Source organism: Eublepharis macularius, chromosome 1 (genome assembly GCF_028583425.1).
Source record: "Eublepharis macularius isolate TG4126 chromosome 1, MPM_Emac_v1.0, whole genome shotgun sequence".
Lineage (NCBI taxonomy): Eukaryota > Metazoa > Chordata > Lepidosauria > Squamata > Eublepharidae > Eublepharis > Eublepharis macularius.
Genome location: NC_072790.1, coordinates 37041397 through 37289430, shown reverse-complemented (window position 1 = coordinate 37289430; position 248034 = coordinate 37041397). Strand labels below are relative to the sequence as shown.

Below are 248034 nucleotides of genomic sequence, written 5' to 3'. Positions count from 1 at the left end.
TTGTTACACACATTGGCAGCACGTGAGTGTGAAGCCTTCGGATGCAACAGTCTCAAGGTAAGTCACTATTCCCTAACCTTCAGCTCTCCCCACCCAAACCATTCACAAAATCTGAATAATAAAAGAAGCCCACCTAACAGGGGTGTTATAAAGATTACCAGCTGGTTTTCTCTATGTACGCACAAGCCGGTGAGTAATGTTGCGTTTGTCCTTATCCTCTCCGTCTCCCCAGCTATTTTTGTGTCTCTTCATCATGCATTTGTTTAAAATAAAATGATACATGCATATGTATAAAATCTGAATTTTCACTCGTGCACCTGTTCAATATTTGATGCCCTGCTGATTTTGCCAGCTGATTTCACTTTTCAGAAGTTAAGCCTGGATATTGTGTGTGTGAAAAAGCACTTGTGGCCATAGGTGTAAACTACGGGGGGGGGGGGGGGCTGAGGGGCTTGAGCCCCCCCGGATTTGGCCAGGGGGGGCTGAGCCCCCCCGGGCAACTGGTGAACTACATGGGGGCTGAGGGGCTCAAGCCCCCTTGAATTTGGCCAGGGGGGCAAGCAATGACAAACTCATATGAGGGACTCAGTTATAATGGCAGATGAAGCACAGGACTGTCCACCCCTCCTATTTATATTACAATTTCCATGATTCTTTGAGGCTTTGTTCCTGTTTTTTGCTCTTACATATTTCTGTGTTTATTAAGAATTTATAATTTAAAAAAGGAGTTGCAGTTTATATAAACAATTTACAAATAAATGCTACAGAAGAATTAAGAGACTCTGACAGAAGATATATGATTTTGAAAATCAGACTCCCTGGAAGGCAAGATTTACAAACTAGCAACAATATATGCGCCAAACAATGCAGGAGAAAATTTTTATGAAAATGTTTTCCAATCCTTTTTCGATTTTCAATCAGGTAATGATCTTTGGAGATATGAATGGGGTAATGGATCTAAAAAAATTGTAGATGAAAAAAACAAAGAAGGCAAACTTCCCAAAAATGTGTTTAATTATATGGAAATGTTACAATTGGAAGATGCCTGGAGGATCAAAAATCTGAATACTGGAGACTATACTTTCTTTTCTGACAGATGCCAAACACATTCAAGGATTGATATATACTGGATATTAAAAAAACCCCGAGTTGTTTATATTGTTTATTATATGTTTACTCTTTCATTTTTTTATTTTGATGTAATTATAATTGTGCTATCATTTTTATTTTATTTTCTCTGTTCTGCTTATATTTATAAAAATAAATTTTATATAAAAAAGAATTTATACACTGCCTTAAAATGCCTACGGCTATGGCCAACACTAAGTAGCTGAGGCCTTAACCCTGGCTGGCTCCACCCACTTTCAATGTAGCAGCAGTCAGATTGCAAGGCCTCTGTTGGACATAATTGCTTGGCTCCAATTTACATTTTTTTAAAAAAATGGCCCACAGACTGGAAACAGTCTACATTATAATTCCCCAAAAAGGGGATGCCAAAGAATGCAGCAACTATTGAACTATCGTGTTAATTTCCCATGCAAGCAAAGTGATGCTCAAAATTCTGAACCAAAGACTCTTACCATATATGGAACAAGAAATGCCAGATTTCAAGCTGGATTCAGAAAAGGAAGAGGCACCAGAGATCATGCTGCAAATTTTCGATGGCTAATGGAACATATCAGGGAATTTCAGAACTTCAGCTTGTGTTTTATAGATTACAGCAAAGCTTTTGGCCAATTCCACACCACCTTCCTCCCGCGTTTTTTCCGATATTATTGCGTCATGTGCGAGGGCGCAATAATCACCCGCATGTTCACATCACCTTGCGACTTCCGTCTTTCTTGCGTGACACCACAATCACATCCCCTCAATAAAACCTGCAATGAACGCGCGGGGGGCGTGGTTTTGCTGTGAAAAGTCTTGTGCCTTTTTTTTTTTTAAATCAAGCGGTCGGTATACCGACACGATACTATCCTGTCCTGTCGAAACCACACCCCGTTAATTGGCGCTGATTGGCTCTTTTTCCTACCACCATCGATAGTCTGCAGTGATTGGCCCCCTGTTTGGGCGGGCAATTTTGAAATGTTTTTTAATGCTGGGTCCATGGAGTTTTTATCTCTGTTGGTAGTAGGTGGATTTTTGGATTGCTCATCATGGCTCCTCGTGAAACCATTTGATTAAGGCGGGTGATCACCTGTGATCGGGGAGGTGTCACCCACTGTGGACCCCTGTTGCCCCACTACATGACACGGGTCCCGTGATGGGCAATCAACATCCTGGTCCGTCCTATGCAGCATTCTCCCCAGCTTTCATCTGGAGATCCACTCTTGCAACATGACGGAGCAGTCGAGCTGAAAGCTGACATGACAGCTGGCACAGAAAAATGTTACGATGCGGTCCGTTCTTATTCCGGGTAGATACATGGTGGTTGACTGAATAGCGGTGTCAGCATACCGATGAATTGCCCTTCCTTTTTTCCCTTTAAGTGTGGGGGCGGGGCCGCGGAGATGAGGGGTGCGGATTGATTGGGTGATGCTTTAGGGGATGGATGATTTAATGAGCTAATAGCGTGATGAAATCGCGGTGGTCTGCTGCGACGCTGTAGCGGTACCATTACGATTTTTTTTAAAAAAACGTGTGAACAGAGGAACGGCAGCAGCGAAAAACTAGTGCTAAAACTAGGTAGTGTGGAATCGGCCTTTGTCTCTGTGGATCATGAAAAGCTATGGAGACTGTTAAAAGGAATGGGGGTGCCATAACATCTGATTGCTTTGATGCGGAACCTGTACTTGACAAGAGGCTACTGGAAGGAAAGAACATGGGGAAACAGAATGGTTTCCAGTTGGCAAGGATTCGTATTATCTCCCTACTTGTTCAATCTCTATGCAGAACATATCATAAAGAAAGCTGGATTAGATCTAGAAGAAGGTGGAGTGAAAACTGGAGGAAGGAACATTAACAGTTTGAGATATGCAGAAGACACCATGTTACTGGCAGAAAATAGTGAAGACTTGAAACAACTACTGATGAACGTTAAAGGAGAAAGAATTAAAGCAGGATTACAACTGAATATCAAGAAGACAAAAGTACTGACTACTGAGGAATTACACAATTTTAAAGTTGAGAATGAGGAAATTGAAATTGTCCACGTTTTTCTATTCCTTGGCTCAATCATCAACCAAAAGGGAGACTACAATGAAGAAATCAGAAGAAGATTGAGACTTGGAGGAGCAGCTGTGAGGGAGCTAGAGAAGATCCCTAAAAATAAAGATGTCTCTCTGGGAACCAACATTAACATAATCCAAACTGTGATATTCCACATTACTATATATGGATGTGAAAGTTGGAGAGTGAAGAAAACTGACAGGAAGAAAATGGATTAATTTGAAATGTGGTGCTGGAGGAGAGATTGCAGATACCATGGACAGCCAGAAAGACAAAAAGGTGGATACTAGATCAAATCAAGCCTGAATTCTCCCTAGAAGCTAAAATGACAAAACTGAGGCTATTGTACTTTGGTCACATTATGAGAAGATAAGACTCTCTGGAAAAGTCAATAATGCTAGGAAAAGTAGAAGGCAGTAGGAAAAGAGGAAGACCTAAAATGAGATGGCTTGACTCAATCAAAGAAGCCGCATCCTCCAGTTTGCAAGATCTGAGCAAGTCTGTTAATGATAGGACTTTTTGGAGGTCTTTCATTCATAGGGTCGCCATAGGTCAGAGGCAATTTGATGGCACATAACAACAACAACAAGACTTCACTTCTAACACTGTCCCTTTCTTCAAGTTTCAGAAGAGGAGAAACCAGAGAGTTAGAAAGATAGACAGGTCAGGGCATCTGTTTACTCCTTTACTGCCCTGGACTATCCTTTGATGTGTAGATTGTTAATCTCAGAACTTCCTCCTCAGGAATAGATCGGTAGATAGGAATTTTCTCTCCACTTTCCTATCAAAGTATGGAAATCCTATAATAAAGAATTCTTACTTCTTTTCTAAAACTAATGCAAGTATAATTTTGTTATTTTCTCTTTCTCTTTTACACTGACACCAGCCAGCATGCTCCAACCACCCATCATCACATTTTCTCTGCAATCAATGCTACTCTGTTAAGGAATAGTTTCTGTTCTTTTTAATAGGGAAAATGAGTTATTTTACTTTTCAGTTACTTTATCATTACATTGTATTTTGAAAATGGAACACTGGGGAGGGGTATACCCAGGGCTTTTTTTCAGGGGGAACGCGGGGGAACAGAGTTCCGGAACCTCTTGAAAATGGTCACATGGCTGGTGGCCCCACCCCCTGATCTCCAGCCAGAGGGGAGTTTAGATTGCCCTCCACGCCGCTGGAGCAGCACAGAGGGCAATCTAAACTCCCCTCTGGCTGGAGATCAGGGGGCGGGGCCACCAGCCATGTGACCATTTTCTCTGAGGGCAACCCACTGAGTTCCACCACCTCTTTTCCCAGAAAAAAGCCCTGCGTATACTTTCTGTTTCCTTGCTGAAATAGCTTTGTTTGCTTGCTTGCTTGCTGTTTTTTTTTGTGGGGGTGCTGGGTGTGGGAGAACAGTTAGTTTTATCATGGTAGTGTGTGGGGCTGCTTCAGCCACTCCTAAGCTCCTCTTTCAATTTCCATTCCATTTTTAAAAGGAGAGGTGGTATCTATTGCCGAAAAGGACAATTCCTAAAATGGCAGCCTGAGTACTCTCTCTCTGAAACAACGAAAAAGCCCATCTGCATGAACAAGATTTGGGGGGGGGGATGCAGATCAGAGACCTTTTAAAAATTTCCTTCTGCCCTGTGTGCAGCCTGGAGAGAACATTGGCAAGGAATGTGCACTTAATTATGTGATTTTGTTAATAATGTGTTCTGAATATCTGTGTTTTAAGGTGGAGTTTTTAAGCAGTGTGCTAAGAAAGCAAGGTATATACAATCCTAGGTAGTACAACTGTGAGTTTTCTTTGGGATCGTGACTAGCACTGTTCTGAATTGCCTCAAAATGTGCTTGTACTCACTTAGCGGATATGAGTTTGAAATGAGAAGAAGGAGATTGCTAATACTCTGAGCTCTGTACATTGCTCAGAAATCGAATGCACAGCAACTGTTTTGTATTCTGCCCTGGTTCAAACTTCAACCACACATTTACCAAGTGAAGGCACCTGCAATGCCACAATTTAGTAAATTTCAGTACTAAGTCACGCTTATGAATAAGGCAGAATCAAGACTCCTGTAAATGAACGTCCGGAAAAACTTTAAAAATTTTCCCCTACAGGCTTTTTTTCTGTGTTGACTTTCTTAGTGTCAAATTTGTGAGCATTAGCTTGTCCTATACACATGGCATGTATATTTGTAGATCTTAAAGTGACTATCCTAAAAGTGAATTTCAAAAACATGACACAGCAGGAGATTGCTGAGATAGCACTATAACCACTGACCAACTCCCAGCTTTTCCTAGGTTTGGCCCAGCCAAGGGGGATTCTTAGGAGGGTCCTCATAGGTGCCTGTGTCCCCCTAAATTTGTGGGGAGCCCCTCCCTAAATCCTCCATGGCCCCACCCCCATAGATGGTGGCAATGGAAGCCCCTCCCTGTGATGTCATTGGCTCCTCCCTATGATGTCACTGGACCCCTGGTTCTTTTAAGGACTGGATATAGCAGTGCCTCTGGCCCAGCCCCAGCCCTCCCCCCCCTGGGAAATTGAAAAGTCTACACCTGGGAAATGAAATGCTTCTTATTAATATCACACCATCATCTTTTTAAATGAGGTACCTTTTTTTTTGGCAAGAAAAATACTGGAAGAGGAGATGAGAGGTGCAACACTTTCTGACTTGATTTCCTTTAACGGGTTAAAGAAAGAAGCCCTGGGCTGCCGTGAAAGGGCATGTACATAAGCTGAACAAGAACAGCCTGCATGTGAATTGAGGACCACACATAAAATCCTGCACTTGAGCATCCCTAGGTGCTTAGTAATATGCATTTCCATCCACTGCCTAGGTCAATGGGTGGGATTAGTCCAAAGAGTCTGGAGGGATAACGAAGGGATTAATTACCAAAGAAAATTTAACATATAAAGGATATTTATGATGAGTTTCTGCAGTCTCTTAGATTCAAAATAGGACTACGCTATAGAAAGTGTATAGGGAAGTAAGAAGTGCTAGAACAGAATGTCCGGGGTCTGAGCCCCAGCCCCCAGACTTAACAAGAGGGAACAGCAGGGGACAAAAGGGTGGCAGCAACTCCACCCCCCAAGCTGGCAACCAGGGCCAGAACCTACCTACTCCATGGGGAAGGGGCAAAAGGCCAGTACCTCAGAGGGGTGGAGGGGGCAAGGAGAAACCAGCCAGCCCCACCCTCCAGGGGGAAGAGAGGGGGCTAAGCAGGCCGGAGGGAAAGGGACACAGCAGGGAGAAGGTGAGTCCAGCAGCAGCAGCAGCAGGAACCCAAGCAGAGCCCTTACCTGGCAGGGAGAGGATGCCGCTGCTGCAGCCCAGAGCCACACCATGGCTAGAAGACAGCAGCCTGGCTCAGGAGTTGCTAGAAGCCAAGCCTCTCCAGGGGGGTTTGCCACAGGCATTCTGGGGTAGGAGATGGGTAACCCCGCCCAGCATTGCTGAGCAGGCAGCGCAGAAGCTGGCTAAGGCAGCTCCTCGTGAGCAAGGCCAGGCAAGCTCAATAGCACAAGGGCTGGCTGGGGCAGCTCCTCGTGAGCAAGGCCAGGCAAGCTCAATAGCACAAGGGCTGGCTGGGGCAGCTCCTCGTGAGCAAGGCCAAGGAGCCCTCAGCTGGGGATGGCTCGCACTCAACCCCACCCTGCCAGCATGGCAAAAGGGCCCAGGAGGGATTAGTGGTTGGAGGGAAACACCTGGAGGAATGCACAGCTGGGCCCAGTCAGGAGAGGGAACAAGCCTGGAAGGAGGGCGGGGTGGAGAAAGGAAACCCTATAAAGGGTGGCTGGGAAGAGCTCTGCGGTGGTGGGTGTGAGTGAGGAGTGATGATGTGGAGTGAGAGCAGTAGGATGCAAGGGTGGAGGCTTGGAGGAGAGTTCTGGAAGGAGGAGATGGAGGACCCAGAGGGTAAGCAGGCCAGGTTGAGCAGGCCAGCGAGTGGACTGAGAGGGAGTCTGGGTGAGGTATACCGCCCCTCCTTCCACAGAGCAGGGTCCTGCAGAGTCCCTGGCCCCCCTGTGATGTCAGGAGCAGACCGCCCAGTGCCACGCCCAGCGGCAGCTGCGGCAAGCCCTGACAAGTTGGTGGCCCGTACGGGGAGAGACGTTCCGACGCAGGCGCCAGTCAAGGGGCGGCCTCCCAAGGCCGCCACCCCAGCGGAGCTCGGACTGTGGCTGGAGGAATGCCAGGATAGGATGTGGGGAAGGCTGGAGGCAGCCTACCCAGCTGCTCCAGCAGAACTAGCACTGACAGCAGAGCCGCGGATGCAAGCTGGCGCGCTCACAGAGGCCTTGCCAAGGGTTTGCGCCTCCGTTTGGGAAAATAACCCACCGCCTGGCAAGCAGGTGCAGAGTCTATGCGCCACCGTGAGGATAGGCCGGCTGATCCTACAAGCCCTATTGGACTCCGGGAGTGCAGTCTCAGCAATTCAACCCCAGCTTCTCCCAGCTGCCACCCCAGTGCACCGCTGGATCCCGGTGACGGACGTGATGGGCCGCACCCAGCCGTACCCTACGGCCCTAATCACAATAGAGTACCTAGGGGTCTGCCACCAAATGGAAGTTGCCCGGGTAGCCCACCTACCTGTGCCAGTTCTGCTGGGAAGAGACGCCCCAGGGTTCTTCAGGCTCCTCAAGCAGGCAACGGAGAAATTGGGAAGAGACGCCCCCGGGAATGCCGGGCTGCTGCTGGAGGCGGCAGGGGAATTGGCAGGCCCTCAAGTTGCCACCGCTCTGCAAGTGGAGGAGGCCAACGACCCGGGCGAGGGTCCCTCTGTCAGACCAGGGGCAGAACCACAGGTTGAAGACCCAGCGGGACCCCCGGCAGACCGCCCATTCCGCAATGCCCAAGGGGCAGATGAGTCCTTGCAGCGCTTGCGAGAGACAGCCGCTCGTGAGGAGGAGCAGGTGCGGGATGAACGGAGGTCCCAGCGGCTCCCTCGCATTGAGAAGCAAGGAGGGGTTTGGGTTCGCCTAGCTCGTGCCCCAAGTGGCCAGGGGGAGGTCCGCCAGCTATTGGTGCCGGCGGCCTACCGGGCCGAAGTCCTCCGCACGGCCCATGAGCATGCGTGGGCCGGGCATCTGGGGCACCACAAGACCCTGAAGAAGATCCTTGAACAGTTCTTCTGGCCCTCCGTGAATGCAGATGTGAAGGCCCACTGCCGCTCGTGTCCCACCTGCCAGCGGGTGGCAGCCCGCCGCCCACCGAAGGCCCCCCTCTCCCCGCTACCCGTCATGGAGACACCCTTCCAACGGATCGCGATGGACTTCATTGGACCGCTGCCACGCACACCCCGGGGCCATCGCTTTGCCCTGGTGATTGTGGACTATGCCACGCGGTTCCCCGAGGTCATCCCGCTGAAAACCATGCAGACCCCGGGGGTGGTTCGAGCCCTGTCCAAGTTTTTCGCGATGGTGGGGCTGCCAGATGAAATCCTGACGGATCGAGGGGGCCCGTTCCGTGCCACAGCCATGCGCCAACTCTGCCGGAATTTGGGGATCCGGCAGGTGTTCACCTCGGCTTACCACCCTCAAACAGATGGTTTGGCAGAGCGGCTGAACCAGACTGTCAAGGAGGCCCTGAAGAAGATGACACGGGATAAGCCTCACCAGTGGGACCTGTACATCGACCCGCTCATGTTTGCCCTCAGGGAGACCCCGCAGGCCTCCACTGGCTTCAGCCCATTCGAGCTGCTATATGGGCGCAAGCCACGAGGGATGCTCTCCCGGCTGACAGAACGCTGGGGGCCCCAGGCCAGCAACCCTGCGCCCACCCCACAGGAGTACGTGAGCCAGCTCCGTGATCGGGTGCAACAGTCCCAAACCGAGGCGAACCGCAGACTGACTCGCACCCAGGCGAAGCAGAAAGCCGCCTATGACCGGGGTGCACGGATGAGGACTTTCCAGGCTGGAGAGAAGGTCCTGGTGCACCACTCGGTATTTCCTAGAGAGGGAGGGGACGCTTGGAGGGGCCCCTACCTGATTCGAAGGGTGCTGGGCCCCACTACCTATGAAGTCCAGTGCGGGGTCGGCCGACGTCGGCGGAAGACCCTGCATGTGAACCTCCTGAAGCAGTGGCACGAGCGCCCCGAAGAGGAGTGTGGCATGGCTGAGGACCCATTGGAGCTTCCTGACAGTGAGCTGCCGTGGACCTCTGAAGCCCCAGAGTTTGAGGCGCCCAAGGTGGACCCCCAGCTTGATCCAGCTCAACGGGCCCAGCTACGAGACCTCTGCGCACGGGTTCCCGGGGTCTTCTCCCGCAGGCCAGGCAGCACCAGCCTGATTCAACATGCCATCCCAACCAGCCCGGGGCAGACAGCCCGGGCTACCTGGCGCCCCATCCCCAGGAAGCGGTGGGAGGCCGTGGAGAAGGAGACAAATGAGATGCTCCGGCTGGGTGTAATCGAACCCTCACGGAGTGCCTGGAGGAGCCCGATAGTCCTGGTACCCAAGCCAGATGGGACCACCCGGTTTTGCATTGACTATCGTGAACTGAATAAGGTGGCCCAGTTCGACGCCTACCCCATGCCCCGAGCAGACGTGCTGGTGGACCACCTGGGGTCCGCCCGCTACCTGTCAGCCCTGGACTTAACAAAGGGCTACTGGCAGGTGCCCGTACGGCCGGAGGACCGGGAGAAGACGGCCTTTGCCACCCCCCAAGGCCTCTTCCAATTCAAGAAGATGCCGTTTGGCCTGCATGGGGCGGCGGCCACCTTTCAGCGGCTGGTGGACCAGGTGCTGGGAGAGTGCCGGGCATACGCCATGGCGTACATTGATGATATTATTATCTTCAGCCCCGACTGGCCCACCCACCTCCAACACCTGGAAGCCGTCTTAAGGGCCCTCCAACGAGCTGGGCTAAGGGCGAACCCAAAAAAGAGCCACCTGGGGTTCCAGGAACTCCAATACCTGGGCTTTGTGGTCGGGGGAGGACAAGTCAGGCCACCACCGGACAAGGTGGCCTCAATAGCCGACGCCCCACAGCCCAAGACCAAGAAGCAGGTTCGGAGATTCCTAGGACTGCTGGGGTATTATGGGCGGTTCATCCCCCACTTTGCCTCCCGAGCGGCGCCCCTGACGGACAGCTTAAGGAAGGGGCTGCCCAACCGAGTCCGGTGGACCCCAGAACTAGAGGCAGCTTTCAAAGACCTGCGGTCCGCCCTCTCTAACGCCACTGCCCTGTGGAACCCGGACTTTGACCGGCCCTTCACACTGGCCACAGACGCTTCGGACACCGGCCTCGGGGCTGTGCTGACCCAGGAACGTGACGGAGCAGACGTCCCGATTCTCTTCCTGAGTCGGAAGCTACAGCCCGCCGAGAAGCGCTATGCCACGGTGGAGCGGGAGGCCCTAGCGGTCAAGTGGGCGGTGGGGGCCCTGCAGTACTACCTGGCCAACAACCCCTTTATACTGCTGACGGACCATGCACCCCTGCAGTGGCTTCATCACATGAAGGCGCACAACCCCAGGGTGCTACGCTGGTACCTCTCCCTTCTACCCTTCCAATTTACCATCAAATACCGCCGGGGGGCACGGCATGTGGACGCGGACTATATGTCCCACATGTTTGAGACTGAGCCGGACCCCCACAACTCAAAGCCAAGCGGGGGTGTGTGTCCGGGGTCTGAGCCCCAGCCCCCAGACTTAACAAGAGGGAACAGCAGGGGACAAAAGGGTGGCAGCAACTCCACCCCCCAAGCTGGCAACCAGGGCCAGAACCTACCTACTCCATGGGGAAGGGGCAAAAGGCCAGTACCTCAGAGGGGTGGAGGGGGCAAGGAGAAACCAGCCAGCCCCACCCTCCAGTGGGAAGAGAGGGGGCTAAGCAGGCCGGAGGGAAAGGGACACAGCAGGGAGAAGGTGAGTCCAGCAGCAGCAGCAGCAGCAACCCAAGCAGAGCCCTTACCTGGCAGGGAGAGGATGCCGCTGCTGCAGCCCAGAGCCACACCATGGCTAGAAGACAGCAGCCTGGCTCAGGAGTTGCTAGAAGCCAAGCCTCTCCAGGGGGGTTTGCCACAGGCATTCTGGGGTAGGAGATGGGTAACCCCGCCCAGCATTGCTGAGCAGGCAGCGCAGAAGCTGGCTAAGGCAGCTCCTCGTGAGCAAGGCCAGGCAAGCTCAATAGCACAAGGGCTGGCTGGGGCAGCTCCTCGTGAGCAAGGCCAGGCAAGCTCAATAGCACAAGGGCTGGCTGGGGCAGCTCCTCGTGAGCAAGGCCAAGGAGCCCTCAGCTGGGGATGGCTCGCACTCAACCCCACCCTGCCAGCATGGCAAAAGGGCCCAGGAGGGATTAGTGGTTGGAGGGAAACACCTGGAGGAATGCACAGCTGGGCCCAGTCAGGAGAGGGAACAAGCCTGGAAGGAGGGCGGGGTGGAGAAAGGAAACCCTATAAAGGGTGGCTGGGAAGAGCTCTGCGGTGGTGGGTGTGAGTGAGGAGTGATGATGTGGAGTGAGAGCAGTAGGATGCAAGGGTGGAGGCTTGGAGGAGAGTTCTGGAAGGAGGAGATGGAGGACCCAGAGGGTAAGCAGGCCAGGTTGAGCAGGCCAGCGAGTGGACTGAGAGGGAGTCTGGGTGAGGTATACCGCCCCTCCTTCCACAGAGCAGGGTCCTGCAGAGTCCCTGGCCCCCCTGTGATGTCAGGAGCAGACCGCCCAGTGCCACGCCCAGCGGCAGCTGCGGCAAGCCCTGACACAGAAATCCAGATGGAATTAGATATTTTGTAGAGTATACAAATAGGGTTGCCAGCTCCAGGTTGGGAAATTCTTAGGGGAGGGGTGGAGCCTGCAGAGAGCAGGGTTGGGGGTGGGAAGGGGTCTCAACAGGGTATAATGCCACAGAGAGCCAGTTTGGTGTAGTGGTTAGGAGCACAGGACTCTAATCTGGAGAACCGGGTGTGATTCCCCACTCCTCCACTTGAAGCCAGCTGGGTGACCTTGGGTCAGTCACAGCTTCTAGTTCTCTCAGCCCCACCCACCTCACAGGGTATTTTGTTGTGGGGATAATAATAACATACTTTGTAAACTGCTCTCTTAGTGGGTGTTAAGTCATCCTGAAGGGCGGTATATAAATTGAATGTTATTGTTGTTGTTGTTGTTAGAGTCCAACCTCCAAAGTAGCCATTTTCTCCAGGGGAACTGATCTCAATGTGTTGCACCAATATAGATAAAAGCATATGACAATAATCAATACTGAGCAATACTAGGCCAAGCTCTTGTATTCTAGATGAATTTCCAGACTTTGCATGAATCGTCTGTGTGTTTTTTCTATGTGTTAGGTAATTCTAACAGGTGTGCTTTAATCTTTTGACAGTTAATTAAAATAGTGGACTCTATCGAGATTAATGTTCCTCTATCAGAGATTCAACCAATGGTGATCTCTCAACTTAACTTTTTCTGACACTTCTCAGAGATTTATAGTTTTGTTTTGTAAGTTTGAGTATAACGTAATTTTTTACTAATTGAAAGGTTGTACAATAGAAACTATGAATATTCAATGAAGCATCAGACCAATCATCGTTTGTTTGTGCTATCATGTGAATAGGCCTTAAATATTTGCATATGATGATGTATAAAATTGCAAACGCAGATAGAATGGCAGAGCTCTGATGGAAGAAATCTCTTGAGAGAATTTAGGTGAGAACTTATTTTTACCTATGCATTTCATAGAAACTTTGATTATGTTAAACTTGGAATTTATTAAGAAATGTTAGCAAACTTATTTCTTATTGCCTTTCTGTGTTCTGTTTTTATAGGATTTATATTAATAACCATTTATATTTTGATTACTTGCTTCATTAAAAAACTAGGGTGTATTTTCAATAAAGTGAAATAAACTCTAGACAGGTGTCTGTGTGTTTGATGAAGAGTTGCAAAGCAAGATTGAACCCTATATAAATAAATGTACTGATAAACAGGTGGTTCAAATAACTTATCTGTTTGATAGGTCTGAGAACTAATTGCTGAAAGCTTTCCAGGAGAAAGATACATCTTTCTTTTGGCTAGTAGAAGCTTAGTTTCAGACACGGGCAAAAGCTCGTTACAATTGGCCTGGAGATCAATTGTAGTTCCAGGAGATCTCCAGCCACCACCTGGAGATTAGCAGCCTTCCTCCAAGCAGCTCAGAGCATTGTTCATGGTTTTCCCTTCTTCAATTTATATTCACCCTATGAAGTAGGTTAGCTGAAAGAGGGTAACTGCTCAAGATCACCCACTGAGCTTCACGATGCTTTCACCAGCAAGAGATGTTATACTTAACATAGCTACAGAGAAAATAATATGGGGGCAGGGGGGCTCAGAATATTAAGGATGGGCCCTAAGTTCACTTTGCCTCAGCTTTAAGGAAAGATTTCGACAAGCGAACACATCAAGGCCTAGACAGGTGCTTAGGAAATGAATATAGTTCTAGGGAAGAAGTTTAAATTTATTCAGCATTGGATAATAGCCTTTCAGCTATATTCAAAGAATTGGGGCATGTAATAATTTGCTTTGGAAGAATTGTCAAATGCTAGCAGGAGGAGAGAATATATGATAGAGAATGACAAACCTACGCTATATTAAAGAAAGAGAATAAAATCAACCAAGCTGTCTTTGGCTCATTGCCTAAGTGGTGCAGGGATGGTGTTGGACTTACACAGGGGAGATCTTCTTGCTCATTTATGTGTGCGCAGTGTGATATAGTGGTTAGTGTCAGACGAGGCTCTGAGAGATCCAGGTTCGAATCCCCATGCTGCCATAGAAGCTTTGCTGAATGGCCTTGGACTAATCATATACTCTTTGCCTAATTTACTTCACAAGGTTGTTGTGAGGATGAAACAGAGAAGACAATGATGTAAGATCCTTTGGGTTCCCACTGAGGAGAAAGGTGGAGCGTTCATGAGGTAATAAACAAATACATAATGTGCTTTTCCAACCCTTTCTCTAAGAAGCTCAGGGCAGCATATATTGTTTACTGTCCTCCATTTTTCTCCTCACTACATTACATCCCTGTGGTGGAATAGCTTAAGCTCATAGAAAGAAAATGGCCCAAGTCACTTGGGGAACGGGGATTTGAACCTGGGCCTTGCAAATCCTAGTCTAGTACTCTCTAACCACTATGTAATACTGGTTCATTCATGAAACTTACTGGGTACCCTTGGCAGAGTTACAGTGCCATCCTAAGCAGAGTTACAGCCAGGGCTTTTTTTGAGCTGGAACGCCCTGGAATGGCGTTCTGGCACCTCTAAAAATACCCACATCACATGGGTATTTTTTTAAACGCCCTGGCCATTTTGGGCCTATTTGGGCCCGGATCGGGCCCGAAATGACCAGGATCAGGCTGCTGCTGGGAGTGGCCCATTCCAGGCCAATTTGGTCCTGATCCAGGCCATTTTGGACTCGTTTTGCCCATTTTGGGCCCAAAACAGCCAGGATCAGACCTCTGCCGGGCCCAAAATGTCCAGGATCGGGCCTAAATTGGCCCAGATCAGGCCACTTCCGGGTGGGGGAGTTTTTTCCCGTGTGGCAGCAGCCCATTCCAGGCCAATTGGGAGCCAATCTGGGCCAAGTTTGTCTTGATCCAGGCCAAAATGGGCCCTTCATGGAGCACAGGAGCGCTTCCATTGCAGCCATGGCCTGCGTGGTGACATCACTTCCAGGAAGTGATGTCATCATGCAGTCCCAGCAGCGCGCGTGCCTGCACTGCAAGTGTGCGCATGTATTGACAGGGGCAGCACCTCCTTCCAGGAGCTGCCCCAGGTGAAAGTTCCCCCACCTCTTTCCCCAGAAAAAATGCCCTGCCCCCATCTAAGCCCATGGATTTAGAAGGCTGTGACTCTACTTAGGATGGCACTGTTATTCACCTTGACCTACTTTACAGGGTTGTTGTGAGGATAAATGATGAGGGAGAGGGGAAGGCGAGGGGAAGTAGGGCCACTTGGTACATGATATAGGCCTTCTCAGCCACTGCATTTAAATTGTGGGACTACCTCCCCCTGCTGGCAAGGTGGCCACTGTCCCTGAGATCTTTCTGGATTAAAGATGTTTCTTTTCTGGTAGGCCTGTGAATCAGATTGATATCGGGACGGTGCTTTCTGTGTCATTCTGTATTAATTTTATAATGTCAGTATGTTTGTTTTAACTTGTAGTGAACTGACTTGCAGATCTTTGAATGGAAAGGTGACCTACAAATATGCTAAACAACAGAAAATAAACGAACAGTGCTCTTCTGTTCCTATAAAGGGCAAACAGATCAGTTTGTACAAAAAGATACCAAAAATGTGGCAATACGTAGAAATCAGTGAGAGAACGTTTCACTCTCCCAGGACACGTTGCTGAACTAATCACCACCATTTTTCATCAAAAGAGCTACTATGGGACACTCTAATATGAAACTGCTGATTTAGAATGAATTAAAGAATGTGACTGCATTTCTAAAGGCTTGACTAAAAACCAAAACTAGTCAGACGAGGACTGCATTCAGATATCACATGACCAGAGGAATTGGCCGTGTTAGTCTGTGGTAGCAAAATTGAAAAAAGTCCAGTAGCACCTTGAAGACTAACCAACTTTACTGTATGCTACAGTAAAGTTGGTTAGTCTTAAAGGTGCTACTGGACTCTTTTTGATTTAGATATCACATGTGGCCATGATTAACAGAAGCACATGCACAAAATTTTCCTGTTAGTGGGTTCACACATGCTCCTCTTCCCTTCCTTCTCACACATAGAAGCACAGTTAAATACTAATTTTGGATACTTGTAAAATGCAGATGCACAAGTTATCTAAAGTGGGTCTCCCACCCACTTTCTGGCATTCTAAGTCCTGGTTTAGGAAAGCACCATAAACCCACTGCTAGCGTTACCAACTCTGGGGTGGAAAATTCCTGGAGATTTTGAGGCAGAGCGTGAGTGGGCAAGTTGTGGGGAGGGGGTCACTGATGGATAATGCCATAGAGTCTATCCGCCAAAGCATCTAGTTTGCCTGGGGGAATTGATCTTTGTAGTCTGTAGATCAGTTGTAATTGAAGATCTCCACACTACAAAGATCAACCCACCTGGAGGAGGAGAACTCTAGCTGAAACTGCAGCTAGACATTCTGCACACACCTTCCCATTTCCAGTAGCCCATGTTTGCTCAAAAGTAGCCCTTACTGAATTCAGTAGGGATTACTCCCAAGTCAGCACGCATAGGAATATACCCTACGGCTGCTTTTTTCTCTGACTACCTGCCCATCTTCAATTACTAGTTACATGCTGGCTGGAGCCTTGCTGTGCAAACGCCCACCTTTGGCTTTACCTGCCAAGTTTCTCTTCTTCCTCATTCCTCCTACCCAAGCTGGGCTCAAGCCCACATTTTCCAAGCTCACCCATCAGCCAGATCAGATAAAAGAGGAGGAGTCGAGAGAAAGAAAAGGCAGATGGGTCATGGCACTTAATGATAGCTCATGGGGAGGAAATAAGACATCACATTCCAGGCTGCGCAACCTGCTCCTTGTTGAGACTTGTTTAATAACACTCAAATCAAAGGCCCCTCCTCTGGACAGAAGCGAGCAAGGAAAACTAAACAAAACCCCAAATATATAGCAACATGTGCAGGGAAGAGAAGGGAAGGGAAAAAGAAAAAAAGACCAAATGTGTTACCCCTGCAGAAAGTGTGTCGACACATTCAAAGTGGCAAACCAATTCCTGTTGCTTTGAGGAAACCTTGCTGCTTTGGTTCTCCTCCTTTCCAATATGGTCGTGGGAAGAAAGTGCTCCAGAGAGATTAAGGCTGTAATCCTATGCATACTTACCCAGGAGTAGGGTTGCCAGGTCCCCTGACCACCCCAGTGGGAGATCAGAGGCCTGGCACTTACCTTATACTGTTCTAGTGTGCGTGTGCGCTCCCAGCTTGTGCAATGATGTCACTTCCGGGAAGTGACAGCATTGCCTGGGTCACGAGCCACCCTGGGAGCATTTGTACGTTTCCCAGGGGGCTGAATTGGGCCCAATTCAGCCCGAATCAGGCCCAAATCTGCCTGAATTGGGCTGCTGCGGAGCACGGCAGCTGATTTGGCCTAAATCTAGGTGCTGTGGAGCATGGTAATGCTCCCACACTGTGCAGCAGCCCAAATCGGGCTGAATCAGGCTTGAATCAGCCTGAATTGGGCCACTGTGGAGTGCAGGAGTGCTCCTGAGCTCCACAGTGGCCGGATTTGGGCTCAATTGGGCCTCAACACAAATGAGGCTGCTGCGGCATGCAGGAGCGCACTGCCTGGAGGCATGCCCCAGGAGGCACGTCTCCCCCCCCCCCCCGCCGGCCAGGTAAGCAGGGACGGAGGGTGGAGGGAGTGGGGATCCCCCACCCCTGGCGGAGGACTGGCAACCCTACCCAGGAGTAAGTTCCATTTAGGGTCGCCATCCTCCAGGTGAGGCCTACAGTTCTTCCAGAGTTACAACTAATCTCCAGGCAGCAGAGATCAGTTCCCCTGGAGGAAATGGTGTCTTCAGAGGGCATTACATACCCACTGAGTTCTCTCCCTTCCCCAGACTCCACCCTCTCCACGGACCACCCTTCAATCTCCAGGAATTTCCCAAGCCAGACTTGGCAACCCTAGCTCCATTGCGCACAGTGGACTAATTCTAAGTAAATATGGACAGGATTAGGCTACTGTAGGTTTATGCAAAGCCTGCTCTCTTCCTTACAAGGATCCCACTTAGTTCTACATAGGAATTTTCGTGCACTAGGGTGGTCCATGTCCTCATGAACAGGAAGCCAAGTTTTCAATGGATTCTTTATCTGTTCATCAGCCTGTTTGTGGTAGTTCAGCAGGCTGCTTCCTTGTATTCCTTCCTAGCAGTGCAACGCACTCCAACTTTCCATGAACTCGCTCACACAGTCACACTTCAATTTGCTCTGCATGAATACATTCACACGTTTGATATCAGTTCTTCCTCAATTGCTAAAAGTATCCCAGTTTCCCCCACATCCATTCTTTGAAATGTAGATCTTGACACTTTCTCACATCTTAAAGAAATGCAAATAGGCATGTCAAAGGAGCCTATAGTACTTGTTCTCACAGTGAAAACAGAGTTGAATTGGTGCTCTGCCCTTGAGTCACTTGCAATCACACAAAGGGAGCTTCTGTGAAAGTGGCATTCACATGTGCCGAGCAAGAACAGCCTGCATGTAAATTGAGGACTACACATAAAATTCTGCATATGAGCATCCTCAGGCAATTTGCAATGTGTATTTCCATACACATCGTTGATGCACCTTACAGGCAGATTTGTGGACTGTGGTCAATGTGTTTGAAGATGCCCTTCCACTCATGATTCCACTACCATTATGCACGCTGCACTGTGGTCTCTTATTCCTATTATTCACCAGTAGCTAGCTGTGGGTTGGATCCAGTGGAAGATTTCCACGTGCAACTAGAGCCCTTGCACAAGTGGAAATGTGCTAAGAAGACTGCTCTGGCAGCTTGGACCAAGTTACATTGATTGTATCCCAACATGCACTTCCTCTTGGGCAAGACTGTGCAAACAACAGCAGATGTTGGAATACATCTTGTGCTACTGCTTGTGCAATTGGAAACACGCAAAATGAGTTTGCATTTCTATCCAACTTTTTCTCCCCTTCCCCCACCCACAATTTATATTGAATAGTTCCTCTGCAGCAATGTTTCGACACAGATCAATTAAAACAGTTGTCTGGAAAGACTCATACGCTGATTCATCAGGTTTCAGACTATGCCCACAGAAGGACTCTTCTTCGATGAAGTATGGTCTGAAGTTATTCACGGGCCAGCATATCGGTCAGAAACGCACGCTCCTCAGCATAATGGTGAATATTCTTTTTGGCTTAACAAAGTAGTTAATTCTTAATTTCATTGCAAACCTGTTTACAGGATAGACCACTAGTTATGAATTGCTGAGACAGACTTTGACCTGCGCGCACATAAAGACTCTCAGCCCAAACACCTAAGAGAAGTTTCCTGGCCGCCAAAGGCCCTGCATGCAATCTTGCTAATGTTCCATTTATTTGTGCTTTCTTGACACTGCTAAATCCTCCTCTCTGGGGAGATGGGGGAGAATGGGGATCAGTCTTATCTCTCCAGCCTCATCTAAACCTCTCCAGTCTCTCAAAACATCTATAGAACAGGTGTAAGAAAGATAGGGTTGCCAGCCTCTAGGTGGAGCCTGGAATGCTCCTAGAATTACAATGATCTCCAAACAACAGAGATCAGTTCCCCTGGAGAAAATGGCAGCTCCAGAGTGCAAACTCTATGGTATACCATAGATTATCAGTGAAATCCAGTGCTTTTTTTCAGCTGGAACGCGGTGGAACGGAGTTCCGGAACCTCTTGAAAATGGTCACATGTCTGGTGGCCCTGCCCCCTGATCTCCAGACCGAGGGGAGTTGAGATTGCCCTCCGCACCGCTTGACGGCGTGGAGGGCAATCTAAACTCCCCTCTGTCTGGTGATCAGGGGGCGGGGCCACCAGACATGTGACCATTTTCTCCAAGGGCAACCCACAGAGTTCCACCACCTCTTTTCCCAGAAAAAAAGCCCTGGTGAAATCCATCCCTCTACAAGTATCACCCCCAAATCTCCAGGAATTTCTCAGGTCAGAGTTGGCAGCCCTATAGTAAGACCATCCAGCATCCACTCTTCACTGGCCACTGTTCTTTGGCTTGCCACTTAAAGAGCCTGAAGGGGTGGCCTTTGTCCTTGACCTAGATACTGATCCTAAGACTACCAAGAGAAAGAGTGCTGGGGAAAGAAACGTGTTTGAAAGGTGGGAGATGCCATAAAGAGCCTCAAGAGAGGTCAGCCAGGAATGTTATTTAATCACACAAACAGCCCAGGTAGAACACGTTTAAATTAGATAAAAGAAATACCAACAGGAAATAGCAAATCAAAAAGTTTACTTTTTCCTTTAAGAAAGGAGACACCACCACACACGTGATGTCAGTAGAATCAGAGAAATGCTACTGAACTCTAAAGAAGATAAACACATCTCTGTCAAACAAAGATTTGTATATTTGTTTAAGTCATTCATCAACCACCTTGCTCACTGAAACTCAAAGTGAATTACAGGATTATTTTTTAAAATGCGGTAAAGACCAGTAAATAAACAATGCAATAAAGTTGGATTACACCCTTAGGCAATAAACAAGACTATCCAATAAAAATGTATTACACCATTATAGAAGAATGAAATAAAAACTGTATAATATACTGTACACACACACACACACACATATATATAATGCAATAAGAGGAGGGAGGGTAAAAAAGAAAACAGCTTACAAATTTCATAAGCCCCTTCTGCACTGGGGAGAAACTCCTCATTATCCCTGAAGTCAAGCTGAAAGGCATGGAATCGGCTTGTATGTGGCCATTCGCACCTCTCATGTTTGGACCGCATGGCCCCATGGGGCATATTCGGGCAGCTCTATTCCAGCTAGTTCTCAGGTTGAGATTACAGATGATGACAACCTGCCTGCCCTCAACAAGAAGGCAGCTTTTTAAAAACTTCCTATTTACAACAGTTTCTATTCACAACAGACGTGGATGGAAATGGAGTGAAATTGACTGGCCTCCTCTACTTCGCTAGGAGGTGAAATTGATGAATGTTGGTCAATTTCAGTTGTACCATTTGTTCTACAAAAAAAAAAGAAAGAGGAAGAGTAGGAGGTAGGAGGGGAGATGGAAAGGGGGAGAGAGGGAGTGGCTGGAGAGACAAAAGTAGCTAATTGCAATGAAGTGGGCTGGCAGGGGACGGGAGAGGCGGAAAGAGGGTGGAACACCCAAAAATGGAATAAAGAGTGTTGCACAGGGAAACAGCAGACCACAAAACAGATTTTTTTTTAAAAAAAGTCATGGTATATATGCTCCCAGGAAAAACAGGGAAAAGCTGTATAGTGGCTGGAGTGACTACTCATGGTGGCAAATCTGGTGCAGACAGTCAGGAAAAAAAAATGCTGCAATATGGGAACTGAACCAGTGAAAGAGACCTGTGCAGAAGGGGCTACAGCTCCATTTTGCCATATTCCTTTAAAACACCCCCCTGAACAATTCTGTTTTACATGAACTGCAAAATGAGAGGAGTGTGGGAGCCTTCCTGGTCTCATCAGGTAGGCCGCTCTACAAGGTGGGAGCCATCACAGAGTATGCTTAAACTGACTGACCACATTGGCAATGCTATCAATTCAGAAGGTGCCGATTGTGAATGCCTTTGCAGGTACGGACAAATGACACACGTGAAGCTCTTATGTGGGTAGAATTATGTATTTACTTACTTCTTTTGTTTATACCCCACTTTTCCCCCTGGTGGTGATTCAAAGCAGTTTACAATATTCTCCCCTTTTCCATTTTATCCTCGCAACAACCCTGTGAGGCACGTTAGGCTGAACTTGTGTGGGTGACCCAAGGTCACACAGTGGGTTTCCATGAAAGAGTGAGGATTTGAACCTGGGTCCCCCAGATCCTACATACGCAAGTCCTACACTATTACTAGGGTTGCCAGGTCCCCTTATGCTCCCAGCTGAAGGGGGGGACCCACAACCCAGTGCTTACCCTTTTTCTGCTCCCATCATGCTCCTCTTGCCTGTGCGATGACGTCACTTCCAGGAAGTGACATCATTATGCAGGTGCGGGAGCATGCATGCACTTCACAGCGGGCTGGTTTGCACCCCAAATTGGCCCTCTACGAAGGGTGGGAGCTCTCTCGGGGCAGCGTGATGATGTCACTCCCAGGAAGTGGGAACACGCCCAGGAGGCCCGTTCCTGCACCTTCCCACCCTGCTGGCCTGATACATGGGGGGGGGGGTGGAGGGTGAAAGCAGGGTATACCACACCCCCACCAGGGTAATGGGATCTGTAACTCTAACCACTATACCATGCAGGGTCTCAGAGCCAGTAACTATCAAAGTTCTGGAATCTGCTCCTAAATTCAAACTCTAGTTACATTTATACATTGCCTAGAGTAGCTCTGATGCCCCTGCGCTATTGGAAGTAACACATCTCTATGTTCTGTCTGTCTGTGACTAAAATGGGCCGTGCAGTGACATGCCCATCATAGCAATGCCTGCTTGCACAAGGCGGAAGGGGTGCCACTCCAGCAAGCTACAGAACCACGCAGTGCATCTAAACCACGAAGGCAGAATACACAAGACATTACTGGGGAAATGCGTGGTTATGCCCGTCCACCTGCAAGTGTGACGTGCCGTCTCTTGCTGACCTCGCCTGCTATCATGGATTTCTCCTGATCTCTTCCCCAGCAAGTCTCTTTGATGTGCCACTTCAGGCTGACCCTGTTCATTGTGCTTCTGCAATTTTTTACACCCTTAAAACATACTATAAATGATAAATATGACAACAGAATGCCTGTAAACACAGAAAAGTCCTTCTTGGGGAAAGTGGGGTTGTTGTTTTGATCTTCAGGTTTTTTTTGATAGAGTGATTGAAGCTGTGCAAGACTGAGAACCGCTCGTCTAAAACTCTATAAAGACACCACCAGACGATGTCTAAATAGGCCTATGACATCCCTTTGGAGAGTACTTACCTCTTCTTCCCCTGGTATGCTCAAGGGCGACTTGATATACAGGACTGGAAAGGTATGTAGTTACTCCAGCTTTGCTACTGGAATGAAGTTTAGTCTCAGTTTACGAGCCCTGGGACATGGCATGCTGGGAAGGGCTATACAGAGATGACACAAATACACAGAAAAGCATTTTCTGTATCGCCTTTCAACACAGTCATATACAAAAAAAACACATAAGTAAGTAAGTAGGGGGGGAAAGGGGGGATATTACTATATGGGGGAGATAAAATAATGTGTTGTATGTGTGAATTGATATAATGACCCATCCAATAAAAATTCTTATTAAAAAAAAAGTAATTAAGTAAGTAAGTAATTAAGTAAGTAAGTAAGTAAGTACACTGTAGACTAAACCAACACCTTGTACTGGCTGTAATTCAGCTGGCCAAAAGATGAAGTTTTGGAATTCAGCTTGCCAAAAAACCAGCATCCCCAACCACGTTCCAGGAGGAATTAGCCTACTTACCAATTCGGACCCTCACAGAATTGAAATCTAAGGGCCAAGCTACACATGATGAATGACGCTTGAACAGCAAGTGTATTTCTCCCTGTTCACTTGCCCTCCACTCAATCCACTTGCCGTTCAAGTGTCATTCGTCATGTGTAGCTTGGCCCTTAGCACTGTCCTATTTTAAAGCTGCTAAATCTGCTCCTCTTGAGGGCCTTCATTCCCAGCCAGAGATGTCTCCGGTTTGGGGTAGGGGGAGTCCAACAGAATACCCAGGTGTGCTTCCCCTGCAAACCTGCTCATTCACAAGCCCTCCCACTGCTCGTGCTCCTAGCTGCATGCACTACTTGCATGTCCTTCCCCTGGCAGTGCTGGCGGAAGGGTGCGCAGGCGCTGGCCCAACTGGAAGTCTGTTCCCCGCCAATGGGGAAGGCAACTGGAGGCAGTCAGAGAGCGCCTGCACTCTATTGCTTCTCCCAGCATGTCCTTCCACTGGAAAGTGGGCCACTGCTGAGAGGGCCCCGTACCATCACAGGGCTCTCCGTCACGATCTCCCACTTTCTCATAGAAGAGAGTGTAAGAGAGATTCATGTTCCGCTGCTTCCCATTATAACCTGGACAGTCTTTGGGTGTTAGAAGTTTGGTGACAGTAAGTCCCCCCACATCAGCCTCACTTGGCCAATGCTTGATGCCAGGCCTGTTCTCAGATACAGCTCTAGTCCTGGGGAATGGACTTCCTTGAGAGGTGAGGAGGGTTGCTGCAATGGCTTGGTTAAGGAAGTGGTATAAAGCTGTCCTACTTGAAAGATGGAGGATAAAGTCTTCTTAATGGTGAGTCCAATTCACACATTACACAGAACACAGTTTGGGCCCTGGGGTCCTTACTTTATTTAACAGTCAGGTGTGAATTGCAGGTTTTCCTCAATTTCTATGTGCACACTGCCCGGTGTGGATTATGATGACCATGGAATTGTGTAGGAAAGGGGCTTCAGCCTTTCCCCATGCCATTTCCCTCAATTTGAAACACTGCTATTTTGCCCACAGGAGAAACCCACGTATCCCAGGGAACACATGGGTTTCTCTGATAGGCCCAGGGCTCATTTCGAGGGGGAATGCGCAGAAACGCAGTTCCAGCAGTTCCCCAAAGAGGTCACATATCAGGTGACCCCGCTCACCTGACTCTCGGCTATTTTGGGCCCGTTTCGTCCTGGATTGGGGCTGAAACGGCCCGGATCAGGCTTCTGACGGGTGGTGGATCACTCTCTTGCTCAGCAGCGGCCCAATCCTGACCATTTTGTGCCCCTTTTTGGCCATTTTCAGCCCCTTTTTGCCATTTTGGGCCCAATTTTGGCCCTGAATGGGTCCAAAACAGCCAGGATAGGTGATGTCAGGGGGGGTGGCATATGCAAATCAGTTGTGCTAATGGCACATTTCTGGTGATGTCAAGGGGCATGGCATATGCTAATGAGATATGCTAATGAGTTATGCTAATGAGTTCCTCCAGCTCTTTTTCTACAAAATGACCCCTGGATAGGCCAAATAGCATCCCTGGGCCTCTTCAGGTTAGGAAAACAGTGGGGGGGGGGGAGTTTGAAGCCCCTTTTCCAAGTCTAACAAAATGTATTCCAGTACGAGCTTTAATGAGTCAGAGCTCACTTCCTCAAATACAAGAAAGAAAGAGAATCATTTACCTCAGTTTATTAAAGTTGCAGTAGGAGAGGAGCTGAACAAAGAAAGGTCAGGTATCAAATAAGGTGTGATTCTCAAGTGATACCTAACAGATCCATTATGGGTAGATTATGTATAATTATGAATAACTATGGATAATGGCTAAGTTATGTATACCTTGAGAATCATACCTTATTTATGATACCGGGTTTCTCTTTGCTTGACGCTTCCCCTCTTCCCCTCCCCTACTGCAACTTTCTTAAAATAAGATAAATTACTTTCTTGAGGCAGGGAGCTCTGACTCATGAAAGCTCATACTGAAATAAATTTTGTTAGTCTTTAGGGTACCACTGGACTTCTGTTGTATTTCATTACCAAGCAGCCATAGAATGCAAGATCCCTTCCCATATTTCACTTCCTAAGCTGTTAAGATATATTTATCAAACTAGCACTGGGAAGACTCAAGTTCAAATCCCTGCTCTGCCTGGGTGACCTTAGGACAGCTGTACTCATATTCTTTCACCCAGTCCCACCTCAAAGGGTTGTTGTGAGCATAAAATGGGACAGGGAGAACCCATTAACACCATGGAGTCAGGATGGGATAGGAAAGAGATTCAGGGAAGCAGCATCCAAAAGGTAAATTTCTTTGCAATGTCTGATTACAAGTGGCCAAACTAGACCAGATACTGGAAGATAAGCAAATGAATCCACCCAGCATTTTTAAGGGTAAACCGCAGCTTTGAGAGTCCTGAATTTGAATGAGAACTGCAGCCCTGGAGAAGAAAAAACGTAATCTTCTCCCCTCTGTTTTGGTTTAGCCAATCGAAACTGCCCATCCCTGGTCTGGAATTTACTTTTAACAAAGCTGAGCAGATTCATTCATCGATCTCCCAGCACCTCATTCAGTTCGGCCTTCAGGCATTTATACATTTGCATTCTGCAAAGACAAGCATCTTGATCATTGTATTAATCAGCTTCCTATAAATATATGAATGAAGGTAGGGCAAAGGAAATGTCCCTAAAAAGTAGAAAGAAGGTGCAGGTCACAAGGCATAAGGCATTATGGCATAGGTGGAGAAAGGGGGCCCTGACCTGTATAGCCCAGGCTAGCCCAATCTGATCAGGTATCGGATGCTAAGCAGGGCTGGCCCTGATGGGAGCCTGTCAAGGAAGTCTACGGTTGTTATAAAGAAGCTGACAATGGCAAACCATCTCTCAAAGCCTCTTGCCTTGTAAACCCCATGAAGGATCATCATACGCTGGCTGTGACTTGATGGCACTTTCCACCACTGGAGAAATGGGACAATAAAAGGGTGTGAGCTGTCTGTGGAAAGAGTGTCACTGTACTGGGGTTTGTAAATAGATAATAGAGAAGCGTATTCCTCGACTGCCCTTATTTCAAAAGGACAGCCTCTACTTTTTAAATAACAAGTTTCATAACAAGTTTAATAAAAAGTGTCCTATTTTTTTCCTTTCACAAACGGTTTGTTAAACTCTTGTTCATGTGAATTCTTAGAGTTATCATTCTTCAGGATTTTCCTGCTTCCCCATGGCTTTTAGAATTTCTATCTCTGAATGGGTTATGGTGGTGGATACATTTTGTCTCTAGCATGCATGAAATTGTATGTGCATTTTTTTAAAAGCACTGGTGCTCATCTATAGCACTTGGAAGGGCCCTAAAAAAATGCCAGCGCTCAGTACAGTGAGTACCACCACAAAAAAAGCCTTGTGTGTGAAGATTTAAGCCACCAAGCAGCACAGTATCTGGTATTTCACACACTGCGGCTGCTGAGGTATCTTTTGAATTGAGAATACGGACAATAACTTTTTGTTCCAAGTATAAACTTTAACCAAACAGTATCATTAACTAAAAGATAAAATCTCTCTTGGCTTTTTGTTTGGCGGAGGGCAGTCTATTCAGCGTGAACAGTGAACAACAGTAGGAGGGGCAACTCAGGGAAGGGTGGGAAGCCTCACAAAGTGAACTTTGGCACTAGAACTGGGACAGTACAATCACGGCCCTATTTTTATCTAAGAAATGATGGGTAGGTAGGATTAAATTATATGTTTTTTTAAGATGGTGCCCTATCATACATATAATCTAACTTGCAACGCTTTTCTGAGGTGCAACCTACTTCACCTGAGGACTTGTTGAGGTGGGGGGGAAACCCAGAGTTCAGGTGCATTTTGAGTTGCCATAGCAATGGAAATCGGCTTGCAAAAACCGCAGCAGCAGCAGCGATGACCAGGAGCAGAAGCTGGAGCTGAATTCAGCTGGCCTCATGATCCCCACCCGCTCACTTCTTCCCTCCTTGCTGTGCTCAGACCAGAGGCAAGAGGGAGGGAAGGGGGCTGTGCAGGGAAACAAGTCAGAGTGGCAAAGGGGTGGGGAGTTTGGGGTGGGGCAAGCTGGGAGGGTGAGGGGGTGAGCAGAGAAAAGGGAGGGAAGTCAGAGGCAGTGGTAAGGAGAGGCAAGGAGGGGATTTCCCCTCCCTGCAAATCCTCCTTCTCAGTCCCTCTTCTTATTTACTTAGATATTTATACCATGCTTTTGTCCCCAATGGGACACAAAACAGCTTGCAAGATCTCCATCTCAATTTTATCCTTACAACAACCCTGTCGGGTAGGTTAAGCTGAGCTAGAGGAACTAGCCTGGGGTCACTCAGCAAGTTTCCATGGCAGACTGAAGATCTGAACCTGGATCTCAAGAACCTGGATCTCAACAACAACAACAACAACAACATTTGATATATATACAGAACAACTTAATGCCACACTCAGAACAGTTTACAAAGTGTATTTTTATTATTCTCACAACCTGGATCTCCTGGCTCCTAATCTAGGAGGTCCCCAATGTGGCGCCCATGGGCACCATGGCACCCACCGACACCTTTCCTGGTACACACCAAGTGTTTTTAGAAAGTGGGAGGGGCCAGATGAGACTTTTGCCCAGCAAGGCTTCTGATTGGCCACTGGAGATCTGATTGGCTGTGTGGATTTTTAAAAATGTTACTTCAGCATTAATCAGGTAAACTCAACCAAAATTGGTAACATAATCCATTCAGATCACGCTTGGACTACTTGCACCATTTCATTTAAGTTAGAAACAAAAACTGAAAAACACTGGACATTTAGTAAATCACTATTGTACAATTCAAATCATGTTAAGGAAATTGAGAATATCATCAAACAATACATGCAAGAAAATACAACACCAGGGGAAAAAAAGTTACTTCAGCAACAGCTGCCACCGCAACACAAGGATATTCACTGTGTCACTGAAAGTAAGCTGTGACACAGGACCAAGCTACAAGTGATGAATGACACTTGAATGGCAAGTGTATTTCTCCCTGTTCACTTGCATTCCACTCAATCCACTTGCCGTTCAAATGTCATTCGTCACTTGTAGCTTGGCCCACAGTCATTTTGTGGTTGGCTCCACCTCTTGCGGCAGCCATTTTGTGGCTGCACCCACCACACTGTTAGAATTCCAAAGGTTCCCACAGGCTGGGGTTGGGGACTCTGTCCTAGTCTGACATTCTGACCACTATATCATGCTGGCTCGTAATACTAATACCAACAATGAATGCCTAAAACCATGCACTTTACATGCCCCTCAGGCTAACAATTTATAGTTGAGACACTGGTAACATGGTGTAATGGGAATTCCTGGGCTTCCACACGGGGACAATTTCTTGTCATGTACTTATTGCTGCTGTGAATGCAGCAGCATTTGTGGCAGCAGAGCACAGCCACATGGTGGATTCTCTCCGTTTTTCTTGATATCTTCTTGTGCCTGCCAGTTCCCCCCTTAGCGCCACTAGAGGGCTTTTTAAAAAGTAGTAGTAGCTAGCTAGATCTTTATATTTAACACTGTACAGCAATTACCTTTCAAATAAGCCCTCCAGTGTCTGAGGTGGTGGTGCCAGATACAAGATGTGAAGGTTCAAAAATCTGCGCCTTTATGTCTACATGGAGATCCTAACGAATGACTTATAGGTTTCTGGTCCTTCAGGATGCTTTTGGAAGAGCTGTGGTTGACCTCTGTAGCCATATTCAGTATTATTTAAACAAAACATCAATAGTCCCGAGACACAATCCTGAAAGGAGAACGTCCATTCGTACTGGAAATATTTGAAGAGCAATAGAAGGCCCAGGAAGGATAGCGAGGAATGAGTAAAGGCAAAGTGAAGTGTGAAGAATGTCAATAGGGAAATACTGGTAGAGACATACCTGAGGAAATCCTCTGAATTCTGAAAGCTTGAGAACTCAGTACTAGAGCAATTCTAATAAAATATCCTTTACTTGTTACCTGCTTATTAAGTCCCCCAGCAATAATGTAGCCAGCATGTTTTTTCCCCTACTCAAAGCTTGTATTCTTTGTTCTGTCGTTAACAGAGACGAATATTTCATTAATGAAATTTAAAAGCTATGAAGTCTCACTCATATTCACAATGGCTCAGTGCAAACTGAGATGAGGTTGTAGAATAGTAATAATTTAGGAGAGAGGGATAGGATTTCGGGGGAAAGGGTAAGATGGTTGGATGGTAATTTGGGGACAGGTAAGAACGGGGGGCTATACATGAGAACAAGGCGACAGCCAGTAGGAACCCCAACTCAACTGAACTACACACTCACCTCACTTCATCGAAACAATTTTTCAAAATAAGCTTTCAAATTTGTAACCCAACAGCTTTCACTTTGGAAGAATCTTATTTTTAGAACTGGAAAATTTCTGGTTAAAACATTTCAGCTATCAAACAACAAAAGGAAAGTGGTCTCTAACACAGTAAGTATACATGGAGGACCCCATTCAAAGACACAGTCCTAAGAGACCACTGTATATAAAGTATAAATGTAATATGTCACTGAAAGTGCAAAGTGCAAAAAATCCCAATAAATATTATAGCTCTTAATAATATTCCAAACATTTCAGCGTCAGAACTCTTCCCCCATGAACCCACCATACACACTGTCCTGTCCACCAAAAAATCACCCAGACTGATTTCTCATCTCCTCTTATAGGAAACCAGGAGACAGCTCCCAACAGCTTTTACTGGCCACCAACTCTCAGAGCATAGATCGGCCTCCACACTTCTCAGGCCTCATCTACTGTAGTCTCTGTTCTTCAAACTGGTTGACCAAAGCTCTCAGAAGATAGTCTTCCTTCCAACATACAGTGCTATTTTAAAAAGGCTTTTGAAGGGACACAACATGACAGAGACTGACATCGGAATGCAGGGCTTGTCTTTGGTTTAATGAAGTTTTTGTACGTGGTTTGTTTTTTGTTGGTTTTAAAAGGCATTATTTTTATTCAGAAGCCTGACAGTATGTGTTATGTAATTCCCTGTAAACTCCCTATGTGGGGAGAAAATACAAAATGACAAAGCGAAACCCATGTTTTATTAAGACCAATCAAAATGACAGAACCCATTGTCCAGAACTTTTAATCAGGGTGAATATTAAAACGATACAAAGGAGTGGGACGGGGAATGATAGTAAAGGTCTCTTATTGTCAGCATTCTGTGTAGTTTGAGGTGAGTAGTCATGTTGGTCTTTAAAGGAGCAAGATTTGGGTCCAATAGCACCTTAAAGGCCAACTAGATTTCCCGGGTATATGCTTCCAAGAGTCAGAGCTCCCCAAAAGCTGACACCCTGGAAATGTAGTTGGCATTTAAGGTGCTATTGGACCTGAATCTAGCACCTTTGTACAATGCTTTGTTGACTTCAGTGGGCACAGAGGGTGGCTAGTATCAGGTAAAAACGTAACAACTAATCGCTGATCAAACATCTCTCTGTGTGGAAAGTGGGATATAAATGTTTGAATAAAGCCTAACCTACCTCGCAGGGTTGTTGTGAGTATAAAAAAGAGGAAAAGAGAATGCTGCAAGCTGGTTTGGATTTCTATCAGGAAGAAAGGCGGGGTATAAATGGTGTATTTATGTAAAAAATAAAATTAATAAACAAAACAAAGATTCCCCAATCATACTTGCGCTTCAGCAATTCCCTGAGCTGTCATTCCCATGTCATCATAGCACAATGCTTAAAGGGAATAAGGAGCAACAGAAAGGAGTTATTAATACGTTAATTACAAGTAGGAGCTTCTGAATTTCAGAATAATTATCAAGCTATATTTTTATGGCACTGGACAAGAGGATTTTCATGCCACCAGTTCAGAAATACTTGGACTAGACAAGAGAATTAGAGAAGTTTGTTTGTTAAGAGGCAATCACGGATTTTCTGTTCATTTCATTCAATCCTCACTGGAAAGTATGGCAACATTTTATAGGGTTGTCAAGTTCCAGATGGTGCCTGGAAATCTGCTGGAATTACAACTAATCTCCAGGCTACAGAGATCAGTTCCCCTGGAGAAAATGGCAACTTCAGAGGGTGGACACTATGGCATTATGGCTCCCTCTCCTCTCCGAACCCTTTCGTCCAGTCTCTGCATAGAAATCTCCAGGGATTTCCCAGTCCAGAGTTGGCAACTGTACGATGCTGCCTCACAGGGATATAGTCCTGGGAGGGGGGAGTGCTAAGGAAGAGCATGAAGTGTGACTGAAATTGGATTTTTGCCACCTATTAGAGCTGTGTTAGGAGATACATTTTCATTAGTGAAGATTCCAACATGCCGATACATGTTTGAGCTGCCTTATACATCATCGAGTTGAATTATTGTTTAAACTATCATCTAGCCAGTCAGTTACACAATAACTCATGCTCTAGTAATGTTTATCCAAGAGAGCTGTAAAAAGTGGCATTATGGGAAGTGAGGGGGTAGGAAGAGCTTCACCCATGTAATAAGGCCTAATGAATAGGGATTAATGTGTGAACTTTCAAAACCAGACAATTCATTTCACAGTCAGCAGTCATTGGTTATAGATTGACAAACAATCTTTGGTATGTTGATTAAAGTCCTTGCCAAGATGATAAGTAGGCTTGCTGTCAAATAATTTCCCCTTTCCTTGAACAGCTTGACCCTGCTTTGGATGGAAATGGGGAGCATCTCAGAAGGGCCGGCTCAGTTCAAGGTAAATGTGCCGTTTCTAATTATTACCTATAGCTGCATCCGTTTTCTTGCCTAGAAGTGTTTATGGCTTAAGACAAAGGTGATGGAAGGGGATTGGCGCCTGCTGTTTTAAAAAAATAAAATCAAAGACGAGGGAAAAAGCTGGAGGGAAAAAAGGCATAATCATTATGGATTAGGAGAACCAGATTAAAAGTGAAGTACACCTTTGAGACATGAAGTAGATTGCTCTGAGGATGTCTTCGGCATCTGCTTTACGTCAACTTCATATCTCAAAAGTTTTAAATTGGCATCCCTCTGCCAATTATTTATTTAGGTTTTTTATTGTTATTCATTGTAGTGATACTACTGTATTATTTTTATAATATTGTATTATCATTCAATTCGTACTATTTATTGATATAACCATATTATATTAATGTACTATATTATTTTCTGCATATTTTCATCCTGCCCTCCTTCCAAGGAGCTCAGCCTCCATTTACCCTCACAACAGCCCTGTGAGGTAGGTTAGGCTGAGAGAGAGTGAGTGGCCCAGTCAGTGAGTTTCATGGCAAGCAGAGATCTGAATCTAAGGGCCAAGCTACACATGACGAATGACACTTGAACGGCAAGTAGATTGAGTGGAGGGCAAGTGAACAGGAAGAAATACACTTGCCGTTCAAGTGTCATTCGTCATGTGTAGCTTGGCCCTCAGTTTCCAAGATCTTTTAATATACATTTTAAATTTTTTATTATATCCTTAAATGTGCACATGTGTGAAAGAATGCTTGGAGCACAAATAAAGCATACAGTTACTTGAGTGAAGCCTTTGGTTTGAGCTGCAGTCTATTTTTGAAGGGAGTGTTATATATCCTCTCTGTTTTTAAGGTATTGGTTTTAAACCAATGAACTTTACACACATGCACACCCAAACACATTTCATTTCCCTTTTAAAGACAGCTCCTGATGTTTCAAATCCTCCACACACAAGATCCTCCTAAGTAAAGTCTATGGATTTTTAAATAAAATAAGCCTTTTACACATCAAACCAAACTTCAAACCTCCACACACATTACAAAGAAGTAAATAAGCAGGAATGCACAAATGGGATGAGAGGTGAGGAAGGAAGGAGGATGAAGAAGGGAAACACAAAGAATTAGGAGTGGAATGGGCAACTTGAGGTATTTTCTAATGTTAACTTTTGACAGACTTAGTTGATACTAGTGTGCTGTTCTTTGTCATTCAAAATATACAGACTATTTAAAGTTTGAGCTAGTGACAACAGTCCCTACTGATAGCGGCAGTTGACAAATAGAATCTTGTTAATCTCTTTGAGGTCTGGCCCCTTCCCCTTCCCTGGACCCCCACCCCCATGCAAAGGAGCCCTGGCTCCTAGCCACATAGCCCAAAATAGAAAGGTTTGGACACAGAGCTGTACCTCAGCGGAACAATGGGGCATACAAGAGATCACAGGCTTGATCCCTGGCTGTAGATGAAAGGTCCGGGATAGTCCCTTGTAAAATAGGGAAGCACTAAGCCAATTCAAGTGCTTGGCACGTAGGTCCAAAGGCCTAACTCAGGTAACTCTCTGGCTTATTCATGACCTGAGGCGCTTCCTTTTTCTACAGTCCCCTTCAGCTCATGTCCCCGCATCTCCATCTGATATTTTGTGGAAGGAGAGGGCCACCAGACACCTCCCTGCCCCCAGGGTTTAATTACTAGTGACACTGGGAACAAATGCCACCCCCCTCCCCTTGAGTGGCCCCTCACGATCATATGAGAGATGCAGTCAGAGGGACGATGTTTATGCTAACCTTTATGGGAACAGAGATGCAGAGGACAAAACAAAAACTGGCTTCTACTCATGGTTGAAAAAAGGGCTTTTTTTCTGGGAAAAGAGGTGGTGGAACTCAGTGGGTTGCCAGCACAGGGGGCAACCCTTGGTGGGAGGTGATGCCCCTGGTACCACATGTGTGCACGCAAAGTGCGTGCATGCTCCCAGGACCAATGACATCACTTTGGGTCCGCTGGAACAAGGGGGATGTTTTTAAAAGTTTAAATCACCCTCGGTGAAAATGGTCACATGGCCGGTGGCCCCACCCCCTGATCTCCAGACAGAGGGGAGTTTAGATTGCCCTCCACGCCACTGGAGCAACCTGGAGGGCAATCTAAACTCCCCTCTGTCTGGAGATCAGGGGGCGGGGCCACCGGCCATGTGACCATTTTCAAGATGTTCTGGAACTCCGTTCCACCGCATTCCATCTGAAAAAAAGCCCTGGTTGAAAGTAACTTACATTTCTTACTAGTAGTGTTTTTTTGTGGTGGCAGTGGCGGGGGGGCGGGGGGCGGGGCTTGAAGCCAAAGATGGAAGGTACCACTTTGGCCCTTTTTGGACCAGAACTCTGAACAAGACTATGCCAGCCTACTTTTACCACTATTTCTGTTGGACATTATCAGGGGAAAACTAGGTGGTAGAGTATTATCAAATTTGAGGGGGGGGGGCTACTGCTGCTAGAAGGGGATGCTGCTGGGATTTAATGTCCCTCCCTCCCCCAGGCTGTGCCATGCCACCACGTCCTTCTCCCTTTCCTCAGCTAACAAATTTCCTAAAGAACATAGCATTTTGGGTGAAAAGTCAGCATCCTTTTTCTACCCAATTTTAATGTGCTGAATTTTTAAAAGCTGTTTACTAAGCTTATTTTTTTGTATTTTTAATCATGAGAGGCAATGCCTCAGGGAACAAATTTCCGGAAGGAATACTGGAATTGAAAAGCGCGTAACCTCATTTTCTACTTATTTTGAATCTGCTACTTCAAAAAGTGTTATTTTCTGAGCGGAATTATTTCATCATGATTGTACTGTGATTTTTTTTTTAAAAAAGAGAGAGAACAAAATGACATCTAAAAATACTTCTTTCTCAACAAACGAATTTTGCAACTTTAACGTCTATTGCTTACTGGAACAAAATAAAACACTTTAGCACAGATTATCAATTATATTTGGGTAAAAGTGAACAGGTTGCATCAGGAGGCTTGTTGCTTGATAGCTAGAGCATTTTTCACCGCTAAAACACAGTTGAAATCATTTTAATGTCAGAGACGCTCATGTTACTCATTCATGTAAGTATCTTCACTAGTTCTGCATTTGCATACTGTGGCGCATTGCAGATTCCCTTTCCCCGAACTCCAGTTCCCTGATCTGTATTCAGCAAGGCATCCACATGTGTTGCTAGCATCAGCTATGGATGATAGCAATGTGTGCTTTGGAGTATTTTGCCCAACTAATTTTCTCTGATGCAGGGTTGCATATCTCCATGCCATTGCCTGTGAATACACTCTCTTTGGCTGCACTGGCACAGCGAGGATTGTCTGTTTTGCACTAATTGCCACTGCAAATAAGACTCATTCACACAGGCAACAGACCCTCCACATGGGAGTTTTCTACCGACTTCCCTTCATCATCTGCTATTTCCTCTCCATTTTCCCCTGCCATGCCACTAGAGGGCTTTGAAAAACTGGTAATTGCTATAGCGTTATATTATTTAGTGACTTGCTTCATTCATAGTCACATTTCTTGACGAGACACAAGACAGATTTTTAATGCGATAAAAACAATAACGTACATACAATAAACAATGCAATGTAGTGCTATAGCAATTATTTTTTTCAACCCTCAGAAAGCCCTTGGGTGGGGCAGAAGAGAAGAGAAAATGATGCTGGTATGAGAAGGACCTTTGAAAATGCGCTCTTACCCATCCAGATAGCATGCGAATGTACTTGGACCGCGTTCTTCCAGAAAAGATTCTAGTAAGCCAGGTTTGAGAAAAAGCGTGCCAAGGATGGGGAAAACCCGGTAAGGGGATGATTAGAGGACAATATTATGTGGATGCTCCTCAAAACCAGCACTCCAGTTTAAAAGCACAGGCAGAGAAAAATGTCCATGCGGAAGCATTGCTATAGGAGACCCTGCATCAGGGGACTGAGGGTTGCGCTACAAGTGACGAATGACACTTGCCTGACAAGTGAACAGACTCACGTGTATTCCTCCCTGTTCACTTGCCATTCACTTGCACTCCGTTTGATCAAGAGGAGAGCAAGTGAATGGCAGGTGAACAGGGAGGAATACACGTGAGTCTGTTCACTTGCCAGGGAATTGTCATTCGTCACTTGTAGTGCGACCCTGAGATTGGCCAAACAAAACCATTCTTGCCTTATCACAGCATGCAGAAAACCTCTTTGCTGGTTAGTAGGTTTCGTGATGAAGATCACCTTTCCCTAGATTTTTATGAAGTTCTAAGCAAAATGCTCTTCAAGGTGTTTTCTTGACATGCCCATCATTATGGGAGACCATATCGTAGTCTAGGATTGCACGAATTGGAATTATGTCAATCAGTTCTGTTGAACCGGACAAGATGTCACAGATGTAATGCACATTAAGCTTTGCTGATGTGCCTGAGTTTACCCACAACCATTTGACATAGTAATGTGATGCTGGTGCCAGCATGCATACATCGGAGTACAATTCTGCTATCAGTTTCCCCATGACTGGCTACCAATGCAGTGGTATCCAGAGCAGGACTGGAAAACTTGTCATCCTGGAACCGTCCAGAAACAATTGTGAAAGGGCCTTCTCAGTTGTGGCATCAAAACTGTGGAATTCCCTCCCCAGGGAGATTCATCTGTCCCCTTCTACCATTGTTATCCTGCACCAGCAGATGAGGACTTTGCTCTTCTTTCTGGCATTCCCACCCTAATTCTCACTGAGAAATAAATGTAATGTCAATCTTGCTCTGATATTTCCATTCAGTTCGGTGCATGTAGTTGACACAGGCAACAGTTCATGTCGCAGTATTTTTGTTTTACTACTTTTCCGGCTTCGCAGACCATGATTAAATGGTTCAAGATGCTCCAGTCAGCTTTTATGGCAATGTTCCTGCCTTTTGTTTGTTTCTGCACCTTGTAAAGAGATGCAAACGTGGCTGCCTTCATCGTCTTTAAGGGCGCATGGAATTTCATCTCCAACGTTCTCTCTGCTGGCACCATGATTTTTTTCCAAACAAAAGCAATCAACTGCTCGTGACACAGTTCAGCCTGAGCCAAGACTCTGGTATCACCTCTAAAGTCTCTAGTATCACCTCTAAAGTTATATCCATTGTTGCAATGTCATGACTAATAGTAAAGATGAGGCAGGAAAGTAGAATGAATCTTTTGAAAGCCCAGAGCACTTAACATCCTTTGCAGTGATCTAGCCCTTTTCTTGCAAAAGTCCACTTGCAGATCATGAGTTTATGTTTGGAAAACACTACTACAGTTTGTTGGCCCATACACTGGGCAAATCCACACACCCCTGGCGCGTCTCGGCGTTGCGCTAAATCTTTGCTAAACATCCGGAAGTATAGCGTCTTTCTAGCACAAGTTCAGAAATCATGCTAGAAAGATGCTATACTTCCAGGTGTTTTGCGAACATTTAGCGCAACGCTGGGACGCTCCGAGGGCTTGTGGATTTGCCCACTGTCTGACAAAGCCCACCTGCTGAAGGCTGAATATGTTGTGAATCCTACAATCTCCCTTCCCTTCTGTGGCAACCCACTATTCGTGACTGTGGTCAAGCTCAACCTACTTCAATCTTCCATCCAAGCCTCTAATATCGCAGTTGCCCCTGCTGGTAATGATGAATAAATACATGGGGAAGCTGGTACCATGGGGCTAGATAGACTAGTCTAGTATAGTTTTTGTGGTCGTAACTGTGAACACATCAAGCTTTCTTATACCAAATCAAATCATCGGTCCATCAAGGTCAGTCTTGTCGGGAAGTGGTTCTCCAAGATCTCAAGTAGAGGCTCTTTAGATCACTTACTCCCTGCTTCTTCCCTTTACATGGAAAACAGATGCTCTATCAATGAGATGTGGCCCCTCCTGTGAAAATGTGGCATCGTGCTTTCGAATGCTTAGAGATGCAAACACCAAGCACCTGTCTGAGCTTTTATGAAAAGCAGAAAAATTGAAACCATGACCACATATAGACACCTGAACTGTAAATTAGAATTGTCTGTGCTACTTTGCCAAAAATGACCACTAGGCCATGGAATTTAACTGTAGTCGTAAGTTGTATACAGATCTGCTGCGGTCCACAAATACTGACTGAGACCGCTATCATGTACCTCAGTATAAGTCAAGAGTTGTGGTGGAATCAATTTGCCCCTGTGCTCAGAGTGATCTTATACCTTTTCCTTTGATATTCTCCTTTCTTGCCTTTACTTTTTAATCAGTGTTTTTACATAACAGTTAATTTTCTATCCAACCTTGGGACAAACCAGAGTCATGCATATGCTGGCTTATTAGTTCGGTCCGTAGAAGCACTATAATTTAAAGAGAAATGCAATAACAACCAGCTTGCCCTCACTCCCTTTCCTCATATCAAGTGAATTAAAGATAACATCATATAAACTCATTAAAGAATGGCAGGACACAAACTCATTATCGGCCTTGCAGGATCCTGTGGTAGTGATTCCAATAGGTTAAGCTTTTGCCACAATAAATGTGTTAGTCTTCAAGAAACCACAGGAATCTGTTGTTGTTTTTTCAGCAAATTCTTTTAAAATTCTTGATGTAACAGGAAGCAAGAGAGGGAAGGAGGTAAATCGAAACCTGTCCTAATTCACAGGTTTATAAATTGTTACTGACTCCTACATTCAGCCACAGTTTCCTTTCCTTACGTTCTCCATTTAATTTATCCCTTTCAGGACTTGGAAATCAGAACTCGCAATTTATAAAGAACTGGCCATTGAAATAAAAGAAAACATTTCTTTCCTCCTAAACTACTATGATAATAAGTGGAAAGGGACAATACAAAACTTCTCCCTGCTACAAGCCTGTCCCGGAATCAAAACTTTGTCATTTTAATGGTTTGAATCCTGATCAAATCAAACCATTTGAATCCAAATATTCAAGGACTTCATGTGAGAGACCCTGGTATAGAGTTTGGATTCAACACATTCAAATATGGTTTGGAGGAGGGAAAACATTTTTCAGATTTCTTACCAAGAAAGACGCTTCTGGAAAATGACCCAAACTATTGAAGAAGAGGCCAAGCAGCTGTTGCTGGTCATTTGTTTGTCAATTCACATACTAAGGCAGGTTAGGAACAACTGCCCATTGTCCAGAAGGAGGGGCAGACAGGTACTTGCTTATTTGTCTCATCTCTCTGCAGCAGCTGCTGCTGCTGCTAGAGTTGCCAATAACCCAGAGAAAAAAGTCATCCCTCTTCAACAGAGGCTTAATATGTGGAAACTAGCAATAGAGCTTATTTTTTTTTAAAAAAAAGAGCTCTAGAAAATGGAGCACAGGAATGCTGCCACGGCAGTGCGATGGGCCCTAGAGTGCTCCTGTGCTCTACAGTGAGCCGATTTTGGCCCCAAACGGGCCAAAATCGGGCCACTGTGGAGCACAGGATAGACTTGCCAGGTCCTCTGGAGCCCAAACCAGGGGTTTGCCAGGTCCCTTTACTTCCCTGGCGGGAGATTGGGAGCCTGGCACTCACCTTGCCGCTCAGGGGGTTTTCTTCTTGGCGTGCTCCTGGCTTTCGCGATGACGTCACTTCCAGAAATGATGTCATCGTGCAGGGGTCAAAGGCTGGCTGGGAGTGCTCCCACACTCACCAAAGGCCGGATCAGGCCCTGCGGGGCACGATTCTCTCCAAAACGGGCCCGCTGTGGGTGCAGGAGTGCACGGTGCGACTCAGGGGTGTGTGCAGTGTGGTTCGGGGGGGGGGGCACAGTAGCACTCCAGGGCTCATTGTGCTGCTCTAGCACCGCTCCTGCACTCCACAGTGGCCAGACTGAGACTGAATTGGGCCTGTTTGGACCCGGAGGGATGCACTGCCACGCCTGGCCTTCCTGCCGCCGCAACCTCCGGAGGGACAGCCCAGTTTATCCAGTAACTTTCAAAAGCTCTTAATAGATGGTAGTCATAATAATCCCTTAAATACATTACAGTGTTGTTTTTTTAACACTACCTTTTCACTGTATATGGCTAGGACTGCCAACAGACCTGGAGAAAAACAGCCTGTTTCATCTGTGGAAATGGGCAATTGAAACTTTTTATGGCATGGTGGTAAGCCTCTGTTAAAGGAACAAGCCATTTTTCTCCAGGCTATTGGCAGCCCTATGTATAGGAAGCCATATATAGCTAGGATATCAGCATTTAAACTGACCCTTTATTGATCTGTCACAATTTCAGGTAACATTATTTTTAGCTCTGGTGAGGTGGATTTTTGGCAATATTCACTGGTACTCAGTACCAACACCTTTTGAGGGGCACTCCCAAGTCCTGAGGGGGAAATTTGTGGAAATCAGTGCAGCCATATCTATGAGTACCAGCATCTTTTTTTTTAAAGTACTGTTTAGCTCTATGCCATGAAAAGCATCAACTACCCTTTCAGTATCACTATCAAAGAAGGGACAGGACCATTTCCCCCCCCCCTGGCCAGTTGGCAGCTTCATAAATGTTCCACAAAATTCATCCAAAAATATAACAAATTAGCAGCACACCTGCCACGCCGGTGTGGGCATATGTTTCGGTACCCTCTTCTTGGTGTTCCTCAAGATCTTCTTGCCCCTTCTGCTTTCATTGTTGTGCATCCTTAGCTGTGGTGATAATGAGTAAAAATAATTTCCCTTCCAGAAATAGTAGGTGGCCAAACTCACATTCAGCACCCAGACAGTATCAGTGGGCTGTTGTTTCTTCCGCACAGGCGCAACACACTGTTACAGTCCTCCCCTCCTTATTGCTTCAACCTGTGCTGTGGAAAGATGGAAGGTGGGAGACCTCAGCTCAGGTTGGATCCTGGCACAATGGAGGGCCAGGTAACCTGTCTGCTTGTTCCTCTCCTTCTGATGGCCTCAGCAGTAGAAACTGAAAAGAACAAGGCCCGAGCCCAGGCACAATGGCAGGGTGCCAGGCCCTGGTTGCCGCCTCTTTGTCTTCTGACACGAAGCTTTGAGGCCTACCGCAGCAGCTCAGCCAGGCAGACTGTTACCGAGAGAAGACAGTCATCTGATTGATCAGAACAACAGTCCATTGTCAATAAAAGTTCTGTTCATCAATTCATAACAAGATCCAAGGATGCTCTTGCTGTGACTATTTTTATAGGCCTTGTTCTTCTCTTCCTAAAGGCAAATGGCCGCCCCCTCTTCCTATTGGCTGCTGAGGCAGAAGGCATACACCCTGTAAAATCCTCGGGGATGTGGTGAGTAGGGGTGGCCTAAAGTTGCCAACTTCCAGCTGGCACCTGGAGATTTCCTGGAATTACAAGTGATCTTCAGGTGACAGAAATCAGTTCCCCTGGAGTAAACGGCTGCTTTGGAGGATAGACTCTATGCCATTATGTCCCATTTAGGCCTCTCTTTCTTATATAAAACCTGCCTTCCCCCAGGCTCCAATCCCTAAATCTCCAGGAATTTCCCAACCTCGCTTGCCCTGCTGCCAGTTCACCCTTCATGCTTGCTCTGTACTGTAGTGACCAACACAGGAGACTGAGGAATCTTCAACAACAGATCTCTTATTGTTTGCCGCCTGTAGAGAATACTTACTAATGGAGAACCCTAATATACTCAGAGAAACTGCAGCCGCATCTCCAAAACACAAGACCCAACTGAAGACCCTCCTATGCAGACCTTGAAGAGAAAACGGAAACTGGGTCTTGAAGGCTCCCTTAAAGACACACACATTCTCTTCTTCTTCTTCTTCTTCTTCTTCTTCTTCTTCTTCTTCTTCTTCTTCTTCTTCTTCTTCTTCTTCTTCTTCTTCTTCTTCTTCTTCTTCTTCTTCTTCTTCTTCTTCTTCTATATTCCATACATAAAGCCTTTATGTAGCATTAAGATCTCCCTAGATTCTTCTCCTTGCTTGAAAGTGAAACACAGGCTTTTCATCTTCATCATAAATTCTATCAAGGTGAAAGTTTGGGTTGTAACTTGTAGGATTGCCAAGAGGCCTAGAGAAAATGTCCTGCCCCATAACGTGTGGAAATGGGCAGCTGAAGCTTTCTATGGCATGGGGACAAATAACTTCATCTGGAAAATAACAGCCCTTTAAGCCTCTGTCAAAGATAAGGTTGCCAACCTCCAAGTGGGGCCTGGAGATCCCCCAAAATTACAACTGATCTTCAGACTACAGAGATCAGTTTCCCTGGAGAAAACAGCTGCTTTGAAATGTAGACTATACGGCGTTATACCTGCTGTTGTCTCTCTCCTTCACAAACCCTGTTCTTCCCATGCTCCAACCTTGAAACTGGCAACCAAGGAAAAACAAAAAGGTTAAGGCTGCAGCTCGCTGGTAGTGTTGAATATTGTTGGGACATGCGCTTGCAAGGCATTCTGTTCACCTACCTCACTGGTAGCCCATATGGAACTACGGGCGAAGCTACAAGTGACGAATGACACTTGAATGGCAAGTGTATTTCTCCCTGTTCACTTGCGCTCCACTCAATCCACTTGCCGTTCAAGTGTCATTCGTCACTTGTAGCTTGGCCCTACCAGTGCTGCCCATATGGAACTACCACTAAAAGTGCACTGTAACCATACTATTTACTCCTCCCCCCTCTGTTTTATTAATTTTTTTTCAAATGCATTTTAAAACACAAGCCTTCCTTGGTGCTAAAGCCTTTCTTTGTTTTCAGCAAAAGGCAGCAGATGGGAATCATGCAGGGCCAGCCGCATCCCAAGAACAGAAGGGTTTTGATATGATCTACTCAATTGAAGACGTGCCGCCATGGTATCTCTGTATCCTACTGGGATTTCAGGTAACAAACGGATTGAGCCCCATCTGCATCTTGGCTTTTGGAATTAGGCCAAAGACACGCAGCCTTTCCTGTGAACTTCTCTGCGTGATCAGCCTAAATAATCCCTGTGCTTGTTCCCGTAACCACCGTGACAGAGGCACTCTTTGCGAGTGTTCGGGTTTTGTTGTCCAACGTTTCTCTGAAGAGCCCTATTATTAAAAAGAGACAAGGAGTGCTTTTACTGGAAGAGGGGAGGCATACTGTTTGCGGACATTATACGGCTTACAATGATAAAATAATCTGGTTTGTTGATTGATGATTCTGACGGTGCAATCCTATGGAGAGTTACTCCCGTCAGGGTTTACAATGGATTAACTGTATACAACTGCACTGTAACCATACTATTTACTTTCCCCCCTGTGTTTTCATTAATTTTTTTTTCAAATGCGTTTTTTAAAAAATCTGAAGTGGACTAGTGAAATGAACAAAATGCTATATGCTCAGTTCCGGCTTTTTTCTTTATATTTATTGTTGTTTTTATTTTAAAAAAAATACTTATTACAAGTAGAAAAATGCAGCATGCCAAAACAACCAAACCACAACCCAAAGTTAACAAAAAAAGAATGTCCAAAATACAACCAACGACACAACCCAACTTAACCACATCAGTACCAATAAGTAATAACTCTAAAAATAGATCACATCTCAATAAATTGGATCTTTCTGTTTTTATGATGATTGATTGTTTTGATCTAATTGTATAAACTGCTGCGGGGGAGAGAAATGACAGAAAGGTGAAACTGGGGTTTTGTAGTAAATAAATATCCCAATAGCACCCTATAGTCCCAAATGCAGTGTTATGAACTCTCCCTCCATTTCAAGTGGCAAGAGGTTCCAGAGGCAGCAGTACTAGCATTGGTTCTATTTGAAGGACAGAATGCTGGAGATTTATGGCATTTTGAAATTATTTGCTTTATTTATGAGCATGCAAGTAGAGCACAGATTGAGACATGTAGAAGATCCAGTACTGCATATCAGATCTCCAGAGACAGCCTGCACCCCATGGTGCTTCAGTTAATGTATAGCTTTCTTTTTCTCACTCCCTCCAACCCAAACCTTGCTTTTCTTTACACACACGCGCGCCAAATTTAAGCAAAACTACACAGAAACATGTGGTGCTATATTCTGCATTTCTCATCAAGATTACAGGATACAAAACAGTGCAATCAGACAGCATAAAATAACCAGTGAAGAATGCAATAGGAGTAGGACTATAATTACATAATTAGAGAAGGCTGTTTTCACACTGCTTACCAGCCACGGAACATCGCGCCAAGATCCCGGAACGACAGCGTCTTTCTGGCACGATTTTGCGCGAGAACAGCAGTTCTCACGCAAAATCACTCCAGGAAGACGCTGTCGTTCCAGGAGCTTGGCACAATATTCCATGGCCAGTAAGCAGTGTGAAAATGGCCATGGTTTTAGGCAGGTAGCTGTGCTGGTCTGTAATAGAAGGGCAAGATTTGAATCCAGTAGCGCTTTAGAGACCAACAAGATTTTCAGGATATAAACTTTCGAGAGGAAAGCATCCTTCGTCAGATATCTGATAAAGGGAGCTTTGACAAAAGCTTATACCGTGGATATCTTGTTGGTCTTTAAAGAATGAAAGAACTACGTGATCAACAAAATACTGAGGCAAGGTATACTACAACAAGACAGAAAGTGAATCACAAAGCATAAGAAAATACAGGAAAAACAAGTGATACTTCCAACAATAATAACTGTGGATTACAATCCTATTCCGTTAAAAAGATGCCGCCCCATCCCCCCCCACCACCAGTGGCTTCATTCTGCTACAGTTCGAATCTCTTTTTGAAAACTAACACTACTCTTTTGCACATTCTACAGAATGATAGAAGTGTAGTATGCGCAAACACATGTATGCTTATTTTTAATGAAGCGAAGAGGGGAATGGGGCTGTACGCCGGGCAGAGTTCACAAAGTCCAGAATTAACGCCGCAATATGAAACTGTATGGAAATGTCTTCGACTAGTACTTTGCAGACGCGCTTGACAGGCACCTGGTACGTTTGCCCTGCCCAATGCGATCTGTGTGTTGTAATACAGAGAGCTAATTTTATCTAGGAGTGACTCCTCTGCATTATTTGCTTACATAATCATGTGGGTTTAGTTCAGGGAACGCGTCTAATAACGTACTGTTTTGTCCCTACCATCTAATCGTTCCTCCAGCATTATTTGACATGTTTCAGCGGCACCATAGCAGTTCCCTTCCTCCTGGCAGAATCCTTGTGTGTAGGAAAGGACCAGTATACCATCAGCCAGCTCATTGGCACCATCTTTAGCTGCGTGGGAATCACTACTCTCATCCAAACCACGGTGGGAATCAGGTCGGTTAATCCCACTTTACACCTCTGGGATCTTAAAAGGGAGCAAAGTATAAATGGCACTGTGGTTTTCAATCTTGCCAGACCTGGGGCCCACCCTTAACACCACAGTGGCAGCAAAGGAGCCCCATTGACTTCAGTGGACCTAAAAAGGTGTAACTCTGCTAAGGATTGCATGGGGGCAGGAAATACAAGCCAGGCTCCAGAGGGTATAACATAGTGCAGAACAAGCCGAAGGACGCTGTCATGGAGAAATCTTCTCCGTCGCCGAATGGCCTTGTTTTGCTGGGCCCCTGTTCCTCTCAGCACATATGCAGGCGCAAGAGGCACAGAGCCTGTGATCTCTCCATGTGAGCACTAGCAGCAGGTTCTTCAAAAAAGCAAGGGCATGGGGAATGATGGCTGTGTAGCGGCTCAGGACTGATTAGATGGGATTCGATGACCAACCTGGAGGTCCCCAACCCTGAAGTTGAAGATCACTGTAATAGCAAATGGTAGTTAATAATGCTCTTTCTTTTTTGGCAATCCAGACTTCCTCTGTTCCAAGCCAGTGCATTAGCATTCCTGGTTCCTGCGAAATCAGTCCTGGCCCTCGAAAAATGGAAATGTCCCCCTGAAGGTATTTCGTGCTTGTTTATCTTGCAGAATGTTCTTAGACCCTATTCTCTGCTACCAACTGCAGAGGTGGGGCAGGTTATGACCAGAGACAGGGCTTTTTCAGTGGTAGCACCTTTGGAATTGTTGGAAGAGGAAGATTCAGCGCCGTCCCTTTCCTCAGGTTTCAGAGGGGGACAAACCAAAGAGTTAGAAAGAGTCAGGGCACTCTGTTTACTGTTGACTGCTCTGACTGTCCTTTGATAAGTAGATTGCTATTCTCAGGATTTTCTCCTCCTGACTTCCTCCTTCTCATTTCTTCTCTTCCTGGCATTGTTCCAGGCAACATCTCTTCCCTCCATCTTGGAAGCATGGATGCAGGACTTGTCCTAACATCCATGCCCATCCTTAGACTAGATAGTGGTTAGGATTTGTCTCTCCTCCTTTCTTATCAGAGTATGGAGTTCCTACAATATAGAACTCTTATTTCTTTTCTAAGTAAAAGCAAGTATATGCTTTGTTATTTTCTCTCCTGGACACACACCAGCCAGCAGAACCAGCTCACAACCACCTATAATCATGCTTCCTTGGCTAACCGATAGACGGCCCAAAGATGGAATCCTTTCATTAGGTTTCTGGGGCCAGGATACGATTTATTTATCAGGAATACCTTCTACTTTTAGACTTTCCTGATGTGTCCTTTCCTTTCCTTTAGGCATCAGGGCAAACATTTATTTTCACCCAGCTTCTTAACTGAGGGGCTCCATCTTGTCAAGTTATTTTTATGGTCCTCTTCTAGCTTGAGGACTATTTATGAATACAACTTCAGGCTGCTCAGTGTTGTTTTATACTATTTTTGTTCCTTGGCTTTAAAAAAAAATTGCCTGTTTTTATGCTGTTGGGTTTTTTGTATTGTTTTGGTTTGTGAGCTTCCTCTAGTAGGTCTCTGGGGAGGTGGCATATAAATGTTCTAAATAAATAGATAAACATCTTGAAGGCCTCTCACTGAATGAATAAATGCAATTCTTTACCAAATGGTACATGTAAGCTCATGGAAGGTTGGTCATCTTTAACAGTTTGCCATGCCTTGAGGATAATTTTGTCACCTGTGCACCTGAGTAAGGACAACGTTCTCCTCACCATTGGTTGGCAGATGACACACTTCTTGAACAGTTTCCCTGAGGCAACCATTTGCGAATTGGACCCTTGTCCTTCCTGGCTTGTATAGGGGAACAGTTAACTAAAATGATCAACACCTCTTTGGCTCCTTCACTCAGAGCCAAGCTACAAGTGACACCTTACACAGGTTGGGCACTTGTCAGCTTACCTCAAGTTTTGATGGGAAATGCAGGCGTCCTGGTTTTACAGCTTGGCTCTCCATTACAACTGCAAGACCAGGATGCTTACATTTCCCATCAAAACTTGAGGAAAGCTAACAAGTGTCCAACCTGTGTCAGGCATCACTTGTAGCTTGGCTCTCAGACTTCAGATTACTGAACAATTCTCTCTGTGCTTCATTCAAGTGAGTTGCTTAATGCCGTTCCTCTCTCGTTTCTGCTTCCATATATGTTTACCTTTTTTGTTTAATAATGCAGAGGAGATCTATGGAAACTGGACGTTGCCCCTGCAAACTTCTCACATCTGGCAGCCAAGGATGAGAGAGGTAAGTTGGACCAATACTCTAGCCTGGCAGGGGATGATCCAAATTAAACACACCAATCCTTATCAGGAAGGGAGCTCATCCCACGCCTTGAGATAAACTTGAAGAGCCAAGCTAGATGTTACTTTTTTCTTGGGTCTGCCTTTCCCCAACTGACTGATGCTCATTCCTGTCAGTCAGACATCAATGGTTGGGACCTAATTTCCCAAGTGCCTCGGCATCCCACTTGGATTGGGACCATGGAGTGGCAGGAGAGGGGACTTCAGCCTCCCCCTGCGTCATGTTCCTAACCTGAAATGGCCTGGGGGGGATCATTATTGATCCCCAACAAGGCAAATAACTCCACCTCCCAGGGCCATTTCAGGTTGGGAAGAATGGTGTATTTGAGAAGCTGAGGAAACTAACGTCTGACTGAAAGGAATGGGAGTCAGGTTTGGGGGACCCAGACCCAACTGAGGAAAAAATGTCACGTCTAGTTTGGCCCTTAGTATAATACCTTTCTTCCACAGAAGTGCTTTGGAATTAATCCCAATGAGGTATGCATGTGGAATTATGTTAAACTGAAATGAAAAATCCACGTCAATTTGGTGAAGAAAATCTTTGGACAGAAGCTGGCAAGAATTCTGTCAGAAAGCTTGCCTACTACCCTTTTCCCTTTTCTGACTAAAATTCCATACGTACATTCAGGACTTTTTTTCTGGGAAAAGAGGTGGTGAAACTCAGTGGGTTGCCCTTGGAGAAAATGCGGCGTGGAGGGCAATCTAAACTCCCCTCTGTCTGGAGATCAGGGGGCGGGGCCACCAGCCATGTGACCATTTTCAAGAGGTTCAGGAACTCTGTCCCACCATGTTCCAGCGGAAAAAAAGCCCTGCGTACATTCCTCCTTGAAAACCCAGACATTTTGAGGAAATTGCTCAAGAAGGAACTATCTCTTATTTGTCATACAAATGGAGCTTTAAACATCTAGGAAAATATTCTGTGAGATATATTTCTAAACTTTACAGTTCAGCTGTGTATATATTTAGAGCAGTAGAGGTGACCCTGGCTGGACTGAGAACTGGCATGCACCCACAGACAGACGGCTGGCACTACCAGCTTCGTTTGGGGCGTAAGACTCCCTTTGTCTCATACTGCTTGCTCCTTCGTATGAGGGCTTAGAAATCAGAGCAAATTTCTCTTTATCACTGTTGCAGGGCAAAAAAAAAATTCTAAACAGGATGAGAGACATTTTTGCTAAGGGCATGTAAAGCCTGGGGGTGTCTAGTGTACAGTCCCTGGCATTTTAAACAGCATCTCTCTCTGTCCTCCTTCTGTGTAATGATTTCCAACCCTCTCTGCGATACACACACACACAGGCCCATCAACTCCATAAACCCTGTGCTGCAACGACGAAAAAAGTACAACAAGAACTGAAGTCTCCTTTGCTAAATCAGGCGCCCCTAATGAGCCATACAAATTATATGCATGAACGTATTACTATTTTGCATTACATATCCTAAATACAGAAGGTTGGATTCAAAGCACTGCCAGCCAAGGGAAGCTGGTGCAGCAGGACTTCCCTTACATACAAAGCTCTTCACGCTTTGGTCGGGCATACCTACGGGACCGCCTCCCTCCCTATGTTCCTCCACGGCAGCTTCGCTTATCTGAACAGGGTCTCCTGCAGGTGCCTGGCTGCACACGGGTGAAATCAACAGCAGCCCATACATGAGCTTTCTCCGTGGTGGCCCCTATCCTGTGGAATGACCTGCCTGAGGAAGTCAGAAGAGCCCCCACTCTCCTGGCTTTTCGTAAACGATGCAAAACCGAACTATTCAAAAAGGCTTTTTACTCAAATGGGAGGGCTGTATTGTAGGGAAGATGCTTCGCTAATGAGTTAGGGACCATAGACCTCATCACTATATTACATATTATCTGCTGCTTTAAATATGTACTCCTATGTACCACCAGCGCTCCATATTGTCTAATGCTAGTCCTAGAATTGATTATGCTCTGCTTCAGTATTTTTTTCTACTCTGTATTGGATTCTTGCTAATACTCTGTCTTTTAAACTTGTATCTATTTACCCTATGGTATTGTTCATGGAAATTTCCTTGATACTGTATTGAAATGTACTTGATACTGATTGTACTAATCTCATACTGTGTAATCCGCCTTGAGTCTCAGTGAGAAAGGCAGACTATAAATGACATAAATAATAAATAAAATAATAAATAATAACATCGATAGTAAACTGGAGAGAGAGAAACAGATGTCTAGCTATCTAGTTGACTAAGAGTCTCTCTACATGAGACCTCTTACACGAGGTTGCTCAAGTGTTGGGAGATGCAATGTTAGCCAGGAAGCGTAGTTTAAAAAGACAGAGCCGAAGGCTCAGTCAGTTTCACCTCTCAACAGGAAAGTATTTTAAAAAGTCACAGCCGGCAAAGATCGCTCCTCAGAGGGTTTATTAAATAGATTTCCCCTCCCTGAAGGCTCGGTCAATTTCAGGTCCCCTTCAGAGATGCAAAGAGGAAATAAACTCTCTGAGGAGCAATCTTTGCTGGCTCTAGAGAGGTGAAAATGACAGAGCCTTCCGCTCTGTCGTATTTACACTACAATTCCAAGTGAACATTGCATCTCCCTTCACTTGAGCATCCTCCTGTAATGCATCTCATGTAGAGAGACTCTAAGAGAGAGTTGCAAGAAGAAGCAGGATATTGCCCTGAGAGTACCAGTCTGGAGACAAGACAAGGAAACGACACTCAATAGAAAGAGAGGTTTTGACCTCATGTTCCTACCTGACTAGCCCTTGCTGCTCCCAGTAGGGTTTTCTTCTCTTTCTCTTTGAACACCAGACATTGCTTCTTCCAACACTTTGGAGCCAACCTGGAATCTAGTGTTTCGGATGACGATTAATTCCCCTTGTGAAATGTAACTCGATTGGTCTTGTTTTAATTCTCCGTTTTCTGTGTCTGTCATTCTCTTTTACCCCTCATTCTTCCGCAGATCCAAGGAGCAATCATAGTTTCTAGTTTGGTGGAAGTGGTCATTGGACTGGTGGGCCTCCCTGGGGCGCTGCTTGGCTACATTGGGCCCCTCACAGTCACACCCACCGTCTCCTTAATAGGTCTCTCCGTGTTTCAAGCTGCAGGAGACAGAGCCGGATCCCACTGGGGCATTGCAGCACTGTAAGCCGCTTGTTTTTCTGTACTGCTCCTTTTCTGTATTCTATACTGCAAAATTGTTGGGGGCAGAGGGGTAGGAATCCCACCCTATAGAACTAAAATCTCAAAGAAAGGAACTGCAGAAGTTAAAACAGGCCAGTTACCCAAATACGCCCTTATCGGCTGAATCCGCACACCTTGGATAATGCACTTTCAATGCACTTTATCAGTCGTTTGAGGTGGATTTTCTGTTCCACACACAAAAAAATCCATTCCAAATGATCTATAAAGAGGATTGGAAGTGCATTATCCAACGTGTGCGGGATCACTCATCATCTCACTTACCCCACGGCCAGTCCAATTCAAACTAAGCTGTATGTGGCTGTATTTTCAGTGGAAGGTATTTTGAAAGAAGAGCCTATTTCAGGCTTCTGGTTTTGATGCACCCACAATGCATAATGTGAGAGCATGTGGTAACCTATTTGATTAGGATAATGCACCCATTTTTTTCCATGCACACACCCTCAGAAATCTAGTGTGGTGTTTGTGTGTACCAATGCTGCATATGCACCAAAAAATATTTGTGTCGTCCGATTCACACCAAATGGCAACCACACATATTAGGAAGATTACAGGTAGCACATGCTTCCATTACCTGCAGATGGCGTACTATAATCGATCGTCTGAAAAGGGCTGAGGTGTGTAGGAGATAGAAATGAGAGCTAAGGAGCACATGAAGGCGGTTGCAATGTTAGCCAGGAAGCTGAGTTTTAAAAGAGATCAGAAGGCTTTGTCAATTTCCTCTCCTTACAGAGCCAGGGAGATTGCTGCTCAGAGGGTTTTATTTCCTCTTCACCTTCCTGAAGGGGAGGTGAAACTGACAGAGCCTTCAGGAGGCAAAGAGGAAATAAACAAACCCTCTGAGCAGCATCTCCTGGGCTCTGTAAGGAGGAGAAATTGACAAAGCCTTCCGATCACTTGTAAAATTCAGCTTCCCGGCTAACATTGTGATTCCCTTCACATGCTCCTCCTTGTGTAATTCATTTCTTGTAGCTTGGCTCTCGGAAAGATGAATCATTCCCAGGGGCATAGAGTGGCGATCACAGTTCACATGAAAGAAACCACAGAGGCATTCATGCACTGGCGAGAAAGGACAGTTCTCACCGCCAGGCTGACAGCACTGTCAGTGAGGTTCATCTCCATCCCTGTGGGATTTGTAGCTCAGCATTTCCACTGCACGTCCTTATACAAGGGCTTTGCATTGACAGATGTATGTGCACTGTTAACATGCTTCACTGCAGCCTTTCTGAATCATTTGTTACTGTTTAAAAGCACCCAACTCTATCTCCCCACAGCCACACAGCAGCTGCGGAGAAAGTCAGTTTTGAAATAAAGGAGAGCTCAACCGGGCTCAAAACGCCACTGCAGAGGTAGAAGTGGCTCCTCCCCCCACCATTTTCCTTGCCAAAAAAGTGCTGGGGGGGGGTTTATTTGCATCTTTTTGCTGCTCCATGTGCACAGAACACTACACGTAGAGTAGTAATAAAGGGAAATAACACCCCCCCAGCCATTTCAGCATGGAAAATGGTGGTGGGAGGAGGCAAAAGCCCCTCCTCCTGTTGCAGCTTTCTGTGCTCAGTCAGGCTCTCCTTTATTTTTAAACTGATGTCCCCCAAAGCTGCTTTAAGGCTGTTGGAAGACAGAGTCTGATCCAGGAAATGCAGTCCCGATTCTTTAAAAAACGAGGATGTCTCGTTTGTCCCTGAGTGCAGTGGCAGAACTCTCTGTAATTAACAACTACAACAACAACATTCAATTTATATTCCGCCCTTCAGGACAACGTAACGCCCACTCAGAGCGGTTTCCAAAGAATGTTATTATTATCCCCACAACAGTCACCCTGTGAGATGGGTGAAGCTGAGAGTGCTCCGAGAAGCGGTGACTGACCCAAGGTCACCCAGCTGGTTTCAAGCGAAAGAGTGGGGAATCAAACCCGGCTCTCCTGATTAGAGTCCCGCGCTCTTAACCACTACACCAAACTGGCTCCAAAAAGGCCATGCTTTTACCCACGTAACATACCTAGTCACCCCACTATGTACAGATGTAAATGCATTACCTTTAATCTGTGAGTTACAAACAGCTCAGCTACAACATGTAGTTCCTAAGCCAGGCGCATTGAAGTCAATGGGCTTAGAAGGGTGTAAACTCTGTTTAGGATTGCGCTGGTAGTTCCCACCGCCAAGAGGCTGATCCTTTGCTCTTGGACCTGCGTATGAAATACATGAAACCAAGACTGACTTCATATATTGTGTTCAAAGAAAGGGTGAAAGCTTTGGAAAGAATAATATTGATGTTTCTTAGCTATTGCTTTGACAGTTGTTTGAGCAGGTTCAGGTTACTGAGTGGGTATGTTTGCCTATCTGATGCCAACAAATTGCAAGTAACTTTTAACAATCTCACGCTTTTAGTTGTACTTATCTGAGTATTAGATTGTATCAGTCAATAAAGGGATTACAAATCTGAAATCAGCAAAGCTATACTAAAGATTCCCACACTAACCGTTCTGGTAGATGTAATTCAGACGGGCATCCTGGAAACCACTGTTTCTGGTTTTGAAAACATGCTGCTGACTTACAGGGGTCATTTCGTAGAAAAAGAGCTGGAGGAACTCATTAACATAACTCATTAGCATAACTCATTAGCATATGACACGCCCCTTGACATGACCAGAAATGTGTCATTAGCATTACTGATGTGCATATGTCACACTCCCTGATATCACCAATCCTGGCTGTTTTGGACCCAATCCTGGCCATTCGGGACCAAAATTGGGCCCAAAATGGCAAAAGGGGGGCTGAAAATGGCTGAAAAGGGGCCCAAAATGGTCAAGATCAGGCTGCTGCTGAACAGGAAAGTGATCCGCCACCCATCAGAGGCCCGATCTGGGCTGTTTTGGCCCCAATCCAGGACAAAACAGGCCCAAAATGGCCGAGAGTCAGGTGTGCAGGGCCACCTGACATGTGACCTCTTTGGGGAACTGCCAGAACTACATTCCTGCGCATTCCCCCTCGAAATGAGCCCTGCTGTCTTACATGATTGTAGAAAAGAGCTCACAAATGTCTAGGTAAGGCTCAGAAACCTGAAAGGGCCTGAGCAGGTTTAAAGAAGGCAGTTAATAAGGCTCTTGTGCCCATTTCCTAGTTCCCCTACTTCGGATTTCATTCCTCTTCTGCACTGGTATGCCACCACCTCCCCCTTCCTCTAGCCCATCAGCCCTTGCTAAAGAATCCTTTCAAAGTCCGAATTTCTTTGAAACCTCAATCTATAAAGCAAAATACTTTATTAAGTGGGAGACACAGTTCATTTGCACAATTTCTTCTTGGTGCAGATCCAAACATCCACTGCTAAGTATCTTTCTGCAAATCTTTCTGCCAAATTCCTGACCACATCACACGCCATCGGATCTGAGCCTAAATTTGGCGTATGCCTCTCTTTGATTCAATAGCATAGTAAAATCAGAAAATGATAGCAGTTCTTAAAATAGGTACATTAAAAAACCTAGGTGCTGTTAAATACCAATAAAATTAGTGAGGCTCACACGTCGAAGGTTCATGTGGACGTAATTTTCTCTGAATGTCACACATTAGATGCAGAATCAAGGCTAAAATACATTTCCATTAAGGATTTGAGATTGGAACCCCCATGTACAGCCACAGGGGCAGGTGGAGACATTTTTCTGAATTGGGGCTGTGATACTGGGGAAAAGGAGATTTAACTCTTTCATGACCAAATTCCTTCCACGTGCTGTTAAACTTTGTGCCAGTTTATTGTTCTTTATAGACTCAGGGTCTGTATGTTTAACTAGGCTGTCCATGCTTTTTTGTTTTTGTTTTAAATGTAGAAGTAAAAGTTGTCCTGACAGCATATGTTTATGGGATAAATCCAGTTACTGGGTTGTGTGAATTGCCCCAATTTACCACGTTGATCGTATTTTTGGATTGCTTTGTATTGGTGTTTTTCAACTGTTCCTTTCTCTTTGGAATAGGTCAATTTTCTTAATCGTTTTATTTGCTCAGTACCTGCGAAAAGTCTCTTTTCTCCTCCCTGGTTACAAATGCGGGCAAGGATGCGTTGTGTTCCGGGTCCAGATCTTCAAGATGTTCCCAGTAAGGATTATCCCCTTTCTTAATGGTTCAGAAGTTGATTTTGTGCTATTTTCAACAGTCGTGTTTCGTTTCTTACCTTTTGTCCAGAGCGCGCACACACCTTTAACTTAATAAAAATGAAAAAAAGCTTTGAACCGGAGCATAGTTTGTGAGCATGGAGCTGCGTTCCTTGGTCACTAGTTACTCTGGCATTGAGAATAACCAACAAGGTTGTGGGCATCTTGGCAGCCAGTTACAGTGGTGCTATATAGAATTTCTAGAGGAAGAATGTCATTTTCTCAGTGGCAAAACGTTGAAGTTTGAATGCTAAGAAAATGCCTAACGCAGAAGAACAACTTCCCACCTTTCTTTCAAAGAACTAAAGGTAGTACACATGGTTCTCCGTTCCCCATTTTATCCTCAAAACAAATCTGTGAGGTAGTTTAGGATTGGTCCATGTCTGGCTGACAGTTACCCAGCGAGCTGCTATGGTAGAATGGAGATTTGAACGTCATTCTTCTAGCTCCTAATCTAATCACTGCATTACACGTCAAGAGAAGCCGGTAAAGCTAAAAAAAATTGGTCACAAATTCATATGATAATACAAAAAATGTTGATGATCAATATACATTTTAAACCAGAAGCTTTTTGTTGGGATTAATGGATAAACAGTTGGAAAATCAACATGGTATTTTATTTCTATACATGACCACGGCAGCCAGGCTTTTATATGCGCAAAAATGGAAAAGTACAATATTGCCTTCAATCGAGGAACATATTGTGAAAATGATGGAATTAGCAGAGATGGCTAAACTTACAGGTCTGATCAGAGATAAAAACATTGCCTATTTTTATGGTTAACTGGAAACCTCTTATTGACTTTCTGCATGAGACAAGGAAAATGAACTGATGATTTGATTTTTAAGAAGATAAATTTGGGAAAAATAAATAGAAGGGGGACAGTATTGGAAAAGGTAAATTTTGGAGATATCAAAACTAAAAGTATAATGTTTGTTAAAATATGATAGGTGTTGTAGAGAAAAATGGAAAATGAAACATATATTATTGCTTTTTGTTATTTTCTTTCTTTTATGTATTTTTTTTTTACTATTTTCTTTTATTTCTTTGCCCCTTTTACTGGGCAATCTTACTAATAAAATTAAAATTCTCTCTCTCTCTCTCTCTCTCTCTCTCTCTCTCTCTCTCTCTCTCTCAAAAAAAGAGAAGCTGGTAAGATTGCTGTGCTCTGGATGAGCAACAATTGTGTACATTTATTGCACAAGAAAAGATCAGGTAGAAAAAGCTCCTAAACTTGGAATATTGCTTCAGTTTGTAGCTTGGAACCTGGCGTAGTTGTGCAATTTTAGATACTGCAAATTCTTTCAAAATGGAAGGAGATCAAAAGAAGATGGAGATTAATATTTAAGTAGATAGACATATAGTCTTTCTTCAGGCGGGAAGGTAGCATGGTAACACCTGATCTTTTCAGATCTTGAAAATAAGCAGGGTTGGCCCTGGTCGGTACTTGGGTGAGAGACCACCAAGGAAGACCGGGGTTGCTCTGCAGTGGAAGGCAATGGCAAACCTTACCTCTGCCCCTCCCTTGCCTTGAAAACTTCTTGATGGGGACGCCTTAAGTTGTAGTGACTTGATCACACACACATGCACAAGTCTTTCTTCCTGCAATCGCGCCTTCATTTCAGACTTTTTACTGACAAACACTGTGAAGACAGTTCGTACTATCTGCATCTCTATCTCTCCCCTCTAGATCATTCTTGCCATTTTGATGGTGTGGCTGCTGTGTTACATTCTAACAGTGACCAATGTATTTCCTCGCGACCCTAACGCCTATGGCTATAAGGCCAGGACGGACTCGAGAGGAGAAATCATGTCAATTGCCCCATGGTTCCGCTTTCCCTATCCTTGTAAGTACTGTTTCTTCATACTTGCTGTATATTCGGGTTCTCGATGCTCTGTGAACTTGCATTTGTAGAATTTCACATAGTATCCGATAGAAACAGGATTTCTGGAAATGTTAGGTCACTAACTCTCATCAGTGTGAAGAGGTGTTTGGAAACATTCAGTCTCTGTCTATGAATTGCTCCCACATTGGCCGTTTCCAGATGGCTTACCTGCCTCCGGAACGTCGCGCCATCTTGCGGGAAAAACACGAAATATCGCGTTTTCTCACACGAGTTTTGCGCAACATCGCGTGACGTTGTGCAAAATTCGCACGAGAAAATGCGATATTTTGCGTTTTCCCCGCAAGATGGCACGACGTTCCAGAGGCAGGTAAGCCATCTGGATACGGCCATTGTGTGGAGAGGTGCTTCAGTGGCCAGCATGAGCAATTGTTTCTCCCTTTGGTCATCTTCTCCCATTCATAGATATCGGCTCTCCGTCACTTACCCTTAATTCCCCTTCTTCCATTTCAGTGACCCATGAAAGCACCATCAAATTCTCAGAAATAAGCATGTAAAACAATGTAATGGAACCAAGGGAAGGTGTCGAACTTTTTGGATTTGATTGTCAGTGCAGAATTTTCATTTTCTCTGTTCGGGACTGGGCTTTGCATGTACCTAAGCTATGATATCCTTGCATTTATATGAGAATAAATAGGCTCTTCTTCTCGGTAATGTACCTTTCCTCTTTCTCAGGTATGTATCCAACCACCCAGGCATGGTAGGCACACAGAGTATTCCCAGATTCTTCCCTGCAGTGCTTCCTGACACCAAGAAAGATCATTTCTAGGTCATGGGATCCGTGCAGAGGAACAGCCATGTGGCTCAGTGGCCACGAGTAAGGAGAAACGGTGTGTGTGTGTGAAATCTACTGCTTTCCACAGTGGAGATGTGTTTGCAGAAGAGCAAGAAGTGATTTCACCCCATGTTCTTCTTCACTCCAGCCCCTCCAACCCCCCTAGTTATTCCTCTGTGTGGGTCCCATGACTCTGAGAATGAACTTTCAGGGAGTCAGAAGGTGTTGCGGGAACAGAGAAGAATGCAGGAAAACTCCGCATTCCATGTAAGGAGTGGTAGGATACATGCCTCTCTGCCTTTCAGTACTGCTTCATAAATTAGGCCATGATTTTTTTGTGTTGTTCGCACAACCAGAATAAGAGCTGCATGGTGTGTGTGGGGGGGTGGGAGGAACCAGAACACTGGACTTTCATGGTTCACAGAAGTTCTTTCTACTTGGAAATAGAGAGGCATCCTTGACAGATAGGTTATCTAAAAGCTAAGCTACAAGAGATGAATTACACGAGGACGCGCACCTGAAGACAGTCGCATTGTTAGCCAGGGTCATAGATCCAGAGGAGTTAGCCGTGTAAGTCTGTAGCAGCAAAATCCAAAAGAGTCCAGTAGCACCTTTAAGACTAACCAACTTTATTGTAGCATAAGCTTTCGAGAATCACATTTCTCTTTGTCAGATGAATGCATCTCCCCTAGTGTCTATGGTAAGCAACATGGAGACCAGGAAGGTGGTAGGATTGCCAGCCCATGACCACAAGGATGCCATCACATCTAGTCTAGGCCGTAATGAGAGACCCATTTGCAGTTATCAGATACTGTATTTTTCTCTCTGGGTTACACCTACTTATCTTTCCTTATTCTAGGTCAGTGGGGGATCCCAACAGTGACAGCAGCTGCAGTGCTGGGAATGTTCAGTGCTACCTTGGCTGGGATCATTGAGTCGATTGGCGATTATTATGCCTGTGCTCGGCTTGCTGGAGCTCCTCCTCCACCTGTGCATGCCATTAACAGGTAGGAGACAAGCAGCACCTGTGCTACTTTATGTTGCTTTGATATTTGAAAAATTCAAGAAAGACAACCATTTTCTAAAAACTTAACCTCACCTTCCAATCATGTGACTTACCAAGCAGCCAGCTGATGAACTAGGGGAAGAAGCAGTCCAAGGCCGTTTCCACACGGCTTACCTTGTTCCGGAAAACAGCGAAATCTTGCACGAAATCACGTGAGAAGACGCGATAACAGCGTCCTCTCGCGAGATTTTGCACAAGATTTCGCTGTTTTCTGGAACAAGGTAAGCCGTGCGGAAACGGCTCAGCTCTTCATGATGTCAAATAACAACAAAATCAACAACAATAACAGTCTGCTTATATATCGGCCTTCTGAACAGATTACTGCCCACTTGGAGTGCTGAACAAAGTCAGTGTTATTATTATCCCCACAATGCAGCTGGGGAACCGGGGCTGAGAGGAGTGGCTTACCCAAGGCCTCCTGCAGAGCTCATGGCAGGAGTAGAAGCTGGACCAGCAGAAAGCTGATTCACAGTCCAGCCACTTAACCACAGTGGTGCAGCAGCTTCTCACGGATCATAACTGAGGATACAGGACTCAGGAGCGGAGAGGTTTTTGAACAACTGGACATGCCGAGGCCACTCTTCCGCCACGCGCTGGGGCCTTTGATTTGTTAACGCAGTCAAAGAGAACATGATTTCAGCTTTCCACTCTTACATTTCTGGAAGGTGGGGACAGCTGCCTCTTTGGCATGCCATATAGTTCTTGTGCTTATCTTTGGAAAACAAGAAGCAACTCCAGTAGCCACTCTTAAAACTGCCAGACCCAAAAGTTATATTTTTAAAGAGTCCTTGCGTTGGATCCAGCCAGCTTTTTCACTCCCCTAGTTCTCCTTCCCAGTACAGTTCCCATTCCACAGGGCTTCTGTACAAGCAGATCCCATAGCTTTTTCTGATGGTCAAAGGTGATCCCTCCTTCTATTTTCACCAGCAGGGTTTGGGTTCTCCAACCTCTTTTTTTGGGATCAAATTAATGTATCTTGTGAAAAGTATTTCTTGCAAGCTTCTGCTGCAATTCTTCTAGACCATTCCCTATGTAGCTGGAGTCTGCGCAGGGCTTTCCCCTTCAATCCATTTTCTCTTTCAGTTTCTTACAGTGCTATGAAAATCAGTTCCATTGAAATGAATAGGATGTACTTCCAGATCATTTGGTTGCACAGCCAGAAATGTTGGTATTGGGAAAAGGAGGATTATAGGCACATTGGTGAAGCACTGTAAATAGAAGTACAAATAGCCTATCTGTATGAATGTTATTTATTTTTTCAAATCCATTTTTAATTAATTTTGCAAAGAATAATTAACTGCCCGTCAACTTCATATTTATTGGACAGAACAGTAGAAGACAGGAACAAGCTTTGAGAAACTAGATACAATCCTGCCTACACATTCTTGTTCCGAATAACTTCATACAATAGCTAGAGACTTACTTTAATTAAAAAAACCCTTAAAATTTAGAGCCTAGAATACCATGAGAGACCCAGCCCCCACACTCAGGTCCAGGTGAGTTTTAGTAGGATTGATGTTAGCTATTGATTTCAGAGAAACGTGCTGCTAAGTTCATGGTGGTGGTGGTGGTAGAGTGTGCCCTCATGTCATAGCTGACTTACGGCGACCCCTGCTGGGGTTTTCAAGACAGGAGGCTACAGAGGCGGTTTGCAGTTGTCTGCCTCTGCAACCCTGGTCTTCGCTGGAGGTCTCTCATCCAATTACTAACCAAGGCCGACCTTGCTTAGCTTCTGAGATCTGACGAGATCAGGCTCACCTGGGCTATCCAGGTCAGATAAGTTCATATTCTAATCTTAACATGAAAGTGTAAAGGTTCCCCATATTAATACACTGCTGGTTTTATTAACTCCTGTCAAGTGTTAGGCGGCATGCAGAGGACAACTTCCTGTACTGCTATTTTTATGTAACTGAAGCTTTTCTTAGATGAACACAGTCCATGTGTTGTAATAATGGATTCAAGTAGGTCAGCCATGTGTCTTCAATAGCAATACATTTGTTAAGTCTTTTAAGTTGCTGCAAGACCTTTTGTCATTGTGGTGTAGTGGAGAGAGTTAGTTTGGGGACCCAGGTTCAAATCACAAATCACCCTGGGATGAACAAGGACTTGATCTCAATATACAAATGACACACCTTTGCAAAACATGGAACTCCCCTCCTGTGACCATGGTTAACTAGTTTGCCATACTTTGTATTTTCCTGGCTAGTTTTGAGTTTTACATATTTACATTTTCTCCTGCGCTACCTACATTTTTTTGGCCCTTTGAACTTGGAGCTTGATTTTGTACCCCAAAATAGGCTTGCCAATCTCCCAGAATTACAGCGGATCTCCAGACTACAGAAATCAATTCCCCTGGAGAAAATGGCTGCTTTGGAAGATGGACTTTATGGCATTATACCCTGCTGAGGTCCCTCCCCTCTCCCAAAGTCCATCCTCCCCAAGCTCTACCCCCAGATCTCCAGGAATTTCCCAGCCAGGCATTGCAATCCTACCCCAAAATAACATGACTACCTACTGAGGGTCTATTTATAGTATCTTGGCTCTAGTCCATAAAAGCTTGGTGGTGGCAGAGTGTCCTCAAGTCATAGCTGACTTATGGCGATCCCTGGTGGGGTTTTCACCATAAGAGACTAACAGAGGTGGTTTGCCATTGTCTGGCTCTGCAACCCTGGTCTTCATTGGAGGTCTCCCATCCAATTACTAACCAAGGCTGACCCTGCTTAGCTTCTGAGATCTGACAAGATCAGGCTAACCTGGGCTATCCAGGCCAGGGCCCATAAAAGTCTGGGCTAGAATAAAACATTAGTCTTTAATTCTGGTTTATTTAAAATAGCCAGTAGCTCAGAACATGGTAATTCCTTGGTTACATGATAAAGGAGTTCTGACCATGCAGGGTGGGCACAGGGCATCATCATACACTTGTGCCTCTAGTATTGTGACTGTTTTCTATGTGCCTTTTCTTTACTCCAGGGGCATTTTTACAGAGGGAATCTCTTGTATAATTGCTGGGTTGCTGGGCACTGGCAACGGTTCCACTTCTTCCAGCCCTAACATTGGAGTCTTGGGCATCACTAAGGTACAATATTGCCACGTTTGATAGCATCTTCTGTTTCTAGGATCTTGCATTAGTCATGGTCCATAGGGCTATGCTGGGAGGAGGCCCAGGAATATCTGATGGATTGGAACGCAGCTGTCTGCTTCCTCTTGTGCTCCAGGAGCGGCACCAGGCTTCCAGTTTGTTTGTATGTTTACTTATTTATTTATAGTCCGCCTTTCTCATTGAGACTCAAGGTGGATTACACAATGTAAGTCAATATGATCAACGGCTAGGATATCCAATAAACAACGCAAAAGGGTTTGGATTGCAGAAGTTTGAAAACAAGCAGAAATCTGATACAGAGCTGAAACAAAGCATAAGCATTGAAACATGACACATTATATAATGCAGAAATTACCAGATAGGGGCATACTTACAGCAACAGACAGTACACAGTGGTATAGTCTGCAGTCCCTGTCCCTTTACCAAAGCCTATTTCTGAACCATTTCCTTACAGTACAGCACTCTTACTTGTGTAAAAAGTTCTCCAGATTAATTCAGTTTATTGCACCTGTGCAAGATAAGATGGAGTTTTTAATTTGCTAGTTCCGTCACAGTTTGGCTCCCTGTGATTTAATTCACATGACTACCTACCATAATCACTCAAGGGTCATCACTGAAATAATCCAGCCATCTTTTCATTAAGCAGAACACACACACACACACACCACCCCTTTTGTGGGATGGTGGGGCAAATGAACTGTTCCATAATGTCTTTTGAAAAACCTGTTTGTACATTTTTGATCTTCAGGTCTTTAAGGCACAGGGATTGGTTAATGTCACACAAATATCTTTTGTAAGGAGCGGCGAACATCTTCTGTTGCATAACTTTACTTGTCCGTTATGACCCCCTTACAGCAAAACACTAAAAGATAATCCAGTCACAGTGGGCAGGATAGTATCAATTTGTCTAATTCCACTCCAGTGACCAAAAAGTTTCTAGGATTGTCTCCAATCTTAACGGCATCATGTTTCCTGGTCACACATTTCAGTGCTGCACAAAAAGCATGCCAAAAAAGTAAGCAGCCTAGTTTTAGATGATTATAGCGTTTTCATGTTTTTATGTAAACTTGTATAAAATCACGTTTTATTCTATTTTAAATGATGTGATCTGCCCTTAGCCCGCCTGGCAGGGAGGGTGGAATAGAAGTCAAATAATAAATAATTAAATTGTCCATAGCAAAAGCCAAAACCAACAGCCATGGAATGCCTTTTATTTAGACCAACCAAAATAATGCAATGTGGTCTGCAAGCCTTTTGTTCTCTGTAATTCTTCATTAAGCTGGATGATTAAAAAAGGGGGGTATGGCTGAAAAATCCCCCCCCCCCCTCAGTGATGCAGGATGATCAGCTTTTGGAATATTTTCTTTATAATTGACTCTACTTAACCATCAGATGGGAATATTGGTTTGTTTCTATTGTAGTTATTTTAGATATAATAATAATAACAACATTCAATGTATATGCCACCCTTCAAGACAATGTAATGCCCACTCAGAGAGGTTTACAGAGCATGTCATTATTATCCCCATAACAACAATCACAGGGTGGCTGGGGCTGAGAGAGCTCTGAGAAGCTGTGACTGACCCAAGGTCATCCAGATGGCTTCAAGTGGAGGAGTGGGGAATCAAACCCGGTTCTCCAAGATTAGAGTCCTGTGTTCTTAACCACTACGCCAAACTGGCTCCCACTATCTCACTAAAATTTGAAAGCCAGGCACTTTTCTGTAGAAAAACAGTGTATCTGTCCTGAGAGATTCAGAATCTAACCAGAGAAGGAATGACAAATGAGAGCTAAGCTGCAAGAGGCGAATTACACAATGACCCGCACGTGAAGAGAGTCACAATGTTAGCCGGGAAACTGAATTTTAAAAGAGATTGCAAGGCGTTGTCAATTTCTCCTCTCTACAGCAGCAGGGAGATGCTGCTCAGAGGGTTTGTTTGCCTGGAAGGCTCTGTCTTTCCACCTCCCCTTCTAGGAGGCAAAGGGGAAATTAACAAACCCTCTGAGCAGCATCTCCCTGGGTGTAATTTGTCTCTTGTAGCTTAACTCTAAGTAGATGGGACAGGGGAAAGAACATACAAAGCAAAAAACTGAACACTAATATTCCAGAGGACAAAAGTCTGAGTTAAGTAATTTCCTTTGGCCATCTTTCTCATGCAGGTGGGCAGCAGAAGGGTAGTGCAGTATGGTGCTGGGATCATGCTTATTCTGGGCACGATCGGCAAGTTCACGGCGCTGTTTGCTTCTCTCCCAGACCCCATCCTTGGAGGAATGTTCTGCACCCTATTTGGTAAATTTAATCTGTCCTAGTACTATTTTGTAAAAACAGCCAGCAGGGGACAGAAGAATACTAGTAAAATCACTTATTCACACCCTCATGTGAAGATACTTTGAAACATTCTGTCATGATTGGGACATTAAGTGCCACTCGGGGCTTTCTTAGTAGGCTATGGCAGCTATTTCAGAAAGGAGACAGGAGGGGATTTCTAGCTATCGTGATTATGAGAGAAAATATGAAAATGTAGATTACATTTAAAGAAAGGCAAAGAGTATCTTTGACTTGGTGTGGGCAGGGCTCATTTTGAGGGGGAACGCACAGGAACGCAGTTCCGGCAATTCCCCAAAGAGGTCACATGTCAGGTGGCCCCGACCATCCGACTCTCAGCCATTTTGGGCCCGTTTTGGCCTGGATTGGGGCCAAAACGGCCTGGATTGTGCCTCTGATAGGTGGTGGATCACTCTCCCACTCAGCAGCGGCCTGATCCTGACCATTTTGGGCCCCTTTTCGGCCATTTTCAGCCTCTTTTTGCCATTTTGGGCCCAATTTCAGCCCTGAATGTCCAGGATTGAGTCTAAAACAACCAGGATAGATGATGTCAGGGGGTGTGGCATATGGAAATCAGTCATGGTAATGGCACACTTCTGGTAATGGTAAGGGGCGTGGCATATGCTAATGAGCTACGCTAATGAGTTCCTCCAGCTTTTTTTCTATGAAATGATCCCTGGGAGTGGGCCAAAAAGAAATAAAAGGCAGCACAAAATGTTATGTAGTCTCGTGTAGACAGGGAAGGATGCCAGGCAGTTCTGCAAGCCATAAGAAAATGGGCTCAGAGATGCCTAAGAAGTAATTAAGCCTTACTGAAGATGTTATTTTCTTCGAAGGGAACAGAAGTAGGGGCTTTGGATGGGGCCATGGCCTAGCAGTATAGCATCTGCTTTGCATGCAGAAGGTCACAGGTTCAAGCCCTGGCATCTCCAACTAAAAGGATGAGGTAGTAAGTAATGAGAAAGACCTCTGCCTGCGACCCTGGAGAGCAGCTGCCAGTCCGAGTAGACAATACTGACCTTGATAGAGCAGTCGTCTGACTCAGTATAAGGCAGCTTCATGTGTTCCTATGGAATCTCTGTTCTGTTCAGAATCAGTGCCCCTGATGTGCTGCAGCCAAGACTTTAGCCTTAGCCCTACCCCTGATGTCCAGTCGGCACTTACAAGAAGAGTGAATTTCCCCTCCTTCCCTTTTCGCAGGCATGATCACAGCGGTGGGGCTGTCCAACTTGCAGTTTGTCGACATGAACTCCTCCCGCAACCTTTTCGTTCTGGGCTTTGCAATGTTTTTTGGGCTCACGCTTCCAAACTACTTGGATTCCCACACAGATGCCATCAACACAGGTAATAGAAAAGTCACTGGGACTTTTGCCTTGTCTAAGGTTGATGACAAGCGCAACAGAATTCTCACTTTGACCTCTAATGGAAGAGGAACCTAGATCAGCTCTCAGGCCCTGGGGTTTGTGCTTGAGGAAAATGATCTCAAGGTTCCTCATTATTCCTTGGAGTTTCATGCCCTTTGCGCTAAGATCTTCAGCAACATAAAACTTATGTTGAGATGACAGTCATGTTTTTCTTGGTCTTGCTTCTCGATTAGTATCATTTCTCATTTTAAAACCAGACACCTTTTAAAGGTTCATATATTTATTTATTAAAAGTTTCCCCATCCTAATTAAGATCCTCTGTGGCTGATTACTGACTTTAAGGCATAATTGAGTTGCTGGGTACTGTAATTATCTGTAATACTTAGGTTCATCTGTAGGATTTTATAGCCTAAGGCTGGGATCCATGTGGTTTTATTTATTTTGAATTATGCTGTATGTTTTGTTGGGATTTACTGGGTTTTATGATGTTTTGTTTTGATTTTAACTTATGTAAATTGATTATTTCAAGCTCAACAGAAGCAGTATAAAATCAAATATTACTTATGAGTAGGGCAGCAAAATGCATTGACAAAAGTATGATTGGAAACTGGGTGGTTTTCTTTTAGGGAAAGGACCGTGGCTCAGTGGTAGAACACAGCTTGTATGTACAAGGTCCCGGGCTCAACCCCTGACATCACCAATTAAAAGGAACAAGTAATAAGTCGGTGATGAGAAAACCTGAGACTTTGGAGAGTTGTTGCCAGTCAGAATAGGTCTCTATAAACTAAGGGTCTGATTCAATATATGGCAGTTTCATGCATGTACTTTTCTTGTTATGACAGGAAGATACATAATATAAAGAACTACATCCGGGCCATGATTTCAGCTAGAAAAGTATCTTTGAATTTGTGTCCTTAAAGCTCAGTGTTTCAAAGAAATAACCTGTGTGTTATTTTTCATGATCACTGTTGAATTATGTGCATGTGTGATTCGCTCTGGAATGGGCTAAAGCATCAGGATAGGAGAACTGCAGGAAGGGAACGTAAATGTCATTCAAACGCATATGCCAAGCTTGCCTGTATGTCAGATAATACAAATTTCAGATCTTGAGATGTCATCAGGGACCGCCTCCCTTCCCTACAAGGTGTTTTTAAGAGAATCGGCTATTATGGGACTCACGTTCATCTCTGGGACTTTCCAGTTTAGAAAAGAGACCACTGAAAAGGGACATGACAAGAGCTTTCTAAAATTACAGACGGGATATAGAGAGGGGACTGAGAGAACTTTTTCTCCCTCTCTCCAAATACCAGAACTCAGGAGCATCGGGTGAAGTTGAGAGTCACTAGACGGACAAAAAGGAAATGCTTCTTTACTCAACAAGTGATTAAAATGTGGCATTTGCTGTTGGAGGATGTAGTGATTGCCGTAGGCATAGACAGCTTTAAAAGGGGGATTAGATTGATGGAGGATAGATCTGTCAGTGGCTGCTCACCATAGTAACTAAGAAGAACCTCTACATTTACAGGCAGTAAACCTCAGAAGACCAGTGCCAGGAGCAGGGCTCATTTTGAGGGGGAACGCGCCGGAACGCAGTTCCGGCAGTTCCCAAAGAGGTCACGTCAGGTGGCCCCGCCCACCTGACTCTCGGCCATTTGGGGCCCGTTTCAGCCTGGATTGGCGCTGAAATGGCCCGGATCGGGCCTCTGACGGGTGGTGGATCACTCTCCCACTCAGCAGCGGCCCGATCCTGACCATTTTGGGCCCCTTTTCGGCCATTCTCAGCCCCCTTTTGCCATTTTGGGCCCAATTTTGGCCCTGAATGGCTAGGATTGGGTCCAAAACAGCCAGGACAGGTGATGTCAGGGGGTGTGGCATATGCAAATCAGTTATGCCAATGACACACTTCTGGCGATGGCAAGGGGTGTGGCATATGCTAATGAGTTATGCTAATGAGTTCCTCCAGCTCTTTTTCTATGAAATGACCCCTGGCCAGGAGACAACATCAGGGAAGGCCTTGGTCTCTATGATCTGTCATTGGTCCTCTAAAGTAACTGGTTGGCCATTGTGTGAAATGGGATGCTGGACTAAATGGACTGGTGGTCTGATCCTGCACGGCTCTTCTCATGTTCTTGTATTCTCTTCCAGGCATTGCTGAAATAGACCAGATATTAACAGTGCTGTTAACCACAGAAATGTTTGTTGGAGGCAGCATTGCATTCATACTGGACAACACAATTCCAGGTACAGCTATTCGTGTGCCTTGCAGTGTGCTTGTGTTTCATGTTTCGAGTGCATAAAATCCAGAGGGAATCCGTCACATTCTATTCCACATTCTTGAACTGAAGAAACGTTGAAGCAAGAAGTCCGTTTCTTTGAGAGAGACCGCCTGTATTCACTTAATAAATTTCTGTACCGCTTTTCCTATAAAGCTGAAAGCGGTTTTGAATTTTTTTTAACTCCATTTACAAAGAGAGAACAAAACATTATCCACTCCTAAAAGAGCGGAAAGCCGATGTTCAACTCTTCTAAAAAAACACTTCATAATAAACTACAGAAGGGAAGGAACCACCTTCACATCATTTTGCGGCCCTTTCTAAAAAGATGCAACGGCCACAGAAAATATCTTTGCCCAGGCTGAGGTTGTCTTCACTTCTTAGAGAAGGAACCAAAAGCAGATCCTAGTAAAAAGGTTGTAGATTCCACCCAGGTTCATATGGAGAGAGGTGGATCTTCCAGGAAGAGCGTTCCAAGCCGTGAAGTGCTTTGAATATCAAAACCAGACCCTTAAATGGAGCCTGGAAACAACCTGGCAGCCAATGCAGACAGTATATTACCATGCTATGATTGGTCCAACCAGCTCCTGCCAACATACTACTGCATTCTAAGTCAACTGTAGTTTCTGAATAATCTTCAAGAGCAGCCCCACATTAAGTATGTTGCAGTAATCTAATCTTGAGGTTATGTAGTATGGTTTATAGGATTTTTTTGATGCAGTAAGCACACATTTGCCGTTTGTTTGTATGGGGTAGAATTTTTGACCATGGTTTTAGTTAACCATTTACAAATTGTGCTAATTAGTGGGTTGTATATAGGATTGGCTTTGGCCACCTCTTCTTGTCACTACTGTCTGGACAAAGGTAGACTGCCTGAGCCTGCCACTGAAAACACACAGAATTTTAGGTCCAGCCTTAAATAAATGCATTGATAGCAAATTGAGTTGCTTTGATTCTAGTCTTCATTCCAAACTCAACTGGTTTCACTCTGATCTTTACTATTCTCAGGGACTCAAGAGGAACGTGGCCTCATACAGTGGAAAGCCGGAGCACATGCTAACAGTGAAACGTCTATAAATCTGAAGAGTTATGATTTTCCATTTGGGATGGGAATGGTTAAAAACATTCACTGGTTGAAGTATGTGCCAGTTTGTCCAGTTTTCAAGGGCTTTAAGTCAAAGCCAAAGACAGATGACAGCACATCAGAACACGTACCAAACATGACCAACATCCCCGTTGTATGCTCAAGGGTGTGAAGAGACTCCTGTTAAGTGCTGTTGAGGATCAAGCACCCAAAGAAAACAAGCGGTGGGAAGGAAAGTGTGTGAAATTCCTGTATATTTCAAATATGTCCCAATGAAGAGAGTACTCAGCAAGAGAGGATTTATGACCAAACTATCTAAGAGGATGTGTACTGCTTCTCTTGCACCATTTTTTGCAACGGTTTAAGACAGTAGCTAAGATTTAACCTGGAGATGTTCTACAAACTGAATGCTGCCAGGAAACATTCACAGGAAGACTCCTTATTTTGGATGCTGCATATCTTAGGAGCTTAAAAGAAATATATTTGTGCATGATACAAGTGACAGCGGTTTAACAATTCAGCAGTCGTACAGTAAGGCTGTATATATTCTCTGTTTTTTTTTTAAATTTGGACTCCCAGTCAAAATTATGCATATATAATTGCCTTACATATTTTTATTCTGCCTTTGTGATTGATGTTTGAGTAACTTGGACTTTGTGTGTGTGGCAAGAATGGATGAACAGACGGAAGGGGGCAGCCTGTTCAGTTGCATTTTCAAGTTTCTCTTCAAAACCATGAGGCGTGAACTTTTATCTGCTGGTTTATTAAAAAAGCAATGCTCAAGACACGAAGTTCGGTTTCTGCTACCAAATACTGTGTTGTTATTGAGCACACCAAGAAAAACTCCAACTCAGCAAAAGGTTGCAGTCTTTGCTTCATGCATTCCAATCCAAAATGTGGGATTTTTTTTTACAACGATAACATGAGCCACAGAAGACATGGGCCTAGACGGCAATATGCAAAAACCAATGCAAAGTACAGTTGGACTACAGCTCTTGCAAAATGAAAGGTCAAGACCCAAACAGGGATATGCATTTGGGGTCCAACTTTTGTTTGTATATAAACAATTAAGAATAACCTGTCCTACTGCACCAATAAAACCTCATGCCAATACACTTTTGCAAAGAAGGGTTGTTAATGGTTATTAAGGCAACCTAAGTGTGTCGTTAGCAAAATGTTAGCAACATTTGTTAGCAAATTAGCAACAAAATGTGTCATTAGCAAAATGTTTCTAACTTCAGTTTTGCTCTTCTAGCTTAATAGTGAGATGATGTCCTTCATAATAGTTGGAACATATCTGCTAAGGTCCTTAACAAGAATAAAATCTGTTTTCTAACTTTTGGGGAAATACACTTTTCTGACAGAAACAAGCTTTAATCAGATATACCAAGACTACTGGAAAGTCAACACTGTTGTGAGAGGTTTGATTGCTTGCAATATGGCTTGGCATAGGCATTCCAATACTAAACAGAAACGTTCAGAAAACCTGTGCTGTAGAACAAAATCTGAGTCCTGTAGCACCAAGCTTTCGTGAGGCAGAGCTCGCTTCATCAGATACAAATGAGAATGAGCAGCCCTTATACCTAATTCGGAAGTTGAGAGGGGTATTACAAAAAACTGGCCCTTCTTTGTAACATCCCTCCCACCTTCTGATCTGGGTATAAGAGAATCTTTGTTCTCATTTGTATCTGACAGAGCAAGCTTTGTGTTATGAAAACTTTTATCCTCGAAAATGTGATTTGTCTTTACAGTGCTGTACTGGACTTGAATTTTGTTCTACTACTACAGACTAACGGGGCTACCCACCTGATGCTATCTTGATGTACTGTGGTGGCTGAGATCGACATAACAATTCTGTGCACACTTACCTGAGAATGTCCCATTATAGTCGATGAGACTTAAATATATCAAGATTTAGAGCTATGAATCAGGAAGCCTCTGGTGCAAATTCTACCATTCCCATGAATTCACTTTGCTGTCCTTAAGCAAGCCACTATGTGGATTTTCTTGTAGGTGTACAGTTACAAGGCCAAGTATTCCATCATTTAAAAGCACTTCTCAAGTACTTGTTATAAGCGTTCTGTTAATAGGTACAAGTTAATAAAAATGCCTACCTTAAAACTGAGTTGCTACAGAAAGCTAATATAAATTAATGAGGTTGGGCAGACATTTTCCTGAATGCCGATAACACCACCACACACATTTTGTTTCTGGACAATTTAGCAATGCACCTTGCTTGAAATGGAATTTCCAGGGCTCAATCTGAAGATGCAATGGCTTCACCATTCCACACCAGTTTGTTCTTGAGAAATTAATCTTCATTGGCATTTTACACAATGGGAATTGTAATGAAAGTTCAGGACTGAAAAGGTGCATGACTAACGAACAGCTATCTGGATGTACTGTGCTGTGCTACTGGATGTTGGAAGGGGCACATCAGGACACACGAGTGATTTCACAGCCTGTACTATTATGATCTTGTGATTCCCCAAAAAGGATCATCTCTACTAGCTAGCCTGCCTTTATTCTTTTTCAGTTTTGAATGCTGGCATATTTAAATAGCCTTCATTTAAAACCAAGAGTCTTAAGCCGCAAATCGACACAGCTTAAGAACACAGCTCCATTTTTAATACAAAGAGTAAGTTTGCTAACCATAATGCTGAACAACTTGACAAAACACCATCATAACCCGGAAACGTTTTTGCTTCCCTGCATCTCGTCATCGAGGCCAAGTACTTTAATGGATTTACTGGCGCATAACTGAGTGTAGGACTGAAGCCAGGCAGCCTTTGAGGAAGGTAAAGTAAACCAGCTTAAGAGGCAACGCGGTTTCCACGTTGCTGGCATTTTGCAACACCTTTCGAAAGGGCAAATCAACTAGAAGCAATTTCACAGCTCATTTGAATCCCCTTACAGTAACAGCATTCATTGCCTCCCTTCCTCAAGCCAGGCCCATTGCCCTCTCCCCGCAAAGGCATGCAACATGATCTGAACAAGATGAAGACTCAAGAGGTCGCCAAGGCGTCGTTTCTACTATTATTTATTTTTTTAAATATTTTTGAAAAAATATAATTTTTTTACAATATTTTCAACTTAAACACTATTCACACTGAACACGTATGGCAGCTTATGCTACCCAAATATGAAGTTTAAGAAGCCAAAACTGTTCTAAGCTGTATTTTTTTAAAAAAAGTTGTGCTGTAGACTATTGGTGTAGTGATGATTAAACAAAGCAAGGGAAAAGCACCACTCAAATCACTAACGCTAATGTTTTACAGGTAAACCCAACTCTTTAAGGTTGCAGAATTTTATATAGGCAGTGCCATGTTTCTGGATTCCTGGAAGAAATTGTGATGCACAACCTCTCGTCACTGTCACTAGAAATTCAGAAGTGGGACAGACGCTCCGACATGATAACTTGCTGTAAATGCAATTTCATCTTCCAGTCATTTCTCCCACCCTGCTCCCCAACCAGGTCCGTCGCCAAGGTAAAGAACTCTGTACAGGTCTGTAAAAGCAGTTTCAGGTATAATACATTAGTCACACTTTTCTCAAAAAGAAGAGCGTGAAACTTCGCTTGATAGAGGGAAGAGTTAGTAGCAGTACTGAAATTCAGCTAGTCTGCATAATCAGATAACCTTGCTTTTAACTGTCACATTAAGGCATCGTCGGGTGCTTAGCAACACCAACTCATCGTTTTGTTAAAAACAGACCACTTTTTTTTTTGGTCAAAGTTTGAATCCTTCTAAGACACAGAATTTTGCGAGAGTTTCTCAGAAACTTGGTACTTTTCTCAACTTGACTGGTGCCTTCCTACCTCACTGTCTTCCTTCACAAAAAAAAGCCTGGGTCCAATTGCAGTATTTCCTGTTTTCCATTTCATTAACCTCATTAACAGCAGTTGACTTAATAACAGTCTCAGCACTTTTATTAAGCATGCAAGACTAACAAAACTTTGGCAATGCGTAAGTGTAACACAGTGACAAGAAGAGAGAGCGTTTTAACAATTAAATCTTCTAATACTGGCTTCACAGTGTGGAAATTGTGCTACATCCACCAAAAGAGGGCCCAGTCTACTCATATATTTAGTACTTCACCCCAGGAACAAACTCCTTTGCGTTTGGATTAAGATTACTCTTGACCTGGGGGAGAGAAAACAAAGATGTTAGAACAGAGAGTACAAAGTATGTCTTTCATATATTTGCACAAAGTTGAGCAGAGTTTGCGAAATCAGCCACAAAAAATCAAGGAACTGCAGTTAATGGGGAGCATCAGCCTTAAAGACTTAAATCAAAGCACTTTTCACCAAAGCAAAAAGGTAACCCCATTATACCAAGAACCACACAGGAGCTGCCCAGCTCTTGAATGTAGCATCTGGATGGCTCTCGGGTGCTTAGTGATAACAGCGTTTGTCTCTTTACTGATTATCTATTAAAATCCTAGCTCTTCTTTCTGGAAGGGGTGGAACTATTTGGCAAGTACCACTCTAGCCAAGAGTGCCTTTGCCTGTTTGGAACTAGGCCTATGATCCACAGATCTCTCCTATCCACAATGGGATGGCTTAAAAGTTGAATTATGTAAGATTAACATCACTAGATAGTCTATTCCATGCTACCAATTTTAGCCAGTGTTCCTATTTCCACTCTCCCCAAGGCAGCCTTCCAATCCATGTGGATTTTAGTCCATTCAGGTCCCATGACCACAAAAATCTACCTTCTGGAGGTTGGAAAAGACTGCTGGGGGAAGGGAAGGTAGCAAATTTCCACACTTTCTGTTAACAGTTCTCAGAATTCAACCCAAAATCTGTATGCTAACTAAATGCTAAGTTATATAACCATCAGTTTACATAAGCAGCCTGTAGATCTGCAATGCAGGTATTATCCAGATGTAGTTTTCAGAGCAAAGTTTCAAGCTAAATTAATATAATCTTATTTATTTAGAAAATTTACATGCCACTTTGCCTGAGAACCTGCTTAAGGACGTTTACAAAGTAAAACACAAAAAAGTAAGTTGTAGACATTAATAATTAAAACCCCAGCATTAAAAAAGTCTGTAAACAACATTTAAAAAACCAACATAAAACAGCCTTAAGTGTCTCATAAAACTGGTTAGAGGCAGAGTGTAAGAAAGATTTTTTAAATAATTCATTAATATATCCAATTAGTGTCTATGGAGCCATACAATTCTACAAATGATTGCCAACAAAGCGGCAGGAAAAAACAAATGCTGGTTTACACGATGGCTCATGCAACAGTGTGGCACTCTGTCTACTGCAGGGGGGTGGCACTCTACTGCAGTGTGGCACTTTGTCTACTGTCTAGTGCAGGGGGGTCCTGCAGATATGATTACATGGGGGCGGGGGAGCATAAACTGAAAGAGAAAATTCTCCTATGGATCCATGGGTGCCTGATTGTTGCCAGGAACAAATGAAGGAGGTGCGCTTTAGGGTTACCTACATGGTTGATCAAAATTGATTTGGCCAAATGGCCAGTCAAATATCATCATCACAGAACTGGTCAACTTAAAAACAAAACATTAACTGTATTAGAAAAGCAAGTCGTTTAATCATCAGGTTTGATACTTATGCTAATTATAAAACGAGTTAGTCATAAAAAAATTATACCACTGAGTAAAGTTTCTACAGATGGACATTCTTCACTTCGTACAATATCTGGTAACGATTGCCTGGGGTCAGAAAGGCAGACCACTGAAGATACCTGACTGGTCAACTGTGAGGTGTGCCAACCCTACTGCATTTGGTTCAAAATACCTTGCAAAGGCTAAAGACAGTCTTTGAATAAAGGCGTCTGATTAGACATGAATCTAACTTTTAAAACCACAGGCTTACCACCAGATCTTCCAGTGATGAACTGTCACTGATAACAAGATCATTAAACTGGTCCTGGATTTGATCCATTGTTTGTGGGAGATCTCTTGCCGGAATAAACCACTCGTGTTCTTCCTCCTCTTCCAGCATCTCCTGGAAGCAACGTTCTATAAATTCTTCTTCCCACAACTCTTCTTCAATCTGTAATTAGAGCATGGAAGGGAAATGTCATCGTAACTCTCACGACTGGGAAGGAGACTAAATACCTGTGCTTGGTGCCCAGCTGCCATGGGAAACAGAAACATCGCTAGACATGAGCCTTGCAACAGACAGAAGACAAGATGCTCCTTCTAGGTCCCAGAAGAGCTGCAGTGGTTGATGCTGCACTAGCGATGAGGCTACTATCAGCGGCTCTGTCTCCTGCCCTCCCTTCCTTCCCTGTCTTTACAAGGAGGGGCAGCGTTGTAGAACAAGCTGCCAGGCTGGTGCAAGAACAAGGCCAGGCCCATAGCAACAGGAGGCGATATACTCTGCCCCCTCGAAGAAGTGCTAGATTTTATTTAATTTCTTTTTAAAAGCCTCCAGCCTTTCCAAGAAAACACGCAAGCAGCTTTCCCCCCAACTGCCTTGTAAGACTGCACTGGAGCTGGTGCTTGTCCCAAGTGAGATAACCCCTTTCTGACTGAACTCATTCTTGTATCATGACCTGCTCCATTACCCTGTCTTCCTTGACTGCTTTCCTTCTTTCTTGTTTGCTTTCTCTACCCCTTAAATGTCAGCGGTCCTAGGCAGAGGTTCAGGGGGAGATTTATGCTACTTCTGCTTGATGTGGGGCACTGGCTTTGGGAATGGTTTGGGCTGGGGTGTGAGAAGAGACCCAGGAGGAAAAAACAGTGTGTATCATTAATGACATGCCTCCTTGTTGTGACTTAAAAGTGTGCATATCTGAGCATGTGCAGATTGCCTTTTACTCACCAACAAACAAGTACCATCAAACTCCTGTCCTCACCTCCCCCAAATTTGGGGATTCTGGTTAGTGGAACTTAAAAGGCAAGCTTAAGCTTCCAGACCTCACACTACAGGAAAGTAATACAATACTTTATGGCTAACGGCCAACGGGCTCATCCTAATATATAAAAGGCTAAGCGTGTTCAAGACAACTCACTTCCTACCCTGGTGCGCCTCCAGAGGGCGCTGCTGTAGAGGGAAACCCTGATGAGGCAGCTAGACCTCCAGAGAGATGTGCTGAGATGGGAAGCCCAGGCCGAAATCAGGCGCGGAGCAGCCGGCAATGACTACCCTCGCCTTCACCCAGCTGGGATTAGGAGTGGAGCAGGTGGAAACGCCCATCCCCTCATCACCCAGCTTGGACCAGGAACAAAGAAAGTGGCAATGGCTGCTCCCCTCTTCACGCAGCCGAGATCAGGAGCGGAGAAGGTGGCAATGCCTGCACCCTGCCATTACCCAGGGATCAGGAGCGACGCAGCTGGCAATGCCCTCCCCGCCGCTTTCACCCAGCTGGGATCAGGCATGGAACAGGTGGCAATGTTCGCCCCCCGCCTTCACCCAGCTGGTTATCAGGAGCAGAGCAGGAGGCAATGCCCGCCCCCCCTCACCCAGCTGGAATCAGCCGTGGAGCAGGAAATGCCTGCTTCCCTTCACCTGGCCTGGATCAGGCGTGGAGCAGGAGGCAATGCCCGCTCCCTGTTCAACCTGCTGGAATCAGGTGCGGAGCAAGCGGCAACCCCCCCCCCCTTCACCCAGCTGGAATCAGGTGCAGAGTAGGAGGCAAAGCCCGCCCCTTCACCCAGCCAGGATCAAGAGCAGATGGCAATGCCCACCCCCCCCTTCACCCAGCTGGGATCAGGTGTGGAGCAGGCGGCAAAGCCCGCCTCTTCACCCAGCCAGGATCAGGAGTAGAGCAGGTGGCAATGCCAACTCCCCCTTCACCCAGCTGGGATCAGGTGTGGAGCTGGAGGCAATGCCCGCCACCCCCATTCACATGGCCGGGATCACGCACAGAGCAGAGGTGATCACCATTTTCCATTACTGAAATATTAGAACTCTGGGAGGATCTACATGAAGTTGAGCCAAAGATAAGGCCTGCTCTAACTGCTGTGAACAGGCAAAGAGAGTGTTATTGGTTTGTACAGACTGCATTTGCCTCAATGCACAGTAATTACACACCTACCTACCTGCTATTATGGGATGAATTTTTAGGTAGGTAGGAAGGAATGACATGCAGACATTGTGCAACACTGGAATCTCCTATTTTAGTAACTGAAGTACTGGATTACAGCCACCTCCCATCGTACTCCTTTCCCAACACAGCTGTGAATCCTATCCCAAAGTCCTGAGCCCCACAACATCTCAAAGCTTAAATTAATACTGTCGTTTCAGGCTGTTTGAAGCATTGTGTCTGGTTCCTCTTTCAGGAGTCAGATCAGAAGAGAGCCCGAGACTCGAGGAAGCACACAAAGAACCACTACCAGGCGTGGTAGGGTATATTAACATAGTTAATATACATAGGGTATATTAACATTCAGACCCCAATTCGTGTAGTAATAACGACAACTGTAGGACACATGTAGTCCCCACAGTAAACAGTTCCAAACAATCAGGAACAATTCAAAAACAGTTTGGTGAAGACGGAAAGCCGCCCTATATTCAGGCTGGCGTCTGCAAACAGGCTGTCAAATTCGAGTTGCGAGAGTTCAAGGAGGGAAGGCTGCAACCCTGTAAGGAAAAGGCGACGAGCCTTGCCGGCTTCTTTGCACTCGTTTCAGACTTGTCTCTTCCCTCAGGCCATTATACAAATCTCCCGTGGTATTCACTTGCATACTCTGTGATGAAACAACATCGGTTGCAACAACAAACAAATAACCACGTGGCAGCGCAAAGAACTTATTTTCCAAAGCGCTGAAGAGTCTGACTTGGACTGGAACTGCACTGCAGGGGGAAGAAGGCCCATTAGCCTCCTCCTGCCTCATTTTCCCAACCCCAAACAGGTTTGGTGGCTGCAGAAAAAACGAGACGAGTCAGAAGAACCCCTGCCCAACTTGTGGACAAATATTTTGTGGACTTTCAGTGTCAGAAGCAAGCTCCACTGAGAGCCACTGTGTAATAACAGCAAAGCTGCTGCACAACTATTTTCCTTGACTCCCATCCCATGTAAGCCTGTAAGTTTCCATGGGAGAGGGGGGAGGCACACTTTGGAGACAGCTACCTAGAGCATTAAGGGTTACAGGAAACAAAGTAGAAAACTAGAATGATAACTGCACCTTTTCCTTGACACTATAAGAACCACTTAACAAGTCTTTTTTAACACTGAGATTTGTTTGAAATAGGGCGTCCGCTCTTCTGCCAGTCCCCCCCCCCTTTTTTTTCGTCCTTGCTGTTGGCTTGAAATACTATAGTCATGTTGTTGATACTATTTGAAGAAGCATGGCATTTAAGGCAAGGCCAGATATGCAAAATATTCTAAACTCTCAAGAAGAAATAATCATTTGGACAGGGTTTCCTGCTGGCCAAAGCGTCCTCTACTGAATTTCTTCCCAGCTAGTCAGCTTACATGGACCAGGAGGGAAGGATGGATGCTGGCCACTGTGATCTACTGAAAATACTCTTGTGTTTTGCACCCTTGATTTAAAAGTTACAGTTGTGAGAAACGCACCATCAACACTAAGTATCACCAGAGGGCTGGTTTAAAATGGCACACTCCTAGAAACCTTTCAGCTATATGCAGCTGTGTATTTCTGCACCGTTCTGCTCTGAATTATAAATAAGCATCCAAAAATCAAATCAGGTACGAATAAAGTACAGAATGCAAAAGAGGCAAACACTCTCAGGACATGTAAATGCAAGATAACAGAAGGATAAGAGAGTGAATTTTATTTCTGCTCAGACCTGACTAGTAAACCAAGTGGTGTGCTAGATTAAGTTGTCAGGATTCTTTCCTTATGGATATGGAAATGACCATAAGCCAGCTCACCCACCTGCCTGTTGAACTCCTCTTCGTTTTCCATCCACATATACTCAGCAAATGGATTATCATCCTCATGAGAGTGACCATTCATGATCACATCTTCATTGATGATGCTTGGACTAGTACTCCTGCGACTTGGGTCTTTCATGGTTGCGCCTTTGAGCTTAAGCCTGAAAGGAAAGAGACATTATGGTGAAGACTGAGAAGGCCCACTTGGAATCAGTTACACTTCCTCTCAGTCCTAAGCATGCATAGGAGACGCTTGGATCCTCACTATCTAGCACATTAGTAATCTACAACTGCCTAGGATCTCAAGCTGAGATGCGGGACTTTTGCCAAGGGAGCAGGGAAAAGAGCAGGCGTGAATGCTATTAAAGACACATTATGTTTGGGGACTGAGCATGCTCAGAAGCTCTCTTTCCATTCCCCTTCTGTTGGTTCCATCTACACACCGAGAGGCCTGGCTCCAGTAGGCACAAGCCAGGTGCAAGGAGCCTAGCACTTTCTCATGCTTATCACTGCCCTATCAGAGGGAACAACTCCTATAGGCGCACACACTTTCCAGGGAGGAGGGCAGCGCTATAATAATTTTGCACATACCAGGCTCAATCCCACCTCACCCAAGTTCCCTTCCGCTGTAGCCAGATATTCACAAGTCTAAATGGGCCCTGCATTCTGTGAGGCTTCCTAGTGGCTTCTCCTCTGCCAAGACAGTGACAGCTGTACCAGAAATAGCTTAGCCTTTCTCTCCACCGCAGTCCCTCAGTCTACCTTCCACTTGCTGTACTGGTAGATTCCAATGAGACAAACTAGTGTGGTATCAGATTCTCACACAACCCAGTACTGGGCTCAGCAGACAAGTAGCGGGCAACTCAGTGGGGCCAGAACTAGAAAAGAGTACAGGGATGGAGGGAGTGTAATGCTGCTGAAAGGACCTTTATCCACCTCGACCCAGAAGGCATATGTATGTTACTGCACGTGAGGATCTCCAACTAATCATCAGCTAAACAGATGTCTAGCAACAGGGAAGGGAAGGGAAGATTACCAAGAGCTGACATGATGCTTGGCGTTCTGTGTATGAGCACATGGGACCTTCATATGGTTTGGGACTGTGCCACAAAACTAAGAAAAAACAAACTTTATGGGCGGAAGTAGATCTAAGCTACAAGAGATGAATAACACGAGATTGCTCCTCAGAGGGTTTGCTGATTTCCTCTCTGCTTCCTGAAGGCTCTGTCAGTTTCACCTCCCATTCTAGGAAGCTAAGAGGAAATAAACACCCTCTTGAGGAGATCTTTGCTGGCTCTGTAGAGAAGGGAAATTGACAGAGCCTTCCAAGCTTTTAAAACTCAGCTTCCTGGCTAACATTGCGATTCCCTTCACGTGTGCATCCTTGTGTAATTTGTCTCTTGTAGTTTAGCTCATAGAAAGAAGTGCAAAATGTCAGAAAACACTGGCTTGTTTCAGTGTTAGATTCACAAGGTATAAAAAAACCTAGCAGAGCTTCTCTCTAACATGCACATACACAATAAAACAGAAGACTAGTAGCACCTTCAAGACTAACATTTCAGCATAAGCTTTTGCAAGCGTTTGAGGAAGTAAAAGTCTGACTCACGAAAGCTTATGTTGCAATAAATTTTAATAAGACTTTAAGGTGCAACCGGACTCCTATTTTGCTGCAGAAAACCAGCATGGCTACTCCTCTGGAATCACACACAAAGACAGGCTGATAAGGCTTCGCATTCAGCTGTAAAATGAAGCGCTGGGACTGCTGTTTCAGACCCAGGGCACAAAATACACTATTAGTGGCTCAGCCTTCCTTCTGGCCTCACTCATCAAAGAAAACGATATCGTTAGGGGCTCAAAGAGAAACAGGCGTGACATTGACCCATCCCCGTCCTGGCTAGTAAAAATCAACTGGGAGAAGTTGGGTTGTTCAGTGGCTGGGGGTATTAACACCACATTCTCTAAAGGCAGGACTCCCCAAGAACCTGGCTCAAGCCGTATCTTACAAAAAAGGCCCCTTCTGGATGCAGACTCCCCAGCCCAACCACCAGCCTGTTTTTCTCAGCAAATAATAACACGTTACTTTTACGGGATAACAATAGTGCATTATCACACAGCACGCCACATTAATTACCGACAATTAATCACAGTTAACACGAAACAATGTCCTTGGAAAGATGTCCTGTGTGTTTAAGGCATACGCAGGAATCACTGTCTGAAGCTGCAGACGGTCTAATTATAAATACTTTCTAAGAACTGCAGGTGATGAATTACTTTTGTAAGACCTTATTAAAAAGTGTTTTATCTGTTCCAGAAGAAAAATGTCCATAGGCTTTCTTTTCTAATGTTGCTCCAAATTTCAAATACAAAACCAGGGGAGTGGATCTCTCTTTTCCTAGGTATTTCCTCCTCCTAGTCCATCCAACTCTGCGGAGACTAGCTGAGATTCTGGGTACCATCAGCATCCCAATAATACACAAAGTTCTTCTTTTTGTTCTTAGGTACGCAATCGGAGTTAAGAGCACAAATGAGGATGGCTGGCAGGTCTTGCAACTAGGGATAGCCAGAGTCAGTGGTGGTCAGCCCCTGCTGCATTTGCAGCCTCAAGAAGGCAGATTCTGGTTGTTAACAGTGACCAAATATGCCTTTTACCGAGGACTTTGCAATACCCCTTCCATCTGACGGGGAGTAGTCATTCCAGTGCTTATAACCCTACTGGCACATTCTCTTCTTGGGGCTACCTTAATGCAAAACACAGTAAAAGGTAACTATCACTAGTAACGTTTGGTTGCCGTCTCTCTTGCTCTCAGCCTGGGTACCATGCCTTTAGACCACAGGCTGCCCCCTGGGAATCCTCCTTGGCCTCCATATGCTCACCACGCACCTGCTGATACTCCTCACTCACTAGTTCTGCCTGTGCCCCATCTTCACACCTTGGTGCCTTCCCCAATCCTGATGCTTGGTGCTGAGCAGTTTCTGGGACAAAGCTGTCCAATTGCTCCTCTTACTTCAGGCCAAGCCTCCTCTGCAGGTTGTGTCACCTGCTCCCTGATGTGGCTCCCTAGCTGCTGGGCAACCCACACACTTCAGACCCATCAGTGGCGCCTGTGGGGTGGGCTGCCTCCTCTCTGGCAGCAGCCATTCAGCTGTGCTCTGGGACATGGCATGGATGCCTGGGTGGGCTCTCTGTCTTTTCAACTCCATCAGGCACATGGCAAGCCAGCCTATTCTCTTCTCCTCACGGCCTCGCAGCAGCTGCCCTTTGACAACCTAGCTGGCTGAGGTGGGGGGGGCGGGTTCTGCCCTCCCAATAGCACCCTAATGTCCCTTTTGGTTTGACCATGTTTACTTCAGGAGATGCTGCATGGGCCTCACCAGACTGCTATGCAGCCTCACGTTATACTTATACTTGTATCAACTTTCTGTTATTCTCTACAGTGTCCACCAATAAAGTTCTCAATAGCATGGTCCCTATGTGCCTTAGAGAATGCCCTCTTAAAGGTCACAGTGAGACAAAGGAAAGGACAGAGAGCACCTTCTTGGCAGTAACCGCAGTGTGCACAAAGGGGCATTTGCAGTGACTCCAGTGCTCGCCCTCAGCTGAATTCCATTCCAGACAACACTATTTAAACAGTTGTTACCTAGACTATACATGCTCAAAGAAACCAAAACAGCTCAAAGCAAACCAAGAATGCGAGTGAACTTTTAAAAAATTCTTGCTGGAGACTTGGATATTGTCTGCCGTTGCACTAACAAAAATCTACTTGTTAATGCAATTAACATCGCATTTAAATATTTAAAAGAAAGCTTTGAAAGAGCAACTTTACTTACATATACATAATATTTCATTATAAATAGTATATTAATGTAATTACAAAGTTGACAATGCTTGCATCTGATTTTTCTTTGGAAATCCAAGTCAGGGTTCATGTTAGTCCTGAAATATTTAGTCCTAACAAAGTCCTGCAAATCAGAAAGCTGCGAAAAAGCCGATGGAGAACGAATCCTGACAAACCCACATTTTAAGAGCTACGTTTACCATAATTTCCATTATCTGCTTATGACGATGGCAACCCAAAGCAGGTCTACTCAGAAGCAAGCTCCATTTTATTCAAAGTGTTCTTAGGATTGAAGCCTAAAATGTGTTGTATTGGAAGAAGCATTCTGCTCTTCCCACGCACATTTATAGAAAAGACAACATCAAGAGACGAAATAAAAATTTACACTTGGCTCTTGCAAGCTATTCCAGGCTCAACATCTATGACTGTTACAATCAAGCAAATTGTTCACGGTAGCTGTGATCCAAAAAAGCGTATCTTTTCCCTGATTTCACATGGTAATCTAGACGGTTAATCACCTTAGAAATTTCATCATGTTTCTCTCTCCATTTGCACCAATCAAAGGGAGCTGTGTTGAAGTACAGACTTCCCCCTGGCAGCTCTATGTCTCTTCCTACTGCACCCTGTTATACAGTAATTCATGGGATCCTGATGTCAAAGAAGATTGTGACCTCACAAACCTCACCAGTGAGAGATGATGTAAAAGCTGAGCTTTACCTACGTGTGCCCAGAGAGAACTTCTTCAAATGTGTTTTCTCGGTAAGCTATCTGTTACATCATGGTATTACTAGGTCCTAAAAGAACAGCAATACCTCAAGCTCAGTTTAGCCAGAGATTTCATCTGCCACTGGATTTTATTATATCCTGTTTCACACAGTGGCCAGCTAGATGCCCTGGGAAGGCTCACGAGCAGGGCACAAAGCCAGCATGGTGTAGTGGCTAGACTGAGCGACTAGGATCTGGGTGACCCAGGTTTGATTCTCAGCTCTGCCATGGAAACTTGTTGGGTGACCTTGGGCCAGTCACATTCAGCTTAACCTACCTCACAGGGTTTTTGTGAGGGAAGAAAATGATGCAAGCTTCTTTGGGTCCCTACTGGAGAGAAAGATGGGGTATAAATGAAGTAAATATATAGATTTACTTATTATATATTAAAAGGCTTATCCTTGCTGTTGCCCTACAACTTACTGGCAGCTATCCCTGCCAGATGTCCTTCATTTATGTTTAACAACCTGTTTTCCCATTGCATCTCAACACCCAAAATCATGATTTTCAAGCTGTTTTTGAGAGAACGCTTAAATTCCTTGGAAGTTTATTAAGGGTACTTCACAAGAAAGTCTGTAACTGTGGACAACATTTATTGGACAGCCAATCTGTCCACCATTATCTGAACTTTCCAAAGTACCGCTGCAAAGAAATGAGTGGGTTTTATGGCACATTCTTTTTCATGGTGGGAAATGGAGAGGATAAACTGGCTTGACTTTGAACACAGCTTGGTCCTTGCACTTGAGTTCTGCTTCCACTGGGGGGCGGGAGAATTCACCCCCTTTCTAGTTGCTGCGTCACATGCTACATGGCACATTATTTTGGATGCTCCTCTGAACCTCAGTTGCAACGATTTGGGTAGCACAGGGGCTGATGGGGAAGGCAGCAAAAAACACTTCCCTGAATTCACTCAGTCCACAGAAGCCTGGATGCAATCCACTTAAAAGAGGGCCCCCATGACCTCAAAAAAAATCCTGAAACAAACCAAGGAATGGATTGTTGCCTCCTGCCTTTGATCTTGCTAACCTGCGAAAAGGAAGTGAGCAACATATGCTGGCAAATAACAAGACTCCTGCATTCTATCACCCACAAGATGCACATTATGAACAGTGAACAATTTAGCAATCCCTTCTCTGATTTTCTCTCGAGCGCTGCTCCTGCTGTCCTAGAGAAACTCTACCAAATTCAATAATTCCATCTTGAACACCTCTTAATGATGAGAATTTAGAGGCAGGGGCTAGCAATGTAATATCCCAGAAAAAAGTGGCAACATTCAGAAACTTTGGGGAGCACTAAAAAAAATCTCCTATGTATTTTTCTTCTTTGAAATGAGCAAATACTTTTAAAATAAGGTTTTTCTCACTCAAAATGAAAGCACAAAGATCCAAGGGCTCTTCAATTGAAATTTTGAGGAGCACTGAAAAAACTGCTATGAAACTTATTTTTTTCCCTTTTGAACTGAATGAAACATGTTAAGATAACACAGCGTTGAGCAGCTTACAGCTCTCTCTCTGTTTAACATTGAATGTACTTGCTATTTTATTTGTAGGAAACCTATTCCTAAAAACACTTTCCTGGAAATAAATCCTACTTGGGTAGACCTGAGCAGGATTTTGAGCCAACTTTTTGGGATTACATTGTAAGACATTTATGTGTTTAAATCCCATAAATATGGGAATTAATACAATTTTATATGGTGTTTTATATTACGCTTTTTTGTTAAAGTAGTACATAGATGTTTCTTTGTGTCTCCCCCCCCCCCCCGCCCCCAATTTTTGACTCCAGGAAAGCTGGACTGCATGGACTAATAATATCCTCTCCTTTAATGCAGCACCTCCGACAGAAGAGGAAACAGAAGGCAATTTTGTCCTCTGTACCCTCTCGCTCTATTCAGTTTATTCAGGGCCCATAACTTTATGGTTGGAAAGGAACACCTGGGAGGGGAGGGTTGTAGATCTGCATCTAGAAGCACCTTCTGCTGACAAATCACAGGATCCAACCTTAAAGCCCTCTTTGATTTCTTCCAGGTCTCTAACATCTGCGGCACACAGCTAAAAAACACGATTTCATGCTCTTCGCTAGGTTTTAAAATTGCACGGTTTTATTTTTGCATTGAACTCATAATAACGCATCAGAGGTTTCTGCTCAGGAAATAATGCTTATTAAGGATAGTGAAGAAAGTATTTCTCTAAGAGAAATGAGCATCATCAATCGATATATCTAATTCCTAATATGGCCAAATCTTTGGATACTTAAACCCAGAGACTGGAGCTATAAACAGACAAGACAGATTTTTTTAAAAAAACCTGAAAAGTGCCTCAGGTTTGTAGAAAAGTCTGAAATTTAAATTTTAAAAAATACATTGGGGATTTAACCCCCTCCCCAAATAACAGAAGCTTTAAGAAACAAATACCCTCGGTGGCTGTTACTAGGCAACCTCAACAGTACTGCTAGCCTTCAAGTTTTGGTTTCTGACAGTAAAAGGCAGGGGGAGAGAAAGGCTCTTTCAAGGGCTGTTTTGGCCTTTGAAGGAGGACTCGTCAAGGCCAGGCCCAGCAGCAACCACCAGGAAACTTGCTATCATGCAACATACATGACTCACTCAAGTCTGGCTGTTTGTTACTGTTCAACAGCAGCCACTCCATAAAAGCCAGTGTGGTGTAGTGGTTAGAATTTAAGACTAGGATCTGGGAGACTCAGGTTCAAATCCTCACTCTGCTGTGGAAAATTGCTGGGTTACCTTGGGCCTCTCACACACACTTAGCCTGACCAACATTACAGGGTTGTTGTGAGAATAAAATAGAGGAGCTGAGAATGATGTACACTGCTTTTGTCTCCACTGTGGAGAAATAAATTATATTGGGGTAGCTAAAAGGTAACTTGGTTGGTGGGAAGAAGATAGGGGGTAGCTAAAAGGTAAGTTGGTTGGTGAGAAGAAGAAAGCAGGGGAAAGTGAGGATACAGGGATTATTAGGAGAAAGGAAAGAGGAAATAGAATGGAGGAGGGAATACATGGGGAAATGAGGTGTGCCCCCTTGGCAAGTCCTTGCAGGTTCCCCACTGTGCATCTGGGACTGGTCTGGCAGCTGGGACCATCCAACTGGACCATCATTTTCCCAGATAGAATGGGCTGAGGGAGAGGAGGGAAAGCTGAAGACTGGAGAGGGGCGGAGAGAGAATGGTTGGTTGGTGGAAAAGAGAGAAAGAAGCATGAAAAGGTGAGGGCTATCAGGGAAGGGAAAATGAGATGCCCCCTGCAACTCCTTGCCGATCGCTGTTTGTTCCATTTCATGTCTTGCTTGGCAGTCCTTACTGAGGAGATTCTCTCCCTCCCCTGCAATACCTCTTTGGTGAATTAAACCTTGTGCTCTTTTAAATCCAAAAGTGAGTGGCAGTATTTACACCTTGAAAACATAACAGTTACAGTACTGCCTCACAGACAATCCTACCAAGACGGCTGTGCTGCATGTCTTTTCCCACTCTTAATTAAAGACTACACAAGCTTCTAATTTGTCCAGCTGGAATGATCTGGATTTTTAAAATAATTAGGAAAAGCCAAGTACCCAGTGCAATGTTCACAGGATACGATTTTGAAAATCAACTAATACCATTCCAAAGAGACGAGAAGTAAAACGTATATTGCTCCTTATTCAATGGCAATCAGTTAATCAGTCAGTTACGAGAGTAACAGATGACACCTGAATCAGCTGTGATTTCTTGACAAACTTTGGCCTGTAAAGCTGTAATCTGCCTATTTCTCCAAATTCAATCTCTCACAAATTGATAACAGCCTGAGTGTATCTCCAATACAGAGATAATAGTAGTATATATCTTAGTGCTGCTGTAAAGTCAGCTAAAATAATGTGTGTGATATGCTTTGAACATGAATAATTTTTTTAAAAATTTTCTTGGTGCCTAGGATTCTTAAAGCACTATAAAGATGATATGTATTTATTTAAAACATTTCTTTCCTGCCTTACTGGCTCAGAGTTAAAATGGCTAACAATACAGCAACCAGGTATGAGAATACAAACTCTGACAGTCTGATATCAAGATAAACATACATTATTTCAATTGTTAAAAAAACAAACTTCAGATATTCTTGAACTTATCACTAAAATGTTATTTACTCCATTTCAACAGGGGAGATCATGTAGAAGCAGTCTGTGTGGCCAACTTCACTAATACCAGAACATATCCAAATATGCATTCTCAGGCTTATTGGAATGATCTCACTGAATTGGCTAGATGGATGTTTGAAGTACGAGGTAATCCAAATTCCTTTCTGGGACTGTCCGTTGTTATGTCGCGCTAACTGTAGCAAAAGGCTCACTGGTTATATTTAGAGTTCATTCAACTAGTCTAGCATTTGTAAATAATAAGCATAAGTGCCACTGATCTTCGTCATGGCTAAATTATCAGTGAGATCGGAAAAGGACTGAAATGCATTTAATGTTTTTAAAAAATGACCATTTGGATACCCTTTCCAGCTCAGACCAACAGTACTATTTCAAACCATAAGATTACCCCCAGCTACCAATCTGGCATCTGACATCTAACCCCATTTGCAAAAGCAGTTGCCTGGGTACTTTTAGAAAGGTCAGATGGAAGGCCTTTCTCCACTGTCTGCCCACTCCCCAATGATACTCAAAGGCCACACAAGTTCCAATGTAGTTATTATCATGGCTTTTATTATTATTTAAATAAAATGTTTTATTTAAAACATGAATAATCCCCACCTACTCAAGGAGTAGCCCCTACTCAAGGAGGCTTGCAAAGTGACAATAACTGTTTAATAGCAGCTCTTTCTCTTCTCAATAATCTAAACCAATTTCCCTTCTAAACCAGCTACCATCACATATAGTGGCAAACAACATGATGCCTCATGTGAGGAAGTTACTTTCTTCTCTGTCCTGAATCTACTGCTCACTAATTCCATCAGGTGATTTAGACATCTAGATGTCGTTCACGCAGGGACAGGATTTTGTGGCTTCCCTGTTGCTGCTGCATCTACAGATAAAGCACAGCAGCAATGGGGCTCCCACATGACAGCTTTCCCCCCCAGTTTTCCTGTCCCAATCCCCTGGAAGTGACAATCCTCCTTCCTCTGAGCCAACAGGGATTTTAATATTGGCACTACAGTATCATTATATTGATATACTGTTGTACTGACAGGTTAGCTGTTTCTCTGAATTCCCAGCTTTAACTAAAAAATGAGTCTCTATTCCCTTCCCTTGTGGAGATATGCCTTTTTATTTATATCTCTACAAAGAAAGGGACTAGAGACTCAGAGAAGCAGCTAGACCCATTGGTACTATACTATACCGATACAATTATACTCTAGCACAATTTTCAAAAAATAAAAAGCCCCCTCAGTAGCGGGGGGCAGGAAGTGGCTGCTATGTGAACCGGAAAATCCAAATTTTCCAACTCACTAAGCATCTTTCCCAAAGCTTCAGAGCAAAGCAGGTTTTAAAAAGACTGGAGAAACCACTGTGGGAAAACAGGAAAAATATTTTATTTGTATTCATTTATATTATTTAGAGTCCTGCTTTCTCTCTGAAACTCAAGGCATATTACACAGCATGAGTCAGTACACCCTAGTAGCCTTATAGGGCAACGAGATGAATGGAGAGGAGCAAACACTGTTCTAAGTTTCTCCACAACATTTAGGGTCTCATAATACTCCAACATGTTTCTCTCCCCGCCAAGCCTCAAAAGCTCCAGGGTCTCCTCACAGGACATCCCCCTTTCTCTACCCACGACATTGCCCCCTGCCCTGGGAGCTGCCTAGAGAAGAGGTTTACCTGACAGACCAGAGGGAGGGCCAGGCTGTCTCTTAGGCCACGCCCCCTAGCGCGCTTCCTTCCCAGCCCCGCCCACCACCCGCTCTTTGTTTCCCTCAGCCAGGCGTGCTGAAGCCCCGCCCCTTTACGGAGAAGGGATTGGGCGTAGGAAAAAAGACAGCGGCGCCATCCCGGCATGCAGCGCGCACCTAGACAGGCAGGTAGCCTTCTCCAGGTACCCGGATGGGAGAGCCAGACGAGACCGTTAAGCCCCCCGCAATCCGTTCGACGCCATTAGGGTAACCAACCGCCCGCCTGCTTCCTCCTCCACTACCTGAGAGAGGCTGTGTATTGGCATGGCTGGGGGGAACGGGGTAAAGATCGATGGCGGCTCCTCAGAGCGTTCGGCCCCACCCCTCCCTCCTCCGCTTCCCTCCAATGAGGCGCACCTCGTGCAGGACTGGGACTGATGTGGAGGCTCCGAGCTGGCCGCTGCGTCTTCCTCTTCTTGACTCGGGCTCCCTCCACCTACCACCCCCTTCCTTTGGAAACACAACCACCACCACCACCAACCAGCACCCCACAAGCCGGATATGAAGTCACTTCCGCTACCTGTGTCGTGGCGGTGGTGTTTGGGCGCGCGCCTCTCTCTATGGTCCCGTTCGGAGTCCCTGCGAGCGCTTCCGTTCTAAAATGGCGCCGGCGTTGCTTAAATCTCAGACTGTCGCGAGGGCTTTCGCCATAGAGGTGGGGAAGACTAGAGCGGCAATGCTGGTCACCGTCGCCTACGGTGGTTTTCTATCGAATGTTTTGTATAGAAAAGTTACATTGTCAGATATAAGTATCTTCCCTGACGATTGAATATATGATTATGAAACAAATGTAAATTATGTTAGTTATGTGGAGGAATGACTTTTTTATTTTTATATAAAATTAATAAGGTATCTCTCGCCTCTCATGGGATTATAGTTATACTGCCCTGTCCTCCAACGAAGACCAGGGTTGCAGAGGCAGGCAATGGCAAACTACCTCTGTCTCTTGCCATGAAAACCCCGCCAGGGATCGCCATAAGTCAGTTATGACTTGAAGGCAGCCACCACCACAGTTATACTACGTTTCCTCCTTAGGCTTGCCAGCCTCCAGGTTGGGCCTGGAGAGCCCCCAGAATTACAATCTGGGACCTCAGAGATCAGTTTGCCTGGAGGAAATGGCTACTTTGGAGAGTGGATTATACCTGGCCTCTCCCTAATCCCCCCCCTTAGGTTTCTCCCTCAAATCCCCAGGAATTTCCCAACCTGGAATTCCTACAATAAATTAATTAATTTGGTCTAGGGATGTGGTACAAGTGGTTGGACTTACGAGAACCCGATTCAAAATCTTACTTAGCTGTGGTCACAGGATAACCTTAAACCAGTCGCTGTCAGCCCAAAACACCAGCAGATAGGAGGTTGCCAGTTACCACTTACAAGGGGATGTTGGCCAATGTCTCTAGTTAAGTTTACTCCAGACCACATAAGTGACATACATAAATAAAAATATATAAATGCTTTTGATTACTAATATAGCTGATTTAGCAGTAGGTTATTGCCTGTGCTAAATGTGATGCCATACTCTTCTTGGATCCAGTGATGTAGTCCATATGCAAGTTATAACTAAGGGTGCCCTCTTGCTGGTTCAGATGGTATACCATCTGTGTCCCATTTCTAGACAGAGCTCTTTCTACCTTCACCCATCCCTCAACGACTGGATGACGGACATTTGCTGGGCACCAGACTGCCCTTGAAGAGTGCTTAGAAGATGCAATTTACCCAGAATGCGGCTACCTCGTTTAAGGGAGTGGCCCATCACAAGCAGTTCAAATGTTATACCATCTACACTGGACCTATTGAGTGCTTGCTTTATTTTTTATAGCCTTAAACAGACCTGGGTCTGGTCTAATCATCATAATCATCACAACAACATTCGATTTATATACCGCCCTTCAGGTCAACTTAATGCCCACTCAGAGCGGTTTACAAAGTATGCCATTAGCATCCCCACAACAAAACACTCTGTGAGGTGGGTGGGACTGAGAGAGCTCCAAAGAGCTGTGACTAGCCCAAGGTCTCCTAGCTGGCTTCAAGTGGAGCAGTGGGGAATCAAACCCAGCTTTCCAGATTAGAGTCCTGCGCTCTTAACCACTACACCAAACTGGCTTTCCTATACCAAACTGGCTCTTTTAAATCATGCAGTAGAGTGACTGAACGGACTGCACTATTTCAGACTTTAGACGAAAAGGTCTAAGTTCCCCTACATTAGTGATTACCTTTAAGTGGAAAAACAGCAGCAGCATGCATAAATCGTAAGGAAATGATCTTATAGGGAATTTATATATGGGAAACACTGGAAATCTGACTGCACTTGTGGCCTGAAAGAGTACAGCCTGTTCTACCATTGCATTCTACTGCATATTTAGACCACACACACAGTCTCTGCAGTACTCCCCCACCCAGCACAAACCTCTATTTCACAGGGCCTGAGGAGCCCAATGCTGCTGCTAGTTTATTGGAAACCTGTTTTTTTAAAAAATCTTATCTTGCAAAAATGTAAGATTGCCGTACATGTTTCAAAGGTGCATTACAACTACCTCTGGCTCCACTAAGAAGGAACAGCAGAATAAAAATGTTTTAAAATAAAGCCGCAAGCAGGCAGGGTGTGCTGCCTTGCTGTTTGAATATGGACCTCAGTGGCAGTAGTTCTCCTGCATCTCCAGAAGGGGCCTTTCCCAAGCATCTAGGAACCCAGTCAGAGCTGAGAGACTAAATCTAGAATTGAGAATCACGTATTTGCCTACAGAGTCCCAGCCCTTTCTGAATATGGGCAAGTTTTCTTCCATGGGAGATGAAGATCAGGATCTTATTTTAGTGCCTGCTTGAGCTGATTTCTCATAATGCTCACATAGTTTTCCTCATAGAAAAAAGACAATAGCTACAAGTGGAAGTTTCAAACAAGTTGACAGACGCCCCCGCTTCACTCCCCCACTGATGTGTGTTAATATTTGTGATTTTGAAAGTCTCTTTGTCCCACCCTGACAGGCAGATATAATTTTGACTTTCTAGCCCAGTCTAGGAACTTGCTGGTGGAAAGCAGGAGCCCTCTTCCTTTTAGCTGGAAATGGCACTAGAAACTATATAATTTAACAGGCAGGGGTTGAGTAAGTGTAGTCAAGGGGTGGACGTGCTGAGGTAAAATTTGGTTGGTATTACAAAATACACTTGAGGAAAAATAGTGTCCTTGAAGTTCATATATTCTTGGTTCTTAACAGAAGTATTTTACTTAGTACTTTAGTTGCAGCAACAATGTTTCTTTACAAAGTTCCCTATGACTGTTCAGGTTTCCTGGGGTTAGTTTAAAACTGTTTTCCCTTCACAACAGACCCAGGGTCCTCCTTCAAAGCCCACTTCCCCTTAGAAACTGGGCAGGAATTAATCTCCTCCTAAGAAGATATAACCCTTCTTCTGTTGGCCTGAAAGTGATTCTCCACCTACTAACCCATCACTCTTGCCAAAACACGCTCCTAGTTCTCTCGTGTCCGCATAAAGGGAGCTTCAGCTTATGCTAACACACACTTTTGAATTATTAAATTGAATTCTTCCTCAGGACAGTAATGATAGTTAAGGCACAAGATTCCTCTTCCCTCACACCAAAGAGAATCTGTCTGACTTTCCTTGTCAGACTCACTCACATACTCTGAATAATCCTCTCAGAAACCAACTGACTGGCTCTAAACTGACCAGTCAGAAGGGAGCAGCCTGCCACTCAAGCTCTCCATTCCAGGTAATACTTAACTCTCCCTCCCAGCTCTTTGATTGTGCTTCACTTGCGAAACCTGCTTTTAAGTGCAGTCTGTCACAGAAGTCAGCTCTTGACAGATTCCCCTAGCATAGATCATGTGTCTCTTGAGTTTTATTGAAAATAATTTGTCAACTGCTGTTGAGAATCAAGAGGAGGAAGAAATAACATTATCTACCACTATCTAACAAGGGCAGGATTTCAGCTATTCTTATGTTTCATAGTACTTTGGCCATCCTCTGGGTAGGCACTGGAGCCATCTGCCCTGGAAGATCTTCACTGGTATAGCAGTTGTACAGCTTCCCTACTGTGTGTATTGCACTCCTTGCCTTTAAAGACAATTTAAATCAAGGATTGTAGCATCAAACTACTAAACTGACTTGAAAGAAATGGCCAAAGGATAGCAAATGCGTATCAAGGTGTTGTCATAAAGACTGCTATAGAAGAATATACCAGGCAAGTGCCACCTCCAGCTTCCCAGGCAGTTGATTCCCTTCCTCTCTATATCTCTTGACCAAATTTCCATATTCTACCATCTAGTACTTCACTTATGCCTGTTTCTCCTGCCTTACTCCAGTCCTATATACCTCCTACTCTCTTTAGTCCCTCTTAGCCAAAGCCTGGGAGATGACTAGCAAGTGACACATATGTAAAGAACAGTACCTGTGCAAGTACAGGGTAATTTCTCAGTTATCTCTGCCTTGCATTTTCACTTCATCCCTACTGCTTAGGGCTCCTGAATTTCAGTCCCTTAACCCACCCCATCAGGAACCTAATGTTTCACCTTCCCTCAAGTTCCTTCTGCCTTCCCTTATCATTACCCCCCATGCTATACTTCAGCATGCTCTCAGTCCTTGATTCCTCTAATTTTTTCTATGCTACCTTTCTCCATTGCTGTTTGTTGCCTCCTCCAAAACCCTACAATCAGTTTACTTGCCTCTTTAACACCCTACATGCAAATACTTGCCTGTTACCTCCACCTCGTCTTACCAGAGTATTACTAGAGTTACGTATTTTGTAATTGTGCTATATGGAAAGAAAAGATTAAAGAATGTTAACCAGAGGATTCTTTAAAAATACTGAAAGAAACATTGTATGTGCAGAGCCATTAAAATGGCAGGACCATCCTGAAATAATTCTCTGATTGGCAGAAACAGTCTCTGACATCAGAGATGGAACTTTGCTTGAGATCTTTCCCCTGTATTTTGTCCTCCTTCCTACTCTTTTTGAATCCACCCACCCTTTCTCCCTAATAAGTCTTCTTTCTATAAAGGCATTCTTGGCTTCTTTGGTACATTTCTCTGAACCTCTTCTGTACGTGCCAGTCTGTCTGGGTGTTACCTAGTCTGCTATAAGGTATTTTTCAAGTTTTCCACCCAGTTAGTTATTTTGCTAGGACTGAGCTGGAAGGGCAGCTTTCCAGCGGATCAGTCTAGATATTCTCAGGAGGTTCCGGAGTGGTGGCAAGCAACTACCAGGGTGCTTTCTAGGGAAACCTTGGTCTAAGGTTGTTCCCAGCAAGGAAAGCCACTTCCCCCCTTTTTCCTAAACATAACCGGTCTTAAGGAGTATGTACAATACCCTTTGGATAAACTGGAGCCTTTCAGAATTCCTTTCCACCTGCTATCCTGCACAATCCTTTAAACTGTTTTCTTGAAGGCCAGGAAATTCTGTAGAACAGCAAGCGTGAGGGATTGCAGAGGGAAAGGGGGAAAACTGGCAACCTGGCTACCTACTTCAGCAATACATAGAAGCTCTTTGTATCCCCTTGCAAGTGGAATCCTAACTAGCTATAAAATACAGTTTAAAGTTAACCTGTGCTGTAGTTTTATAAAACTCATGATCAGCACCAGCAATCAACGGCTCTACTGCAGCAGGCTATGAATGACCTTTAGGTGACAATGTGTCTAGTGTATCAAGGAGGCTCATTGTTATGAGCTGCCACGTATGCATGATGCACGTATTGAAAAAGGTGCACAAAAACCCACTTTGGACTGATTTGGTTTATTGTTTTGTCATCATAACAAACTTGAATCCACATATATGTAAGCTGTTAAATCATAAACTACATGAGAACAGACTATACACACAAGTTCCCATTCACATCAGCCACATGAAGGTACATCAAGATCACAATCCTAGGAATAAACCAATTTGATGATGTATGCTCCAATTCTTTACAAATTACTTTGAAACCAACCCCACTGATTCCAGTGGCAGCTTTGTAACTAGGTTTAGAATCAGAGTTGAAATGTATTTTTAAAAGATCACAAACGTAAAAAGGTAACTATTTACAATTTAGGATTCAATGCAGCTTTTGCTTATACTGGAGATGTATTAAAAGTACTAAATTCAAACAGCAAGCAAGAAAAGCTCTGAAAAATAATACTGGTCAGGAGAATAAGAATTTATTCTATGCTACAATCATAGAACAGAAATGAGAACTCTGGGGAAAGAGTCACAAGATTTTTTTTAAAAAAGCCGGCTATCAATTTTCCTATTCTCTAATGCACCAACACAAAAAGGAGGCATATAACTTTAAAAAAAAAACAGCCACATCAACTTTCATGTAAAGACTTCTCAAAAGTTTAATGAAATCATGAAGCCCTTTGAAAATAAAACATCAGCGGGACTGACTGGAATGTTCCAGAAAATAGTAACCATTTAACTGAACAGAATCAAAGTTTAGGGATATTCTTAGAAGCCTGGAAAGATGAATGATGATGAAGTGAACTCTGGTGCTCAAAATGCTGAGTTTTTGAGTTGTTCCAAGATACAATCTGCACAGAATATTCCGTGTTGCCATCCCTATCTGTTTTTTTAAAACAAAGATTGTGTTGATTCAAATGCATGTTTCGCCATAACATTAAACACACTAACAGAATTATAGTTCTATTGTATTCCACTAAAAGCTATGTAATATAGTGTTTCCCCAATTGTTCTTTAGTAACAACATTAAAAATAAAACATTTTTTCTTTAGCCCTCAAGCCTCTTTAAGCTTCGGTTTCCTGCTTCTGTGCTTCAGCTATTTTCTCCATGTGTTTCTATAATAAAGGTGAAAAAAAGAAAGGTTAATCAAAGTATTGTCTGAGGTAAGGACTTGATGTGTTTTGAGAGTTAGAAACCAAGTCAATTTTTTTTTTTTTTGAAATGCTGTGCTCCAAATTTGGATTCTGCAATTACAAGAATTCCAGGGCTCAACACAACTGCCACACGTAGCACTGAGCATACAACTTCTTCCATGCAGGGCAATGTGTGATATATACCACAGACCAAGTGCATTGTGTAAATTAATGGCAGCACAAGCCAAAGTTAAGTGGTTTAAGTTCCACTAATTTCAACAGGAAAGATTTAATCCCATGCTCAACTCCCTCCGACACAAGTCAACAGGACTACCAGTGCAATCCGAAAGTATACTCTATTCTACTCAGGTGTATTCAAAGGGTCTTACTCCCAGGAAAGTGTTCTTAGGCTTGCACTGTTAAGTGTTTCTCTGGCAGGATTGTATGTAACTACAATATACATGTGCGTAAATCCTAGATCATCAACCAAGTCCTTCAACTAGATGGGGTAACAAATAAGTATTGGCCTTCTTTTAAAGAGCCATTTGAACCAATACCACTCTACCCGTACATTTTTAATCTGCTAGAAACTGCAAAGGGGACAAAACAAAAGGCACCCTACCTTCAGCTTTTGGTAATGAGGAAGGCTGCTGCAGTGGGCCTTTTTTGCAGTATCTTCATTGGTATAGAATAAGGAACACAATTTGCAGTAAAACCCAGATCTGGGCACCACAAAGCTGACACCTAGAAAGAGAAACACAAAATCATGCATGAAAATGCCTTATATTGAATCAGACCACTGGTCTGTTAAGGTCAGTACTGTCTACTCCAAGGGTCCCCAACATAGTGCCCATGGTCAGCATAGCATGCAAGTGGATGTAGAAAATGGATAGGGCCGGGTGGGGCTTTTGCCCAGCAGGATTTCTGATTAACTGTTAAAGATCTGACTGGCTGTACAGATTTTTAAAAACACTGCTTTAGCAACAGCTGCCACCACAGCACCAATATTTTCACTGTATGACTGAAGGTAAGCTATGGCTTCTGTGTCAGAATTCCAAAGGTACCCACAGGCTCAAAAAGGTTGGGGACCCCTGACTCTACCCTGACTAGCAGTGGCTCTCCAGGGCCTCAGGTGGATGTCTTTCACATCACCAACTACCTCGTCTTTTTAAACCTGGAGATGCCAGGGATTGAACCTGGAGCCTTATGCATGCCAAGCAGAGGCTCTACCACTAAGCCATGGCCCCTCCCCAAGACAGCTGCTCTGGTCTACAATATTTAGTACTAGTGGGTGTTCCTCAGCACCTTTCACTCTTAACGGGTGTAATTCCAGGCTTATCTCAGTAATCTTATACAAGCTACATACATACACCTTTTTCTTTAAACATTCTTAAGTAAAATCAGGCAGGCATTCTACCACAAGCTTAAATATTATGTCACCATATTTGTACCAGTGATAAGATTCTGGTAATCATGGATAAATTATTGGCTTTGACAATCTGCCTTCTTATGGAATAATGCAATGAAATCAATGAAAGGGCAGATCACGCTGAAGAAGGGAAATATTCTTACCAACAGGAACATTTGGCTGATATGGTCCAATTCTGTATTCATCTGGATCAGCAAGTTTCGCAGCCTTAGATTCTTGTAGTTCTGCACTTTCTTTTTCCAGTGGATCCAATGTCTCTGTGTTGTTGGTCACGTCTGATGATTTTGCACTGCTTTCCATTGCTTCATTTTCTAGATCACTTTCTTCAGCTTTAATAGCTTTACTTTCTGTCAAGCCGCTCTCACTTTTTGCAGCAGATTTAAGTATGCCAGCTTTACGTTGTTTCTGATCTGAATCTTCCTCATCACCAACTTCATCTAGAGTGACAAAACCTTCCATGCTTCTTGGAAATCCACCTACATGTCTCTGTTAACATAAATTTAGATACGGCTATAGTCACAACTTATCAAACTATATATCCCAAGTCCGATAGTGCTATTCTACCTGATGCTTGACCACAAGCACTCCCAGAAGAGAGATGGCAGTCTGTGGAACTTAAGGACAATCCCATTGTCGCTATGGAGATGGGCTCATTCTCCCCTGCTTAAGAGGAACAGGCTTCTACAATATGGACCAAGCCACCAGAAGGGGGCACATCCTCAAGGGGGGGGATTACTGACCTACTTTGTGTGTGATTCCATATATATTCCATCATAAACCACTATTCTTCAGCAAGGGTGCCTGGATAGGTCCCAACAGCTTGATACCTTCCCTATAGCCAATGGTATGAATTATACCAGTAGAGTGGAGACAGAGGGAATCTCTTAAGGGCAGGTCTAAAAAGTTCACTGCTTTTGTCTACACACACTCTCCCCCCCACATCATTGCAGAAAAGCTTCCACGTAACAGATGGGTAAACTGCCTCAACTGTAAACTGTACTGAAAACACAGGCTGGGAAGTACTAACATAGACACATGGGTCTGTGAATCTGATTTCTACTCCCACCAATGACATTCCTCACCACTGTGCCACAGAATCAAAGCCAGAACTGCTGTGCTCTGTACTTACAATACTGTGGCTTTGGGGGGGGGGGAGGAACTGGACGAACCTGTCCAGTTCACTTCCTGCAGGCCTTTCTCCTTCTCCTTTCAAACCCTGATCATATTACGCAGCCATTCAATGATAACTTTTCGAGGGGGAAATACGAAACAACTCCCCCCCCCGCACTGCCAAGTATGTGGGAAGATGAATATTGTTGTGATCAGACAATCTTTCCTGGCAATTTTCCTTGAAGCGTACCTTTTTGAGTTTTTTTGCTGATGCAGTGTTTCCAGCATTCCCTTCAGGCTTGACAGCAGCATCAGCATCAGCCGCCTTTTCTTCTGTGGCTACATCGCCCAAGTTGGCAACGTCACCATCATCAGCTGCTGAACTGCCGCTCTCCAATAATGCTGCTGCTTCCTCCTCGTCTACCAACAGTTCGTCTTCAGATTCAAGGATCAAATTGGCGTCATCTTGGTCTGTTTGTTCATTGCCTTTCGTATCTAACCGCTCTGCCTCTTCTTTCTTCTCGTCTTTATCTTCAACACTGCTAGTTTCATTTTTATCACTGTTGTCTGTCTTGGATTTTTTTTCACTTCCAGAATCTTTACTATCTGGAGACAGACCTCGTTTTCTATAAAAAGAAAAAAATCTTGCTTATCTGTTTAAAAATGCAAACTTAAAAACAAAATTAAATTGTTAAAGACTATTACCGAGGTTTATCTTTCTTCATCATATCTACTCCTTTGTTCGGAATCTGTAAAATAAAATAAAAGGCTTTTTTAAGTTATACAATTCTTCTGCGTTAGGACTACAAGGCCCCATGGCTACTCAATGGCTGGCTTCAGTCTTACCACATCTCAAAGCACTACTCAAGTAAACAAATCCAACAAAATGGAGTCTTGTGGCATAGTAAAGAGCATGAGATTTATTGTAACAGAAGATGTTGGTTCTGCTCCACTAAAAAACTACAATAAATATATCATCCTTGAAGATGTCAGAAGGCTTCTTGGTATTCTTGCTGCTAAAGACTTAACATGGATAATCCACTGCTAGCTATATGTAATAATTATTCAAGTAGAAACTGCTAGAAAGCTGCAATGAGATAACAAGTAAATGCCTTCATTAAAAAAATGCTACACAAGAATCTTCTGTTCTGTGCACCAGGATGAGGCTTTTCCCGCTCCTTCTAACCAGTACTGTTGCCAGTTATCCAGGATATGGGCTTGCCTCTTCCCGTCCCAAGAGGGAAACCCCAATATCTAGGTCTATGTATAAGCCAAGCTTATGCAGCAAAGCTGTTCTTGCTTTAGGAAGTCACAAATACAGCTCTACCCCGGCTGAAAAGGATGGACTACTGTGTTGCCAAATTACAGGGATCATCTAATTTTCTCTTTGCTGATTCCCCCTGCCACTGTAGCCCTTAGACCAGGAAATACAGAAGCAGCATTATGTAATAGCCAGGGAAAGACCACTACCGGAGTTTATACACAGGAAGTACACAAGTGGTCTTTTGAAAGAAATCACCAACCCCTGCTCTGATTTGAAGCTGTCCTGGGTCTTCTAGCAACCTTGTCAAGAGTCCACAAAATTTGCTTGCTGTGCCAGGCGTCCCTTCTCCCTCTGGTCAGCCTGGCAATCCTTATTCTAACTTAGAGCTGGGGAGGGGGACTGATCTCACCTTCACACTGTGTTTCTGTGGAACTCCAAGCACCTCTGAAGCTCAACATAGCAGAGAAGAGATCTCATCTCTACTTGTGGGGCAAAGAGTAGGGTCCTGGCAAACACGTTTCGAGATCAACCCCCACTCCCCTCACTGGTGTGTCCTTAGTTTCACCTTCAATCAACACAGTGAAACAATTGTTTCCCCACTAAGATGCCCTTTTCAATTTTCTCATATTTTTTTTAACTTCATTAAACAATAGCACTTGTAACTGGTCTATCCAGCTCTTGGAAACAGAGGTCCAAGCAGAAACCAAAGGGCAATTCTTTCTGCTACATTTTCTCAATCCAAGGCCATAGCTAGCCAGTCTAATCAGATGCTAACTGCCTGAACTGCCATCCCCAATAAGAGCTGCTTCAGAGTAGAAAGGGCACTCCAACCTCCAGGCTACTTGGCATCAATACAGAATCTGTTTTAAGCAAGGGGAACTAAAATAATGGGCTAAAATAAAATTTCCTAATAAAAATAGCTATATTTGTACAATATAAAACAAGCAGCAAGTACTGGAAGCTTCAACAGTCCCTAAAAAAAAAAATCAGTTCTGGCTTTGTCTATACTCTTTTTGCTGGCAAAATCTCCCGATTTTTTTTTAAATACTGCAAACTTCTTGTAAAAATCATTTTACATTGTTTGTGTCTTTCAGAGTAATGGACAAAACCTTATGCCAACAAATGATACCCACCCTTAATATTAATTTCTTGTATTTTTCAGACAAATCTACTTTTACACATCTACCCTGGAACCAAAGGGCTTTGTTAGAACAGTGCTCCATCATGGCGACAGCATCTTCTCTGGTCTCCATCTCAATGAAAGCCTACAGGAGAGTGACAAAAGATTTCACTATGCAATTTTATGGCATGATTCTCTCAATTTTCCTAATTCAAGGAATCATGTGGTTAGAGTTATTGGATGGGCAAGTCACAATCAAGCATCTAATAAACTTTTTATACACAAATGGCTACTGATAAGAACAATGCATTTTTGTTCCAAAACGGAGAAAGAGTAGCATGATTATCAAGGACTGAGCGTGCAGGTACCCTGCCCCACATTCCTTTCCTCTGTTCCCCTCAACTTCCCTTAAGAGCTGATCTAAATAAGTAGCAGAATGAGGCAGTAGAATTTGGAAGTGGAGAAATGGCCTGTACCATGTCGGACAGAGAGTATTTATTAAAATTTATTTTTATTGTTGTCTCGTGTAAAAACTCCATACAAATTAAAGTTAGCACACCCAGCATAACATGCGTGCCAAGGACTAAGCTAGAACCTAATGTTCTATTTACAGAGAATTATCAACACAGGGTAACTTTTAAAAGTGTAACCCCTCACTTGCATTCAGAAGTAGTATAGTCCATTCTATCACCTCATTGCTACCCCATTATCATGTTAAAACAGGTCTAAGCCACCCCATCCCCCATTTCTTTTCTGTACACGAATTTCTGAAGCATTCCCAAGCAAATAAGCATGGGAACATGGTCAGTACAAGTACTTGTGAAAATAACGTCTGGAGAAAGAAAGCTTCTTATATTTGTAACAGTTTTTATGTGTTTTACCCAAACTCTGAGGATTGTGGCCCTGCTTCCTGAAGTCCTGCACTGTGACCCAGTTGTGTGGCTGACACAATATACACTACCTGGCTCTTCATCCTCATCAGTATGTAGTTCTTTATTTTCCCATAGGGCTCTGCTAGTTTGAGTACAGCATTGTCAGAATATCCTGAATGAGGCAAATTACTGAGATGGATCACACGGCCAAGCTCTTGTTTTGGAGGTTCAAATTTCTGGTCAGGCTTCCCTTCTGGTTTCTTTAAAAGCAGAAAAGGAGGGAAAGAAAGTTAGAGTGACCATTTTTATTAAATCCATTATGCCAAACCTGAAGACTTAATTTAATGTCAGAAGACTTGATCATAGAATGAACCAGGTGAACATTACAAAAAAAAATGTCAGGTATACCAGATCAAGATTAGTAAATAAAACGATTTTTACCTTTATTCTTTTATACTTCTGTGATAAGTGTACTCTTACAGGCTTGCCAAACACTAATGCTGGTGTCGATGAATAATATTCTACTACAGCCTGAGCATCTTCAGTGGTAGCCATTTCAATAAATGCCTGAAATAGCAAGATAAACAACTCATGTGTTACTCTTCTAGGAAGGAAGAAATGAGCAAAGTAGAAAGGGGGAGAACAGCTTTAAACTTTCAAGTGAGCATCAACTGGAACTAGCTTACTCTCCTAAAGTGTTTCACACGCACCCAATACAAAATTTGGGTTTGCAACCCTACCAGTATACACTTTAATCATCAGGCACGTGTTGAAAGTTGAAGTATGTTTCATCTCAGCATATCCAACTTATACCAACTGTAATTTTCAACAGCAAGGCTTTTAAAACTCTCAGCAACGAAAGAGGAAGAAAACTACTTTTTGACAATATGAAGCACAGGACTCTCCAGCAGAGCTGGATCTAGGGTTCCTACTGCCTGGGACAACCCAAGTCCGGCTGCCCTTGCGCGTGCTCCCGGCGCTGCGTGATGTCACTTTGTGACATCAACACGCAAGGTAGGCGTGCCGCCAGCGCCACTCGCCTGCCCCGCTGAGGGGGTGGCCAGCTTGCCGCGTGCTCCCTTATCCTGAGGGGCAGGCGAATGGTACGGGTGGCCTTCCAGCCCTCCGCGCCACTCGCTTGCCCAGCAGGATAGGGAGCGCACAGCAAGCTGGCTACCCCCTCCGCCGGGGAGGCGAATGGCACGGAGGGCTGGGAGGCCACCCGCGCCATTTGCCTGCCTTGCAGGACAGGGAGCGTGCAGCAAGCCAGCCACCCCCTCAGCGGGACAGGCGAGTGGTGCGGGCGGCCTCCCAGCTCTCTGTGCCATTCACCTGCCCAGAGGGGGCAGCCAGCTTGCTGCATGCTCCTTGTCCTGCTGGGCAGGCGAATGATGCGGGTGGCTGCTCAGCCACCTGCGCTGCCACCGGCGCACTCCTGGCAGCTTGCAGCTGCGCCTGGCGCCCCCTCTTTGGTGGCGCCGGGGGCAGACTACCCCCCTGCCCCCCTCGATCCGGCCCTGCTCTCCAGAGGTGAAAAAGAACATGTGGGTTGCAGGAAAGGGCTTACGCCTCACATCATGCACGCCTGCTTAAATTCTGCTCTCTTTCAAAGGCATGGGACATTGCTGTATGTTGCTTGCTGAAGCACAGTAACTATTCATATAATTCAAAAGAATTTAGAAAAATGTTAGTTTTACAAGTTTAAAAAACTTACCTCATTAATTTTGTTTAAGATTAAGTGATTTGTGATTATTCCAAATGGCTCCACAAGCTGCAACAGCTGATATCTCAAGTTTTTCCCTCTCTGAAAATCCATAATGTGAACAACTCTGCTCGTTTCCTATTAATGGCGAGGAATAATGATAAACAAATTAACACATTAAGCAGCAAGAGAGATGATTAAAATATTCATGCTTATTATTTTGGTAGTGGATCTTTTAATTAATTTTGTGATGAGCAAGCCAGCATAAGCATTTTTTAACAAGAATGCGAGGTCTCTCATCCCAGATTAAATTCAATTTGAAAAGCATTACAGCCTGACGAGAGAGTCTTGTGAATGTTTTTGTTGTACCTGTGATCTTTTCCCCATGTTGCTCCACACACACTTCTAAGGCAATATGCCAAAAATAATCTACATCTTAAAGGACGCCCAAACCCAATTGTGATCAGGATCTTAACCAAGCTTTCTAGGTTGCAAGAATCAGACTGCAAGTTGGGGGTTAACACACTGGAATTTTCCTCCATACAAAAAGAATCCTTATACAAAGAATCTAGTATGTTGGAGAGAAGGATAAACAAAAACTCTTCTTCCAACATGTTTACAAATTTCATGAGAAATGCCAGCCCCAGACTAACCTGGGGTCCGGTTGCAGCCTGCAGGGTGGGAAGGAGATGGGGCTCCCAAAGGTTCTCATGGGGCAGCATGAGCAGCCTTCTATTCAAAACCAGGCTGACCAATCGGAGCGTGCTGGCTGGGCTGTTGAGGGAGTGAGGCCAGGTGGGGGACCTGGGAGGCATGGTTTTTATTCAGGCCTGCTGCCAGGCAATTTACCTGGGAGCCTGACGGGTGCTGTGTCACTCAGTTTGCTGCTTGCCACCCACGCGGCCCTCCCTTCATTTGTTGGCTTTGCGAGGTTTCCTGCCAGTGTACTAGTTGGGGTGGTTTTTGGGGAAGTGCACATCTTCTGCATATTGTGCTGGATGGTGTTTGTTACTTCTTTCAATTTGTCACAACTTGAGGTAGGGCAGTTTTGCACTGGGCACAGATCCTTTTGAGGGGGGGAGAACAGGACCTGCAAGCCATTCCCCCATGAGGGGGTTCCCCTTAAGGGGTCTTGGGAGTGAGGCGTGGCAGGTGCACACCCAGCTGGGGGCTCTCAGGGCATCCTCAGTCCCAGGTGGCAGATCCACACAGCAGTCTCCCACTAGCTGCCATCCTGTGGTTCCTCCCTCGTGGGTGGTCTGATGAGGCAGTGTGGTCATCAGCTGACAGGCAGGTCTGCCAATGCATGGATCCATGCTCAATGCTCCACCAATGCTCTGTAAACTGAACCAATAAAGTTGAGGCCTTTTTAATTTCAGGAAGTTGTCCGTGCCCGTTTGTTGCCTTGTGTGCACCCCTCTGCACTTCTTAGCACTAGAACTGCAGCTAAGCCCACATTGTTTTAGTAAATTATCACTGTTACTATCCAAAACCATCTGGTGCTCAATGTAAGTATCTGCATTTTTATGGCCTGATACTAACCACTCTTCCCTTCTGCATGTGCCTTGGTCCTTGCATACTTCCATTTCCAGCTCCTTGATATAAACAAAGTGAAACAAATATGTGGTTACAAAATTAAGAATGTCTATGCTATTATGTACAAGGCAGTTTCTAACTGTTCTATAACACAGCCCTTAAAACATTAATAGAAAATGTGTTAACAATTTATGAGGTGATACAGACTTAATGTTTTAGCAGTGGTCTTCAACTGATGGATCCTACAGAGCTATCTTTTTTTTTTTTTTGCTATCTTCTGCTATGTAGAGAGCAAAGGTGCCATGACTCTTGCATTTCTTTGCATGCGGTTTAGGTCACTCAGTGGTGGAAAACACTTATCTATGGTTCTGATGCATGGTTTGTTCCTTGCTACAATACATCTCCTGGTACTTGTGTTTCCTGTTCCCCAAATCCTTTGATCTATTGCCCACGATCTCGGCACTTCACACATGAGTGAAGTCACAACTGTGGCTCCACTTCTTGTTGTATGATATCAGTCATGTAACTTCCTGTTATGTACTTGCAGCTCAGCAGGATCCAGAAATTTTGAAGACCACTATTTTAAAGAATCACCATCATTCTTTAACATAATCTACAAATATTGATTGTATTGAATCGACAAATATTTAACATTTCTGTGTGGTACTCAGAAAAGGAAAACTGTTAATAATTTAGAATATTTTTAATATAATAAAGCGAGGAAGTTGGAGGCTTCAAGTCACATAACTAACTTTACCACGAGACTTTTTTTTTAGTATAGCTATGGATTTCTTTAGGCCCCTATCAGGTCTTAAGAGTTCATACAACATAAATACATAGGGATCAACAAAGTTTACTATGGCCAAGAAAATGGGAGGGAGTAGTCCTCTCAAATGCATTTTTCAGGTTACCTCTTGACCCAATTGGTGGCCCTCCAAGATGAAAAGGAGGTGGAGGTGGTCCCAAAATTCCTGGGGCAGGATTTGTAGACTGCTGCAACATGAATGGATCACTCCTAGAACACACAAATACAATGCTATGTTAAATCCTTCAAAAATCCCATTGCCAAGTTTTGTATGTAAGTGACAAAAGGTCAGACCAGTCAAAGAAAGGATGTGAACAGAAGTCCCACCCCAGAGTTCACTTTCATGTAGTTATTAATAGCATTTGCCCAGTGTGACTGAACAAGGTTTGCTGTCGGAAATGATTACTTGTCATTCCAATCACTCATGTCAGCAAGACAACAGGAAGCACCACATTAAACAGCTGCTTCCTATTGCAGGGACTGAAAGTTTCTCTTGCTGGTTTTGTACATACAGTTTGCTGTTGCGTTAGGATGCCTGTGCAAAATCCCAAAGCAGACACTGCAGGAAGTGCACTGGACATAATTCTAAAACAGCAATGACTAGCAGAATTGTTTGAGAAGATGCTATGGGAAAGGAGGAGCATCCTTCCATTCTGACAGCAATTTTACTTACATCCCATGTCCAGAATCGCTATCAGGGTTCCACTCTGGGTATCTTTAAAGAAAAAAAAAGAAGTCACAACATAGTTTCTTGCAAGCCAAGTGTGATGGCTAGAGAGCTATTGTGCAATTAAGATTTCCAACCCAGCATCTAAAACCCAAAGTAAAGAAGAAACACAGACTACTATTGCAACTGAAGGTTCCACTCTGAACAGGAAAAGTTGCTAACCTCTTTGATATTTTCTCCTCTTTGCTTGATGTATTTCACAAACAAAGCAGTCTCCCATGAGCAAATATATGTTACTTTAATTCCAAAATCTACTCCATACTGACATGAAAGTACCATTGAAATTCATACAGTTTACTTCAAGGTTAGCATGCTTAAGAGATAATTGAAAGAACTGCAATTACAAACTAGTCTCAGCATGGTACTCTATGTGAAAACAGAATCAAACATTCTACTGATGGCAAAAACTTGCCACACTTAAGTTATTGCATGACCATTCCAATGCCTGTTTTTAGTCCAGCAAAAAGAGAATGACTGGGTGGGGGAGGGAGGCATAATTTATTTAATATGAATGGTATCAAGATTTTGAGTTATTCTCACGCATTCAATATGCCAGAAACTACAACAAACTATATATAATCTACTCTCAAACAGATTAAGAATGAACAAAACAAGATCCCCTCTCAAGTGTTGTGACAATGAGTTTCATATTAAGAAAGCATACTCTGATAGCCACTAACTCAGACAGTTCTGAGGTTTAAAAAATCTTCAATGAGGTATATGTAATTCTTACTTCTATGTAATTTTACCAGTTCTTCTGTGGACTCAGCTCACAGAATGGACTGCTGTGTTCCCCATGCAGCCCCCCCACACCCCCTCCCAACTGCTTCTGTGAGGGGGTTAAAGCCAGATGGAAAAGCTGGCAGAAACTAACTCCCCCACTGCTTAACAAAAGAGGCTCCAGAACGAAGATTTCTGCCAATTCCTCCCCTCTGGTGCCTGAGGGCACACCAACCAGCAGGTTCTCAGGGAACACCAAATGCTGTGCTGGGAAAATGGGAGAGATCCCTGATGCAAACTTGCCCTGTTCACAAAAGAGTTGGATCTAACACTTAAGGTTTTTTTATTTCTAGGGCACAGGAATTGCTACAATAACCTCAGGAACAAAAAACAAAACAAAAAGTTCCTTTCTCTCTCTCTCGATTTTCCTCCAGCCCATGAAAAACTGCTCAGAACAGCTAACATTTGCTTTAAAAGCCGTAATTGTGATAGTTTTAAAGATGAACTTCAAGCAGGATGGAGCCCATATCCCATTATAAACCTAACTTTAAACCTTAAAAATATTAGACTTTCTATTGTTAAATACTATCAGCAACACACACAAACTTAGAAAAAGTTAAGCTTAATATGTCCGTATCATTTGAAAAGGTAAAGGCTTCTGAAGAAAGAACGTTTCTTGCAGCACAGCTTTAGGGACACCATCTATTTCATCAGAGCCACAAAAAAGATATTGAAGAGAGTGCTGCTTGTCTTTTACACAACTGTGCAGACTCTTGCCCATGGAAGCTAATGCCACAATGTGTGGCACTCTATGGTGCAAGAACACTCTGCTGTAGGAATATCACGGTTTCTCCAGATTTGGGAATATCAGCTTGAATAATGAGATCTTGCAATATCACCTAAATTGCTAGAAACTGAAGGAGAATCCTTGCTTTTATAATTTAACACAAGTTAGAGCAGAAAAGTTGGCAGAAGAGATTGCGATTATAACAAAAAGGAACATTTTAAAAAATGTTCAAATCCATACATTTCGAGGAGAAGTTGACAACGGCGACTATGTGATATTCCATTGATATGCTGGTTCCACTCCTGCAAAGCACAAAGTCAAAATGATCAGGCATTCAAACACAGGCTTTGTAAAGATAAACACTTCAAAGTTACAACACCCAGAGACCCATTTGCATGTCAATCAAAATCTCAAAGAGTACTATACACAGCCAACAGAACATGTTTACCTCACATTAACCGGGAGAGCTGGTGTCTTGCAACTCTGTGTTGGGGGGGGTGTATAAAAGTTGCCAGTTAAGGCCAGGATTCTATTAAGAATGGCAGAACTTTGGTTCAGTATGTAAGCGTTTTCAGGCCCTGGCCTAGTGTGAAAAGTGCTGGCTAATTAAACACCTGCAGAGCAGCTCTGAGTTTTCAAGAGACTCAACCTTGAATGCCTGTCTCAGAGAAGCTCTATCTGTCCTCCCTGAATATTCTCACAGCTGAAACACTAACTGCTTTGCCCTGATTGGCTCTTGAGTTGCCTGGTGATGCAATGAGTTCTAGAAAAGATTTTCACTAAAATTTTTCACTATTCTTTCACCTCGGCATGCCACCATGCTGGACCAACTAGGCATGGACAGGGCACATATGCTACCGGATGAGTAAGATGAACATTCAACCAATGCCAACCAGAGATGTTTAAGTTAGCAAGCTTTTAAGTTTTAGATAGGCAGACTTTTAGCTAGCAACAGCAAGGTTTGTTTTAGGTCTGTTGCCTGAGTGCTTCATGTTTTGCAACACTCCTGGAACTCAATAAACTTGATTTATTATATTTTAAGCCGAGTCTGGAATTACTGACTGGGACGTGGGTACACCCCAGGATGCCTAGAGCCCTGGGGAAGGCAGAGTTCTGTCCCACAAAGTTAAAGGGTAGTACGTGTCACCTACCTGACTGGTGTCAGCGCCAAAGTAGGAGCTTTGGGGTGGCTATCTTTACATGGTGGCAGCTGTGGGAACCTGCACCCTCAAACAGAATGGAGCTTTCCAAAGGGATACAGCAGAATACCATGGTTGTAGTGTGTGTGTGAACATGGGGCAAAATGAAGGTGCTATATGTAGGAAGGGCTATCTTCCTGCTTTACTCATCAAAGTGTGTAACAGTCTGAATTGTGCTCCACAATATGCAAGATTCAATTAACCTGATGAAAGGTTTCAGTCTAAAGGCAGAATAGTAGGAAGAAGCAGGCCCTACTTCAAAGTAACTGTTCACATCTATTTCATCGGCCTCCGGCACCACATGCATCTAGCCCTTTCTACTTTTAATGACTATGGCCTGTGGAAACAGGTAGCAGCACCTTGCTTGTCTCTCTTCTTCCCCTCACTCTGGTCCAGAATCTCACTAGCTTTAACATGGTGCCTACATAATACTAAACTATGCTTAATTAACCAGTTTCCAAGCCGCCTTTAACACCTGGTTAACACTGTTGGTAGCCATGCTGATGTCACTCTTCATCACTTTCAAACAATGAAAGGGACAGTGAAGTGAGCATGTGTTCTTGCAGACTGTCCCCAACCCTTATTCGGTTATAGCAGTGGCTGGCTCCAGGAGTCACTAAATAAAAGTCTGAAATTAAAAAAAAAACATTTCTAGTTCCCACTGTCTTTTCTTCTCAAAGTTGTGCAGCAAAAATAACTATTTTGCAAGGCTCCCGTTAGCTGTCAAACAAAGCAGTTTGCTCACGACAAGAACAAGCTTGGCTTCAGATTTATCCTTCCCTTGGGCATACAGAGGAGACTGAAGATTCTCTGGTTTAGAAAGTCTTCCCCCCATGAGAACATGACTACTCTCTGTCATAACATTTGAATTCAGTTGCTGTAAAAAAACTAGTACCTCCTCCCTACAAAGCGGGATGCTAAACAAAGATTAAACTGTAGTTCAGAATCCCAATTTGTGGGGGAAAAATAAATGTGAAGAAAAAAGTGTACAAAAGTGAAAGGCATACCAATTTGCACCAATTGCCTTTTTTCCTTCAGTTTGCATTGGTGCGCCCCTCCCTTCAAGAAATAAACGCCCAATCAGACGTTGCAATTAGCTGTGGTTAGTCCAATGGCTCTCTGAACCAGGAGTCTTCAATTTCAGCTCCTTGCTCAAGCAGAGGAAGGATGAAGCACATGTACTCCAAAATAAACTAGGCTTATTCTCAACATGAACCTGAACACAGCCCTGGTTTTATCACTAACCTTGTGATAATGGTGGCATTAAAGACACTTGTTAGTAACCCTCACACTTGTTGCTTTTAAGCAAATCTGAGAGTATTTTCCACAAGTGCAGGATCCAGTCTTCTGAAAACTCCACCTTTGACACTTTAAAACAAATTAGCAGACTTACTGTTGCAAAGGGATGCTTGGAAGAACATGGACAATACCTGGCGAAGCTCAGAAGCCAGAGAGGGGGCCCTGTAGAACTTCCAGGAAACAGATTCAGCCTCCCCCCACATGGTCCCCAATATAATTATATACAGCATAACATCAAAATCTACTACATTGCAATGATAGGCAAAGGTTGCAGATTTCATTTGTTGCTGCAGAATGTGAGTTAAGCTGCTGTAGATTTTTTGAAATACAAAACAGAAAACCTTGCTTTTAGGGTATTTGTGATCAAAAACATTCATAAGGCTCTATGAAGGTAAACAGAACTCCATCTTTTTGTTTTCAAACACAAATTAGGGCTACCGGACTTCAAAATTCCACTAAGCCCATCATTATTTTATTCACAATACGAGATGCTCTGCTCCTTCCAACTGTATAAAAGCCAGTACACAATACAGCACTAAACATTTATATTCCTTGACGGCCAAGTAGAGTCTCCAAGCATCCATTAGACTTTACCTTGGGGACAGCATAAAAATGTTTTAAATACATTTTAAATAAAATGGAGCCAGGAGATTTCCCTAGTTCCTTCATTGCCTAGGCACAGCACTCCCGTAACAGTTAAGACGATCTCAGTTGTGATCTGGGGCCACCACAAGGGTCACATAACGGATACTCCTCTCAGCAACCCAATCTTAATATGTAGAAGAGGGGAAAGGTCACCTTCCAAAACCAACACAGATTTTCAAACCAAAACAGATGCTCAAGTAGCTACTTTCACTTGTGCAGCTAGATGAGTCAGAACAGAATTGTGATTTTACAATCTTTGCGAATCTCGGGAGATGACCATAAATCTGAAGCAAGCCACACTTTAAAAATTGCCAATTTATTTGATATCTCTTTAGGTGGGTGTCTTTAAAGTACATTTCTTTCACAGAATATGATTCAGATACAAAGGCCAAAGCTGAGAATGGCTCGTTAGGCAATTTGGATAGTACTACTTCCAAAAAATATTTAGAACTGGAAAGAAAAAAACACTACGGATAATGGAAACCTCAAAAAGAGATGGGGACAGAGAGAAAAAGCTACCAATAATATGAAACAGGAAGATTCTCCTGATACATATGACCCCCTCTTTATTCTCAGCAGAATATTTTGATTGTAAAGAGGGAAATGGTAAAGCGGAAGCTCTCACAATTCAAAGGCATTTTAGCATGTCTCTCTCAATTAGATGCAGTTCTAAGTGCAGACTATAATATTGCAAGTTTTCTTCTGTTGTTGAAAGAGTAAGTCTTACTGCAGTGACTGCTTTCTTAGAAATTTTGAAGAAAGCACATCAAGAATTGAGGCAAAGCAAACAAATTTTCACTAAAACGTCTAGATTGTTTGCATCAGTACTGTCAAAGCATAATATTAAGTTCATGTATTTCAGCTAAAGATGCTAAAATGGAAAATGCTTAATATTCACATTCTTAGACCAGATTTTAGCGTGCTGAAAAGATAGATGTTCTGAGGATAAGATCTTCTGTTCAGAACAGCAGAGCAGGATTCATAAATGCCTCTCCCCCGAAGAGAGAAAACCTTACAGAAGTGATTTCCAACACTAAGCTTTGATATTGGTGGGCTTTTAAAAAAACTTATTTTAATGTTTTAAGAACAGTTTTGCACCAGAAAGATATTTTCCAAGGGTAGACACGCGTGGGACTCTATACCTCACAGACGTTACTGTGAAGGAACTGTTAATGACAATACAACAAACAATTTTAGGCTTACAATGTGTGCTCTTACCTGCAGTATTTTTGTAACACGCTTTGAAACAAGTAATGACAGGGATACCAACAGTTTCAATATTCAATTGACAAAATTAGAAAACCCGAATAGAGCCACACTGACTATGCTGAGAACCAAGTTGTGAAGAGAAGTTTGATCAAAATCTTAATAACGAACTACTCAAACAAGTAGAGAACGCCACTGACAGCATGGTACTGTGGAGCAGCAGGTTGATGTTTCTGCGACTCTAAGGGGGCAGATGTAACATATAATAATAAAAAGTGAGCCTGAAGTGTTTAAGAAGGTTGTGAAAGGGGAGGGGAAAATGAGAAGTTTCAGCCATAGTATGAAAACAGTTCAAGTGAATTTCACAAAAGCAAGGATGAATTTAAAAATGTGATCTGCATCACTGCTGGTACTGTCCAGGATTCTCCATTAACTCTTGGGTTATAAACAAGAAAGGGGGAGGGGAGCAGAATTGTGCAAAGATGCATCTGAACTACAAATTAATTAGCAATCAAGACAGATGGGAAGGAATGCCGAGTCTAACCTCCTGAATTAGTGCAAAACAAAATGACAAAAACCCTACCCCAAACTAAGTTAAGAGAATATGCAGATGCAAAATATAAATAGACTAGATGACAACTGACCTGGACTTCAGTCACATGAGTGAAACAATAAATAATAAAGTCCTGGTTTAACACGTTTGTTAATAACGCCTTGAAAATAAACCAATGTCTTTTCTATTTTTGAGACCATTGTATATGTGTGTATCAGAATATAGAAACTGAGGCAAAGAAACAGGCAACAGGAACTACAAAGTAAAGAAAAATAAGCATCTGATGCTTAACTCACCTTATTAGAATGAACAGGCATATCACAGATAGAGCACAGATGGGGATAGCCTTTCGGTAAGAGTCCATGGAAGTCTTCAATATTGCTATTTGGAGGAGCACCTCTCTTTTTCTCAAAGAGAGATCGCTCAGGGCCACGACCAATTCTGTCATACTCACTGTCAAATTTACGATACTTATGTGATGTCTCGCCATAATAAGAGTCATCCCTACACCTTTCTCCATCTCTTAATCTGTCCTCTTCATAATCCAGTCTGTCATAATAAACAGATTCTTGAGACCGACTTCCATGATCATAGTCAACCACTGGGTTGAGACTAGAACCACGATCGTCAAAGCTATCTCTTCTAAAATGCCTTTTCTCTTCCCAATCATCCCTAGGTACTCTGTATGGAGGATCCCGTGCAGCTGATCTGCCATCTCTACCATAACTCAGTGAAGGGACTTCTTCAGCTCTCCTCCTTTTAAGTTGCAGAAGAATTTGAGGCAAGTTTTCAGGAGTGATCTTGTCCTCAGGATAGCGACTCAGTTCATCTAAGTCTCTAGCAGACAGACCAAAGCTGGCCAGAATGTTAGTGGCCTGCTCTGCATCTCCACGGTGCTGAGAAGACAAAGAGAGTGGGCCTCTACTTCCAAGGTTAAATATAGACTGTAAGGTATGGGAAGATGCACTAGCAGAAGACAGTGCGCTATGAGATCCTTGTTGATTCAATGAAGAACTCATTCCAAGATTCATTAAGCTAGCAAGGCGCGCAGTACCCTGGTTCATCCTTCCAAGAGATGCTGGCACATTTAAAGACTGGGTAGCAGCAGCAAGAAGGCCTATTCCTGCAGACAGGTCACGCCCATGACCTTGGGAATCCCTACTTAGAGATGACTGCTGGAACGCCTTGGACATTGCTGAACTATAGCTTGTCTATTATGGATGAAACGTTAGAGATGTCTGAAAAGAAAGCTCACACTAGAAAGCTAGGTAAACTTCACTTCAAAAAGGTAACGCCAAGAAAAGGGATCAATAATGACCGGAGATCTTCTTCAAGCTGAGAAACACCAGACAAGTCTGTAGAAAAACAAGCAGTTTTAGACATAAATCCATTTATGCAGATGCAGTTTTTAAAATTTATGCATCGTGTTGATCTAACAGTTTAAGGGCTTACATGGCTTTCATTACGAAACTTCAACAGAATGGAGATGCACCCAGAACCCTACTATACATACACTCCCCCCCACCCCCAGATATGCAATTTTTTTTGCCTGTAATGTGTACTTTTGTTTCAAAGATCAGTGGTGATCAGACACTAGATGGCTAGAATTTTCTTCTATTTTCAAGCCACATTAAACGGTAAGGTGTGTGCACCACATTACTGTCCTAAACTCCAGAAAAAAGACCTCAGTCATGGAAGTAAGAAATCTAGTTCACATTTCTTGGAAGTTAAACCACATGGGGAAAGGACAGAAAGAACTTAAAAGTAGGCGATGTCTGAAAAGCATCTAGTGAAAGAATTGCTACATGAGAACAAATCATTTCTATTCAGTAAAACAAAATTACTGATAAGACTTTTGTGAAGAAAAACAGGTTCATAGTTTAGTAGAATCACACAAGACCTCACGTTCAAGACACAGTTTACATGCTGTTAGCACCACGTATGAACTGTATCTGCCTATTTCAACACTATACTGTGCACAAGGCATAGTTTGTTGCGCAAGATCTCAAACCAACCAAGGTCAGACCTCATCAATACTTGAACTGGGAGAGCCCAGTTTTTGCTTAAAGAAGAAAAACTCTTTGGCACTATTCTGATCAAACTAAGCATTCAGGGATATGTGCTGCTATCTTTCAGATGAGACCTGCCATTTAAGCTAAAACCACAGGTGGTTATAAGATTCCCATGACCGTCTGACATGAATATTCTTCAAACAAGCCTTTAAATGCTTGCAGTGCTTATATGCACCATTATATTCCAACAGTAAGCCCATGCCCATGCACTTCTGTGGAGTGGCCTCACAAGAACAGAAGAGCTCATGAGATTTTTCTAAATCACCCAAGAGCACAAGTTCCAATGAAAATTGACATCTTATTTAGGCACTTCTCAAAATCCCACTAACTACTGTCTCCTAGTACCCATCTTTCTAGAGAGGACAAGACAGAAGTAGCGACAAGCCACTAAAGCAGGAATGGGGGGAGGGCACGCCACTGGAATGTGTTAAAGTGTGCACCTTTTATAATTATATACAATATTTTGTTGGTGAAGGTACCAATAATTGAAGCCATTATTTGATGTTATCAAAAGATCATTGTTAACGTTAATTTTTGTAGTGACAAAGTCTGTATCAGATGCATATTGTTATTTTATGAGAACCTGTATATATATACAATATTACATAAAAATAACACGGGCTATTTTAACATGAAGCTGTTAAAGTTGTTGTTTCAAATAGTTGCTCCTTAGGAAGTGATTAATTGTTAACCAATTTTATCTAGCACTATTAAAGACATGTTTGTTCTAACATTCAGCTATATTTCATAAAGTTAAATGGCACATGGGTGAAGAAAAAAATTGAAAAGCTTTGATGGAAGTGTGGAACCAGAAAGATGGTCCAGATACTGCAGACCCTGAGCAGGTATCAACAGAAGGGAAGGAAAGGGCAAATGTCAAGTAACAAATGTAAAACCGCCCATAATTTTGGCTGAACCTAAGAATATTGTATATAAAATGGTATTCTAGATCTCCAATTGAAGCTGTCAATCTCAGACTTGGTAACAACAGTGCTCAAAGCTTTGCTTACTGGAACAAAGTGACCACCATGCTTGCAAATAACCACTCACCTGGGGCAAATGAATTGCCCCAGGCTAGCAGGTTATGACTCAGAAGCTATAATTCACAGGTCTTCACTGTGAGTTCAGCCATTTTAAAGACTAGTACAGGGGTGCACATGTACTGTTTGTTGAGCCAAGCAGAAGATTTCCATTTTGATGGGCAAACCGTACTTGGTTAGTTTTTCCACCCAGTTAACTACATTGGTAGAAGTTCACTGCAATGTTTGGTATTCAAACATGCCCTTATCTCCTTAACTTCCGAGACTTCTGCTTGCTCGGGTCTTGGCAAAGATTAGTAATTACCCTGTTAAATTCATGCAGAAAAATGTTTGCACTTAACAAATAGAGGGCTGAAGAGGAGACTATATAAGTGACTGCTGTATGTGGTTTATTCCAAAGTGCAAGATTGCCCTCTCCACAGATGTGTGAGCTGACTATGACTACTCAGTGATGAGGAAAGGATGCTTTGCAAGCACTCAGATGCCCTTTGTTAAAGCCAAAGTTCTTGGATCAAGGTCCTGAAACTGGGAGGAAAAAAAAAAGATGCTGGGGAAGTGCCCCAAACCTGCTCAAATTAAGTCCTAATGTGACATTAGGATTGTCCTAAGGTGGGATTGAGATTTCCATGATCTGATGCAAAGTTTGGGTGCCAAGAGTGGTTAAAAATCACAGAGATGAGTTTTGGGGAAAGAGTGTCCATCCTACTTTCTCAGCCAGGCAGAATGTACAGAGGGGAAGCAACAACCTACACCTCATTCAAGTACGGCTATGGTTTTCCTTTATGTTTACATTTATTTTTAGGGGCTTAATATTAGAGTATTTTTAAAAATAAGTAAATCGTACTTTCCAGATGTGTTGGCTTACAGCACAGGAAAGAGGCTTATGTTTCAAAGATGTATGAATTCTGGCAGGTTCAGCACCAGCAACAGCATTAAATGCTGTTGGTGAGAAGATTTACAGCCTTGAAAAGAACAATTCTTTACTATATAACACGTCACCTTGAGCTTACTAACATCCTTCCACATGTTTGAGCAGGCTGATTTTCACGCCTGTGACATATGAGCTTCTCTAAAGCTACTTCAAGGCAGGGAAAAAAGCCCAAATGGGCATTTTCCTTTGTTTTTATTCTTGTAATCCAACAACAGCCGCTTTTTACCTGCGGTTTTTAAAAGATTTTGAAAAGCATTATAAAATCCAGAATACGCATGGTTAGACAGTCTAATAAGGTTTGCAAACTTATTTGTGAAGTTGGTTCTTTTCCTTTCCAACCCCCCCCCCCCAAATCCACCTTTGACTTTTAATGTTGCTGAAAACTTTGGATAATATCAGATCCAGGAGCATCTGAAGAATACCTCCTGACACAGAGATGGCCTGTACAGCAGATGGTTTCACTGCATAGCCTGGTTTTCCGCATAAGCTGCACCAGCTCAGGCTTATTATGAAAACGATGAAAACCTACAAGGAAAAGGGAGATATCAGAGAAACATGTCTTAAACAGAGATCATTGAAAAGAAGTCAGTCTTGGAGAAAAACAGCAGTGGGGGAAGGTGAAAGGACATAGCATTATTATTCTAAAAACTGGATAAGTATCACTTGTCTACATCCCAACAAGTTCTACTTAACTTCTACCATTAAAATGAATGAGAGGAATTAAAATGAGTACCTTCAAAGTTTAAGCATTAGCATCTGACCAAGTGTTTTAAGAATAGACTTAAAAAATGTAAAAGCTTATACTGAATGAAATCCTGCCCTCGAGTCATAGTTGACTTCTGGTGAAAGCTTTTATTAACAGGATAGTTGGTTGTTGTGGGTTTTCCGGGCTGTAACAAGATAGTATTGAAAAGGCCATACCCTTCAAGAGCTACCATGCAGTTTCACTCCCTGGAATGAATATAAATCTTAAAGCAGCAGATAAGACCACCAGGGCATTGAGCAGAGCCACACTGCTACACAAATGAAATACAAAAGCAAGAAAATCTCCAAACAGCTGTTACAATGAGATTGTTTACGAAAGTAAACTTTAACTGGAAAGTCAGGTCAGAAATAACTGAAGGATGACAATGATATGTTATTCTAAAAGTGACCTTGTTTAATCAGCAGCTGTTCAAATATTACTAATTCAGTCATTATGTTGCAGGCAAATGGTATTTTATTGTATTGAAATTTCCTCCTTCACAGAAGAGCGCAACATTTAAAGTCATAGCCATCTTTAACTGTAGACATCCGTAAGATCATCAAAAGGCAATGCCTTGCAAGTATTTTAAATAAATAAAAACATTAAACCTGTAAGGCATTCTTTTGCTCTTCCTTCAAATCCACCCTCAGAACCCGTACTTTCTGCAGCATTTCTGACTTAACTCCTTAATCCTCAACACCAAATAATAACCAAGCTCTAGTATGTGTGGCTGTATTTGCTCTCACTGACTACTTGTTTCACGTTTCTCTCCTGCCTCCTCTTCATCTTCTTTATTGCCCTCTTCTGTATGTAAGCTCACATTGGAGCTAGGGCCATTCTTCGTTTAAAAAATATTCTAACGTGCCATGTATATGTCTAGCAGTGTATGAATAATTAATTTCCTTAAAGAAACACTCCCCCCCCAAATTTACAAGCTTTTAGCATTTGTTTTTAGAGTGCCATGGTATCAGAGATACCATTATAGAATCAATATGGAAGCTGCTTTTTCTATCCTATAACCAGGGTGGATAAAAATCAATGATTTTTTAATTTTTTTTTTTTTAAAAATCGGATTTTTTTTATTTAAATCGGATTTTTTAAAATAAAATGCTTTTTGAGGAAAATATATTACCATCCGAAGGTTATTCCATCATGAAGTAAAGATTAGTTTTTAATTATGTAGAATAAGGCTGTATATGTTTAATTTTTTTGGTAAATAAATTCCATTAATCCATTCACAATGTCATGCTCTTCCAGAGGTTTTTGTAAGATTATTGGGCAGTTTCTCTGCCTACAAGATATTATCACAGATGCTTGGTTTTGCAGTTCTCAAAACTGAATTTGTGTCAGCTCAGCAGAGATCACATGCCTCTTCTTCACAGCAAAAATGTTATAACATGAACAGAGTTGAGAAAAAGACCTTAATCCTATTGTTCTACAAACCTATGAAGACAGAATCAACCCCTCCAGTGCTAAGTTTCAAGAAGTTCAGTGAATAGAAACAATATTTTTCTGATTGTTTGGAGTGGAATAGATCTGCACAAGAAGAAACTAAGTGTGAGGAGGGAGGGGGCAAGCAGTACAAAATGAAAGTGAAACTTTTTGAGCACAATACGGCACAAGTCTTCGGATCTTTTGTGTGTATGACCTGAGGTTTATCACATTCTTTCCTTGGAGGAAAAAACCTATAATGGCAGCAGGCCGTAAAAGAGACCCAGTTTGGGAATACTTTAATGAAGTTCCTTTACCTATCGGTAAGGCAGGCATCTACTTGCATATTAAAGTTATACCAGCAAGAATTAGTCTTTATGTAGAAAACTATTATTTAAATCAAGCCTTAATGACTAGTGATTTAAATCGTGATTTAAATCAGTTTGATTTAAATCAAATCCACCCTGGCTATAACATTTGAAAGCTCACACTCCATGAAAGCAGGGGCAGTTCCATGGGCCTTTACTGATCAATGCCGCCCAGTCAAGATTAGGAACTATCAGATCAGAAGGATCCTTTTTATTACAAGGGTTCTTCTTACTCAACTGTTACCTCCAACCCTGGCTGGACAGCACTCTGGTAAGAATTCATGTAATTGGCTCTGCCTACATACTGCTTCAGCTTTCAATGTCACGCCACAGGAAAAACTGCACCAGCACTGCTGCTATAACAGCTAAAAGACATCATACTGTGGGAGGGACTGTACTATTTGATCGAAGCAGGCTAAAGACCAGACAGGAATAAAATATAAGAATAGGCTACATTATTGAAAAAAGTACTGGCTACATTACTGAAAAAGTAGCCAGTTCATTTTTTTAGCTCGCTGCCAGATCAAAAAGCGAAGTCAGTTTGACTTTGAAAAGTGGGGAATATCATTTATAGAACTTTTTTCCAGTGCTCTACAACTTTACACCCATATATTTCTTAACTTCAATGAGGTCAACTGCCTATGCCCTCTTCATAACACTTGTAAAGTTTAGCATCGGCTTTGACAGCTTTGGGGTCATTTTTACGCCCAAATGCACTGGATGAGGAAGTGAAATCAGCATACAGGGTTAAACTGACAAAAATATATTTTCTGTTTATATTTTTCCATTGGTATCTTTGTTCTTTTCATGCACTGCCAAAGGGTAATACTTCACAAAGTGTAGATTTCTTCTTTGCAATTGATATCACGTTCAGTGACAACCCCCTCAATATTTCTATGACTTTCTTTGTAGTCTGCTCAGCCTTCCACTCCACCCCAGGTTAGTAAAGTACATTTTTGTTTGGGTGATGTTAAACATGAAATCCAAATCATGCTGGTAAATTGAAAGAACCAGGTCACTGCTATGCTGTAACTCAACACCTCACCAGTCAAGTTATTGCTAATTGCCTGTTTGCATCTCACAGAGAATGCATTCAAGATAAGACCTTAATATCATGGCCTAAAAAAAATCTGCCTTCTATCCTTCTGTCTTTTTAAAATTTGTAACACCAGCTTATGGAACAATTCTGGTGAGCTTGAAAACTTGTACAACGTTATGTCAATTTGGTTGGTCCTAACAAAAGATATTAGTTGAATTTTGTTCTTGTTTTTGGAATTTTTTTTCAATACAAGGAGAGAAAATGTATTAAAATCTATGTAGGTTCCCCATTAGGAAAAGCCAGCACCTTGAATTCTTAACGTTATGGGAAAGCAAGATAATAATTTACAGTACACTTGCTGACCACTTAACAATTTAAACTGTAGCTCTAATCAGGGGGCAACCTAGTCTCCAATCTAGTTTGGTCATTAGACCAGACAACTAACTAGCCAAACACTGGTCAAACAGTTACATATTTAACATTTGCAAAACCCAAATTCATTAATAATGAAAATGTGAAATTGTAGCTAATGAATTATTATTAAATTACAATTATGTTTACATTTATGTGAAAGATGTAGCCCTTTACATTGACTTTAATTCTGGAATTCCAAGGATAGAAAAAACAGCTTAAAATGAAATACAGTGCAAACTAAGCAACTTTTAAATGTAGGTAACATTTGAGAGTAAGGTAGTGGGTATCCTTGCTGAAATTATGTTCATATACAGCTAGAATCCACATTGCTACCAGATAACATTAGACAATTAATAAGGAAGTCCATCACCCCCACAAAGGCATTTTCTTCATGGAATGTGCAACTATGGCCAAATAGACAATTAATTGCCTGTTGCTGACTAGCCGCCTGAATGATGCCCAAACTATTCAGCCATCAAAAGTTTACCAAACTGCCACCATCCCAGTTAAGCAGAGAGGTGGTGGTGGTGCACAATAAAAATTATTTAACTGCATGGTGAAAGTCTTAAGATAATTGACTGCTCACATGCAACATTTCAGGCAGCAGTCACACTTTAAGCAGTTTTCAGGAGGGAGGCATAGTTCAATGCCCCTTGCAGGCAAAGGATCTCAAGATCAATATTCAGATATAGGAATTAAGGTTACAGACAGGGCTGCTTAAGATCTCTGATACCTTCAACTGCTGCTACCATTCAGAACAGAGAAGACTTTGCAACATGGGCCAACATTCTAACTCTATATAAAGCAGCTTTGTCATGTCACTCACTAAGCAGTTAGTGGAAATAATTGGCATAAAACTCTCAGCAACCCATCAGGAGGAAGGCTGCATAATCTGCGATGGATTATATCTAATAGTCTTCAAGAGCAATTTACATTTGCTCAGTTCAAGTTTCCAAGGCATCAATTACAGCTGCAAGGCCTGAATTTAAAGGAGCATTTTACTAGACCGAATTAATGGACAATGTTTAATCGTATTTGCTACCTGAAGTAGTCCAGGTGCAACACTGGACCCAGAAGCTTCCCAACACCCAGAGTTCTCATCAGTGACAAGTAAAGCTGTCCTGAAATCAAGAGCCACAATGCAAGTATAACTTCATTTATGGAAAATCAGCAGCCGGTTGACAGCTTGCAAAGAAAATCAGAAATCAAAAATGATCACAAATCCTACTCCCCTGAAATAAGGTACACACAATCCCAGCTACCAGCTGTCCCAAATTCTCCTTAATGGAGCCTGAACTAATCAGGATGGCCATACATCCAACCTGTAACTAGTTGCATGAATTTGTTCTTCATCAGTAACAATCAGTAAAAACTTCCTCATACCTTGCCACTGACCTAGCAGTTGCCAAGTCATACCTAAAACAACAATTTCATCTGCTAACTAGGTGGTAAGCATATCATGTATTCTGAGAAAGACAGCCAGAATTTACAAGGTTATTCATTTCATGACAATGGGAGAGATGGAGCTTTTCACTGTCATCACAGCTACAACATGGACGTGAAGAGATAAAGGTTACAATACATGGTCTTTGAGCCAGAACACACAAGAAATAGTTACAAAGAATACGTGTAAGCATCAGTGGTCAAGGTCATAAACATTTGAAATTCAGCTGACCTTCAGAAGGGCTGTCAAAAGCAGCAGCCACATCTTGCAAAAGAACTCTTGGATCAAACTGGCTGTATGAGTTTATGAAAAAAAACCTCAGATTGTGCTTCATCTTGACAGAGACCCTTAGGATAATGATTCAACCATAATAATACCTTCTCAAATTCCTTCTCTGACTAATTAGAGTACCTATTTTCAAGTCCATGCAAGACATCTCATTGCCTATCTCAACTCTCTCAAAGTTCCCACCATTCCTCACTTTTGGCACTCCTCCCAACATGCATGAGTTCGGCTTATTCACAGTACAGGACCTAAAAAATGCCGTCAGGCTTTTCAATCTGAGTAGGCAAGCACAGCAGACGGCTCAAGTTTGGAAAAAATATAGATCATGAATATGAAGCCTTTCCCTCAATTATGGAAAAGTTGATAATTCTGGAGAAAATTTCCTCCAAATCTTGTGGAGCACAGGGACTCCACAAGGGGGACCCCAAAGGAGTGCAGTCTGGGGCTCTATCAAACATACTCCTTGGGCCAAGCAGTAACAAAACATTTGGGCAACTTAGTAGGGAAACACTAACATTGCTCTGCTACCTTAGGCAGATTCTTAAAGAGTGAAGCAGAGTGTTTTATGTATAAAAAATCATCACCTTTGACGTTATTTTCAAAGCACATTGGGCATTCCCCACCCCAACTCCATTTGGCAGCAGGTTGAGATTGGATTCTCTTTGCCTTTCCTACAGTGCAGTTCTACGCACAGTTACCTCAACAGGCTTAGACTGAAATAACTCTTCATAGTGTTAAATCTCAAGCTCCTTTATTATTAAAGTGTTGTACTGCCATTCCTTTGAACAAATTTACTTAAAAGCAATGGAGCAATGTCCTGTTTGATGGATTCATCAAACTGTTATACACAAATCTGTGCCCCTGTGTTCAGGTTCAACTGAATGAATGAACACATGGGTGAAGTCTAGTGAGGGAGATAAATATTGTTTATTATAAACAAGGACGAATGCACAGGATGGGGTTAAAGGCACCTCAGGAACCCAGCTTTTCTTTGGACTCCCAAGACAGTTACATGAATTTTTATACCTTTGGATTCATTAGCAAAAATTACAATAAAAGATACATAACTGGTTGAAAAGGTTAAACATATCAATGATCTGGCATGATTCCATTGGTCAATCAAATTTTGGGCTGTCCGTTCATATATTAGCAATTGTTTATCATATCAAAAATACTTTCTTCTTCGGCATCTTTTATATCAGCTTTCTAGCAGATGTAGACCCCATCAAGGACATTGGATGTCGGTTCTCAAAACAACTAAAGTTCTATTACCTATCATAAATCTGTCTGTATACCATTGGGGGGGGGAGTTTTTTCATGGCTTTAATTTGAATGTGAATTGCTGAGGATGTTTTGCTTTGACAGGTTTGGTTCTAATCTATTGCGACCTTGGTGCCAGACATGGTGTTACAATAGCTCATTATTGATCTGGGATCTTTGTGGATCCAGACAACAAGACCATTTTCATTTCTACTCTTCTTTCACTTTTGCAGCTGGATCAAACCTCTAGAAAGAATCTTAAGGAAATTATTAAAGACCCTTTATATTGGGGGGGGGGGGAGAGAGAGATGTGTATATGTGTGTGTGTGTGTATACGTACATATGTATGCATAAAGCTGGAATCAGGTGCCTATATATTTTTATTCTACTATATTTGAGTACTGTGAAAGTTAGGCTGTACTTGATCATTGTGAAAGCATGAATATTATCGGATATGCTACGTGAAGCCAATTAAACTTATATTGGTCATAACACACATCAGAAATACGTGTCCCACAAAACTGATAAAGCAGCAGTCACAGGTTTGAGAATAGCTGCATACCATTTGAAGAAATGCAGCAGTGGAATGAACTATTTCATTCTCTGTTACCTGCATATAATTCTTGCTATGACAAATTACACTTTTGACCACTTTCATAATAGCAAGATAGTCTAGGAAAGGGAGCTGCTAAAGAAGAAGGGAAGCATCTTTTAAAATGGCATAAAACTAAATTTTGATTAGGGGAGTTTTATCATCTTAATTCTAAAGATTAGCAATTGCCTCCTGCACAAAATAGGGAAGATAGCTTTCAGACAAAAAGAGAAAACTTACTACTTTATTCTGACAAGTTTTAAACTAGATGCCTCGTTATACTTTAAACTAGAAGCTTGTTATACTTTTCCCTATTCACCACAAACAAGGGCTAGGGGCCAATTCACTTACCATTAAAAAACCCTCAAGATCCTGAAAGGTTCACACAATGAAGAGTTAACACAGTTAACATTTTGAAATAGCCTTGGCATACTCCCCTACTAACTACTTTCATTTCAATATTCATGCAAGCCCTCCAGCATAGACTCCTGGAAGGCGAAGTGATTCCAGGCACTGATCCACCTGTGCATATTTGTCACTTGATTACTCTGCTCCTATGCATGTGTGATCAACTCGCATATTTTTTCTCAGCTACAGCATTTCTTTCACTTGACTTTAGGCAACCCCAACCTAAATTTTAGGCAGAGAATATAGCAGAGCTTCCAATCTAGCTAATCTATGCTTGTTTCTCAATCTCTGTATTGATGCTGCACCATTTAAGACTATGGAGTGGAGGCTCACATGATGAAATGCTTCTCTCTGCAGGAGAATCCTTTTATACAGAGAAACAAGGAAGGATGCTAGTCTAGCATTACCAGGATATGCTGTTTTTAATTTGGCAGGTAACTCTCTTGTATGAAGGAGCATTCCATCATGGGAACCCTCTCCAAAGCCCTAAAGTAATACAACTTAGACACAAGGTGACCACCTCAGTGATAAACAGGTAAAGTTCACCAGAACTAAGCATTATTATAGTCTTAGTACACCGGTTCAGGTAGCTTCTTGCCTAGCTTGAGTCCACTGCAGAACAGCTGATACTGCACCACAATAGGACAAAACTGGCAATGACGCTTATATATTCAAGGTGGGAGCGGCCCACAACAATTTAAAGCTTTATCTAATATAAGCAACATGTTCCATCACACTCAATAGGTTTAACTCCTAAGTAAAATATTCAAAGGGTTGGGCTGTTGTCCTGTAAGTACCTGCTACGAAACACACCCCACTGAATACAATGGAACCTGCTACTGAGAAAACGTGCACTATCCTTGCTTCAACGGCAACATGACCTAAGGGGAAGCAGTTCCCGTCCAAAAGGCCTCCACTTACTAGCGTTGCCAACAGCCTAGAGAAAAACGCCCAGCTCCTTTATCAGAGATTTAATATGTGTAAATGGGCAGGCGAAATTTTTCATAGCATAATACCACATGATAAATACCACATCCCAATTAACGGGGTGGACATTTTTTCTTCAGATTATTGGCAGCCCTACCACCCCATTCTCCAGCAATCTGAAGCCAAGCCAGGAAGGTCCTCCTCGTTAATGGACAAATTAAATTCGATAAAACCCAGGAGCCTCTGCGCCCGGAGGGGACAAAAAGGCAGTCAGCGGAAGCACCGCCAGAAGAACGCCTCACCTTCTTCACAAGCCCTCAGACGCGCACGACCACTCAGGCGCAAGCGTTTAGCACACATCCCTCGTCTACGCACGCGCACGGCCGCCCCTCACACTACGGCGCCAGCCTCCCTAGCTCCCCTATTTGCGCATGCGCCAAGCTACCCCTCACGCTCGAACGTCGAGCTCTCGCCCCTCCCCCTCGGTTTCCAACGGTCCAGGCCCGCCCCCGCCCCCCCACGCAGGGTGCGCAAAATGAAAGTTAGCGCGGCTCTGACTCGAACCGAACGATTCACTCGCGCCATGTCTTACCTCAGTTGGAAACCGCTCCTCCCGCTTTCACGCCACCCACCACCTCCAACGGCTAACGTACGCGCGACGGGTGGATTCAAAAGAAAGCTGCGTAGATCTCGCTCCCGCACGGCTCTCCTCGCTAGACCGCTAATCCGCCTCACGCATGCGTCCTCTGCCCCAGCAGGTGACGAGTTTCGCGCGCGCGCTCTCTCGCGAGAACACACTACTTAATCCCCCCTCCCAACTATCGCGAGAAGTTGAGTCGCTTTTGCGCGAAGGGAGGCCGCGGGCCTTTCGGCGTTTACCTGAGACGTTCTCAGCTGTTTTATTGTTTGTGGGGGTGGCTCTGATGTCTTCTCGTTTTGACACCGTTTTCACTGAGAAATGCCTTACAGTGCAGGCCTATGAAGAGTTACTCCAGTGTAAACCGATTGATTTCTATGGGCTTAGACGAATAGCTTTGCATAGGTTATTAGTACTGTTTACATCGCGTCTGATCCCTTTACTTTGAGAGAGGATGCAATCTTATGTGCAGTTTCAGGGGGAGAAAAAGAAACTAACCGAAGTTGGGGGCCCTTTTCAGACCACCTACATTTTATTATTCCTACATACATTTGGCCTACTTTTTAAGATTAGAGGACTGATTTTTTTAACGTAATATAGGGAGAAGCCGGGTCAATAGGCCATCAAATGAGGGCAATACAAGAGGAAATGTAATATGGTACTGGTTTCAGGTAGATAGCCATATTGGTGGGCAGCAGAACAGAAGTCCAGTGGTACTTTAGCGACCAATACGATTTTTCAAGGTTATATGCTTTGGAGAGTCGAAGGCCTTTTCCTATAAAAAAAACCTTACTGCTCTTTAAAATGTCACTGGCCTCAAATCCTAGTGATACTGATGATCCTTTGACCCCGCTGTTTATTTCTTAATACCTCCTTCATAAAACTTCTAGTGAAGTGAGTCATTCATTACATCTGAAGAAATGCTTCTGCGGGAATCAAACTGGGTTCCTCCTTAAGGTGCCACTTTAAAGACTAACAAAAAGTTATTTTTAAAGGTGTTGCTGGACTTCTGGTTTATTTTGCCATGGTAAAAGTTAAATAAGGAAAGAACCAGCTGTCTAGATCTTAAGGGGAAAAGTAACTGCGTTATATTGTGACCCTCATGCAATGGGCAGCGCAAGCCTAAACGAGTTATTTCAATGGGCTTAGACTGGAGTAACTCTGCTTAGGATTGCACAGAAAATATAGTTTAAATCTTTGGAAATAAACGAGAGTAGACTACAGTAACTCTACAAAAGGATCACATTAGTCCATTGCAGCGAATATAAACGGGAATTTGGCGGCACCTCTGAGACTTTTTAAAAAAAAAGATCCAGTTAAGCAGGCTCCGGTACACGAACACTTCACGCTGTAACAAATCATAACAAAGCATTTTAAAAGTTTTTAAGGCGCAACTAGAATGTCTACATTCGTGGAACAAAGCAAAGCTTCTTACTGCTTTCGCTTCCTTCTATCAGCGAAAAGCACTTTACAGTTCGCAAACCAGTGCCTCGGGGATACTTTCCGCACCCAACCAGCTCGCAGCAAATCAGCTCCTCAAAACACTTTCTACGCCTGCGTCCGCTGGCGCAGCAATAAAGGCCTGAGTGGGCGTGGTTACCACTGAACGTGCGGGGGCAGAGCTCTTCGCTTCACGGGAGGAAGACAGGAGTAGGTGACGTGGCCGTTCGTGATTGGTCGAGCATGCTCCTTGGCAGTGGAGTCTTTGTGACTTGAAGGCTCCGGCTCGCAGGTAGGAGTTGAGTGGGGGGCGGAGAGGGGTTTGATCCGTTGCTGCTTCTAGCGCTTTCCCCCGTAGTGAAGGCGCTGGCTGTTACCTGCCTGCTCCTCTTTTTACCGTGCACTGGAGCTGTGGTCGATAGGTAAAGGTTGACCTAAACTCTGTTTAGGATTGCACTGCCCATTGCAAAAGGATTACACTATCGGCAGGCTGAGCTGTGCTGCTTGGGGGGATGAATGCGTTCTAATGCTCAAAAAAAGGAAATTCCCTGCCCGTAGAAACCTAGCCGATCTAGTAAAAGAAACAGAATAGCCTAGATGGCCTTCATTTGTAAGGTAAAGGTGCAAGCACCGAGTCATTACTGACCCATGGGGGGACGTCGCAGCACCACGTTTTCTTGGCAGACTTTTTTTTACCGGGTGGTTTGCCGCCCTTGCCTTCCCCAGTCATCAACGCTTTGCCCCCAGGAAACTGGGTACTCATTTTGTAGCAGCAGAATAAAACAAGGTTCCAGTAGCACCTCAAATACTGCTTTCACACACGTTGGGTAATGCACTTCAACACGTATTTTCCTGTATGAGAGGGGAGAGTTGAGTAGTAAACAGCTGCTAAACGGCATTGAAAGTGCATTATTCAATGTGTGTGAAAACAGCCAGTGTTATGCCGGAATAAACTTGGTTAGAGTTTAAGGTACTACTGGATTCCTGTTTTATAACAACCCACCACCCTGTTATAGTAGTTTTTTGGATGGAGGGAATTATTTTTAATTACTTATTTGATTTACTCATTTTTTTTCTCCAAGGAGTTTGGGATGGTGTCTCTTTTTCCATTGTACTCTCACGACAACTTTGTGAGGTAGGTTAGCCTGCAAGAGAGACTGACTGGCCCAAAGTCATCCAGTGAGTTTCATGGGGTGGTTTGGGCTGGAATCTCCTAGTCCCAACATCTTAGCAACTATGCCATGCTGACTTTATATGGAGGTGCTTTTGATCACAGGCCCGGCTGCTCCTGTTCCCAGTGTATAAGTGGTACAGTCCAAACCCAGACCGAATCCCTGCCTTGCCCTCTGCCCCCTTTACTAGAACTAGGATGTAAAGCTTGATTTTAACAGTAAACTTTATTTATTGCATTCTGCTCGTCAATGAAGCTCAAGATGCTGTACCGGCATCTCCCATTTTATCTTCGCAACTACCCTGTGAGTTCGGTTAGTCTAAGAGAGAATGCCTAGCCCCAGGAAGATGTTGCATGGCATCCTAGGAGAACTGTATTTGGTGAGAGGGGCTAAAGGGACAAAAACATCAGGGGTGACTGTACATGGCTTCTATGCTTTTACCTATGTAAGCACAGCCAGTATAGTGTAGTGGTTAGTGTTGGCATCTGGCTGGGGAAACCTGGGTTCAGATCCCTGCTTGCCATGAAATTTCCTGGGGCCAGGAATAATCTGCCAAGAAACATATAGGCATCCCTTAAAAGAGGTGCCCAGTGCTGTGAATGTGGTTTGAGTTCTCACTTTCTTAATGCACTCTAGATGACTGTAGCAAATGAGCAGATCCGACACACACATATATATACATTAGCACCACCAGCTAGCTGCACTGTTGCTGCTTTCTTCTCCCCCTCCCCACCCCTCTGTTGGGAAGCAGCCTGAAGACAGGTCGTCTCAGGCACTTGGCTCCAGGACATGTTTATTCCCCGCAGCGTCAAGGGGGTGGTTGGGTGAGCAGTGGAAAAAAGAGCCACTCGTATCTTTTTTCTGGTCAATTGCCTTCTGCTGTCTCCTTCTGCTACTGCTGGGCATGGGAGCATCCTGCCGCCCTAAGGCGGAAGCAGGCGAGGGGCTGTGGTGGAGCTTGAGCCCCAGCAGAGGGTCAGGGAAGAGGTGCCATTAAAGACCCATCCAGTGGCCGCAGAATATGCCAGTTTGGGGTGTGCTACAGTCATGTGACTGTTACCAGAATGTGCATTCACAGCACTGCCTGCCTTTCCCCAGTATATGTATATAGGGCCAGATTTGGTGTAACGATTAGAGCAGTGATGCTTAGGAGCTACCTGTGGCTCTTCTGAGGACTCTTCCCCAATGTGGCACTCATATTTAAGCCCAGTAGGGCTTGTGGCTGGCAGGCACTTCCCCTCCTTGAAACAGCAGTTGCTAGAGGGCCAGGAGGACTGGTAAGCTATGAATCTCCCTGAACTGTGGACATTGTGCCTGGGAAAGAAGTAAACATAATATGGGGCACAGCTCCCCACTCATTTGATTCCTGAGGGGCAAGGCAGGGGTTCCAAACAGGCTGTGCTTTGGGGGCCCCCCGTATTCTGTGCAGTGTGGAGAGAACAGATCAGTTATGCTTGGGGAAGAGGAATTAAGCTTGTATTTGCTCTTTAGAATAAGGATCATCCTTGCTTGCCCTTCAGAGAATTACAGATTGCAAACGCTATACTACCCATCTGGAAGGATCTAGACTCTCCTTCCTCAGCGGTATTTAGGGTGCTCCCATTGTGTTCATTTTTGCAGATGCATGTGTGGCTGTGTGCAAAGGGTCCATGAGAGGAAAGAGAAGAGAACAAACGAAAGTAGAAGACGGAAGAGCAACAAAGCAGACATTAAAGAAGAAGAAGTTTAGGGAACTGGGAAGGTATGGAGAGATGGAAGACTATAACCCCAGCAATGGAGTGGGAGGTATAGGTAAAGGGGAAGGAAGTGTTGGCAGGCTGTGCGACTTTGGGGGTTTGGCAAGTGACTGATGCATTGTTAGTTGTAGCCTTTTTATTTGCAAGATGCTTTACCATCTTGTGTGGCAAACCAAGCGTCCCAGGCCAAGTCCAACTGTCCAGGCTAAGGAAGATCTAAATCTTCTGTTGCATTTCTAAAGGTGGGCAGGCATGGAAAATCTGAGTATATAAAGAAAAGACCTATTAAGGGAGGAATGTGTGGTGCTGAGGGGTTGCGAAAATGATTGAAGCTCATGTTGCTGACTGTACTTTTTCACTTAACAACTATCTGATGGTGGCTGACCTGTCTTAATTCCACCATAAAGTTGCTTGTTTGGACAGCCTGGTTCCACAATTGATGCATTTCTTTGCAGTGGCCTGGGTTACTGCTATTTGCCGTTCAAGGCATGCCGAAACAGAAAGTGCTACTTGTGGCAAGTAGTGAGAGAGGAGAAGGATTACACCACCGGCCAAAATCCCCAGGGAGCAAGGCCATTCTCATATCGCCATCCAGAGAAGAAGCACGCTTAAGTGGGAAAAACCCACCTCTGTTCCAAATTATAGAAACATTACCCCCCTACACCAAACACGAACTCACTCCATCTTTCCAAACAAACAAGAAAAAGCAAATACATGAAACCACTCATTGGGTCAACATTCATTGTCCCATAAGCACTCTGGAGAGCCATTGTGGTCTAATGGTTAGACTAGAACCTGGGAGATCGTCCACGAAGCTGATGAGGTAGATGTGAGGACAGAATGGAGGAAGAGAGAAGTGCCCCGAGCTGCTTGGAAGAACAGGATACAAATGGATACATATACATCGATCCCTTGTGCTGCATGCTAAATTAATGTATGCCCTGATTGTATGAATATTAAGATTGTAGTCTCTGTCCCATAAAATCCAAGGTGGGCCTGTCATTGACTGGAGAGATTTGACCTGCACTTTGTAATGCTAAATGCATGTTTATAACTTATATCCGTGAGATTCGCTCACTTTTAAGTGCCTTGGGGGAATGCAGCCTTCAGATACAAACTTTGTAGAATTTACTGCTTAGTAGCGCTTTTAGGTTCTGTGGAGCATTACTAGCTAGTAAAACGGTAGAATGCAGGGACGGGTGATGTCGTTAACCAAATGTCGTATTTCAGATTGCAATGTCTCCCAGCATCTGTTCCCTGCCTGTTGTGTCCGGGCTCAGCTTGGTGGTCTTGCTGTTTTCTGTAACGAGTTTCCCTTCATGCTTAAGTGACAGAGTCACAGTAAGTATCCTTAACAGTTTCAGACTGAAGGAGGATGTACAAGAGAAATTTCAACCGGCAGCATGGTTTCGAAGTGGCACGTTTCCTTCTTTCTGAAGTTAATCTCAAATTTTAGCACAGCTTGTTCAATTTCTGGGTCGTTGGGGATGCATTAATGGCAGCTGTCCCCTTGTAAAAAAATTTGCTTCAGTGATTAAGTTGAATACGATATTCCTTACCCCAATGTATATTGAATTTTTAGTAAATTGTGGGAAGGAGAAACCCTTTTATATTTAAAACAGCTGTCATCTTATTCAAGAAGGAAAAGAAGATCAAAATCTAAGACAATCTTCAGTTTTACGATGTGTGCTGTATTACTACCGTTGGGTAATGACTATTGTTCCTTTTCCTCCTCTTATTTTCTCTGATCCAAATCTCTCCCACACGTGGCTTTTCCTTCCTTTGGGTTTCAGTTGTGTGTTTGCCTGCAAAAGGAAATATCTCTGTATACAGCTTGAATATGGGGCAGAAGTAAAAAAATTGGTAAAGCATTTCTTCATCAGGTTCGAGATGAGCCTTCTTCATCCCTTTCCTAGGAATTCAGTTTGCCAGCTCTAGTTGGTCAGCCTGTATTGAAGCTAAAATAAGTTCCTTGAACTTATCTATAGAATCTTTATCCCTGCTGTCTGAGTCCGAGGCCTTCTCAAAAATAAAATCCAGTCTTTCGAGATTAGAGTTACAAACTCTCTATAGTTCTGCTAATAGAACTTGTTCTCCCCTAAACTTGGAGATTGTCCCTAATGTAAGCTTCCCAGCAGTACCTTTACCAACTCCTTGCTCCCAATTTATGTAGAGCCTTTTCTCTGGCCAGATTCAATATTCTTCCTTAGCCATTTTATCTGGAAGATTTCATGGGATTCCTTATCATAGCAGGTGTTGTCCTTGTTTGATGGACTGTGTTGAAACTGTTTCCCATGTTCTTCTCCAGTGCTCTTTTTATTTGACGCCACGCCGGGATCTTCTACATCCTATATTAGCCCAACTTTCAGAGTTTTCTGATAATTTTAAAATTTCTGCTTGACAACTCAGATGGGGAAATAACTGAAATAGTAGCAGAGTTTCTCTACAGTGCCATGGCTATATGCCCTGACAAGTAATATTCTGTACTGGTTTTGCTGCACTGTTGCCCTGTTCCTATCTATAATTTTAATCTCATTTTGTATGGAGTTTCTGTATTTAAAATTTTATATTTTATATATGCCAATAAAGGCTTGCTTGCTTGCCTAGGAAGTCTTATTTGTGGTGGGCAGATATCCCAGTTGTCCGATTCTAAATGTAATTTCAAGGAACATATATAATTTAGTGTGTGTATGAAAAGTAACCAGATTTTGGGATTAATTTGGAACCAGGAGATAAGAGGTAGCAGTCACACATTATGAGGAATGTGCTGAGGTCTGGGGGAGGGTCTCCTTTTAGCTTCTCCCTTCTTTTAAAATGTTTTCTACAACCTGCAGATTCTTGTATGAAAATTATTTTAGGTTGCTAAGCATTTTATGCTCTGGGTTTGTAATGGCTGGGTTTCTGGGTTCTAGCTCACTTGGACTCTAGTTAAAGGGATTAGGTAATAGATGATGTGAAAGGCCCTCTAGCTAAGAGGCAAGTTACAAGAGACGAATTACACGAGGACACACATGTGAAGGGAGTCACAATGTTCGCTGGGAAGCTGAGTTTTAAAAAACAGATTGGAAGGCTTTGTCAATTTCGCCTCTCTACAGATCCAGCAAAAATGGCTCCTGTGAGGGTTTGTTTATTTCCTCTTTGCTTCTCCAAGGCCCAATCAATTCCACCTCTCCTATGAGGCCAAGAGGAAATAAACAACCCCCCCTGAGCATCATATTTGCAGGCTCTGTAGAGAGAGGAAATTGACAGAGCCTTCAGATCTCTTTTAAAACTCAGCTTCCTGGCTAACATTGCTACTCCCTTCATGTGAGCGTCCTTGTGTACTTCGTCTCTTGTAGCTTGGCTCTAAGGCCCTGAAGGGCTGCTGGCAGTATTAGACAAATCTGACCTTGATGAACCAAAGGCCTGCTTCAGTATAAGGCAGTTTCATGCATTTGTACAACTCAGTGCATATGTGCAAAAACATCCAGTTCCTTTTTGCAGCCTGTGCTCCTCCTTCCAGCTTGAAATAGGGCTGTCTCTCCCATCACCGTCTTCCTCCATGAAGTAAACTGGAGTGGATAGAGATGGCACAGATCTCATTCAGTTAAGCATGTTGCAGGCTGCAGATCAACAGTAATAATAATAACAACTGCGCTTCTATACCACTCTTCTAGACAGATTAGTGCCCCACTCAGAGCGGTGAACAAGTCAGTGTTATTATTATTCCCACGATACAGCTGGGGAGCTGGGGCTGAGAGGAGTGGCTTACCCATGGCAGTGGTGGGATTCAAACCAGCAGCGTGCAGACTTGCAGCTGAACCACTTCACCACTGTGCTACAGCACAAGCCCCGTGAGCTCTTAATAACATTGTTAGGAGTGCAGTAGAGCCAAAAGACTGAGTTTACCATGGAATGGCCCCTTTCCCCCCTGCCAAACCCACAGTGCTTGGGGGCGAGGGGCGGGAATTGCGATTCAGAAGGGCTTGATTCATGCTGAGAGGGCCATATTCTGTGGCAGGTGAATTTAGCTCCTAAATTTCGAGGCAACCTTAAGTAATACTTGTGTGGGCCAGTGGGCTACAGTGAGGAGCCCACTCCCTTCTTCCTCTTCCATCAGTGAGGCTCTTCTGACAGAAAACACCCAAATGAGGTTCTGTCTCTTTTCCTCTTCTCACTCCATCCCGCTTACTGCATGGCTGTTACTCCATGCGTATCCCACAGTCTTGGGGATCAACTTTCCCAGGGTCAGAAGCTACTGCCGGTGGGTGGAAATGTTGGGGAAGTTCCGCAGCTGTCAGTTCCTTCCAGTGGCCGATCACTGGATCCGTCCCTGTGTATTTAACCAGCTATTTACAAGGCATTCTGATTAGTAAAAAAGTTTGCAGTGTGTAGAATTTTTTTCACTAACAAGTAACTTCTGTGCCGTTGCAAAATAAAAGCTGTATTTTTTTTATTTGCCAAGGAGTTTGCTCTCACAAAAAAAGAAGAGAGCGATTTAAAAGAACAGAACAAGGAAGAGGTAGTGAGGGTGGAGGAGGAAGATCTTGACCCCGAAGATATGGAAGTTTTTTATCCAACACATCAGTGGCAAACAGTCCGGCCAGGTAAGCTGAAAGTGGCTGTTTATACAGATCTTTTGAAACTATTTATTGTATTAATTGGACAACTGGCATGGAAACAAGCAGAGGCTACAAGATGTAACTTAAATAGGAATAAATTTCAGTTCCAAACCCTAGCAGTTGTTGCCAAGGAGCCCCCCTCTCCTGCATCAAGGCCTGCCATGAACTGTGTGTGTTTGAGTTTCCTGCGTTGCTGTTTTACTGCTACGCCAAAGATTGCCTTGCACGTGTGCACTTTTAATACACGTGTCTATTCCCTGCCTGTTTGGACTCTGCTTCACGTGTCAGTCTCCTGCCTGCTTGCTATCAACCACGGACTGTGCCTGTGCCCTATTCCTGCTATCGACTGTGTTGTACAGGCTGTTTTCCTGCCTCCATGGAAGCCTGCCTCACCTGGGCCCTAGCCGCGCTGTTAGCAGCCAGGTGCCAGCCATGGGAACCTCCAGCGAGCCTGACCAGGTGCCCCCCTGGCCAGTTCCCGTCTGGAGCCTCCTGCGGGCCGGTCACTGAGCTTGCCCTCACTACCGGGCAACCTGCTAGCAAGCCCCAGCCATGCCCAGCCGGCAGCCATGTTCCCAGGCAGCCAGAAGACCCAGAGAAACAGCTTGCTGAGAGAAGCCATTCCAGAGAAGCGAGCAGACCACCTCCACAACGGCGAACCTCACCCTGCTCTGCATATCTTAATAGCCGCCCCGGAGAAGAAGCTAAGTGCCGACCATCCCAAGCACTTAGAGAATGCATCTCAAAGCAGCCTCCGCATTGCCCCTCCCTCCTTTGTCCCCTCTTCCCAAGGTGTCACAATAATATAATCAGATTCCTAAAGTGGCCCATCTAGGGTAGTTGTACAGCCATTAAAACCTTTGTTTCACCCATGAGAACCACTAGAGACTGCACCAGCCCCAGGGTACGTTTTGGGGTATTTAAGCTGGTCTCCCAGGCCACATGGTGCACGTGCCATTCCTATCCAGACTCCTTGCTGTCACTCTATTTCGGATCTAGTGCAGGCATTAGACCACCTCATGTCGCTGCTACGTCTTTGCTCTGCGTCAGGATAGTGAGTATACCCAACTTCATCGCTCTCAAGTGGGCTATCCCGCTAATGCAACCGTCTCTATTTTCCTACTCTGTTTTCCTAGCTCTTGTGTGTAACCTTGTATGCGTGTGCTAGTTCAGGCATACGCCACGTTACTTAGTAAAACACGTTGTACCTTTATTTAGTTTGCCTCTTTATTACATGAGCATCTGGAGAGGGACCCCAGTATATATTGGTTAAAAGATCCACACTAAATTTAGTTCCAGACTGCTAGCTAATTCTCCATTCAAATAGAGCAGTTCTGGTAACACAGTTGACTGTATGAAGCAGCCCCCCCGCAACTCCTATTCTGGGCACTGACCCACAGCCATACTAGACTCCTTAGGCAGCGGGAAGGTGCCTGTTCTTTTTAATTGTGAGGCTTTTCAGCCTCAGGGTCCGTTCTGAGGTTGTACCTGCATGCAACAAATGACTCCAGACCCAGGTTGAAATAAAATCTCTTTTGTTTATAAAATACAAGTTACAGAGAGTGTTTGTAAAACATAAAGCACTCTTAGGCAGTAGGCAAGCTAAAATAGATAACACTTGCTACTGCTAGCTAGAACTATCTGACTAAACACTTAAAAGCTTGCTATCTTAGCTTCTTTGACATAGCTTCTTGGCTGACAAGTTCTCACCATTAGGTTTAGCAAAGGAGTCTCTTTCCATGCCAAGCAAGTCGAGGCATCTTCTTGGTAACAGGCATGGAAGCAATCTTCTCTCTAACATGATTGCATGGAAGCAATCTTCTCTCTCCCCATATATTTCCCAGAGGACACTCTGATCAGGGGACAAACAGCTGTTGGTGGTCCCTGGCCCCAAGGAGGCCCGCCTAGCCTCGACTAGAGCCAGGACCTTTTTGGTCCTGGCTTCCACCTGGTGGAACGCTCTGTCTGCTGAAATCAGGGCCTGGCAGGACCTACTATCCTTTCACCTGCCTGCAAGATAGAGTTGTTCTGCCAGGCGTATGGCTGAGGCTGGGCCTCCACCGGCATGGAAAAAAGGGGTGTATAAAACCTCCCTGTGAAGGCTGTCCACCATCCGCTCGCAGGAACGGAGGAATACAAATTTGAAATAAATAAATAAATGATGGTAAAGGAATAATGCCTTAGAGAAGGGCCAGTGTACAGCAGGGAGCCATCTTTTCTGCCTTGCTGATGTGACGCTATCAGCCAAGAGCCAATCAGGGCACACTTGGTTAACTGGCTATGCTAGATGTGTGAAATTAAGGTGTACAGACAGGGGAGGTGAGAGCCAGGCTCCTCAAGTTCACTTCCCTTGAGAGCCAGCAGAGGTCTGCAGGTGTTGGAAATTAACCGGCCAGTGCATTGTTCTCAGCTAGGCTGGAGCTGAGCCTGCAGCAATTTACAGCTGAGTTCAGTGTGACGAGATTTTTAGGTTTGAGTAGGCATGTTCTCTACAGCAACCTATGCCGTGCGTCAGTTTGGGAATTTCCTTGTTCACGAGTAAACCTGTTTGTGAAAATTAATGGCCGAATTGAAAAACTGCAGCAAATAAAATTTTTGCACACAAGTAAAGCGAGGGGAAAACGAAAGCTATAGAAAATGAAGGAAGTGATATAAAATATTATAGTGTTTCAAATTATTCATGTGTGTTTAAAAAATCACACCATGAAACTAAGCTCTGTTTGAGGAATTATGGAATCATATTATCTCTATCTAACTGAATAAGAAAGCAATCCTATATCTAATTTACTTGGGAGCATGTTTCACTGAATTTCAGATGTCTTACTTCTGAGCAAACATGCATGGGATCAGGCTGTAATTTTTGTAACATTGGTGTAAAAATGTGCATGCTTAAATACAGACCAAAAACCATAATCCTGAGCAGAATTTCACTTTTCACAGTCAATGGGTTTGGGGTATGACTCTGTTTGAGATTGCACTTCAAACGCATCGTAAAATCCTCATGTTGTTTGCAGGTCAAGCTGTTCCTGCAGGATTACACGTGCAATTAAATCTTCAGACTGGAGAAAGGCTAGCCAGGCTTCCCGATAACAACGATGAAAAAAGTGATGTGAAAGATACTTCAAAAAATAAAAGGTGCAGTAGCTTAAAGGGTTTTGTCTGTCTTTAAATTGGAAGCTGGTAGATTTCCGATTCTGTTCCCCCTTTCTCTGAAGAAAGATGTTGCAGGTTGGGCTTTTTGTGAATGTTTCTTTACATAGTTCGGCATTCTAGAGTTGCCGGATAACTTGACTCTCTCCAGACTTTCTTTGCATTTTTTACGGTTCCACCTTACTTGGGGTTGGGGGAAACAAACCCTAGTGCTAAAGTTACAATGGCAACAACATTGTTTTCCAGTTATTTCAAAGGGTCTGTAATGCATCAAAGCAGTACTGTTTATTATTTCTAGAAAGCCCATGGGTTCCATTGGTTTCTCCTAACCCCGATATCTTACTGTTCAACTCACTTTCAGGATGGTCGCTGTCACAACATCTTAAAAATCTAAATACTTTAGGCCCAGTGAACATTTGTTAAAGACTAACAAAGGGCCCAGGAAGTGTGAGTTTATCAGGAGGGACCATGCCTCAGTAGTAGAGCAAAATGTTCCAGGATTAATCCCTGGCGTTTCCAGTTAAATGGATCAGGTTGTATGGGGTGTGAAAGATCTCTGATTGGAGAACCACTGTCGGTCTGAATAGACAATGTGGCCTTGATGGACCAGTGGTCTTGTAGTGGACTCATTTATCTGTACCACATTAAAGCGTCTAAACAGTCCAGTTCAGAGATTTATATCTCAAACTCTGGGTAAGCTCAGATAGCTTCAGATAAGGTCTGAAAGCAGAACTATCTCTTGTAGAGAACCTGTCTCTCAGTACAATTTATTTTGTGTGACTTCTTCCTGTTTAACGATTTCCGTCAAGGCACATAGAGACTATCTTCACATTTGAATCTTTATTCTTTATCGAAATAAACTCCAGTCCTTTTGATAAGCAAGGTACTAAAATTTCAAGGCTTATTTAAATGCATCCAATAATTGATGAACATATGCATGCAATGTAAAGTAAATCTCTGAACATTTCTCAATTAAAGCTATGAATTATTTAAAATCAAATCATTACTCTATCTACTATGAAATTACACTGGATTCTCCGTAGAGACAAAAATAGAGAAGAGTCCAGTAGCACCTTTAAGACCTACCAATTTTACTGTAGCATAAGCTTTCGAGAATCACTGTTCTCTTCTTCAGATGCATGTAGAGACACAGACACATATATTTCTCACCTAAATATTCTATATGAGATTTCCTTCACAGTAACAACAACAACATTTGATTTATATACCGCCCTTCAGGATGACTTAACATCCACTCAGAGCGGTTTACAAAGTATGTTACTATTATCCCCACAACAAAACACCTTATGAGGTGGGTGGGGCTGAGAGAGCTCCAGAGAACTGTGACTAGCCCAAGGTCACCCAGCTGGCTTCAAGCGGAGGAGTGGGGATGGGGAATCAAACCTGGCTCTCCAGATTAGAGTCTCACGCTCTTAACCACTATACCAAACTGGCTCTAGTTTTTCATCTAGTTTCTTATCTGGGCATCATCTTTATATTTAAATGACATGTGCTACCTATAAAGATATCTCTAAGATCTTTTACATGTGACAATTACATACAAATGTGATTGATCTTAGATTTGGCTGATTCTTCAGGTTTTCTATCATGTGACGTTCTGCTAAAGCCAAATGTGATGTTATTGTGCACCTGTACCGTAAACTTTATAAACCTTTAGAAGTTGTCAAAAGCTAGATAAGCAGATGGTTAGTAGTCTATTCTAGCAATTTAAGAATAATTAATCTACCTTTGTCTGACTACTTTTAATTATCAAAAGATAAAAGGAACATCTGTGTTTTTACACAACCTGCTAACAAACTACATTAAAGGTTATGCAAAGTTCTCTAGAATGCACGTGCATGACTAGAGAATATGTGATAAAATTGGTATCTCCACAATTGTCTGATTCTGTACGAAACGGATTCATGTGTCCACTTTCCTGTATTCCTTCTTGCCTCTCTTTCTTCAGTCCCTTCTGCCTTGGCTGCCCTCCCTCCCCTTTCTTGATTTGAACAGGGAGTCTTACAAGTCCTTTATTTTTCAGTTAGGTTTTTCTTTTAACCCTCTTCTTACACCCACTGGGTAGATTGCTATCACCAAGAATTATATTCCAAAATAAGTAATTTAAATTTCACTTTTAATAATATCCAAGTGTCAGGCTCCTTCGTGGGACTATGTAGCCCTGAGGATAGGAATCGGATTATAGGATTAAAATTAAGATTAAAAAATAAACTTTAATTTTTTTTCAAGAAGCTTATTGGTTTTACTCTAGTACTTAAACTTGATGGTTTCAAAGATAGTTCTCAGTTCTTAAAGTTTCCTCACATAGGCTCAGTCACACAGATACACACAAACTTTCCCTCTCAAGCGCACACACAGTTTGCCTGTCAAAACCAGAAAGCAAGATGAATGTTCTCTCACAGACACACACAGTTCAGGCTTCCCCACAGGTTGCCTAAATGAACTAGAATGCAAATCTTCTCAGGCTTCCCTACAGTTTACCTGCTTTGCCCAGACCCCAATATTTCTCTCAGAAATGCATAGACACCCTCAGGCTGCACACAGCTTGCCTACTTTGCCCAGACTGAACGTTCTTGCTCTGCTCAGTAACTAAAAACTGCAGTTCACTCCGTCCACACTCTGAGTCATCAATCATCTCACTCGCTCATCCCTCTCTTTCACCCCACTCTTCATTTGTACCACACCAAGCATTTAAAGACACACACTTAAAATCATCACAAGGAGTGTTCGAGACGGGGCCTGCTAGGGGAGAATGAGTGTAATGAAACTGAGCTAGTGTTTTGTTTCGCATTTGTTTCCATTGTGCCTTTTGCCAGGCACCGTAGTCACAGCTCAGCCAGAACTGAATCCCCCCTTCCAATAATTTCCTGCAGATAAAGGGTGGTACTTCTGTCTGCTTCCTGAAAGAACATGGCCAAAGGAGTAGAGGCCCTTTGCACCAGCCATAGTCCTTGTCTGAAAAGCACTGGCTTACGGGATCCATAAAAGTCAGTGCATATGTAGGTAAGCTGTTGAGGACTGGGTATATGTGATGAATGATCCTCTATCTTCTAGAGTCCTCTAGATACTAAGGACTTAACCCTCCTTTGTTTTGTTTTTCCTCTATACTTTTGTTTTTATGATTCAGGCTTCTGGGACTGCTTAGTCTTCTAGTTCTCAGTGAGGGCAGTGCCTGGACTCAGAGAGCGTTCACTTGGCCTTTTATGAGGGGGATCATTGGCTTGAAGAAAACACAAAATAGGTCTAACTTCTCCTTTTATGGGTGCTATGGGGCTAAGGAAACAAACTTTCACACAAATTTAAGAAGAAATTTTTTAAAAACCTTTTAACAATTAATACAATACAACTATTTTTTTCTTTAACTAAAAAGTGCAACCATTCAGAATCTGTAAAACAACGTCTTTGAAAAGGGTAAACAGTTCAACTAGTCTGATTCCACTAAGTGGTAGAGTCCTTTTCACCATCCTTCCAATTCAGAGCAACTGTAACCCAGGCTTCTGTCCTCTTCTTGAGGAATTGCAGCCCTGCAAAAACAATACAGTCCCACTAACACCAACCAAACACAATACACATACACCACTTTGAATCATATTGTTCACAGACAACTTTTGATTACCTTATTCAAGGTGATAAGAGCATATTAATTATTCTTCAACTCCCCAACACCCAGCTTCTTCCTCAGCTGCCTGGCTCTAGCTACTGACTAGAGCCTACTGGGCGACCATTTACCTCATAGGGGTTACATAGGCTTGATGAAAACAACTAAGAAATAGGTTTATTTCAATGGCATGTGTGGCTTGGTTGTCTCTTTGTTTTCCTTTTCTCCAATCCTCTCAGTATTATAGTAACAACAATACTGAAGAGCTGTGAACGCATAACAGTTACAGAGCAGGCTTCTTGTTGGACTGATTTGGACTTATAACATGGAACTGCCACAAACCCACGTCCAACTCAGGCTTAGGCTGACCTTCCCCTACCCTGAGGTAAAACTTATCCTCTTTAAACTTATGAAGCTGTATACTGGTCTGGGAAGCCTCTGGCAGCGTGGTTGATGATAAGTTTCAACTTTCCTTCTTGTCCCACCCTTAGGAAATATTAAAAACGGTTACCCAGCCAAGTCTTAGTAGGGGACAGATCAGGGGTTTGTGCTTTCCTTTAGCAAAAACGGGCACACAAGGCTTGGGGGGGTTCAAAACACAACTGCAGGTTTATTTACAGTAGGGAAGGTCAGAAGGCAGGTAGGCAGGAGTTTGAACTGAAGAAACAGAAAGGTTTTTGTACGGGAACTTCACTGGTGTGAGGCACAAAACACTTGGCACAACACTAGGTTTCTGGCTTCTTTCAGAGGTTGACACTGCTTCACAGATGTTACACTTTATATACTCAAACACAAACACAGCTCGACTTTCCCTCCTCTCCAGACTTAAGGGTGCTCCACCGAGACAAACCCTTCCTAGATACTGGGCAAGCGTTATAGTTATGAGCTATAACCCTGTTCCTGGCACTGAAGGGGAGACTCCTCTCTACCCACTTCCTTGGCCCTCTATAATCCCCAGATCTCTTGAGTCTAAGTAGGCGTTACTGCTGGTTTTCCCCACTTTAGTCCTAGGACTAACAGTGCTTCGTAAACATTACTTCCTCTCACAGAGGATTCTCTGGCTGATCCTCTCTGGTCTAAAGCCAGGCTCCAACCCCCTTTCACTCTCTTGTTTTCTCTCCAACTCCAACTGCCAGCTTCCCCAACTGCCATTTCAGGCTAGCCCCATGGTGGGGTGGGGGGTGGGAAGGAAACATGTCAATCAGAGCTCGCTGACTGGAAATCTAAGCATCTGAAGCTGAGTCCGTCACAGGAACATAAAGACTTTTAACTTCGGTTTTTGACAGGAACCATACCCAGACCTTTATAGCAGAGAGCAGATAGGCTTCCCCCTTCTAAATTGTTTTTGACAGGAGCGGCACCGAAACCCTACCTCTCTTCAAAATGCCTGAAGTCCCTAATGGGCTTCCTGCCTAACTGGCAGGTTCCTAACCCTTCTCCCGCCAACCTCCAACTCTGTCAGTTGGCCAGCAGTTAAACTGCCAAACTCCTCCTTCCTCCTCCTTTTCAACGTTCCAGTCCACCATTTGAACGTGGTTGGCTGAGGCTCCGGGAGGAACTTGAAACCATCTGCCCCATTATATAAGGACAACATGAATGATGAATTTGTTACGATTAGCAATCGGAGGTTTTATTGTTAACCTCTAAGAATTATGTTACCGGTACCTCCTTCTGTTCTTATATTCATGTGATTTATGTGGAGATTTTGTTTCCTTTGGCTTGTGAGCCAGTCACAAACTATCTCAGACTAACTTGCCTCACTGGGTAGTTGAGAGGGTATATCACCCCAAGCTCCCGAAGAAACATAGGATAAAAATGTGATATTGATAATTAAGTGCATGGCTGCGCTCTGCTGTTGTAAATACATGCTTATAGTGAACATTGCAGTAGAGAGTCATCGTTGATACTAGCTTCGGTGTTATTAAATGGAATTCTGATAATAGCCTTTTTCTTTGGAGGGCTTATAAGGTATCCTTTTGGTAGAAATAAAACAGTGCAGGTTATTAAAAGCAATATGAAAATGCATAACACTAAAGCTAAAGATTGGATATGATTATGCGGAAGAGAGAAGCTGATGAAAATTTTTGAATTATGAGCAGTCTCAATGAGATAACCTTTGGGTTGCAAAAAAAAATTAATGGAGAAAAAATTATTAATTAAGTAACTGCAAGAAAATACTTGAGTAGTCCTTTGGTATTATGAGCTGTTGGGAAAAACCCTGTCCTTTTCTACAGCATTGAATAGCTACTCTTTTTGAACAGAGAGATTAGTAGTCCAGGGCTGAGACTGCATTCAGGCTAAAATCACAATTTAAATTTTTTTTTCTTCTTTTATCATCTGTGTTTCTCACTGAGAACCAAGGTGGATTACAGACTTATGAAATACTGTAATAAAGACCTGTAAATACCTACCATAAACAATACAATAAAAATCTAGGTTGATAGGCACCTAGGAGACATCCTTGTTAAACTGTGTGGTAATAATAAGCTGAAAATAAATACATTCTGTGCACAGTATGGTTAAAATCTGAATATCTTTATTGGTGACTTACTGATTTGTATCAGACTTTTGCTTTGAACCGCTTATAAGATGTACACTTGGACATTTTTTTTGTCCTTTCTGATCTTCAACAAGCATGCTTAATACAGGTGGGGGGTTTGTTTAATTTTCTTTAAAGAAAACCTGAAATAGCATGTACACCAACATTCTGGGGAAGAGAATTTGTTTGGAACAGCTTTGGGATATTGATGCTACAAACAAGCCAGATGGTGGTGGTCATGTGTCGTCTTAGTTTTAATCATATAATTACAATGAGCGAAGTCTCTTTTGCTGGTGATATTTGAGAATGGCATTTAGTGAAGAACGAGTAGGGGCTTTCCCCTTTGGTTTTGTTTTGAAGATACGTTCATTCTCTCTCTTGTGAAATTTGTTGACAATGCTTGTTGTGCATAGCTCCAGGATTTTAGTTATTTAGTTTTAGTTATAAAATATTTGACTGCTTTTTCCCTAGGCATCCCAGGGTTCAAGGATTTATGAGTGTTGGGGGAAAATAACACGAGCAGTCGGGGGAAACCACTATTATCTTGTATTCGGGAGCTTTTTGAGATAGGTTGCCGGGCCCTGCAGTTCTTCCAGAATTACATCTCCAGACTACAGAGATCAATTCCACTGGAGAAAATGGCAGCTTTAGATGGTGGACTATATGGCATTATACCCCACTGAGGTTCTCTCCCCTCCCTAAATCCTACTTTCCCCAGGCTTCACCCCCAAATCTCCTGGAGTTGGCAATCCTAATGTGAGATGAGACAGTTGCCCTTGAGAGAGGGGGATTCCCCCCTCCCCAAATTCTGTAGTTAACTTCTAGTAACAACAGCGGTTTTAGAAAAGCACACAATTATGCCTCTCGAACAGTGCAATCCTATGAAGAGTTACTCTAGTCTAAGCCCATTGAAATCAATGGCCTTAGACTGGAGAAACTCTTCTGAGGATTGCACTGTAAAACAATCGATGTAGCTGAATAACACAAGTGCTGATTCTTCTTCTTAAGCCCTATTTGAAGGACTTCCCTTCATACATCTGATGAAGTGGTTCTCCAGTTTACAAAAGTGTATGCTAGAATAAAAACTTCTTAGTGCTTAGGGCTGCTTGCAAATGCCTGTTTATTCAATTGGGTTTGTTGGCTGTGACAGAGGGGGAGGAAATTTCCTCTGCTGTCTCCAGCCAATCCATCCATTGTGCTCCTATTTGCTTTAGAGAGAGTCAGTGTTGTGTAGTGGTTAGAGTGTTGGATTAGTTCTATGGAGACTTGTGTTCAAATCCCATCTCAACAATGAAGTTCTTTAGGTGAACTTGGACTAGTTGTCTTCACTCCCTTCCCTTCACCCTAACCTGCCTCGGGGAGGTTGTGAAGATAAAATGGAGAAGGGAGAACCATGCCGTCTGTTCTGGATTCAATAGAGGAAGAGTATAATAAAAATGTAATAAATAAACTTTTCCCTAGGTTCATTTTTCATAGGATGATTTTCAAGCGCTATCATTTTAAATGCCATTTTGTATCTCTTTCAACTGTGACACCTTGAGGTGGGGTGGGAGCTAAGACCATGTATGAGATCACACAGGCTGCATGGTAGATATGGTGGTGCACTGGGTTTATTTAATTGTACCTGCTACTCACTGTTGGGAGAGATTTAAAAATCTTAAAAGGACCTAACATTGTGTTTCTGAGTTCCTGCTATGTAAGTCTGTGTAGTAAGTATATACGAGAGCTTCATTCTTATCTTTTCAGTGGGCAAGTATAAATGGGATATAGAATTAATGCATGCAAACAACATGTAGTTTCAGTGGTCTGCAGTAGAAGAACAAGATTCAAGTCAGGCTCCCTTTGTATCTGATGAAGGGAGCTTTGCTCTCGAAAGCTTATGCTGTGGAAAATTTTGTTGGCTCGAAATAGCATCTAGAAATACACATCCATGCACATGTACATACTTTAAATCATTGTATTCATTTGATTGGATTTACATTACAGTTGTAAGTTTGAGCTATATGAAATGTAGCCAGATCAGTTCAGATATTCTGAATCTGTTGATGATCCATTATTTACTTCATTTATACCCAACTTTCTCCCCAATGGGAACCCAAAGCATTCTTCTCTCCTGCATTTTGAAATAAGCATTTGAACAAACTTAACCATAATAATAAATACGACACATTAACCTGAACCGAGTTATTAATGGTTCAGCTCTGTCTGAATCACCCATTATATAGCAAGTGAGAGATTGTCGTCTTTTAATGGTATAGACTAGAGATAGGCACGAACTGGGAAAATTCCGAACCATGGTTCGTAGCATTTCATGAACCACGAACTTCCACAAGAGACCCCATCCCCCTGTTGCCTAGGAAACAGATTGATCGGCACCAGGCTGTCTGCAGTGACAAACCGAATAACAAACCAAACAAATGGGCTGAAATTCATCATGGTTCATGAGAAATGAGCTCCCATGAACCGCTGGTTCACAGACCATGAACTGGCCCGGTTCATGACAAAATTTGGTTCATATTTCAGTTCATGTCGCCTCTAGTATAAACCAAGGGCCCTCAACTTCGTTGCGCCTGCAGGCATTTGGAATTTTGAGAATTAGGTGGTGGGTGCCATAACAAAATGGCAGCCATTGGGTGTGAGTCCAGTCACAAAATGGCTCTTTGTTTTGGGGCAAGAGAGATTTTAGGAGGCAAGGAGGAATTGGGCACTGTGGCACCCATAGGAGCAACATTGGGGACCACAGTCTTGAGAGTCATGATCTTCCTCTGATGGTATTTGTTTTCTAAAAAAAAAATTTTTTTGTGGAGCTCTTTCTATAAAAGAGGGTTTGTGTGCCGCAACAGAATATGAATCTTAGCAACTGCTGCTTCTGCAAGCGAGAGTAGGATGTTTGCTCTCCCTTATTTGGAGATGCCCATGATTACCTTTGCATCCTTGTACATGCAGAAGTATATGCTGCAACATCAAGCTACAGGCCTTTCCTCTTCAACATATGAGCAGCAACTGAACCTAAAGAAAAACTCAAGATACATTACCTATTGAAAATGCTTATGCCAAGTCTTAATAGTAAATGTTCCACGGTTCTGACAATACTGTGGAAACAGCTGGTTTTTGCCACAGAGATGTGGCCTTTGTGTTACATATTCCCCCAGGATAGCTTGAAAAAGGGATAGACTTGAAATAATTTTAGTGTGTTTTCAGTTTCTGTATTTGGGTCCTAAAATCCCAGAAGAGAATTAAAACAGCATTGGCTGTATGGCCTGTGGTAAATTTAAAAAGCAGAGGAGGAGGACGTATGTTGCTAGGCAAATGTTTTTATATGTTCTTACAGTGTGGAAAAGTTGTTCACCTGTGTAATGTGCATTTTATTTTCTGCAAGGTTGGGCCCCATAGATCTTGACCCAAGTTCATTTACAACACAAGAACTCAAAAAGGCATTGGCTAAAATGAAGGAAAGCGTGAAGTCGGACGATATGCTGGAACAAAAGGTATTCCTTCAAGAAAACATCGGTTGGAACAGGACTGAAAACATAGCTATGACACGCTTGGATCAGCTTGTGGAAAATAAGACTGATGTAAATCTGGATGGAGAGTAGAGCCCACCATTCAGAAATATGCTACAAATATTTCCAACTTGAAATTGCAAGTTAGATTTTTTTCCAATTGTGTTGCATGGTCACAAAAGTGGAAAATTCAGGCCTCTAACACAGAATCTGTTGCTTTATGTAAAATTTTGGTGATCTCTGCTTTTCACTTCAGTGCGGTTACCCTCTCAAAGGAGGAACCTAGAAACAATTATCTTTTAAGAGTTAGTTGCCCCTTTACCCATCGAAATTTTAATTTTCTTCTCTCTGACCTATGAATGTATCCATTCATTCTGTATTAATGGGTTGGCTGCGGACATTTTATACCTCCTTTTCCCAGTAACCTACTGCGAGCTCCCAAAAGCTGGTGCTCAGGGCCAAAATACACAACACATGTGGCACGAGTTGAGTTGCGGATGCCTACTGTGAGGCCCCGCTCCACCGGCCGCGGCTTTCCCGTGCTCCGTTGTCCCGCCTGGAGCTGACTGGGGGGGGGGGGGGAGATGAGTTCCCTCCGCCTCAGACTGGGCAGGGGCAGTGGTTGCAGCACCAGAGCCTGCCTCCTGCCAGTTGGTCTGGGAGCCTTCGTCTCTCTCTGCGCCCTGCTCCAAGCCAACTCTTCCTCCCTGCCGTCATTGGGACTCCTCCCCTTTATAGTCCTTCTCCAGCCCGCCTCCTGCACCCTTCCCCAATCCCCTCGCATGCCCTTGTTCCCAGCTGTTCTCTTCCCAGCCTGCCTCCCCCCTATTGGTGCTGGCCCCCATCCTTCCCCACTCCCTGCTTGCCTCTGGCCCACCTGTCCCTAGCCTACCCTCCTCCCTGGTGGGCCAGTCCCTTCCCGGGGTGGCTGGACCTCCAGCCGCCCGTCATACCGGGGAGCCCTCCCAGGCGGCTCCCAGCCAATCGTGGGCCGGGGAGGGTAATTCCCCCTCCCGCCTTCCAGCCACGCCTCCTGGGCCCGCCCACACCCTGGCGTGGGCCTCGCCCGGCCACTGGTCGCCGCTGGCCTCCCCGGCTCCAGGAGGCGCCCCCGGCCTGGCTTCCCCAGGCCTGGGCTCAGGCGGCGGGCCACTTCCTTTGGCCTCCCTTCGTGCTGCCAGGCTGCTGGAGGCGTCTTCCTGCCTGCAGAGCAGTCCGGCCACGGCTTCAGCGGTGGCAGTGCGTTGTCCGGCGTCCCTGCCAGCCCTTCTGGGGGCTTCTCCGCCGGCTCGCCACTCCACGGCCACACCCCGTCGGAGTTCTGCCGCCCTGGGGCTGTCGGGCCCACCGGTGAGTGCGTTGGGGGGGCCTTGGCGGGGGCCGGCCTGGCCCAGTCCGGGGCAGGAGGGGCCTGCCCCGGACACCTACCTTGAATTGTAGTCACACGTATGATCAGTGGAACTTACCTTCAGAATGCTCCGTTGCTCTGTTCGGCTCGGGAATACTGCAAGAGGGGGCAGAGGGGCTTCAGGCTTTCTTCCCCTACCAGTTTTGCCAGCAGAAACTGCTGGAGCCTGAAGAAGGGGCAAAGAAGCTCCTCAGTGGCCATTTCTGCTGGCAAAAATAGTACAGGATGGAAGCTTGAAGGCCCTCCTTCCCCCTTGCCATGCTCCTGAGCCGAGCAGGGTAATGAAGAGCTTTGAAGATGGGGTGAAGGTGAGCACTGAAGGTGAATGGACAACTTTGAAAGTGAAGGTAATGGAGAGCTTTGAAAGTGAAGGTAACGGAGAGCTTTGAAAGTGAAGATGACCAACCCTTAAAAGTCAGGTCGGTCAATGACATCCATAACATGACTGGACAAAATATTGCAGGCCTTGGGGGAAAGGCTGCTGTGAATAGAGGGAACTGAGCAAAATCACCCATTCTTGTTCTTTCTCTGCAGCAGCTTTCACTGATGTCAGAAGTTTTGTAGGTGCGATATCTGTGTTTCCAGATTCCTTCTCTTCCTAGCAGCTTACAATATCCCACGGTATTTTGTTTGCAAGGCTCGCATGACTCCGTCAGCTTCACTGAAGAGGCTGCTGGGGGAGGGGGTTGCTGTGATTGTCTTCTGTTCAGTTATTTCCCCATTTTTTCTCCATTTAAGATGGAGATAACTTTTAAAGATTTTTTTGTAAAATTTGAGGAGGGCTAAAAGAGAACTGTTCCATCCTTTGACCAGTTCTTGCCATTAGATTGCCTTGCAGGAAAATTTCTGGAACTATTGGGAATACCTGGCCTTTTGATCTACAATGCTGAACGTTATTGTACTCGCCCAGCTGTTCTTTTCTAATTTACTTGCAGTTCAGCCCAATAGACGCTGGGGAGCTAGACTAGTGGAGATACAGTACAATCCTAAACAGAGTTAAGCCTTTCTAAGCCCCACTGCCTTCAATGAATTTTGAAGGGTATAATTTTATTTAGGATTGCACTGCAAGTCATTCTTCAGGTCTCTTCCTACCAAGTATTTTCAGTGGGATCTTGAGCTACCTGCAAAACTGGCTCTTCATTGTCTTCTGCAGTGGGGGCCTGGATGCTAAATCAGAGGCTTGTTTAAGGACCTGGAAGAGTCCTGCACATGGCTTGAGTAATAGGCTGAGGTCCTTGGGCTGGCTTCAGTTTTGCCTTCTGCCCGTGGACACAAGGAACGGCAGCTTTCACCATTCCCCATTTCCCACTGCAGACCCATAACTCCCAATGCCATTCCTGAAGGTTTGATGTCCCCTGAGCAGCGTTTTAGGAAGTACGGTGGGCGGCAGTAGAAAAGGGGAGTGGGAAAGATCCATTCATCCAAAAATTGATGCATTGTTGGTTAGATCCAGACTGAAGCTCTACTTCTAGAAATTCCTGCTTGCTTGTAGGACCGAGCATCTCCTGAGGTTTGATTTGCGGGAGCTACTGAAGGAGGCAAATTCACAAAGGAAGATCAAAAGGGAGGGATAGATGTTTACCGGCGAACTATCTGTTAAGCATTTTAAATTGTGAGCTCTCTTGGCAGAGCTATGAATAAATAGAATGTAGATTGGTAAGTAATGAGGACTTCTCGCTGACTGTAAATCACACTCCTCGTCCATTAAGGCAGCATTGTAGTTATTTCACCTTAAAATCAACTCCACCTCTTAAATCAATATTGAATGTGCAAGGAGGTGACCTGTACACATGAACCGCGTAACACATTGACCTGGATTCACCAGTGCGTTTCCACGGACAGGATTTCTAGCTGTAGAGTGTGACTGTCCCACCTCCCCTACCTTCCTGCTGCAGTCCAAAATGGCCTCCCTGAAATGCTGCTTCGAGGTGGGGTTGGGACGGACTCCAAGAATGGGATAGTTTAGGCTGCAGCGGGCTGGTGGTGGTGAAAAAGTCATGTTTTTGCAGGTCTGTAGAAACGCTATGGTAAATCCCGCCCACAAGGAGGGAATTTGTGCGTACCATTGTACAGCCCACCTGAGCGGGATGTGCCCCCAAGCGAAAGATCTCTGTTTCCTGAAACAGAGCTGTGGAATAGCGTGATTTCCGTCCCGATACACTGCAGCACTCATTGGAGAGGTTAAATGCGCAAACGAGAGATGAAAGATAATGCTAGGCATTTATATCCGGCTGCATAATTAACTGCACAATTACAACTGCTCATGTTTGTGTTTAATGGAAATTACTCATGTATACCGAAAGATGCTATTGCTTTGACAGGCCTTTTTTTTCCAGAAGCAAAATATTGGTAGGAATTGGTGTTTATCTTTTTCAAGAAAATGCTATTTTTGTTTTGTTTTTCCTCCTCCTTTCTCAGGCTCATCAGGAAGATGTCAGACGAAGGTTCCGTCCTATTGAAAAACTTAAGGAAGAGTTTAGGGAGCTCAATATGCAGCTGGAAACGGATTTTGAAATTATGTTTAAACTAATCAACAGATTCAACAGTACCACTTCAACGCTGGAAGAGAAAATAGCGGCACTTTATGATCTTGAATATTATGTTCATCAGGTAAGAAGATTTTTTTTAAAAAAAGGACTAGCAGCTGTTGTGCTATATTCTGGAAAGGAGGAATCATAAAAATAGATTTAACTCCATACCAGATGTTATGTAATTGGGGTGCTCTGTTTATTCACAGTTGACATTTTATCAACACAGGTGTACATGGTCATAAGGGGGTAAATGTTGTGCATGAAGTTGTACATGGACTTGTCCTGATTCATAAAGTCTGTGGATGGTTTGATACCCATTGTGCTTACCCTAAACTGAATTTAAGCTTTTTACTCAGATAGGAGGGCTGTATTGTAGGGAGGGGGTTTCAGATGCACTGTTAGTGAGGTAGAAACCATAGACTTCACCACTATGTTGTATTGGATTCCTGCTACTGCTACGTCTTTGTGAACTTAGTTGTATCTATTTCCCCTATGGCATTGTTCATGGAAATGTTCTTGATATTGACTGTACTAATTTCACACTGTAATCTGCCTTGAGTCTTGGCAGATAAATAAAATAAATAAAAATTAAAGCTTACCATTCTTGTTAATACACAGTTAGTTTGGTAAATCTTTCAGTCAAATGTCTCAAGTTCTCTTTTTCTTTCTTCCTAAGTGATGGTATTAGCAGTCGACCTCGACCCTCACATTAATAGGAAAGCTTATGAATATAGCTATATCATAAACTCCTTTCCTCATGTGTTTTAAAAGCACAGAAATGCTGCCTAGTGAGGCAGGAAATCATTGCCCAACCCCCAGGCGAAAGTTGGAAAATAACTGGCACGTGAGTCATAAGCAAGACTGGCTATCAGCCCCACACCCTGGAGATGTTATGCTAATATAGATTAAGATCATATGCCAATAATCAATACTGAACAATACTAGGCCTAGCTTCTATACTCTAGATGAACTTTTAAACTTTGCATGAACTTTCAGTGTATTTTTTCTATGTATAAGGTAATTCAACAGGTGTGCTTTCATCCTTTGACAATTAATTAAAATAGTGGACTCTACCGAGATTGATGTTCCTCTATCAGAGATTCAACCAATGGTGATCGTCCAACTTAACTTTTCCTGACACTTGTTGGAGATTTGTAGTTTTGTTGTGCAGTACAGATTATGACATAATTTTTTAACTAATTGGAAGGCTGTACTATGAAATTATGAATATTCACTGAAGTGTCAAACCAATCAATATTTGTTTGTGCTATCATGTGAATAGACCCTAAATATTTGCATATGATTAGGTATATCATTGCAAACACAGAAAGAATAAGCAGGATACTGATGGAAGAAATCTCTTGAGAGAATCTAGGTGAGAAACTATTTCTACCTATGTATTTCATAGAAACTTTGAGCAATGTAAACTTAGGATTTATTGAGAAATGTTAGTGAACTTATTTCTTATTGCCTTTCTATGTTCTGTTGTTACAGGATTCATATTAATAGCCATTTATATTTTGATTGCTTGCTTCATTAAAAAACTAGGGTATATTTTCAATAAAGTGAAATAAACTCTAGATTAGTGTCTGTGTGTTTGATAAGGAGTTGCAAAGCAATATTGAACCCTATATAAATAAATGTACTGATAAACAGCTGGTTCAAAGAACTTATCTGTTTGACAGGTCTAAAGACTAACTGCTTTCTGCTTCCCCGGAGAGAGATCCATCTTTCTCTTGGCAAGTTGAAACTTGGTTTTAGACACGGGATCTGACTCGTTACAGAGATGTGCTAAGATCTTAAGAAAAAGGGTCTTCCAGGAGTTCCTGAATTAATCACCTCCACACCCTGCCAATCTTCTCTTATCCATTCTCCCAATCTGGGCTATTCAGGGATCTGTTAAGCTCCGCCTTCCAGCCTTCGTGGTTCATCAAGCACCTTTCTACCTTTAGTAACGCCAAGGAAGGTTTAATCAAACCTTTCCGATTTTATTGTCTCTCTTCTGGAGACAGCCATTAAGTTACTGTTTTGGGGCAGAAGATGCCATCCTGCCCCAGGGTATGTTTCACAATATAATTGGGCTACCCTTTGACATAGTTGTGTGTGCATATTCTTGAACACATGTCTGAGCCTCTCTCTCCTCCTGCTGCGAAATGCTAGTTTTTCAAGCTGCTATCTAGACTGGTAAATATCACCTGACCCTGCACTCCTCTCCATTTTCCTCCCTGTTTTCTAGTTAGCTCTTTGTGTACATGCCATTTCCTATGCGTTTGCTTTTGCTATCCTTTCAATAAATACCATTCCTGTTGAACATCCGCTTATTTTTATTAAGAGCTCTAGAGGAACGATCCTTTTGTACATAAGTGGAGATCCTGCTAGTTTCCCCCTCTTGCTGCTTCTAATTCTTCCAACTCACAAGGAGATCCCCCCCCCCATTTAGGGTAACAGTGGGTTTGTAGTCAATAATACAAATACGATTAGACCTCAGATACTTTTGTCTTAACTCTGCTAGCAATATTTTATTTTTTAAAATTGCATATGCAACTCACCCAAGTTCCGAATAATGACTTTCTAAAGAACGGAGAGCTTTGTTTTCATTTGATAGTGTTGTTCCTTCTACTAGAAATAATTATCTAGGGAAGATTTTAAACGCGTTGTTTGAATTTGCAGTTGATTCCATCTGTATTTGATGGTAGCTGTAATAGTCACCGTTATTTGGTCTCTGCAAATGTGAAATGCCTTGTTTTTTTTTAAGTGAGGCAATTTTGTATTACTTGAGGCAAGAGCTTTTTTTTTGGTTTTTGCCTATTAAAGCATCTTAAAGTTACTCCTTGAAGGTAGCTAAAAAGCACGTTTGGATGTAGATTTGTATTTTTAAATTCTTAATGGAAAGACACAAACCAGTTTTTACGCCTGATCTGACATCAGCGCCCTGCCCACACACAGAATGATAACAGCCTGTTTGCAAAGTGAGGTACTAATCCAATGTCTGATGTAGGTGCACCCTACATCAGCTGTTGGATTTGGTTTTTTGGAGGGAGAGGGGAGAAAGGCTTTATTGATATGGTGGCTTGATGACCATCTCTCTCAGAAATCAATCAATACTTTTAAATGTAATTTTCATGCATTCTTTTGTAGGTGGATAATGCCAAAGACTTGCTTTCCCTTGGTGGCTTACAACTTCTGATTAATGGGCTGAATAGCACCGAGCCGTTGCTGAAGGAATATTCATCCTTTGTCCTGGGAGCAGCTCTCTCTAGGTGAACTTCTTTATTCTGCGTGTTGTGTGTGAATCTGGCTGAAAGGAAAGATTAACTTAACAAAGGAGGCAGTATTGGGCCGCCTGTTGGACAGAATGGGTGCAGATTCTGGGGGGGGGGTAGAGTGTGGCCAGCTGTTCGATGGGCCCATTGTCAGAAGAGGTCAACCTAGAAGTGGTTAGACCTGTCCTGTGGTTGCTAGGCAACCTCACGGGACTTCTCATCTCCTTTCGAACTGGGCTCAGTGGCTGTCCAGCAGCTGCAGGGTAACTGCAAGCAGTGGAGAATTGACTCTATCCCTATAACCAGAGACAAGTTTTTAGGGTGCTAGTTCTGACAAAAAAGAAACAAGACCATGGAGTTAACACTTCTTGCCAATTAGAAGGTAATTAGGTTAAAAATAGGCATTGCTGAAAGGATTCCAGGCCCTTCAAGGGGGAAAAAAAAGAAGCAAATCAGAATATATGCTGCCTTTGGGAATATAATAAGAATACCTTTAGTAATACCTTTATCTTTAGTACCATTCAGAGTGCTCAAAAAGAGACTCGATAGTTTCAGAATTTAGAAGTCTCAGCAAAATGGAGGGACTTTTTAAAAGCACAGTTCAAAAAGAAAGCAAGATGACAAAGAAAAACTGCCTTGCAAAATAACCGTAGGGTGTATCACTGTGGGTTCTCTAGATCTGCCAGTCTCCTGCTGGGACCTTAGATAGATGTCGAGGAGTTCTGAGTTGTTTGGCTAAAATTTCCCAAGAGGCCGAAGTCGTAAGTGCCTTGCAGCCCTCTCCTCTGAAGTACTCCTGTGAATTTGAACTCGGGATCTTGTATTCTGGCCTGATGGTTGTAAGCTATCATTTATTGGGGCACAGGAACGTGCATAGTGAAGTATGTCCACTAATATCAACATGTTTCCTACTTTAGGCTGCAGGAAGTTCCTCCAGTCCAACAATGAAATCCTAAGTAGAGTTAGACTGGAGTAACTCTGCTTAGGATTTCACTGTCAGTTGCCTTTCTCTAACTTTAGTAATTCTTCTGTTGGAGGTAGAGTAATAGTTCATTGCACCACACTGTGGAAATGTGTACAGGCATAAGTAAATGGGATTCTGTGTGTTGCTGCTTGATTTTATTTCTTTATTTAGAATATTTATATAATTGGCTTTCTCTCAATCGTCTCAGGATCAAGGCCAGGGATCTTTTTAGATAATCATTATCTACACATTTTAGATATGCATTGTCTACACTTGTGCGTTGCATTACTTTTGAGATAGGCCTGTGCTCTATTTGAGATTGATAATATAGTCAAATTAATACTCATCCATTAACTCTTCTTTGTTGTTTACATTGTCTCAGAATACTTTTTATTTTATTAATAAGATTAAAAAAGAAAGTAAAGAAAAAGAATTGAAAGAAAGAGGGGAAAAAAGAGAACAACATTAAAAAACAAAGAAAAATAATACATATTTCATTTTCCCTTTTTCTCTTTCATTTTCTCTTTCATTTTCTTTTCTCTTTACAAACATTATACTTGTAGTTTTGATACCTCCAAAATTTACCTTTTCTGTACTGCCCCCTTCTATTTATTTTTCCCAAATTTATCTTCTTAGAAATCAAATCCTCAAATCATCAATTCATTTTTTCTCATCTCCCGCAGAAAGTCAATAAGGGCTTTCCAGTTAACCGTAAAGGTAGACCTGGGCCGTTTCCACACTACTTACCTTCATCCAGAACGCTGTGGAATGTCGCGAAAAACCACGGAAGATAGCGTCTTCTCGCACGAGTTTTGCATGATGTGGCACAAAATTTGCACGAGAAGACGCTATCTTCTGCATTTTTTTCACAACGTTCCGGATGAAGGTAAGTAGTGTGGAAACAGCCCATATTTTATCTCTTATCAGAGCTGTAGGTTTAGCCACCTCTGCTAACTCCATCATTTTCACAATCAAGTCATCCGTTGAAGGCAATACTGTACTTTTTCATTTTTGCTCATATAAAAGCCTAGCCGCTGTCATATGTAGAAATAAGATACCATGTTTATTTTCCAACTGTTTGTCCATCAGTTCCAACAAAGAGGCTTCTGGTTTAAGTTGTATATTGATCTTTACAATTTTCTGTATTATCATATGAGTTTGTGACCCAAATTTGTTTGCTTTCAGACCAGTCCAACAAAGATGATAAAATGTTCACGTTGCGCAAATTTCCAACATTTGTTTGACATACCTTTACTCATTTTCCTAATTTATCAGGAGACGTATACCACTGATACATCATTTTATAAAAGTTTTCTTTAAGTGTGGAACTCAAAGTGAATTTGAGCCCCTTTACATTTTCCCACTGGTCCATTTGTATATTATACCCAAATTTTTTAGCCCATTTTAGCATACAGTCTTTCACATCTTCTTCTGTTTCAAATTTCAACAAAAGTTTGTACATTTTGGAAAAAACGTGTTCATCATTTGTACAAAGCTCTTTTTCAAACTCTGTCTTTTTGGAGTCAAAGCTTCATAATTTTTTATCTAGTTTAAACCTTTCTAATAATTGTGCATAGAAAAGCCATCGTTTACATTGTCAGTATCCCTCAAAAGGTATTATTTCAAAAGTTGTTCTCTTTGTTGCTGGTCTTCCTTAGAGCTTTGCGTGCTGTAAGGGAGGTTCCCTATACTACCTGTTTGTTTAATGTCACTAAGGAAATTTTGAAGCCTCTAGAAATGGAGTGCTTTTCATTAGCAATATGAAAATGAACTTCTGGGCAGTGCAAAGTTAATTTGGTAATATTTCAAGTGCCTTAACGAATAAAACTTCTAAGATGGGCACCTCAACTGTAGTTAGAGTAACAAAATCTAAAACTGACCATATTTGGTGTCTGATTAAAAAAAAAAAATTCTGCATGTATCTGCAGAAAGAACTAGTCTTACTTAAAACTTAAAAATTATGTTTGCATTCATTTTAAGTATGGGTATTTAAAAAGCCCCTTAGTTGCCAATTTTAGTAAAATAAGCACATCTCAGTAATATGCTTTGTAACTTTATAAAAGGAGAAAATGGATTAATTTCATGCACAGTTTATAAAGATAGCCCTTTACAGGGGTCATTTCGTAGAAAAAGACCTGGAGGAACTCATTAGCATAACTCATTAGCATATGTCACGCCCCTTGACAGCACCAGAAATGTGTCATTAGTATAACTGATTTGCATATGCCACGCCCCCTGACATCACCTATCCTGGCTGCTTTGGACCCAATCCTGGCCATTCAGGGCCAAAATTGGACCCAAAAAGGCAAAAAGGGGCTGAAAATGGCCGAAAAGGGGACCAAAATGGTCAGGATCAGGCCACTACTGAAGAGGAGAGTGATCCACCACCCATCAGAGGCTCAATCCGGGCCGTTTCGGCCCCAGTCCAGGACGAAACAGGCCCAAAATGGCCCAGAGTCAGGTGGGTGGGGCCACCTGACATGTGACCTCTTTGGGGAACTGCTGGAACTGCGTTCTTGTGCGTTCCCCCTCAAAATGAGCCCTGGCCCTTTATAAAGATTCTATTCACATGCTGGGACTAGATATTCACACATCACTTGAGTCCCAATTTCTGCAACCACGTTGCATTCTAAGAAGCATGTAACTGAATACCCAAACCAGTCAGTGTATATAAGGTCATTCTGTCCTCCCAATAATAGCTGTTTTCCTACTCCCTAGATTCTCATTCACTTTTTGCTGTGGTGGTTGTAAGCATTGTGATCACATTTCAGAGCTATGACGTTATGGACTGGGGAGACCCAGGTTTGAACCCCCATTCTTCCATAGACCCTTGTTGAGTGTCCTTGGGCCAGTCATGCACACTCAATCTAACCTACCTCATAGGATTGTTGTGAGGATAAAATGGAGGTGAAGAGAATGAGGTAACCTGTTTCGAGTCTCCATTGGGGAGAAAGGCAGGCTGTAAATGAAGTAAGTACATGTAAGTCTTCCTGCACGAAACGTGTACCTGCTCGTGCGCTACTGCCCTAAGCTCTCCTCTTAATCATACTACAGATGGCCAAGAATGCAGAGTACAGAATAATCTTTTGCAACTAAAATTACGCTTAAAATAATTGTATAAATTAGACATCATGATAATTTTTTTTGAAATTGACAGAGGTTGAATCAATAAAACATTCCACACTCTCATCATTCATCCTGTGTGAATTCATGGGTCTTCTTGTGTAAATCTACCAATACAGCTTTCTCTAGTGTAATTGTCTGTCTACATGTCATTTTTTTCTGCTTTTTTTTTAGCCACCAAAATCCAAGATACCTTTTTGAGCGATTTCAGTGCTTTACCAGAATTTTTTGTGTGTTATGCCTAAACTTGGCTTTTTGTGCTATATATAATCCATTTCTCACATGGGCATGCCAGTATGTAATGGACCACAATTTCAGGCATACAGTCCCCTAGATCACTTTAAGAGTATGCAGTTGAAAAGCCTCAAATTGCTTGCTTGGTTATTGATAGATTTTAGCACAGTTGTGCCAGGGAGTAGTTGTTATGTGCCCCTTTCTCTCTTTAGATAGATTTAGCCTTTAACCCTTTTCTTGTCCCCTCTGATTAGATTGCTGCCACAAGGAATTATATTCCGAAATAATTTAAATTTCCCCTTTAATAACATGCCCAAGCGTCAGGCTCCTTTGTGGGACTATGTGGCCCTGAGGAAAGGAATGGGATATAGGAATAACTCTGGGATAAAAAAAAACCCAAAATAAACGTTTATTTTTACAAGAAGCGTATTGGTTTCATATTATTTCTTAAGCTTGATGGTTTCAAAGAGTGTTATTTGTTCTTAAAGTTGCTTTACTTAGGCACAGTCACTCAGATCTTCATAAACTTTCTCTCTCAGGCTGCCCACACAGTTTGCCTGCTTTCTCACTCAAATACACACAGATTTTTCTCTCAGGCACACGCACAGTTTGCCTGCTTTAGACAGAATGAATGGGTTCCTCTCAGATACACAAGAGTTCAGATTTCCACACAGGTTATATTTCTCTCAGAAATGCTTAAACACAGCTTGCCTGCTTTCCCAGACTGACTCTTTTCTCTCCACTCAGTGACTGAAACAGCAGTTCACTCCGCCAACACTCTCAGTCATCAACCAATCACCTCACTCGCTTATCCCTCTGGTTTGTGCGCGAGCAAGAGTAATATATGTAATACTGTGATATCCACCAATCTTGGGCTGACCTGATTGAGGCATCCACCAGCAAGGACACAGGAGCCTTTTGGAGGATCATTAACAACATTAGCTCAAAGAAAACAAAATACGGATAATTGTCTCTCTTGCAATAAGTGTTTGGAACACTTTACGTCTTTATCTGTAGCTGATGCGCTTCCCTACCACCAACTATTGAGGCTATATAGGCTTGTAAAGACAGACAGATTACTTGGTCTCTAGCTATGGAAACTCTCATCTTAAACCTTATTGCTGGCTTAAAGCAAGCAAGGCGACGGGGCCTGATTGTATACCACCTGATTTAATCAAGGATTTTGGCACTTGGTGTTCCCCAATTTTGACACACTTGTTTCAGACCTTTGATTATTCTGGACATTCTCCTGTGGTCTGGCAGGAGTGGTTCCTATTTATAAAAAGGGAAATAAACTCGACCTGAAAAATTACATACCTTTTGGGAAACTTTATACGAACCACTTACTCATTAAGTTGAAAACTGGGATGGATTTTGAGCATCTGTTGGGAATAGAACAAGCTGGATTTCAAAGGGGTATGTCAACAACTGATCATTGTGTGGCCCTCGCCCGTATGGCTGAGAATTATACTAGAACCAAACAGGGTAGGTTATATGTCGCTTTCTTTGACCTAAAATCTCCATTCAATATGGTCCTTTGGGATAGACTCTGGGAGAAGCTATGCAGGATAAATATACCACTTAGGCTACTCTTTTTAATTAGTTGTCTTTTTACTCTAATATTCAGATTAGAGTCCGCTATGGTGTAAATGGCTCTTTAATCTTTTCCCATAGAGGTCAGGAGGGGCGTAAAACAAGACTGGGTCCTTTCTCCAACCTTGTTTAATCTTTACATTAACTGTTTAGCCCCTAGACTGAATATGCTGTCTTTGCATCCTCCACGGCTAAGGTAGAGACTCATCTAGTTCTGGTCACACTATATGCAGATGATACAACTCTGGTATCAGTAACCCAAGTGGGATTGCGTTGCTCAGTAGAGATATTGATACAATATTGTGCTGATGAACATCTGGTAATTAAATCCAAAAAAATCCAAGGTTTTAGTTTTTGCTAGATCTTGTAGGCCGAAATTATTAATCCGGAATATTTTAGGTCACATTATGGAAGAAGTTCAATCTTATAAATATCTGGGAGTTACATTCCAGTGTACACTCTTTTGGACTTTGCATGCTAAAGAGATATCTATGAAAGCCAAGAGTACAGCTGCAGTTCTAAGGAGGTTTTTTTTCATCATAGGGGCTCAATATGTCCCTGCAGCTTCGGATGCATTTTGGGAAAAAATAACCTCACTGTTTTTGTATGCTACTCCATTGTGAATTGATAGTCTGGGTATGCGCCCAGATATAATTCAGACAAATTTTCTTAGATCGATTTTCGCATGTCCTAGATGTATTGCTTCATCTTCCTTGTTAATGGAAACTGGGCAGAAGACTATTTCTCTTCTAGCCTGGTTAATGGTTATTAAATATTGGTTTGTAATTAATCTAGAGAGTAAAGAATCACTAGTTTCACTGTCAGTATTAGATTCTTTTAAACTTGGATGGGTTCACCTGCTCATAGATAAGCTGTATTCATTTCATTTAGATTGTGACTCTCTGCTGGCTTTAGAGAAGACTGGTGCTTATAGTTTGGTTAGCACCCTTCTTCTGGTGGAAGAATGGCATGGTCTTCAGGAAGGGAAGTGGCATGGATGCTCGCCCATGTATTTTGGATATTCATGTTTTAATCAATACCAGTTGCCATATTATTTTTATAGTATTATGGTACCATGTTATCGGAGATCTTTTTTTCTTGCTGGAATGAACTCACTTCCACTCTGTCTTACGTGGACAATTTACAGGCCAAGAAAGGGGATTCAGAGTTTGCATCTGTTATGTGTCTTTGGTAGAAACTACTGAGCATTTCTTCTTTTTCTGCGTAATTTATTTGGTTCTGAGAAGAAAATTTCCAGATCCTCATTTGAATAAGAAGCCTGCTCGCTCTTCTAACTATCATTTAATGACTCTGTTAGTGGACCTGGATTTTAATACAGCGTTGGATGTATGTAAATATATAGCTGCTGCAATCAAACATTGTTTTTAATGAATACTGAACAGCAATAACTTTTTATATTGCTGTCTTTTTCTGGCCGAACAGCTTATTGGCTTTAAGACCTAGATGGGATAAGAATGGGGTAAGGATATGTTACACCAAACCTCTGTTCTATCATGCCTAATCAAGCGGATGCAAAGTGGCCCTGCACAATAAAAATGTTGTACCTTTTGGAATGGCACCAGCCCAAGAGAAACTCCAAAAGCAGACCCTGTTTAAGCTGTTCATTTTCTAAATAAATACACTTTTACAGTTTCAGTTGTAAGCCTCCCGGAGCAGGTCTCTGAAGAGGCATCATATACCTTTTCTAAATATATAGAGGGAGTAGCCTATAATTTGAAGTTGAGAAGTAAATTGTCATGCTTCTTAATTATTAATTGCCAGTTATGATTTTTGCACGTTTTGACGCTATAAAATCTGTTAGACCCTTGTTGCTATATCATGCAGGTTGGAGAAATGGTCTTTTCTTATGGGCATGATGGAAATTCATAGTAGATGAAGCGTATGATTGCAAGGATCTTATGGTGCTATATATTTTAATCTTTAAAAAATTCTTTACCAGCTTCTTTATACTGTAGTATAGTGCCCTATCAGCTCCTATGGATTGTTTTGGCTTTCTCTTTGATCAAGTGAGTAGTCAGGCTAGTTTCTCTAGGATTTTATTTCATACCTATTTCATATGATTTTATTTCATACTGGAGCATCCTCTTGTTCCAGCTGAGCCCAAGTTGAATATTTTCCCCTCATTTCAGCAAGCTTCTGCAAATAAAAGTTACGACTTTATGTAAGAAACTGGGCTTCAGTTTTATTCTGAACCTAATCTATAAGAGGATGGATTCTAGGTTTAATTTGACTTCATGGTGCTAGGTTTGCACGTAAGCCATATGATGACATAGAGTCCTTCCCCTGCATTTTGAAAAAGCGTTCTGTGATGGGCGGAAGCCTTGTGTTTCCAAACTGAACCAGCAGCACTAACCATGGTGCTGAAGCTGCAGGCTGCTTCCGAAGGTCACTGCTGCAGAGCATTTCTTTCTTTGGGGACTTGTGAACGAGCAGTCCTTTGTGAGCTGCAAAATGGGCTGTCGTGGACCTGCTGTGTCTGCCACGTTTGCACATTGCAGGGCTGTTTTGAGATTAAAGCCCTTCCGCTGGTGTTTTGTATGGTCTTCCGGAGCATGTGTTCGGTGCAATAAATGCACAGTTCTTAACCCAGTTGTTGCAAAGAACTTAAATGTATTTTTCTTAAGTAGCATTTCTGTTGCAGGGAAGTCACAATTTTCTTTCAAGCATGAAAAGTAACGGTAATATTTTCTAGGTGAGAAAGTGGGATTATCCACCTGTAACTGAAATGTGTCAAACCAGCCTGTCTGTCCAACCATCTGGTTGATATTACAAGACTGATGTGGGGAGTATTGGCAGAGAAACTATCCTTTACTCACTCGTGGACTTTAAAGGTTGGAGAAGTACATCATCCAGGCCTCAGTTCCAGCATGTCTTTCCAACAGCTACCTTAGCGATATGTAGATTTTTTTTAAAAAGCAAAGACGAAATCTAGGATGTCTGATTTAGCTTGCGTGATACTTATGGTCATCAACATTCATTCAAGAGAGATATTTCCACATCGAGCAGTTACTCTTGATAGGCAGAGGGCAAATGAATCCTGCAATCTTTAATAGGAAAAGGTCTTATGTACCCAAACTGAGATGTACTGAGAGCTGCTTCTGTTCTGTCTTACGTACATGCCTTCAACTCATGACTTGTGCTGACTTATGGCAATCCCAGCAAGAGGCTCTCAAGGCAACTGAGAAGCAGAGGTGGTTTGCCATTGCCTTCCCCTGCAGAGTCTTTCTTGGTGGTCCCCTAGCCAAGTACCAACCCTGCTTATGCTTCTGAGATAGAATGAGATCGGGCTATACTATGCTACCTCCCCTCCCATTCTCTGTCATGCACCGCACATATTCCTAAACTGTACTAGGCTGTGGACTGTGAATGGGGTTCCTGATTATCTTGATAGCTAGTTGTTACTTTTTAGTAGCTAATTGTGAAGTCCAGTCCTGCAATAATCAGCTGCTGACAAACTTTCCTGCCTATAAAAGGGGGGAACGGATGAAGGCTGGCTGTTACAATGACTTTATGGTGATGAAAAGGCATTCTGTATGTGCTCAATATAAAGAAATAATTTCAAAAGTTATGAACTTGATTGTAATTTGGGCAATTTTTTCAGTAGGTGGCAAGCAACGTTAAGTAGTTTTTTTTATGATTGCTATGTTAAGTTGAGCATCCCCAAAAGTTCCATTATTTTCCCACACTCTTTCGCCTCCCAGCTTTCTTCCCCTTAATGTATTTCCTGTGCGTGCTTCTTTAGAAATAAGTCCCATTGATTTCAGCGCTACTTACTCCAAATCAACTGCATAGCAGGGGAGAAGGCAGTTAAGTTAGCATGATTGGGCCCCGTGGAATGAAATGCGTTTGACTGTACAGAACCTCACTTCTCATACAGTAGGGCAGAACTTTATGTGACCTCATTTGGCAAAGTTCCTATGATTGGGAAGTGGAAGGAAAGCAGTTTCAACCCCACAGTCCCAAAGATCAGAAACTCAGCTGCTCAGTTTTAACTATAACAGTCACTTGGCAGTTGTATCAAAGATAAAGAAAAAGAAAGAGCCCGGTAGCCAAGCATTCAACATGAACGTTTTTGGACATGTCCCCATAATGACATAAGAGCCTTGATCAGAGTGGTCCATCCAGTGCTGCAATCTCTTTCACACAGTAGCCAACCAGTTGCCATGGCAAACCCAGAAACAAGACATAGAAGCCAAGGCTTTCCACCCATAGTCACTGGTTTGCTGCCTCTGCATATAGAGGTTCTTTCAGCCACCATGGCTAGTAGCCAATGATGAGCTTCTCCTCCATACATCTGTTTAATCCTCTTTTAAAGCCATATATGCAGGTGTCCATCACCATGCCCACTGGTGGTGAATTCCACAACTTCCACAAGAAGGGCTTCATTTTGTCTGTCCTGGATCAGTTGGCCATCAACTTAATCGAGCACCCTTGAGTTCTAGCATTATATGGGAGAAGGAGAAAAAGTTTGCTCTCTCCACTTTCTCCACCCATATCTAATTTTATGAACCTTGATCATTTTCCCCACCCTATAATCTTTAGCTCTAAACTGAAAAGCCCCAAGCTCTTAGGAAAGGTCCCTGACCTGGATAGCCCAGATGAGCCTGATCTCGTCAGATCCCAGAAGCTAAGCAGGGTCGGCCTTGGTTAGTGATTGGATGGGAAACCTCCAACAAAGACCAGGGTTACAGATGCAGTCAATGGCACACCATCTCTGTTAGTGTCTTGCCATGAAAATCCCTCCAGGGGTCGCCATAAGTCAGCTATGCCTTGAGGGCACTCTCCACCACTTAGGAAAGGTGCTGCAATCATCTTGGTTGCCCTTTTCTGTACCTTTTCCAGCTCTGCGATATCTCCCCCCCCCCCAGATACAGGATCCAGAGCTGTATGCAGTTTTCCAAATGATTCTGCACCGTAGATCTGTAAAGGGGCATTACAACATTGGCTGTTTAATTCTCAGTCTGGAGCTTGCCTTTTTTACCATGGCCACACTACGGAGCCAACATTGTAATTGAACTGTGTGCTGCAACCCCAAGATCTTTCAGTCCTGCTTCTGCCTGTCACCGCTGCTGTGCCACATGTGTTCTGAATTCCAGTTCTGAAAAACACCAGGCTAACAAAACACTCTATACCCGACAATAGCCCTGCAGAGAAGATTAGCACATCAAGCACCAATCCATATGCAAAAGAACCTCCTCAGGATACAGTGAAGCCTCCCGCCATTAGCATTCCACACCCTGGGAAACTCTTACAGGATGACTCAGCTCAACCCCACCCTTCCTGAGTAGATACAAATGACCTGCCAACATCTTCTCCACACTGTGACACTGAGAGATCTCTGTCTTTTGGTGCTACACCTCTGAAGATGCCAGCCACAGCTGCTGGCGAAACGTCAGGAACTACAATGCCAAGACCATGGCAATACAGCCCGGAAAACCCACAACAACCATCGTTCTCCGGCCGTGAAAGCCTTCGACAATACATTGTGTTCTGAATTGTTACCAAATTAAAATGTACAGTGAATTTTGCCCTGCTGTATTTCATTGCCCTCCCGTTTGTGGCACTCTGGGTTCCTGTCTTCGAAGTTGTTTGGAAGACTAGTTATCACTGCGGCCTTTTCTCAACAAAACTCAGGTTGGCTCTGTGTGACTACCCCCCTTGTACTGCAGGCGTCAGTTTTAGTCTCTTGGTGATTTGAGTTTTCGTGACATGTCCTCATTGCTGCAACCATCCTGCGATGTATTTTACGTAAGAAACAAACACCACAGTGTTAATGCAGGGGACACTTGTGATTTTTTTTTTAAAGCTGGGAAGTATTATCAGACTACCTTATTTTCTCCCTGGAAGTTACTGTGGTTGAAGATTAGCAGATGCAGATTAATGAAGCAGGAATTAGTAAGGTTCTACTCAGTTGTGTTCTCACTTAATGAGATGTCAGAAGTAATTTCAAGTTGAAATATTTTCGGCAGAGCCAGGATTGGTTTTTCATTATTGTGTGATTTGGTGTTTCTGAAATGGCTGGATCCAGTTTTCTGCAGGCTTTGCATATTAATAAAACGGTGATGTACTTAATATGCTGCTGTCATGAAAATATAATTTAACCATCAGAGCCTTGAGTAAGTGAATCGGTCTAGTTATTAGGGGCTTCAGGGAAGTGTCGTTTGCCTTTACTTTTCAAAAAAAGGCATGTTGTCAGTGAAGAAAAAGCTTTAGTATACAGAGCCAGTAACTGAGTGAAACTCCTCCCTCCTCTTTAGCTGGTCTTAAAATTCAAGTTCACTCTCTGCTGTAAATATGGGATTTGAGGCATTGCTGCTTTGAGAACATGGTTGCTTATGAAGCTGCTTCGAAGAGTTTGGTCTATATGGACCACTGTTGTCTACTCTGATAGTAGGGTATTTACCAGGTATTCTACTGGAGATGCTTCAACTAGAGAAGCCGGTGCAATCTTAACCATGTATAGTCAGAATTGCATTCACTGGGACTTACTCCTTAGCAGGGCCTTTTTTCTGGGAAAAGAGGTGGTGGAACTCAGTGGTGGAACTCAAGACCACACAATAATGTCACTTGGGGTCAGCTGGAACAGGGGGGGCAGTTTTTTTTTAAGTTTAAATCGCCCTTGGCGAAAATGGTCACATGGCCGGTGGCCCTGCCCCCTGATCTCCAGGCAGAGGGAAGTTCAGATTGCCCTCCACGCCGCTCGGCAGCACGGAGGGCAATCTAAACTCCCCTCTGCCTGGAGATCAGGGGGCAGGGCCACCGGCCATGTGACCATTTTTAAGAGGTGCCGGAACTCCATTCCACCGCGTTCCTGCTGAAAAAAAGCCCGACTCCTTTGTAAGTGCACTTAGGATTATACTCTGAGTCCAGAATCTTCTGCATGTGTACATCACTGTGTTTTGATTTTGTCATCTGCCCACCCCCAAAACCACAGTATTTATTGTCTCTTTAGGTACCAGAGAGGCAATTAGGCATTTTCTATTTCAGGATTTACACCCACAATTTAAGCTCTATTGACCCTCATATGGTTCCCTCATATGAATTCCTGACATACAATGAGGAATTGCTCTTCTCTCTTCCTGACTCTTCCACTAATCAACAGGGGGGGAAACCCCCAAAGGATGTCACTCTGATTCATACATCTGTGGGAGTCAGAAATTTTTGTTCCCCCGAACTAAGATGAACTAGTTTATTTTCTTCAGTGATTAGTACAGCACTGAGTTCAATTAACTGCTTCAGTGTATTTTGTTTATTACTTTTGACAAGCATTTTCACCTTTTGGTACTTACAACTGATTATATTTGCATGCCCTGAAAGAAAAATGCCTGACTTTTTCCTAAATCCTCGTTTGCTGGTTTGGAGTGGCAGCAGCTTGCAAGGGAGGTAACTGGGAACAGAAGGACAAAGTTTTTAAATGGAATAATCTGGGCCAGCTTTCTTCATTTTAAAATGCACAGCATATCCTTAGCTGCCCGTGGAGCCCTTAAGAGTCAATGGTCTCATATTCTAGCATCACTGGCGACCAAGAGGCAGGGTGTTTGGGGTGCCTCCCCCCTTTAAACCTGACCTGTTTTTGGTTTCTATAGCTGGGGGTATGGTATTCTTTGTTAAACCTGGCAGAGAGTATTTCCCCTCTACTTCATTCAGGGCTAGAATTAAGTTATGATTTCATGGCTCTCCTCTTAGATTTGGCTTCAGTTTGGGGCATCTGTCCCCCTGCACATATTATGTGAGTGAAAATTGTCATATAGATGCAATATGAAACCACTTACTGTGCTCAAGAATGGTATTTGTCAGGTTTGTGTTCTGCCTTACGATGACCTTCAGCGACTAGCTGTCTTGAAAAGCAGTGGTTTCCTGTAAAGGATGACTTCCAGTGTATGTTCATTTTTAGACAAATGCTTTGTTCCCTTTAGGAAGGATTTACTCTTCTACACCCATTTACCCTCTTTTCTACTGTAGAAACAGTAATCTGGCACAGACCAAAAGGTGATCGAATGGAACAACAACAACAAATAGTTCAGGCTACCAGCTTCGATGAACAATTTGGCCATTATTTATAACTGAGGCCACATAAATAATAGCTGCTAGGAACAATCCTGTATTCGCAGCCCTTCTTTTCACAAATGCACTGAAGAGTAATAACCATGGCAACAGTTGCTGAGGGCAGGCCTTCATAAAAAAAATAGAGTAATGCTTTGCAGGGAACAATAGGAACTACTTTACAAACAAGTTGCATCACACCTTGCTGGAGGAAAGGGGATAGGGGAGATGGAATTCATGCGGAGTGAAGCTGGTAGTCCAGCTATGCTCCACGGGGGGCCTTTTTAAAAAATGCTTCGATCGAGTGCAGTCATTATGGTCCTGTTCATAAAATGATTTGGAGGCTGGGGAATGTAACCAATATGTATTTGTAAAAACATATTTGTAATAAAACAACAACAAAACCTGTATGGCTAAAGGCAGAGGGCCAAATGGTTCCGGAAAAGAAACAAAGTCATCTCAGTATAAGTTGAGGGAAGGCTGAGGTGAACGACAAAGTGGATCGCTGTATTGTCGAAGGCTTTCACGGCCGGAGAACGATGGTTGTTGGGGGTTTTCCGGGCTGTATTGCCGTGGTCTTGGCATTGTAGTTCCTGACGTTTCGCCAGCAGCTGTGGCTGGCATCTTCAGAGGTGTAGCACCAAAAGACAGAGATCTCTCAGTGTCATCGCGTTTGATAGTCATTGATGTAAGTTATAGAGGTGGAATCGCCACAAGGGAGGCCGAGTGCAGAAAGCTGGTCCTGATCAGGACCAAAGGCGATGAGATGATGAGACCGCAGCGGAGGAGACTTATCTGGCTCAAGAGGTGGAAGGAAAAATCGGTTGGCAATTGGTGGGCTAGGTGGTATCCCTCTGGGGACTGAGTTTGGTCCAAGAGGTGCCATTTGCACACACTTCCTTAAACTGTAGGATGACGACTGCCAAAGCTCCATCTATCAAACAGAACTTTCCAACTCACACCTGTCTGTCATATTTTTATCCCACCCTTCCTTCAGTGAGGTCAAGCTGGTGTATGTGGCTCTCTCGTCTTCTCTTTGAGAACCAAGCTTCAAGTGACGCCTGACACAGGTTGGACACTTGTCAGCTTACCTCAGGTTTTGATGGGAAATGTAGGCATCCTAGTTTTACTGCTTGGCTCTCCAGTACAGCTGCAAGACCAGGATGCTTACATTTCCCACCAAAACTTGAGGGAAGCTGACAAGTGTCCAACCTGTGTCAGGCGTCACTTTTAGCTTGACTCTGACCCTCACAAAAACCAACAGAAAGACCACAACTCCCTTAGGTTGGAGAGAGTCTTCACACTTTGCTCCGGGGGTGGGGGGGGGGTGGAAGGAGAGGGGTAGTTGCAGGGGGACAGCCATGTTAATCTGTCATAGCACAATAAAACAAAAGTCCGGTTGCACCTTACGGACTAACAGCATTTATTTCGACATGTGCTTTCGTGAAGTGAGCTGTGAGTCATAAAAGCTCACACTGAAATAAATGTCCTTAGTTTTTAAGGTGCCACTGGACTTCTGTTTTATTATGATAGGGATAGCATCCATCTCAGTGTGTGTGGAGCCAGGGGTAGGTCCACTTCCGTTAAACGCTTTAGTGGCTGTGCATTACCTGAACTCACAATTCCAAGAGCGCTCAGCTAGGGATAGGTTCCTCCCCTGATAAAGCAGAAATTTATGCATTCTCCCTCTCCTAGGCTGAACTATACATTCAGCTGTTTTTTTTTAATAAAGTGACAGCGCTAATTATTCACGCAACCACCCCAATCTGTTATGCGTGAATAAAGTTGCATGTTATTGTCCCTGGACCAGAGCTTGCAAGAATACTGTGCAGAAGACAGAATGCCATTGGGACATGTTTTGCTCAGCCATGTGAAAAAGACCCTACATGTCCCTAGAGCGGAGGGTTTTATATGGACCACGTCCTTTTACAGACAAAAATAGCTCCTGGAATATTCCTGCCAAGCGGCTGTTGGGAGCCTATCCATTATATAGTTAAGGAATGGGGCAAATTCTGCTAGCTTTGATCACTGCATTCTTACAGAGGCTTGTTCCAGGAGGCCTCCTTGTGGACTTGATGTAGTCTGAGCTACACTATGTACCCTACGATCGAACAACTGATGGATAGCCTATCAGGGAATACAGATAATTCATACCGAAGCACTTGCTTGCATAAACTGATAGGCCAAATGGGATGGCTTAGGTCTTCATAGCAATCTAGGGCTCAGTCTTTCCTGTCCCTAACCCCAATTCCTGGACATTTCTACAGATTCTAAAAAATATTTGTTCTTTATGGGAGGGGAGTACCGCTAAATAAGTTTGCAATATCTGCTGGCCAAATCCTGCCGCACGGAACAGCTGTGACATCTGTGGGCCAAGTTCTTTTTCTTCTTGCTGTGGTCTTACGGGCATCTGGATTGGGGAACAGGGAAAAAGTGCATATATGATGTCCATTCGCAATGCCAAGACCCTAATTAATACCTAACAGGGTACACAGCCAGTCCCTGTTCGTATGACATTGAACAGGAGTCCAGTGATACTTTTCAACATTAACAGAAATTTATTCCTGCGTAAGGTTTTGTGAGTCAGCTCACTTCTTTGGATTAATTAGGAGCATCCCAAGAGTTGATGCTGGAATACATGGGCCGATTCCAGATGGCCAGAAATTGCGGTTTTTCTGCGGAAATAATCGCTTACCGGCCACACGTTCACTTTCGTCTCCATCCGCTTTGTCTCGCAGCGTGCCGTGCCATCCCGCTTCCGGATGTTCGCACGGCCAACTGAGGTACCCGGGATTGGTTGTTTCCTCCCCGTCACAGTTGACGTCGGGGGCCTTCATTGGTTCGCATTTCGGTTTTTTTAAAAAAAATTTTTTACGAGTTTTGCGCAAATGCGCAAATGCGCAAATGTGCAGGTATGTGAATACGCAGCGTCAACTTTTGTGCATTTGTGCATTTGTGCATTTGTGCGCATTTGCGCAGTTTGATGTGCGCAAATGTGCAACTGCGCAAATGGCACTCGGTTTAAAAAAAAAAATTAAGGGAATATTGTTGCCGGCCAGCCGGCAAAGGAAGGAGGGAAAGGGGAGGGCCTCTCCACGGCAACGAAGCGTCCAGAAGTGTGCAAACCCGCAATACGGCGTTCACACCGTCCGCTTCTGGAGCGCAACACAGCGCCATGAACCGGAGGTAAGCAGGGACGGGACATTACGGGTTTTTACGAGTGAGGTCGCTGGAAAAGCGAAAGCACTCGCTTTATTTGTGCCCGTCTGGAATCGGCCATGTTGTTAGTCTTTAAGGTGCTGCAGGACTCCTGCTTAATTTTGCTCCACCTCGCTTAACAAACCTACCCCTCTGGAATCCTGTTCCTATAGAAATTTAATTCTGCATTCAAGGCGCATCCCTTGCTTTGGCCCTAGCCCTGAACCTTCCATGCACAAATAGCTTTGTATGGAGATTTGGCCGTGTCTAATCCTCCCTGAAAAGCGAAGGCGTGACAAATTCAGATGCAAACACCTATTCTCTCTTAAGCCAACGACTGGTCTTAGGAGAGGAGGTTATGCCGTAATGGATAATTGTTTAAATAAATCGCCATGTTAATAGAAACAGAAGAGCAGGGGGAAGTGGAAAATGAAAACTCTAATTAAAGTAAAATAAGGAACAGCTGTGACATAAAGTGAGCAGATTATTCCATTAATCTGTGTAAATGAAACTCAGGGGAGGAGATGGCGCTGAGAGAGATCTGCTTGCGAAAGATGCACCTGCAGGAGAGGCTGTTGCATCCAGTCGCATAAGGACACTTGAGAGAAGTCCAGCCAGAATGCCTCGTTCAACTCTCATGTGCTACACTGTATTTTCCACTGGCCCATGTTATATTAGTCATATTCCACCTCCCCATCTCATTACTGATTTATCCTGAAGTTTTTCAGCTCCCATCTGTCATTTACACGGCATCCGTCCTGAAACGTTTATTGCGCTACAATACTAAGATCACGTATTAGTTGGCATCGGTAGCCCAATTAAAAGGCACGCTTGCTTCATGCTGCAGTTTTTTTTTCCAGATGTCCCTCTCCAACCAAGCCTTTCACTTTGAAAATAATTGGGAAAGTCTGCCACATCTTACAGGAAGCCTAAGGTTGCAGAGGAGGGTTTTTTTTAATTGCTTGTGATATCTTGCATGCTGTCCTTCTCTCCTTGCTGGCATTACAATTTTCCACGGAGGCTTTGCCGAAAGCTTCCCAAAAGAATTCTCCTCCCAGAGGAAAACTGATCACAGCACAAAGGAAGCTGTGATTTCTGTCTACTCTACTAACTATATAGAGCAAGGGTGGCCTAACTGTGGCTCTTCTAGACATATTGTGTGGCTCCCGGTGGTCTCTGAGTATCACCATGGCCATACATTTTATTTTGTCTTATTTCCCTCCCTCCCGTCCCTCCTTTCTTTTCATGTCTTTCCCTCCCTTTCCTTCCTTCCTTCATTCTTTCTATGCCTTTCATATTTTCAGTAAAAATGTTGGGGTTGCCAGGTCCGACTCAGAAAATATCTGGGGACTTCGGGAGTGAAGCCTAGTGAGGATATGACGTCACTTTTGTGATGTCACTTTCAAGTCAAAGGTCAGGTGATGGCTCTTCCCAAGCTCCACCCCTTCTGATGCTGTCACTTCCAGCATACTGCACCAAAACCCTACCGCTTCCTGTGACGTCACTTTCAGGACACACGCCCCAAATCCGCCTCTTCATCTGAAGTCACTTCAATACGTCATGTCTTGTGGCTCTCAGACATCTGACGTTTATTCTATGTGGCTCTTACATTAAGCAAGTTTGGCCATCCCTGATATAGAGCAAGGATCCCTAACCTTGTTAATCCTGTGGGTACTTTTGGATTTTGAGAACAGGTAGTAGGCAGCACCGTAAGATGGCTGCCAAGGGAGAGTGGAGTGAGGCCATCCCCAAAATGGCATTCAGAGGTTCCAGGCCAAGCATCGGCCTGTGATGCAGGTGGATTTTTCTGAATGGTTGCTTCCTGCGTATCCGGATTTGATGTTCCCTGGACTCATATGAAACAGCTCCAGATCTGGTGAGGTAGCAAAAGTCAGAACTGGGACTCTGGTTTGGGGAAGAGATGCTATGGGCAAGAAGAAAGCGAGAGCTGGGAAACACTGTAGCAGGCACCATGGCGTTTCATTGATGTAAAGCAATTCCACCGTTCGCCAGGAACTTCATCAGAAAACTGAGATTCAGCTCAAGAAAAGTATTGAGACTTTGGGTTGTAGCGTGACAGAAGAATGGTTACTGGAGGCTGAGGAAGCTGTTCACTGACAGGGAAGTGGATACTGGGACTGCCAATGGCAGTCAGTGGACCTGAGAGCAGGTAGAGCAGAGGTAGAAGCCCCATAAATATAATCTTAGCATCTAGCTTTTGGTCCCAAAGAGAGTTCAGGCTTGGCAGTTCCCTGGATGACTCAGCTGCTGAATGAAAGCTCAGTGGCTTCCAAGATGACTCAGCAGAGCTCATCCGGAGTGCAGGCGACTCTTGTTTATTGATCTGACTTGGCACCCTCTCGTGTATTAGTAATGACACCTTTTCATATCAGCCTTTGCCGTACCGGAGGTCTCACAACTTCCTGCCATAGGAATGTGGCTTGTGTGTTCTGTCCTGGGTTAGAAATGGTTGCTAGGTGCCTAATTGATGTCACATTTATTTATTTAGCAAAGGCCAAATGACAGACAGCCCCTCCATGGTTCCGTTAAAAGTTCAGATGCTTAGAACTTGTTCAGAACAGACATATCTCTAGCCTTGGGTGATACTTCTAAGTCTCAGTGTATATGTTCTCTCGGCTTCCTCAGGGGCACATGTGTGTGCCAGAAAAACCTTTGATCAGTTGTTCTTCAGGCCAAAAGAGAAACGCATACCATCTTGCTGTCCAATACCAGGGCTACCAATACCCACAACCCAAATCCAGCTGTGAAAATAATATATGCAATGAAGAGAAAACAGTGACAGTTTTTAGGGTTCTTGTTATCATATAAAGGTTCCCGCTCGGTTCCATTTACACACTGACTTTGCAAGAAACGAAACAGACCTACTTGCATTGTTAAGTTTCACCAGCAGATGGCAGCTCTTGAGGCAAAAATTGAAGTGGATTGCTGTTTAGCTATACAATATCACCCAGGTGTTGTTTCGTGCTCACTTAAAAACCTTGCAATATGGTTAAAATCGTTAAAAGATCCTCCCCCCACAAACAGTTGCCTTTCGCAGAAGCAGCAAAGTTGAAAAGATGTTGATGAGCGCCTTCAAGCCTAATTAATTATTTCCCCTCTTTTCTCAGCAACCCCAGAGTGCAAGTAGCAGCTGTGGATGGTGGCGCTTTGCAAAAACTGCTGGTAGTTTTGGCTACGGATCAGTCTCTGGCTGTCAAGAAAAAGGTAAGGAGGCAGCAGCGGGTCTCTGGCTGTCTTCCAGGAGCAGGGCATTTGCTTGAATGCTTATAGGAGTGCATCGCTCTACGGCTGCGTCACGTTTATGGCTGTGCCACACAGCTCAGACTTCCCCCTGAAATTCAGAAGGGTTGTGTCTTTTCGCTGTGCAGCTGGGTTTGTTTCTTTGGGGTGCAGTCTTCCTTTTGGAGTATGCACCTAGTCATTTTTACACTCTGTAATTTTACAGCCAGCCCAATGCAAAGGTCATTTCGGGCCTAGGAATACTGTTATACTGAAATTGTTTAGTTGCCCTGCTCTATGATCTGCACATTCTCTGTTTGTTTTTGGCTTATATAAATAAAAATTGCTTGCATTCATCAGCCTCCAAATCATTTTATGAATGGGGTTGCTAAGACCGATCACGGCCTTCCAAAAGGCACCCGGGAGTGTAGCCGGATGAGCAGCTGTGCTCAGCATGGATCGTCTCTCTCTCTCCCTTCTTACAGCATGGTGTGATGCAGTTTGTTTGCACAGAATTTCCTGCTCCCTTCAAAGTATTATAATTAACTTTTTTTTTACAAAACGAGGGACTGCCCTGAACAAATGTTGCCATTTTCTTTTGGGACTCTTGGTAGCATTTGATATCACAGGCCATTAAACCCTACTGGACTTGGGAGCAGGGCTTTTTTTCAGCTGGAACGCGGTGGAACAGAGTTCCAGCACCTCCTGAAAATGGTCACATGGCCGGTGGCCCCGCCCCCTGATCTCCAGACAGAGGGGAGTATGCAGAGGGCAATCTAAACTCCCCTCTGTCTGGAGATCAGGGGGCAGGACCACCGGCCAAGTGACCATTTTCACCAAGGGCGATTTAAACTTTTAAAAACGCCCCCCCTTGTTCCATCTGACCTGGAACAAGGTTCTTAAGGGTTGGCATTGGATCAGTTCTTAAGGGTTGGCATTGGAGAGCGGGTGACTGCTGTCCCTATCGTATGGGCTTTGATCAGTGGGCGCCATGAAGCTCAGTCCTGTACTCTATGCTCTTCCACTTCTCTGTGCAGCCACTGGGCAAAATCAGAGCCCTGGAGTTATTGGGGGTGTCACTGATACACTGACGATACTTTGCTCCATTTTTCATTTGCATCAAACACAGCAGTCCAGTCCCTGAATGACGGTACAGGTTTGAGGAAGGCTAATAATGTTGAAGCTTCACTTGGGCAAGATGGAGGAGATGATGGTGAACTGGGGAGATGATGGCTTTGTCTGGGGGATAAAGTTCAGAGCTTTGGGGTGCTTGTGGAACTTACGTTGCTGTTGGAGTCAGGGAGCAGCAACGACCAGGAGCAGCTTCTGATAGGTTAGGGTGGTGAACTGGCAGCGGCCTCTTCTTTTCCCAGTTAGAAATCTTACCTGCCTTGCCCCTGCTTCAGTCGCCTCTTGTTTTAACTGTTAATGTGCCAGCCTGCCTGTGAGGATCATTTAGAAACTGAGGTTAGTATAACATGCAGGCAGCTCACCTCCTGATAGGTCAAGTTGTAAGGAGTGTATTACTCCTTCCCAGGACTTTTTTTCTGGGAAAAGACGTGGTGGAACTCAGCGGTGGAACTCAAGACCGCACAGTGATGTCACTTTGGGTCAGCTGGAACAAGGGGGGAGTTTTTTAAAGTTTAAATTGCCCTCAGTGAAAATGGTCACATGGCCGGTGGCCCCGCCCCCTGATCTCCAGACAGAGGGGAGTTTAGATTGCCCTCTGTGCCGCTCGGCGGTGCGGAGGGCAATCTAAACTCCCCTCTGTCTGGAGATCAGGGGGCGGGGCCACCAGCCATGTGACCATTTTAAGAGGTGCCGGAACTCTGTTCCACCACATTCCTGCTGAAAGAAAGCCCTGCTTCTTCCAAAGCACTGGCAGCTGGTCTGCTTCCAGGCCCAATTCAGTGCTGACCTTTTAGAGCTCTGACTGATCTGCAGCCTGCATACATTAGAAAATGTACGCATTCTATACATACCCTCCCATTCTTTCATAGATAAAATAAATAAATTGCAGCGATCATTCTGCGGCACGGTCCTTCCTTTAAAGAGGCCAGGGAATTTCCCAGCGGTGGTGCCCACATTTATGGAATTTTCTCTCCTGCGGAATTTGTCTGGCCTTATTGCTGATGGCCTCCTTTCACCATGCATCGTCTTGGCTTTTTGAAAACAGCAGTTCCTTGTGTTTTCACAAACCTTGTGTTTTCATAGTTCATTGTTGAAATTTTATCTGGCTCTTTTGTTATGGTTTGATGTTTTATGCATTATTCTGTGTGTTTTTAAAAACTCTTCATTTTTTTGTTTCATAGTTGAGAACACAGTTTATGAATGCTCAAATAAATATATGTATGCATTCAGAATTAGCTTTGTCCTTATTTTTGCAATACAGGGCTAAGAAAGAATAGCAGAGTTCTGAGGGTCTGTAATGCGAACATGGGTAAAGGGAGATCTGAACTCAGCTTGCATTCTTACCTGCTATACCAGTGGTTCTCAGCTTTTTCTATCTTATGTCCCACCCACCCCCAGCCATTCTTTCAAAGAATCTGGGTCCCACTCTGATAGAAAACAAAAAGCCTGCTTTTTCAGAGAAGGACATTTACACATTTACAGGCATTTTGTTACTTCTACCATCCTGCCAAAGGACACAAGATGGATATTCCGTGGCAGGCAGGGTCAGTAGGAGACAGCACATCACAGTTGCAGACAGGCATGGGGATGGAGAAGGAGCATATTCTTAGTAATTGTTATGAAAACCCTGGGTCCCACTTTGACTACCAGTAATATGAGAACCACGGCACTACACTGTACCAGGTTTGTGTCTCTGGGGTTAAATATGTGCCACCTTCTCTTCTGCATACTTATAGGCAGGGCTTTTTTCCAGCAGGAACGCGGTGGAACGGAGTTCCGGCACCTCTTAAAAATGGTCACATGGCTGGTGGCGCCACCCCCTGATCTCCAGACAAAGGGGAGTTTAGATTGCCCTCCGTGCCACTGAGCGGCGCAGAGGGCAATATAAACTCCCCTCTGTCTGGAGATCAGGGGGTGGGGCCACCAGCCATGGGACCATTTCTGCTGAGGGCAATTTAAACTTTAAAAAACTCCCCCCTTGTTCCAGCTGACCCAAAGTGACATCCTTGTGCGGTCTTGAGTTCCACCTCCTCTTTTCCCAGAAAAAAAGCCCTGCTTATAGGCTCATCCCCACAGAAGCTCAAACATTGATAAAGCTGTTGGGATTAAGGCGCAGGCAGCAATGCTGCTAGTTGCCTTTCTTCCTAAGACCTAAGAGGAGAGTGGCTGTACTTCTGGACTAATGCTGCAATGCAATTGTGTGGGGATGGGGACAGCCTGGCCCTTCAGTGGGGTGCGTCGCCGTTTCCTGGACTGGACTTTTGCGCCCGCGTCGTAGCACGGAGGCCTTTTAAAAGGAAAATAATGTTCATGCAGACGAGTATAGGGACTGCAGGGCAGGTTGTACGGTTGTGATTGCTGGGAAGGAAACCGGGCTGACTGCCCTGGCAGGCCTGACTATCAGCAACTGACAAACATAGGAGTAGACATTCGGGAAAGAGGTAATTGCTTCTTGCGGCTCAGTAGCCTGTCTCCAGCCGTGACCAATCTCTGATGTTTTCATAAAGGACTAAGCCTTGATAAGGCCTCTGGCAAAATGTTCTCGACTGACTGCCTGGGCTAGGGGGTCGGTTCTTCACTGGCCCTTCAGCGATCAGTCTACTCCTTGATGCGTGAGATCCATTTGCCCTTCTCTTATCGTGCACAGTTATAGCTGTTGCTATTTACCCAGAACGTTCAGAGCGCCTTCATCAACCCAAGCGTCAGAATTTTAACTCGGAGATTTTTTTTGTTTTGCACTAGTAAATTGGTATTGCATTAATTCACAGGGCAGTCCTCTTAGTATCTTCTGTGCTGTCTGTGTTAAAAGAAAGGTACCCAGGAAAATACAATGATCAATCCCAGACTACCTTTGTGTACTACAGAAGGGGAGAAAGGAGCAAGAGGCTGATGGATAGATTCACGTAAAAGTAAAATGCTTTCTGGGCATGGGTGGGGGAGCATTCCTTATTGGATACAAATCCTTACAGAAAGCTGCAGAGAACGTTTATTGCATGTTCCTGACAGCTACAGCGAGTGCGCTGTTAATGTCACAAAGCCTGTGTCCTAGAAGAAAGGGTGGTGGAAGAGAGCCTTTGCTGCCCTGAACTTTTTACAGGAAGTTCCTGAAGTATATAGTCAATTTAAACAAAAACACATTATGTGATTACTTTGAGTAGTCAGCGTTATTGAAAGCTGGGGTGTCAGATGAAAGTGGTAGGTTATAAGGGACCACCACTTCTGCCTATTAATTTATGGACTGCCCTGTAACATCCAGATTAGATTACTGCAATAAGATCTATATAGGGCTGCCCTTGATGACTTTCCGGAAGTTGCGGTTGGTGCAGAATACCGTGGCCAGAGTGTTGACTGGATTTGGGTCTCATTTCAGTCTCGTTCCACCTACACTGGCTCCCAATTTGCTTCCAGGTCCAATTCAAGGTGCTGGCATTGGCCTTTAAATCCCTATATGGCTTGGGGCCTGCATAATTTAAGGCCACCTTCTTCCATATGAACCTACCTATCAACTCTGATCAGTTTCAGGTGCCCTGCTTCATGGGCCCCTGCCATCTGAGGCTAGATGGATGGCAACTCGAGAAAAGGCCTTCTTGGTTGTGGCACCAACGCTTTGGAACTCCCTCTGCAGGGAGATTTGTCTGTCTCCCTCTGTCATTGCTTTCCATCTTCTGAAGCATTATCTTCTGCTTCGTTTGGCATATCCCCAGTAACCTCTTACTGGTCCTCCTCTCTGGTTGTGGGTGTGTATTTGTTAATATGTTGATACATTGTGCTGTATTTATATATGTATTTTAATGTTTTAGTTATCTTTTGTTTGCTGCCTCAGGGACCCTGTTTTTGGGAGGAAAGGCAGCATCTAAATATTTTAAATAAATAATATGTGACACCTTCAGAGGCTTATTCTGCAGGTCATTTGGACCTGTTTGCCCAAATGCATTGCGTCCTGTTTTCTAAGAGGCGTGCTTGTGTGGCTCCCATTGCTGCTGTGAATGCAAAGGTAATGGGGCACTCCCACGTAGCAGTTTTTCCTTTACTTCCGTTACAAAGATGCTTTGATTGTGACCTTTCCAAAAAGATCTACCAATCCAGGGTTGGGAAAGATCACAAAATTGATGGGGAAATCTGCAAAGTGGACAGTTAAGGGATGATGATGTGTGGATGCTCAAAAAAAATAGTAAAGACTGCAGTAGCATCTTTAAGACTAACCAACTTCACTTCACTGTAGCATAACCAACTTCACTGTAGCATAAGCTTTCGAGAACCACAGTTCTCTTCGTCAGCACCATTAGCAGGGCCTATTCCCTGGCAGGGGTAGCTTGCCCGCTTCATGTTCGGGCCCACTCCACGCGGTCCCAAGCATCCTCTTCGGCACTCCTCAGGGGGGTGCCCCTGGTTAACATTTGTAAAGCAGCCACGTGGTCCTCTGCAGACACCTTTGTCAGGCATTACGCCATTGATGTCAATGCGGAGCAGGATGTATCTGTGGCTAGGGCTGTCCTACACTCCCTTTTTTCCTGAGGGAGTCTTGGGTAGACTTTCTTGGCGTACCTGCTGGGTACCCTTGAGTGAAAGAGTGTATATATGTATATTTGGGTGTATATATGTGTAAATATTGAGTACTGATGTATCACTGTACAGTTTACATAGATGTATATATGCATATCTATTTGTTGTTGTTCTTGTTTGTTCAATAAAATTGTGTTGGACTTCACCCCACCTTCCTTATTGTGTGAAGCTTGGTACACTCCCATGTGTGGAGGCACAGAAGAACGAAGATGAAAACAGGGTTAACATACCTGTAACTTATGTTCATCGAGTTCTTCTGTGCTGACACACAACCCTCCCTCCTACCCCGCTGTGAATTCCAATGCACAAAGATGTGGTGGCTGTAACTGAATCTGATGTTTTTTAAGGTGTTACGGCTAAGTGTGTTGGTCAAGCGGCGGCAATGGAGAACTGAGGGAAGGGGCCGTTGGTCGCTGGAGGAGCACGTGACCGTTTGGGCGGGAAGACGGTCGCTGAGGCGCGCGACAAACGGCCCCTTCGGAGCCATGGAAGCTCTAGAAAATTCTCCGGCGGCTGGCCTGCGCCTGCGCAGTCCCCATGTGTGTCAGCACAGAAGAACTCGATGAACATAAGTTACAGGTATGTTAACCCTGTTTTCTCTTCGTCAGATGCATCTGATGAAGAGATCTGTGGTTCTCGAAAGCTTATGCTACAGTAAATTTGGTTAGTCTTAACGGTGCTAATGGACTCTACTATTTTGCTACTACAGACTAACATGGCTAACTCCTCTGGATCAAAAAACAACAACCCCTACTGTAGTTCAGATGCCAAATCAGAGCAAAACGTCCATGTGGAAGCAACCCAAGTTGCGATATTGTGACCTGTAGTTGTCTCCCATACAGAACTGCAGAAAAGGGGGTATGGATCAGGTCCAGCGTGCCTCCTGCACTCCCATCACACAGCAAGCCTGCCTTGAGAGCACAGCAGCAATGACTGTTCCTTGAGCCCAGCGGGATGTGGTGGGACTTTAATTTCATTGAGGGCTTCTGGGCTGTGTGTGAGTTTATTCTCATGCTATGCTGTCTGTGTAATGACTGCCCTCACTCTGCTGTGATATCTGCCAAAGCAGACCGTAGGGAGAACTTCTGTGCAGAATGACTGGTGCTTCCATGAACGTCTAGTGCCAGCGAGGAAGCTCTTGTGTGGTTGGGAATCTCAGTGGGACGAGAAGAGTGGCTGTTCAGGAACCGCTTGGTTGCAGAGTAGTTGGCGTGAAGAATGGCAAGACTTCATTCATGCCTGGGAAGGCTGGCGAGATCAGCCCTGGGCTTGTCTTCCCTCTCCCTGCCCCACCCTCACCTTGCTAGTGGGCAAGCAGAAAGTTTAGAGACTGCTTTTATTTCCCCCTTCCTGGTCCCCTGACTTGTTTGGCAGCATATGGAGATGTTTGAGTTCTCTGCTTCATTCCAGGGCCCTATCCTACCCGCAGAACTAGAGGAGAAGCAGCGCAGTTCTAGCAACAGGCCTCGGTGGCATATTGGTATCTGAACAGCTTCTTCAGGGGGTTCAGATCTCCACCCAACCCTGACGCTTGCTGGATGCCCTGGGAAAGTTACTTTCTCTTTATCCCATTTATACCCTGGCTGTTCCTTGGTGTTCCTTACATCCATTGTACATAGAAGTTATCCTTTCCCTTCCAACAGCCCGGCAACGCTAAGTGTTGCCACTCATCACTCAGTGATGGATGAGTCCACTGGACCATGTTGGATTTCAGGCTGGCCGACCTTGCAGGGTTATGGGTGTTAAAGAGATACGCCCACATATGCTCTTTGGGGGGGAAATGAAATGCAGAAGCCATCAGCACAAACTTACATCTCTTCCTTTTATCCCACACAACGCTAGAACGTTACTGTCCTTTGGAAATGCACAAAAAAAATGCTGAAAAAGTGGTCGGGATGCTGTGGAGAATGGGTGTGGCTAGATCTGCACCGACCAATCGACTAACGAGGAAAAGGAGAGGGGGGAGAAAAGAAGCAAAAGCATTTGCACTGAAAAGAAGCAAAAGCATTCACATTAATTGGGGCAGCCGCAACTCGGCAGCTGATTCAAAAGAAAAGTCGTGGGATGTCCTCAGGGAGATGCCGCAGACAAAGTCAGGTGCTGCGTCACATGACTACCTTGCAAGGATGAAACCCCTGCAGACATGGGAAGCGAAACAGGTACTGAAAACGCTTAACGACCCAGTGTGAAGGCGGCCATACATAACCCCCCTCAACAAACTAAGTACAGTCTTAATTCATGTCATTATGCCCCCATATATTTGATGGAGTATGCCAGCGGTCAGGGTGGTAGTAAGAAATACCTTGATGAATCCTATTTTGCGTGCCCCATGGAATAACAAAAGGAATCGGCAATATATGGTTAATGCGTGGTTAGTTATTTTTAAGGAACAAATCTCCCAGTAGTGAGGCAGAGGAAACTGTGAAACGTCTGACTAACTGGGGGGAAGGTTTGTAGGTCTTCAGTGTGATATAAGACCTCAAGCGAAACTGAAAAATAAAAAAAACGGACCTTGGGTTGCTAGTCAGTGCCTAACCTGGGATGAAGTTCTCTTTTATCAAGAAGTCGTTAGCATGAGAATCCGCTGCCATAGTTTCTTTCTATCCCACCTTGGAATAAAAAGGAGATTGGATTAGCACCAGCTGGAATATGCTTTGTATTGCCTTTAAAAAAGGAGAAAGAGAGATGCTTGCTGTACTGATTTTAAGTAAATGTGTGTAAGTGTCTTTAAATGCTTGGTGTGGTATAGTGGGGGTGAAAGAGAGGGATGAGTGAGTGAGATGATTGGTTGATGACTGACGGTGTGGGCGGAGTGGATGCAGTTTTAGACTGAGAGTGGAGAAAAAAGATTTAGTCAGGGCAAGAGAGGCAAGCTGTGTGCAGCCTGAGCAAGTCTAAACATATCTGAGAGAAATATTGAGTCTGGTTTTAGCAGGCAAGCTGTGTGCAGCCTGAGTGTTTTTAAGCAGTTCTGAGAGAAATATTGAGTCAGGAGAAAGGCAAGCTGTGTGCAGCCTGAGCTTGTTTAGGTTATCTGAGAGAAATCTAACCTGTGTGGAAGCCTGAACTGTGTGATAGCCTAGATAAAAAGATGAGTTGTTGACTAAATTATGGGAGAGGATGTGTGGGAGAAACAAACAGGACTGGAGCAGGGACTGTTGCTGTTTGCTCGGGAAGAGTGCAGGACGGATGTCCCACTTTCATCATACTCAAGGAGGCAATTCAGATAGAAACAAGCAACATTCCTAAGGGTGAGTACAGATGTCTATACCAAATCAGAACCCCCAGGATTTCCCCCATTCTGTGGCTCATGCCTGACATCCTCTTTCCTTTGCAACCCTTTTGTCATATGCACTGGCCAGTGAATTGAACATTGGTTCAGTAAAGAATACCTTGCTTGCCTCCCACGCATGCACCTATGCTACTCTGCCTTTTAGTTTTTAAGACACCCAGTGGACATTGCTCCAATAAAATCCACATTTTGTTTTTAGTCATCGCTCTTTTGAAATGAAGAGAATCATTTTGTGAGATACTGGAAAAACTGTTTTGGAGAGTGGAAGAAGTGGGTTAGTGACCTTACAGTTCTTGGCCAATTAGTGCTGTGCACAACTGGTTTCTGTAGAATGAGCTTTCCTTGAGCAGTCCGTGTATGCTGACCAAAAAGTAGCACGTGCCCTTCTACAATTAACTTGCCGCTACAATCGTGTTCCTCCAGCATCCTTAGCCGTAGCAGCTTCCATAGTCATTCCAGAGAAAAGCACAAGCCCACTGTGCTCCCAGCAGTGCTGCTGGCGGACAAGGGACCCTAGAAGACAGGGGGACCAAAGTGAGGATCTGCAATGTGGGGGGGGGGTTGAAAAAAACCCTCCTTCCATTAGTGGAAATTCCTTATGATGGCAGAAAACAACCTTTGAGTTCAATCCAGTCACTCCCTCTGATGACAACAGTAGTCTTCCAATAATATAACTGATCGTCTTCGTCCTTCTGTGCAGCCTCACATTGGGACTGCGCAGGCGCAGGCCAGCCGCGGAAAAGATTTTTCTAGCTTTTAGAGATGTGAAGGGGACGTTCGGATCCACCGCGCATGCGCGTCGGTGTTCCCGCCAATTTTGAATGCATATATATCCGAACGTCCCCGGCATTCCCTCAGTTCCTTTTTCGCCGCCGTACGAAAAGGTTCTATTGTCTAGCGTTTATTCTCTCAGCGTCTCTTCGGAGTTTTTGGATCGTGATCTTCTAGTCGGTATTTTTTCCCCTTGTCGGTGGGAGATACCGTTCGTTATGTCCCAAACTTCTTTGTTTAAGAAGTGTCTTAAGTGCGGCACTAAAATGACGCACTCAGACGGCCATGAGCTCTGCCTCATCTGCCTGGGCGAGGGGCATGTTGTCGAGCGCTGCTCCATCTGTATGTCCTTCACTCCGAAGGCAAGGAGTGATCGGAAGGCCAGGCTCCGTGCCTTCTTGTGGGATGCTAACCTTCTCCCCCCCAAGCCATCGGGCTCTTCGGGAGATAGGCCCCGCTCCGCCGCTCCGTCGCCGGCGCCGTCTCGTAAGTCGCCAGAGCAGCTCCCCACGGAACCAACAGGGCAACCCGTTCCGGAGGCCCGACCTGACTCCGGTTCCCGGGATCGTCCTTCCGACCGGAAGGCCAAGAAGCGTTCCGCATCCAAGCCGAAGTCCTCCTCCAAGCCTTCGGCCGCAGAGGCTGCTTCGGAACCCCAGCCCAAGAAGGCCAAGACGAAATCGAGGACCAAGGGCCGTACTTTATCCCCGGCTCCGACTGTGCAACCTGGTACTCCATCTGGACCAGTCCTGATCCCTGACGATGTGGTGAGTCTCCACACCCCGTCTCCTCCTTGCACGCCTCCTCCGTTGGTTCCCGAGGAATTCGTGCCGTTTCCGTCTTTCACGGAACCGTTCCAGTCATTCGAACGTTCCCTGCCTTCCGCCCCGGCGCCTTCGGAGGCCTCCGTTCCATTGCCGTCTACCTCGTCGGTTCCGATGCCTCTTCGCTGGCCTGCCCCGGTGCCTGCTCCTCTGCCCCCTTGTCAGCCTGTCGCAGGGATTGGGAACATGACCTCCTGGCAGGATTTTGTGGCGTGGTTCCAACAGTCGCTGCCCTTCCTGCAGCATCCTTCGGTTCCGATGGTTTCCGTTCCGGCTCAGCCAGTCGGGCTCCCGGCATCCGCTCCTCCACCTCCTGGCTTGCCTCTGCGACCGTCGGTTCCTGCGGCTTGTCCGTCGGTCCCGACCGCTCACCGGTCTTCGGTTCCCACGCAAACCTCGCCGGAGTTTTCAGATTCCGAGGATGAGGAAGGTCTGGCGTCCCCGTCAGAGTGCTCTTCGGACGCGGCCTCTGATCCTTCCCCGGATGACACCGTGGGTGGGCCCCGTTCGTCGTCCCCGAATGACGACTACAGGCTGTTCTCTGAGCAAATGATGCGGATGGCCGCCGCGCTGGAGATAGACGTCTCCTCCACGACCTCCAAGCCCAAGAGTAAGCTGCTGGAGGCGCTGTATTCCGGGTCCCCCGCGTCGGTGGCGTTTCCCCCTGTGGAGGATTTTGTTGACAGCGCTCTCGCGCTCTGGCAAACACCGGCGTCCGTGTCCGCGACGGCAAAGAAGGTAGAGAGGTACTACCGTTTAAAACAGGATGATTGCCCGTACCTCTTCAGTCATCCGAAACCCTCGTCCATCGTGGCTGAGGAGGGTCAGGCTCGGTTCCGTTCCGGTTCCTCGTCGGCCCCGGCGGACCGAGAAGGCAGAAAGCTGGATGGCATGGGCAGGAAACTCTACTCGTCCGCGTCTTTGGGATTCCGTATTGCCATCTTCCAGGCCATAATGGGGTCCTACAATCTGTTCCTCTGGAAACGGCTGTCCTCTTACCTTTCCGATCTCCCCGAGGATCGCCGCCACTTGGTGAAGGCCCTTCAGGCGGAGGCCATACGGCTGTCAAAACAGCAGATGACAGCGGGCAAGGATGCTGCCGATTCCGCGGCGCGCTCGATGGCGACTTCGGTGGTCCTGCGTCGACACGCCTGGCTCTGGTCCACTGCCCTGCCGCCAGAGAAGAAGGCGAAAGTGGAGGATTTCCCATTCGAGGGGCCCCAGCTCTTCTCGGAGAAGACGGATGAGTCCCTCTCCCTGATGAAAAAGAATCAGCAGACGGCCAAGTCCCTCGGAGTCGCCCCCTCAGCTCAGTCGTCGGGTCCGAGGTATCGCTATGGTCGGTTCCGATCCTACCAGACCCCTTACCAGCCTTACCAGCAGCGTCAAGGGCGCTTCTTCTCGGGCCAGTCCTATGGTCACCGATCCTATTCAGCCCAGCAGCGTCACTCTTCGAGGCGCTCCGGCCGGTCCAAGGGCAGGCAACAGCCCTCTTCGCCCAAGCCTTCGACCTCGGTGCAGAAGCCCTCGGTCTTCTGACTAAGCCTGAACGCTCCCCTGTTGGCCTCCGAGGACACTTCCTCTGCTGCCCAGTTTCTGGACAGGCTTCGGCCTTTTTTGCCCTGTTGGCAACGTGTTACTTCTGACACTTGGGTCCTGTCCATTGTGGCCCATGGTTACAAGTTAATGTTTACAGATGCACCTCCTCTCTCTCTCCCTCCCCGTTGTTCTACATGTTGTGATGTTGTGTTACACAATAATGTTGTGGAGTTGGTTAACAAAGGTGCTGTCCGGGTGGTCAATGTCTCTACTTCCCCATGGGGATTTTACTCCAGATACTTCCTTGTGGATAAAAAGGGTGGAGGTTCCCGGCCCATCTTAGACCTTAGGGGCCTCAACGGTTATTTGAAGGTTGAAAAGTTTCGGATGCTAACCCTGGCACGGGTCATTGAGCTCCTGGAGGTGGGCGTCTGGCTAGCCATTCTAGACTTGAAGGATGCCTACTTCCACATTTCTATCTTTGAGGGCCACAGGAAATACCTGCGGTTTGTGTATGGGGATTCTGTGTATGAATATACCGTATTGCCCTTTGGGCTGGCCTCTGCACCCAGGGTATTCACGAAGTGCATGGCCACCGTGGTGGCATACCTGCGGTCCCAGGGTTGCTTTATCTACCTGTACTTGGATGACTGGCTCCTGGTGGGACCCTCGCCTGACTCTCTCCGGGCCCATATTGCCCTCACCTTGTCCGTGCTGGCTAGGTTGGGCTTGGTGGTTAATGGGGATAAGTCTATCCTGGCCCCGGGCATGGCCATTAGGTTTATTGGGGTCCATTTCGATTCCCTGCGGGGCAGAGCCTACCTGCCCCCGGACCGGTTGGCCAGGCTTTCCGCTTTAGCCCGGCATTTTACGCATTGTCGGTACCAGACGGCCCTTTTGATTCAGACTCTGTTGGGCCTTATGGCCTCCTCCACAGGGGTGGTTTTCTTTGCGCGCCTGCGTATGAGGCCTCTGCAAAACTGGTTTGTCCGGAGGTACAACCCCCTCACCATGGGTCAGCATCAGAGGTTTTCCATCCCCAGGGTAGTGCTGCGCTCTCTGGCCTGGTGGACTGTCCCTGACAACCTGTCTGAAGGTTGTCCTTTCGGCCCCTTCCTAGCTGAGGTCACAGTTTATACCGATGCCTCCAACTTGGGATGGGGAGGGCGCTGTGGACAGCTTTCGGCTCAGGGCATCTGGTCCCCATCTGAGGCATCCATGCATATCAACCTTCTTGAGCTTAGGGCGATCCGTTACTCCCTCGCTTCTTTTGCAGATGCCATTCGGAACAGGAGGGTTCAGGTCCTGTCGGACAATACCACGGCCTGCTACTACCTCAACAAGCAGGGGGGAACGGTCTCGCTCAAGCTCTGCAAGGAGGCGACGACTCTATGGAATTGGGCCATGGTCAACAACGTCCTTCCCAGAGCCGTGCACATTGCCGGGGATCTCAACACCTCGGCGGATGCACTGAGCAGGGTGTTTCTGCCTCAGCACGAGTGGTCCCTAAACAGGGTTTACCTCGACCAGGTTTTCCGCACATGGGGCACGCCTTTGGTCGACCTCTTCGCCACTGCCCGCAACAAACAGGCCCCGCTGTTCTGCTCCCGGGCCGGCATTGGCCGCCACTCCCTAGGGGATGCCTTCCAAATACCTTGGTCCCCAGGGCTCTTTTATGCCTTCCCGCCCTTCCCGCTCCTGTACAAGGTTCTTTCCAGGATCAGGGCCTTCCGAACCCACTGTATCCTCGTTGCCCCTCGGTGGCCTTGCCAGGATTGGTTCCCCCTTTTACTTTCCCTGTCCCAGGGGCGATGCCTCCCCCTGCCTCACGCCCCGGACCTCTTAACCAGGGACGGGGTGTGGCATCACGATGTGGCTGTACTGAATCTGACTGCCTGGCTTCTGGGCAACCGGGAGTGAGCCTCTCCTCTGGAGTGCTTGGGGTGATCTTGAATGCCCGGAAACCATCCACCAGGTTGTCCTACCAGAGGAAGTGGTTACGTTTCTCCAAGTGGTTGGCCCCGAAGGGGGTTTCTCCCTTTAATTGCCCGCTTCCTGTCATCCTGGACTACCTCCTGGAACTCTGCTCCCAGGGCCTTGCGTTTTCCAGTGTTAAGGTCCACATGGCAGCAATCTCTGCCTTCCATGAGCAGATTGATGGGAAGACAGTTTTTACTCACTGGCTTTCCAAGCAGTTCCTGAAGGGCCTGTTCAAGACCTTCCCTCCTAGGGCCCATCCCATTCCACAATGGAGTCTCTCCCTGGTTCTCTCCCAGCTGATGCTCCAGCCCTTTGAGCCTCTATCTTCTTGTCCCCTGCCTTTGCTCACTCAGAAGGTGGCTTTCCTGGTGGCAATCACGTCCTCTAGGCGTGTTGGGGAGCTGTCTGCCCTGCGGTGTGACCCTCCCTTCCTGCAGTTTTTCCCTGGTACTGTCATGCTCCACACTAGCATGGAGTTTCTGCCCAAGGTAGTCTCCAGATTTCACCTACAGCAAAAGGTGTTCCTCCCTTCCTTTTTTCCAACACCCTCATCCCCAGGGGAACGAGCTCTACACACATTGGATGTAAAGCGTGCTTTATTGTTTTATTTGCACTGCACCAAATGTTTCAGGAAATCTCCTGCCCTGTTTGTGTGTTACTCTGGCCCTCGCAAGGGCTCACCTGCTTCTGCCCAGTCCATCTCTCGCTGGATTGTGTCTGCGATTAAACTTTGCTATCAGCATGCTGGAGTCCAGTGTCCCTTGTTGGTTACCGCTCATTCCACTCGAGCGCAAGCTGCTTCTGCTGCCTTCCTGCGAGGGGTGCCGCTCCAGGACGTCTGCCAAGCTGCGACATGGTCCTCTGCAGACACTTTCATCCGGCATTACTCTGTGGACGTGCATGCACGACGTGACTCGGCTGTTGGCACAGCTGTCCTGCAGTCCTTGTTCAAGTAGACACTCACACCCGCCCCCATTGGTGAGATGCTAGTTACTCTCCCAATGTGGGGCTGCACAGAAGGACGAAGACGATAAACAGGGTTTCTCACCTGTAACTGTTGATCGTCGAGTCTCTTCTGTGCAGACACACATTCCCTCCCGCCTGCCCCGCTGTGAGTGTTTGGTTAACTTAGTTTCTCCGGCGGCTCAGGTGAACTGAGGGAATGCCGGGGACGTTCGGATATATATGCATTCAAAATTGGCGGGAACACCGACGCGCATGCGCGGTGGATCCGAACGTCCCCTTCACATCTCTAAAAGCTAGAAAAATCTTTTCCGCGGCTGGCCTGCGCCTGCGCAGTCCCAATGTGTGTCTGCACAGAAGAGACTCGACGATCAACAGTTACAGGTGAGAAACCCTGTTTTTACTTGATAATAAGGGGCCGAAAATATTCTACAGAAAAATATAGCATTGGAAAAAGTTTGGCTCCACATATGTAAATATAGCCCGTTAACCTATAACTGTCAGGGCCGTTGAGCTGCAAATCATTCATGTTAGGTGATCTAAGGCCGTTTTCACATGGCCATGCGCCCGAAAGATCGAGCGCAACTCGCGGCATAAAAACATCTTCCTAGTGCGATTTCACGGCACAATCCCGTTTAATGGTACTTTTTCTGACATCATCGGGTTATTAAAGGGGATCATGCTAGGAAGACGCTTCATGCTGTGAGTTCGCGCGATCTCCAGGGACAAGCCCCAGTGCTTTAACATGGCCCAGACTTGTAAAGGGTGTGTTTGTCTTTTTTTTTTTTTGCTAACATTTAAATTAATCTAACATTTTAAAAATTATATACTGACATTTGAATTAGAAACCTTTCAGAAATTTTTCTCATTCAAATTTTTCTGGAAAACTTACATTGCTGCAATTACCCCAAACTGATTTTATGTGTGATAGATAAAGATGACAGCTTGGGAGTTCACATTTATGGAACTGAATCCCTGCGCATCACTGTTGGCTTTTAATAGTATTAACTGAGAAGCCAAAATACATACAGGGCAATCCTGGGGGCCTCCAGTATTTCCTCCTGTAAATGCCACCCTGAAATCACACCTTAATAAAGGTCTTTGACAAAAGTCTTGCAGGATCTTTCCTAAGCCACAAAGATAATAGGTTGCTGCAGCTTAATTAAATCTGAGAATAGCCAGAAAGCATCACTTCTCCTTTAAGCATTGTCGGTCATAGGGATTTATACCCTCACACGTTAATCCCATGACGGAAATGAAAACATAAGGTAGCTTATCTGCTCGGGTGTTAGGTGGCCTGTGAATTTAATTAGAGCCACATCTTGTGTCCCCAGGACATCCTTTGTGAATACTCAGTGAATACTCAGAGACACTGGCTGGCTTCAGTTCACCTTGCGCTCGCATCTTTTACTAAGTGATAGACACGCTGGAAATACATACATTGCATAAAGTGGGATTCAGCCTTGATTTCATTGAACATTGTTGACTGATCTTAATTTCAGATGGGTAATTGTTCCATTGCTGCAAAAATGTTAGACTGTGAAAACTTACTCCTCGCATAAAACATGTGTTAGTTTTCAAGATACCCCAAGACTTCCCCCCTAACTGTTGGGCACTGTGAATATACCAGGTCTTCTATCTACTTAGCTCCAGCAAACAAAATAATTGGTTACAACATCTGGATGTGGATGGGGGCGAGTCATGAAACTGGGACAAATAATAAACTCAGTCCTACCAACGCAGAAGTGTATTGCAAGAATTATGCTTTCCTCTCCTGTTCATTGAGCAAAGTTGGCAATACTGGTACACACACCACCAGTTTCTAGTATGCAAAAAAATGTCGCCTCCAAATCACATCCCAATCCAAAAACATTTCCCAAATACCTGTGTTTATCCTGCCCCGCCCCACCCCAAGTTCCTGGGGAGAAATATCCATAAAGAGGTACTTCAAATTGCAGGAAATCTCTGAAACTATTGATAGAAACTAGTTTCAGGTGGGTAACAGTGTTGGTCTGTAGTCGAAGAGCAAGATTTGGGTCCAGTAGCGCCCAAAGACCAACTAGATGTCCAGAGTATGAGCTTTTGAGAGCTCCCTTTGTCACATAGAAACTGTCAGATTCAGACATTTCTTGGCCCTCGCTTACTGTAATGTAAAGAAACTTGTCTGCTTCTCACGGATTTAAAAGAAAGGGGGTGCTATATATACTGAGTATTACAGGAAGTACCTGTGGATTTTCACTTTTACTTCCATCTGAATCAATCGTAGGCAATGATCAAGTTTTGGAGAAAACAGTAGTTGTGGTCCTCAATGAAACCCTCAAACTCCACCCCTGACTTTGGTCTGTAGCCCCTCCCACTGATCTTCATAGGCCATAACCTAGCTCAATTCCTACATTTCATTTCCTACCAATTATTCATATGGAACACAGACTGTTCTAGAAAAACAGTGGGAGGTATTTGATGAAAGAAGTAAGTTTACAGCAAGAGATAAAGTTCTCATTTGAAACAAATCTACATTTTCCACCATTAATACACAATCTTGTGATCTTGTTTTGTGGTTTTGACAACAACATCTCGTTTCTAAGGGCTGGATAGTCATCTTTTTGCAAACCAGGAGCAATGGATCTAAGTGTTCATTTGGAGAACCATTCAAGTAAAGGAGCATAAACGTAAGATTCTTGACAATATCACATCTATCTCAGATGTGGGGCATTCAGTTTCATAAGAAGCCCTTCTTGCATTCAGCTGAAATTGCTGGGTGTGGATTTGGTTGCTGCAATTAGTTTGCATAATTCCTTTCTTGGCTCATCAAGTTTTACCCTTTGAAAGGTCTCAACCGCTCTGGATGGAAGTCCAGTTTCTTTGTTTGCAGCATGACCTTGTCTTTCCCCCTAAAGCATTAATGGATTACCAGCTGGCCTGGTTTGAGGATCAAGGACAATGAGATCTTTTATTTGTTCACGGTCAGGCATTCTTCTCTGAAGAGCATCATCAAGGCTTGGATAGATGAGGCCAGGTATAATTCAGCCATTTCCTATCATGCACTTAAACTTTGGCTCCAGGGCTAACTAATTGTAACCGGTGTAATGCTTTTTTGTTAGACTTTTACCTTCATTCTTCTTCGCTATGAGGTCAGAAACAGTGTGTTGGATTCTTGAAAAGGCATCAGCGATATTGGTGCTCTCTCTTCATAGGAGATGTGAAAAAGCACACCCTTTGAGCCAGGGCTTTTACAAACAGCATGTTGTGAACTCCTAATTTGTTTTGCTCAGTTTGAGAATGTCATTCTTTTGAAATCTTAGTGAAAGAAATCCGTTCAAACAGTCTGTACTGATCTAATCCTGTCTTGAGACCCATTCTATGCTAAACATAACAACCATCAAGAGCAGGCACAGCAGTTACCTGACTAAAGGAGCAATCCTAAATAGGTCTACTCAGTAAGTCCCATGTAATTCAGTGAAGCTTACTGTTAAGAAAGCATCCTGAGAATTGCAGTTCAACAGTTTAATCCTAAACAGAGTTGCTCCAGTTAACTCTGTTTAGGATTGCACTGAAAGTTACTTTTGATTCTTTGTTCCTTTACCTGTATGTAGAATTCAATTTGGACCTGAATGCCTGAAAATAAATGTCACAGGCTTATCTCAACAGCCGCAAGCTCAACATGATGGGCAGGAATTGAAATGAATTGCTCGTTTCACCATCTTTCTGTTTAAACAATACAGCTACTCCACGGTAATGTCCCGTCATCAATCCATCAATGTTATCTTGCAATGAATTTATTTTTAGTACATTTATTGACCAGCTTTTGATCATAACTAGTCTCCAAGGCAGTTCGCAATATTTTTTTTAAAAAATGTAAAAGCTCTAAAAACAATTGCAGTATCTGCAAGAGGCGGCATTTTCAACCCATTTTCTGTATTTCAGATTCCCAGAAGGATGGAAGGGGGCAGAATATTTCTTCTGCAGGAGATCTTCCTTCCAGTCCATTTTGGTTTAGCTCTTTCTCCGGAATGATCATGGTTCTTTTAGTATTTGTATCTTCATTCACTTGAAAGCCCCCTCAGTTTCACATTACAGGTTTAAAGCTCATCCTTAAGACTGCAGCAGAGAACACAGCAACATACATATTAGAGCAGTGATCCCCATTGTAGTGCCTGCCGATGCTTGGTTTCCACATGCTTTTGGAGTCGTGGGGATAAAATCTAAAGATCTTAAATGGAGGTGGTGGGGAGACCTTCAGTGTACTCCTTATCAGCTGGCTGAGCAGTAAGCGCTAAGTTCACGTTAGGCAGACATGTCGCGGCCGTGTGCCTTTGGCTTAGCAACAGACACAGGCTTTCTTACGTGTCTGAGCTCGGCAACCACTCCACGGTGCCTGCAAAGTGCAAACCCTCTGCTTTCTTTGGGAACGGAGACAGCCTTGACTTTCCTCTCTACCTCCTTGGAGATGGAGGCTTTTTTCAGAAGAGCCCCAGAGGTGTGTCATCTGTAGGATGCACCCTCTTCGAAGCAGCTGCTTCTATTGTAGGGCAGCCCTTGGCTGGAAACTTTCCAACAAATTGGGATTGGCTGTGCCCGGTGAGGGCCATTTTGCCACCCTTTCCCAAAATTCCACAAATACATGCCGGCTCACCAGGTGTGGCTTATCCAGCACGGTGGCCCTGGGCGGTGGCTCTGTACGGCTTCTGTGTCAGAATGGCTGGTTCAGCAGTTCCTCTTCCCCGCAGGAGGCAAGATCCTGGACAACAGCTACACAGCTGTGGTCTGAATGGTGGAGCCTTCCCATGTTGACTCTGTTTAGCTGTCGCAGTGGCACAAGATGAGGCTATTTGGAGAAGGGAATGTTAACTTTGGCAGTGGCAGAATTGTTGGGGAAATATATGCGCCCTTTCATTGAAATGCTTTGCCTGGCTGCCTGAAGGCATGATTCCAATGTGCCAATTTTTTTTTTATTCCAACCAATTTGTGGCTATTACATGCATTTGAGGGTTTTCTATCTTTTAGCTTTGTAGTGTTCTTTGCTTCTGTTGGGGTATTGCGTTATTCTGATGGAAAGGTAGACCCGACTGTCTTGGTCAACAAATATTTTTCTCTGCTGGCAGACAAAACAACCCTCTCCATACAACAGCCAAACGTAAATCTCATTCTCTCTCTTCTGTTGAAGAAAGGCCCATGTCTAAGGTCATGTGTTCTCAGCTGCAGTGGCTGCGATATGTGATGAAATTGAAAATCTTAATCCTTCTGTTATCTCCTGGACCATTGAGTGATGCTAGCTATCTCCGAAGGCAACCCTGATAGTTGGGGTTGCCAATGTGGCATGAGGTTACAGCTGGTCTCCAGACTACAGAAATTTGTAGATTTTCTGGAGAAAACGGCAGCTTTGGAGGGTGGACTCTATAGCATCATCTCCCCAAACTCTACCATTCCCAGATCCGATCCCCAAAGCTCCAGGAATTTCCCAGTCCAGAGTTGGCAACCCTAAACAGGATAGATGTAGGGTTGCAAATTCACCTTTGGAAAATACCTAGAGATTTGGGGATGAAGACTAGAGAAGGTGAGGTTTGGGGAGGGGAGGGACCTCAGCAGGGTATATTGACACAGAGACAACCTCCAAAGCAGCCATTTTCCCCAGGGGAACTGCTCTCTGCCTGCTGGAGATCCATTGTAATTCTGGGAGATCTCCGGTCCCCACCTGGAGTCTGGCAACCCTAGATAGATGCCATCTGCATTGCCTGCTGTAATTGTGGTTGTACTGAATTTAGACACATCTCATTCTGAAGAGTTGCACCTGCTCTTGGTTTTTGCAGCACATTTACATTTAGAAGCCTGGCTTTTAGAGCGACTTAAGGCAGAGATTCCAGGGGGTTACTCCCCTCCCCCCGGGCAGGAAAATTTCCATTTCTAAACATGCTTTTCCCCACAAAAAAACTAACAACAGTGAGTGGATTACCGGTGCTTTAGGCGAGTTTAGCAATTTCAAAGATTTTTTTTTAAAAAGGTAATTACCTGGGAATTGTGTGAGCAGATATGTGAATGGGTTTATTGATTTGTAACCCGGGACGGGGAGGAATAAAGCCACAAATACGTATAATGTTCCAAATAAGCAAGATGGCTTAAAGTGATGTCTGAATGTAGCCAGACATACTGTGGCCACCATGAGCTCAGTTTACGATGACGTATCTTCAAAACAATTAGGAAAGTGCTTAGGACTCTTTTGTCCAGGTGATAAACCATACCAAGACCAACCACCATCACCTCCTGCTGAACAGCACTAATCAGTGCATCAGACTAGGATCTGGTTCGAATCCCTGCTCTGCCATGGAAGCTGGGTGGGTGACCTTGAAACACAAACACTCTCAGCCTGACCTACCTCACAGGATTGCTATGAGGATAAAAATGAAGGAAAGAAGGATATAAGCAGTTTTGGGTTCCAGGCGGAGTTATAAATGAAGCAAAATTTTTAAAATCTGAGTCTCTGTTTATATGAACAGCATTTTGGGGTTCCTGCTGCACCCCCACAACCCTAAAATCTGTAACAATAACTCTCTTCCCCTTTGTTCTCATTATCCCTGTGAGAGGTGAGGTCCAGAAAGAGAAATGCCCTCCAGCACTGGCTTTCCCAGGGAAGCGTAATCAAGAGAGAAGGCAGATGGCACTAGTACACAGTGACTTATTCTGTTCACTAATCCAACAAGAACAAAATCCATGTTACAAAAATTAAAGACGGAAGGGTAGAAGGCAGGTTTCTCATGCCACGATCTTGCCTTCTACCCTTCTGTCTTTTTAATTTTTGTGGCCTCCAACTTGAAGAAGAGCTCTGGTGGACTCAAAAGCTTGCGCTATGTTTTCTGTACACGTGGTTGATCCTAATAAAATATGGTATTTCATGGATGTTCTTGTTTTTGGATTTTGCATGGGCCAATAAGACTCTCCCCACAAATCGAGTGACCCATGAAATCTGGTCACTGCGGCAGTGTGTCTGTCTCTCCATGTTGTGACACGATATTCACAGGTGTCTTTACCATGTTCTGGGCTAGAATCAATCCTCCTGCTCCCCCTCTCCCCTTATACCAGAAGGGAATGCTATCACCTAAGTCCCATCCTGTACACTGAAGCAGTGCATCCCGGACACAGAGTGATTCCGCACACGTTGGATAATGCACTTCCAGTCCTCTTTATAGATCATTTGGAACAGATTTTTTTGTGCGCGGAACAAAAAATCCACCTCAAACGATTGATAAAGTGCATTGAAAGTGCATTATCCAACGTGTGCGGAATCAGCCACAAATTGACACAGCGAGAATTAGGCCTCTGATTCTGCCAATCCCTGAAAATCAAATGGTGGTGAAAATGTAAAAATATTATAATATAATATACATATGTAATAATAATATTACATATGAATGTAATAACTAATATCTTTAGTTATGAGTATCAAACAATGGCTGAAGTTCTTTGGGAAGACATGTAGATAGGCCAGAAAGGTCATAAACTCACCGCCGCACGCTTCTGTTTATTTCTAGGCTCTCTTTGCTTTGTCATCGATGCTGCGAAACTTTCCCTATGCCCAGCAGCAATTCCTCAGGCTTGGAGGACTTCAAATACTCCGAGATCTTTGCACCGAGAAAGGCACCGAGACGCTACACGTTCGCATTGTGACACTTCTCTATGACTTGATAATAGAAAGGGTAAGTGGCGATGTGCTTCAAAACCAATGTGATTGCATGGGAATGGGTGAGGTGTCACTGGTGTCCACTCCTTTCTGGAGAGCATTCTTTCTCTTAAGGAAACTATGCAGGAAAACTAGACCAACAGAGCTTTGTAACATCATGTCACATATTTCATGGGTGTTCCCTAGTAAAATTATTAGGCATGCTTTTCTTCTGTTGCCAACACATCTTGCAACAGTGCAGGAGAAATTCACATGCTAAGTTCCAAGGCAAAGATCTTTCTACTGACCTTGCAGTCCACCATGCCACATATTCATACTAGATTAATTAGAAATTAAGGCAGCAGGCTTTGTTATTAGACATCCTCTATAGAGCACCAGTCTACAAAGGATGCTATACTAGCAGTGCAGGTGGGAAAGCAAGGCCGGCCAATAGTCTAGGAACACTAGTCTAGGACAGAGCTCAAACAGATGATACTCAGGACAAACAAGGATCAAACATCTGGGTCCTCCATCAAATGTACATTGGAAGCTGAAGCAGCCTCAGTTTGCCTTAGGGCCATTGAAGGAAATGAGAAGGGGTTTAATCGATCCACCTCCACTCAGTTTCACCATTTGAAATTTGCTCCCCAGCTCTGTTGTTGGCAGAGTGTGGGAGCTGGTTTCAAACAGTGAAACTAGGTGGAGGGTTAAAGGGTTAAATGCCATTTCCCTTTCCTGCACAGTCTCCCTAGACAAGCTGAGGCTACACCAACCTTCAATTTGCATTTTACAGACTGACTGAGATGCACAGTCCTCATCTTGTCTCTTTGAGTCCTGAGTGAGGACACCGTCACATGGTCATTATTCATCTTCTCTACCCAGTATTGCTTTGCTAGGTTAACTAGGGAGTGAGAAAACACTTGTCTAGTAACAGCCCAACATGCTTCTTCCTGGTTCCATTCACTTTGGAGAGGATATTAGAATGTTGCTGTTCATTGCCTGCCCTAGGAAGCTCCATCTTGGACCACTATCTCGGCAAGAAATACTCCATCTTAATTAGTTTGGCATGGGTGAATTGCTGTTCCCCAGCGTCTCCCAAGAGAGAAATCCTTCCCAAGGATCATTAATGGTTACATTTGTCATGCTACTCTTGTAGCAAACTGTAAATGTAAGGTCCTTCCCCTCGAATGCATGTTTCTTTTTATAGCATACTGTTTTCTAAATCTTCACTAAGGTGGTGTTTTATGTACACTCACACAGTGTATAGTTTAGCATTTAGTTTTCCAATCAACAAGTAGTTGTCAAGGTGAAGAAAAGAGATAGCCACTTTGTAAGATGTGGCTGGGTCTGCCCACATCCTACTAAACTCTATCACTAAACTCTAAGTAGAGTTTCACCCTTCTAGCTCCATTGCTATCAATGGGCTTAGCAGGGCGTAACTCTGTTTAGGGTTGTATTGTGACTCTGCTAACATCATTGGTTCATTTCACAGCTTTGTTTCTGTGAACAGGACTTGTGGATTGAGAAAGGGGAGAGCACTGCCAAATGTTGTAATTGCGAGTTGTCTTGTCATGCCTGGCTGGGGCCTCTCGGTCTGAATCGCTGTCTGGTTCTGCAGAAAGCTGTCGTCTCATTCTGCCCTGTCCTTTGGGTCATGCACCTCATTCAGTATCTGCTGCAGTTTGCCAGGCACGGCCCATGCATGGGGGCGACATTTTGTGGGCAGCAGTGGCGACACTCAGAAACGGAAGAGAGTTCCTTAAGACGCGAGGGAGCGGGGCGTCTTCCCCACTGCAGCATCCCACTATAATTTTGCTGATTTGACTTTGTTTCTATGGCTTGAGAAGAGCAATCTTCCTTAATGATAATATGGTAGTAAGGAGACTCTTGTGATTAAGATCTAATTAATGAAGCACATATATAGCAATTAACGCAGGAGGCTGCCAAGTTAAAGCAAAGGAATTTGAAAAAAAATAGAGGCCCCCATTGTGTTCCGTATCTGGCAACAATGTGCAGTAAGTAACCTTTTCGCTTCATAAGCTGAACCAGATGGCTGGTTTGCGGTGCCCATGTGGGAGTTTTGCTGATTGAACAGAGCTGCCTGGCTGTGTCCCGGACCTTATTTCTTCACTCCGCCATCATACCACCACCACAGCACTAGCATCGATCTAGCAGTGGGAGCTTTATACCAATGAATTGCAGCTCCCCTGTGCAGGAAGGAGCCTCTTTTTTATTTTTCTTGCCCTCCTGAGTTCTATTCAAGTCAATAGAGTGGTCAGAGCTGATTCAATTGGTTACAAGCAGCTTCTGGTCTAATCCATTTCATCCCTTGAGAAAAACTTCGCTCTCTTTTAAAAATCTTCCTTTTAAAAGATTTACCTCTGTGGATGTGTGAGCACACTGGGTGTTTGTCTTGGGCACCAGCCAGGGCTTTTTTTCAGTGGGAACGCAGTGGAACGGAGTTCTGGCACCTCTTAAAAATGGTCACATAGCCGGTGGCCCTGCTCCCTGATCTCCAGACAGAGGGGCATTTAGATTGCCCTCCGCGCTGCCGAGCGGTGCAGAGGGCAATCTAAACTCCCCTCTGTCTGGAGATCAGGGGGCGGGGCCACCGGCCACGTGGCCATTTTTGCCGGGGGCAATTTAAACTTTAAAAAACTCCCCCCTTGTTCCAGCTGCCCCAAAGTGATGCCATTGTGTGGTCTTGAGTTCCACCACTGAGTTCTGCCACCTCTTTCCCCAGAGAAAAAGCCCTGGCACCAGCCAATAGGTACCTGTTACATCCAGCAATTCAAAAGCACATTCATTTATCTCAGAAGAACAGAGACTTGTTTGGGGGATGTTGTTAGGACCTTGTTCTGGGTTTTTCTAAGGATCAGCTTGAAGTGCTGTGATCGCATTGACCAGAAATGACGGTGCGCTTGCACGGCGCACACACATATGCACAGTGTGCCCTTTACTGTGACCAATGACAGGTCTATGAAAAGACTTGAGGACAGCTTTTGTGCTCATCAATATTATTAAGTGTAGCTACTAGTATGTAAGGAAACATAGCAGCAAGATGTAGGGCTGGTGGGATTCCGGCAGAAATTTTTCTTTCCGTTCAGCTTCCACAGAAATCTGGACGGTTACACCTTCTTCCTGTGCAGTGCGCTTGTGGCCGCTGTTCGGCAGCAATTAAAATGCTCGAGTATCTTTTAAAAATAGTTGGAAATTACTGGCTTTGATCCTGCACAGCGTGTTCGTGAGCAAAACGAATTCAGTTCAGCCTGTGGAGCGTGATGTTCTCTACTCCCCTTTCTCTCTGTTCTGGGGGAATCCTGGGGGAGTCGCCTGTCCCTGGGGAGCTGCTTTTGTGGGGAGGCTTCGTGAGCTGCAGTGGGTGGGGGAGGCAAGGAAGTCGCAGTGCATGGATAGAAATCCCTCCTCCAGAAACGGTCCTCAGGACCCCAGCCACAAGGAAACCCAACTTTTCCAGTCCTTTGTGAAAATGTTCTCGTGGCGACTCGCTCCAAACCCATTTACCTCCTTCCTCCAGTGACAGGTACTGCCTTCATTGCCCCGGGGACTTCCCCAGGGCCTTTGGCACGGCAGTTTCTTCTAGCTGATATTGGTTACAGAGAAAGGATTTAGTGGTTTAGTAGGGTTCAGTTGTGAGGTGCAACAGCACAGTTTTGGGCTGCACGAGGCTACAAAGTCAGTTTCCTTTTTCTTTTTATTAGAGAGCTCTTACAGGTGCCGCTGAGGCCCTGAAGCCGCCGTTCTGGCCGAGCAGAGGTTTAATGCCTTGATTTGATAGCAGGTTGTATGTGGGGGGGGGGGAGCGTGTGTTAGCACCCTTTTCTTGTTGTAGACAAGACTGTGGGAGCTGCGGGGAAGGGGCAGCTGCTTTTCAAGGTTTGCTTGGGAGAGAATGGTGCCTATAACCTACAGGTAGGATTTCAGCGCTCTTACCATACACTAAATCTGTCACTGACTGCCACAGAGGCGGGGGTGGGCTGCCCTCGGTTCTCGTGCACTAACCTCCTTTACTGTACTCCGCCACACAGAATGGTTGTAAATGGGTTTCAAACGTTTTTCTTCTCTTCATAGCCCTGACCGTTCCCCCTCCCTGGGAGTTCCTTGTGTTCTCCTTTTGGACGCAGCGTTTCTAATTTAGTCATTTGCGGCTGCCTCCCCAAGAGCATTAAGATAGGAATCTGCTCTCTTTAGCCGAGAAACCATATCCCCAAATTTATGTTAACTGTGGTAATTCCAAAACAACCTCATCCGTTGGCAGTTTTGTGGTATTTCAGATATTTAAACAGCTTCTTTGAAAAGGGGGCGGGATACTTTTAACCTCTGTCCATGGAAATTAGGAGGGAATAATGGCGTGTAATGAGAGTCAGATAGATTTTGGTTAAGTATGAGAAAGACTGTCTCAACTATTGTTGCATTCCTCAAGCCGTTTACTTTTAAGTAACCCCTTCTGTCATGCATTGTACGTGTGGCAGTGAAGCACTCGCATCTCCTCGCTGAATAACTCTGCTTGGCCACTTGGCAGAGCAGTCCAAATTGAGCCCAGAAATCTCTTGCTTGAGTTGGCTGCGCTGGGCTTTTTTGTAGATTAGCTTGGGGGGAAGCCATGGCGGCCTGTTGCTTATCCCAGCTGGCAAGGAGGCCTTCTTCTCCTGGCAGGTCTCCTCGTGCAAATGTGGCACCGCCGGCATTCTCTGTGGGGCTCGTTCACGAGCGCGTCTGTCGTGGGGGCAAAGCTATGTCAGCAGCCCCAGCCAAGGCTTACCTGGCCTCAGCGTGGTGGCTCAGATTGCTCTGTGCCTTCCTTCTCAAGGCTATTGCCGTGGATTACTGAATAGGGTTGCTAACTCCAGGTTAGGGAGTTCCTGGAGATTTGGGGGTGGAGCCTGGGGAGGGCAGGCTTTGAGCTCAGCGTGGATGACGCCGTAGACTCCATCCACCAGAACAGCCTTTTTCTCCGGGGGAACTGACCTTTGTCATCCGGAGATCAGTTGTAATTCTGAGTGATCCCGAGGCCCCGCTTGGAATCTGGCAACCCCGCTACCTTAGGGGTGCAGGAGCTTGCAGCCACCAGTCTTCTTGGTGGGTTGATTCCATACAGGGTGGTCTGGAGTTAGCAAACGAAGCTTTGCTTGGGTTTGAGTGGAAGGGTGAGCGGCGAGCCAAGCTAGGCCATTCCAGTCCAAGAAACTGAGGCTCTGAAAGAGGTGCCTTGCTGGATACTTAACGTGCGGAGGGCCTCTCCCTCCCCAAGTAGTGCACATGCAGTGCATGGACATAGGCTAACTAGGGCGAGGGGAGGGAGTAGGAAAGTCTTTAGACACCCCACACACACACACTGCGTGCATTTTCCGGCAAGCATAAGGGGCTAAAGGTCAAGGGTTTCCTCTCAGAGGTCATAAATTGTCACGTGATTGCAGTCCAGGCTCTGATAACATCTTACTTAGCGGTTTCTTTTCAAGCATCATCCTTGGACGTCCCTAACTGCCCTGTGCTGACGCGCTGTTTGCCAGCAGGGGTTCCCAGGGGCCTGTGTAGCTCTCTGACCGTTTCTGCAGCGGAAAGTAACTTAAACAACTGACGTGGCTTCTCTCTTTGTTTACCTATCTTCTTCCAATGCACCTTCCTCGGCTTTGTCATTTGAAACTCTTGCTGATTTCTTGTTGCAGCTGTATTTAAAATAATTGTGGGGTTTGGGGGTATTTTTAGCAGCTTGCTCTCCAGATTGCTTCCATGCATACCTTCTCTTGTCAATTTGCATTTTGTTTTCAGAGTCTCTGCTCTCTTGATTTTTTCCCCCAGTGGGTTAAGATACACCCATTACAGCCACCCAAGGGGGTCAATGTGTGGGTGCTTGTCATAGGAGGGCACTTCCCACGTCTCCCCCCTTGGCCCACTGTATCTTCAGTTTCTGCCACCACCAAACTGATTCTAGCCTTCACTAGCAGTTTGGCACCAGTGATGCTCTGAGCACGTGCAGAGTGCTGAGGCCCTCAGTTCCTACTCCCTTTTCCCTTCTTTGTTCCTGACCTTTCTGCGTTAAGTTGTCCTGAAAGGCGGTATATAAATTGAATGTTATTATTATCATTAACCCAACCGCAAGTCTGCATGTCAGTGTGGACAAACGCCTAGGCGTCTCGGGAGGACTTTGACACCGCCTGCTTTCTTTAAAGAAAAATACTTTCATTCACTACCGTACAGATACACTACAGAGCGCAGAAGACCCATGGGAAAGAATACCAAAACGCTAAAGCTGTTGCAGAGCTAAGAAAAGAATATCAAACATTTTAGCTAGGAGCAACATGAAAGTCGTCGATGTTGCCTCGGCATTCCAGTCAGTGGAATGGGCACAAACTTCTGGGAATGCAGGAAATAGAGGCAACCCCACCCCCCACCCCCCGCTGCTCTCTGCTGCTTCTGGTCTAGGTCAGACTCAGGCAAACAGGGTGTTCAAATCTTTTAACCCTTTCTCCGTATGGGTGGGCTTTCCCGCTCCCAATCCTGGGGTTTGGAATCGAAGCCTTTATGACCGATGGCAAGACTCCCACCCATCATATTGGGCTGCACGTATCCTTGACTTTATAGCCAAACACAGGTTACACAAACAGTCATTCATCTTGCCCTCTGGGCAGTGGGGACAAATGGTTATCTCACAGCAGGAAACCCATCTCCCCTCAGCAGGCCATTATTTCAATTTGAAGGCTCCTCTTCCTGAGGAAGCACGTTCTCCCAGAGATCTGATTTCCTGGGTGTAATTCATGGCCTCTTACACACACACACACCCATTCACTACAGCAACCTCTTTTAAAATCAAGCCTCCTAACCTTTTTAAAGCCGCCTTGCCTCTGCTGCTTAACTATGCTGGCACCCGTTTGTACTTGTGGACATCTGTGGTATTGACTCCCACCGCCAGAAAATGATTTTAAAAATCCACCCGGTCAACATCTTATCTTGACAAACTAGGGGGAGGAGGGGGATTTTGATGTTTTGCATTCTCGGGAAAAGCTGAAAGTCGGGGGATTTGGGCTCCGTTAGTGAAAGCAGATTCATGTCATTATCGTCTCATATACATGAATGCATTTGATAAGGAATGCAAAGGTAGCAATATGAATACTCATTTTAAGGGTATTTTTTGCAGCTGTTGCTCAAGGAGTCTCAAGACGACGACGAGCTCTTGCAGGAGAAAACTCAGCAGTACCACCAGGTGAATTTGACCCCCGCCATCACAGAACAGGGCTGGTGCACCATCATTTCAAATCTCTTGAAGCTGCCAGAACACGACACCAGAGAAAAGGTTCTTAAGACTGTGCATGTGCTGCTAGCCTTCTGCAGAGACAATTACAAAGGAGACCACGGCCTCAACCATACGCTGCGCCTCCTTCGCCAAGAATATGAAGAGTTAGCAGCAGAAGAACAAAAGGAAGGGGATGAAGACGGCTATTTTAAGGAACTCCTTAGCTCTATAAATAGCATCGCTCAGCAGCTAAAATGAAGACTCTTGTAGCTTTGCTGAGATGTAGAAATTAAATTTGGAAGGGGTTATGCATAAATAAATCATTGGATAAACCTCTGGCTTTCTGAAATCCCTCGATGCAATAAGTAAGCCCATGTGTTCATTACAGAGTGAAGGTTACCTTTGTTTTAGCAATTCGTGATGCATATTGTTCCTGGAATTATCGCAAGAAGTGATTTAGGTTGTTCCACATCAGTTATGGAGGTAGCTGATGGGGTTGGATCCAAACCTCTAGGAGCTGAATGAAGTTCATGGAAGAGATCATAGCTGCTGCTTCCCTTTTCTTTCTCCAGCTCCCTCTGAGACCAGAAAGGCATTTCTGAAAATTAGGAGATACTTGAGATTGTGGTGTGCAATGCAAAGGGGGTCTCGCCAGAACTCCCACTCTGCCACTCTTAGGCAAACTTCCCTGAATGCGGCACAAGAAGGATGGAGGGGGTGAACTTCTGCCATTTTCCACTCTGCTTGTGGAAGTCAGAAATAAAAGTTACTGGGTTGGATCCAGTCACATGTTGAGTAACTTTCTTTTCAGTGGGGAAGGTCATGTCATATCTGCTTAGCCTCTCAGTCCTTGGGGACAAAAGCTCTCAGCTTGAACCCATTTCATCACTTTTGAAGAGGGCTTAAGGGCACCAAGTTAAGGCATACCGATTGAAGGTAGGGGCTTTTTCTTGGGTCATGAGAAATGAGACCTGGGCCGTTTCCACGCGGCTTACCTTTTGCCGGGATGCAGCGTGATCTCGCGCAAAATTGCGTGATAACAGCATCTTCCTGGCGTGATTTCGTGCACGAAGATGCTGTATCCCGACAAAAGGTAAGCCGTGTGGAAACAGCCCTGACTTCATTGGAACGTGGCTCCTCAACTTGGCAGAAGGGAGTCATGGGATCTTTGCACAGTTGACGTTTTTTCCCCGTGTGTTTTTCAGCTGACCTCTTGTTTTCTTGACTGTCATTGTACAAGCACTAGATTTTAGTTTCTGGGTGAAATGTATTCATTCCGCATCTCAAATCCGTATGCTCTCCTTCCTCTAGGGTAATGTACATGGGCAAGGTTTCTCCAGAGAGAGGTGAGAAGGCAGCAGTACCAGTCAGTGAAACTACCACCAACTCAAAGACGAGGGAATGTGGACAGGAGAAAGCAGTGAGGTGGGGAGAGAGAATCCTGAAAGGTTTATCAAGTGTTCTTTGAGAAGTTCAGTGGCCGCACAGAAGCTTCACTGAATCACACATTGCCCATTCCCTACTGAACTTCTCCTTTAGTGTGTCCTTGCAGGAGAGACTTGGGTAGCTTCTTGGTTGCCTTCTTGACTAATCATGCATCACAAAGTCTTCGTGTGTCCCATCAACAGACGTTCTCTGGGAGTTTTGTGCCAGGCACACGTAGGCCCGTTTCAGATTGGGAGAGAAGGGCTTAAGCATCAACCTTCCGGCACCCCATTTTTCCATACTGAAATGGCTCTAGAAGAACCACTCTTTCAGTTACTCCAGTCGATATCCATTGATTTTGGTGGGCTTAGACTGGAGTAACTCTTCTTCAAATCATACTGTTTGTGCCTTTGCATCTTCCCAGGGCTATGTCTGGTCAAGAGAATGACTATAGCCCAAGATCACTTAGCAAACCCCATGGCAGAATAGGTGTTGGAATCCCCCCGCTATCCTATCCCCCATGGAGGGGGTGGGGGAGTCTTAAAGCAAATCTCCTAATTTTTTTTGCAAATAACTTTTAACGTGCGTGTTCTTAATTTGGATTTCTTAACATGTTTCCCAGCACGCTGTACTAATTAAAAAAGGAAAAAGAGTTCCGCAATAGGCAAATAGCACATTTTAGCATATGCTTTGCTCTCTTCCATTGGAAGTCACCAGCATTTAACTGTTGTCTGGATCATGCCAAATACATTCACGTAAAAGAAACTTATCAACCTTTTCCAGTAAGCAATAGTGAGGTGTAGAGGATAGGATAGCGGAGATATATTTCTAGAGAATACTTTGCATGCTAGAAATTGTTTTACTTTTTACATTTTGCATATGTTTTCCAACTCTTGGAACAGAGAGAAGGCTTTGACACATTCACAAACATCTGCCGTAATTAAGGTTTCACGCCGAAGAATCCCTTCTCCCCAGAAAAATAAATATCCTGCCATTAATCATCCTCTCTTCCCCCTTCATGAACTGGGAAGTAATGATTTGGCTGCACGTGAGACATTGGCGTAGAGGAGTAGCTGCTCTCCAAGACTACCACTGTTCATCCCAAGGGATATTTTTCTCATCAGCAAAGAGGTCAAAGCTTTTGGACTCGTGAAAGCCTTGTACTAAAAACAAGTTCTGAATCTGTACTCTAGCTCCCTCTTGTTTCTGGGACAAGGAATGAACAAAGCTGGAGAAAGATCATGAAAGCAGAGAGAAGACATGGGACATGGGAGAGAAGACATGGGAGAGAAGACATGAGAGGGGTCCTCACTCCATCACTTCCTCCATGCTTCTTGGAGCTGACAGCGAAGAGGGAAGAAGCAAAACAGAGTCTTTTTGGACCACAGCTCAGTGGTAGAGCACCTGTTTTGCATGAAGGTGGTCCCAGGCAGCAGATCCTGGAGGATGTCCTCTCTGTGCCTGGGTACTGCTGCCATTGAGACTCTGCAGAGTATTGTAAACACTTACAGAGTTTATGAAGAGTGTGAGTCAAAGCTCACCAGTGCCCCCAGTTGAACCAGAGTGAGCCTAATCATACATTACAAAGTCCTCATGTCCCACCCCCACTTGTCCCCCTCCTGGTCCTGTTGACAGATGTGCTCTCAGAGGTCTTCAGCATGTGTGTCCCCCATTTGGTTCAGAAGTGTGGTGCACGGGGGAGGCGGAGCGCTCCCCTTAGCATCATTCTCTTGTATTTTAACTTTCTGCTTATTTTTTTTCATTTATATCTTGCTTTTTTCCCCTCAGTCAGAACCGAAACAGCTTAACATATTCTCACCTCTTCCGCTCTGCCCTTACAATAATAACCTTGTGAGATAAGCTAGGCTGATAGATTGCTACGGAGCCTCACTTGGCAGGCTTCTGTGGCTGAGTGAGGGATTCGAAGCTGGTTGGGCCTCTTAACCGCTATACCACGCTGTCATCCTAACCTACCTTTCAAGGTTGTTGTGGAGATCAAATAGAGGGAGGGAGATCAATGTAAGCTGCCCTGAGGTCCTTGGAGGGAGGGCAAGATCAAAATGTACTTAAAAAAAGGGAGGGTGTACAAGATGGCCTCTATAGCAATATATACATAGTGGTTAATCAACTCCTCAGGGCACACAGCATACAGTTACCCAGAAGCGTTTGCATATGTGCCTCAAAAGCTGTGTAACAATGGATCTAGACCCCTCCATACATTTCCTGCATGGGCTCTTTTCCATATGACACAGGGAGAGAGTCCCTTCTGACCACCTGGCCTTCTACAATGAAGGGCTGCCCTCTTATTAGCACATTGGTGCTGTGGTATTGGCTATGTGTGGGGATCCCCACCAACCTCTAGGCATAAGAAGGCACTTGAAGGCAGAGTGGAGCCACCTCAACACTGAAGGTGTGAAAGGCATAAAACGGCTCCGTGGAACCCTTGTGGCCTGCTCAGTAATGCCTGTTTCAAGGAGGTGGTTCCTTGTTCTGAACATGGCTGGGCCAATACACTGGCATGCCCAGAACCTGTTTACCGTCTACCTCTTAACGCCCACCTAGTTACCATGACTTGGTTTCCTCATCACCATTGCTAATGGTGACCTTTCATTGGCCCTCCCAACCTCATACTGAGCTCATTGGTCTTTCCTTCTCAATGAAAGTGAGTGATGCTCTGCCACATCTCTAGGTATGATTCTCTTCCCTTCTCCTTCCTCATCCTAGGCAACTGCTTAACTGGTGGACCTTGCTAAACACGGATTACGAAGGCTGCAGAGATGACTTCATAGGCTGCTGTGCATTCCCATGGGGATGGGATGGACTGTCATGGCTGAATCACGGGCAGGCTGCAGCCAGAACTAGCACATGCTTCTTTGTCACCATTGGGAATATCCGCTCTTTGGGGAGCCCTGGCTTGCTGGGAAGCTCAGCCTGCCGGTAGCTTCTCCTTGCCACTAACAAGTCTGGTTAGCTCCCTGGGAATGTAACTCATTGAAAGCCCTGTCCTAAAGATGTCATTGGAGTCGTGGCTGAGAGGTGGAGCGTCTGTTTTTGAATGCGGAAGATCCCAGATTTCTTAGTTTTGATATTTATGCTTGACTTCCTTCAATGGGGCCCCAAAGTGGCACACGATATCATTCTCCAATTCTCCAGTTTATCCTCACATTGACCCCATGAGGTAGGTTAGGCTGAGTGATGGCCCAAGGTCACCCTGGGAAGCATATATGGCACTGTAAGGATTTGAACCTGGGTTTCTCAGATCCTAGTCTAGCACTCTTAATCATTTCACCATGCTAGCATCTACCCCAGCATTTCCGGCTAAAAGGATCGGGTAGTAGGCGATACGAAAGACTTCCACCTGAGCTTCGGGAGAACTACTGTCAGTCTGAATGGGCAGTACTGACTTTGATGGGCCAGAGTTCTGATACACTGAAGTATCCTTATCAGACTCATGTGAGCTTAGAACTAGTTCTAGCATCTATGCTATGGAAATTGAGTGGGGATTTCCTAGTTACTTGGAATATACAGAGCGCTTTTCCCTGTACTCCGAGATTAGGTGTTTCACCACTTCTAAAATGTTGCAACCCCCACACTCTTGCCACTAGCTATGATGTCTTAGGTGGCTAGCATGCCCCTTCTTCTAAGAGTCTCTACACGAGACGCCTCAGCGCATGTGCATCAAGTGTGGGGAGTAGGGCTGTGTACTGGGAAAAGATTCAGGTTTCCTGCTTTGGGTTTACTCGAAGATTCGGGAATCTTTACGGATCTTTTCTTGCTGTTTGCATGACAGCAAGAAAAGTTTGCTTTCAAGTTCCCTGCCTCTCCTCCTTTTTTACCCTATGGGAAGGGAGAAGGAACCTCCTCCTCTCTCCTCCCATTGGCTGAAAAAAGCAAGGAGGTGGTAAGCCAGTTGAAAGCAACACTTTTGCTGTTTGCCCCCTCCTCATTAGGAGGGGGAGGAGGTGGTTCCCTCCTCTCCCTCTCCTCAGGTGAAAAAAGCGGCGGGGCAGGAAGTTTGAAACTTTTCATGCTGTTTGCAAATGCAAACAGCTAGAAAAGTGCCGCAGCTGCTGCTGCTGCTTTACCTGAAGCTTCCTGATGCAATACAGGGGCTGATTGGGAATGCTGGGGATGATTCGAAAATCCCAAATCTTTCCAAATCAGGCCTGCTTCAAGTTAAAAACCCGAAGCGCACACTCCTAGTAGGGAGACACAGTGTTAGCCAGGAAGCATAGTTTTAAAAGACAGAGCCGGCAGCGATCGCTCCTCAGAGGGTTTGTTAATTTCATCTTTGCCTCTTGAAGGCTCTGTCAATTTCACCTCTCCCTCTAAAACTGTGTGGGATTGCAACCAGAGGACAATGAAGAATGGAAATGGGCTGAAGCCTCTTTCCAGAGCCGGGTTTGGACCGGGAGAGGTTGTAATAGCCTGAAGGTTCCCTTCTGGCATTTCACAGCCCCTTCACATAGCTCCAGTGTATAGCAAAGCCTTTGCCCCGCCACTAGCTCTGTCTTTTTAAATTACCCTTCCTAGCTAATATTACATCTCCCAACACATGTTCTTTACCTGTCAGATGTCTTACGTAGAGAGACTCTATGCCTCCTATTTAGGAAGGCAAAGCTAAACAGCCTAGGGCTTTTCAGTGAGGGACATGATAGGAGTTTTAGAAAATTATGCATGAGGGTCGAGAAAGGGGCTTGAGAGAACTTTTTTCTCCCCTCTCCTTAACACTAGAACTCAGGCACAGCCGGTTCAGCTGGTTCAGGACAAACAAAATGAAATCCTTTACTCAATAGGGAATTTACTTCTAATAGACACAGTGATGGCCACAAGCATAGGCAGCTTCAAAAGGGGGATTAGACAGATTCTGGGAGGGAGGTCCATCAGTGACTAGTAGCCACATTCAGAAGCAATACATCTCTGAATACCTGCTAGTCTGATCCAGCAAGATTCTCTAATCTTTAGGATGTTATGAGCAAATGAAAGCCCAAACAACTTCAAAAGCATGACTAAGACGGCCAACTGATGAGTGGGTGGAATGATGACTCCAGCCACAATTTTGTGTTTTTTAGAAAAAGATTTTACAAAAGGCAAGTCAGAAAGGGACATAGCATTTAATAAGATAGAAAGCAGAAACTATATAAAATGGTAAAAAAGTACAATAGAGAAATACAATTGTTTCAGCACTGCCTGCATCAGATTAAAATCTAAGCAAGATTCAAAATTTACATAGGCCTTTTCTTAGAACCATATTCAAGATTTAGCACATGCACTTCAAAAATTATCATTCTATTTCCACGTTGGGAAGGGGAGGATTATCATTTTCGTTAAAAATTGGGATTTTTTAAATATTGGAAAGTCATGTGAAATTACCATTTGAGAACAGTAGTGATACCCTTCACAAAATGAAATTAAAACAATTTTGGAAGTCCCAGCAGGAACCAGGAGTCCAGGGGTGGGTAGGGGGATGAAGCATACCTCCAGCAGTCTGCAGCACACTGGCCCTTTAAAGTTTAAAGGGCCACTGTTTCAATGGGCAGTAGACCTTGCCCATTGAAACAGTGGGCAAAGACAGAGCGGATTTGGATCAACTTAGCCAGTGTAAGATGATGAAGGCTATGAATTGTTCTGTGATGATAGTAGATCGGCATCCCAGGCAACCCTGTGGGCCGCATTGACATCAGTTGTGTTATTTTTGCAGGAACAACCAGGTTGTAGGTTGAAATGCCGGGGATTCTAATTTTTACTAATTCTAGAAGGTAATGTGATTAATCAGCAGTAACAACAGAAGCAGCGGGAGAGGAGGTATCTATAGAAAGCCCTTAGGAAGAATTTCCTGTTTTGATCGCATTTCTCAGAGCCAAGCTACAAGTGACGAATGACCCTACAAGTGAATTCATCATTTGTAGCTTGGCTCTCAGCCTTTCCACTAGGTTCAGAAGTGTGTGGATCTCCTTCTCTAAAGAGGAAGCCGGCATAAATGGTAACATATAAAAAACCGTGCACTGTGTTTCTTAGAGCCAGTTCACACTTGAATTATGTAGCTGTTATGGGTTCCAGGTGAACTCCGAAGCACATGGATCTTGGCTTGATGAAATCCACGAGTCCCACTTCAAACATTACTTTGACTGAGTGGGAATGTGAACTGCAAAGGCGGTACACTTTTGCAAGCCGTGCATTTCTAGTAGTGTACAAATTGGCTCAAAGGGCTGCTTTGTATATAATGGGAGGCAAGCAAGTTTTTAAAGATACCGCGTCCAATAGCTGACTCCCTGTTGCACATGCGTGGCTTTTGTGTACAAGTGTACACTACTTTTAAAGATCCACCTTTGTCTCTCTTGATACGACCATTTCCACAGGTGTACCTGTTCTCTTTAGCCTTAAAGGGATTGTGTGGTTTGTGGGAGGCCCGTAAAACACGGGCTGGCTCATCAACACACAAACAGCAAACGCTGGAATAAATTTATACCCTTTGGAGATAAAACAGACAGCCTTGTTCCAAAAGTGAATGGATAGCACTTGGCTCGGTATCGATCGGGTTATTTTAAGGCTAATAGCTAACAGCCTTTCCTCGCTAGACGCGGAAATATTTGTTACTTTTTGCAGATTTTACAGATTTTGTTCTTGCTATTAAGTAGCAGAGGTAATTATACACATTGATTTTCCTTCTGGTGGCATTTTGGTTGTTTATCTTTAATCAGAGGGGAGCAAAAAATGAAGGGGGCTTTACAGGAAACACTCCTCAGAGAGAGGCATGTGATTATTAGAAGCCGTAAAGCATTAGAGCTTCAGAACACGTCAGAGTTTGAGCAACGGAGGCCTGAAAGAGAAGGCCAGTTCTGCTGGTTTTCAATGGTTCCTGCCTGCTTGGGCATGTTTGCAACGAAACCTCCTCCTCCCGGGTAAGGAGGAATAAGGATGCATGCTTGTTACATGTGCTACCCTTCAGGGACTGAGCTGTCACTTGAGATACTAAAAACCTGTCTAAGTAGATTGGAGCAGTGGCTAAATGGGGATGCCGTGTCTGCAATTGGTTTTGAAGGCTGAGGAACACACAGAACATTACAAAAAAATTGCAATTTTCTACTTGGGTACCAGAGAGCAGTGCAAACAACCAGCATTGAGAAGGTCTGTCAGAGTGTCAGTTTGTTAGTCAGTTCTCAAGCCATAGCTACGCCATGTTCTCATGTTATATAATCTGTAGCTGTTTAGTTCTCTCCCTCCAGGCCCAGGTGCTGTCCAGGCCACATATATCCATGGGAGTGAAGAATTCTTATCAATCCGTTCTGGCCGACCTTGACGTCCCAGGCCTTCTAGACAGGACTAAGGGGGGAGGCTGGGAATGGGTGTTTGAAGTGTTGTTACTTTCATTTTGTGTGTTATTCTCAACAAAGCTTTCGTTCAGCCAAGGCTTTCCTAGTCCTTGGAATATGGCTACTTGTATCCTGAGCATTGTCTTTCAATAAACCTTTTGGAATCAAGAAACTTTGTGCTTCTTGCAGAAGGGGGGGAGACGAACTCTAGATAACTGGGATTCCATAGTCTGACAAGGTCTAGGTTTTGTTTCCCCAACTGACTACTTGTGTTCTTATCAGGGGTCATTTTGTAGAAAAAGAGCTGGAGGAACTCATTAGCATATGCCACACCCCTTGACATCACCAGAAGTGTGTCATTAGCATAGCTGATTTGCATGTGCCACACCCCCTGACATACCTATCCTGGCTGTTTTGGACCCTATCTTGGCCATTCAGGATCGAAATTGGACCCAAAATGGCAAGAAGGGGCTGAAAATGGCTGAAAAGGGGCCCAAAATGGTCAGGATCAGGCCGCTGCTGAGTGGGAGAGTGATCCACCACCCGTCAGAGGCCTGATGCGGGCTGTTTCGGCCCCAATCCAGGCTGAAACGGGTCCAAAATGGCCGAGAGTCAGGTGGGCAGGGCCACCTGTCATGTGACCTCTTTGGGGAACTGCCAGAACTGCGTTCCTGCATGTTCCCCCTCGAAATGAGCCCTGGTTCTTACTAATAATTCTGAAAGTTATCTGTAATTCTTGTAAAGTCTTGTTTTGGCGGAAAGGTCAGAGGTCCATAGGATCGTCGTGGCATTTTGGAATCAGAGCAATGCTGTTCTGTATAAAATCTGGAAGACTTGAATTCCCCTCCCTACACTACCATGTGAATTCTAGCATAACATCAAATACCACCTAGGACACTGCTACGTGTTGTAGTAAAGTCTATGTACCGCTCCCAGTTCTGCCATAATGCAGCAACAGAGTGGGCAGTCTCCTGTTTTAATCCATGCAGGTTGCCAGTGTTTGCATAGTTGTATCCTCCTGAGAATTCCCCTGGTGGTAACAAAAGGAGGTAGAGATTGCAACTCTTTGCCTCTCAGAGCTAAACTACACGAGCTAAATTACACAAGGACGCTCAAGCGAAAGGAGACGCAGTGTTAGCCGGGAAGCATAGTTTGAATTCTGCCTCTCTCTACAGAGCCGGCAAAGATCACTCTCCAGACAATTTGTTAATTTCAGCTCTCTACAGAGCTGGCAAAGATTGCTTCTCAGAGGGTTTGTTAATTGACAGAGCTTTTGGGGAGGCAAAGAGGAAATGAACAAACCCTCTGAAGAGCGATCTTTGCCAGCTCTGTAGAGAAGTGAAATTTCCAAACCCTCTGAAATCTTTGCCTGCTCTGTAGAGAGGTGAAATTCAAACTACGCTTCCCATGTAACATTGTGTCACCCTTCACTTGACCACCTTTGTGTAATTTGTCTCATGTAGTTTAGCTTTCAGCTGACATTTGTATCTCTTACTTGCTGGCCAGCTTAGCAGCTATTCAAATGCTTTGTGATGCTGTTCTTGTGCAGTGATGGCTATGAACAACTCGATCCACAGGACTGTGACAAAGAGGGAAAAACACATTCTTACGCAGACTCCAGTTAAAGATCTGCTCCTCTTTCATAGACATAATACTGGCTAAAAGGGATTTTGTAGGCTGAAATGAACTTGTTTTATTTTATTATGTTTATAGTCTTGCTTACTAAGACTCAAGGTAGATTACCTAGTGTAAATCTATAGGATGAAACCTCTAAGAAGGATGAGACATCTAATATGCAACGTGCTAGAACTAGGATTACTGTTGTCACACATACACACTGAAACGTATCTGTCCACTACTTGCACATTTATGCTTTCTTTGCAGAAAATGAATTTTGCTGCCATAGATCGAACACATGACCAAAATTTGGTAAACGACCAAGGCAATGATGGAGTCTTCCAGGAACAGATTGACAGACCCCTTTGTTTTGAGTTACCTAAAACAGGGATCATTAGAGCATGTTTTGAATCCTCAAGTACTGAAAACATTGCTGTAGCTACAGTGCTTCAGTAATCTTAACTACTGGGTCTGGCTGTAGCAGTGTGTGAGTTTTTCTGTAGAGCTTTTCTTGCTAAGAAAAAGCTGGAACCAGAAGAACCTGAAGCAAAACGTTACAACAAATGGGACCGGACAAGAGCCACTTTAACGCAGTGTCTCCACCGAGACGGGAAACAGGTGAGAGGCATTCTCCTGAGCAGGTGCCAGAGGCATCGAGACAAGAAGGGAGAAAAAAAACAGGTTTCCCCAATCAGATGAAGGAAAAAAGCAGTTAACAAGGTCATTCCGCTATAGAAGGAGGAGGGAAATACCTGGAAGATTTCCTGTCCGCTCACATCTCTCTTTGAGAGGCTGTCTCTAAAATAGTAGTCGTGCTCAACTCTGAGAAATGTGTTTGCAGTGCCTTTTCTGTGATCTGGCAGGCAAAAATGGTGCCCTGATTAAGTGGCAGTAGACTGGGGGACTCTTTGCCCTCTGCCCCTGCAAGCGAAAGCCCCAAACATGGAATCTGGAAAGCTGTTAATTATGCTGGCTAGGATGGAAAAGAAGTCTATGTACCATCAAACGGCCATTTAGCCGGCAGTCTGAAGAAAGATGCACCAAAATGAAACATTTCTGTTATGACCTTTTTAGGTAATGGAGTCTGCAAGGGAATTGCGTATCTGGACTTTGCTTGCTTGGTAATCATCTAGTGACTATAGATCTGCAAGAGGCTTTGCACATATGCAGACTGTGGGGTTTTCCGCATAGGTATTTTGCCTCTCTTCTGGGTCCATTCTGTACCACTGTTTTCTCCAATTTACGCACGGCATTTGAAGCAATAGCCTAATGCCTTAGTTTTACACCATATCTACTCAGCATTTTGTGGGTGCGCTGTTGCCAAGATGTTTTTCCCAAGCCAATCAGGTTTCCCCCTTGTGCATTACATTCCCTTCAAAAATCTTGCAATTTGCTCTGCTCTGCCCTCTCCCTCCCATTTTCCCACCTCCAACCGATGATTGGTCTGCAGTCTTCTTGTGTTCCTCTCATTTCCCCATTATAATTTTTTTTTTGAAAGCAGAGATGGGCAATAGACTGTTATTAAACCTGTTGTGTTGTGTTGATTTTGTCTAGGCAGTGCACAGTTTCTGTTGTGATGTTTGTAAAAATCAAAGTTTTGTTTAAAGACACAAATTTAGTGGATTTGCAAAAATGGCCGTTTCCACACGGCTTACCTTATTCTGCAAAATAGCGAAATCTTGTGCGAAATCTCGCGAGAAGATGCTGTTATCACGTCTTCTTGCGCAATAACAGCGTCTTCTTGTGAGATTTTGCTATTTTGCAGAATAAGGCAAGCCGTGTGGAAACGGCCAATATTTGCAATGGATTTCCTTTTTGGGGGCATGGATGTTTACAGCGATATACAGTTGCTGTTTTGGCTTAATTTGATAATACTTTTTAATAAATTACACTATTGCTCTTAAACGCTACTACAGCTTTTTGGTTTATAATTGAAATTATATTCTGGCGCATGCGTGCTTGTTTACTTCTGTGTATGTTCTGTTTTTTGTAGGGATAATGATGCTAACAGCATGATTGATGTGTCGCTGCAGTGCATACGCAATGAAAAACATGAAAAAAATATTCTGTCACTCTAGACAAGACGATGAGGACACTACCTCAACAAATTAGGCAAGGCACAGGACTTGCGAAACTTGTGAGTTGACAATGTGTTACTAAGCATGCCAGCTCTGATGTAAAGAGGTGGAGTGCTTGTGTGCAGGAGCATTAAATATATATTCTGGCGCATGCGTGCTTGTTTACTTCTGTGTAAGTATTAATACTACTTCTGTAGTATTAATATATACTAAATATATTAGTATCCAATTCTGATAAAATAACGAACAAGTTGTTTGTGCAAAAAAAGGCCTGTTTGTATGTGCTTTATACTAGCTAGTTTGTATCTGAAGATGCAGCACTTACTACTATTCTCTCTCTCTCTCTCTCTCTCTCTCTCTCTCTCTCTCTCTCTCTCTCTCTCTCTCACACACACACACACACACACACACACACACACACACACACACACACGAGATTCTCTGCTGTCCACCATTCCAGTATGAATTTGTGGTCATTTGGGGTTGCTTTTTGGTCAAGGTAGCCCCATTTTTTTGGAGAGGAAGGGTATCCTGTAAATTTATGCAATTTCATAGTTGAAACCTGCCAAAATAAATTCCATGAAGGTAGGCCTACAAAATCTAAAGCATTTGAATGGACTTTTAAAAAAATCTACACAATACAAATTTGAATTTTGGGTTTAAAAAATGTGCCAAATGCTGGCCTTCTGCATCGTTGTCCAGAACTGTACATTATGCAGAGGGGGCTTAGCAAGGCCCTTCACGCTCCCCTTTTCACTGGGCCGCAAAGAGCTCTAAGTTGGGTCTATAATTACTGTTTAGAGTTTACTGTTCATCTAAGCAGCTTATCCCACCCCCAGTGGGAAGCGTGGTGTCTGCCACTGGGTTTCCTGGCACCCATTTGCTTCTCCCCAGAAGCGATGATCCAGCCCTTGCTTTCCTGCACTTCAGGGGAATAGGAGGCGAATAGGAGGTGCTCCAGGAGAGGCCAGAGGCTTCACGTTTTGTGTCTTTATGGAGCACCCATTTGGAAACCGAGGCCTCCATCGCAGAGTGATGCTTGGCTTGCAACATCCTAACAGTTTGGGATTGGCCCCAGACTCCGTGGGCAGCTATTTTGGGGGTGGTGCCCACTCCCCATTCTCAAAATTCCAAAATGCCCCCAAGGCTCATCAAGATTAGGGGTCAGTTTCAAGGTCAGTTTCCAAGTTTGAATGTCCGTGATATAAACATTTCATGGACATTCAGGCTTGGAAACTGACCTTGAAACTGACTTTTATCATTAGGTCTTTGATCTGCATTCCAGTGCCCAGATTATTGAGCTTTCTTGCCCGCCTCACCCAAAGCAAAACAATGAATTATCGCATTTCATACTTGCGTCGAAAACATTTATGCTTGGGCAAAAGGAAGAGGATCTGAGTGGCACTTCTGATTGTCATAGCCTTGCGTTCTGTACAACTCCCGTGCTTCACTTATATTTCATAACTGAATCCAGGGATGTGGGTATCACACTGTCAAACTACCGGTCCATCTAGCTTGATATTCATCTTCATTCTTCTGTGCCTCCACACATGGGACTGCGCAGGCGCAGGCCAGCCGCCGGAGAATTTTCTAGAGCTTCCATGGCTCCGAAGGGGCCGTTTGTCGCGCGCCTCAGCGACCGTTTTCCCGCCCAAACGGTCACGTGATCCTCCAGCGACCAACGGCCCCTTCCCTCAGTTCTCTTCTTGCCGCCGCTTGGAGAGAACGTGAGCTTCGTTGCTCTGTGCCTTTTTGTGCTTCGTGCTTTATTCTGACTGATTGCTTGGCTTTTGACTTCGGACTTCGTGACCTCGACTATTCTTCGGATCTCGTTTTGGACTTTGTTGTGGACTCGGTAATTTGACTCGGACTGTTTTTGACCTTCCTTTCGCGTGCCCCTGAAGATGGCCTCAAAGGCTCTCTTCAAGCATTGTCTCCAATGCCACACGAAAATGGCCAAGACCGATGGCCATGAACTGTGCCTGTTCTGTTTGGGGGAGACCCATAATGTGACGGCCTGTAAGATTTGCCAGGGCTTCACCAGCAAGGCCCGGCAGGAGCGCAAGGCCCGACTGAACTCCTCCCTGTGGCAGAAGGTCATGTCCGGAGGCGCTCCGTTGCCCTCCTCCAAGGCCGGCCCAAGCCCCTCTGCCGAACGGCATTCAAGAGCTGGCTCAGTGGCCTCCGCGAGGTCGGGGTCGAAACCGCGTCCCCCGAGTACCTCGGCGTCGAGAGCGGCCTCTCCAGCGCAGGGACCGGTGCGGCCGCCCCGTAGCGCGTCATCTACCAGGTCGGATCCGAGACCAGCTTCGGAACCGAGGATCCTGGTACCGAGTCCCCGGTCGGAACCGACGACCGGTTCGATCCCGATCAAGGCGAAGAGGTCGAAGCCGAGGTCCCCTTCGAAGGCGAGGAGCGCGTCGGTTCCGAGGTCTTCTTCGGAACCAGCGAAGAAGAAGAAGAAGACCAAGCATCATCGGTCGCCGCGTCCCGCTCCTCAGGAGGAGGTCATCGTGCTTCCTCACACGCCTTCCCCTCACCTGGGCTCCCCTGAGCCAGAAGCCATCTCCGTGCCGGTGCCGGATCCGATGGCCTTCGAGACGGTGCCCGCGGAATTCTCGTCGGGGCCGGAGCCGAGCCCGCACCGTCGGAGCCGACCATCGCTTGCCCTTCGGTCGCCGAGGCTGGGACCGAGCCCGTCTCCTCGTCGGAGCCGTCCGTCGCCGGTCCGTCCGTCTCCACCTCCGGTCGGTCGTGAGCGGCATGGTTCCGGGGACAGTGTCCGATCAATCCGGTCCACTGCGTCCCGGCATCGACAGGCTTCCTACCTCCCCTCGCCATACCGTTGCCAATGGGAGGGGGCACCTGCGGGCTTCTCCGTGTCGGAACCGAGGCCTTCGACATCGAGGTCGGCGTGGGGTCCCCCTCCGCTCCAGGTTCCGGAATCCCAGCTCGGTTCCGATGAGGAGGATGTGGAGAGTTTTGGCGGCTACCAGTCGGAGTCCTGGTCCGAACCATCGCCAGCTGAGGAACTAGTGCCATCTGCGGACTCGCCATTCGAGGACCTCCGCATCTACGCCGACCAGATGGCAAGGATGGCCAAGGCTCTCGAGATGGATATCTCTTCGGCAGTTCCCCAGACCAAGGACAAGCTCCTCAAACGTATCTATGGGGATAATCCGGCGTACGTTGGCTTCCCCATGCTCTAGGGTATTGAGGAGATTGTGGAGAAGGTGTGGCAGGTGCCCTGTGATCAACCTCCAACGTCCAAGCGCATCGAGCAGCTTTACAAGATCAAGCAGGGCACCTGGCCGGCGTTGGTGAAACACCCTCCACCTTCCTCCTTGGTCACAGAGGAGTTCAACCCCCGACGATCGGGTCACTCCTCGGTGCCTGCCGATAAAGAGGGCAAGAAGCTTGATGCCATGGGCAGGCGCCAGTACATCGTCGCTTCGCTGGGTCTGAGGATTGCCAACTACCAGACCATCATGGCAGGGTACCAGCTGTACCTCTGGGAGAAGTTGGCATCCTATACCCGGGACCTCCCTCCTGAGCAGAAGGCTGTGGTGTCCCTGCTGCAAACAGAGGCTGTCCGGCTGTCTAAACAGCAAATGAACGCTGGGAGCCACGCTGCTGACACTGCTGCTAGGGGGATGGCGTCGGCGGTGGTCCTCAGGCGCCACTCTTGGTTGCGGTCGACGGCCCTGTCCCAGGAGGTGCGTTCCAGGGTGGAGAGCATGCCCTTTGAAGGGGACTCGCTGTTCTCCAAGTCCACCGACGAGACCCTGAAGAAGAAAAAGGAGGACAGGCAGACGGCGCGGTCTTTGGGCCTGGCTCCAGCGGACAAGCCCTCCTCCAGGTCACGGTATGCCCCCCGGCCTGGCCCTTACCATTACCAGGGCAGATACCAACATCAGCGGCCGGGCTACCAACAGTTTCCTGCCTACCAGCAGCGGCCTTACCCTCCCGCACAACAGCAAAGGAGGCGTCGGCCCTTCAAGCCTCGTCCGGCACAGCAACCGGCCCAGCATAAGGACCAGCAGGGCGCCGGGAGGCAATACTGACGGGTCACGCCAGCCGTATCCCCGAACTTTTCGGACAGACTGAGTCCACTCCTCTCTGAGTGGGAGTCAATAACATCTGACTCATGGGTCTTAACTATTGTTGAACTGGGATACGGGCTGGAGTTTGTTGAGCTGCCTAGATGCAGTTCACCCCTGACAGCTGTCAATAACACTATGGCCGAGCTGGATGCGGAGATCGTGTCGCTCTTGGCCAAGGGTGCTGTGGAAGAATTGCCCTATGAGGACTCTGTAAAGGGTTTCTTCTCTAGGTTCTTCCTGGTCCCGAAGAAGGATGGGGGCTTACGTCCCATTTTAGATCTGAGGGGCCTTAATGCCTTCCTCAAGGTGACCAAATTCAAAATGGTTACGTTGGCGGCTGTGATCGCCTTACTGAAACAGGGAGATTGGTTTGCGGTTCTTGACTTAAAAGACGCATACTTTCACGTGGGCATACGGAAGGAGCACAGGAAATACCTGAGCTTTGTTTACCGGCAAAGGGTTTTCCGGTATAAGGTGCTCCCCTTTGGCCTGTCCACTGCCCCACGAGTGTTCACTAAATGTGTGGCCCCTGTGGTTTCCTTCCTACGGGAAGAAGGCTGTACCATTTTTCCGTACCTCGATGACTGGCTCATCGTGGCTGAATCGGAGTCTAGGCTGGTGCAGGACATTGGCTTGGTACTTAGCACTTGCCAACGCCTGGGGCTCCTGGTGAACTTGGAGAAATCCAAGCTGGTGCCCAACTGCAAGGTGTCCTACATTGGTGCACTGTTAGACTCTGTGGAGGGTAAGGCCCTGCTCCCCTTGGAGAGGGCTCGGTCCCTAAGGGGTCTAGTGTCCATGTTTAAAAGGAACCGATTCCAGTCTGTGCGCACTATCCAGTGCTTACTAGGGCATATGGCAGCGGCCACCTCTGTGGTGCCTTTCGCTAGGCTGCGTATGCGCCCTCTCCAGAACTGGTTTGTGCGGAGGTACGATGCTCTGTTGCACCCTCCGTCCCTCAAATTCTCTATCCCGAGGGTCATCCTCTCCTCCTTGGACTGGTGGCTGTCTGATGACAACTTGTTTAGAGGGACCCCTTTTGGGTATCAACACCATGACATCACGGTTACCACTGATGCCTCTCTGTTGGGATGGGGGGCTTACTGTGGTGATGTGTCTGTGCAAGATGTCTGGTCTGACAGGGAAAAGACCCTCCATATCAATGTGCTTGAACTAAGGGCCATTCGTTTCGCACTTGTGTCTCTTACAGCACTGCTGAGAAATCGTCAGGTCTTGGTGCAGACGGACAACACGACTGCCATGTACTACGTGAATCAGCAGGGGGGCACAGTGTCCATGGCCCTGTGCCGGGAAGCCGCGCTCACTTGGCAGTGGGCTATCAAGAACGGCGTGTCGCTCCGTGCTATACACGTGGCTGGGTCAGACAATGCCCGGGCAGATGCCCTCAGCAGGGCCCCTTTACTAGACCACGAGTGGGAACTGAACGGAGAGTGCGTTGGGCCGATCTTCCAGATGTGGGGTCATCCGGTGATAGACGTGTTCGCCACTGCGGCGACCACCAAGGCCCACACGTTCTGTTCCAGGGCAGGGAGCGACCCCCTCTCTATTGGGGATGCCTTCCAGTTTACGTGGACGCAGGGCTTGCACTACATGTTTCCTCCGTTCCCCTTGATTCCCAGGGTCCTGTGCAAGATAGAGGAGGACGGGACGGACTGCATCCTAGTGGCCCCCTTCTGGCCACGGCAGGTTTGGTTCCCGAAGCTCCTGCGGATGTCCCAACGGACATATGTGAGTCTGCCCCCTCGGCAAGACCTTCTCTTAAACGGGAGCCTAGTCCACCACGATCCCAGGAAGCTGCACCTAACGGCTTGGCGGATCGTTCCTCCCCGATAGGCTTTTCTGACGAGGTACAGAGGGTCCTCCTGAATGCTCGTCGGCCATCCACTAGGCGCGCTTATGCGGCCAAGTGGCGCAGGTTTGAGCTCTGGGCACTTGCCAGAGGAGTGGTGCCCGAAAGCAGTCCCTTGGGGGTTGTGTTCGAGTATTTGTGCCACTTGCGTGGCCTGGGCTTGAAGGTGTCCTCCCTCAAGGTACACTTGGCAGCGATATCAGCTGCTCACGCCCGAGTAGAGGGTGCTACGGTGTTTTCTCACCCACAATCCCGCCAGTTCCTTAAGGGCATGTACAATCTTTACCCACCTGTGTCGGCGCCGGTGCCTCAGTGGTCGCTGTCCTTGGTGCTCTCACGTCTCATGTTGCCTCCATTTGAACCTATGGCTACATGCCCCTTGGATATGCTATCCTACAAGGTAGCATTCTTGGTGGCCGTCACATCGGCCAGAAGGGTCAGTGAGCTGTCTGCACTGCGGTCTGACCCTCCCTTTCTTGTGTTTCATCCCAACAAGGTGGTCCTGCGTCCCTGCCTGGGGTTCCTGCCCAAGGTGGTGTCCGCCTTCCACCTCTCGCAGGATATCTCACTGCCTGCATTCTTTCCTCAACCTTCCTCTAAGGGGGAAAAGGCCCTCCATTCCCTAGACTTGAAGAGGGCCCTAGCCTATTACCTGGATAGGACGAAGGGATTCCGCTCCTGTCCTCACCTGTTTGTATGTTTTGGGGCCAAGGACAAGGGTAACAGGGCTTCCTCACAGACCCTGTCTAGGTGGATTGTGACGGCCATTAGCAAGGCCTATTCCCTGGCAGAGGTAGCTTGCCCGCTTCATGTCAGAGCCCACTCCACGCGGTCCCAAGCATCCTCTTCGGCACTCCTCAGGGGGGTGCCCCTGGTTAACATTTGTAAAGCGGCCACATGGTCCTCTGCAGACACCTTTGTCAGGCATTACGCCGTTGATGTCAATGCGGAGCAGGATGTATCTGTGGCCAGGGCTGTCTTACACTCCCTTTTTTCCTGAGGGAGTTTTGGAATGACTTTCTTGGCGTACCTGTTGGGTACCCTTGAGTGAAGGTGTGTATATATGTACCTGGGGGTGTGTATATATGTAAATATTGAGTATTTATGTGTCCTTACACAGTATTTTTACATAGATGTGTATATGCATATCTATTTATTGCTGATCTTGTTTGCTTAATAAAATTGTGTTGGACTTCACCCCCGCCTTCCTTATTGTGTGAAGCTTGGTACACTCCCATGCGTGGAGGCACAGAAGAACGAAGATGAAAACAGGGTTAACATACCTGTAACTTATGTTCATCGAGTTCTTCTGTGCTGACACACAACCCTCCCTCCTACCCCGCTGTGAACTCCAATGCACGATATTGTGATGGCTGTAACGGAAATTGGTGTTTTTAAGGTGTTATGGCTGAAGTGTGTTGTTCAAGCGGCGGCAAGGGAGAACTGAGGGAAGGGGCCGTTGGTCGCTGGAGGATCACGTGACCGTTTGGGCGGGAAAACGGTCGCTGAGGCGCGCGACAAACGGCCCCTTCGGAGCCATGGAAGCTCTAGAAAATTCTCCGGCGGCTGGCCTGCGCCTGCGCAGTCCCATGTGTGTCAGCACAGAAGAACTCGATGAACATAAGTTACAGGTATGTTAACCCTGTTTTGTCTCCTCTGGGGTTACCAGCCCTTAGTTGGCAATTGTTAGAAGGATCAGGTAGCGGGGCAGAGTTATGCTGGAATGATGCTGCAATATCATTTCCTGCCAAAAAACCTTGCAAGTGATGGCACCGTGTTGCATGACACTCTAGAAACCCTCCCAATCTCTGTGGTAGAAACTATAGAGACTGAGGGGATTCCTAGAGCATCACATGGTGTCGCTTCTGTTTTTTCAGTAATTTTCAGTCTTCTCAGGGTGGCAATCCTAGTCTACTTGGATTGCCAATGGCATTTCCCTGGGAGACTTTCATTGGCCCAGCTTCTGCAGGCCAAGCTAGGTTGCCAACTCTGAACTGGGAAATTCCTGGAGATTTGGAGGTGAAACCTAGGGGTGGGGTTTGGAGAGGGGAGGGCCTTCATTTGGGTATAGTGCCACAGAGTCCACCCTCCAGAGCAGCCATTTTCTCCAGGGGACGTGATTGCTATTGTCTGGATATCAGTTGAAATTCCAGGGGATCTCCAGGCGCTAACTTGGAGGATGGCAACCCTAGCAAGCTTGTGTTCCACCAGTGATCCACAGCCCTTGCCCTGCCGGAAGACATATAACTACATTGACCTGCAGCTCTACATACTGTAACTATGCAAACAGGACCTTTACACTGTAACAGAAACACAATTTAGCAAAGCAGCAGGAAAACAGACAGAAGATGTTCTGAATCATTATATGCCCACAGGCATTTCCTTTTGAAACGACCAATGGAACAGCACTTGTACAGAAAAAAACAGGATGTTTCAAGGAAGCAGCTTGGTCTAGCAGAAAAAAATGCTTAGAAAACCCCCAGACTATGGCGTTCCCACATCCAAGCTCCATTAGCGGCCCTTTCCCCAATTACTTTTCCCTGCATGTGTTGAAAAGAGGTTGCAGGGAAGACATTAAAATGTGCATATTAAAAGCTTCAGGCTAGCTTTCTTTTCCCCTCCGTGGGCTATAGCACTGGAGGAGGGAGGTGAGGCCTAGGCAAAGCCTGGAGTGGTGGTTTTTTTGTTTTGCCACACCCACCTTTGCCTCTCCAAAGGCAAGATTGCCATTAGCTTGATAGGAAGACACTGCTGCTTTCCACCATTTTGAGGCAGGAGACCTCTAAATACCAAAGCTGGGAGGCAACATCTCAGGCAGGCCTTGGTAGGGTTGTCAGGTCCTGATTGGGAAATTCCTGGAGATTTTGGAGGTAGAGCCTGGAGAGGGCAGAGTTTGGGGAGGGGAAAGGCCTCAATGGGATATAATGCCATTGAGTTCACCCTCCAAAGCAGCCTTTTTCTCCAGGGGAACTGATTTCTGTTACCTGGAGATAGGGGTGCCATTGCCCTGCCATCCCCTGTTCCCCCTCCCCCTGCCCCACTTACCTGGCTGCTTCCCAGGCGCTGCCCCCAGGTGGCGCGGCAGGCCCCAGATGGCGCAGCATGCTCCTGTGGCCACAGTGGCCCAATTCGGGCTGAATTGCGCCCACAGTAGGCCCAATTCTGGCCAAATCATGCCCTGCAAATCGTGCCCCTGGTGAGCACAGGTGTGTTCTCAGGCCACTCTTTGACCCACATGGTGACATCAGTTCCCAGAAGTGATGTCATCGCACAAGCTTGGGAGCACGTGCGAAAAAAGAACCGGGGATGCTGCAAGGTAGGTGCCAGGCTCCCGTTCTCCCACCAGGGGAGTTGGGGGACCCGGCAACCCTTCCTGGAGATCAGTTGTAATTCTGATAGCTCTCCAGCCACCACCTGGAGTAGGGTTGCCATCTCCAGGATGGGAAATTCCTGGAGATTTAGGAGGCGGAGCCTGGTGAGGGTGGGGTTTGGGGAGGGGAGGGACTTCAGCAAGATATAATGCCATTGAGTCCACCCTCTAAAACAGCCATTTTCTCCAGGGGAACTGATGTCTGCTGCCTGGAGATCAGTTGAAATTCAGGGAGATCTCCAGTCCCCACCTGGAGGCTGGCAACCCTAGGCCTTTGCCTCTTTATTTTTTCTGTTCACCCTTCAGGACTGCTGGGTGAGGAGAGGACACTGTGTGAAAGTTGGCCTAGATCGACCTTGAGTCTGATCCGGCAGGTCACCCCTTCTTTTCTTACATCTGTTTCACCGAGGTAGCCTGCATGAATTGGTCCAAAGGAGGGTTTCCTTCTACCGTCCATAATGTTCAATGATGAGCTAAAATCTGTTTCTTTTCTTTCTCCTCACCCCAGAGCTTTCTGCTTGCCTAGAGATTCCCGATTTGGGTGGAGACCAACCTCTTGAGAGTTGCATAGAGAACAATCCAGGTTGAGGTTTTGCCACCGCAGGACTCAGATTAGGATTGCCAGGTCTGCACTGGGAAAGTCCTGGAGATATGGGAGGTAGAGCCTGGAAAGTGCAGGGTTTGCAGAGGGGAGGGGTCTCAGTGGGGTATCATACCATAGAGTTCACCCTCCAAAGCAGCCATTTTCTCCAGGAGAACCGATCTCTATGGCCTGGAGATTACTTGTAATTCCAGGAGATCTCCAGTCACCACCTGGAGGCTGGCAACCCTATATCACATGAAGACTGGCAACCCTAGCTCCAATGATGATGGGCCTGTATGTCATATCTGGCAAGGGATTCCCTCTTGTGCAAAAAGTTACAGGCACTGGGGAAAAAATGATGTTCACAGTAGAGATCCCATTCCTCCAGTGGGGGCAGGAGATTCCCTACTTTCAACCCTCCACCCTCTGCCACCATTCACCTGGCTGGTGGGGGGGGGGGAAGAAGAGGTGTTAACAGGCCTCCTGGGCACGCTCCAGGGGCAGTGTGATGATGTCACTCTTGGGAGTGACATCATCGCACCACCCCAAGACTGCTCCTGTGCTTCGCCATGGGTCGATTTTGGAAGTGACATCATTGCACAGGCACGGGGGGCATATGGTGAGAATTATGGGAACAGCAGTACAGTAAGCACCAGGTTTCCTGCCTCCCACTGGGAGGATAGGGAGACCTGGTAACCTTAGTTCACAGTTCTCTAGTTTTCCTTCCCTGTCCACTTCCTTCTGTCAGCTAACTACTTCTCCTGACCCCAGGTCCTGTGTGAAATGCTGCTTTGCTGTGGCCACCTTTACTTATTTTATTTACTTTATTTGTACACCACCTTTGTCTCCACTGGGTATCCAAATCATTTTTAACATAATTCTCTTCTTTTCCGTTTGATCCTCACAACAACCATGTGAGGTAGGTTAGACTGAGAGGGTGTGACTGGCCAAAGGTTCCTCAGCCAGCTTTCATGGCACAGTGGGGGTTCAGATCTGGTTTTCCCAGATCCTAATCTGATCCTCTAACCACTACACCACGCTGGCTTCTTCTTGCCCTGCCAAGTTTCTCAGGTCCTTTCTTGTCAGAGAGTGTTGCTCATTTCTGCTGATTTTGCCTCTTTGCCAGCTCAGAACTCCCCCTCCCAATCATTGCCAACAGCACACAGCTCTCCACTCAGAACTTAGACTGTGGGCCAAGCTACACATGACGAAAGACACTTGCCTGGCAAGTGGATTGAGTGGAGGGCAAGTGAACAGGGAGAAATACACTTGCCGTTGTCACTTGTAGCTTGGCCCTGTGTTTCCAGTCCTCCTGTTCCTTAAGCCTTGTCGGCTCCCCCGCTCCTTTCTCCTATCTCTAGTAGGGTTGCCAACCTCCAGGTGGGGCCTGGAGTTCTCCTAGAATTACAAATGATCTCCAGGCTATAAAGGTCCCTTGGAGAAAACGGCAGCTTCGGAGGATGGCATCACATCCCAGCTGAGGTCTTGCCGCTCCCCAAACTCTGCCCTCCCCAGGCTCCATCCCCAAATGTCCAGATATTTCTCAACCTGGAAATTTCCAGCCACCCTGTCTTTGGACTCTTTCCACCTTAGTTTCTCTGCTTCACAGTCCTCCTCCTACTGTGCTTTCCAGTCTTCTCTTTCCACATAACTCTTCCACTCCCTAAGCCTGCATTTCTCTTAGCCACTGACCTTTTACTTCAGCTCACAAAGTTGGAATGTCACAAATATTCCCAGTCTTACAACTTCTCTCAGCAGAGAGGAGGTTTGTGAACTTTCAATATCACCTCACCTCAGCAAATATGTGCTAGGGGTTTCTTCTCTACCCCCACCAGATCTATTTGTGCATAGAAACACACGTAGCTAGGTGTTTTCTGCAATTATCCCAAAGTTTGTTTGTAGGGGAGTTTAATATAAGAATTAGACTTCAGCATACTGGAATAAAAGAGGAAGGGGACTAGGACTGCAGCTATATGTTGCTGTGTATCAGTGCACCATAGCATTCACTTGCAACTGGATTGGTCTGTTGGCACCAGAGAATCCAGTTGTGAAATATTGCTACAACACAAGAATAACACAATACCGAATCCATTAGGAGTCAAGTGATGACATGTTGCCACAAGGGGGTGAAATGGAGACTGAACTTCCAGAGATACCATTTTGTGGCTATGTCCGCTAATTTTCTCTCTGACAGACATGGACCACCAGTATAAGAACTGCCACACCGGCCTAGTTCTGAGGCAGTAAATAGCTCCATTGTACTACCAGACTGCAGGAGGGAATTTGCATAAAAGACTACCTCTCTCACCAAAAATATTGCCTACACATATAAAACTTAGATATCAAGATGAAGTATTCTAGCTTAACTTCCTCTCTGATGTGCTAGTTGTAGGAAGAAATGTTCATTTTTGCCAGACCTGGGCCGTTTCCACACAGTTTACCTTTTGCTGGAACACAGCATGTTCTTGCACGGTAACAGTGTCTTCCTGGCGTGATTTCACACATGAAGATGCTGTGTTCCAGCAAAAGGTAAGCGGTGTGGAAACGGCCCTGCATCTTGAAGTGGTACATCCCAGACGCTGGTATACTACATCCGTGAAAACTGGAGGCCAATTGTCCTCAATAGCTCTCATCTCTTGAAGGATGGCTAGCGGATAAAATGGAGAATGTAATACTCCTCCCAATTCTACAGCCTCCATCGTTGGGCATTATGTCATGGTCTTTTATGATGGCTTGTGCATTTAAAGAAAGTGTGTGTGTTGTCATATACTCCAACCTTTAACTCTTGTTGCCACTGGCAGGGCAGTGCTGGTAGAACCTACTGGGGGTGGAGTGCGGGCAGAGAACACTCCTGGCAAAAATGCAGTGCCAGAAATGGTCATGGTATGTATGACGACCTGGCTTCACATCATACTGGCCATTCCAGCACTAGAAGTGGGCAGTTAGAGATGATTGAAATGGTTAAAAACAGGAGGAAGAGGATGGGGTCCTCATTTTGTAGAAAAAGAGCTGGAGGAACTTATTAGCATAAGCCGTTAGCATAACTCATTGGCATATGCCACGCCCCTTGACAGCACCAGAAGTGTGTCATTAGCATAACTGATTTGCTTAACAATTAACAGGCTCCACTTGTTTTCGACACTGTTATGGTTATGCCAATAAAGGTTCTGTCTTGTGAACTGATTTGCATATGCCACACCTCCTGACGTCACCTATCCTGGCTGTTTTGGACCCAAACCTGGCCTTTCAGGGCCGAAATTGGGCCCAAGATGGCAAAAAGGAGCTGAAAATGGCTGAAAAGGGGCCCAAAATGGTCAGGATCGGGCCGCTGCCGAGCGGGACAGTGATCCACCACCTGTCAGAGGCCCGATCCGGGCCTTTTCGGCCCCAATCCAGGCCAAAATGGGCCCAAATGGCCGAGAGTCAGGTGGGCGGGGCCAGCTGACATGTGACCTCTTTGGGGAACTGCTGGAACTGCGTTCCTGTGCGTTCCCCCTCGAAATGAGCCCTGATTAGATGTCAGGTGAGGGTTTTGTCCGAGTGCCTTCCAAGTTAGTTGCCCAGAAAACTCGAATTAATCATTCAAGGGATTGTGGGGGTGGGGTGGGGGTTAAGGTAAAATGAATCATTGATGCTCTTGCTGCTTATATTTCTGCAGGTTTTTACTGCTGCTGTATTCATCTTCAGCCTTGAAAAGTTCTTTATTCTCAGCTGGTGCCCTGAATCTTCAAATTGTCCTGCATTTTTGTCCAACACCTACCAGCTGCCACTGGGTGACCACAAAAGAAGAGAGCTCCACTTTCCTCATTCAGGTCCAAAATGGTGCTCCTGTTAGGAGCAGATAGCAGCAGCAGTCAAAAACAAAGTATTCTCCGTGGGAGAGACTCGCTATTCATGCCTCATTTCCTCGCAGACGGGCCTGCCACCTTCTCTCTCCCAAACTGCAGCTCCATCACCATCTCTCCCTCATTTTAGGGTCTTGCATCCCTCTTGTGAACCAAAAATAAAGTCAGCTTATTCCTTCCCACACCATATTTACACAGCTTCCTCAAATATAGATCTCCTGATATTTTTAAACAGAATATTTACAGCCCACAGAAAGTTCATTTTTAAATCACAGCAATGGAGTCGTGTGCTGGATGAGAACAGATCAGGGAAGTTGGGGCCGATTGATTATGCAAGCTGTATTCCAAGTGGAAAAGGTTATGTTGATAACATTGGCTCTTTGCTAACGTTTTCCTGGCTCACAACCTCTGGAAGCTCACTGGGGAGGTGTTCGACCTAAAACTGGGTCACTACAGTCATTTATGAGGAACATTGAGCATGGATCTCTATTTTTACTGCTTTTCTCTCATACGCAACGGTTTTTAAGAAGCCCTTTGTTCTGGCAACTCTCTTTTGTGTTTACGAATGCTAGGCTTGCATCAAGCCTGAAGAGTGGGCCTCCCTCAGCCATTGAGTCAATAGGCACCTAAAGAAGCTAAACTGAAATAGGCACATAAATTCTTCAGTAGGACTCCTTAACATACCGGGCTTTCTCTCACTCTTTTCATTTCTAAATGATCGCACAAAGCTAAGCTGTAGAGTCCAGGGCCGTTAGAATGTTATTCACCCTGGATATGGGCACCTATTTATTTTACTGATTTATGTAGTATATTTATATACTCCTGTGCTGTAAGGAAATGATCCAGAGAGATATGTTGGGTAAAAGGACAGGGACTATAGACTATACTACTGCATATTGCCTGTTGCTGTAATTATGCGCCTACTGGATAGTTCCACATTGTTTACTATGTCATGTTAGTTTACTGAGGGCCAAGCTACAAGTGACGAATGACACTTGAATGGCAAGTGTATTTCTATATGTTCACTTGCCCTCCACTCAATCCACTTGCCGTTCAAGTGTCATTCGTCACTTGTAGCTTGGCCCTCAGAGCCAGTTTGCTGTAGAGGTTAAGAGTGGCAGGACTCTAAACTGGAGAACTGGGTTTTATTCCTCACTCCTCTGCTTGAAGCCACCTGGGTGACCTTGGGACAGGCACAGCTCTCTCAGAGCTCTTTCAAGCTCACCCACCTCACAGGCTGATTGTTGGGGGGATAATAATAACATATTTTGTAAACTTCTCTGAGTGTGACATTAAGTTGTCCTGAAGGGCAGTATATAAGTCAAATGTTATTAGTAGTATGTTTTGTTTCAGCTTTGTATCAGATTGCTGCTTGATCATACTGAATTACACTGTGTAATCTGCCTTGAGTCTTGGTGAGAAAGGTGGACTATAAATGATGTAAATAATAAATACATACATATATACATATATACATTTGGGTGGGGACCCAAAGTGGCTAACATTACAGATAAAAATCTGCAGCAACAAACAAGAAGGGGAGGGAGCTTCCATAGTTAACTGGATCGGCTCTCTCCACCATCTGGTTTTCTGCCCAGCTTTAAGTTTTGACCCCCAAGTTAAGAGCCAAAGGACAAGAGCCCTTCAGCTGTGGCCTCTGGGCACATCCAGGCCCTAAGTACCTGCCTGCCGAGAGGAAAGTCAATTCGGTGAGATGGTCCTCAGCCATTGCTCATGGTAATATCTTCCCCACCTCCTTCCCAGCCGCCTGTATTTTTCTTACCTCATGAATTTGCCGGACAATGTTTTCTTTATCCGGCTTATTAAGTAACAGAAAGCCTTTTTCCTTATTCATCCGCATTGTTCAATCTGTTGTCTTCTATGAGCTCCCCTTTTGAGCCAATCTCTTTATCTCAGCTCAACTTAATTCTTGGGGGCTCTTGTGAAGATAAAACAGAGGAAGGCGATCCGCATATGCTGCTTGGAGCTCCTTGGAGAAAAGGTGGGGATAATAATGTGAGAGACGGGTATTTTTTTCCCCCTCAGAAGCATCACTTGACTGGGAGGAACAATCTGTTTGCACAGGGAGAGTAGAAGAAATTGATGTTAGAAAATTAATGGCTTTCTAAGGACACCCACTGTTTTAAGAGTGATGGTGCAGTACAAAATAATGGAGTAAAAAGAGAGTAACAATATTTTAAAATGTACAGAGAGGAACATATAGCACCGGCACGCGGTACACGTCAAGAAATTCTGGTACGCCGATTATAAATGTCACACCTTATATCACTTAATAAATAATCTCTTGATCCCAAAGCAAGCTGTGGGATGCACCCCGATCTGAACACCTGTTAGAAAATTCCTCAGGGCACATATTGAGCGTGAAGCGGCTGCAAATTATGAGATGCTGGTCAACAAAGTACGCTGCCCACTAAAACTCGGAGCAGATAGTCTGTCCCCGTAACCCTGAATCAATTACCATGTAATCTGGACCAACGCTTTTATGAACTACATTGCCAACTCTAGCTCGGGGAATTCCTGGAGATTTGGGGGTAGTGCCTGGGGAGGGTGACGTTTACAGAGGGAACTCTGGGGGAATGTGATTGCTGGCTCTTCGGAACCAGTGTTTGGATCAGCACCATTCTTGTAGGGGACAGTCTCTGAAGTTCAGGGCTGGGTGATTTGGTGTGATCCAAGGATTGTTTTGGGGTGCAGAGGGATGTTATCTTCCCCAATAACTTATTCACAGCAATTCCCAATACAAGGTTCGGGGAGGCAGGCCAAATAGGAGGTCTTAGCTCCAGAACCAGAGTTTGGATCAGCACCAGCACATATCCTGTTGTAGGGGACAGTCTCTGGAGTTCAGGGCTGGGTGATTTGGGGTGATCCCAAGATGTTTTTTCAGGTGCAGCTGCCCCCCCTTTCAGCTTATTGATTTGTTCTGGGGGCGTCCTACTTATAAGCTGTTAACTCAAGAACTGGTCTTTGTAGGATGACCCACTATAGGTACACTTAGAGGGCAGAGTCCACTGAATATGAAGTTGTATGTTATATGCTCCTACAAACTGTATTTTGGGGTGCAGAGCTTTTCAATTTCCCCTAATATTTGTGTTTCACTTTGCGAATAAGGAACTGGGAACTGGGAACCAACTTCAGCTACGTCTGATCTCTTTTGTCTGGAGATCAGTTGTAATTCTAGGAGATCTCTAGGTCCCAGCTGACCATTGGTAACCCTATAAATTGCATCTTTCCTAGAATGCAGGAAAGCAATTTTTTGAACTGATGTGGCCCTTTGTCTAGTACATTTTAACCTCACCATTCCACCAAGGAACTTGGCAAACAGTTTTCCTTTTTCCTTTTATACTCACAATAGTCCTGTGAGGTAGGTAAGGAGTGTATCTGGACCAAGGTCACCCAGCAAGCTTCATGTTGATGTGGGGCTTTGAACATGGGTCTCCCAAAGCCTACTTTAACACTAACCATAGCACCACACTGTCTCTCAGCTAGAATTCCAGCTAAAACTTTGCCTAGAATTCATATCATTTATCAAGTATCATCCAATACATGATGGAAAGGTTGCATAACATCAGAAATAAAATATCCCATGTGGCGGTCTGGTACAAATGTTCAAAATGTAATTTCAACTTTAATATGGAAAAGAAAGTTTAGGGGAAACTGTAGTGAAGGAACACAGTTGAGAGCTGTTCAACATTTCCTTCCCAATGAGTTCTATGCAGAGATTTACAGCACGATCCTAAGCAGAGTTACTCCAGTCTAGGCCCTTTGATTTCAATAGGTTTAGACCAGGTTAACTCTTTTTAGGATTGCAGTGCATATTAATTAGATGCTAACAGCAGAGTACACCAAAGTAGGTAGATATTAGAAAAGCCTCTGCCCCCCTCTGACCTTTTGGGATGAAATGATGATGAAGAAATTTTTACATCAGAAAAAAAATCTGAAGATTTTATAGACAAGCGAGATTCTAATTTGGATTACCTAGTATGAAAAACAGTTAAAGATATTTAATTTTTTAAAACTTTATTTATTTATCCCTCACCTTTCAAAGTGGCTCACATCACCCGTTGAGCATTAATGGTAAAGCGGGGATTCAAACCTGGGTCTTCCTGATCCTAATCTAACACTCTAACCACTGCACCACACTGGCTGGGAACTAGGTCTTACAAGTTGTGAGTAGAAGCATGCAGTGAAGGAGGGGAATTGGACAAAATCACCCTGACATCCCTCTCCACTGTCAGAGCAAGCTGTCCAATCAAATGAGAGTAAGAGGGATAATTTTACCCAATTCCTTTTCTCCACTTGCAGTGCCCCCAAGCCAGGAGACATTTTGTCCATGCTATGGTGGCACAGCATAGGTTAAGAGCAGCCCGGGCAAGGCAAGTATCCTGCCTTTTCTTTTTTGGTCTCCCTCGCGTGCTTGCAAAGCACATGCTCCCTCCCGGGCCTGCATGATGACATCACTTCCGGTGACGTCATCACTCAGGACACGGCCGCCCCACTCCCCAGCAGCTGCCTGCCCAGTTGCAGCCAGCTGGGCTGCTGTAGGAAGGCCAGCTCCACACCCAGCGAGCCAGCCGCCCTGTCAGTGCGTAAGCAGTATGGGTGGCCTCTCCAAGGGCGCGGCGCAGTCTCCGCTCCATCGCAGCTGCCTGTGCTGCCTCAGCTAGCTCAGCCCACTGCAGAAAGGCTGGCTTGGTGCCCAGCGAGCTGGCTGCCCCGTCAGTGCACAGGCGGTGCGGTAGGCCTCCCCAAGGGCGTGGCGCAGTCTCTTGCGCCCCTTTGAATTTTGCGCCTGGGGCAACCGCCCCTCTGGCCTCCCACACTATGCTACTGGGCTCTCCTGAGACCCATACTGTTTTTTTGGGTTTCATAGGGGGCTGCTGGGGAACATCCCCCTCTCTAACCACCTTCCACTTGCAGTTTGCCGAACTAACTCAAAATTTCTCTGAAACACAAGCAAATTTTGTCCTATTAGGACCACCCATGATGCATTACTTGGAAAGAATACAACATGTAACTTAGAGATGTTGACACAGCTAATGGATTTTGGTGGGTTGCGTTGTTTAATTTAGTATTGGTAATTACAATGAGTCAATATGTTGAATATTTCAATTACTCTTCTTTAATTACTGTTTGTTTACAATATAAAATATACCGCTATCTTGCAGAGCATATGTAAAGGCAGACAGGTACATGATTCATAATTGCCTAACTAACTTGTTTCTTCTGAAAAAATAAACATGCTCATCGCAAAAAATGTGCTCCGAACCAAAATCTGTCCAGGTCTTGTCATTATATCTTTGGAGACGCTGTTAAAAATCAGCGGTAACAGCGTGCTTCACTGAGAAGGACAAACTATCGTTTATTGTTACAGGACTAAACTTGGGGAAATCTTTGGACGTCTGTATTTTGTCCCTCTCCTTCTGTCCTTTGGGTGCAGCTCAGAAATTAAACATTTCCAACGTGACTGCAAACAATAGTTTGCTGTTTCAACCAAATCACAAACTGTGGTTTGTTCTCTCCCTACGATAGCAGGATTCCAAATCATTGTTTGGTTGTGGCTTAGAATCCTGGTTTGGAAGGTAGGTAAAAAGGTAAAGGTAGTTCCCTGTGCAAGCACCGAGTCATTACTGACCCATGGGGGGGATGTTGCATCATGATGTTTTCTTGGAAGACTAGAAAACAAATTATAATTTGTGATTCAGAGAAAACAAGAAACTTCGGTGTGCTGTGGCAATGTTTAATTTCCTAGCCATGCATGAAAGGAGAGAGGAGGAGAAGGAAGAGGGAGCAGGATCCTGAAGATTTACTAGGGTCCTGAAACAGAAAACTGTTGTTGGTTCTTATAAGTGAATCTAGCCAATGACCTGTGAAGTTAATAGCTGTGGATAGACCTGTCGTTCATGAACGCGTCTTGTCTTTTTAAAAAGCCGTTTTGTGGTAGTGAAATCTATAAATTAATGAGGCAGTGTGTGGAAGTATTTCCCTTTTCTCTGTCATGAACCTCCTGCCAATCGATTTCATTGCGTTATGAATCAAGGAGGACAATTTCTCTTCCTGCATTCCCCAGCCTGTTTATTATTTTATAAAACTCTCAAATGCCCTCCCAAGTTGCCTTTTCCTGCAAAACTAAAAGCCCCAGACTTTGAGCCTTTCTGCATAGGGATGATGATAAACCCGGTCCCTTGATTATTTTGGTTGCCCTTTTCTTAATGTTAGGCTTTCCTTTTTGAGATAAGGGAGAGACACTGTACATAATAAATATGGCTGCATGACAAATGTGTATAATGGCACGATGTTATTTGTTGACCTACTTGCTTTCAATCGCTGTTCTAATTGTTTCAAACAAGGGTTGCCAACCTCCAGTGGGACGGGAGTTCTTCTGGAATTACAGAGATCAGTTCTGATGGAGGAAATGGCTGCTTTGGAGGGTGGACTCCATGGTATTATACTCTGCTGAGGTCCCTTCCCTTCCCAAACCCCACCCTCCCAAAGACTCCACCCCCAGATCTTCAGATATTTCCCTGCCCAGGACTGGCAACCTTATTTCAAATATTCAATAGACTCTTTTCTACTGTTGCAGAAAGCATACTGGGATTGGTTTCATGGGCAATATTTTATTTTATGTATGTATGTATGTATGTATGTATGTATGTATGTATGTATGTATGTATGTATGTATGTATTTCAAATTTCTATTCCGCCCTCCCCGCAAGCGGGCTCAGGGCAGATAACAATATATTAAAATACAAAATACAATAAAAACAACATATTAAAATACAATAAAAATCCATACACATTTAAAACAGGATGGTGGACAGCCTTCACAGGGAGGGTTAAGATTTTATACATCCGTTTTTCAGGCCGGCGGAGGCCCAGCCTCAGCCATATGCTTGGCAGAACAACTCTGTCTTGCAGGCCCGGTGGAAGGATAGTAGGTCCTGCCAGGTCCTGATTTCAGCAGAGTGTTCCACCAGGTGGGAATATCTTCGCCCTCCCCAAATCAGCCAGGTGCGAAGCTTGGAAGTGCTCCCAGTACCTGTGCAATGGCATCATTTCCTGGAAGTGATGTCGTCATGCCACCCCAGGAGCAATGAAAAAGGTGAGTACTGGATCCCACCCCCGCTCCTGCCAGGAGGGTAAGAAGACGTGACAACCCTACCTGGGACATGTCTCCAACCTGGTGAGCAGGACAAGAGGCAAAGGCCAGGGTGCTCTGAACCACTTCAGGGGGAAAAAACCAGGATCAGCTGTTTGCATTGGAGCAGGAGATGTTTTGGGGAACAAGCACATGGCTGCAGGAAAGGCATCGGCAAGTGTTATGACACCCAGTCATCCCACTGCTGTAGAACTATCCTAAACCAGTTCAAGTCAAAGGAAAGCGAGACGGCCTGTATAGTTGTTGATGACACGCACCAACTTGTGACAACAACAAGGGGTCTGAGTGAGTCTCAAGAGATGTGACATAGAGGTGCAGATGTGTTTTGCAAGAGAAATGGAGATTGGACTTTGGGCTCCGATTACTTTGATTGTTTTGCTCCAGTTCTCCCCAGCACGTCTATGAGGCTGCGAGAACAGAATAAGCGGCGTCTTCTTAGGTCTCCGGTAACCCTTCGCTTACTGGCCTGGGGGCACAATCTGGGGAGATCGTTCCTTAGATCAGGTGCTCTTGTCATTCCTGGGATCCCCCCCCCCCAACTTACATTTCTAGGTCACTGCTTAGGCTGTCTGTATTTGTTAAATGCCATAATGTGGCTTCAAGGCTTTTTCCAGGGGTTTGCACCAGCAAAAGCTGGCCAAGTCCCAACGTCAATAAAGCTTGAGCAAGGGGCGAAGTAGATGTGACGGGCGGCAGACCCTGCATAGCAGAATCCCCATTTCCTATAATGCCAGAAGATAGGGTGCCATTTAAAGTGTAGCATAGGTGGGCAAGAGTGGGGTGCCAAACAAGGCCCCTGTCTACAACTGCTCCAATTGCTTCGTCCCTCCTGCTTTTCTTCTTGTGGCCAAGACTGGAGATGACCTCAGATGAGAGATAAACAGATGGGAGATAAACAGCAGAGGCAAAGCACAAGGGAAAGAAGAACTCAGCACCCCGCTTCCTGCCTATGCTATGGCTGTGAAACGCTCCCTAATTTAATAGCAGATCTGTACACCCCATGCTCTGATCCACAGGTCTGCCAGCATCTGTCAGCATCATCCCTAGTATTTTAGTAAGGAAATACTCCCACATTGCCCCGTTCTTGTTCCAGTAAATGCATGTACAACCTGCACATTTGTGTGTACACTTGTTTGTAAGAGAGAGCCAGCCTGCATTCACTTTACAAATGAAATTGAGGACCAGTACCTGGATAAAAATACATTTTCAATCACACGTTCAGCTGTACACATGCTGAATGTAACATGATAATTACTCGACATATACACAAAATCGTGTACACTGCACACAGATTGTGCATATGCTTACTTTTACTTGTGAACAAGTCTGTTGCCATCTTCTTAACTGGGATCAGGGTTTCTTGCTCTCTGCCACACACTCACTTTCATTGCCTTGTGTTCCAGACTCTTCTTTGGTCCCAGATTACAGTTCTTTGCAGACTCAAGTACTGGCACTGCAAAGACCTCTTTGAGGCTCAGGAAGAGCAAAAGATGGGGAAGATATCATAATTCCATTTTTTTTGTGGTCAACAAGTGGCCTTTCCTCCTTTGCTCTTCCAATCGACATGGAATTATCTAGACCAGGAGAGAATCCCATGGAACCCAGAATCCTAGAACCTGATCCCCAGGGGATCCTTCATTTACAGCATTTATAGTTTCTGGAGGGAAGGCGGCTATGGTATAGCCTGTTCTCCTCAGATCTCAGAAGCTAAGCAGGGTTAGTACTTGGATGGGGGACCATAGAGGAAGACTCTGCAGAGGAAGGCACTGGCAAACCACCTTTGCTTCTCACTTGCCTTGACAGCCCCTTGCTGGGGTCTCCATAAATCGATAGTGGCTGATGGCACATGCACACACGAACACACACAGCTTGTTTCTCTGTAGCTGAAAGTGATTTCCATATCAATCACTTCAAGGCTTTTTTTCTGGGAAAAGAGGTGGTGGAACTTAGTGGGTTGCAGTGGGCAACTCTTGGCGGGAGGTAGTGCCCCTGGTACTACATGCATGTGCGCAAAGTGCGCGCATGCTCCCAGGACCACACAATGACATCACTTTGGGTCAGCTGGAACAAGGGGGGAGGCTTTTAAAGTTTAAATTGCACTCAGCAAAAATGGTCACATGGCTGGTGGCCCTGCCCCCTGATCGCCGGACAGAGGAGAGTTTACATCACCCTTCGCACTGCTCCAGCAGCACAGAGGGCAATCTCAACTCCCCTCTGTCTGGAGATCAGGGGGCGGGGCCACCAGCCATGTGACCATTTTCAAGAGGAGCCAGAACTCTGTTCCACTGCGTTCCAGCTGAAAAAAAGCCCTGAATCACTTAAAATTAAAATACAGAGCTAAAAAAAGACATTGTGGCCATTTCCACACATGTTGAATAATGCACTTTAGCAATCCTTTAGAAGTGGATTTCTTTGTTTCTGTTAGGGAATTTTTTTTTAAAAGTCCTCTGCTTTAATTTTATTTTCCATATCAGCCGTTACCCTCCGTTAATCAAGACACCAAACTGTGATCAATGAAGAAATATGAGTGTTATTAATAATAATGCTCAGTTGCAGATGCCCTCATTAGGACATATGCATAAAGATCACCTGTAGCAGAGAATCTTATATACTTTTCCAAGATAATTGTTTACAGAAAAAGATAAAATTGTTATACAAAACTAGATATAAACAATTCTTCAGAATCAAATTCTTCAGGAGACAGGGCACCAAAACAGGCCTGGTTGACAAGTGGGTAAACTCTCTCTGTAATATAAACATGCTACATGTCTGGTGCCACACAGGAATTTTGGGTATCTTCCTGAGAGACAGCTTATCCAAGGTAAGTTCTTGAGGACAAAGTCAAAACAAGAGAGATATCGTCTCCTATAGGGCTTTCTATCCTACAGTATTCAGTGTTTTAAACTGTCAGGAGAAATCTGCTTACAAAGAAAAGCTTTTGCCTTCTGTGTTAGGGGGTAGTTCCAATAAATGCTCTTACACGGGTCTTTAAGCTAGAGGTCATAAAAAAAATTCCTTATCAGTTTCACACACAAAAACCAAGTTCCAAATGATCACAAAAGAGAGTTGAAAGTGCATTATCCAACATGTGTGAAAGCAGCCGGTGTCAACCCAAAGCCGTCTTCGGGAAAGTGGCAAAGACATCATTTTTCTGTGATGGATTTCCTGGGGGCTCTAGAGACATCACCCAATGCATTTTTTTATGCCAAAATTTCCTGCAGACTCCGCTGTACCAGGATTCCCAACTGGAGTTTAGAAAGGGTTGGGGCTTTTTTTCAGCTGGAACGCGGTGGAACAGAGTTCCGGAACCTCTTGAAAATGGTCACATGGCTGGTGGCCCCGCCCCCTGATCTCCAGACAGAGGGGAGTTTAGAGCTGGAGCGGCATGGAGGGCAATCTAAACTCCCCTTTGTCTGGAGATCAGGGGGTGGCGCCACCAGCCATGTGACCATTTTTAAGAGGTGCCGGAACTCCGTTCCACCGCGTTCCTGCTGGAAATATGTAGCGGCCTCCAACAAGAAAAAAAGAGGAGTGGTGTTGTACATAAAAGAGGAGCTACAGCCAAAATTTGTTATGAGAGATGTGGAAGCTAGATTTGTAGCAGTGGAATGTATTTGGAATTTAAAGAGAGTGTTGGTAGTCGGACTTTATGCACCTAACGGTGCAAAAGAAAGCTTCTTTGAGGATTTAAGGAAGCATTTAGACGATCTTGCATACGACCAGATAATTCTTGCTGGAGACTTCAATGGAGTGACAGACTTGGAACTAGACAAAAAGACTACAACGGCACAAAAGAAAAGAGGACTATTACCAAAGCTTTTTTTTGAGTTGATTCAACAAGAGACTCTTGAAGATGTATGGAGGAGAGAATATCCTAAAAGCAGACAGTTTACTTTTTATTCTGCAAGGCATTCTACATTATCAAGAATTGATATGATCTGGGCCTCAAAAGACTTAGCATTATGGACTAAGGAGGTAGAAATAATGCCTATGGTAGGCTCAGATCACAACCCAATTATGTGGAAATTTGGAAAAAAGAGAAAAAGGAAAGCATGGAGAATAAATGAGGACTTGTTACAGGAAAGAGAGAATATGGAAATACTGAGAAGAGAGACAAAGTTTTTTATACAATACAACGTGAATAAAGAAGTACCAACCAATAAAGTTTGGGATGCTTACAAGGCGGTTGTAAGGGGCATACTAATGGACTTAAATGGTAGAGCAAGAAAGAAGAAAGAGGAGAAAAGACAAGAGATTGAGGAGAAAATAAAAGCCAAAGAAACACAGCTAAAAAAGAGACCAGGGAAAAAGAAGGTATACCAGGAAATTAAAATACTTCAAGAACAGCTAACAGCAATGAGCAATAAAGAATTGGAGTGGAATCTCAAAAGACTGAATCAAAAAGCGTTTGAGGGTGCTAATAAACCTGGGAAGTACCTGGCATGGCAATTGAAGAAGAAAAGGGAAAAGAAGATAATAAATAAAATTTGCGAAGATAACAAAACGTATTTGGAGCAGGCTACCATTAGTAGAGCCTTTTATAAATTTTACGCTAAGCTGTATAATAAAAAAGAAGTAAACAAAGAATCAATAGCGTCATATTTGGAGAAAACCAAACTTCCAGAAATCTCGGAAGCTTGGAGAAATAAGTTGAATAGTGAAGTAACTGACGAGGAAATAAGTAAGGCAATACAATCTGCAAATCTAGGAAAGGCGCCAGGGCCAGATGGACTTACGGCTAAATTCTATAAGACAATGGCTAATGAACTGGCACCATTCCTAAAAGAGGTGATGAATGGGGTTTTAAGGGATCAAAGGATTCCAGAAACTTGGAGTGAAGCGAATATATCATTGATCCCAAAAGAGGGCCAAGACCTGACTAATGTGAAAAATTATAGACCTATATCGCTACTCAACAATGACTACAAAATTTTTGCGAAGATATTGGCGGAGAGATTGAAGGGGTGGCTCTCGGAAGTCATAGAGGAGGAACAAGCAGGCTTTTTGCCAGACAGACAAATAAGAGACAACTTAAGGACAGTGATCAATGCTATTGAATATTATGACAAGCGTTGTGACAAAGAGGTTGGTTTCTTCTTTGTTGACGCTGAAAAAGCGTTTGACAATTTAAACTGGGACTTTATGTTTGCCACTATGGAAAAGCTACAATTGGGAGAAAGATTCATCAGAGCAATTAAGGAAATTTATAGAGACCAGACTGCAGCAATTGTGGTGAATGATGAATTGACCAAGAAATTGACGATAAGTAAAGGAACAAGACAAGGTTGCCCGTTATCTCCATTGTTGTTCATTTTAGTATTGGAGATTCTGATGATACAAATACGTCAAGATGATGAAATTCGTGGAATAAAAATAAAGGACTATTCATACAAGGTCAGAGCATTTGCGGATGACATAATGTTAATTGTAGAGGACCCATTGGAGAACATGCCAAGAGTGATAGATAAGATCAAGGAGTTTGGAGACTTGGCAGGTTTCTTCATTAACAAAAAGAAGTCAAAGATATTATGCAAAAATATGACTAAGCAGAAACAACAATTGTTAATGGAAACAACGGATTGTGAAGTAACAAGTAAAGTGAAATATTTGGGAGTCGAATTAACTGCAAAGAACATAGATCTATTCAAAAACAATTATGAAAAACTATGGACTCAGATAGAGAGAGACTTGATTAAATGGAATAGATTGAATTTGTCATGGTTGGGTAGGATTGCAGCAGTTAAGATGAATGTGTTACCAAGAGTAATGTTTTTGCTACAGACAATACCAATCATCAGAGACTCCAAACAATTTGAAAAATGGCAGAGGAAAATATCAGATTTTGTTTGGGCAGGCAAGAAGCCTCGAGTGAAAGTGAAAGTTTTACAAGATGCAAAGGAAAGAGGCGGAATGCAACTGCCCAATCTGAGACTTTATCATGATGCAATCTGCCTAGTTTGGTTGAAAGAATGGATGACATTAAAGAACAAGAAACTATTAGCCCTAGAGGGATATAAAAAAATATTTGGATGGCACGCATATTTATGGCATGACAAAGTAAAGGTCAACTCGATGTTCCTGCATCACTTTGTTCGGAGAAGTCTATACATAATCTGGAAGAAGTACAGAATTTATCTACAAGAAGGAACCCCTTTGTGGGTGGTTCCATATGAGGTGATAGACCTGAGAGCTGTTGATAATGAACAACAATGTTTAACGTATAAAGAAATAACTAAAACTGAAGCATCCAAACTTAGAATAAAGACACAAGAGGAACTATCACCTAACTACGATTGGTTCCAGTATAGACAGATCAGAGACTTATATAATTCGGACTCTGTAAAGGGAGGTATACGAATAGAGAATTCGGAACTAGAGCAGACCCTTCTTAAAGAAGATAAGAAAAGAATATCCAAGGTATACCAAGTACTGTTGAAGTGGTATACCGAGGATGAGATAGTTAAAACACAAATGGTGAAATGGGCTATAAACTTTAATAAAGAAATAACAATGGAGGCATGGGAATACTTGTGGAAAACTACAATGAAGACAACGACATGTATTAATATCAAAGAGAACATTCATAAAATGATCTATCGTTGGTACATGACACCAAAGAAGATTGCGCTAGGGAATTTGAATACTTCTAATAAATGCTGGAAATGTAAGAAGCATGAGGGCTCCCTCTATCATATGTGGTGGTCGTGTGAGGTAGCCAGGCAGTACTGGGGGGAAATAATAAGAGAAATGAGTGAAATTTTACAATTTCAAATTAATAAGAACCCAGAACTCCTGCTACTGAACTTGGGAATGGAGGGAATTCCAGCCCAACACAGGACGTTGATATTTTATATGACAGTAGCAGCTAGACTTTTGTATGCGCAAAAATGGAAAGTACAAGAAGTGCCAACTATTGAAGATTGGACTTACAAATTGCTGTATATGGCTGAAATGGACAAGATGACAAGAAAATTGAGAGATCTGGACTCAGGGCAGTTCAACACAGACTGGGAGAAGCTGAAACAATACCTGGAGAAGAAATGGGAGGTGGGAGGAAAACTGTGGCAGTTTGAGAACTACTGAAGTATTGAAGTAGAGGGGGGAGACTTTACCGGGGGGAGAAGAGATAAATGTGAATTAATAAGCAGTCAGATTAATAGATTGACATATATATAGATATATATAGGTTAACAAACAGAACATAGAGAAAATAATTAATTATAAGGACTAAATATAAGGAGCGATTAACTAACAATATTTTCTTTTTTTTCTGACAAGTTTTGTACCAAACTGAATGTCTGAAGATATAGATGGGTCAAATTGATTGACTACGTGAGGAGAGATATATAGAACTATTATAAAAAGATAGAATGAGTAATATATATAGAGAACAAGTCAAATTGTTTGATATAAACGAATGTATGATCTATATGGTTTATGATATATAGAAATACCTGAAATTGAAAAATTGAGATAAATTGTTTATCTAAGATAGAAACAAAGGCTTACAGTTTGGGCATATAATGTTAAAAATAGTTAAGGATGTACTGCTTAGAATAATGGAGAATATATATTTGTTTCAGATAGAGGAAGCTAATAAAATTAAGGGAAAGGGGACAAAGGGTTGGAAAGCTGTTGGAAGTCAACAAAAAGGGGGGGGAAAGGGAGGGGGTTAGAGATGAAAAAATTGGGGAAAATTGAATGTAAATGTGGAAATAATGGATTCTAACCCAATAAAAATTTTTCAAAAAAAAAAAAAATAAACTCCCCTTTGTCTGGAGATCAGGGGGCGGGGCCACCAGCCAGATGACCATTTTCACCGAGGGTGATTTAAACTTTTAAAAACTCCCCCCTTGTTCCAGCTGACCCAAAGTGACATCATTGGTCCTGGGAGCATGCACGCACTTTGTGTGTGCACATGTGGTACCGGGGCACCACCTCCCGCCAAGAGTTGCCCCAGTGCTGGCAACCCACTGAGTTCCACCACCTCTTTTCCCAGAAAAAAGGCTCTGGAAAGGGTCAAGGGGATGGAATCTGGAACTGGATATATCACCCCTCTCTTCCAGTCTGGATTGATAACTGTGGGATAAGAAAGTAAACTACAAGAAAAAAAAGATGGTTTGCTTTAAAAAAGTAAACAAGAACAAAGTTTATTCACGAAGAAAAACATAATGAAGCAGATATTAAGACTGAACCTGAAGCTGTAGGCTGTTAGGCTTTAAGCAGTATGTGCTTAAGGAAAAAAATCTCCCTGCTGGCCTACAGTAACAGTTTTATATACTCAATTCTCAGACAGAGAACTTTAACCAGAGATCTGGTATCCCCACAGATCTTTAATTCATACTCTTGTTAAACAAACCCTTCTCCTTCACTCCCAGCTTCCATCCTCTACCTCTCAACCCTCAAATCTTAACTAACAATCTCTCTACCCAAAACATCTTACAAAAGGACATTCAAGTGACTTGCTTTCTGTTAGTCTCTCTCTACACGAGACAAATTACATGAGGGCACTCAAGTGAAGGAAGACTCAATGTTAGTTGAGAAGGGTAGTTAAAAAGAGCCTTCGGGTCTGTCAGTTTCACTTCTCTAGAGCTGGCAAAGATTGCTCCTGGAGGGTTTATTTCCTCTTTGCCTCCCTGAAGGGAAGATGAAATTGACAGAGTCTTCAGGGAGGTGAAGATGAAATAAACAAACCTTCTGAGTAGGGATCTTTGCCAGCTCTAGAAAGGTGAAACTGACAGAGCCAAAGGCTCTTTTAAACTACCTTTCCCGACTAACAATGCGTCTCCCTTCAGTTTGGTGTAGTGGTTTGGTGTAGTGGTTAAGAGCATGGGACTCTAATCTGGAGAGCCAGGTTTGATTCCCCACTCCTCCACTTGAAGCCAGCTGGGTGACCTTGGGCTAGTCACGGCTCTCTGGAGCTCTCTCAGCCCCACCCACCTCACAGGGTGTTTTGTTGTGGGGATAATAATGGCATACTTTGTAAACCGCTCTGAGTGGGAGTTAAGTTGTCCTGAAGGGCGGTATATAAATCGAATGTTATCATTATTACTTGAATGTCCTCGTGTAATTCGTCTCGATAGAGAGGCTCTCTGTGTG

At 44.6% G+C, this 248034-nt stretch overlaps 4 protein-coding genes across 9 annotated transcripts; 2 read left to right on the top strand and 2 right to left on the bottom strand.

The window, feature by feature from the left end:
• Nucleotides 1-31661: 31661 nt before the first annotated feature.
• SLC23A1 (solute carrier family 23 member 1) lies at nt 31662-69654 on the top strand. Of its 4 annotated transcripts, none has more exons than XM_054994290.1 (15): nt 31662-31868; nt 35523-35652; nt 42521-42643; nt 44872-45029; nt 45557-45645; nt 47216-47283; nt 50269-50450; nt 54472-54592; nt 56340-56496; nt 58188-58335; nt 61365-61470; nt 63655-63784; nt 65021-65164; nt 67330-67425; nt 68466-69654. In XM_054994290.1, the coding sequence occupies exons 2-15, from the start codon at nt 35611-35613 to the stop codon at nt 68711-68713; spliced, it is 1812 nt and encodes a 603-aa protein (XP_054850265.1). In that variant the 5' UTR covers nt 31662-31868; nt 35523-35610; the 3' UTR covers nt 68714-69654. The 4 variants fall into 4 exon arrangements, with proteins under 4 accessions (XP_054850265.1, XP_054850257.1, XP_054850274.1 ...); XM_054994299.1 differs by having other exon boundaries at nt 31664-31868; nt 35523-35698; XM_054994282.1 differs by lacking the exon at nt 35523-35652.
• A 1911-nt stretch (nt 69655-71565) lies between these two features.
• On the bottom strand, nt 71566-89342 carry PAIP2 (poly(A) binding protein interacting protein 2). The gene is made up of 4 exons (XM_054970932.1): nt 89199-89342; nt 78364-78523; nt 74390-74569; nt 71566-72683 (listed from the first exon to the last, which is right to left on the bottom strand). Exons 2-4 carry the CDS (start codon nt 78499-78501, stop codon nt 72627-72629), a joined length of 375 nt encoding a protein of 124 aa, XP_054826907.1. The 5' UTR covers nt 78502-78523; nt 89199-89342; the 3' UTR covers nt 71566-72626.
• A 5226-nt stretch (nt 89343-94568) lies between these two features.
• Nucleotides 94569-126301, bottom strand: MATR3 (matrin 3). Of its 3 annotated transcripts, none has more exons than XM_054993614.1 (16): nt 126166-126301; nt 117019-117185; nt 112914-113972; nt 107956-108017; nt 106155-106196; nt 105588-105691; nt 104683-104735; nt 103153-103278; nt 101880-102005; nt 101528-101698; nt 100580-100711; nt 98888-98931; nt 98433-98808; nt 97216-97558; nt 96266-96387; nt 94569-95625 (listed from the first exon to the last, which is right to left on the bottom strand). In XM_054993614.1, exons 3-16 carry the CDS (start codon nt 113808-113810, stop codon nt 95575-95577), a joined length of 2649 nt encoding a protein of 882 aa, XP_054849589.1. In that variant the 5' UTR covers nt 113811-113972; nt 117019-117185; nt 126166-126301; the 3' UTR covers nt 94569-95574. The 3 variants fall into 3 exon arrangements, with proteins under 3 accessions (XP_054849589.1, XP_054849574.1, XP_054849582.1); XM_054993599.1 differs by having other exon boundaries at nt 117083-117185; XM_054993607.1 differs by lacking the exon at nt 126166-126301 and adding an exon at nt 125876-125926 and having other exon boundaries at nt 117083-117185.
• Nucleotides 126302-127859: 1558 nt separating this feature from the next.
• Nucleotides 127860-205886, top strand: SIL1 (SIL1 nucleotide exchange factor). The gene is made up of 11 exons (XM_054995553.1): nt 127860-127942; nt 130443-130563; nt 131789-131899; nt 135003-135144; nt 138174-138294; nt 147847-147955; nt 151797-151988; nt 155048-155169; nt 175477-175573; nt 198175-198339; nt 205459-205886. The coding sequence occupies exons 3-11, from the start codon at nt 131795-131797 to the stop codon at nt 205810-205812; spliced, it is 1407 nt and encodes a 468-aa protein (XP_054851528.1). The 5' UTR covers nt 127860-127942; nt 130443-130563; nt 131789-131794; the 3' UTR covers nt 205813-205886.
• Nucleotides 205887-248034: the final 42148 nt, after the last annotated feature.

Coding starts and splice junctions, on each gene's coding strand:
- SLC23A1 (XM_054994282.1), top strand. CDS start 31,827: ATGGAAATGGGGAGCATCTCAGAAGGGCCGGCTCAGTTCAAG. Junction 45,030..45,556: donor CAAACCACGGTGGGAATCAG/GTCGGTTAATCC, acceptor TTGGCAATCCAG/ACTTCCTCTGTTCCAAGCCA. Junction 56,497..58,187: donor GTTCCGCTTTCCCTATCCTT/GTAAGTACTGTT, acceptor TCCTTATTCTAG/GTCAGTGGGGGATCCCAACA.
- PAIP2 (XM_054970932.1), bottom strand. CDS start 78,501: ATGAAAGACCCAAGTCGCAGGAGTACTAGTCCAAGCATCATCAATGAA. Junction 74,570..78,363: donor AAGAGGAGTTCAACAGGCAG/GTGGGTGAGCTG, acceptor CTCTAATTACAG/ATTGAAGAAGAGTTGTGGGA. Junction 72,684..74,389: donor CATCACTGGAAGATCTGGTG/GTAAGCCTGTGG, acceptor TCTCTCCCCCAG/GTCAAGAGTAATCTTAATCC.
- MATR3 (XM_054993614.1), bottom strand. CDS start 113,810: ATGTCCAAGGCGTTCCAGCAGTCATCTCTAAGTAGGGATTCCCAAGGT. Junction 103,279..104,682: donor ACATGCAGAAGGGAAGAGTG/GTTAGTATCAGG, acceptor CGCCATTAATAG/GAAACGAGCAGAGTTGTTCA. Junction 97,559..98,432: donor CAGCAAAAAAACTCAAAAAG/GTACGCTTCAAG, acceptor TTATGTTAACAG/AGACATGTAGGTGGATTTCC.
- SIL1 (XM_054995553.1), top strand. CDS start 131,795: ATGTCTCCCAGCATCTGTTCCCTGCCTGTTGTGTCCGGGCTCAGCTTG. Junction 151,989..155,047: donor TTGAATATTATGTTCATCAG/GTAAGAAGATTT, acceptor ATTCTTTTGTAG/GTGGATAATGCCAAAGACTT. Junction 175,574..198,174: donor CTCTGGCTGTCAAGAAAAAG/GTAAGGAGGCAG, acceptor GTTTATTTCTAG/GCTCTCTTTGCTTTGTCATC.